The sequence below is a fragment of the Phalacrocorax aristotelis genome, chromosome 24, assembly GCF_949628215.1.
Source record: "Phalacrocorax aristotelis chromosome 24, bGulAri2.1, whole genome shotgun sequence".
Classification (NCBI taxonomy): Eukaryota; Metazoa; Chordata; class Aves; order Suliformes; family Phalacrocoracidae; genus Phalacrocorax; species Phalacrocorax aristotelis.
Genome location: NC_134299.1, coordinates 2,594,139 through 2,882,496, shown reverse-complemented (window position 1 = coordinate 2,882,496; position 288,358 = coordinate 2,594,139). Strand labels below are relative to the sequence as shown.

Sequence of the window (288,358 nt, the reverse complement as noted above, 5' to 3'; positions counted from 1 at the left end):
ATGTGCATGATTTACTGGGATATATGTAGCATTTATCACAGTAGCAACAGATATGAAATGTTTTAATAGCCTCATTGCACTCATTTGGGTTGAAATTTGTCTTCCTCGTCACGCAGTGGCATTCACTCCGTAAGCTGCTACCCCAATCTTGCGCTAGTTCTTTGTACCAAGCATTACCGTCAATTATTCCCTCTCTCTTTGCCCTGATTTTGCAAATTGCCAAACACCTTCAGCAATTTTTTGCAGCGTTGAGAGCTGAGCTCACAACCCCTTTCTAGAACAGGACTTAATATAAACCATATTCATCAATGTAAACAACTGCAACTCTAAACCAGGTAATTATGTCTTCTTGAAATAATGTCATCTGCATCTACATTTATAACTCTGTGAGTGTTCTTAGAAACTTTAATTAAAAATTAGGCTTTCATTTCCACGATTTTGTCTGTCTTTCTGCTGGTTTTGATTTTTATTTTAGGGCTTCTTTCTCCATAGAGGGTTTTTCTGATGACCCTTCAATGTCTTCTAAAGACGTTTATCCCACATGCATCGAATGTGATTTGATTTAGCCCTCCCCCCACCTCGGTTTTATAAATGTTTCTGAAACACACGGGTGTAACAGTAAGCTATGATTCAGCACATTTCCATCACATAAAAATCAAATTTCAGTGGCTCTGATTACTCCTTATTGTGCTGAGATCAATAGATGGGAGAACCCTTAACCTAGCAGTGTGCCAGAGTGACCGACATGTATTCATAAGAACAGTCTATAAATTCAATAGAAATACTGGGTTGAGGGGGCATTCATGCTTTGAATAGTAAGGCGGGTTTTTTTAAGCTTTTCTACCTTGCTTTACACAAATTGGTTTTCTAAAAAGGCTTTGAGTCCTTCAGAGTTTGTACTTTGTAACCGGGTAATAGAGAGATGTAGATAGTTATACAGTATCTACCAAAATAATGATTCCCTAGTGACTGAATTGCACTTCATTTATATTCCCCAATTATAACATTAATTCTCAATTTCACTTGTTACAACCTCTTTCCCATCCTGGCGTTCTGTATTGTACAACATGTGATGTTACAATGTATTGTATTTCATAGGAAATTAATTTCTAAATCAGACTGATGTGTACTCGAGTGAGAAGAGGCCATGCTCCCTTTTAAACTCAGTGATAGCAATCTGGAATATTCTTTTGAAAACCACAGGGACTAATGTAGGTTTTAGTAGTACAAGTAACAGGAAGACTTGATCCTCACCATGAAGATGGGCAGGAAAAATATTGTGTCGCTATTTGCAGTATTAGACACCGCTCTAATAAATAAACTATTGTGCCTTACATTAGCTTCATTTTTGTATGAAAGTTGTCAGTCAATAGCTGAAAGAAAGGATGCAATTTTGTAATGAAAGTGAAAGAATACATTATCTTCCAAGCTGGCGTTTCATTCAGGATAAATTATTGGCTTTGTATAGGAAGAATATGAGCCAAATCTTGGTGTAAGTGTAGCTTCTTTAAAATTTTTCCTTTCCATTTCATGCTAGGGTTATTTTTGCCCTTTAAGTGATGCTAATTAATATTTTTACAGAACCTTGAAACTGGTAATATTGGTGTTTTATGCACAAATATACATCCTATATCCTTGCTCTTGACAGCCTGCACTCCGATTGGATGAAATCTATCTTCATTAAAGAGAGTAAACACCATTTTTATGTACCATTTTATGGGTCATAGCTTTACTTCCTCTCTGCAACAAAAATGAATGTCATCTGTACTCCACCCTCTTTTTCAGAAGAAATCCAAGTCTGCAAGAATATAGGCAGCCTAAAAAAACATGTAAGATTTTCTTGCTGAAGCCCTTAGACCCTTCTGCTTCTGTGCCAAGAAAATTCAGATAAACCTATTTTTATTTATTCAAACACAGCCTCTTTAGAGCTGATGAAATTGTTTTATCAAGATGCATCCTTTGATGCATATGGGTGGAATTTGTGAGGAAGGAACTTTAATTTGACTCTTTCAAACACATGAAATCAAAAGCCTCCTGCCAAAGGCAACTTTGTATGGTAGTTGGTTTAATTTTTCTTAAAATTCTGACCATGGGCTCTTTTGAATAGTACATTGTTGCTGAGGCTGCAGAGCAACATGTTTGTTTCACGTGAACAGTGGCAAATTCCAAGGTTGACTTACACCCTTCTCTGACATTTTCTAGCGCTGGTCTCTGAGTTCTGAGAGCGCCAGGCGTAGTTACGTGCACATTGAGATGACATCTCTGACTCCAGCTGTTAAAGATTTATCTGGCTTGAGAACACGTTTTGGTTTTGTAGATGATTACAAATGGCAAGGAGGCCGACTCCTGGTACCGGCGATAGTTCAGCGTGATCCTGATGAGCTATCTGATAGACGTGACTGCACACAACCAACCTTGATTTCCACTTGCGTGCTATTGCAGGCCTTCTGAGCAACTTGCAACTGAAATAAGGCTGCATTTCACAGGTAATTCTTATCAGTTTGTTTATGGTAGCTTAAGGCTTGTGATGTTCTCACTTTATAACATGAAAATCAACAGGAAGCTTGTCTGATCACCTTAAAGTCATGTTATAAGCAGCACTTTTCCAAATTTAGCGCTTATCGTTACACATAATATATCTCTTTCAATGATGTTGCAAAATACTTCATGGGGAATATTTTAAACAGAACAGAATTCCTTTTTTTGCTTGCATATTGTCCAGAGAAGACATTAAATACCTGAAACTATTAAACATATTTCTGTTTACAAGAAAATGGCATTGTATATGAAATGCCAAAGAAAAGCAACTGATATATTATGAATTCTAATGCAAATTACTCTTTTTTTTGGACTACTCACATGCTGTACTTGAATGCTTTTTGTTAATGTGTGGTCTTTAAAAAAAAAAAATCAGAATTCGGAGTGGACCTTATTTTGAGAGTGCTTTGTCAAGTCTGGAGTTTTATCTGAAGCAGAATAACACAGAAGTTTAATAAGACTTCCACAAGGTCACAAGAGAAATTAGCTTTTCTGCATCAAGACTTATAGGCCTTACAGGACTATACTTCTTCCCTGAGGTAGTTTCTTGTCAAATGGAAGAACCTGAGGAACATTTTTAGGTACCCACCTTTAAATTAGACGAGTTGTTGAATACAGAAGAAACAAGGGATATTAAGAAAACACAGTTGGTTTCATCTACTATAAATGTGCCTATGGGTTGGTATAGCCACCGATGTGCTTTTTTTATTGATATTATTCTTTCGTGTTTGCCTGCTTTCCGTTTCTCCATTGCTACAGCCTGTCTTCATTGGCGAAATCAATCTTTCCTGTCCTTCTGTTTTTTATTAAAACCATTGTTGCCTTTTGTTGTATGTCCAGAATTGATCCCTTGTGATAAGGAAAGCTTGGGTGGAAGGAGGGCCATAAATAGAGTAAATCACAGCCAAAAGAGCGTGATATTTAACAGCTTGGGTTTGCAGCAGTAAAGGGCAAATTCGCAGGTGTCACATAGAGTGCTTTCATCGCCCAGAGGGGCAATTCCAACAAGGACTGCCTGCTGCAGAGTACAATGGTGTGAGGTGATTCGTGGGTCACCTGCACACAGTTCTCTTGATGGATTGCAGAAACTTTCTCTTGTACTGATCTTAGCTACATCCTTGCTGCCTGGGGTTTTCTGACAGGCCTTTTCTTCTGTCAGTAATGGACTCTGCCTCCTGTTCAGTATCTTTTTCAAGCTAGTTACAGAAAATCCCCTGCGATCTATCGCACAGAGCTGGTGATCCAAAGAATTGTGCCCATGGTGCATTACTTTATTCTTTGCTCTTTCCGAAGCAGTTGACCCCTTGGCAACACTGGCAGTTGGATTAATGTACACAATATGCGCTTTGCAGATGACGCTATTGACTGTATCTTCCCCTACTGAGGAAAAGGAATCCAGAAGGGTAAATGGGATTTCTGGTGACTGGGAGGAAGGTGATTAACTGCCTGATGTGATGCCCGCTAAAGTAAGGAGAATGGTTCCACCTAATTCCATTGGACATTAGGGCAAGCCTTTTTGGACCAGATCTCAAAATTTTAGTAACAGCAGAACTGAAGGGATGAAAGGGATTAACTTCACACACTGGTTATACCAGGGTAAAAAGCTGAATTACTATATGAGGTCTTTCCAGCAGCAGTCATTAATAGAGTTTGACCACTGAATCTGTACCAAGGCCTCGTAAACAACAGACAAAGAGTGGATGTAATATTGGAAAGCTGTTGCCCTTCTGTGACTGTATGCAAATATGTGCCCACACATGCACAATTTGGTAACTTTACAGCCAGAATGTTGGAACCGACACTTTTCCAAATTTAGATAATGTAAATCAGAATTTAACCCCTTGGCTTAAATGCATCGATAGGAAATGGCATTTGTTTTTGTCCCAGCAATTTCAAGGCATTCCACATCCACAGATCTGTGGCAGTAAGCACTGTTTTTATTCTGAAGTGAGAGAAATGATAGAGGCGTAAAGAGACACAGTTCAACTGCTCTTCAGATATTTCTTTTCTGCAAAACTGGTGCAGCTCAGAACTCCACACCAATTAAAAATAAGTGATTTACAAAGAAAAAACAGCTGTGAGAACATGGACTAATTGGACTGGAAGGGGAAAAATAATAAAGTGGATACATATTTTGAGAAGTGCTCCCAATAAATAAAAAGGAGACACACTTTGCAACCTCTCCATTTTTGCTTTATATAGAATGATGCTCAAGGCAGGGTGATTCATGTGATGAAATAGAGGATCTGAGCAGATAATAGTTTGCCAATTCCCTGAGCTGCTTGCAGGACACAGAAGGTTGTCCAATTAATCCCTCTTGTTTGGATTAATCATGCCAGTCTGTTCTATAGGAGAAGCAGCGACCAAGCAGGAACAGAAGAAATGCCTCTTAGGAGCGATTTCCACTCAGAAAAGAACTTTGGACTAAATCAGTATCTTTAATTCATGCAATAATATTCATGATTAAATAAAAATCCCTCTCCTATTCATGTTCACTATCATTCGTATATTGATTAAAGCAAATCATATACAATAATCTTCTAAACTCTGACGTAGCAGGTATCGTACTCTCAAATTATCACCTCTATTTTGGCAAGGCTTTGCACAGCACCCCTGCTTCCAGCTGGAGTCCTGCAGACCTTCCATGTTGACTACTTCCTTTGTACCTTTCCTGGAACTGTTTTTTCCAGCTTCTTCCTTGCTAGTCTCTTTTCCTAAGACATAAGAGAGAATGAAACAAAGAATGACCCTTCCATGAAACCAGGATAGATCCTAACAGCAGTGATACCTCATTTATTACTGCATCTTCTGAATACATGAAAAGGAGTCAGATACCACAACAAGAAGGACAGAAGACAACATAAGGTAGACTAGATGAGCTTTTATTTTTTTTTCCTGTGTTCTGGTCCTTGTATAAAAAGGTGTGATTACTGCCATTTGTGTCACTCTGTACACATCTGGGAGGAATTGACCGCTCTCCTTTGGTGTAAAGTTGCTCGTATGTTCTTGAAGAGGGTATCTGAAAGCATGGAGGTGCCACATGGAAATGACTGTGTTCTTTAAAGGTCGTCTCACGCCCAGTCTTGCTTTACTGGCATTAATCGCAAAACAGATGTAGGCTGCAGCAAACTGTGAGATTAAAAATGTCTGTGGAAATCTACAGCCTACATTACACTCTCCTCAAAAACATTTTGAAGTTTGGAAAGAAGTAGTTGCATGATTTGTTAAAAATATGCTTTTAGCTTTGTTCTTTTTCCACATCGTTCCTATTTGTGTACCTCTATGCACGCACACACACGCACAAACAGATGCACACTTAGATTAATATAACTACCTGAAGCAATACTGAGTTGCTGAATATTTTATGAGCCGTTGGAAGGTTAGTCATTATGCATGTTCCTCAGTGCATCTCATTCACAGCCATTTACAGCTAATTGCAGCAGGACCCTGGAAGGTCCACAGCCCTTAGCTGGAATAGTCAGAAAAAACTTCCCTTGTAAACAGGGAGGGGTGAGAGGGAGATTGCCTTGGGTGTTACACTATCACAGAAACCATAATTGCGTATCATAACAAAGGAGGGTAATTCCTAATTGCATCTAATTACAAAGGAGGGTAAATGGTCAGCAACTACTTTTATTAAAATAAAATAAAAAGAAATAAGAATGGAAGTTCAGTCCTCAGAGGTAAAGTTTTATATAGGGCCAAGGTCAATTATCCATAATTTTTTGTTTTTAAATGAAGACTTTGTATCTTTCAAAGAAAGTGTTTAGCTCATACTGCAGTTCTGAGCTAGAAACAAGAATTAATGGATGAAGCTTTTATGACCTTTGTTATTCCACACATCTGTCCAGATGATTATGCTGCTGCCTTTCAACTTTAGAGTTTAAGAGTCTGTGAATCTTAATGTCATGAAAGTGTATTTTCAGTGTAACAGGGAACTTTCATTCCCACTTGTTCAAAGGCTGAACAATTTCATAGTTTCATTTCCACTAAATATTGATCTAAATACTTAAAATTCTGGAAAAAAAAAAAAAAGAAAAATTTTCACAAAATGTTGCATGGTTAAAAAGCTGCCTTTCCATCAAAAATATCCCAATGAAATATGCTAAGCAGCTAAATGATTGCCTGCTGAAAAAAGTTTGTGTGTTTATGCTTTTGCAATGGAAATATTTGTGCAGAAGATCAGTTCTGAAACGTTTGTCTTGCTTTCCAGCTATTGACATACAAGTTGAAAGAGGCAGTTACTCCTTTTGAATTGCCTGGGTCACCTTATTTTTCACTTTAATATTAGCCAGAGCTTCAAAATACCCAGTACCCTTCAGCTCCCTTTGTTCTGGCTTTTCAGCACTCTCGCCCCTGTGTTTTTCCTGTCAGCGCTGAGCACAGGACATTCACACCACATGTCAGCGTACAGAAGCGTAAAGCTGGCACGGGGTCGGAATCGGGCACGTGGTTTATAAAGCAGCAGATAAGGTTACTGAGCCCTGTGTGAAAATGGAGGTGCTACAGAAACCTAAGCTCAAGGGCATTGCCTTGTGAAATGTGAAAGAAAAATTCTAGGGAAGTGCTGTAATTTATTTTAAGCGCCTTTGCCCACATCCTTATCCCTCATTTCCGTCCTTCCTTCCTAATGGATGCTCAGAGATTCGTATCACTTTATTTGTATCATTTTTGCTGCATTTGGTCTGGAGGCTTGGGGGGAGAGTCAAGAGAAGAATAAAGTCCTGGCCAAGCAGGGGCTGAATTTTCCCCTAGGAAGACTTGTCTTTCTATTGGCAGAGCTCATATTGATAAGAGAGGTGCGATTCTCACGTTTAATGAAACTCCTGTAACCTGAGGCATTCATTTAACATCTGCTATGCAATGAAGATGCATTGAAGGTTATTCTGCACGCTGTATTTGGTTAAGAGGACCCGTTAGCATCCTCCCCTGCGTAGCAGAAAATCAGAATCTGAAAATGGTCCCAGTGCCTGTTTAGAAAGCCAAACCAAGCTGCCTGGCTGCAACACTTCCTAGCACATGGAACGCCTGTCGTCCAACCTTGCAGGCGGTCCCACTTCCAGCTGTCAAGGGGCTGGTGTCCTATAGAAATAAATCAAGGCTGACAAACTGTAGTTTAGCAACAACAAGCACCCTGGGTTGGAACTGCACGATTGGCAACTATGATAAATTTCTGTAATTACTATTGACTCTGGGCAGACTGTAAATGCTTTAACGTATTGCTAGAGCAGTGAGGTTCTGATTGGTTTAAAAAGATGTTTTGCACATAACTTTATAATGCTGGTGGACTCTTTTGGTGCCTTAAGACTGGTAACACTATCCTGCTGAAGATAACAGTGACAGAGCTAGTAACTCCTGTTATCCTTTTGCCTGAAAAAACTCTCTATTGGTGACAGAAATGATTCCTCTTGCTGTGATCTTGCTAATCTGTCTGTAATTTTCCATTCACCACAATGACTCGTCTCTCTTTTTTCCCTGTACGTACACCGTTATTGCTATTTTTGTATGGTAGCAGATGAGAGAGTACTGTGGAGAGATGCCTAACTGGGTTTTGCTTCTGGCGAGTAAGGCTTTTGGTGGCACCGGGAGTTCAGTAAACACGTGCGCAGATATGCCCAGGTTAAGCTTGTGAAGGACCGATTTGGAATTTTGCTTATTGTAATTCTGTTTTCTACACTGTTCTCATTTTAAGTATTTGGTTTATTTTTCTATTTGTCTACACTGTTGTTCTGTGTTGTCTCTTTCTCTAACATGCCTATTCACATCTCTCTCGCTCTCTCCCCCCCACTTTTCCGTCACAAATGATCACAAAGAACATGGTCTTTCATATAACCTGTCCCTCATACTCTTCCCCAGTCTATCGAACTGAGCTTAAATCTGATAAAAGGTTTTCAGTCCGCCTGTGACAGACATATGTGACATGTTTTCAGCTGAGTATGCAAAGAAGCGTGTCACGTAACTTCACTAACTGCTGTGCTGTTAATGGAATTTGAGGTGTTTATTATGGTAAGTATAGTAACATACATCTTCACTGCAGAGTTATCTTTTAGGGTAAGCCTTACCTTTAGCTCACATTTTCCGTATATCCACCTTTCCCCTGCCCTTCGTCATCTTCCTTATTCTTCATCCATCATTCCACAGGTAACCTTCCATCAGTACAGCTAGACCTGTCATAGAGTTTCATCAAAACTGTCAGGAAAGGGATTGTAATGCTGCCATCCAAAAAAACAGTATTAGGAAGCAGCTGCCTGCTTGAAAACTGATAGAAATTCAAGTTTGTGAAATTTAATGCTGTGAACTATTAACATTCTACTCAACAGCTGTCTAGAGGATGTCAAGTGCTGCTTAGGTTTTGTACAGTTCTCAAGGATAAGGTTAGATTTCACAAAATGTCAATGCAAAAGAAAAGTGTTCTATGCCTATCGATGTAGAGAAAAAAAAACAAGCTTATGTAACCATAATATTTTCTGCAGGAACAAAATGAGAGGCAAAAAAGCAGTTACGTTAGAAGCCAAGTTAGATTTGGAAAAACGTTATTGAAACACAGATATTTCCAGCCACTGTTCTGGAATTTTACTGAGCCTTTAGAATAGTCTTAAGTTATACTCCTTTTACGTCCCAGTCACTACGCTGTGCAGCAGTAAATTGAGTCCTGTTTCTACAAGCTCTGATTGAAAGGGACATGCATTCTTTTAACTGCCCACCTCTGAGCACCCACAGCAGGAATAATATTAAATTAAACTTACAGTCTTGGCATAATTAAAGTATAGAACCTGCATAAATATTGCATTAGGCTTATTGATCTGGAAATTAGTATTTGACCACAGCTAAGCCTTTAGAGTATGTCTACAACCAGCTTTTTTGCTGTCAAAAGAGGAATATCTGAATTGTCATGTCACTGTTTTATCTAGTCTCCAAGAATGATTAAAACCAAGAAGTCTCTACTTTCTGTACCATAATTTTATTATTTGTATTCCTGTGAGCCTTACAGCTCTGCTCTTTTAATACATTCAAGTATATATTGAGGAAAAAGTTCTCATGCTGAAGAGTTTGCATGAGCAATGAATTCTCTAGTGGGAAGCTAGAGAAGGAATTAGAGGAAGAGGAGAGAAGAAAGAGTAGAAAGAAGAAACGTATTATAATTTCATTTTACAGAAGGGCATAACCGAGATGCAAAGATTTCACACCAGGAAGATGTGTTTACAGAATTGTTGTGCTCTTTCCTGAGTGCATGAATGCTTGCTTAATTTTGAACACATGCATAACTTCCACATAAAGCTATAGCCACAGAATCTATGCCCCCCACGTAGCTTGTGTACTGTTGTAACTGGGGGAGTAGTGAGGGAGAGATCCCCTTCCGACACCCACAGTTGGCCATTTGCTCGCAAAGCTTGAGGTCTGATTATGCCTGCTTGTAGTATTAATTTATCTTAGCAGCTATAAAAGCAATTAATGGTCATTACATTATGGAGTACACTAATTCTATCTATTTCTCCTCTTTCATATATATATACACACCTCTGTGTGTGTACAAGTGTAGGTATGCTTTTGAATAGTAGATGTGGTATAGTTATGTAATAAGCTAACTGTTGCTGTACAGTGACTGAATTATGTATCTCCAAACTCATTCTGTCAGTTTATTATGGAAGAAATGTATACTGTGTGTCCCTGTGGTGGTACGGCTGTAGATGTATATGAGATATTTTCTGAATTTCTGTTTTCACTACAGATGGTTTAAGCAACACTGGGACAGAGCCTTGGCTGGCAGCTGCCTTCATAAGAGATATAAATGATCATAGTACTGAGGATTTGTAGTTAACAATGTATCTAGAACATGCTTTCACTGCAAAAGAAATATATGTCCATTTTAGAATATAGCCATGAGAAAACGAAGGAGTCTCGATGTAAATAAGAATTTGTCGCTCTGCGGTATAGCACCAAATTACTTTTAAAAGCACCAACTTGAGTTAAATAAAATGCACGTCAGGTGGTGCTTTCCAAAAAAGTTTAGTCTTATTGATTGTGATCGCCTGTCTGTGCCCTGAGATTCCTGAAGGTGGCTGAAAACCGACTAAGGCTGCGTTATGCATATTCTCAAAGGCTAAAGAATTTGTGTTTTCTCAGTCTTGACAACAGTCCTTACCGGAACCAGCTAGACAGGCAGGCAGAGCTAATTGGCAAGAGAGCAAGTGAATGACATAATTGGCTGCAGCATATCATTATCTTGGTGTACCAGCTCTAATGAATGCCATTCACACAGGCCAGATGCAGCATCACAACAATATGCTGGGGCAGAAAGAGTGTTTTATCAGTGGTGCTCATTCCTGATGCTCGGTGGTGTCATCACGGCGAGAAATGAGCTCTGCCAAAATGCATTAAAGCCATAAAATGCACTTCCATGCAAAATGTAGCACAAGAAGGATTATAAAATTAAAGTGAGAACTTGGTGTAGCCTTGCTCAATAGGTCAAGCTTAGGAGGAGCGCTGTGCCTTGTTGGTGAAATTCCCATCCTGAGAGTCACAAGTTCTGTTTCTGCCCGTAAGTACTGTGCAGTCTCAGGTAATATCTCTGCGTCAGCTTGCTTTCCCCATAAATGGGAGTAATTACGGTGACCTTTCATTGTTCAGTAATCCAGAAGATATGGGTTACAGAAATGCTGCTGGTATTGAATCTTTCATAGCAGAGAGGGTGCAAGCTTATTTTGAGGTTGTTCTAGAATAGTTGTTTTCTGTGGTTTATTGTGAATCTAGGTTTGACAAGGTACCGTTTTCAAAATGCAGAGTTGTTTCAGATAGAATCCAACTACACTTTCATGTCTATGTGTCCATCCTAGATGAAACCTTCTCCTCTGAATCCAAAATAAATGTCCATTAAATTCAGGAGACGAGTATTTCACACACCTCCAATTATAATCAGCTTTGGAGAGAGACTTGTAGGTAACAAATTACCTGCACAATCCTTAACCCCAATTACAAACTACTTGTGCTCATCCATAATTGTCTTTCTTGAAAACACTTTCTTCCTGAGAAAGTAAATGATGAATTAAAGTTGTGGCTGTTTGTGGACGGTTCCAAATTGATGTATTGTTTGAAGGTTCCGGTTTCCCAAAATGCAGGTATTGGTAGTCAGTCCAGGCACCACATAATCCTTCCGAGCTCCTCCCCTCTCAGGAGTATACCCCGGGGAGAATGAAAAAACCCAACTGTGATATGGAACTTTCTAACGCAAATTCACCTTAAGCAACAGGGGAGAGGGAGTGATTGTTACAATTATCAGTTGTTTTGTATTAAATTGGCTGATCTACACTTAATTACATTTGAGTAGTAGTCCTAAATTTGAATTAATGAGGGCTGCAGTGTTAACCAGGCTCTGATATTTTGAAGTAATGGGTTATAAACTTTGTGTTTGTTTCACGTGCTAGATTCTTACTTGCTTTCTAGATTGTTTGTTTGTGCTCAGCCAGTGCTTTCAAATACTTCTGTGAAGTCATAAGAAATAGAAATAAGTTGCTCATTGAAGAAAACCTGGCATGCACATTCCTTTCGGGAGCTGAGGACTCCCAGTACCTCCACCAGCTACTGCCAGACACAGCCAGACAGCAGCAGTTGGTCGTGGATGGCTGCGTCTCAGGTTTAAACTGGGAAGGGGTAATGTGCTAATGTGTGCTGCACCGTTGGACCCCGTGATGTGAGAGCAAGCAGAGAGTGCCAGCTGGTGCTAGTGGGGGCAAAAAGGAGAGGGAGAAGTTTCAGCCTGGTGGGACTCCTTAGTTTTGTCCCGCCAGGTAAATCTGTGTGTGAGAGAACCATAGTAGACGTGCAGTCTAAGTAGAGATTTTATATATGTAATTTCATCTCATGAAATGATGATAACCGCACTAAAGACATCCAGATGATCTATGGAACTATGGCTTCAAATATAATAAAACAGAAAATAGAGTGGAAGTATATGGATTTTAGCACAGATACAAAAGCAAGTGTTCTCGTGATTGATAGCTCTCTTGCAGGCATTGAACTGAATTGCTAGTAGCTTGGCAATGAATGAGCTCAGCCTACTTAAGAGTTAGCATTTAATATTGCTAATTTTCCTCTTCTGATCTGTTTGCAGAAATCCTGCGGTGTGAAAAACAACTCATATCTGTTTTCTAATCTCTGAATTGATTGTATAAGGAGGGGATCAAAAAAGACTGTCCATTCTTTCAGGTATGTTTGATATTCTTCTTGTGTCCTGCTTTATGGGCAGGGCAGTGTGGCTGGCCATTTACAGGAGAGAGAATCTCTGTATCTCCACCACCTCCATAACTCTCCCCCACCTCCATAACTCTCCCCCTCTCTTCCTGGAAGCTGTTTTTCTTGTTGTTATAGCATTCTTTATGATCCGTTGAAAAGCCTCATGGTGCTAGGATTGGCAGTGCTGTTCTTCAGACCCATTGCTGCTGAATGTAGCATGTAAAGTAACTGTGGGAGGTGATGGGTGGGAAGGAGAGGAAAGGAGGGGCACTTCTTAACCCTGTATTAGACACTTTTATCTGTGCATTTGCATAAAAATTCAAACCGAGGAATGATCTAGCAGACGATGAATATTACTTATGCTGGTACATTGAGACTGGAATACTCGGAATGGCACGGGAACATGAAAACCACAGGATGATGGCTTAAGTGCAGGCAAGTAGGAGAAACAAAGCTTCTGGTTCATTTAATCCAAATGGCATTAGTCTGCTTTGGAGAGTAGTGAAATCAGCAAAAAACCTTCCTCACAACAATTTTCTGTTCAGCTACACAGTGGCTGAGAGCTTTTGTTTGAACTTTAGGAGAGAAAGATAACAAAACATTGTGCCAAATTCATTATGACTTAAATAAATGTCACAAATGATAATCAGGAGAAACTACACCATTAGCTGGGCAAATGCAAATATTGCTAGCTCAGTGCCTGTAAGAGATAGCCTCAGGTATTCTCCAAGAGTAAACAGATGTAATTGCATTGAGTTTAGCTGAGTTACGCTGACTTATATCAGCAGGAGTTCTGGTCCAAAACACATATCCAACTATCTCATGGAAAAATCTCAAAAAGTAATTAATCCTTAAATCTTTAATATCAAATTTTACAGTACACTGTACTGAACTCAGTGTTAGGACAGGGCATTAGACGTGTTTGGAGCAGGCTTTTTACACTAGGCCTTTCAGGGGATTTATGCATTTGAGGGCTTAGTGTAAGAATAAGAAATAATCCGAGATGTTACAGAAGTGCCAGCACGCTCAGTCCAGCCAAGCCGCTCTTTCCTTCTCTGGTGTAATCAGATCGGGCTTTTCCCTGGAAGAGGAAAAGAGCCACTTCATAAGAAACAGAACACGTCATGGTCGGGAACTGGCCTGAAATAAAGGAAACCTGCAGAAACTTTTTCACTCTTATAATTTCTTGGAATTAATTTGCTCATTTATGGCTGGAGGACCAAGAGGCGCCTGCGCTTGACAGATACAGCCTCTGCAGCTGTGCCTTCCAGTGCTGGTACTTCCCAAGAGCTTATTGAAGGTTTTGTAGCTTAGACTGGGGAGAAGAGATTGCTTAGATGGCTCATCTGTTTGGTTTTGACCTTGCAAAGAAGATTCTATTTCTTCAGTAGTGTTTGTCTTAAAGAATCAGGTGTAACTTTGAAAATGAAAATCCTTGTTTTTGAGTACCTGCAAGCATAAAAAGTGTAAAATAGAGGGATTTAGCCCAAAGAACTGCCATCTTATTCCCACTGCTTATTCTTTCTTTGTGACTCAAAACATACGTCTTTCAGCATACAGAATGTACTGGGTTTTTATAGAAGTAGAAGAATAATTTTGCATGTCAGTTGAATATTTTGCATGCTGTAAGAATATAAATATGTGATAGGCTGAGGGGTCCGGATTGCCAGTCCACTTGCCGGAAGAAAGGAACACTGGGTAACTTAAAGTTTGCAAAGGAGTTCAGGAAATCGCCTTAAAGCTCAAAGCACCTGTAGCAACGTTAGTGGTGTTTTATCCGTTAATATAAAAAGTGTTTGCAGCTCAGTGAAACCCAAACATCAAGTTTTTTGTACTTTTTATTGGCCTTTCCTGAGCTCTGAAACTTGAAATTCATCTGCCTCTAACCTTTCTCACCCGTCAGTTTCATACATAAGTAAAGAGCGAGCTGAAATTACAGGAAGCTTTTCAGGAATGAATTGACTTGCTTTCTTCTTTCAAAACCGATATTAAAATATACGAGGCACAATTGTCAAACTAAGAAATTGCAGCATGATTCATAGGGAACGAATGGCCAGCCTGCTAGTCTTTCTGCTCCGTACATTACTGATTTTTAATACTCTTTGAAAGGGAAGACATTTGCTTGCCATCTACAAGGAGGTAGAAATAAGGAGGGGGTGAAGGGAAGGCAGTGTCTCTGCCCAGCTGCTATGCACATATTGCAGATAATGCCAATCACCAGAGCATGCTGGAGATGTTAGATGTTTTAGTAAACAGCTTGTAAATGAAAACACAGAGGAATTGCCTCTCCCCCTTCCACCATATTTTATCTTCCCCCTTTTCTAAAAGATACTTGTCAGGCAACGCTGTGTTTGTCAGTGTCATAGCCCAGCATCCAGGAGCAAAATATAAACCAAAATTGATTTGTACATTCAAGGGTGAATTTTCGCTCCAGCTTGCTGAGCTACAGCAGTGAAGCATGTCTATTTAATTTGCAACATAAAAAAGGATAAGTGCCACGCCAGCTTTGTGAATGCTGTTGGTTCTACACGGGTAGTGAGGGCTAGAGGTATCATATAAACTGGGGCCTTGATCCTGGGATTCTGCACACATGAGTACACTGCTACCTTCTAATGCAATTGAGTGAAGATATTAACCGCAAGTTCAATAAGTTTAATGTTAAAAGCATCTTCCAAATTGCATTAAAATAAATTGAGGCCAGGGGATATGCAGGCTGGAAAACGGTTCAGCTGGTGTCAGTGGACTTCAGATAAGGGCACTTTCAGTCTCCAGATGGAATCAGCAATCCCAACCGTGCAGCCCCTTCACCTGCACGTGCAGACAGGATGAAAGGTAGGCAGAAACCAGCTGGTTTTCAAAACACGTGTCAGAAGAGAGAGTGTTCAGTGAAAGACTTCTCTGAACAATCTCTCATTCCATGATGATGTTCATTCCAAGGCTGAGGTGCTAGTTATGTTTTTGAGATTGTGTACGGATTTTTTAGACAAAGCGATAAAGATTTAATCAAACTACTCTTTCTCAAACTTTTTACTTACGATAAATGCCTTCTATTTATTACATAGCATTCATTTAACTTGTTTTTCAGAACCAGTTGCCTGCTCATATTTCTTTGGTTTCTAGCTTCTGCATAATCCAGTGCTAAGCTGCAAGCGGTGTATGAAGTGATACTATAGTCTGTAGATTTTTGACAGCTAAGTCTTGTAACGTCATTTACTTCTCATGCATTCTTGTCATCTTAAAACTACATAGAACTAAGCATGCCCATTTTTCCTTCTCCTTGTCTCCTAAAACTGTGCTTGAGTTGAAGTAAACTTGCTTTACTGGGATAGCCCTGCAACTCAGGTGTTCCCAGTGAGGTTTCTTTTTTCCTATTTCTTTGACATCAATGCTTATGCCAAGATCTGAATTTACTGAATTAAATATATATTCCATGCTGTAGTGGTGATTTCACTTTCCCACTCTTCTGTAGCCTTTTTCTGCTCTTGCACTTTGAAAACTTCCAAAATATCAAAGCCCTTTTGTTGCACTGTTTAGCATTTCGCAGTGGCTTCCTTTGCTGGAAGCTTTCTCACCTTTTAACCCTCTAATTATGTTTTCCATTTTTGTTTGTAACGCAAGATAGTGCAGTGCCTAACTAAAGGTGTTATTACACAGGCAACCGAGTGGAGTCTGTTTAACAAGTCTTAACGTTTTTTCTGCCCATTTATGTACTCTTTCTATTGAAGGTTTTCCTTGCTTATACTTGCCAGCACCTCTTGCTCATTTCAGCTTACCAGCTAAGGTGGCGTTGTGTTCAGAGTGTTCGTTCTTATCTCTTAGAGCACCTCTTCAGCTGCTTCTGATGAAGTATTGCCTCTTCCATTTTCTCATGCTACTTTCCCTGTTTTGAGGAGTTCCTTTTGACCTATTTTGTTTCTTTTGTATGATTCCACATATTCTCAGGTATCTTGAACTTTGATTTCCTTACCTCGTACACCTGTTATAGTGACATCTGTCATAGAGTCAGACATGAAAGACTGTGTCATCTTAATGTTGACTACTGTGCTGTAACTTGTAGTTGGGAGACTTAAGGTGCCTGATATCTGCCCTTCCAATTCAGTTTGAAATGGCGACTGTAGGTCTCTTGACACCACTTTTTGTAATGCTCTCAGCAGTTTTGTTTTCTGGAGTTTGACTCTTCGTGTCACCACATAGATGATTGCTTCCAGCAGAAGTTATTTTCTATGTTCTGACATTTGGAAGGTTGGTCTAAGTGTTGTTCTGAAATAAGGGTGCTCACTGGCTTCTGGCAACTCCATCTGGGGAATCCCAGATTCGTTATTGTGTGGCTTCTCCTGGAATCCTGTCCTGTCATTTGCAAGTAGTGATCCTAGAAGCAGTTCTGATATTAGTTTTCATCATCTGGATTTTGATCTGCATTCCTTTCTCCTCTGAGTGCTATAAGCACTAATATTGAAAACAGCAACCACCATTGTATAATATCCGGCATGTCTGAGCATGCTTTTATAGAACTGATCTGTGCTCTCATCAAGGTAGCTGTCTGCTGGTAAAAAGCACCATCATACCATGTTTAAAACCTTGCTTGGAGAAATTGACTGCGAATGGCCTTCTAGACTGATACTTTTTTCCTGTTTTGAACTCCATAATTAATACTCTTCCCTTCCAGTGGTAAGGACCTTGTGCCTCTGCAAATACTATTGCTCCCCTCCCGATACTGGTTCGTCCATTCCTGACTACCTACAAGTACACACTCAAAGTATTTCATGCGAATATGTACCCAGAACTTTTCATCATTTGCGTAGCTTGTGTAGTTGCAGCTGTTGCTCTGACAGTTCAACAGCAAACTTCATAATTTCTTCACCTTTAATTAGAAACTCCAGTCTCTGCTTTCTGATTGCTTTTTTCAAGATATGCCACACTTGTCTAGACAGATTCCTTTACTTTGGCACGATGTCAGTCAGAATGGCAGCACACCTCACTCTGTCCCTAAAATTTGAAGGACTCTTGAGGTAGATTGTTCCCCTGTCAGCCCCTAACCTGCAGAACTCCTGAACTGCTTTTCCCTTGGCTCCTATACTTCGTTTCACCTTGCTTGGGTTGTCCTGGCAAACGCCTGCCTGCAGGACTCGTGATCAGTGTAGTACCTTCCCACAGCAAGGGGAGTTGCTAGTAGAAAAAAAATCAGAAAAGCACAGTTACCCATGATTTGTCCCTCTTCTGACATCTACTGAAGTGCTCTAGTTAGGGTGTTTTAAACTGGAGTCAGGGGAGGGAATAACTCAAACCACTTAACACCAGAATCATCCTCTAGAAGTTCCTGTTTTACTCTGTTGGCTAAAAGCTGAGGACTGCTATCACTCTCGGTTGACTATGTAGATCATCCAGGGCATTGCGGTGTCAGCTTGGGCACTTTTGGGTGTCTAATACCAAGCAGAATGAATCAGGTACCTGTGACCAGAATTTCTTTTTGAAGGTGGGGAAAAAAAGACCTGCTGAAACAGAAGATCTGCTATCGCTGTCTGTCTAGTAGATCTTCTCTCAAACGAGGAGCAGGCAAGCAGAATTAAATCCGTCTTATGCAGATTAGTCAATCTCTTCTGTGTTGCTGTGACTGTAACCATCAGTGCAAACTAATCTCAACTCCCACTGCTCTTCTGCAGCTTAATTCTGTTTATTAAAACACTATATATTTCTTTGTGTGACTCCATTCCTGTTATAAGTATGTAGATCCTTTCCCAGCATTTTGCTTGCAGCATGCATCGTTGTAAAACCAGTTAGCGATGCTTCCTCGTGTTGTTGTCCTTTATTCTGTTGGGTTTTGACAAGATAACCAATTTATTTACCGCTTTTAAAAACAGAGGAGGTGGTGGTCAAATATACTTTAAAGTTGCTTGTCACCTGCTAATTTGGGTTTTAAGATGTTCTGTGATTGGACTTTGTAACCAAACCAAGGGAAAAAATTAAAATGTAACTCAGAATAACCTGAAGATGCTAAAAAAAAAAAAAGCTGCATAATGTGTTTTGTTACAAAATATTTAGCATAACTCATCTCTGCAATTGATACATTTAATTTTGGATTTCCCTACAAATCAAGTGGGGGAAGTAACTGCTTACGTTGAAACTTCTCAATTCCACAAGCAGTTTCTTGTAAAGTGGAAGTCTTGTAAAAGCGTTAAAAGCCTGGAAATTACATGAGGTTTTTCAAGGTGCTGAGAACTTCACTCAGTGCATCAAGTCATTTGATGATTAGGTAGGTATCTGTACAGTAGGTATCTGTGTTCCTATCAATGGGCAGCAGACAACTAGATGTTTTGAAAATGAATTTGAATAACTGTGGAGTGCTGTGCATTCCTCTCCAGAGCACCTCTTCCTAATGTGGGCACTCCCTATGAATGGTTACACTTTACACTTTTCATTGACAATTTTTCCATTGAAAAACCTTGATATCGTCACTTTGCAAACATTAAAAGCACACGTATCAGGGCAATATAATTGCTTTAGTTGTAATTTAATAATCTGCCCCAAAGCCTCTGTGACTAAAGGGTAGGTGTCAGGACGATGGGACTAGGCTCTTTCCAGTGGTGCCCAACGCCAGGCCAAGGGGCAACGGGCACAAGCTGGAACACGGGAAGTTCCACCTGAACATGAGGACAAACCCCTTCCCTGTGCGGGTGCCAGAGCAGGGGCACAGGCTGCCCAGAGAGGCTGTGGGGTCCCTTCCCTGGAGACATTCACCCCCTGCCTGGACACGGTCCTGTGCCCCCTGCTCTGGGTGTCCCTGATCAAGCAGGGGGTGGGACGGGGTGGTCTCCAGGGGTCCCTTTCAACCCCCACCAGTCTGGGATTCTGTGACTCCATTAGAAATAACCGTTTAGCTAGAAACACCGAGCGTTCGTGTTGAGGAACGCTTTCTTTTCCTGAAATACCGGGACAGCTCTGAAATACAGTACCATACTGTAACTCTCTTTGCTTCAGAAATTGTCTTCTAGAACTACAATAATTTTCAACAGAGTTTAGATACTACTTTTTAGATATTGCAATAATTTCCAAATACCCAATTTGGGGTATTTGTCAAATGGCAAAATGTCATTTTTTTGCTTATAAGCTCATAATGAAATTTCTTTGAAAGTTATTTTTTATTTTAAAAAGAAAACAAAATTGTCCTATGTGTTCTTAGAACCTCTTGCAGTACACAAGCTTCAACCATTGAAGTGAGGGTAGTTTAAAAAGCCTTGCTACTCTCCCACTTGTCCTCGACTGCGGAGGTACATTGTTAAAAAAGTTAGGTTTCCACTGTTGTGGGAGTCTTCAGGGTTTACTCTGGGCAGTTCTGATGCTGAATGTGAAGGGAATATTGCCAGGTGAACCCTGCATTAGGTTGACCACTTGCTGTAAGAGCTGCAAGACCCTCCTATGGAAACTAGTTCTCTGTTTAGACTGAACTTTCTACCCTGAGCACTGCCTGCAGCATCTTCTTTGTTCTGAGTTATTCTGACATTCAACCATACAAAGAAGCCCAAGCGTGGTTCTCACATTGACCACAGCCCTGCTTCACAGTAGTTGAAATCAGGAGGACTGGAACATTGAAAGCATGGATTTCAGCATGCAATTAAATTATTGCTCTTCACAAGCATCACTCACAGCTAAACTGTTTGCCTGGTGACAGAGAGGCTGATTGTCTGACTCTCTGAATTATATTCAAATAACATTGTCCCATTTCTCGAGGGACCCATTGGTGCACTTACAAGCTCTTTAGGGCTTTGCCTAGGCTTAATAAAAGACGATGGATTTGAACTGGCGTCTTATGCAGTGAGGCTGGTGGTGTAGATGCTAAATTAAAATGAAACCCTTCTCCTGTGCAAGAGTTGTATAAAACTTAACTGAGAACAAATATTCTATAAGGAAATAGGAAGGACTAGAGAGCTATTTATTAGGAATAAAATTTTCTACCTGCATTTATAATATGTTTTACAAGCCTCTTCAGAAAGATTAAGTCCACAGAAGTCCCAGGTTTCTTCAAGTGAAAATCTCCTTAGGAACTTCTATGAAAACCTGATTACGATAGGAGGTGAGGCAGGAGAAATGAGGGAAGAGAAGAACTGTAATGAATGGGAAAAGCATGAAAAGATGGCGGGAATACTATTGAATTTCCTCCTTTCTCTAAAGAAAATCAGTTTGTTCAGACCAAAAAAATATTGCTGAGTTCAGGCTGGGGAAGCTTGAAGGCTAAAAGCCTACAGAGAAATGGAAGAGTTGTTTTATAGAGAAATACTGCTTTCCTTATCATAATAGGGTTTCTTTAGCATTAGAAGAAAGCAGTCTTTTCTGTGACTAGCTTCCATTGTCACATGTCGGCTTCAATCCCACCGAATTATAGAGGACTTCCACCACGAGAGTTTTGTTTTGCTCATTTGCTCCTCTCTCTGCAAGTTACCGCAGCAACACAATCCTAAAAGTAAGAATCTGACTGTTCATAGCCTTGTATCTTCTGGTTTTATCTTCACCAGTGCAAAGTACACGTAAATATCCCTTGCTCCCAAATCATCCCCTGAAAAGCCTTAGCAAGTTAGAATGGCAAGATTTTATACCTCGTGTTCATCCTTTCTATCCAGATAGGTGGCAACTGGAGAGTGCAAGCTAAACGTCCAGCCTGACTTCCTAGGCCATTGTGACACTGGGCAAGTCAGCTAAATTCTCTAAGGATTTCTTCCTTATACGTATATGTACATATAAATCCTTTTCTCTCATCAGTTGTCTGTCACGTCTGCTTAGATTGCAAACTCTCTGAGGTCAGGTATTGTACTGTATTAGGTGTCCATACCACGTCTGGTAAGCGGCATCATGGGATTCAGTGCAATTTGGGGCTTCAAAATTAATTTCATTACATCCAAGTAAGGGATTTAGTTTTCTGAGTTGAGCGGACACGTTCCTTTCCAGAGCTACCTGGACTGGTCAAAGGTATTAAAGTGGCCAGCGGCTCATTGCTGGCTGTCAGCCGGGGGGTTCTGACCCCCTCCTATAGAACAGTATGCGCTAAACTGCTAGTGCACAAAATCATCCAGATGAGCTAAAACCGCTTTCATCAGCATTTAATGTTAATTTGTATGACCCTGAAGTGGGCGAAGAGGGTTTACACATTTTGTTCTGTCAGGTCAGGTATGAAGATAAGAACAAGCAGTGCCTTAAGCCATCCTAAGTGTTTGCAAAATAAACATCTCTGTGACCTGGGAAGCAGAAAAATGCCACAGAATTCTGAAGAGGTGCCAGACAGTAAAATCTGCTGGTCAGTTTGTAACCAAGGCTCAAACAGGAATGAGGCTGCCTTTCTTGCATTCAGAATATAGCCTTTCGTAGCTTACTTTCCTTGAAATAATATTCCAATTAGGGAAGTGTCTGTGCTGCAGGGAAATATTCCCATCATGGAGCACCCTACAGAGTGTCTCTCTGCCTGCTCAGAGTGATGAAGAAAACACAGGGAAAGGGCAATAGAAAATGTATAATTTCTAATAACTTTGTGAAGCTGCTGTTAAAGCTGGAATAGGGCAAGCTAGAGGGCAGTTGCTCAGTGAGTCAGTAAATAAGATTAATTAATAAAATATCTTATGGAAAATTCTGCGTTGCAATTGTGGATGCAAAGGCTCTTAAATGTCTGCACTCTGTTATTTAATGTTGGAGGAAAGAACTGGGGAATAGTTCTTATTTTGTCCTCTAGACTATCATTTTGTGTGAGTGCAGGTCAGATCCCACCGGATTCCTGAATAAATCTGGTCTCTTGACAAAATGGTACCAGAAGCCTTGCTGAATGCTTGGGTGCAGCAAAATTTATCTGCTGCAGCCTTAGGGTTCTAGAAGGATTACTCCACTTAATCATAACTATCTTCTGCAAGCATTTTAATCAGCTGCTAATCCTCATGTCTTCATTCATGTTAGATAATTAAATCAAAATTATTATTTTTAAGTGTTCCTTCAAAACTAGTGATCCTTATGAAAATGGGTAAGAAAGTCTGTGAAATGTCATTAGTGGGATCTTTTTCTTTTGGGAACTGTTCTGTGTCTTTTATTTAACATTACTACAAGAGGCTATTTATGAAATATCTTCTTTCTTCATGATGTGTAATGGGCCAGTTTTGAAACCACATTGCTAGGGAATCGCTTTTTGGATGAACTGTGGAACAGCGTGGGATGGTTGTGAACCTTTTACGGAGGAGATGGAGTGGGTGAAAAGGGGGAAATGGAAGCCATTTTCTAAAAGCATCAGGTCTGTGTGACAGGGTGTTACCAAGGCGAAACGGTGAATGGAAATACCCCAATTGTTTCATTAAGTATAGCACAATCAAAGGTCATCAAAAGCGAAGTAGATGTATTAGTCTTATCCTTCTGAAAGGGACTGCTGAAATATGGCAAAGCTCCAGGATGAAAATTGCTTATTAAAAAGATTAATAGTCTCTTGAAATTGTTCTGTCGATACTTTTCCAGGCAACTCGGAACAAGAGGATTGTTGCAGCCATCTAAAGGTCCAGAATATTTTGGCACCTTGATTAAATTTAGTTCTCATGAGCAAAAAATGGGTTGGATAGCTGGAACTGCTCTATGAAAGGAAAAAGCCAAAACCCCTTCATATCCATAGACTGCCAAAACCACGTGCAGGTTCTAATAGGGACAGCCTAGAAAAGCTGTAGGGGTGAGTTTGCTGAATGAAGGCATTCAGCAAAAAAAATAGGAAGACAGGAAGGATTGAGAGGAATATCAGAGTAGTCTGTGTAACAAACGCATGGAAATCTGCGTAAGAGACAGCAGCAGAGTAACACATCTGAGGCGACGAGTCATAGGTGTTGCAGAGGACTCTAAGATACGTTAGGGAAATGTGTGTTTCCAGTTTGTTTATATGGACGGGTCTGTGATGTCCTACAGGTCTTCACTGAAACGCATTGTTAGCTATTTTCTGAAGGAGTGGAAGATGCCAGGTTTCTGGTAGGCTGCTTTCATCTGTTATCGTTTTAGCGTTCTCTTCTTATTTTTATTCATAAAGACAGATAATAAATCTAATGGCTTTGGTAGTAGTAGATCACCCCCGACAGCTTTTAAGTAGATTCTTAATAAACAAAGATCCTTGTCAAAAATAGCAATAAACAAATTATGCAACCAGAATTAAATATTCATTGAATCTCCATAGACATATCTGAAAGACCTTGTTAGATATAATTGTGTTTATGTTCCACTTTTTCTTCCCTCAGGTTTTGTTACTGTAGATAATACCAACACAATCATCTTTGCTTGTGTGATTTATCTGCCTTATGGCTTCTGTAGTCACCAAAACCTGTTTGAGGTATTTGCCCTGATCACAGCTGAGGTATACTAGAAAACCCTGGACCTGTGGACATACAGGCACTGCACCATGCCGGTCAGCGCAAATTGTCTTTCCATTTTTGCACACCCTTAAACTCCAGGTGACGCCGGCATGTGATCCAACTTGTCTTTTGCTGTAACTTCGCAAGGTATTAAAGGCTACTGGACTCTGATACCTCATTCTGCATTTGGTGGGCTAAGCCAGTAAACAGCAAGAAAGCATAGTCCCTGAAACATCTGAGTCACCGTTAGCATCGGAATAAGGCTCTTACAGCATTTCGGTACTTCTAAATTTCTTCCCTTTTAACTGTGTGGTTTGTGCTGTTTACTCTGTAGCCACACCAAGACAGGAATCAAAGCCTGAATCCTTCACTGATTTATATACAAAACCATCCTACTATTTCTCAATTATTTGTCTACTGTTTCTTAAGAGAACTTTGTGATATCAGCAGGAGTTCAGCTTTAAATATGCTGATATTTCTGTACACTAAGACACTCTCCTGCTAGCATGAATGCCTGCTTACCAACTGCAGCAGTCACCAAGATCCCGGGTTTAAATCTGTGAATGAAACATTTCTGTACTACTAGAGAGTAGGAGGCGCGTAAGTAAAACAAAATAATGAATTAAGCAGTACAAAAAACAACAACTGTTTCCGGCATTAATGTGCAATGTAGCATACTCCCAGAGCATATCAAGTGAAGCTCATCAGGGAAATTCTAGCATGCCTCGACTCCTTGAATATCAGAGAGATTATTTTGTGTAAGCCATCTGAAAGGTATTGTAACATAATTAGTTGTAGGAACCTGCTTGCCAATTCTTCATGGATTTCATTTGTAATTTGCCTCAGGAGTGTGGAAGCTGCTTCAAAACCTGTTTAGAGAGAATTCTACAGAGGTAAGACTATAAATATCCATGTAAGGTTAAGCAGCATTAGCATGGTTGAGCTGTTTGGCTCTGCCGTTTGGCTAAAAAGCAAACAGAATGGAATTTGCTTCTATTGTGATCATTTGAAGACCACTAACTTTCTGTAGTCTGTGAGTATGGAACTATCGTGGTCTGAATGGACATTTACCTTGTCACTACTTCGTAGTTTAGCTATTAATAGGTTTATCCAGCTACATTCTTCATAAGGTGCGGTGAGAAAAGTTACTTATTAAAATTCTGTGGCCTTCCTTTTCAAATGCATGACTTATTAAAAGTGTAATCATTCAAGGGGAAATGAAGCATTGGGAATTATATTTACTTATCCAGAGAGAACTAAAGCCTTCTGAAGTCAGTGGAAATTTTTCTATTCATCTCAATGACTTTTGCGTCAGACCTGTAAGATACATAAGTAGAGGCAACTTCAAACCCTCTTAATTGTTTTCATGTACAAGACGACACTTACTTGCCTTCTTTTCTATTCAGCATGAAATATGCTACACAAGTGCTTTGGCAAAATAATATGAGACAAATCTGCGGTTATTAAAAAAAGGCTAGAGTCAGTATTTTTAAAGATGGAAAGAGAATTTTCGAATACAGATAATATTGTAAGTTAATGTATTTGCATTCATAACTCTTCCAGGTTTTAATATCTTTTGTTAAACACTGTCCCAAAGGGACACTGTGAAGTAGGCACGTTATTGGAGTTGGTTTTGATTTTGATACTGTTTCTGACTTAAATTCTAGTTTTGCAAAAGTTCTTATTTCCTGAGGAAGTTTAGATGATTGCCTGGTCCCCACATCCTCTGTTCATTTTCCTTCCACCACTGTTCTGCTTAGACAGTTTGTCGGGCAAAGAGACACTGTGTACGATGGAACTGTGTCATCATCTTAGCTGGTAATGACAACTAATTAACCTGCTTGCTTGGATGATAAACTGAGACGTTATTGCAGAGGTTTTTGATATGTGAAATCTTGGTTCTGCTGGAGACAGCTGGACCTCTGCCTCAGAAACACCCGAGTTTGTGAGGAAATAGTGAAAGCAGTGGGATTAGCTGCCTTCAGATTCCCATTTCTCTTTGGATACGACTAGATGCTCAGTCTCTCTTCTTCCTCTCACCCATGGACAGTTTTGAAAATCTTGGCCATTGTATTTATTTCTGAGGCATAAGATTTTATCCTGATTCTGTCATGCTTATACCTCACTATTTTTAATCTATTTTTCATATGGAGTGATATTTTAATTGACATGCTGAATTATGCAATAATATATGTAAAATCTCCTTGGTGATATTTTGCAAAGGGGAGAAAATAAAGCTGTCAGGGAAGCGATCTTCAGAAATACAAGCTTTATCCTGGCCAACTTACTTTACGCCATGTCCCGGTGCAAACCTTTTGTTACTTGAGAGTAAGAAGACTTATCTCTATTTCATTCACAAATTGAAAATGGAACCTGCTGTTTCCTCCTGTGATGTAGAGAAATACAAATATTACTATTAGTGGGGTTGCCTTGCATCAGCCAGAAGTACTGTCAGATCTGGTAATGTATAAGGATTTGTAGATAGGTTTTACCTCTGGGAAATCTCCAGGTTTTCATTAAATTTTTGGAATAATTGTCCTCCCCTTTTGCTCATTTCTAGAGGGAAAGATAACACCTCTCCTTCATTAATGAGCCTTCTTTTATCTAAATTATTTAAATACAAGGCAAGGTCCCTGCTCATTCTCCTGCAATATAGGCAGTCCTATACTGAGATACTAAGGACACTTCTAAATGAGATTTAATAATATAGTAGGACATTTAGCATATATTAATTCAATATCAGCAGATGGTAAGGAGAGCCCTCGCTGAGAGTGAATAAGTAGAGAGAAATATAACTGCCATGTAATTAAGCCAAACCTGGCGAAACAATGAAGGTGCAATTATTTTTTTATTAACACATTACACTTGCATGCAATGCTGAGGAATTTAATTACTACCTAATTTCAGTCGCGTTCAGCTCTGGAGATGGTTCAAGTAGCAAAGTTCTGAATCTGAAGATCTGCAAAGTGTAAAGGTGTTTGGATCCGTAGTTGCTTGCCATCTAATTTGGGTGAGTAGCTGTGCTCTTAACATAACAGTCCAATAGTGGCCACATAGAAAAGAGGATTTATAAAGCCCCACTTTCCTTTCTGCTAAACCATGCCTACTGATAACCTGCTCTGAACACCTCTTAGTCTGACTCTGTCTGGTCACAGTTGCATCTGAGTTTAGATGTGCTGTGCTACGCTGGGCGCTGGGGTTCCTGATTTCCTGTCTCTGTAGCCTGTAACTGGTGTTAAGTCTGGAAGGGGAGGTGATTTCTAATCTCCCTGCTGTTAGCAGGCTGTACAGGACTAGAGCTCTGGTGTGGATGTAGGCTGCAACATAGAATGTAAGTTTTGTGTAAGGCTCAGATGGTCTGAGGCAACTCTCGGGAGTCAGCCTGAACATTGATGTAAAATTTCTGAAATCTAAATCATTGAGATTCCATAGAAGGAATCTTAGGCTATCATGGTGACAACAACAGATTTAGTCATTTTGCTAGGCCAAATAAAGAGTGAGCGTTTTTCTATCTCCTCCAAGCAAAGGTGCCCTCAAGCTTCTGTCTCTTATGTGTCCTCAAATCCCTTGAGTGTTCCACACAATTAAAACATAAACAGATATGCATCCAGCACCTTATTAGGATTAAAATTCATTCTTACAAAGAATGCCATAAAATCCTTAGAGATCCTTAAGGACTTTGTCTTTTCATCCATTTTAAAGGCAGCGTTGCGTGAGTATATGCACGTATGCCTGGAGTGACTGCTACGGGTGACTGCTTGCCCACCAGAAAGTTAGTTGTCAAGCATATGCGGGTGCTGGAATAGGTGTTCATATGTCTGTTTCTCATTGAGTCGTTAGGTGGGAAAACCAACAATTACGCCAGCTAGCTGAGACGTGTCCCCTGAGACATGAGTGGTTATATAAAAATAAACTAAAACCTTAATCCTGAAGACTTTTCAGGAAAAAATGTCTGCATTTGCACATTATTCCAGGGAAACACAATATTTAGTTTCCAGAACCACCTCCATTAACTTAGGTTAGTAGACTCCCAGTTATATTCAACCTGACATTAAATGCCAAGAAACGGACAAGAATTACATTTAAATGCATGGAATTGACAGACCTACCTCTAGGTGTGGGCTTGTTGGATTTTTTTTTCCTAAATAATAATGTAAAGATACATTTGCCATCCAATTCTAGGCCCTTAAAGTACCTTGGCTGACATTTTACTGTGATGACTGAACCTTTAACAAGGTCATTAGCTTTGAAGGATTTTCTCCTGGGATTCTGGAAAGCAGTTTATTCTAAATAGCCAGGAAAAGAGAAGAAAATATAAATAAATAAAAATAACACTCTGATAACTGTGAAAGATTTTATTTGTAAAGAACAGAAAGTGAAAGTAAAAAAAAATGTAATCCAGGCCTTCAAGAATACAAGAGTCATTCAAATAAATAAATCTAGCCACACCAAAATAACTTTAAAAAGAAAAAAAAAAAACAGTAATGAAGCTCCTTCAGTTGTTTGTAATACAGGAGTTGCTGCATTCACAAAATCTGAAGTTCTAAACAGCCACTTTTGAACAGCTCCATGCTAGAACAACTGAAAACATTCACAAAAGAATTACCACTGAGCTTAAGATGTAGCAAGGGACTAAATTACAGGGTAGGCATCAGTAAGAATGTAAATAGTCAGATTTGTGCTTAAGAAGCGAATGTGCATGTGTATATGAAGACATAAAAGCTGGAAGCGACCCTGATACCAGGCCTTGCTAAAACATGGCCTGTGCACTATGGAGCTAAACAGTGCACAGGGCTCATGCAGGGTCTCTTGTGCAGGATAAGAACATGCCATTCTTTGCAGCTGGGTCTGAACATCCATGCAGTCCCAGCCCAGACGACTTTTTGATCTTCGGATTGGTTTGGGACAGCATTAATTTATTCTGTGAGCTCATCGTCCCTGCCACCGGTATTGGAGGCAAGTTGATGGCAAGAGTATTTCCCAGCACGTTAAGCCCTTTCACCGGTGTTGCCTGGGTGTTGTTCTGGGGTTTCTGGTTTTTCTTTTCTTATTTTTGTGAAGTGAAAAAAGGTTCAGGCCAGAGGCAGCATCTGCCTGTTCCCGTTTGCTAGATCAGCATTTACCAGAAAACTGATGGATGACGTGTCATTCACTGGCAGGGATTATCAGACTGTTAAAGGTCACAGTGGATATCTGCAGGAGGCTTAATGGAATAAGATAATATGGATAAAGCAGTTCCGTTTCACTAGAACTGGATGTTACACCTGCTGAAATCCCTGTATCTGGAAGCCAACAGGTTAATGAAAAAATCACCTCTAATATTTCTTTTTTCATAATTCCCTCCACTACTACTTACTTTTCTCTAATGAGTGTCATAATTACGTTTAGAGAAACGACCCTAAAGACTCCTCGTTCAGCTCCCAGTGCCAGGATGGACTGAGTATCAGATCACCCCCATTAGTCGCTTTGTACCTCGTTCAGATGCGCCCATGCTTGAAAATACATCTTTCCTTTCTGAACAAAAGCAGCAGTATGGAATGATGATAAAATCTTATGCACCTGCATATCACAAGGTACTGTTATTGTCGTGGCTAAACAGGACTAGAATTCAGAGATCTGGTATGATTTCCTCATACCAGATACGCTGTTTTCCTCAATAATTCCTTTAAATAATTTTTTCTGAGTTGTCCATATTAATAGAAGTTCAAAAATTCCAGCTATTGTAGATCTTGTTCTCCATCGTAACAGTGTGCTGGGGCTGTCTATTAAGTTCTTCAAGGCCTTGACAGACCAGTGGAGTTTAGTGTGGCCTCACTTGGTAAGGGCTTAAAACAATGACAGACAGTCCTGGAGCCCTGAGTACCTCCCTCGTGCATTACCCCTGCCGAGTGGTGTGTGGTGTGACTTTTGTGGGGTGGCTTCTCTGCTGGTGTTTGGGGGACTTGCTGGAAAATACACATTGAGCTTCGGTTTTCCATGCAAGGCAGACAACAGGCCAACGCACGTTTCTGTGTACATGGAGACTGAACTGGGTGTTAAGTGGTGTTTAAGTATTGTGCCAGTCCTCTGCACACAGCTAAATTTTATTCTTCTTTAAGAGGTCTTTTTCTAGCTTGTCTTCTCTAAGTATTCAGCGAAGGCTTTGTCCTACTTGCCTAAGATTCATTCAGCAGGTTTACAAACTCATCAACTGAAGTATTAATGTCATTGCAATTCCTTTGCTTTAGCTCTTCTGTCCTAAAAAGCCCTGATGGAAACAGTTAATCACATTTTCCAAAGGAAGATAGCAGTTTGGCTGTTGCTGCTCTTCTGTATTATGTATCACAAGTGTGAAATTGAATGCCCGTGAGTTCTGCTTCGTAAGGATCAAGGTCCTTTTATCCAGATGAGTGAACAAGGTTATGTGACAAACCTCGGAGCTGAGGACCAGCCAGGTTATAACTAGAGTGACAGGGACTGAAATGTCCCAGCTCCAGCCAACTATCTGAGAGTATTCAGAATAACTAGATAATGAAAAACTGCTGGTAGTCTTCATAATTATCACTGCGTTACCTGTTTCACCCAGGGAGATTGTTATATGACAGAGAACAATGCTCAACTCTTCTTGTTCTCAGAACACTAAATTCTGATAAGGTAAATCCTGGAAACAACCTTCTGCCCTACGAACTCAGTAGCTGGCTTTGGTCTCTCCCTAAATCAGTAATCAGAAGTACTCTTTATGGATTTTCATTCAGCATGTGTACGTTGCAGACTGTTAGTTGCAGTGCTCTAATCTTTTGCTCTCCTCAAGGTCACATAAACCTCTGACCACTACCGTGTGTGTGGATCCTTTCATCAGTGGTTTAAAACAAAATTGTCCACATAACATGAATTTGTACATCTTCCTGCCCTGGCTGTACCTCAGGAAGGCACCTACGCTCTCTTTCTGTCCATCCCCTTTGACAATTTCCTGACATACTTCATTGCTTTGAAGGCTCTCATTTCAGACTCAAATAGAAGAGCCAGACTATTACTGAGAAACCAAGTGCTATAAAGGGAAATAGAATGAAACAGAACAATGATTTGTGCGCCCCTGTGCCTGGTCTCTGACAGCACACAATGCTGGATGCTTCACAAAGAAGCTGTAATAATTTCCCCGTCCCCAGCCAATACAAAGCATGCAGGTAAGCCACTTGATGTCACATCATGCAGTTGACTTCTCTTCCTGACTGCTGATGACAGTGAAGAAAGAGGAGTATTCTAGTAGCATGTGGCAGTGACACAAAATGGTCTGTTAACTTTGTGCTTTCTAAACTTTATCCCTTTATGTCTGATGCAATTTTTCTTTTTTCTTTTTTTTTTAATCATAATTGTAATGTTCCACTGCAAGACATGAAATAAGAAGTAGAGCTGGGAACAGAACCCTGGAGCCCTGTTCTCAGTAGCCGAGTAAACACCTTGTTTACCTTGGTAAGGGAAAACAGGTTCTGTGCAAATCCTTTTGGCAAACAGCAACACCAAGTTCTTCAGCTGTACTCGACTACAAGTAATTGGTCCTTTTTTAAGCTAATTTGCAACAGGCTAGAAAAACTCGTACACAGATATACACTGGTATAAAAATAGATTTCAGACATGTGTAGTCCAGTAAATGGACAGCAGTGTGAATTCCGCTTTAAAACCGTGTGGATTCTGTGACTGCGACGCTATATAGTGGTTGTTAATGTAGGCAGGACTCAAACCTGACAGATACTGACAGCAAAGTATTACGGTGTAGAGATCAAGTAAATGCTCTAGAGATAGTGCTTGAGACATCTTTGTCAACTTATCACCAGCGCTGAGTGCAGACCAAAGCAAATGGCTGTTTCAGCCTAATTGGCTGGATATCACATTAATTGCACTATTTAGTAAGTTATTATCAATGAACACTGGGGGAAATTTTAATATATTTATTTGCTGCATATAGCACAGGAAACAAATCTTCTATTTAATACACAAATACGTTGCACCTTATCTCTTGTTTCACAGGGGATTTGTTTAACTAAGACCCTGGCTGATATGAGCAGTCTCTTAAATTGAAAACCCGCAATTCATTCCCCTACAACTTTGATACAAGTCTTATCAGCGTGAGGAAGTGACAAAAACATATCTCTTCTCCAAGACAGTGTAAGGATTAGCTGAACAGTGAAAGAGACTTCATTTTATATCTCAGAAATGAAAATAGTAGGTAAAAAGCTTTGTCCTTTGTTGAAAGTGTGGGTGTAGACACAGGGTTTGATGTCATACTCGGGTTTACCCCTATTTATCACCAAGGCCGCAGAACCTTTTCATTGCTCCTCTGACTTAGACTAGTGCCAAGTTCTCAAGGTGTGAGATGTCTGAAAGAAAAGGGATTGTGTAGAGGATAAGAGTATTCGTTTTGTCGAGCCACGACACTGTGTGTTGTTAGTAACGAATTACTTTAGCTCAGGTCCAGAGCCAGGATTTGTCGTCTTCAGATGTTCGTTAAATCTTGGCGGTGGTGTCATAATTTTTGATACTGCCTAAGAGCTTCTTTACTCAACACATTGACTGTAAACTCAGAATCAAAACGTGGTTTTAACCTCTAAAGAGCTTACAGTAAGTATAAGCCAGCTGACAACAGTTGGACACAGATGTGAGATAAGAGGAAAACTGGGTGATGCTCTAAAAATGCAACTGATTAACTGTTTTCAAGAGCCCTGGAGAAAAAGGATCCTTTTGAAATTATATAGGAAGCTCCTGAATGAGAAATGGAGACGAGGTGAAATGCCCAAGTTCACACCATGAATCTGTGACAGATTCTGGACGTGAATCCCAGTTCCATCAACAATAGAAGGTGATGCTTCTTCTGGGGAGTGCATCCACCTGGAAGGAGCCCCTTGCTGGTGATAACACACCGAGGAATTAGTAGTGTAATAGTCCTTGTTGAGATTACAGCCCTGTGGCTTTTCCTGTATTTTGCCTCCAGTTAAAGTAGTTATCTAAAGCTCAGGACTTTATGCTAAGCTGCCTGTGACTGTGTGCTTTCCTTATTTGCATGTATGTGCCTCACGCTGACGGCACCCGACCACTAACGTAAAGTGGATAGGAGTACCTCGAATGTGAAAGGGGTTGTATAAATCCAATTTATGTTCAACTTACATTCTCTCTAGCAGCAAACACTCTCAAATGGATGAGTAGTTTATAAATATATAAATGAAATATACTAAGTGTATCTAGGGATGAGAGACTACAGACACTAACCTTTAAGGGAGCTGGAGAACAATTAACTCTGTGAAATCTCTCTCCTTAATCATTTATTTCTAAGCTAGTCAACCAGCCAGAGGTTCACTTGTAAGCCTCCTGCATTTCTGAAAATATTTCTGTATTTCCTGTTAAGGAAAAGGAATAGGGCTGGAAAATATTAACTATATGGACCAGGACAAAATGTTTTCCACTCACAATTTGCTTTCTGAAGATGGCATGAGGCAGCTGATGAACGGGCAGGCTGTGGAGCTGGTGGTTTAAATCACACGATATGTGAGGCAGTGCAGTCCAGTGGCTGTAGACAGCACGTAAAGTCAAATAATCTGACTCTTTTGTCCAGCTTTATCGCCAATGTCAAGTGCTGGTGAACACACTGAGAACGCTTCAGCTTGACCTATTCCTCTCTCATTTCTCCTTTCCAGCCCTGCAAAGGCATTTGAACCTGGCACTTTGAAAGCAAGGTTTCAACCTCCTACAGTGCTGTAGCTCCCCTCTTTTATCTGAAAGAAAGCAATCTCTGGGTGAGGACTGTGAGTGATACTGGCACTTCTCTCTCTCAGTATGCAGAGATACATACATTAAAGACTCTAGGAATACAGATTACTATGGTAATGAGACCATGTAAATACCTTGAATAGAAAGCAATACAGTCTTAAAACAGGTCAACATCATTTACAGATTAAAAAGTGATAGAGTTAAGCATAGTTATTTCACTAAACACAAGTCAATCGTTTCTTCTGTCAGTCCCTTTGTACCCCATCTCTTTTACTGTCCTTTGAAATTTGAATTTGTTACTGCTCACCCACATGAGCGTCTTTAGGAACAACCCAGTTCTCTATAACAGGGTACAGGAGTCCTTTAAATAAATGTGAATTGGTACTTTAACCACTTACTCTAATAAGCCCTCTCACGCCCTAGGTTACCAGTAGTTTTTACAGAAGGGGAATTGTGAAGAGGGAAGCCCATAATGGTGTTTGCTCCTTGCTTGTGCGTTTTTATTGAACTACAGGCACAATCGCGCCTAATTAAGCCCCTTTGCTGTTTTTCATCGTTTTGCTCCAGGCCTGTAGGTACACATACTAGTGGTTTAATTATTAAAGGAGATCAATGGATGGGATTTATGATTTAGCTGGATGGAAACATTGTTGAATGATAATATGTCATACTGTTTAATGATCAATCAGTGATGGGAAACTGCTTGAAAGCGCGAGACTCTCCAGATCAGCTACAAACAGATGAATTTGCCAGCTTTCAAAATGTATGGTAGCCAATCTTCAAAAGAAGGGGCTCAGAATATGTGAGCCAACATCCAAGATCTGTCAGTCTGAAACATTTTTACATTACATTTAGATTTAAACTTAATTCCAGCTAAAACGTATAACACTGCCTTCTGTGTCTGTTAAAATAAAATAGTAAGGCCCATGTCTTAATTACCTAAGGTGGGCTCTGACTGTACTGAGGGAAATTTATGAGATCTCTATTTCCCACTTAAAATTCCACAACCACACTTACACTTGAGTGGAGTTATTCTCACAGAATGGAATTGCTTCAATTCATCCAAATCTGGATCACTTGTCCTTTCCTTTAAAGGAAGAGAAAAAATGACTCAATTAAAGTGGCATTGTATTAATGGTGGATTGTGTCAGCTAATAAATAATCGATGCTTTACATGCCACCTTTAGGTTTCTTCCTTCTATTTAAATAGCAGCACAATTTGACACTTCTGTGCATTAAATCTGCTCTAGTAGACATCGTGAGCAATGAATTAAGTGTGAAAATCAGAATAGTGTTTTGAAAAGAAAAGGAATGTGTCAAAATCCTTTCTGACAAGTGCCCGGATGAGGATCGTGGCAGTTTGCAGTTTGCATGCAGAAGTTGTGCTGGATGGCAAACTGCATGGGCCGTCAAATTCAAGGACCAAAACGGAAATGAACTTGTAATTTTTTGCAAAACACTTCCTTCCAGTACTATGAGTATTGTTTTTATCTTAATTGCTACCATCTTTGTTATTTAATAACCTCCGTGAAGAAGAACATTTCCTTTTAGCTCTATTGCTCTAAAAGCTATTTAGTGTTTCGTTCTACCATGCAAAATTCAGGCTTTACAACTATAAAATTCCAAAATGTTTTACAAGTGGCCCTGATCCAGCAAAGACCAACCCATCTGTTTACTTGAATAATAATAAGCATTTATATTCCAATAGTGCCCTTTAAGTCTCTTGGTCTTTACACAGAACCATCTGCTTCAAATTGACTGTCTGTCAGACCGGGCTCACCAAGAGCCCTGACCTTGTAATCCCATCTATGCCTTTGACCTTGCAGAGCTTCTCCGAGTGAAGGATTAGGGTCTGCCATATGCAAGGCAGCTTGTGGAAGCAGGGTTTAACATTGCACATTTGTAATTGGAGTCAATGAAGTTTTTCCTGAAGATGACTTGAATTTCTGATTTATTTTGCAGTAAGACAAGGCGAGAGGTGGAATGCAAGATCACATGCTCCATGTATCGTTTTGTCTGAAAGTCACTTCTTGGTCAACGAAAGCAGAAAGGTAAATCTCTGGCTGTTAGACTGGGCTGTTTATTCTACCTGCTGATTTTCATCTCTTTTCCAAAAGAGTACATGCATTATGCAAGGCTTAGCAAAGCAAGTAAAGGTATCGCTACACAAGGGAGTACTTCCAGCAAGCTGGATTCCAAGCAGCAAGAACATTGCCTACTGAGGCATGTGTTCGATGGTAAATGAATTGTAGTTGCGAATTGCCTCCTTTGTGCTGTAAGGCTTTCAGCAGAGATCTTTCTTGAGCTAAATGACATTATCACAATAAAGTTAAAAGGAACATGATTTCTTCAGCTGAAACTTAGTCATCAAGCACCCCAGTTGCTTTGAAGTGTTCCTGCAGCCCTGATTAATAGAAAATACTCTCGGACTTGCCAACATGTGGCCTTGCCTTCCATAGAAACACTTCTGATGAAGTGAGAAGCATGCAGAGAGCACATGTGGAATGGGGATGCATTAAGTCTGCTTGGTCTTTCCAATTTGAGACTGGCTCTTCTGTGTCTTGATGCCTCTCTGCTCTAGCAGCATGAAGAACCAGCTTACTTTGGAGGATTTGAAATTATTTCCTTCTCCCCTGTATCCCTGTCTTCCATTCCTTTTCTTAGTCCTACATTCCTGTCCATTTGCTGGAGAGAGAAATGGAGAATTTTTGCTGTTTCTTATACACAGTTCTCAGAAGAGCCATTCAAACTTTTTAACAACGAACTCTGATTTCTTCTTTGATGTTGGAAGCTACAAGAATAAGGGACATAAAATTCCTCCAAGCTATTTATCTTGAGGACAAACCATGCAATCGGCCTAACTTTCATATGATCGCCTTAGGACCATACGGCTCATGTTTTGGTCCTACTTTGAGCAGGAGATTTGAGAAGGTGAGCTCCAGACATCCATCCTAAAGCAAATTATTGGAAGAGTCTGTGATTCTGGTCTATCAGATGATACTTTTAACAACTCTAGCGGAGCCTTTGACTCTGCAGCTGTGAGATGCAGAAACTAGGGATGAATATTTAACTGCAGTCACTTGCATTGACCTGGCTGCAGTCATGCTTTAAATTAAAACCAGATTCTTTTAATTGTGCTTTTGGTATATTTTCTGTGATAAATTATTCTCATACTTCATAGCTCCTTCAAGTATTTTTTTTTTTAATCACTGTTTGCAAACCCATAGAATGTGATGCCTGAAAAAATAGACAATGGAAGAGATATTATAAACTGCAATTGCATGTAATTGCTGCTTTGTAAGTATTCATGGGGGAAACAAAAGGCTTCCTTATTCTTTCAGATTTGACGTTCAATGTGTAAACGTTTGTAAATCCATCTCTTTCTTTTCTGATTTTTTTTTTGTTTGTTTGCCCTAATCATGCACTGAGAATGTTTGCAGGCAGTTATGCATGTGATAACCAGGGTACACAACAGTCGGAAACTGCTCAGAATCACTCCCATGATAACGCTGTGTCGTTCTGACTTGTGGTGAAGCTTGGGGAAAACTGTCAGGCAGCTGATTGCTTTTGTGCCTTTTAAAACTCAGTCTTTGTTTTTGCAATTTTCTGTTCTTCAGAACTTGATAAACAGACGTTGCCTATGGCTCAATTCTGCCCTTAGAAACCCGGAGGAACACGACGTGGTTAGTTGTTCCTATCCAAAATTTGACAAGAGCTCTAAATGAAGAAGTCATAATTGCCTTCCTTTGATATGGGGGTTTTCAGGGTAGAAACAGTAATCAATCGGGTGCACGGTCCTTCCCCACAGGTAAAAGACAGAATGCCTGAAAGTGAATGGACTATATCTGAAGTGTTTTGCATTTCACGTTGTGACATCCTGTGCCATCCCTTACAACAACTAATGTGTTAAATGTTACCTCGTCAGGACAGTGACACAATTATTTTTCAGTGGTGCAGGAGCCATGAAGAATGGTAAATCTCTTCTAAATGTTTCAGGCTGCTCTTTGAAGTGGTCTGGTGTGGCAGAGGCCCGCGTAGCTATGATCAAAACAAATTACACAAGCAATAGGTGATATGGTTAAGGAAAGGCTAGCCGGCAGACTGTAGCAAATCACCTCCCTTTCTGGTAGTCTGAAGATGTTAGAAAGCTTTCTAATGCCTTTGCCCTCTGTGTGTTCCTAGCATGTTTCTCACACTTCCTCTGGAATGTATTCTGCTCCTCATAATTAGTGCCTGTCTTCTGGGAAAACAGAAAGCTAAGGAAGAAGGGGCAAGCCCTTGAGATGATGTCTAAGCAATAAGTTCCCAGCGTGTTATTGAGAATCCAGCATTTCTGTTAAGTAATTTCCCCAAGCAACTGGGATTTACTCAGCGTTCGTAGTTATAATTAAATGATAAATCTCGGCAGGGACGGCATCCAATATAGAGTAAGTCAGTTTTGCTGAAGTGGGGTAGGACCCAAGATACATTTGACTAGGAAAACAATCCAGCTTGAGAAGGCTGTGCTCTCCTGTCAGAGGCCAGACAAAAGGCAGACGTCGCTGCTTAGTAACCCAAGAGCTGTTTGGCAGGTAAAGATTATCAGCCATATTCTGCAATATGCAATTTTCTGTGAAACGGATTTGTAAAAGGTTTAATGTTTCATCATCAATGTGAATTGTTCTTACAGGAGTCTTTAGGTTTGTTGCTACTTGCAAGAAGAATCCATGCTGAAATGTGCGTTGATTAGTGAAGATATATTACGATGGAGTTATTTATTGCTTTGCACATTTCCCTAAACCATTAAAAAACCCACTTCATATATCAGTCAGTTGGCATTTATAAAATATTTATATTACAAAGTTTACAAGACTGGGCCGAAACCGGCGCTGCGGTTCAGGAGCAGGTGGTGTCTGCCTGTCTGTACATTGACGGGTTCAGCTGAAATCAAGGGGCTTGCCAGTGCTCGGTCTGGCTTAGCCTTTGGGTCTACGTTAGTCAAGACTAAAGCTGACCTCAGGAAGAACGATCTCTTACTGACTCTACAGTGGACTCCTGACTAGAATGTCCTTATTATGGCCAATGTCTCTTTAATCATTAGTGAAGGCACCCTAGTTCATTAAGCATTCAAAGCAATCAGGAGGTTAAATCATACAGAACAAACACCAGTAGCTAATGTATATGCAATATAATACAGCAGAGGAAGTATCTCTTGTGGGCAGAGAGTGGCAGGACTAGTAATTTTGTGAATTGTATCATTAATAAAATATGTTTTATTCTATTTGATGCCGACTTTGGAAGGTTCCTGTATGATTATTACATTTTTAAGCATCAGAATTTTTTTTTTCTAAAGGCTTTACTGGAGGCTAAATTGAGATCTAATACAAAATTCAAAGAGGTTCTGCTGGAATGCCATTAAAATTTTAATTTTATGTTCTTTCAGGGGTTTAAAAGTTACAGAGGCAAAGCTGTACAAGCCAAAAGGAATTTAACTATAAGATTCCTGTGTTCTGTAATAGTTAGAATGTCCAACCCGATGTAGATTCTTTGTTGAGTTATGTATTCTGAATATTTGGGGTTTTTTTCTCAGTAAATGGTGTGTTCACTAAGGGGTTTTCAGCACTTGATCTTTTCAAGTGTTTTTCACTATGAAATTCCAATCCTTTCTGTCCTGTTAAATTCAAATTAGACAGAGATTTCTAAATCAATGATGTGATGATATTGCTCTTCAGAGCTCACCTGTGCAGTTATAGCTGTGAGATGCTCCTGTCTGAAGGAAGCTGGGAAGGCGCTTAGCCTTGATCGCTTTTATCCAGAACCCACTGCTTCATTGTTCACTGTCAGCTTTCAGTAGCTGCTGTTGGTCTCTGACCATAGCCCGTGTACGGATTGCGTGAGGCGGGAGCGCTGCTCGGCGTGTTGGCCTGACTCCTGGCACCTGGACCTGTACCAGCCTGCCCCTGCGCCTTGTTTCATCGGGAAGGGATTCTTGGTGGTGGGACTGTGATGGAGCTGGAGCACCTGCTGGCCATGGCCGTCACAATGTCTGTTTGTCAGTAAATGATTCGTTTGACAGAGCTAATAGGTAACAAGTCGAAACATTCAGAACGTCCCAAGAAGATACAGTTTTCCTGCTTTCGGTGAAGAATTTACCTTTTGGTCAATGTAACTCTTCATGATACATGAGAAACAAGTCCTTGGCCCATCACTGACTCCATGTGATATACAAATGTCTTTACGTGTTTATTGCGCGTTAAATCATATGATGGTTTTAATTTTCAATCCAGAGTTATAAAATCCTAGGAAAAAATGTCTTTTGCAGGCTGTTAAGTGTCAGCATTCTCATATAATATTTTAATAGGCCACAGACACTCATGGCAATTAAAATGCCTGCTGATGTCAGAAGCATCTCCTGTGGCATTTTTGCTTTATACCATCCAGGGAAAAAATCCCAAGTTCTCATGCCTCTCTGAAATTATTCCACACTGTTTTTAATTTTGATGATAGCTACTGAAAAATTTATTAATAAGCTTGTCTGCTATCAAAAGCTGCCTCATGCAACTTTACTATATTGACACTCCATCATGATAGGGAAATGTGTATGATCTCATTTAGCTCTGGAGAATGCATCTGTAGGAAGTCAGTCATAGTTAATGACTCCAGATAGGCAGCTCAAAAAAGCATAGAATGTATTTCTCTCTGCTGTGGAATCAGAGCAGGTAGCAGCGCTACCAACTCCCGTCTCCCCGTCTTAACCCTGCCACCACATCTCAGGTTCGAGCAGGGGGGAATGTTACCAGAGTTGAGCACATGGTTGTTATTTAGATGAATGCAGAGTCATCGGGAGATCAGATCTTTCCAGCCACTGGCAAGGAGGCTATCCCTCCTGTGACGAGTATTATATTGCTCTCTGGCAGAGACTCTGGACATGGGACCCCCCCATAGTTCCTAAGTAAACGGTGCTCATAATGCCCAAGCTCTCTCGGAACAGCCCCCTGTGCTGCCCTGCGCCATCGCAGCGCCTCAGGTCAGGTGGGGGTGAATCTTTCTAGCATGAGCTTTCTAACATAGACACCTCAAATAGCAGCTGGCGACGGCCGTGTGTGACTGTGGTTCCAGAGCTTTGGTGTTCTTAGGATAACCGGGCGAAAGATTTGTTTTCACTGTATTATTTATAAATAGGAAGCAAGTGTCCCAAAATAAAAGGCGGTGGCAAGCAACATAGTACTTTGTAGTCAACTGATCCTGACAAACAAATTGACCAGCAGCACTTCACTAAGCAGATCACCTTGCGTAGGGCACACTGCTGGAAGAGCAGGTTTGGCCAGAAGTCAGTTGCAGTTTACTAATGAAAGATGTTTAGATACGTTGTGTGAAGCCTCTCTGGTTTTATTTTACTTTAAGTGGAAGATGTCAAACAAAAGCACTTTATAACTCCCTTGATCATGCTGTTTTGTTTTACAACACATTTGTTCATGCCTGAAAAAATCTATTTTTTCATTTATTTATTCATATATGGTGTTATTTATTCACGCCTGTTTATTGAATAGGGTGGGGCTCAGCACGAACAAGAAATCACAGGTGGAAAGCGCAGGCATTAGTTGAAGGGTCAGCAAGGCCCGATGTGGAGGACAGTGCTTGGACTTTATTTCTAGTTTTTTTATTTTGTCAGTGTATTTACATCCTTAGAGAGGTTTTTGGTCAGAGGAACGGACTAGGAAAGTGATTTGTTCCTTTGAGAACAGTAGTTATGTAAAACCCTTTCTCTCTTAATGTTCCTGGTTGATACTACCTTGAGCAATTGTCAGCGTGCTGGCTGGCTGATTCATTCCTGTGTAACCATGAAATTAGGGACCTAAGACTGGACTTGAAAAAATTATGTAGCTAAAATCCAAAGTGAAATTCTGGTTTCTTTTCCTTAACCATTGCCCAAGCCTAGAGGCAAATAAACCCTGAAGTACTCCATTTTGAGCCTTCCCAGCTATGAACCCTGGGCTCCCGTGTTGGGTTTATGATGCCATTTGTAAGCGTTTTCCCGTGTCCGCAGCGTCCTTCCTGCACTGGACCGATTCTGCCAGGGGACCTGGGCAATGCTTGAGGTTATTCTGAAGTAGCACTCTGGAAGGGTTAAAATACTGTGAACAGAGGAGCAGGCTGGATAAATCTCTGGTTGTGTCATATCTATGCTGCAAGAGTATGGGGCAGCAGGAATAGAGGCAAGGCAAGTAGGAGAGTCAAAAAACCTTCACATTCCTACTTTCCTCCCAAACCCAACCTTTCCAGCTTGCAGTTCCCTTTCACTATCTGTGCATTCAAGAGTAAATTTGGGCCCTGGCAGGATGCCGTAGTCTGATGCCGATGCCATATTACCTGAGTAATAGCACCAGATTATTAGCAGGAGTTTCTTGGTACCCAGCTTGGAGCTCATTTCCCTAGATCAGAGTGCCTTAGATCTGCACCTAAACACTTACAAATGCATATTGCTAAGCCAGACTGGCCCTTTGAAAAGGATTTTTAATCGGAGGCACAGAGCCTAACTTTTTAAAGCCTTGAAAAACTTGCTTACTCCTCATAAACACAGATTGAAGAGGTGGAAAGAGGCTGAAGGAAACAGATAAAGCAGCAAGTATTGTAAGAAGAGGAAGTTAAAAATGAAGATATAACTGGTGGGTGTATGATCCAGCTTCTAAGGACAGATGGGCTCGAGGAGTTTGGATGATGTAGTGTAAGGATATCTTTTGCTGCTGGCTTTCTGCAACAGCATTGCAGTAATTATGGTGAGAATTATGAGTTCAGTTCCTATGAGAGCACCCATACATATGTTCTCATGAATAGGAAACAAGTCAACATGCATGTTTATGTACATATATGCACATGAAAAATATTGCAAAATCCATTACTTCTTTCTGACTCTGTCCTATAACACAAACTGAGTTTTCTTATCTGATGGTTACTCTTTATCAACGTTGTCCTACTTGCTCACACAACTGTTTCTTAAAAATCTCCGCGCCTTTGTTTTGACAGGGTTCAACATTCCCCGAAGGGTTATATGCATTCATGTGTAAAAGGGAAAAAACAGTTCCTTGCTGTAGCAAGAATGTCCCAAAATGCACGTCTTCCCTCGAAAGCGCAGTTCTTGATCCTCTGAGTGGCTAACCGTGGCGACAAGCTTTATTATCAAAGTTTAGTTGAATTGTTTCTACAAGGTAATGTGCTAGTGCATAGGGTTATTTTTAATTATTTTGTTTTCATTTCGGTGGAATGGAACAGCTAGAAATCAAATCTTTTTGGGGAGAAAGGGAATGAAAGGGGAGGACATTAGGACACGTATAGAGCGAACCGGTCTTGCTGCTTTGGTTTTATGCCTCTCTTTCATTATCATTTCATGTAGCATCACATCTGCGTTCAATGGAAAATTAAAATCTTTCTTGCACAAAATGCTCTGGTGCAAAAGGCAGTATTAGATGAGCAAAGCACTGAGTGCTGATGCATCAACATTTAAGATTTTGCAATATATGTTACATTATACATTTAATATATATGCAGATACTAAAATCTGAAATTCCTGATAGCTGAATCTCTAGGCTAGTTATTTCCTGTCCCTGTCCTTAATGACATTCAACTGTTTCACTTTGTCTTATCTTTCAACTCAAGCTAAATGGATTCTTGAATTCTGAAGTTTTAGTTTATTACGGAATTGTGATTTTCAGACCTTGGCAATACTTGGTTTTTGGCAATTCGTCTCTTTCTCATACAACAAAATATGTGTTTTGATGGTAGGCGAAGAATTAGCATCCATTCTCACTCTCGTGATTCTAATCTGATGATTGTGCTCTATTAAAATGAGATGCTGAGCAACTAAAGGCAGCCTCTTCACTATGTTACTGAATTCTTAAAGGGAAATCTCAAGGTTGAGTTTGCATTTCTAGCGACTCACTGTTAGAAATGGCCACCTGCTACTTTTTTTCCTTTGAGAGTCAGTAGAAAAGTGTGGCTTAAGAGAATAGTAAAAAAATAATTCATGTGCCTTCCATGCACAATACTAGTAACAGATGAATTCTCGGGTGACTTGTGCTGCTTATGCTGGAATGATCACGGGGGTTTCGGTATTTGCATTTGTGCCTAAAAAGATAAACTGAGCTTGTTCTTACAGAAAATGCAGCAGTATTTATCCAGAAAAAATGTGAACTGTAATGAACTCAGGATGTGATCTGACTTCATCTCAAATTTTATACTGAGATAACTGAGATCCTCTTCACCCAACCCCCCGCGTCTATGACTGTCAGTTGGAAAGAAAATCGCTGCTAATTCTACCTGCAGTGCAAACCTTCGGAAAGTCGAATTGGTGAGTATCGCAGGATGTACTCCTGACTTGCGTTAACCTAACTTTGATGGCAGTTTTCTATTGTCTGAAATTGTTGGTATTTTTGTTTGTCAGTTTTACACTGAAATAAGAAATGAATGTTTCGTTCCCTAGAAGTCAGTGGAGCCTCCTCTGATTTATACTGACATCAGTACTGTGCTCACCACATGGCTGTGTTTAACCCTGCTTAGTATTTGTGCTCTCCTAACTTACCAGAATAACTACATTTAGTGAAGGGCTTACTGTTTCATTTAGGACTCCTAAATGAAACACATGGTGCTTGCTGGGAGTGTGAATGAGCAAGGCACACTGTGTCTCCTGAGTTGTGAGAGTGCCAGAACGCTAGGCTATTTTGGGATGAGGTAGCAGACAGCATTAATGTGGTCTCTGACAGAATTCAGTCCGAGGTTTTCATATTATTTATTCTATGGACGAGGATAAGGGTCTCTGTCTCATCTTTAAAACTGTCACACCCTTTTCAGCTATTCATATTAAGAGATGCCTTAGCAGTCGCAAGATGGATTTCATGCAAGTTGGATGTCATCTCCTTCACTAAGTAGCCAACTGGTGCAGAGAGCCCAAGCGAGTTGGAGAATTTCCCTCCAGAGAGGGTTTTGTTTAAATTAGTGGATAAAATTGATACTTTTTCAGAACATCTGTTCCTGCTTCTAGGCTCTTGATCATGGTGGTAATAATACCACGTGCAACTATCCAGTTTTTTCTCACCCGTGTTTTCTAAATCTTGGCTATTGATATTGTTTAGCATTGTTAATTGGTCTCTCTGCTTTTCTTCTCCCTTTGATGGGCTTGCCTTTTCAGACATAATTAGACTTTGTTTATGCAGATATTCTGTAAGCAGCTGTGTCAGTCATTTTGGTAAGTTCAAGACTTCGTGTTGTGGTGGGCCTCTAATGTTCATTAAAATCTTAAATCAGACAGGCCAAAGGGAAAAAGCATAAAAGGTAATTAAAAGCCATCCCACATCCGTGTCTAGGTAAACAAAAGGTATAAGAACCAGATTAGAAGCCTCCAATGGCTGATATGCAGCGTTTCTTCTGAGAAAGGTCATTTATAAATATATTAAAACAAAATGTGCACTTGATGGCATCTAACTTCCAATCTTTGGTCACGATGAAAATCGGTCTTTTATTTCCACTCCTTGTCTTCAGAACCATAGCCATCTTTTAATCATGACACTGCTCTGCCTCTCACACATTAAGTTCTTGGCTTCCTGAATAGCCTCCTCAGAGACAGTTTGGTGAATTTTATATTTAAAAGAATTCAAAATCTGCATTTAAAAGGTTATTTGTTGACACTAAATTGCATCTGAGCTTTATAAAAAATGGTGGGAGATTTTCCCTCTCATTCTGCAGTGTTTAAGCTGACACCTAATCATGTCTAGTGCTAGATAAGTAGAGGACGGGTAACACTGATGGATGGTGCTATCCGTCTTCTGCATCCCGTATCGGTGTCGGCTGAATTCACATGTGGGCGTTGGTTCTTCAGCCTGGCATCCTTCAGCATGGGGTCTGTAAAGACCACAAAAGGTGATAAAAAGATAAAAGTGGAAAAGAATTTTCTGAAGCAAACAGCTGGATGGCAACTAGGCATCAAGTGCCAAAACTGGTAAGAATTTGTTTTTCCCAGGGAGGGTGCACAGAGTTGTAATATCAATGACACTTTAAAAAAGAATTGGTTTAAACTTTTGTGAGTGTGCATGAACATGCAGAAATGAAAATATCATGTTATTACTGCAATCACATTTTATATTGAAAGAAAAAAAAAAAAAGATAATTTATTTTCCTTGTTTTTTTGATAGCTGGCTTTTCCGCCAGCCAAGACATGAAAATGTTCTAAAAACGCACTGCTGTCATATCCCCACATTCGGCAATGTCAGTGCTAACAACTCTGACAGCCCTGCTGAAGGCGGCCTCTAGCATTTCTAATAATGTTGATTCGGCTCTGAACAAACTGATGGAGATAGAGGCAGAGATAAAGGAGTCAGCAGGCTATCTGGATTAGGGTTTCCAGAGCTGGAGGAGCTGTGCTCTGAGTCTGTGTTTTCAGCAGAAAAATTAGAGTGCTTGTAAATCAGCCTGCTGTAGGATTCTTGTGCATAAACACAGTGGATACACGCTGCTGCCAGCGGGTGTGTTCAGTCCCTCGAACTCACAGGAGGTGGCTGGGGACCAGCAGCAAAGGGTATTCCTTAGTTTTTCCACATCAAGAAAATACTTGCTGCAATCTGGTAAATATAAACAGTCTTTGATGCAGTAACTGTGGCCACGTGTTCCCCTCAGGAAATGGTAGGGGGTTATTAATCAAACTTTTTGAAATGTTATGACTTGTAAATTTAGTTTTGGATTTTTTTTTGTTTCATTTTGGTTTTGGAATACATTCCTCCCCCTCGCTTATTTATTACTGTCTTCAAAAGGTGAAATCAAAAGGAAAGCAAGCCTTTTCTTTTAAAGACCGTTGTCTATTCCAGAGCCCTTGGTTTGTGGGATGTTTGTTATGCTTTCTCTTGGTGTAAGCAGTCTTTTTAAAAATCTGAAGAAAATGCTCAGTTCTTTGCTTTCTCATGACCTCTTTTCTTTCTTCAAACATTTTTATCAGAGGGATTTTTTCACAGGATGTACAATAAAATGATATTCATGGATATGCCTTTCTTATTAACTTTTTCTATATTCCAACTTTGCCAATAATCTTAGTTTTTCATCAGTTCTTTGTATTAAAATAATGCAAAAAAGCCTCAGTAGGGTCCCTCAGTGCCCTGCGTTACGTACACTTACAGTTAAATTGTTTACTGAGTAGTTAAAATAGATAAGACAAAGGATAATGGGTACAGTCTCATGATCCTTCGTTTTATAGGTAAAAGTGCAGGGACAAAGAGAGATCAAGGGCTCCCATGAATTCATGCCTCGAGTGCATGATAGAGACAGGACTAGAGGAACATCTTTTACCCTTTTCTAGTCCTCACTGTCAAAACTATTAACAAAAGCGATGATAATCAGAACACCCATCCGGAACTGCACTGCACAGACAGCAAAGACATTTGTACCTCCTTCAAAAAGCAGTTTGTCCTTCAGCTTGTCTCTCTACCGCTCTGCAGCCATTGAGATCCCTTTGGATGCTTGAAGAAAGCTGTGTCCTAAGAGGATCTCCACTCCTGGTGTAAGAAATTAAGAAATGAGGAATCAAAGTGACTTCTTAAGTTTAGACACACTCCTGTTTATAGTAAACACATTACCTCAGCCGAGGCTAGAATGAGGGTGGTTAATTGCTTTTCTTATCCTTAAGACAGATTCTTTATAGGTTCCTATTGTTACTTTGTGTACGCCTGAATGAACTGCTGATAGTTCTGAAATGTCTTCATGAGAAGAAGCAAATCTATCATTAAAATTGCATTCAGGTATGCTTTCCGTCAATAACCGGTCTCGCAGTGACATGTTAGATATGCCTATTAAAATTATCCTGATACGTAATATTAAAGGCAATATATTCAAACAAGAGCACTTACAGTCACATAAAACCTTGTTAAAAGGCCTATTGGCCTTCACATTTCTTGGCATAAACAGCTGTCAAGGCAATAGCAAGTTTTCCTCATTTTCTGCTTACTCCATAGCAGCTCCCCAGGACGCTGTAAAGCATCTGGTACGCGCCCTTCCCGGAGAAAGGAAATGGGATGAGTTGTGTCAGGAGCTCAGGCCAAAGCAGCGGTTCCTCCGTGCAAAAACGGCTTGACGTTAGGTGTTGCCAAAAAAGTTGCCAAGGCAGTCCTTCTGAATTTGAGGGCCGCTCACTGCAACGGGAAGAATTTATCGGCCGTTTAACAGCTGTGTGTAGTGCACTCAGAGGATGAATAAACAGTAATGAATTGGAGCAGCTTATGCTTTATTTATTTATTTTTGGTAGTGGAATTGGTAAGTAGTTTTGAATTATCTGGGCTGCTTCTGGCCCTTGCAGTGGGTAATTATCTCTAGGCTTGCTAGGGCTTGTACAGCACTCTGCCCATCTGCATTTCACCTGGGGAAATCCACACCCTGAGCTATGAACAGCTTTGCTAGCTTTGGAAGGGGGAAGGGATGAAGTCTTGATCTTTTTGGAGCAGAGCTGGCAGTAAAGCTGGCAGATTGTCGTTGTTGCTGAGCTCCTTGTTTTACTGCTGTCTTGTGCTGGTGACACAATGTTCCACCGTTAGGAAATGTCAGCTTCATGGATGAGCCATCCAATGAGAATATGGGTTCTGTCGACAGGATGAGATCCTGGCTGAAATGAGTAACTGCCTGCATGCAAATCCATCCTGGAGCCAGTTAGCTGAAGAGTTAGAGGGAGGAAATATCATCCTGCCTTTTTCTCTGGGTTAACTCTTTATTTCTGTCTTTTAAAATGCAATTCTCCATAGGTGTTGTTACTGATATACATGTAAGTCCTTATCTTACTTAGCTTTCTAGACCAGGTGCACACATGCCAACTGCAACAGCAAAAGCAGATGGTGTAAGTTGCTGAGGTCCCCCGGTACTTTTTGGGAGAGGAGATACTGCTCTGAATATCCTGTCTAATTATGTCCTGTACGCAATTGCATTTTATCTACCTGTGTTTTCCCTTTCTTTTGTTTGAGGAAACTGTGTATTTTTTAAAAACTTCTTCTGAATTAAAGGTGACTTGCTGTGTTTTTAGAGCCGAGCACAAGCAGAATTCTCACCTTTCCATAGCAGTACCAGTTTAATATGCAGAAATGCTGGATGCTTGGGTAGATATTAAGCTTTTGCTGAAGATTTTGACAATCAGTGTGTGTTTAAAGCTGGATGAAATGTAGAAGTGTTTCTCTATTGGAAATTCAGTTTCAATATTTGTATTAAATAAAATTAAACGTTATGTAGGGGCAGCCTCAGAGAAAATTAGAAAATATACTTTCTTTGGCTTGTTTGTTTTCTCTACCATACACATTTAGGAGTGAGGGCAAAAGAAGCAAAGTATTACTGTAAGAAATCACTGGAACCAAAAATTAACATGTAAAGTTGAAACGGGATCTGGAACATTCACACCTTTCTCTGATGCGGCTGATACTGCTGCAGTCAACCAGCAGCTACCAGAGAGATTCCTCTCCAGGCGCTTATTAAGCCTCGGCTGCCTGTGAACTCGGCTGCCCTGTCTTGCAAATTGTATTACACGTATTTTGAGATGATTTGGAAATGAAGAGTGTCTGCAAAATACAAGTGTTGCAAGTTAATCTTAAGACTTTTTTTTCATACCTTTCCTAACTGATCATTAAGAACAAAATGCGGATATACTAGTGACAGGAACTAGGATGCCAAAACGAATAAACTGGATTTGTGCATGTGGGACTTGAAGCCAAATATTGTAGGAAAAATACACATGAGGAAGGATAACGGTCATGACTGGAAGACAGATATTGGAAAGCATGTGCTGTTTAGATCACACAGAAGTAAAGGTTAAATTGGTGAAATAGCATCATATATCAGTGAATGGAAAGATACCAGAGCCAAGACTCTGTGAACGAAAAAAATCTATTTAGATCAAAATCAATTTTAGGAAGAATGGCAAACAACTTAACTAAAATAGAACTGCAAGGCTTCCACAGCCCCTCACAAGCTTGTTTTAGTAATGACCACAGCTCTGCAACCAGAATTGGGTCATTGTAATAGATCTTTGCTTCTCAGATATCGTGTAGAGAACAAATGCTACCAGCAACTACTGTGTACAAATATTCCTGGATTAAATTCAAAAGCAGCCTTTCCCAATTCATCATTGAACCACCAGGAGGCAAACTCTAATGTCTTTGCATCAGGCCCTCATGAAAACTTCTTTGGAATACTTCTCGCAGTCCAAGTTGTGTGGGTTCGGAAAGGACCTCTTGCTGCCTCGGCTGTAAGGATTGGCAAGGCCAGCTGCAAGACAGCAGCAATACTTTCCGGGTTTGTTAGTTTGAAGCTGTTTTCTATTTCCACAAACTTCAAAAAACATCAGGGTCTTGGCAGGAGCTAGGAGGTCCAGCACAGATCTGGAAGGCAAGGAAGCAAGGGTTCCCCTTTTTCACCCCTGCACGGGGATGGCAAAGCCAGGCTCTACTGCTACAGTACGACCTAGTTTAAACAAAACCCCGGGACCTCAATTCTGCGAGACACTCAAGATCTTGCTTTCGGGCGCAGGCACGCTCGGTCCTGCCGCTGAAGGCACGCTTTGTTCATCTCCCTCCTCTCCATCGATAGGTGGAGCTGCTACAACGCAGATCGATAGGAAGTTAATCATGGAGGGCCTCCGCTTAAGGCTTTTGCTATAATCGGAATGAAATATGAGAACACATCAAATAGAACGGGCACTCCTTTTCAATGGTATCTGTATTTGTTATCCTATCAACATACATATGGATGAGGAAGATAAAACTATTTTTAAGGACCAGTTCATTAAGTCCTGATGAATTTATGTAATATACCTGCCACTGTTCTTTAGTTTATTGCAACTATCCTTTTTATCAGCCGCCAACTCCCTTTAGGGACTTTTCTTTCATGAATTTTTTTGAGGTAAAACAATGCATTTTAGAGAAGCTGCTGATGCCTTGAATCTAACATTTGGCCAGGAAACTGCATTCTCTCTTACAACTTCAGTTTAAAACTTATTTGGGCATCTGAATTAATTCCTTTTGGTAGCCTTTTATTTCCACTTGAACTGCTATTACTAGTCCATATAGTTCCCATAAATTGAGGAGGACGGGCTGCATTCCCAGAAAAGGGGGGGTAGGGGGGTGGGTTGTTTCTTTATCTCAGAATACGCAGAGGTGGGATGGGCAGTAGCTCCACAAACATAGGGAACTGCTCTTCCCCAGCTGAGCTATGGTAAGGGTCTACAGGTGCTTTCCACCAGGCAACAGTTAAGCAGAGGCAGCTGTGTGCATGAAGCCACCTGATGGCGTTAAACTAAGGCATTCTCTTAGTGGGGGAGAGTGTGGGGGCGGGAGTTAATGCGGCTCAGCTGATGAATGGTAACTAATGAAGCCAGAGTGCTTCAGCTGCTTGTGATCATCTCTACAGACCAGAGATAACACCACTCCCAAAGTAGTTTAAGCTCTTTGTTCAGGTTCCCTAGCAGAGGAGGATAGTTAATTAGCTGAATAGTGTGGTAGGGCTGTTTTCGCTACTCATCTAGTAACAGACAGAGTAATTAAAAATCAGGAAGATACTTAGGCTGCACTTTGGGTTTTCTCTGATTCAGACCTTGTCTATTAGTAGCTGTGAAGTCAGCTACGTGTGGCTTTTTGGAATGGGCCGGGCGCACCAGCTTGCTCCGTTGCATTAGCTCTGTGCTTGAACAGGAATATGGCTTGTGCGTGCGTGGACCTAGTTATCTGAAAAATAAAAGGTTGGGTTTGGTGCCTATAACACCAAGAAACCTGAGAGAATCCGGGGCTGTGATATAGCTCTCTGCCTTGCTGGAATTGCAGGTGCTTGTTGTGGCTGCATAAAGACCCAGATCCACCTCGAGGGGGCTGACAGAGAAGTGAAAGAATGAAGTCAAGGTGAAGAAACCGCAGCGTGGCAATTCCCTCCCACTGCTTTTGTTTTGCAGGAGATAATTAAACCTTAAAGGTAAGAGAAATGTTGTAGCCCTTTCTTCCTTGTGTCCTAAAAAGTAATGGCTGCATTTAGAAAAGCAAATACAGTCACTCTGGGTTTTAATGAGACTTTTGAAAATGTACTTAAGAACCTATCATCTCCCAGGAGTTAATTGATAGTAAAGTTGGTATTTCTCTTACTAATAAATTGCAGGAAAGGAACAAAACTTTCCACCATAAAACAGGAGCCAGCAACGGCTCCTCTGTCTCTCTGCCCTAGCTCTCAGCACAGAGCAGGGACTGCATGCTGCAGGTGCGACCCCAGAGAGATAAGGGATTTCACTGGAACATGGTTTTCATTCTGTCCTCCCACAGTGATCTAACAGAGTTTGTTTAATAACATTCCTTTTGTTCTGGCAGATAATCATGGGCTGGCCCAGATAGCATCACAAATTTGCTCCTTTTTGATAATAGGATCTTATCAGGGCTTTAGCAGCATATAGCATTTTACAGGATATGGCTTTAATTAAAATGACAATATGGGACAGCTGAGGTTAGATCCCCTAGTCTGGCATCTCTGTAGCATTGGACTGGAAAGGGACAGTGTAATAAATGTCTTTCATCTGGTATGAGAGAGAAGGTAGAGAACTATTTTGCTGACATATTAATCATCTATTGGCTGGACTTACTGCTCTTGAAAGTTCTAAGTACAATGACTATGGACTCTGCTGGTGGATCCCCAAACGGGCTAAAACTGAAATGGCAGGGTTTACACCTTTCTTTTCAGCCGAGAGTGACGGGAACCTCAGGCCTTGTGATGTGGAATACAAGATTATTGGAGTTCCCTGCAAGTCTATGGCTGTTTCTTAGTAGGGGTGCGATATCTTCTGTGTTTGAGCTGTGCGATAGATGATTTGGTTTGAGCCTGTGTATGCTATCACAAAAGAAATAAGTATTGAAAACAGCAGTTGTAAGGCAGCGGGCTGGTTTGGAAAACACAAGCAGCATCCTCTACCCACAGTCCATCAACTTTGAAGTTCAGAAATTATGAAAGACTGAAGTTGCCTGGCTCTGAAAACAAAATAACTGGGGGGGGGATGTGGGGAGGGGAGACATATTCTGTGCACTACGCGGTGTATAGTGCGCAAGGAAACTTAGAATTGGAAGCTAGTCCTTCAGTACCTTACGTCAGATTTGTGCTGGTACTGAGCGCTTACGTAGTTGAGAAGGTTTTTTTTCAGCTCCCTGAATACACTCTTCTATGTCCCATGCAGAGTCAAAGCTCCAACTTTAAAATTCATGCATCAGAATGCACAAATCAGTAATAACCTCCAGCCAGGCAAAGGTTCCTTATCTTTGTGCTACTGAATGCTTCCTCCTAGAGAAATCGGGCAAGGGATCGTGAGTCCTGCCTTATCGTTAGCAAAAGGCTGGCTATCAAAAAATCTGCAGTACGCAGAGCCTCACCTCCTCTCCCCATCTGCCATCTCAAGAACTCTGCAGTCCTTGTTCCTACTCCTCAGTTCCGTTTCGTATTGACAACAGCCTGTTCCCCCGGCCTTTCCATCAAAGATCAATAGGAGACCGTGTTGTACTGGTGGTTACAGCACTTACTGAGGCAGTGATAATGTTGATCGCTGATGAAAGAGGAGGAAATTTTTCAGTAACGCTTCCCCTCTAGAGAAGGTTGGCTCGTTGTAACGCCAGCTTTCTAATGAGCAAGGGGCCCCAGAAGTTCCAGGCGACAGTGTTCTTAGGCAGGACTTGATATTAAACCTGATTTTCAAAGTTGCTAACTAGGTGCAGTCATCTCTCACTTCTGGAAGTTTTCAGTCTTTGAAGGTGCAACTGTGACACAGCAGCACATCAAAGCAGGCATCTACCTTTAAGCAAGTTGACAAGCTGAAGGTTTTCGAGTACTAAGCATCTTCTAAATTGGAATTTCATTTTCTTAACACCATAACACAATCAAGGCTAGTTATATGATGTCCTAAATAACAAGAGGTGACAATGGATGAAAAGGCACCAGAAATCAGCTGACTTAAGGGAAAATAATTACTTTCACTCAGCAAGGCTGGAGTTCATATTTTTTCAAAGAATTTTTCTTATTATTGTAGTGCTTTTTCTTGCTTTTTTATTCCTTTGTATGTATTTTGTAGCTTTCAAAAGCTAAATGAAAGTGCTTTATATCCTGTCATTATTGGCTTTGAAATCAGAGGTTAAAGAAAAATCACGCAATGTGGTTCTTTTCCTGAATTTATAGGGTTTATTCCCTTGCTGAATATCATGTTCTAAAGGCCTGATGTGATGTTCTGCTTTGGTGATATAATGTAATACACAGTAGTTTGATTGGTTTTAAAATTTGTTCCGATCAAGGTCACGTCACTTGCAGTGCAGATTTCACTTACACAACACTGGAAGAATTGGGTTTATGTCTTGCTCTGCAAAACTCATGGATTTATTAAAGAGAGTGTGTGTGCATTTAACTGCATGTGAAGTACAAACTTCCTATTCAAAAACATCTGTGTTCTGATCCAGAGAGCGCAGATAGTGCTATGAACTGAAGCGCTGTAGGCTTTCTGTTACTGCAAGAACTGTATTGTAAGTCACAGCTTTGCTTCTAACGGAAGCGCGGGCCCTGCTAATACTTGGCTGGAGCCACATTCCCAGATAAAAACGTAGTATCTGGCTTAGAAATATGACATGTCTTTTTATCATAGTTCATTACAACTACCCTTTAAATAATCAGTAATTACTACCCTTTAACCTTTAGTTCTAACTTGAGACAGCAGTTATTTAATATTATTTTATCTTAAGTGTTGAGGAAAGTAAAAATCTGTATTTCAAAGCAATTTACTTTTAAGTTTTTATCGTATGATATGTGCTTCTAATAACTTCATAATTATTACCTGGTCTGTCATCTTCTGCCTCCCTTCCTCACAAATCTTCTTTATAGCAAGATCAAGGAATTGTCTACTTCAGCTACTTGTGCGTGGAGGCATAAAGAAGACTCAAAGCATGAAGTACTCTGGCTGGAGGCCGAAGGAAAAGCTCCATGGTAAGCACTGTACTTCTCAAAATTATGTACTTCAGTATGTGCTCCGGGTTTTGTTGTGTTACATCTTTTGCAATGAGAAGTCATGTGAACTGATATGATCCAATTATCCCATCCTCTGGACTTATATCACAGTCACACTTAGATTCTCTAAGCAAAGGTTGGAGCCTTGCTTTGTGCGAATTCTGCAAAGTGTGAGATGATGCCTGAGCCAAGTGCCCTGTGCTTTAAATACGTAACAGCCGCAAAATGAGCGAGGAGGTGTAACCTGGAGGAGTAAATTGACCTGTCCTGAAGTCTTCATCCAGGTTAGTGGTTTCCTGCAGCCTGAACTAGTGTCCCAGTGTTTGTTCTTCCTTTAATTTATTTTAACGAGGAGTAAAAAAATATACCGGTGATGACCTTGGATAATTGATCTGTGAATTTTGAGGGAATGTTTGACCTTGAAGCATCCTTCAAGAAGTGGGGCAAGAGCAGGAGAGTTAAATTTTCTTTTGTCTAGGTTGAAATACAGCTCTTGGTGTCATCATTGTCTTTGTTACCTGTTTGGGAGTTGTAATCCACTTTTAAGAAACACTTTTGTAGGCTCTGTTGCCTGCTATAGAAGTGAGGGAAGAATTGTGTGTGATTAAATGCATTTGATTCTTCTAATTTTGTTGCAATGACAAATACCTGAACTGTGGGAGAAGAGAGTCCAAATCATACCAAAGGTGAGTTTTAAGCAATGCTCAGTTCCTGTGCAGGGTAAACTGCACCCAAATAAAACATGAAATGTGGATGCTTTTTAAACAAGTTGGAATATGTTTATTGCGGCTTTATAATTAATTATACATTTTGCTTACAATAGCATAATTAATATGGCTTCTGTAAGCGTGCTTACAAATATAGCGTAAGCAAAATATTTCTTCCATAGTCTAGTGCGGGCAGATAGACTATTTTCATTTGCTAAAGCAGATGTAACTGTCAATCCTTAAGATACCTTCAAGATTAGAGGAAATTTTTCTATTTTTACTAAGTTTTCCTGGTAAAACACCAATGCATGGAGTCAGGTCTTGATAAGCAAAGCAAAGAACCCCTGCGTTCCACTTTAACCTCTTTCTTTTCAGGGCTCAGTAAGTTTTCCCTGAAGCCAGAGAAAATTCTGCTTAGTCTTTCATAGAAGGCCACTTCCGCTAAGCTACTGACTTCATGGTCTCTTGTGTGATTACTTATGACAGAGTTCATTGTATTTTGTTTGAGAACATAATTAAGTCTTTACTGCATGACAGTTGAGTGGCTAGTCAATGTTACGGTGCTTGCTGCTTCCCTCTGCTGCGTAGAACCGGAATTGCTTGCTTCCATAGGCCTTGCCTTGCAGAGACCCTACCATTCAGTGGCAGGATTTGAGGGTGTGCCTCTCTAGCACAGTGATGTAGCTTAGTCCAAGCTGGGTGCCACACCACATTCGAAACTATCTTGGCTGTCTCGTACAGTGCTTTGTTACCCATTGACTCCACCGCAGCTGGAAACTTCCCAGGAAAGCTCCTGTTGATACAGGTTACCCAAGCCGAGGGCCTGACTTGGGCGATGCAGTGTTTTACATCATTTAGTGTTATTGTTGATGACGTTCTATGTGGCCTAGTCTCTGAACTGTGAACCATTAGGCCTGCATGCCGCGGAGGTGGATTCTGTTGGCCTTTACTATCTCTTGGGGGGGTTTCTATGTACAGTGTGTATAAAGACTGCTCTTATCACACCTGGGATCCCATTTGTGTTTGTCTGCTAGACGTCACTGTGATATTACTAACCTGAGGAGTCTTTTGGAGGTGGTAAAAAACCACCTAGAGCTTGGTATCACTTGCAGAAGGGCTTTACATTCTGTGCCAACTGCTTTTATCAGTTTTCACTGCAACACGTACGTCAAACCTTGGAGAAGCATTTATAGGGCCTGTTCTTGACAGGTGGGGTAGGTTAATTCGCCTGAAAAAGCAGCAATGTTTTTCTCAATGGTAAAGCAATTACTGAAGTGCTGAACACCGACCCTGCCTATAGGTTGGTTATTTGTTACTGCAAAACGTACGCTCAACATTGTGCTAGTTATTATCCAATTCAAGTACAGAGCAGCGGTTTCCACTTGTCCACACCTGCTGAAAACAACAGGAGGAGTTCATTCCAGTAAGCAGACTCCAAACACTGCAGGCTGATAGGGGGTATACAGTGGGATTCATCTTCACTTCAGCTAAATTGCACAAATCTAGTAAAGTGGACCCAAACCAAATTAGATGGCGGAGTCATGTGACAGGTTTGCTAGCTTTAGCGTCATTGCTGTTATTCTTAACAGTATTGATAGCGTTGCGTGCAGGAGGCAAGGAACATTGGGTTAAGTTGAAAATGTGAACACTATCACTACAGCCTATTAAACCAACTGAGGTCATTTTGGTTTTTCTGTATACACGCAGAATTTTTTTTGTAAACTGCTTGGGTACGTTAGCTTAATTTCTGAGAGATTTCCTGATTAAATGGTACGCTGAAGATGTTCCAGGGTGGGTAGAAAAAGATGCTTATGCCCAGCTTAAGAGGGTCTAGTGTCCAAAATTAGTTTCTTTTTTGAGGCTGAGGGGGGTCATCCCGTCACATGAACAATGTTAACCATGTATTTTTTTTTCACTTACTCTTTTTGGTTTTTTTTTCTTTTCTACCTTACAACAGTTCTGTCTCTGAGAAAGTAAACAGGGTGTGACTCTGGACAGACTCATTAGCCCAGAATTACAAAGCTCAGAAAAATGCTGCAGAATTCACTATGACTGGTACCAGTGCATGAATGTTAGGGCAGCGTACTCTTATTATTGGATTCTGGTTATAGGAATAAACCCCTGTAAAACTTAATAGGAGCAAAAACCAGTGGGGCTATCTGAATCTATCATTTTGGGAATTATGCCAGGAAACTTAGGTTTAACAAAATACAGCAAATCTTTGATGCTGGATATAAAACTCTCTACCCAGACATCAGAACGTTTGCGCTATCCATCAGTGAACTCTCATTTATATTCTATGGGAACTTATACAAAAAGGAAGCTGAACTACAGCTTTAAAATGAGAGCTTATGTCACAAAATCTGCTTTGTCGGGGGACTTTTCAGTGACACCTTCACGCGCTGTGCTTCACCTGATCCAGGAATATCTTGTAACTGCAGTGCTGAAGGACCACATTTGCCCCTTCCTGAACGTGCCAGGCAGTAACTCAGGCCCTTCCGAGTCTGTGGGCTGATTGGGGGGTGATGGTGGTGTTAAAAAAACCCATGAAGAATTAACTTATTGATGAGTTTAAACGTGCTATTTAGGGGTCCACAGCCTCAAGGAAATGTTTTTAGGGCTTTATATGCTGAAAAAGTTAGAAACCACAAGTGTATAAATTTTGCCTTTTAACTCCGTGTTCCCTTGTAGTCAATCAACTTATTGGCCGTTGCAAGGGATGGCATTAGTGCATTCTTCGTCTGCAAGGCACTGTAGCAAAGATTTGCACCCCCCCATCGCTTGTATGCTATGGGTGTGGACATAACACTTCCTCTGTGGAAGAGAGAGGAAGCTAGATCAGCCAGCAAGATGAGAGCGGTGACTTGTGTAGGTGGGTTTGAGGAGGACTCTGGGTGGCAGGCTTTGAGGCTGCAGTTATATTCAGAGGCAACATCATGAAGCAGAATTTGACGGCCTAGACCTGTCATTCCCACCCCCGTGCCACTCCTGGCACTGTGCATTTGTGTGATGTGCTGAACCACATCAAGAAACTAATCCAACCTGAAGAAAACACCTTCAAACTGAGATATTTCATCTAGATCTGTTTTTCCTTCTACTGCCTAACATGGCTTTTCTAGTTCTTGTGCTGTAGTGAGAGCAGGAATGAGGAGCTGAGGCAGAGGGGCCAAAAACTGCTTACATTCACAGCCAGCTGCTCGGTGTCAAAAGCCACCTGTAGTCTAAAGGATTGAGAGTAAATTTACTTTTATTAGATTTTCTTGTTCTGCTGTGCTCTTAAAAACTGGATTAAAAAATATGAATGTATGGGAATGCACCGATGGTGAAACATAGAAATAAGTGATTGACAAGTATGTGTCTATTATCAGAGGGTGTGCTTTCTTAGGAAATGGGAAAAGCTGACATCTGAACAGCTTTTCCAACAGGAATTCCCTCTTAATTGAGGATCTGGTTGCAATGGTTGTAAAGCTGCTGTCTCCCTCTGAGCAATTGCATCACTTGCTCAGCTGTAGTAAGTTCCTTCAAGTCTCTTGTCAGTGTTGCAATAGAACCTTGTCCCTACCACAGAATGCTTGTTCATCTCGTGGTGGAGCTGTACAGCTCCTTTGATGTGCTCTTTAAATTACAGTTGCCTGAGAGATACTGAGTTCTTTTTTAAATTTTTAAAGCCTTTGAGATTCTTGAATCTTTTTTCTTCAAAATCCTCAAGTGACCGTAGAAGTCAAGGGATGGCCAGTGGATCTGCCGCCCTTCTAGATGTGTGCTACGTTAGTCTTACAACTTGCTTCCCCGTCTGTGTGTGGAGCGTTGAGCTGGAAGAGGGACGAACCTTCCTGCAAGACCTAGGTATCATGGTGGGTTGCGCTTGGTTCCATGGCAGGACACGCTACAGGGTGATCGCGTCTCTGCTGTGGTGGCAGTGATTTAGCAGGCTCCGTACGTCGCGGCCACGGTCCCCAGAGCCGTGCGCAGCAGGCGCTCTGCCCTCCCGCAGCCTGGCAAACACAGCCTCAGGAGGGGCGCGTAGCAGCGGAAGCAAGCGCAGCCATCCACCGAGCGGTGTCCGGGGAGTGGCAAGAGGTTAGCGGGCGCACTTCGTGAGAGTGGTGGGAGCTGTCAATAATAGGGTTCTTTGCCTTCTAATCACATTAAATGGGGAGAAGAGCTTAGCCTAGCTGTTTGGTACTTGATTGATATGTGTTAACTGACACTTCTCGGAGAATGATACCACTTGCACTGAAGTGTGCTTCTATTGTTTCCCTGCCTTGTAGCTGAAATAATGTTTTAACAGTTAAGGAACTGCTCAGCTACTTGTTGTCTTTCACACCTGAGATCATCAAACAGTTGCATTTCATGATGTGTGACTAATTATGAATAATTCAGAACCGTAGTTACGAGGTGGATGCCCTCTGCTTTTACACTGGAGACTAAAATGAAAATAATAAAGCAAAGAGTTCACTTCCCCCTTTTCCTCTTGTTACTGAAAAGTCGTCATTATGTGGCCATTTCAGAGGCACAATTAGGTAACTTAATAATATGACACCTGTGTATTTCCAGGCCTGACAAAATTGTATTTAATTAGGGTAAAAATAATCTCCCATTTGTCGTGACTCACCATGAGGGTTCAGCGCGCTGGTTAGCAAAGAGGGGAGGCAGGAACTGGGTGCGATTAGTCCAATACATTCAGCAAATCAAAGCAGGGTGAAGTGTCCCTAATCAAGCCAAACATGTTTGCAATTTAAATGACTGCTGCCTGCTTCAGCATCTTTCCCCAAGCACCTCAGCCTTTGCAGGAAGCAACATCCAGGCTAAAACTCAGTCTCATTAACCCTAGTTTGGAGCATTAGCCTCTTATCTCGCAAGTTACCCGATGATCTTTCTTTGCTGCCTGCCATATAAGGATTTTCTGAGCTTTTTGGGTTGGGTTTGATATTTTTTTGTTCGTTTGCTTGTTTTTTTCCTTTTGGGAGGGGAGGAGAGTGTGTGTGGGGGGGGTTCGGCTCTCCAATTACAGAGTTCCTTTATGTGTTTCTGTTGTCTTATGACCTGTGATTCTGCCCATCTGCATTTCATGACTGGGCTGTAATCACGCCTAGTCACTGAGCATCTCTGAGCCTTTGCTGGGTGATTGCCAGAGGAAGGTCTCAGTGGATTCTGCTTTCCAGTGCTGTGTAAGTTCGGATGAAAGAAGGTGGCAATAACTTTCCACTTGATGAGAAGGTTCTGAACTTTTTCAGTAATAGCCTTTTGAGAACAACACTACCTCTGACTGAGACCGAAATAGCTAGACATGTCACTCGCTTTTTTCTGTGCTGGCAGAACAGAAACAGGCTCACCCAGTGTTTCTTGTCCCTTGCCCTCTAACTACGCTCCCAGACAGTAGCATCCCTGCCGGCTCTAAACTGTACGGCAATGTCTGCAATGTTTTGAAGAATCTCTCAGATAGTCTCTTACTGCTTGAATGCGTAAGCTTTTTTCTTTTTTTCTTAACCACAAATTACAAATAGCTAAGCGACTGAATCGCTTGTCTAATGACCCGCTGCTTTTGACTTTGTTTGCTCTCAAAGCACGCTTTCTCACCCATGCACATCTCTCCCTTGCATCATCTTGTCATGCCCCTCCCATTCCAAGTAAAAGTTCAGAGGGGAAGATCTGAGCCAGGATGCTAAATCTGCAACGGATACTTGGCGAGTGGCTATAAAGGATGGGGAGTGCCAGTGATGTGTGCTTTCTGTTTGCAGTCTGAGCTTTTTATGCAGAGGTTAGAGCTTATCGAACAGCTGCCCTTTGCCTGTAATCCAGCTGCAGCCACAACAAAAATGCTGCATGTGCGACAAGTGAATGTAGCTGGGATCAGAGTATTCATTTACGTGGGAAAATCTTAAAGGGCATCGAAATAAAATAATAATTATGGCTGAAGTAGGAATTCGTCTTCGCCCAACTGAAGGAAATGCTGCATGTAAAATTTCAAGTGCAGCTGATTTCTCCAAATTAAAAATCAAGGAGCGAATTAGGTATTAAGATTATGACATTTTCTAAATGCCTGGGTCTTATGATATTTAAGATCGATTAGTGAGGTTCAAATGTTCGTCACCCCCTTGGCATGTTAATCCACATTTTCCTATTCTGATGCGCAGCCAACCACTTCAGCATTTTACTTTTTATCAGATTAACTTTGCTCTGTGGTGTCTGTCGATTTTTTTTTTTTTTTGAATGAGTAAACACAGGAAAATGCAAATAGTTATATTGTATTTCATCTTAGATTAATCAATTTAAAAATAATATAGATTTTAACTCATCAGAAATGATGGCTTATGACAGCTTAAATGGTGACTTCACTTTAAAGCAAGTGGGATGGAATTGTTTAAATAAACATCATGGGCTTTTTGAAGGTGGGTTGGGTTTTTTTTTAATCACTGAGGAGCCTGAAGTTTATCCTTTAGCATGCAAGGGTTTATGTAATTTTTTAATTAATGTGGGAACACAAATAACACAAGACTTGAGAGCAACACTGTCTCATTTCAAGGTACTAAGATGCAGAATAAGGAAAAATCCTTCTAAACTAAAGCTGAGAAGAGTTTTGTACATTGCAAAGAGTAAGAGTACGTTATGGATCAGAGGTGCGCGTGCTGCTGCGATATCCTGATGAAAGATGAAGTAGAAACTGGCACATATACCTGTCCCTCTCGTGCTCACGCTTCAAAGTGCTCTGTCCAGCAATGAGCTGGGGTTATATGGCAGAAATCCTGATATACTCTCAGATAAGTCTTACTAAGCTTTAGAAAAGTAGTTATGAGCTTTCTGACAGGAAATCTAAATAATAAATTCAGAAAGGTGTGTATATATACAGTAAATTATTCAGCCACTAGATGTCCTAGTGCAGAGCCGCAAATCCAGCCTGAGCAACGGTGCACAAAAATCACAAAGCTGCGACTCAATACATGGACGGTCAGGTTTTAGCCTGGGTACTCTCAATTCCTAGAATACTGCTGAAGAGACTGTGAAACACAGCTGCAAATTCAGCTAGTCACGGAAGGCTGTGGCTGGCTGGTTAATTGCCGTCGCGCGTATACGTTGCGTTTTGATACTGGTGTAGCAGACGCTATGGCAGCCCTGTCTGTTAGGGATTGTTCCTGAGCACCACGTGGCTGGATCCAGCGCTGTATCTTGCTGCTAAGTATTTTTGTTGTACTTGGGGTAGTAGGTCTTAGGACTCTGGAAGATCTTACAAAATAATAGAAGATACAGACCCGATTGTAAAGAAAATGCAAACCTTGAAACCCTGATTTTGCGCAGCATCGACAGAATGAATTCATTGCTTGTACTCTGTGCCAGGTATGCAGTGGAGAGAAAACCACAATGTGTTCCTTTCTCCTGATGCATGTGCGTGCACCTGGGTCTTCAGGCCCAACGAATGCCGACCCAGTACATGGGAAGTGTTGAGAGCTACCAAAGGGGGAACTTAATCCGCTTCTACCTTTGCTACAAGGAGAGGACTTGTAATGAATCATATGAGCCTCCTCTTGCATTACAGCAGCAGGGGTGGTTTATTTAGTTTGGTGCCATAAAATGAAGTGCCCAATTCAATTAATCCACTTTGAGGGCAAAGGCTGGTCCCTACGTTATTTCTGTATGTAACCAGATGTGGGGATTGCCGAACCAAGCTGGGGAGTACCGCAGCTTTCTCACAATTACAAGTCTTCCAGGTGGGTTGGATCCATTTTCAGATCCCATTTTGTTTAGGGTACTCTTGAGAAAGAGAAAAGGGGAAGGATAAATGTTGGAAATATGCTAAAAGCAAGTAGGATTTTTTTAAAATTGTCTTCTGTGTCACTAGAACTGAACCCATCCAAAGTGCTTCACATAATCTCGTTACTTATTTCTTGTTACAGTTGGAGGTTCTTGCTTGCTCCTGAGTTATTTGCCTATTGTACAGATGTGAATTCTTGCATTAGAACCAACTGGTACATGTCTAATGTTCTCTGTGATAGACATCAATGGTTTAGATGTATTTATTCTCTTTTTGTCATAATACACGTTACATGTAGCAATGGTACATTCTGCCAGATTCCAGTGCCATCTCAGGTATGTGTTTATTTGCAAGAGCTGCAGAATGAAGCAGCTATCTCTTCACCGGCTCCTGAGAGCATGTCAGCAATGACCCTCCCCAGCCTCTTACCTGACGTACAGGTGATGCGAGTTCTGCTTTATTGCAAAGCACAGGTGGGTTCCTCCAAGGTCATACATCAAATAAGAACCAAAATGTAATCACCTGGCTGCAAATTTTCATGTAGCACTTCACGAGAGAGAGACTGAAAGCACCTTTGCAAACTCAGCTGGAACATTCTGCTGAGCTTCCAGGGTGCAGGAGGGGACTTATTTTTTATTTTTTTCCCTCCCTTCAGGCTGTAGATGTGTGAGTTATTGAGAATTATTAGGGTATTGACATATCTAGCTAGAAAAATTTACTTCATAGATGTAAAGTGCTGTGTGTTTAATAAGCTAATATGGTGGAAGGCTTCAGAAATCTCTTTAGCAACCAGCTCAATGGCACAGAATGAGGTGTGACCTAAGAGGTGGGAAAAAACGTGCTCCGAAGTGTCTGAGCGAGGCACGGCAGAGCTGAAGGTGAGGCAAGGCTTTTGGTTACGGATTCTGTCTGTCCCTCCTGTAGGCACTTTCCTGCTCTCTGGGTATGCGGCTGCTGCGATCAAGGTATTCAAGAAGGTTCCTTTGGTTTTGTTTTTCTCCTGGATTTCTGTTTAGTGTCTTTTTTTTCAGCAGTTGCATCAAACTTTAGACTTCTAGATTCTAGGAAAGCCAGAATCCCGGATATGGACTCTGTCGGGCAAGGAATATTGCGAATTGTAAAGTTTAACCCCTGAAGTGCCAGGGAAGAACAAATGTCTTCCTTGTGGCATTTTCAGCTTTCCCATTCATTTTCTTCCATTTTCCTTCACTTTCCGCCATTAATCCTCTTTGGCTGGATTTCTGTCTTCATTTCATTGTCGCTCACACCGTGATACCAAAGGTAGATATTTGCTTTCCCGGTGCCTTTCTTCTTGCTAAAATGCTGTGTAACTAGTCCTAATTCTTAGACATAGTGGCGTGCTGGCCTGCCGTAGCATACGTAGAGCTCTGTTTCTGTAAGGTGCTGTACGTTATCAGTGTGCGGCGGTGCTTAAAGGTTGTATAATTTCTTCTGTAGCTGCATTTCACCAGCTCAGAAAATGCTGCATGCTTCCCCCACCCCGAGACTGTATCTTTGTGGAATATTCTGCTTATTTCGATTTCCAAGTGCACTGATTAAAGTTACCAGCTGTTGCCCTTTCTTCTACTTTTGCTCTCTCCTTCCCCATCATAATTGCATTATAAACTGAGAACTTGATATTTTTATCTAAAGCACCCAACACTGACTCATTGGCACAGGCAAAAATAGATAATTACTTGGCCTTGAAGCAAAAGTGGCTGTATGGATGTCCTAGAGAATGGGGCTCTGTTGCTGACAGGCTGCGACTTTACAGGGAGGGTGCTAGATGCTCTGACATGTACAAACTTTCTGGTGTAGCTCCACAGTTCTGTTCCTTGGTGGTTTGGGGTTTTTTGGGGAGGTTTCATGGTTGTTTAGTATTTTTTTTTTCCTTGGAACCCATTGAATGTGGAGAATGACCCAAAAGGCTGTTGTTCATGTGTTTGCTCTCTGCCTTTGCAGCTCTGCTCTTCGCTGTGAGCTGAAGTCTGGCAAACCCGTGATGGAAAGGGAGTAAGAGATCTTCTGATGTGATCTTCTCAGATATTGATTTTTTTTTTTTCTGTCTTAAAATTCTGTTTACAAATTCCTTTTGCTTTAATTATTTGTTTTCTCCTGCAAACAGTACAAAGCTGGCCTGCAGGAGGGCCAATTGACAAGCCTTGTACTTAAGGAGATGTAACTACCCTTGCCGCATTTTTCCAGAATTTATTGGTCAGGGATTTAGAAACATTTTACTGGTAGTGACTGAGTCGCCTTAAACTTGAGACACGTGCATGCTTTGGATTTTGTGAAGCTGGGGTAGGGTGAACTGAGTGCTACTGCTCAAGTGTAAAGCATGGATGGGAATAAACCTGTATTCTGGCTGTTACGGTCCTGGCACCTGGGGAAAAGAGAGCGTATTTCCAAAAGCAAGGGGAAGGGAGAACAAATGCACTATTTGAGGGGCATTTTGCAGGCTGATACAGCACTAATATCTTGGCTAGGAATAACTATGTCCGACTTCCTCAAGGAAGTATTGTAGGAATCTCAGGGTGAGGGTCTTTGTTGGTATCAGACCCCGTTCTGTGCCCTTCTCTGCTCCCGTGGGTTTTGTACCCTCGAGAAGCACTGACCCACCACGTTTCGCTGCGGCTTTTCTCCCTCTCACCCCCTGTGCCCGCTGGTCCCTGTCGTAAGGAAAATGACCCTAATCCTGAAATCCTGTGTTGGCCGTACGCAGGGCTGGAGCCGGGGCACGAGCCGCTGCTTTTCAGGATAAAAAGTTACTCCTTGCAAATTTATCTTCTCTTCAAGCGGTGCCTTTGCTTTCCAATTTCTTATTGATTAAATCTCTTCGGGGTTAGCAGCAGTTTCGCTTGAGCGTACCGGTGATTTTTTTTGGCCTTATCGAGGTAATTTGCTTGTATATGTCATGGTGCCTTATCTAATCTATAATAAAAATATTTATATGCAATTAGAGGGTGGGGGGAGAATGAAACAGTGACACTTCTGGCAAGAAGAAGAATTTTTGATCAGGGAACTGTGCAATACCAATAAACATGGCCCAAACAGTGTTTGCTTTGGGCGTGGGGGGTGGCCCCGTTGTGTTTTACCCCAGGTCACAGTACTGCTTTGTTGTTTCGGGGTTTGTGCCCCCACGTGTGAACGTAACCGGGGCCGGACCCGCGGGGGGGAGCAGCGCTCTGCGCCCCAACCCCGGCCTCAGCCCCGGCCGCTGCCCGGGGTGCGGGGAGGGTGGCAGCCCCGCGGGGGCCTGCGGTCCTGCTTGGGGGGGGGGGGGGGGGGGGGGCGGAGTGTCACCGAGCCTCCCCCCTTCTCCCCCCCGCCCCCCCCGCGCCCCAGGCGGCAGAGCCCGCCCAGCGCGCGCCTAATTGGCTGCGGGGGAGGGGCGGCTCATTAGGGATGCGGGCGCGCGCCGCGGCTCGCTAGTCGGCGGCGGCCGGAGCTGAGCCGAGCCCAGCAGAGCTGAGCCTAGCAGAGCCCAGCCCAGCCCCCGGCCACCCTCCCCTCGCCTGGCCGGGCGTGGGGCGCCTCCCTGCATCTGGAGAGAGACAGAGAGAGAAAGGGGTGCGAGAGGGGAGGAAAGAAGGGGAAAAAATTGTTCAAACCCCACGGAAAAAGGCGAATTCTCCAGCGCGAGCTCGACTCCGGAGGGACCGAGAGGAGATTTGCACCCCCGCTCCTTGCACCGGCTGGAGGGGAGAGGCGCGGCAGTTGCGGGGCCAGCATGGGCGGAGGGGCTGCAAGGAGCAGCCGCCCCCTGCGCCTGGAGCGGCGGCTGCTGCTGCTGCTGGGGCTCTGCGGCTGGGCGGCCGCCCTGCGAGGTAAGCGGGCTCCCGCTCGCCTCCCCCGCAGCCCCCGGCCCCGACTTTGCGGCGGGAGCACCGCGCTCGGGGGGCGGAGGGGGGGCACCGGTTGCTCCGCGGGTCCAGGGAAGGGGTGGCGGCCAGCACCCACCCCCCGCATGCCCCCACCGCCCCCGCATGCCCCCACAGCGGGGAGGGGGCGGGAGCCGGGCTTTGCTGCGGGACGGCGTGTCCGGAGTCGGGAGGGAGCGCTGCGGGGAAACTGTGGCTGCTCCGGTAGTTCGGGTCCTCGAAGCGGGGACGAGGTACCGCAGGCTGCAGGTGTGGTGGGCAGGGAGAGCCCTGGGCTCTCAAGTGCAGAAGCATCCGTGGGAATCCAGCGCCTGCACGGATGCTTTGGCCAGCGCCTTTAGGAAATGGTGACGATAGTCCTGGCGACTAGTCGAGTTGCCCCCACAATGATGGGCTTTGGGATTCAGTGACCTCTTCTGGCAGTGAGAATCTAATCACCTGTCAAACAATGCGAGTGCCTGAGGCTGGATGTGCATCCACGCGAGCGTGCGCGTGTTCTTATGTACGTGTAAGGTGGGTATTTGAGATGCTCAGAGTACTTTTTTTTTAAAATTTAACTTCTTCCTGGTGAATTATCTGAGTAAAATAATCTCTTCAGGGTAAATAGCCAAAGGATGTCAACAACTCCCCATCGCCTGGCATCCCTGACACCCTGGCTGGTAGATCTGGACTTGTCAAAGTATCGAAGGTGCCTGGGAAGCAGGGGGCGGGGGCAGTCTGGTGCTACGGTGTCCTTTTTGGAGGCAGGTGCCTGCTGTTGGTAAAGCATAGTTTCTGTGTTTAGAGACTATAACGGTACCTTCGTTACAAACGGCTTATTTTTACAGCACGGAGTAATCTCTCAGCCAGACTTTGTAGATCCTGAAAGATTCCTCTCAGTGGCTGGACACTAGCCCCTCTGTGGGGGTCTCTCTCTGCGTGCCTGTTGTGCCTGAGCTTCCATTTCCTTTCGTATACGCTTCATTGGTGTTGGTCTCTGTATAGGAAGTTGTCGGCAGGTAGCTAGCGCGTACGATACCGTGCCACGCTTCCCAGGAAATCTGCTGGCCGCCTCATCTGCTGTGTTCTCTCGTTCAAGCCCAGCGACTGGTCCAGCAGAGGGGTGATCCGAGAGGCTGAGAACCACCCCTCGGTGGTTCTTTGGAAAGAAAAAAAACCCAAAACCAAACAAACCACAGAACAGTGAAATAAATGATGAGAATAAAGTCTAATATTTCTTAATTTTTATAATACTTTCATGAAGAAACATTTGTGACTGCAAACAAATGCATGTGTGTGTGAATGGGTGATGTGAGGTGCTTCTTGCCTGTTGTTTTACGTGTCTGGTAGAACTCCGTGGCTGTTCTGGCGCTGGGTGGAGCATGGTCAGGATCAGGCCCTGTAAGCATCTGAAATTTCACGCCGCAGGTCCTGTGGGGCAGGATGACTCTCCTGTTGCTGTTACAGAACAAGTTTCAACTATTTAATTAAAATTTGCCACTTTTCAAGTTCTAGACTGGAGCAGAACTGCTTAGGGATGTTATTCCAATGAAGACCAGTATCTTTTTTCACCGGTGTGGTGCCTGTGGTCTCCCAGGTGCGGTGTTGCGTGGCGTTTACTTGTAGCTTTGGCTTAAGGAGTTAGTGCCAGTTAACAAACTGTTAGGCTGTAGGATTTTAGTTTATGAAGTTGTCCAGAAGCTGCTTCTGAGACAAATTTTATGCCAGGATTCTGTTCTGAATAGGGTTTAAAGAAAAATGGAATGCTTGTAGATACCCTTCACGCAGCATTTAAAATGTATTGGAGTGAATATACATATATAGCTTTGGGCTTTTAATTTACAGGAAAAATTGCATCGACATTATGGTAATTTGAAAACGAGAAGAGTTGCTAACGTTCATTATCTCATTGATGCATTGAAACTAATTTGGGGTCGCATGTATCTGAATAAAGATGTCTATAAAACGCAAGTGTTAGCATTCTTCTGTGTCTTGATATTAAAGCCTAAAGCTATGTGTTCCGTGGTGTTTATAGATCTGAGTACGTTTTTGTTCTAAATAAGCATTGGTTAGGGATTTTCCTGTTCCGTTAGCATGCACTTCTGTACGCCTTGGTAGCCGCTGCATATGGCTACTGATTTTATTAGGATAACATGCTCCGTTAAGCCACCTAATGGAATACGGGTGGGTCTGTGGGCAGTAAGCTCTTGAAGCAAATATCTCCTTTTAGTCTGAACGTTTTGAGTTTTTCTTTTTAGTTGTTTTTTAACATAAGAAGCACAGATAACGTGCAGTCCAGAGAGCTGCATATTTAAAGTATTATTCTGCATCTAGGAACCAAGAAGGCAAACCAGCCTCTGGACAGCAGAGCTCTTGGAGAAATAGTGCTTGTTTTAGAAAGGTAAAAATAGCAAATTCTACTGATACTAAAATAAACCTGGTGGTGAAGACAGGACTGGTGTGCGAGTTATCTGTGTCCTGATTGTACCTTTCTCTTGCATTTAATAATGTCCTTGTGCAAATTAGATGAGCCCCTGTTTATTTCATTATAAAGGGGCTAGGATTTAATTCAAGTGGCTGAGAATTCTGCCCGTATCTGCGAAGTGCTTCATTGTCAGCAGCTTAGGGCTGATGCTTTATTTCAGGAATGTTGTTGATCTGCTGCAGCCAGCTCTGTTTCAGCATTTACGCTGCGTTAACAGAGTAGGGAGGTTTTCCAGGTGCTCTGATTTTACATCCAAATGGAAGTATATTATTTCTGTTGCTTTATTAGTCTGTCTCAAGTTCTCTTTCTCTGTTCCTGATACCCTGCTGAGAGTAAAGCTGTTTGATTATTTGTAAGTACATTCAACAGTTTACTGTTTGAAATATTTCTGACGTGCCAGCCCCAACTGTATACACACACCGTGTCAGCGTATTGATTTATTTGATCTTGAAGTGTGCGTGTAATTAATATCTCAGCTAGGTGGAGACTTGAAATATTCTTAACGAGTGATGCGGGAGTGAAGAAAAATTAAGGCAAGGCATGGGTGCTATAGGAATCTCTCGCATGACTGTTCAAATCACTCCACCCAGAGAACGCTGTAGGTTTGTTTTGTTAGGACACAGCATTCTTTAAAATAACAAGCCACGTGCTCTGCATTGGACCGTCCTTCCACCCAGCCCTAGCGTGTAGTGCCTAACGGGTTCCTCTGTTTATATTCTTCAGCTCTGCAACTGCTCAGAAAAGAAACTTCTTTTACTTGTGGGTTTGTTTGCTAAAGAGTTCATCCTCTTTCTCAGATCTTCGTGATGGTACAGGCTGAGTTTGCACGTGGTATAGCCTTGCTTTTCTACTCATAGGTGAGAACCGAAGGTGTTTGAGAGTAATTAATTTCTCTAAAACCGCAGGAAGTTCGGGAGCTCTGAAGAGCAGCGTTTCAAAACTGGCTGCACGATGCAGCAGTTGTCATGTTTGGGAACTTGTAGAGTATGAATGTGTGTATCTTTTTTTAAGTTGCTGTGTAGTTTTGTGAAGGCTTCTGTTTAGTCCTGATTTTCTTCTGCAGTTATTACTGTCTCTGTAAGTTATAACATCATTTGTGAGATAATTCAGAGAAAGAGTTGGAAAGTCTGAACGTTCCTATTGAGTATAAGGCTGGCTTTGGGCATGAATATGCTCTAATTTTGTCTGTTATGGAACAGTAATCCTTATGAGGATTGTTTTAATTTGCACACTGGTAGTACTTGGGTATATTACTGCTTTGCACAGGCTATGGCTTTCTGGAATGCTCAGATCAGGATGGCACCTTGTAGGGGTCAGATAAAACCTGAAGAGCTAGACGTATGATCCTGTCCTGGAAGTGAGCTGTGCCCAGCCTCTGTCATGTGCTTTCTTTCTAATGCATGCGTCTCTGAGAAAATATTTCATTTTTGGAACGACAGGATAATTCTGCCTGTTAAGGTAGTGTATTGCAGGTGGCTTTACTTGGCTTATCCTTTGTTCACATGTGCTTCTTCATAGAAGCGCTCAAGGGAGGTGTGATTTCTGTCTCTTCAGATGTAGAGGAGAAAGCTTGAGCTGTGCAGAGGTGAAATGAGCTTTCCATGCCACGAAGGAAAATTTCGATCTTCATACAGTAAGAGGACTTTGAATCAAGATGAATTTTCACCAGTGCAGAATAGAAGCTAATCTGATGGTATTTTCATGGCGAATTACAGAAGCAAACACAAACAGTACGTTATATGCTAAGATGGAAAATTAATTGTGGTGCAAAGGATTCCTCAGGGGCACTTGGTGTATCTTTTCTGTATTTTTAGTGCTGCTGTCTGGTAAAAGGTGGAGTCTGAGAAAAAGAGCAGAATTTTAACACCAGAGGCTGCTGTTTCAGTTGTTTTTGGATGCTGCTGCTGTTGCAGTGAAGCAGATGAACAGATTCATTTGTATAAAATAGAAAAATGTCTCATTTTCTATTAATACTTTTAAAGAACTTTAATAGTCATCTTGTATCATGTGGCCTTAGTTTAGAGCATGAGTATTTGAAGTATAAAAAAATGTCATACATACATTGTGTCTCGTTAGAGGTCAATAAACCCCATTTTGGAGCATCTTGCAAGTATGCATTAGAAGATGCTAACACGATGTACAAGGCTGGGTAATCTGAACCTTGTGATTTACCTGCATAATTGTGATCAATGTCATTTCCATCCATCTTCCCTCCCCACCTGCCCTTTTGTGGCCTTTTTTAACACCGTTCAAAAATGTTGTTAACAAAGAAACTGTTACTGCAGGCTCTTGGTCAGTGGGGCCCCGTTACTTGCCCGATACTCTTTAGTGCCAAATGCTTTACAGGAGCTTCCATGCAGGGGGTGTCGGAGGGCAATTACGCTTACACGTGGTGTTCCCTAATGAATATTCTGCCGACTACTGCTGTAGGTATTTTTGTCTGGTTTTTGCCTGTTTCTTTTTTTTGAATTTTAAAAAGTCATAGACCTCAGAGAAGCCCCGATGCACCGAGTACATTTAGTTCTATGTAGGTTAAAATTGCTTCCTTTAGGAAGCTTAGCGTGGTCTGAATTTATTCAGCAATTAGCTTGCTTTTGGATTATTGAGGAGGTTGAATAGGCGGTATCTAATTAATTTGCTTATACAAGGTATCCTTTGTGCAATGCTGTGTCTGTAGAACAATGACAAATTAACATGGTTTCTCAGACAAGGATATCTATGTGAGATTACATACATGCATCGTAAGCAGAATTTCAGCATACAGCTGTCCTAGTCTTTCTATATTCTGCTAAAAAACCCCTGAAATGTTACCATACATGTTTGAAATTCCTACTGTGAACATCTCATTGGAAACCTCTGCTTAATGTGTCATGGAAAGAAGAGAGCTACGAGCAGCCAATGACCTTAATTGCTAGACAACAGTGGTCTGAAGAGTTTTTAAAAACCACAAACCTATTGCAAGCAATTGAAAGGAGAAGCAGCCTGGGTCTGGATGGCTCCGATGGAAAAGCAGTGCAAAATGGGCAGTCCTCATGCTAATTACCCACTTTGCATCCAACTGTTGCTGGCTGCGGCTGGGTCGCCATCTGAGGGGAAGCTGGCCTGGGAGGTGGCTCAGTTTCGACGCCAAATATGCGCTTTGTGAGACTACTGTTTCACAGAAAAAAAAATCTGAGTAGACGCGCAGCCTTTAACAGGCATGCCAGGCAACTTTGCAAGGGGGAGGCGACGTGAAGCCGTAGCATCCAGTCTGTGAATGCAACAGACCAGTTTTCTATACTGTCCGGAGGGCATAATTCCAGTCATTCCCAGTTCTGTAACCATCATGACGAGGGAACGTGGCTATTGAAGGCTTGGTTGGGACTCGGATGTACCTGCAATTCAGTCCCAGCTCCAGGGTTGATCTGTAACGTTGCAGGAGGTGAATTCGTGGCTCCCTTGTTGGAGGTGGTAGCCCGCTTCTCTCGTCCTCTGTACAGAGCCCGCACAGTAAGGGTTTGGGTGTGATTGTAAATGGCTTCTACGCTTTGAAGGTCCAATGGGTGCTTCAACACTTGAAACGCTGTGATAAAAAAGCATAATTAATCTGTAGATAACGCTTGTTAAATGTGTCTAGACATGAAAAGTGATCAAAACGAATGGAAATAGTGTAGCTGAGCTCTTTTTTGTTTCAACAAAAAGAAAACTTTTAAAAAATTGCTTCTGACTCTTTCTAGGAGACTTGCTTTTTGCCTTTGTGCTGAATGGAGAATGAAAATAATATTTAACATGCTTTGATGTCTAACTTGTGTTGAATGTCAGAAAGCTTTTTGAAAAAAAATCTGCTCCTGGTTGATGAGAGTTTCATTTGTATAAGGGTAAAACCAAAATATTTGGGATTTTGTTCTGTGTGTGCTGTAGTGCACTTCGACTCACTGCGTAGAGCTGCTCATCTCTATGCAGGCTGCTCGTCTGTCAATGATTACAAGTGCTGTATAACTCATCTTCTGGTTGGATCTGCTTAATTTTTGTTCAGTAGAAAGTGCTTTTGTGGATTGAAAACTTTTCTTCCGTGAGTGTTTCTGCGTGTGAAATTGAATTGCTTGAACCCTGGCAGACAATGAACATAAAAAGAGCAAACACTGAGATTTCTTATAAATTGTGAAGAGTTATTCACAAAATCGCTTCTATACTTACACCATTCCTAATAATAAATGGCGTTACAGAAAAACAAATTTGCTGTATTAATTGAATTCAACCTTTCATATAAAACCGTGTCTGATTTGCAGTTCAACAAACGTGTCTGTGACTTTATGGTGACAGATGCTTCAGGTTAACTATTTTTAAGGGCAGATTTAAAACCGCTAAAGATCTGTGGTGCCATTACCCTGTGAAACATTAATTTCAACATTGAATTCAGGAGGTATTTGCTGCTGCTGATATATTGTAAGGTATTTACTGCTGCTGACATAGACGGTGCTAGTTTTTAGCTGGAACTTCTTGTTTTGTATCTTTTCATGCGGCCGTAAAGAACACGGACTCTTTGGAATAAAAAGGTAACGTTGGGCAGAAGTTAACAACACTTGGTCTGTCAAAGCCATGTATTGCAGATCAAAAAGGAATGTCGTGGGCGCGCTGGAAGACAGTGCATGTATTTGATGCGTGCCATTCCTCTTTAGCACTATGTCCTAACCAAAGGCTGCACGATCGAGTTCTGAATGTTGGTATTCACATCATGTAGTTCTCAGAGCTAAGTCATTTTGAAAAGGTATAGATTTGTTAAAATAGCTTTATAATCCTGGATTTATTTTGTTTTTCCTTTGGATAATTGTGCATTCTTAAGACTTTGAGCATCCTTACATGGTTCCATAGGCAAGCGATCAGTAACTTCCCCTTTACAAAGAGAGAGAAGGTAACTGAACAAGTATTCCAGGGATAAATAGGGCAGGGCAAAACCCTCCTATTTACCATTATAAACTATAGAATCCTGGTAGAATCAATGGGTCAGATCTGTAGATCCAAAATTGAGTAACTTCGTGTATCTTAAGCTGAGATGGGGCGCCGTGAGGCGGGGCGAGATTTGTCTTATTTTTCTGCATCCTGCGTCCATTCCAATTTTGTTTGGGGTTTTTGGGACCCATAATAAGCTAGAAGTGATGTATGATATTAGGCCTCATATATATTTGTTTCTGAGTGAATGCAAACATCTCAAAATTTATTCCAAAGGCCTACGCAGTAAATAATTTTGTATAATGAAAAGTTTCCAGGTCTCAACATTTGAGTTTGATCAGCAGAAGTATGAAGCTACCCTCTTGAAAGGTTTGGGTTGGTTTTTTTTTTTGTGACTAAAGGACCGGGAAAGTCCCTGTTGCTAGAGCAAGGAGTAATCTGGTAGCTAGGACTTCGAGGTAGGGCTCCCAGGATCTGTATGTCAGTTTGGCGAGTCTGTCTGGCGGTTGCATCTGGGGCTGAGAAACGTTGGTGTAAAGTGTTTTGCTGTTGCTGAAGCACGGTGGTTTCCCGAAGGAGAAAGGAGGAGGGATTGCTGGGAGCCTTCAGGCTGCTCCCTTGTTGGAGACGTGCCAGCCTGACACTGGGAGCAAAAGGGTGGCGGTACACCTAACCCTATATTATTGAACAATTTATTGTAGGGAAAACGTGTTTATTCATGCAGTCTTTTTTGTTATCTTGTCCAGCTTTTTAGGCTTTTCCCAAATAGAAAGCAAATTCAGTAATATTAATTTAGTTTCTGATAAATAGTGGTAGTGTGGTAACAGTGGAAACAAGTTAGTCCTTTCCAGTTGTCATTTGGTAACAGAGTTTATAGTTCTACTGGATACCCAGAGGCATTCCATTAATGCCGAATTTGCCACAGTAACAGCAAAACTCCTTCTACTCCCACTGTAATATTAAAAATGTAGGACTTATTTTGTGTCAAATGAGCTAACAAAATAAAAGATGAATTTAAAGTATTTAATCTGTCAGCATCAATGAATCTAAGAGGATTATCATTCCATTACGGCTAATAGATTTTTTCCAAAGATAACTTTGCTACTTGACTTGCCTATTTCTATGAAGATTGTTACAGATCTAATTTAGACTACAGTTTAAATATTCCTGCTCTATTTTGATTGTATCTGAGAGTTCGTAATGTGGTACCTGGCTTACGCTGAGCTTGATAACTTTGCTTCAATCACTTGAATACAAGCTCTTATTCTGGCATCTTTAATTCTTCATAAAGATTGCATAGTGTTTTCTGGTTTGAGTTGTACTAAGCAGGACTTAACAGTTCAAGCTGGAGAGCTGTAATTTAATAAACTACATGCCCACCTCCCCTTGCTTCCTTTCTGAGGAATTAGTGAGAGGTTGGAATGGCAAGAATAAAAATCAGGGTTACCCTTTCGATGGGTATCGTCCTGCTCCATAACATGGGTAGCAAAATTCCCACCGATGCACCCTGGTATAAGGAAGAGGCCCTGAAGGTGGGGATACTTACCTTCTGAGTTATCAGAACTTTGTCTTGATCTTGGAGTGGACGGTGATGTGTTACCTTTTTTTGAGATAAACAGGTATGACTTCATTTGATGCCTTAAGGAAACAGAACAGGAACACTTGTATCTTCCTTCCACCTCCCCAGACAAACTCTGATGAGGGAGGAGAGTACACAGTAGGTGGAGAAACCTCCTGATTTTGGGCAGAGCCTGGGCTGTGGCTTTTCACTTGAGTAACCGTAATAATGGCCTCACAAAGGTCTTGAGGCTTAACCATTAGAAGTTCTGCAGTAAAGGGAGAACGGATGGTGATAGATACTAGTCGCAGCAAATAAATTCCCAATCTCATGTTACACGCTGAATTTTTCACCAGAAGGTCATCACAAGATTTTGCAAAATATGTGATATTTTGCTAAGTTGTATGTGAAAATTAAACAGTTTATGGAGTTTGTGGTGAGGGTAACCACCAGTGAGTCGTTGTGAGGCATTGTTACTGTTCAATTAGTGAAATAATCGTAGCCACGTCTGGGTGGAGTGATGTTCCCATTGAATTTAGAATCTAGCAGATCCTTAGTCATTTCAAAAGGCAGACCAGAGATACACATGAATGAAGACTGCATCAACCTCCTTCAGCTGTAATCAGCTCCCAAATTAGCATTGCAGTGCTGTAGCTTATGATGTCAGACTGAATTACATGGCTATCGAAACACCACCGTGTACTTCAAGAACTGTTTGAATTCTGGCAATAATTTCATGACTTTGTTTCCAGCTTTATTTAGTGCTTTTCTCCAGTTTGCTGCTTCTAATCACCAGGGTTTTTCAGAGGAATACATTAAATGCAGAGAAGGTGGCAAACATAAGAGCAAGACGCCTCCACAAGTCCAGCAGTGATGGAATAGCTCTGTATGGAGGGGAGAGGACTAATAAAACATTGTAAACGGTGACCACAGTATTCTTTGCTCTCATCACCTATTGCTTTGATGTGAGGTTGTGTCTGTAACCAAGTGACATTTCTAGCTGGTTTTACCATTTCCAGCAGAACAGCTTCAGCAGTCATGAACTGATTTGTGCGTTTGTGTTTGAAATACAGCTGTGCTCTTCAGCACTTTTACCCTTGAAGACATAAAAGCACTCAAGAGATTTAATATTTTTTTCAAAGGGCAGGAGCAGTGTTAGTGAAAGGGGGGAGAGCTACAGAAAACTGACTGTTCTACCTCTATATTTTTTGAAAGTGCTGTTGCTGAAATACTCTCTAAATGTTCTCCAGCATCTTCTGGTTGAATGAAGGAGTAGTGGGGGTGAAAGGTGAAGGACCTGCTTTCTGCTGACCAAATGTTATTATTTGTCTGGAAATATATTGTGTAGGCTATTTGCTGTTTCTCTCAGGGATTTACCTCATGTAAAAGATAAAGTAAAAGGTAAAGTAAGACTAAATGTTTTGGAGCTAATTGAGTCCTGCTGCTGCCCGCTGTGGTGGTGGTGTTAGCCAACTGGCAGCCCCGTGGATGAAATTGTAGATGCTAAGAACCTGGCAGAGCTATTCTGGAGAGATTCCTTTGTGCTTTGGGAAAGTCAGTTGTAGTCTCCTCAGGCCTGTAGGGACAGAAGACACGCCTGTCAGGGTGGGAACAACCAAGAGCCCCCGCGTGGTCCCGTTGTACGCAGCTGTACTGCGCTGTCATGCCACCTGCAGCATTCCGTCATGCTGGCCTGGCGCACCCAGCCTTGGAGGCAGCTCTCCACGAGAAGGGAGAAAAAGTGCTACTGGGAAATAGGACTTTGTGTGGTTTTGGTTCATATTTTTTAACCCTTGCTTTCTTTGCAGGTGTGTGCAATAAAAAGCCACAAACTGCTAACAGCTCACACAGGTGTTTTGGCTGGGTTTTTTTAAACCCTTTGGAAGATCTATATTTAAAATGCTTTATCAAAAGTAGAAAACGTTTTACAGAGGGTCAAGCTATTTTTCATACTGGGTAGACAGGAAAGAACTTCATTAATCCAAGAGTCGTGGAGGCGGGGGAGTGATTGCTTCATTATTTCAGTGCACAATACATCTGGAGGCAAACAACTGCATGTTGCTGCTTGTTGTTTTTGTGGTTTTTTTTAAGCTTGCCTGTCACAGAACGACGTCGTGTGTCCGGCCAAAACACTGGCTTGTACACATAGGGCTGCAGTTTCCTGCCCTGTGGGTCTTTTTGCCGTGACATGCAGGGGAAAACAGGGAAGCAATGACTTTTGACTCAGCCCTAAGTGAGACACGTAGGGGCTAAGCTTTGAATAAAAAAAAAAAAGGGGCCCCTGTGCTCTAAGTTGGCTTCCGATGACTTTAGAGGGGGCTGATCTCTGCATAGGTACTTGTGTAAGAGGTGTTCCACCTGAAAAAGCGCCTGAAAATTTGGGAGAGCAAAACGCTCCACTGTCAGTAGAGGAACTCGGTGATGCTTGTTCTGATTTGGACTCCAGTGTCCTGTAAGCAAGCTGTATTTCTCTGTGCTGAAGGCTCGCTATTAAGACTTAGCTGATGATGATGCATGGTAATGGCTTGTAGAGCTTCTCAAGAGCTAGCCTGATCCAGCACGCTGCTTAAAATTCATGTATGGTATCAGCTGCGAAGCAATGTCTGAAACCCATAAAGAGGGCTGCAATATTCTAATTTATTGCCAGTACCTCTTTTATGCCCATTGAGCTATTCAGATCTTTCCACAGTTGATTATTCTTTTCTGCAGTTACGTTGGAGGGGAAAAAGGAGAGAAAAAAATCCCTTTGCCACACAAGCGTGTTGCTACACTAGCGTGTTGCTACTTGTAAGCAACCTCCTACCTCTGAAAATAGGTACCTCTAATAAGATGAGGCAGGCAAAAAGGATCACTTGATGAAGGGGAGTCAAGTGCGTGTGGAATAAATAACTTTATAACAAACTATTGTTTGTAATTTATAAATGAGATCTGCTACAGCTGAGGGCAGTTTGTTTCCATTTTTGTGTCATTATTTTAGCTCAGTAATGCTGAAGTACATTCTTGAGAAAACTTTAAATTGGGCTAGTGAGTGTGGTGGGGCTTTTTTGCTGTGAATGAATGGAAAGCGTTATGCTAGCTTTCAAAACACTTCAGCATACATTATCAAGATTTTTTTCTTATTTAACCAAGCTTTGTGAAATATTTTATTAACTATTGCAACCTGTGTTGTGTTCACGCACCATGCATACTTCGTGGAGTTTCTAGTAGCATCTGACTTTCAAATTTCCAATATTTTCAACAAAATGTAGTTGACATCTAAAAACCTCCAGGTGGAAACATTGTTTCATGATTTGTTAGCTGTGTTTTTGTTCGTCTTCTAGTGATTTTCTCTTGGTTTAGGCTGAAGATTTTCTTCTCCCTTGCCTCCGTGGGATTAAGTTGGATCTGAGGTTGAAAAGAGGTAGCAGTTGGATAGGGAATGAGGGTGAGGAAATAAAATCTATTTAAATAAATTCATGTCCCTTCCTAGGAACAAGCACAGAACTTGTTTTAAGCCCAGGCTACACTTATGGTTTTTTTTAAACCTCCTAGCATCGTGGTCAGCAGTAGGAGAAACCCTTTTCATGGCTATTTAAAATGACATCTCAGTGGTTTAATAAAAACAATTAAGGAAATTCTGTACAAGCATCCGATACCCCATGTATCATAGCAATAAAACACAGCTATTATTTTTACTCTTGATAGTGATATGTGCCTCAGAAGGGATGTTACAACGTACTGTCTGGTATGTTAGTTGAGAAGGTTCTATTGCAACTCCTTGTCCCTGTTCTGTCTCCTTTAATTCAGAAAAAAGTGAGTAATTTACATACAGTGTTTGAGCCATTCCCCAGCTGGCCTTGAAACACTGATACAGAATACTTGCAGCCTTACATGCATGTTGGTTTTGGGAGGGAAGAACAAGATGCTAGTGGACAAGCTGGATTTTGGTCAGGGCAGCTAAGTGTTCTGATGCTGCCATTCCTAATATATCTGTGATTTCTGGCTCAGTAGTAGCACAGTGACTTTGTTAAGCAGATTCCAGGCGCCTTTGCAACCCTTGTTGTGTAGATTCCTTTGCGATATTTAGTGCTGTGTAGCTGTCCGCAGAAAATGCATCTTGATAGTTCTTAATACATTTGAAAACAAGGGTATTTGTTTTGCTTTAGTGCATTGTCTGGAAGAACTTGCTCAAAAGGTAGAGGAAATAGGGTTGATCAAAGGATTATAGCCTTTTTTTTGGGGGGGTGGGGTGAAAGTATTATATTGGCCATTGAGTGGCTTTTCAGTCAAACAGACTGGTTGCTGGCAAGTGCTAATGAAGACTTAGACTGTTCCATGAATAGACTCCTATACAGAGTATTGAGATCATGTCCTGTATTTATGAAAACAGATTGTGACCTCTAGGTTGTCATTAAACTATTTCTGCTGGAGATCAGCAAATCTCTCATGGCTATTACTGTTGTAGTAACCTGTTCCACTGATTTGGCACTACAGATTTCTCAGTAACAACATCAAGTAAATTGCTTTAATAAAGAGAAGACTATGACAAGGTGACTATGAGAGTGTCTTTTGATCATGTTAAGAATCTTTAAGACTTTAATGCAGGAAGTTAGGTGCCCTGTTAGTGCTCCTGCAGACACGCATCCTCGTGCATTTGTGTGTGGCCTTTGTGGGGCTGATGAGCATGCTAGAGATCTACCAGATTTGCGGTTAAAAGATTATGCAGTTAGGTAGCTGTACGAGCTGCCTACGTGGTTCCTACCTTCAGCTTAGCAGTCAGAGGAGGATATGTGGATGTTTCAGGAATTCTTCATTTGCTGTATGTGGCTTCTAAGATGTATCCAGAAAGGTTTGGTTTTCATTAGTGACCATTGAGACGAGTGAGAATGAAAGTAAATTAATTTATGGTATGGTTACTTACAGTACAGTCTTACTTTTCCTGATCTTCATGTTTGTTTTCAAATGACAGACAAGCTTCTTGGTGGGTGGAAATTAAAACTTAATTACTTAAACATGGTCAATACCTCTCAGGTACATTCAGACTCTACCAATTATTCATTTCCTAATTGGGTGAACATAAGCAGGATATAGAAAGGACTGCCCTAGTTGTACAGTGGGTTAAAATTAAGAAAACCTCCAGTATTGTGTTCCAGCCACTGCAGTATGACACCTAACTGTATACCTAAGCAGAATTCAGCAAGGTAATACGTATATGTTTGAAAAGCTGGGGTGCAGTAGAGATCACCAACGTGCTGCTTTATTCCATTATTCCATGTAGTGTCTACAGAAATTGTCAAACTATGTTTTCAAATCGTCCTTGACACTCTTCCCTTTGTGTAAGATGAGTCAATAAATCCCTAAATTGTAATTGTCCTACTCGTAGTATTCTGTGTCATAGGCTGTTCATTGTGAGCGTGTAAGTCGAATTTAGCGTCTGCTACAGTAAGAAACTCTGGGTTTATAATCAATATTTGTTATCCCTAATTCTGTGTCTACTTTCTGTGCACGAAGTGATAACTGAGACGCTAATGTGAGAATACACAATCTGCTTCGTCGCCTAACAAAATCAGCGTTTGAATGGAAATCCCGTTTAGCTTGCTCTCGGCAGATCGCCCTCTTGTAACCTAAATCCCAGCACAACTAGATGTGGTCTGACACGGCTTTTCTGGTTGACAGGCTCAGCCAATGAGTAAGTCTTTAGGTTGCCTTCGGTGGCTTGTCAAGAGCTCTTGATCACCCTCTGTGGCTTGTCTTTCTCTGATAGGGATGGTCTAGACTGAAAGTGAAATGAATTATTTGTGCCTTGGCTCCTCCTTTGTTGTTCGCCCTTATTTATTAGTGTTGTAGGGATACAGAGAATGAACCTGATGCTGCAGTAGTTTGGGCAAGCCTTACGCTTGTTAGGTCACTCCTAAATTTTTGTAGGATGCTAAGCAGCAAATCCTTATGTTTATAAACAAATGCATCTTCTCCCACGCAGAATAAGCTGGGAAGCTACTGAATTAATGAAACACTGAGAGCGCATGTGCTGTAGCTGTGCTCTTACTTGGTTTCTCTCTTGCACCATTACTCCTGCAGTAGATGCCTGTAAACTACTGGATGTAGCTGGCATTTTGAGCACAGCAGACATGAAGGGGAGGTGGTATTTCAACAAGTATTCACTTGTGGTTTAGGGTTTTTTTTGTTTGCATTTGTTTTATGGAAGGAGACATTTGTGGCAATGTGTTCCACGTGGCATTCAGAGAGGGAGGCTCAGGAGTCAGTTCCCTGGGTTAGATGTTGATGGGAAAACGGAGAGCAAATGTCGAGTAAAAGCAGTAGTCACTTGTTTGTAGTGGAAGGAAACACTGCGCTGCTCATCTGTTCTAAAGGGGGAGACAAGAAGAAATGCCACTGTGTTCTTGTAGGCCTGTACTTGTAACACATGAGAATAAAAAAAAAGAATCCATTTCTTATAGCCTGTAGACTGCTCCTAGCCTGCGTCACACTTTGCCAAATACAGAGCAGTTGCCAGTATTGTTTTAGTTGTGTGTCACAGCAGTGACTAATGAGCAGAGGTGTGGATTGTGAATAGTACCACCTCCTTTCTCTCACCTTATGCTAGTTAATAACCTGGACTGTCTCATTGCTCATTGGACTCGCCTCCTCTTCCCCCTTCCATTTATTTGCATTTTTTAAAAATGACCTTGTTATACTTCCAAAAGACAAATTCTAGTGGAGGCAGGCTGCAGTAGCTGCTGGCTTCCCCATAGGCAGAGTTCTCTGGCTTCCAATTAGCTGCAGAAGAAATCCAGCTCACAAGGAAATAAAAGATGGCATTCGTATACTCAGCTGCATGTAGCCAAGCCATAAACCACCCTGTAACATGCACTGACAGGGCCTGCAACAATGGTTTTATGTGTTCTGTATTATATTCTGCAGGCGAAGGGTGCTATTTATGGTGTTACATGTGACCCGGATTATAATCTTGCCCGCTGTTGTAGTATACCCTCTCCGCCTGCTACTCCATGAAATCCCAGCATTGCCCTGGTTTATTAAAACCCTTCAGGAGAGTTTGGGTCATGCTCCCAGCTTCTCTCAGTGGGATTTCTCGAGTGCTGCAAAGCTTCTGTTGTACATGTTTCATGAACAGGTTTTCTGCTGATTATTACTCTGAGATTTCTTTGAGACATGATTATTTTGCAAATACCTCTTCTCTTACATAAAATTACATAATAACTGCGTGTCATTAATGGGTTTTGCTAAGTTTAATTTGTGGGGCGAAGTTGCCCTGTGAAATAGTATTTCAGTGGGTTTTATTTTCGTGACTAGGATAGCAAAAAAGGAAGGTTCCCTGCTGTTCAAATGTCGCAACATTTGTAAATTATGTTGGATAAGTTGCATTTCTTGTCTTTATTAATAGTAATTCAAACCTCAGTCTTTCACCTGTGCATCTAGACCTTGTCGTGTTACGACCTGCTTCTCTAGAAATGGTTCTGTCTCTTAACAAAAACAAACCAAACCACTTAAACCCCAGGATGCCTGGCTGCCTTAGTACTGGCCATTACCACAAAATGGCAGAGAGTTTCTTTACATTGGATTTTTGTCAAACATGTTTGTACGTATGCCGATATGCTTATCAACTGCTCTGCAATTACTACAAAACTATGTTAGTTGTTACTCAAGTACTTCATACTGCTCTAAGTTTGGAGCGGGAGAGGAAAGAGTCTGAATGTGATTTCTTTGTTTTACTGGGTTGTTATCTGAGATTTGCATCCTCTGTTTTCCATGATTAACTCAGAAGGCTGAAGCAGATGCAGTATTTTCTTTGACTTATTGGACCTAATTTTGCATTTTTGCATACATACTTTTAATTCTTTCATCTAGGTTTATAGCGTGAGTTTGGTTTTGTTGCACATACTAAATCTTCCTGCACTAATTCCAAAGCAAGTTCATTTGAGTCTGTCGTGGTTACCTTTAATTTGGTTTTTCATGTATTGTGTTTCTTCCAGAAACACTTTTCCTGGTTTTCACCTTTATAAGATAGCTTTGGAGAGAATAATTTCCATGGATACTGGAAGGAGGCCACAGGGCAATTTCTTCTTCCTCTAATGCAATATCAGTGTTTTGGTCAGACTTTGTTTTCTGCTGCAGCTCTGTGGATGAGTCTTCCTAAACAGTTTTGATAAAGCATTATGTATAGGTGTGTATGTTTATAAATCATATACAGAAAATATAAGTATCCTCATGTGTTTTGTGTTATGAATGTGTAGTTTGTTGGTTGGTACTGTGAATTCCCGGGTACTGTTCTAGATAGGATTCAGGCTGGTGCTGAGTAGGCAGGTGAGAATAACTTTTATTTTATGCTGTGTTCTGAAAGGAGTTCTCTATAAATATCTACAAAGTTACTACTTTATCTTCCTAAAAATAATTCCTTAGAACTGTCCTTTATCGAAAGGCTTACAAAAACTTAGTGATAGTTAAACTGACAGTGTGCTGGAACTACCAGCCATCGGGCCGCGCTCAGGAAGATACCTTCACCGTCTGTATCGCTGTGGCTGTTTTGAGAAGGCTGTAAACCTGCCCCGAGCTCTGTCCCTCCTGCCCCAGCGTGTCTTTTTTTCTGATGTCCTTTGTGATTCTGTCTAGAGCCGTACTTGCCTTCCGAGAGCATAGAGACACCTGGAGAATCCCCTGGGTCTGAAAGGTGTCCTTCAGCTGCAGAGCCACTTGAGCCACCCTTTCAGGGCCTTTGAGTGCGGAACTGTTGTCTCTGGTCTGGAGAGATGCCTTGCAGTCGCTAAGTGTCACAGTAAACATATCCAATATGGGTTTTGTCTTCTTTTGACTTGTCTTAGCCCCAGAGAGCCTAATACAAATAATATTGTACCAGAAATAATTCTGCACTTGAAGGGAAGCAGAACAGATGACCTAAATAGATGCCTTTCACCTATGAATATCCATATCAGACAGTTCTTTGTATCGGTCTGGCCGTGAGAGATAAAAAATACAGAACCGTGCTGGCTTTTACAAAGTCTGAGAAATTCCTAGTAACGCTGTGAACTAATAAATTATTGCTTATCAGAAATATGAATGTCATGTCTTAATGTCTGTGTTTTTAAAAGAAACTTCAAAAGAATATCTTTGTCTTATGCATTCCCTATTTTTTCATAAAAGGCTGAAAACCACTTTTTGGAACCTTAAACTGCTGTCTTCTTTCAAATCTGTCTTGACAACTGTTTAATGGTATTATCACAAATGGACTTGACCAATGTTGGAGACATCTGAGCAATTTTAAATGACGCTGCCTAGAAAGTGGCTAGATTAAAGGCTAAACTCCTCTCCTCTGCGCTTGAGCTGTGACATATCCAGTGCCGTAAATGGCAGCGTTATAGGCCAGAAGTGAAGAGAGTAAGATGGAAAGAAATGGTGCTAAAGACAAGCAAGTCACAGGTATGGATACTTTAAGGCATTAATGTACTATCTCAAAGCATGGCTTCATTTTCTGATCAGCATATTTCCTGTGACTGTAGAACGAGCCTCTGGTTTCCTCATTTCAAGCTCTTAACATAGTTTTTCAGTTTAAGCTTTTGGGGAGGGATTTCAGTGTTTGTGAGATGGGGAAAAAAAGAAAGCATATAACTCACTAAAATGGTGGTATCAAAATCATTCCATCTCTTGGAGAACAGCATTAGATCTGACTTGGAGTTGGTGGTGAATAAAACACAGGATGAGCAGTGGGCTGTCGCGTGGGCTTCAGGAGCATGGATGTGCTTAGAAGGTACTGGCAAGGGAGCAGGTGCCCACGTGCTCCCCAGTGCTGTGACGGGCATCGATTGATTTGTTCTGTGGGTTTTTCTCTGGGCTAATTTCATTTTCAGATGACTGCCTGTACAAGCTTTCGGCCTGACATGTTCCGGAAAGGAACCTGTAGAGTGTTACAATTTTCCTTAAACAGGTTACTTTCCAAACCAGCTCACTTGGGAAGCCTTTAGGCTGAACTATCCTGGCACTGCACGTGCTGTGGGCTTTCTCTCTGGAAGAGATCACTGTGATCCTCCAGCTGCCTCTAGACTCCGTCATTCCCAGGTGCCAAAACATTGTACAAACCCATCTGTTTAACTTTTGTTTTTTTCTGTTTAATGAATAGACGGGAGACTTTCTGTTGTTCTTGCAGGTCAGGTGTTACGGATCACCCTTTCAACGTCACTTCTGCCCTCTCGGTTCAGGAAGGCGGTGTGGAGTCTGCTAACGTTGTAGGGAAGGGAATTGCGTGAAGTCTTGTTCGTGACCCAAAGCACAAGACTCAGACAACAGATTGGGTTTTTTCTGTAAGGTGAAGGTAGCTTAGAGAATTCATTTGTTAAATGTTTCTAACTTTTGATATCAAGGATTGAGTACCAGTAACATGAAAGCGTGGAGTACTGACATTTTAATGGGAATTATATGCCTTTACAGAGTCCAAAGTCATGTCTTTTGCCTGTCTTGTTAGTTGCTGCAGTTGATAATGTTGTCTGAGAGGTAAAGCTGGGTGTTTCCGATCGCTGAAATGTAGAAGCAAGCCAAATGGCCAGCTCAGTGACTTTCCTTCTTTTTGTAATAAACAATACTCTTTCATACGTTGTTAATGGCATGTGATGTCCGTCCTTGTCATAGTTCTCTTTGTCTTTTTCACGGTAAAACCAAAGGATATTAGTTTGCCTTTCTCAAGGGAGGAGCACTGATCTACTCATGAGGAGGTCTGGCTTACAAAGCTTGTGAAATCCAGAGAAATCCCTTTGATTGGCAGCGAAAATTGCCACAGACTTGACTTTGCATGCTGTAGCCTCACCAGAGATTTGCTTTGATGCTGCCTTGTTTCTTGCTAATATAAAAACAAAAGTTGCTGCATTCCCAATTACTACTTTATCTGTTGTAAACATGGTCCCTTGGGAAGGTGCTTACTTGGAAATGATTTGCATGTTTGACAGCAGGTTCTTTTCCCTGTTAAAAATGTAGGGCAGTATCTGTCAGTAACAGAGACCCTCTCTGCATTTTTCCTTCTCCTCTGTGGGTGGATAATGATATTTGCAGGCCCAAAGAAAAAATCTGCTGTCACGCAGACAATTTTCATTAATTCTGTAATAACTTAATCTGTGTCAAGTAACGTAAAATGGATCAAAACCTAAATGAGAATGACTTTTTAAATAAAAAAATATTGGCACGCGGCTAAGCTTCAATGCATTATCATTCAGACTTGAGAAGCTGTTAAAGTTGGAATGTTGCAGTGCATCTCAAAGGAACCATTTTTAGTTGAATATGTTAAATTGCATTAAAATGAAAGTACAAAAATAGCCTCTCCTAAATTACATCTGCAGCATGTGACTTCTCAGGCATATTTACTTTTTTTTTTAAATCCTGCTAAAGTTATGACTGAGAATCTTATAAGCTTTTCTATTTTATATATAGCGAAGAGCAATTAGTCTTGCAGTGCTGGGCCTAGAAGCCTGCTGATGTAATGTACTCAGCCATGAACAAAAGAGACTTATTAGAATCATTTGCAGCAGTCTACTTTGGAAGCCGTCGAAGTATATTTAGTTCATTGAAGGCAGAGTTTTGAGAAGCTCCAGCGCGGTATTTCTTCCCCTCGCCGGTCTCCAGGAGCGCAGAGCTGCCCTCTGGGCCTGCTCCTGAGCCTGGGGAGCGGCGGAGCTGCAACGGGCTGGGTGAGGGGCTCCCCCCGAGCGCTGCTGGCAGAGGGACCCCGCCGAAACGTGGGGCAGCACCCGCGCGCGGTGCAAGCCTGAGCTCGCGTGGGGAGGCAGTAAGTGGTAGGAAGGGCTGAACGAAGGTTAGCAAGACACGTTCGTAGGTTACTGATTACCGTCTGAAGGTGGCGCAGAAAATGGTGACTCGAGTACAGGGTGAATATACTAAGAACAAAATCCCCGCCTGGCTGGGGGAGCGTCTACTCCGGGAAACAGCCACTTGCAACAACATTATCAGATGTTTTTCCCCGCTCATGATACCTTTTCCTCACTTGGATATTGCCTTTTTTTGTCTGGTTTTGGGGGGGGGTGTTTTTTGTTTGTTTTTGTAACGTGTAGCTCCCTGGGGAAAGGCATGGGCTTTGTGCAGTATCAGAGCAAAGACTCTGGCACCATTACTTTTTCATCTTAAAGTTCTGAAGCTGTGGAAGCAGCCCTTACCACCATCAACAGGACTTGAAGTAATGCCTATTTTTTTTTTTTTTTTAATTAAAAATGTACTACTCAAAATATGTACCTCAGTAGGCCACTTTCCTGTATTCCTTGTCTTACCTTTTTTGGTACATTGTAATTTGCATTGTTGCTGCAAACTAATGGAATAAATAATTCGTGGAAGATTTGGTTTTATTTTCTCTAATTGCTCAAGATAAAGATTTCTGGAGCTTAGTAAAGCTGTACTAGGAAGTATAAAAATACCATGTCCCCGTGAAAACTTGATAGGTGACTTTTGGTTAGAAATGCTGGAATTCAGCTGGTGAGCTGTGCCTTTCACAATAAATAGTAAATAGAAATAGGCCTTTGATTTGACAGGAATAGAGAATGGAGAGACAAATCTGAAGGGGGGCAAACACCTCACATAAGTGAAATAAATTGGAGAGCTGGAACCTCTGAGGAATTTAAACTCATACTGGCTGGCTTTTTAAGTCCTAACAAAATACTGTGGTTTTAGTGTCTCTGATCATCGTGCTTAGCAAAAGCAATAAGTACTTTAATGCTCATTGCTGTCACTAACGTCCTTGGCAACTGTATCGTTTTAGGATATCTTGTAAATAAAGTATTTGGCCAAACTCTCTTTTCTGTATGAGAACAGATGTTCTTAAAGCTGAGTGTGGATGTCGTGTTCCGGAACTGATGCATGAATAGTGCCATTCCTGTGTCTTGTTGGGTTTGTGTTTTGGTTTGGGCTTTTTTTGCTGCTGCTGTTGTTTTTTGTTTGGTTGGTTGGGTCTTTTTTTTAAAGACCGATTAGTGTTACTCTGTCTGTTAGCGTGCATTTTAATATTTTAGCAAAACATTATCTAAAACCAGATGCTTCAGGATTGGTGGACTAACACAACAAATAGTGCAGGAGACTCTTAACTTTATACTTGATTTGCAGACAGACTGTTGGAATTGCAGAGATTTGCATCTCTCGGTTTTGCTTTCTTCTATAGACTCTGGCATACGTGTGGCGCGGAGTACCACGGATCAGATGATCGAAATGTACTTGCAAGGAGGTTTTTAATAAAAGTTTGGTTAACCACAAGAGATTTGACAGATGGAAAGTAAAACTTTATTTACAAAATGCTGCAAAGACAGCGATCCTCTGTGGTTAATTATACTTTGTTTAGTTGACACAATATTACTACTTTACCTGCAGATGATTGATCTTGCCTGTTTTTTTATATACACCCAGAATAAAATCTATTCCATATTACTTCCATAAGTAGTTGTTTGCAAGATGGCTTTGGATTTCTGAGTTGTCTCAATGCTGACAATAACATACTGAAGGCTAGAACAGTGTGTAAAGGGTCCAAAAAAAGAGTCATCTTATGCTTAATTAGTTTCTCAAATCTAATTTCATGCTTTTTGTAAAAAACAGAATAGCTTTTGGGTAAACACTGCCCTTCATTTTCTACATAAACAAGTATATAAACATCTACATAAACATAAATGCTATGCTTCGAATTAACAGCCGGTATTGATTCACTGTCAAAGAGAAAAACATTGGTGACATGGGGGAAGAGCTCCAGGAATTTTTATTTCAAATGTTCCAAACCATCTTCCTGATTAATTTGTTCGTTCCCACAGTTCTTCTGAAATCCATAACATTAGAATTTTCTGTCTTGGCTGCAGGAGAAGACTCTATGTTTGCAGTATCCAACACATGCCTAAATGGGATTATAGAAGTTAAGGGAATTGGGTATCTCCTTTCGTTGCTAGGTCAGCTGAATAAGTGTAGTCTGGGTTTGTAGTCATCAGAAGTATTGCTCGTGGGAATTACCAGCTTTATCCAGCGCCTTGGGACCAGCTGACCTTGTTGGAAGCCATCATATGAGCTGTATTGATCTGGACCTTTGTCACTTTTAGCAAAATCATTTTAGAATGAGTCATTGGATATGTCTATACCATTCTGAGCAGAGTGTGCAGCCTACCGAGCAGCTGAATGTATAGTTTGCATTCTGTTCCTCTTCCATTTGTCAGACTGTCTCCTGGCAGCCTCTGCGAGCTTACTTAGTAGCAGTGCGAATGGACCACATGTACTCCAAGGGCTTCGTTCTCTCTGTGCCCAAGGCCGTGCTGGCAGAACTGCAGGATGGAAAATAGATGAGTTTTGTCCTGAGGGAACATCTGAGGCCATGTATGTACCCACTAAGATGTGCACTCCTGTCTTAATTCTGATAGCTGTTCAGATTTCAGGCAGTTTGGGAGAAGCATTCCTGGCTACAGCGCTGTTGGTGAAGGAAACTTTTGGGTGGAAGGACTCTGATCTGTGGCTTTGCCACTGGAGAACTCGGTTGTGCTTTTGTACTCATTCTGTGCTGCCTCAGGATGATACCTTGCTAGGTATTTCACGTAGTATCTGCCTGTGATTGGCAATGTATCTTCCAGTAGCTGTTGGAATGGGATAACGTGGCAGGGAAAAAAAACCAGAATCTTGAATTTGTTGGTGGCTCTGTTGCTCAGAATACAAAGAGACCGTGACCAGCACAGTGAAGACCTTTCACGTAGTTTTAATGAGGTCACTGAGAACATGAATGGTGCCCCTCTCTGCTTGAAATCGCTGTTGTGTCCAGCCAGGAGCAGCAGTGCGACAGCCGCCGCCTCACCGGCGAGTAGAAGGGTTCAGCAATGGAGCCCCAAGGTACAAAACCAAGGTTCTGCCACTGGAGAATGGTTACAGGTCATCTGTAGAACAGGAAGAGCGGGAAGATGGGAGCACTTGGCCTCTGCAGGGAATTACAGAAGCATTTGCTGAAAGAGCATTGTTCTGCTTTTTTCCATTTAAAGAATGATTTAATTGCATATGAATTAAGGTTGTTTTAGGTGGATTACTGCTGTCGATGAATTTGACAAACTATGACCTCTGCTCTGCAGCCTCCTCTTGAAGGCTTGCAAAAGTATCCAAGCTGCTTACCCATGATGACATAATTGTCAAATACGTAATTGTGCTTGACTGCCTCTAGCACTTGCTGTCACTTGAAAGTGTCAGAAGCTGCTACTATAGGCTGTGCAGTCATTTAAATATCTGTCCGTAGCACGTTCTTTGCTTCATGTAAAACATCAATGCCTTGTGTACTAGTGCATGCTTTCTGATGACTGGGGATCATTTCAGATTTCATAAAGCATCTACAAAACCTCTGAATAAGCTACAGAGCTCTGAATGATTGGATGGAATCAGATTTAGAATCCTTTAGAAAGAACTCGGAAGAGGACCGGTCATAATATGCAGCTAGAAATGAAAATCTGCCAAATGCTCTGAAGCTGGCAGTAGTTGACTGGTCTCTCAGTACACGTGTGAATCATGATGGCATGTTGACAACAGACGTCATGACAGTCCCGTACGGTTTGCTCCGTGGGTGCCCCTAACCTTATGTCATGAGCTGACACTGGAATTGCTCGTTTAAGTGTCCGTATCAATGAGAAGCAAATTGCTTGCCGGGGTCAAGCCAGTCATTGTTGTTAAAAAAGGACTGTCAAAGCCTTTTTCGGAAGCAGGTTTTACCATTACAGATAGCACACATGCATTGCTAGCACACGGTCATTTCTTACAGCCGGGTGGAAACCTTTTAGAATGTCCTAGGCCCATCCAGTTAATTATCAGCAATCCCAAACCTCCACAGTAACTGCTCTCTGCTTTGCGAGCTCCAGCCCAGAACATTCTGTGACAGGGTTACACGGCAGGAGAATGAGTGCTAGAGGTGATGTGCGCTTTGAATAGTCCGAAAGGTTAGCTTGTGTTCTTTAGAGCAGAGAAAACCTACCTGGAATATTATCTTCCCCCCTCCCCCCCCCCCCCCTTTTTTTTCCCCTTTTATTCTGTGAGCCCTTTGTCTATGTGAAGCTTGGTACTTTGCTACTTCTGGCTTGACAGCTTCGCTCCTGAGCGTCCATCTGCTTGAAGATTTCAGTGTTTCATGACAACTACAATATTTTGAATGTAGTAGTAGTAAATCCATGTAAGCTGATGGTGAGGAGACTTTCCAAAGGTTTGTATTTTGGCAAGTGGCCAGAGCTCAGGCTTGCTGGTACCTCTCTGCTGCCCTCTACCTACCCATGGACGTCACTCAGCCTTTCCTCCTTTTCCCTTGTCCTGGAGATTTTCCTTTCATCTTGGTTTTTTAAAGTGTTGTCTTTACTGTTCAACTTCAGTGAAAGTCTCCTTACAGCTCACACCCCTTTAGTGAAGCCTTGAAAAGTCTGTAGAAGTAAATGACACAACTCCTGTGCTATTTTCCCGTTCCTTTGGCTGGGTCTGTTGAAGTCTTGCTGTTTCATTCCCACAGCCAAGGCTGAGCCCTGAAGCGAACTATGGCAGGAGAGGGAAAACACTGAGTGTGAGAGGTTAGCATGCACTGCTGGAAGCAATAAATCCAGAAGGCAGCACCCTCCTTCAGCTCTGGCAGTCCTGTGCCGTCATTTTGCCTTTCAGGATTGGTCCTCCTAAGCCTACTGACATCCCCACATGCTAAAATATGTGGTGTAGCTCTGCCTGGGATGCTGCACGAACGTCTGGATGGCAGTTCCAAATCTGCAATAACATAACTGTTGGCAGCTGTGCCATTCAATGCTGTCTCTCAAAAATACATTTTCTCGGTATTACTCTCTTTGAAAGCAGGAATGCTGATGTGAGACAAGAAAGTTCTAAATGGCAGGTTAAGAAATACCTAAGTCCCTGTCTGGGCTTTGACAGTCGTCTTTCCCTAATCTAGTCAAGTGAAAAGGAGTAGCTAAACTTGGCAGCACAGGGCTTTTTCCTGCCTTTGTCTTTCTGTCTTCTTCTAAGAGTCAAGCTGAAGTGCTTGTTTTAGGTGATGTAGGAATTTTTCTCTTTCTGAAGAGATCCTTGTTGCTTTGGTATTTGTATCTAGATAAAACAGAGTGCCTTTCACCCTGGCTAGGGAAGAGGCGTTCCTGACTGCTGCCGTTCACATTGGTATGAAGTCTGAGTGGTTACAAGTGAACCAGCGCTACCCAGCTGGTGGGAATTGTGCCGCGGCTTCCAGGAGCTCCACACCTTTGCACCCATTGAGCGCGTGGACACCGATTCTTCGGAGAGAGGCTGAAAGCCAACCTAATGGAAGCAGAGTCAAGAGTGCTGTGGACCTTGAAGAGGAGGAGGGGTGTGGGATTGGTAGTTTGACTGAAGAAGGGGTTAGTGTTCATAGAACAGAAGTATTAGGTGGGACACATTGGCTTAAAATTAAGGGGCTTTTTTCCTGACAGTAAGTGACCTTACGTTGAGAGGAGGATGTTCAGAACTGCCAGCCAGCCTTGTCGAAGTGGTGATTCTCCACTGTTTAACTAGCTGTGTATACCTGGACCTACCACTGATACTGAATCACTGCTTCTTTAAAGTGCTCCCAGCCACAAAAGTGATAGCAGCCGTAGAAACGCTTCATTTTCCACTTTGCTCAAAAAGCTGGATTTTTTTTTTTGCCTCTTACAGCTTTTTTTTACTCCTCTTTTTAATGGCATGCAAGTGGCATTTTCAGATAATCCTTAAAAATAATCTTTGCAAAAAGGCTACTTTACAGTGTGGTTTTGGCTTACAGATGTAGAAGGAGCAATTGTCATTCAGTTAAAAGATTGGACTGAAACGCAGGAGGTTTGGATCTGCTTTTAGGGATTATAACAATGACCTTAGGCAAGAAGCTTTCCTGTTCTGTGACTTGATTAATCTAAAATAGGTAAATCTTCCTGGCATGTGCCATTACTCACCTCAGTGATAAATCTGGCTTTAAAAGCACTATTTCAGTGAGTTGGGTGTAAAGCTGCTTGTTGCCAAAGGTTTTGTTTAAATTAGTGTTCAGCTGAAATGTTTTATGGATGATGATGATGGCGGCATTTTTGCAAGCTCTCGTGAATGTGTGTGACATTGTTTTTTACTCTTTATTTAAGCTTATGCTCTTGAAAGCTGTCCCGAAGAATCCATACAGCAGCTTCTCAGGAGAGCTGTGGCAGCCAAACGTTCAGAAAGCTGGAAATCCAGCATTTTATGGCAATTGTCTTTTTATAGAATATTTGTCTGGTTTACATTGTGGTAGCTAAGGGTAGGCTGTGTATTTGAGAGTTAGGAGTCGAACCTTTGCTAGAACTATGATTTATGTACAAATGTGCCGTAAAATCTTCCATTACTGATGGCACGATGTGTGCATAAAACATCTGTAAATAGGGCTCTCCCTCTCCAATGATGATGTCCAGGTGACTGTTAGGATGGCAACTTAAACCTTCTGTGCTACCAATTGTTTATGGTCAGAGCAAATAAAATCTTTCCTTACCTAATCTATAGTGTTGTATTGGTTCTATTGAGAAAGGCATTTGAGTTCTGATTCTGGGCCACACAAATGGTTATCATGAATCCTGTTTCAAGAACTGCTGTGCTTTCCTGAGGAAGAACGTAAGAGCTCCAGAACTATGTTTAAGCCTAGATGCCATGAACGTTAGCTCAGGTGAAAACACCTCATACCAAAAGCTGGTCCTTTTTCAGAGTGAGAGGACACGTTACATTATCACCGATTTAGGAGTTATAAGGAGAAAAGAAATGCAGTTGCAACCCATGGTGGATGTACAGTAATTGAAACCATCTAAATGTAGCACAGAACTTTGAGAGCTCTACTTAAATTGTTCAGAAGAAGCCTTAAGGCCTTTAAAGCAGGCCATATGCAAATGACAGCCCAGTCATCTGCACAGCAGCTCCTGGGTGAAGAGATGCTCCCCAGGATTACTGCTTTTATTGCTTCAACAGTCACTAAAGCGGCATAATTCCGTTAAGATCTAATCTGAAATTGTTTTCAAGCTCTGCGCAAATAAATTATACGTCTAGATTTCTAACCTGTGTTTTGAAGATTTGAAATACGCGTGGAAGAGAGGATCGTATTAGCTTTTTGATTACCGTGTAGTGATAGTGCTGGGGGCGCTAATATAAAAGCCTATGAAATTGAACTTGATATGAACCATGACAGGCCTGTTTAATGTGCTGATGCTGGAGCTTTCTAGGTTTTTTCACTGTATTATACAAAACAGGGATGAAGTGATAAGTGTGTTTAAAAATTATTGGATAAGTGCAGCACACTGTTATACCCTGGGGGGAACAGAATGTGACTTGGTGTTTGTTGTTCCGTCTCTTGAAAGCGACTGTGTTCTACAGCTGCTGTTCCCTTGAAGTCTCGTCCTTGTTGTTGGTGTTTCTCCCTCTCTTAATCTTCCTATTCAAAACCAGGTTATATTATGAGCTGGGAAGAGGAGGATAAACACAACTCCGAATATAAAAATGATCATTGTTCTTAAAGAAGATTAAAAGAAGGGCTAAGTATTTAGAAATTGAGTGCTTGTACATGCCTTTCCTTTTATCTGTACTATGGAGCAATTACTCTATTCAAGGTGAAATGATGAAGTTGAATCTGGACAGTATCAGAACAGGGAAAGCCTGACCTGGTGACATCTGTTCTTGAAAACTTACCTCTGTATCTGTCTCTGTACCTTTTCTTTACTCTGAGAAGATATTTGGCATGTACAAATTAAAAATGATCGGAATCATAGAATCATTAAGGTTGGAAAGGACCTCTAGGATCATCAAGTCCAAAAATACTTGCCGATATCTTAAATTGTTATTTATTTATAACAATTTAAATTACTGTTAAAAGCTTGTAACTTAAATCTAAATAATGTTTGTAAGAATAAGTTGCATGAAACAGTGATTTCATCAATAGCATTTCAAAAGTCAATCAGTGTTAATCCAAGTTGAGATTTTAGAGCTCTATTAACTGATGGAGATGTTAATAAAAAAAAACCAAAAACCAAACAACCCTCTCGAAGCACCGAGATTTTGTTCTGGTACGAAACGCACTGTGATATTGCACTCCGGCAGTAAAGGTTTGTTAGAAGCCTAGAAACAAAGTCCTTGACGTAACATCTTTGAAGCACAAAGTATCTGTAATATTAAAGGATCAAATAGGAAAAAATTACAGAGTCTGTGTGAAAGAATTTGCTGATAAAAATGTATCTCATTGATGGTTTGCATTTCTAATCTAGTGTGGATTTAGATGAAGCATCCTCTTTGTATATTCTGCAGCCACAGTATGAGCTCGGATGATGCAGCATAGGTGGGATGAATAAATAGGGAATCACAGAAAACGTACTGGGATGATTCGAGTTTCTTGATAGAAATACTGTCTTTGCAATACGGTCTGTTGTAAAGAATAGAGTCACATGAAGGATACTTCTACAGTAATTTTAGGTAGTTTGTTATGCTCTGTTCTTTCAGTTGTGCTTTCCTAGTTTTTGCATATTTACTGTATGGTGAATGACAGCTCCCTGTTTGTCCGCTTATGGAAATGTGACCTTCAGGAAGGTGTGCAAGATCAAGTAATTTCTGAGCTGGATTCTCAGCGTGTGTACAGTCTCATTGGTTTAGTAAAAGTCACGAAATGACGTGGGCTGATACCACCAAAGGGTGTGGCCTACACTGGCTAATACACTGATGATGAAAAACTAGGTTTTAGGACATCAGGTCCTCCTCTGGCTTCTTCTGTGTAGTATTTTACTTACGTCTTCTGATACTTATTCAGAAGCTGGATTTTTTCCCCTATTCCACCTGGATTTTGAGAAGGGTGAAGGTGAGAAGTAACAGAATCAATGAATGCATTACTGTAAGTGGTTTTGAGTAAGATAAGTGCTATCAATCAGCTTTTTCCAAGACCTATTTAGCATCTAGCAGCTCCTGTTAAGAACAGATGAGGGTTTGTGAAAACACTTAGTCTGACCCATCTTATTTGAGATAGCTAATTGGAAGCCAGGATTTTCTTAGAATCACAGGATGTTGATTTGCAGGTCAACTGTGAAAATCTAATGCCTGTGTAATGTTGGTATTTGTTTTTAGGCTCCAGATCTTTCACAGAATAAATATCCAGGTTTGTCCAGCAATATACAGATGTTACTTTTCTTTTACTTTCTGGAGTGGGATATCAAATGCTGAATGGTTTTACCAGTGTAAAGAATGAGAGGACATGAGTCACTTGTACTCCTTAGCCCAGGGTAGGGGTAGTGGTGAGCACTGTGCTATTCCCTCTGCCCGCTGGTGTAGCGGAATTTACCAGAGAATAAGACTGAAGCTCTCTGTCTTCAGCCAGTTGGGTTTTTGTTTGTCTGTTTGGGTTTGGGGTTTTTTGTTGTTCGTTTGTTTTAAAATGTGTATGTATTTGGAACAGAGAAATAATATTCTTGGGTTGATACATAACTTCTTGCCACTGAAGGCAAATCGAATGAACTGTTGCACGTAGTCAGGGCTGGCCATATACATTATTCATTTATAGCTGTAAAGATATCCAAGTTCAGATTCTTAAAACAATGCTTTATTATAATTATAACAACTCTTCTGAGCCTTCTATGTTTTGCTTTACTTAATCAGCTTCTGTGTTAAAGAAGAAACTTCCCTGTTTCTCGCTTTGCTTATATAACTGGTGTGTTGCTAGCGTTGCTTTTCAGGAGAAATTGAGCAAACATAGGTTGGGTATAAGGTGGTCCTAAGGGGCCTGGGTAAAGTTTAGTATGCTTTTGGCTTTTGAAAGGTCAATGCCAATGCTGATTGCCTCCCCCTGCAATTCAGCCTCTATAAAGTAATGTAACGTTTTCAGAGTTTGATTAGAAGCTGTAGGTGTTGACCTTCTGAAGAACTCGCTTAAAGGACTCGATTTTCAGACAACGGTAAGGTCTCACCTGGGAAGCTGAGACGCCACAGCTGCTGCTCTTGGGTAAGGGCTCCACGGTGCAAGTCTTACACTGTAGTAACGCATTGCTTATGTTACGTGTTGGGTTTATGCAGCAGGTTTTTATCAGGAGAATTTGACCCCCTTTAGATTGGGGAACCTGAAGCACAGTGAAAGGGCTTCATTTGTTTACAAAATAAGCCAGTACCATTGTGGGAACGTAGTGGGTTCTCTGGAACTCGAGCCCTGTGCTTTCCATCTAGGAGAGTCGTAGAATGCCCTGAGTTGGAAGGGACCCATGAGGACCATCGAGCCCAACTCCTGTCCCTGTACAGGACAACCCCAAAACTCACACCACATGTCTGAGGGCGTTGTCCAAGTGCTTCTCGATAGTAGATCGTGTTATTGTTGTACTCAGAAACATTCAGAGTCTAGAAAGATGCGGTGTTCTGTGAATGCTTGTGAGTGAAATGCTGTGCTACTGTTGAGCAGAGATTAGGGTTTCTGTGCTGTTAATGGATAAATTTAATAATCTTAATTGATTTCATAAAGCTGCCATACTGTTTTTTCCTTTACAGCACGTGGTCCAAACCAAGCTATTCCGAAGCTGCTGTTATGTAGAGAGATAGGAGAAGAATTCCTGCACAAGCCCCGCGGGGCTGAATGTGGCAGGTGTGATAAGGTGGAAAAACAGGCTAAGCAGATGGGCAAGAACAGGAAGAATTGTGTGGAAGGCTCATCCCCTAAACTAAGCAGTGCACAGCAATTTGCATCAGTGCTTCAGTGCAACAAACCTCTATATTGTCACAATTTAATTGTAAATTGAAACTGCCTTGGGATGTCATAGCAATTGAGCTTCTCTGCACAATCATAGGACTCGAATTGCCCCAGCTCTGCCAAATGACAAAAGATGCACATCTGTGCAGAAAGATGGGTTTCTCCCCTCAAACATATAAAATAGCTGGATTTCTTTTGGATGTCTTCTTGCAAAGAAATAAAATGGGATAAATATCCTTGTTTTTCTGTAGCTACACAGCAGGTTGGTTTTGCTCCTGGCAAAATCAAGCCGAATACTAGCAAAGAAGTGGAAAGGAAGAAGGAGCTGGATGCTCATAGGGTTAGCCACGTGATTTTTTTCACCTCGGGAAGGAGGGTGTGGGGAAAGTATTCGTGAATGCTGGAAAACAAAGCAATATCTAGGCTTGTATCCTATCTTCTTTCACTTCCATCCACACACAGTACTTGGATATTTATGACATAGGTGTTGCTTTAGCTTTAGATGGCTTTGGTGCTCCGCAGTCTGCTCTTGTATGTCTCATTGAGGGAGCGAACTATTGATACAAGCATGTCTGGTGGTGTTTGAGTGCGTTTGCCCAGGGAGGCTGTACTGCTTTAGGTTGTTGTTTCGTAAAACATGAAAACCGTAAAATGCGCAGGTCAGCACTTAGAGGGAGACTTTGCCTTTTGAGGGTGATGAGAGGGAAGGACCCCGTATGAGGAAGATGGAGCAGTGCTGTTTCACTAAAGCAGAGGTGGGGAATTCCAGAATCATTTTCAGCGTGGGATTCTAATGCTCACCCCTCATCAGGCACGCATTGTTCCTTGTGTGGCACACTCGCCGAGGCTCCCTTCTCTCCTTAGACTTAGATGAAAAAACATGGGCATAAATTTTAGAGCAAAATAATTGAATTTATTCCCCAAAACAACATGGAGAAATTGACTTCTGTATCATGCTGTGATTTAATAACTATTTATGGGATGTTAGGAACCATTTGACTCCAAAGTTTTAATTTAAAATAAACAAATTTCACCTTATTTGGAAGATAATTGTTATCTGATATTTTAAACTATCTTTTGCTGGTATGATTAAACTTTTTTAAAAAGAAACAAAGGAGCTGAAAAGTTCCTTAAAGACTACAAACCTGTTGGGGTTTTTGTTTGGGTTTTGGGTGGGGAGTTGGGGTTTGGGGTTTTTTTTCATAATTTTGCAGAAATTTTAAGTAATATCTGAAACAGTAAACAATTGGGCTTCTTTTCTGTATTCTTTTAGTGATAAAACAGGGAAGGAAAAGCCAAAAATGGGGCTAGTAGAAAGATGATAAATTGTTTCCAAAGCAATTATGCCTTTTAAAATTCAAATCCTGAATGAACTACAGCTTACTTTTACCCTGTTAAACTGTCCTGTGAGTTTTGTAGGTTTGCTCATCATTCTTTGCAAACATCACTTTAATTCCTTGGTTTTCTTCCTTTGATCCGTGTTGCTTTTCCATTGTTAAAGCAGAACGTAGTCTTCTATTCCCCTTAGCCAAGTTTATAAACAGGTGTGCTAGAAATAAATGGAGTTTATATATAAAAAAGACACAAAAATATTTCCAGGTATATGTACTTTAAAAGTTCTTGTAAGAGAAACAAGTTAGTCTTTGTTAATCCCATAGTTAGGCCCATAGCTAAAGAACGCGTTGCAGACTGGTCTGTGGTTGGCACCTGAATCTGTGTTGGGTTGATTTTGCCATACAGACGAACCTGTTCAGGATAGACGAGACCCAGCAAGGTCTGCAGGTAAGACTGTAGGAACAGCTGCGTGTGGAGTAGTCTTCCAGAATGAAATCAGACAAGAGAATGACAGAAAACCTTTGCTGCACAGTGGATCAACAAATAAGTTTTATTTATATCCTCAAGTACTCAGTGCTGCCCTTGCTCGGAAGGCATCTCTTAGGCCATAGCTGGCGCTAAAATACTTACCTGGGGAGGTGGTAGGTTCACGTGATGTTTCCCAAATCTCATCAGGACCAGGAGACCCCTAACAGCACAGCGTTTCCACAAAGCTTTGTCCGTGTCAGCCCGCATCTGACTGAGGCTTGTCAGTCGTGTTGAAGAAAGCTCAGTGGAACAGATTTAATAAGCAATGCAAGATTTTCTTTCTGAGCAAGACAAGCCTTGTTTGTCTCACCTTGTGATACAAACGCTATGCTGTTACTTCGTCTTAGGGGGCCACCAGAGCGCAGCATCTTGAGCTGTGAATTTTGCACATTTCACATCATCAGGTTCTTTACCGTGTTGGTGGGTAAAGAAGCGCCTGGTTTTGTGCTTTCGCAGTGAAGCAATCTCCCCTGTTTCTTTTTTTTCTGGAAAATATCTTGAACATTTGTATTTATATCATTATACCTCTCTGCAGTCCCTCATCTTACCTGTTCTATGCTGTCTGCAAGGGTGCTTCTCCTTTTCCTTTCCCTTTGTTGCCGTTTGAAAGTGAATTATCAGGTCAGCAATGTAGCTCATGAGAAATGGCCTGTAAAACAACTTAGATAGCAGATCATCTATCTTTATTTGATGCATTTAGATTCCTTAATACATTCTGGAGGAATTTGTCTTACCTGTGTCAAGATTTTCTCAGCAAGCAGCCATTTCCTTAGCAATAACAGTTTACTTAAACCATCTGGTTTGCTTCTTGTATTCATTTGCTTATATTGAGAAGCTGAGTGTCTCCTTGAAGGTGCCTCTCGATTTATGGCTAACAGACAGAGAGAAAAGGACTATGGCTGCTTCTATGCCAGTGTCCAGTCTAGAGGCAGGGAACAAATGGAAATGAGTAGTTTCATGCAACAGGGATTTGTGAAGTCCGGCTCGTTGACTTAACCTGCAGTAACCTGCGTGCTCCAAATAAAGCTGCTCTTTCTGTAACTGGAATATAACTGAAGTCTCTCTCCTGGATCATCAGGGCACTGGTGTAAAGGGCACTGGTGTAAAGTGCCCTGATACAGACAGACACTGATGTTTTGGAACAGGGATTTCAGCTTCCTCCTAGTCGGTGGGCTAACGTGTGACGATGCAGCTGTCGCTGCCTGGTGTTGACGTGATACTCTCGCCCCTCTCTCCTATCCCTACTCTCAAGAGTTTACCCTTGTATTCAGTGTCTGTCCTTTGCTGCAGCCTGCGCTTTGATGATCCATCTGTATGTCTGTTGATTACCCAACACTGTCATCTGAATATCAGCTGCCCAAAGAATGAAATATAAAATTGGAAATGGGCGATGGGAAAGTTGAAGGATAAACGCAGATAAATCCAAACGTGCCACTCCAAGGTGTGTGTGCCTGTCCAGGGGAACGATGTTGCAGTAGTTTGATGCGCAGAAACCAAAAGCATCCTCTGGTAGTGGGTTGGGTAGCAGACAGCGCTCAGCTGGAAGCGTCAGTGTAGTTCTTATGCAGCAAATCTTAGCTGAAATTCTGGAAGGTAGAAACCACACAACACGTGGTAGTGCCCATCCCTGGAGGCGCGTGTAATGCTCCTACGTACGCGACTAGGAGTTAGTTGTAAACACAGTGACCAAAGGACTTGATGAATTTTCTCAGTTCATGAACGCTGAGATATTTTTCTGTGCTTAGGAAACATAAACTGCAGTACAACACTCAATACTGTCTTAGTTATTAAACCTTTTACACAGCCGTGGCCTTCTGTTTTCTCATTATTTATGTCAGGTAAGGGTCTATCTGTTCAGGTAATCATGCTGTGTAACTACAGAGGAATGTAAATGATATTTCCTGATACACTGAATAGCAGCATCAGAATATAAATGATATTTATGAGGAAGTTGGGAGTGCTTTAAATATTGTGAAACCGCTTACTTTGACACATTGGGGATAATGATGCTGAAACACTAGGCTCTTTTAAACTGTTTAATGGCAACAATTTTCTAAATCAAAGCAATCTGCACTTCCCCATTTACAATTTCATTTCTAAGTACTAAAGTCTCATAAAGGGGTTTACAGCATCGAATCTTTAGCTTCTGTGAATAGTTATCTAGCACTGATGCAATAGCATTATCTTCAATTGACTATTTTATCTTTAAAATTATAAGCATTTTTTTCTGCTATCTTTTCTGCACAAATAGAATGCTAACAGATGCAAAAATTATTTTTAAACTGTGGTGGGGCTGAAAAAGCACATTTTGTGGAGGTGTCGTTTGATGCATTGAATATATTTTAGACTTCGGTAGTAAAATGTTTTAAAAAAATTACAGTGCTGATGTTTTTTGTACTAGGAAACCATACAGAAGTGAGCAGACCCAGAACTTTTTCTATTGTATCTCTGCTCTTGAAGTAGTGACGATGCCACAGTCCTGCCTGTGTAGTCACTTCCCTTGCTGACCTTCCCGAACGGGATGGTTTTTGAGAAGCAGCTTTGGTGTTATCCATTATTATTATTATTGTATGAAAGAATGAATGATGTGAATTTCGTAAAGCTTGGGTCACTTCCTGTCTGCCTTAGATGATCCTTCCTCAAGACATGGAACTCTGTGTGTGCGTCCACAGAATTTTTAGCAGGAAAGCAGTAGTTTTAGGCCCCGTGTGTAATTCCCCTAATTCGTGCTGTCTCTCAGCGCAGCGTTGTTCCCTACAGAACACTTTCCAATGTATCTAGACTAGTTATGTCTCGGCAGATGTTCCCGCTGCTTTTCCCTGGAGAAACTTCCACATTCTCAGATCTCCCTGTCAAGAAAGTTTTTTCTCATACTCAACTGAAATCTTCCTTTTCAAGAAAACTTGCGTCTTTCCATGGGAAAGAGACTAGATTATTTGCTTGTGTCTTCAGTTGTCTGCTCTGTTGGCAGAAGTGCGGTAAATCTGTTTAAACCTTGCTTGGACGTCTCGCAGAAGAGTGAGAGGTTGGGATTTTTGTTTGGGGTTTTTTGCATTGTCGGCTCTGCCCTGTGAAGTCTCATTTCAATGTTCTCATGAGCAGAAACACAAAAACTTGGGTAATATAAAATATGCATCACATTTATCTAAGAGAAACTGAATGTAAGTGTCTAAAACATGTGTTGCAGCTTAGAAGTGAAGATTTGTGTCTTCAACTCATCGTTACCCCGTCTGCTTTCTTCCTTCCCATAGCTGGCAGGTTGTTTTTAAATTGTGTTTTTAGTGTTTGTGAAGACTTCCGATGAGCATAAACAGAACCTGACTGAAACCTCTGTGTTTAATATCAACCTTAACATGGATTAGTATATGGACACGTAAACGTATTCCTCCAAATAATCCTCCTCCTTTTCTCTAAGTCGAGGACTTGCTGTAAAAGTTACTTCCCTGAAAGGGGAGTGTTTCCGTATGACCTGACCTTGCAGAGGAGGCAGGGCTGTGTCTATCTTCTCTTTAGTCCCGTATATGCATCTTCACTGGCAAGAAGTATTAAATCTTAATTTAATATTTTAAGTAAGAAGTCATGAGTATGCAGGTGTGGAATTGCTGTTGTTTAAGCTAACCAGAATGGATGGGGACCTTTGTGAAGATGACCTTGTGTTGGTTTTCATTCATACTTGTAAGTAAAATATAGGGAGTTCAGCTTTATCAGTTGCATATAAACTTAAAAAGGTTTCCAGGTATCGCCAAGCTGAGTGATAAGGGAGGAGGTTTTCCGAGGGCTTTCTCTGGGTTGTGGTTTCTTGTAGGGTTCTTGGGGGGGGGGGGGGAGGGGTGGAAGAGGGGCTGGTTGGGGGTTCTGGGGGCAGGCACAGGTTAAGGTGTTTCATTGCTGTGATACTTTTGGTGTTATTACAGCTGGATAGGTAATATTTTTGGGTAAATAATGACTTAAAATAGGACAACGGTGATAACTGGCCCATGGTGGTTCTGGGCGTAGTAAATGAGTCGCTCACAGACCACCCAAATGAAAGTGGTGTTTCCCAGTTGGTGGTTCTCAGGGCACGTAACGTGGTCGGTGGTTATCCTGGCTAAGCTGGTGAGTGGTGACTCGACGGTTTGAGATCACCCAGCCTTGCTCTGATGTGACAGGGTAAATCTTGACAGAGCGATTAAGGAGGGAGGGAGATGCTTGTTTCTGGCCTATCAGTCCTTTATTGTCAGACTTTAACACTACTAGGATCCAGATGCATTCTTAAGGAGAAAAATGGTGGATCAGTTTGTACTTAGCTCATCAAGCTTACCTTTTTCTCGTGTAAGAGCTTTTGTGGGGGGTTTTAATTAGCAAATCAGCAAAACAGGAAGTTTGTCAAACCCCTGGTTTTGTTTTTCTTTTTTTCTTTGATTTTTTTTTTTAATATTACTTTTTAAATCTATGCAGAGACAGGGTATGTGGTTTTGTACTTGGGTAGAATCACTGCCTAGGTGGATGTGTCACTGCTCACATTCTTCTGGAACGCTGACTGTGCCCATATTCTACAATTTGTCCTGCTTAGTACGATGTCGGTTCGTTTCTAGTCACTTCTAGGCAGGGAGCTTCTCCTGTCTGTGTATCCGCATTTCTAACAGCGGCAGCCTGTGAAGTCAAGTATGTGCTATTCCACAGTCATCCAAAGGGATTTTTTTATCTGTTAAATTTCGGTTACTTGGGAAAGCACTCTGTGGGTATACGTGAACTTTTACAGCACCGTCAAAACAAAGTGAACTGAGCGCAGGTTTGTTAAAGGATGTTATAGAAACTTCAGGCACGTTATACGTTCTTCTGTGGCATGTGGCAGGCAGATGCAAAACAAACTTTAATCACTTCAGATTAATGGAAATTATTTTCTCAACTCCTGTCATAGCAGTGAACATCAGCAGCCGTGCATTCATTCTTTATCACGTACCAAGGAGGATAACTGTTTGAAACTAATGTAAGGCATTGATTGCTGTGGTGGCAGTGCCTTTGCTGATATTGAAATGAGAGAGTAAAAGAATCTGAGTTCTTATGAAAGAAAATAATATTTTTTTTTTCTGTTGACATGTCTGAAACAGTGGTAATAGTCATGTGGTAGCAGAATGGACTTTATCTCATCTAAAATCGAGTCAGAAACCTAAAACGTGATGCTTATAAAAGAGTGTACCCAGGTGGTCTTCCTTCACGTGTGGTTTGGTTTTTTTTGTGTGGTATCTCTAACTTTCCTTACCTCTTGAAAGCTAACAGGTAGTGCCTGTTCCGTCCTTTGAAGATATAAAAATCGAAGCCTACATAATAAAATGGAGACGTAACTGTAGCGCAAGATAGTGCAGTTACATTCATTGGAAGTGGTTAGAAAAAGTGACAGTGAAGAAGCAGTGATGTAGACATCAACAAACACTAATACGTGGCGGAAGGGTGCTATTTTGAAAAGCTTGGGGTCCTGTCTGATGGCTCAAGGTAGGCATAGTTTGCCTTTTCTTTTTCTCTGATGTAATCTAATGCAAGCTTTGGCAATAGTTCTTCTTTACTTCATGAAACACTGAGCACCCTCAGAAAATCTTGACTCGACTGGAGAGGCGCCTTTGTGAGAACAGGTAGTGCGTGAGCTCTTTCCATTTCTGTTTCAACTCCGATTCCCGTTGCCCTGAGAATCCCTTCTTAATCTTCGCAGACTTTGCATAATCCTAATATGCGGATCTGATGAAGTAGTTTCAGGTGTGCCTCTAAAGGGTTTAAGCTTTAGAGCTGTGGAAGGCAGGAAGAGTCTTGCCAGTGCCTAGTGTTCCTTCCCCCCAGTACCTAACTCCAAGCTTCTGGGGGACTGAAGGTTGGATTTCTCTCTCCATGTGCCCTCTCTACAGTAATCAGGAAGTCCTTCTGAGTTATATCCTTGCCATGAAATCATCCTGAGGCTTCTGTCATAGACCTTTTAACAAAGTGTGAACTAAATGTTCAATGTTAACTAAGGGTGCTCTAATCCTAAACAGAGATTTGAAGAGAATGCTTAAATGTCGGTTACTACCCCATGGCGTATGGCTACATTAAGATAAAGAAAAAGAAAAGGTAATTTATAGTAACAGATGGGTTTGAACTCTTTTTGGAGCTGTTTGAATACTTTTTAATTTTTAATTTACAATGAATCTATCATACAACATTTAACTAACTCTTCTGTTATGTTCTTTTAAAATATATGATGCCTTTTCAGTACAGTTGTCTAGAAATGGCATATGAATGCTGAATGGTTAAAATTAGACAGTCATTAGAATGTGAAGAAAAGTAATTTCACTGAAATTTTGATGCATATTTGTTGCTGTTCAGTGTTGCGTATAAGGGAAAATCCAAAATATTTCTATAATCTTTTGTTTGGCTGCCAGTAAGTAACAGGCAAATGGGTATAGCCCAGGTGGGAGAAAAACCCACAAAGCAAAACAACAACAAACCCCAAACCACCAGAGCGCATGAAGTAGCTTGAGATACTTTTGTTTCTTGGCTATGAATTAAGTTTGATATTCCGTTGGTTGTTTTGTTGAAACTATGCTCCTCCCAGTCTGGGAAATGTAATAAGGCTCTTGAAAATGTCCAATGTTGAGAATCAGAAATAATTTCAAACAGAGTTCATTAGAGTTAGAAAATTTCCCTTGCAAGTAAATTGTCCTGCCAACATTTCCTTCTGAATTAATTTTAACTTGGATGTTAAAGAATTTAGAAAACTTCTCAAATATTAAATCTTTCCTATGCTGGAAAAAAGCTCAAATATTACCCAATTTCTTGCAACAATAATAATATTGAAATAAAACCTAATACGTTTTTGTAAAAGATGCAATTAAATCTCTACTCTGGATGCATTAAAATAACCAGGTGGCTCTGGGTGAAACAGGCCCGCTATAACTTGCATTCTCTACTATTGACTTTCCAAGGAATGCTAAATATATTAGTGCCGGGAACTAAGGTTTAACTCTCTAATTAGCAAAACTTCTCCTAAGCCTTTTCTGGGCAGTTTGTTTACAAAAAGGGAAAACAGGTGTTTCACTTGTTTTCCAATTTAAGCATAAAAAGTTTCAAGATTTCTCTGAACATTTTCTCTGAAACCTGAAACGGCGTTTCATCCTTTGCAAGCTTCCCGACAGGCTTCGTCGTCAGCTTGCCCGAGCGCGGAAGAGGGAGGCGGCCTAGTCAGGGAAGTATTTGCCTATGACAGTAAAGAAGTTAGAAATAGAACTAAAATTAAAAGGAAACATTTTAGTCTCAGCCCTAGGCCAGCAGTCTCAACCAGCCGTTGTAACCGAGCTGCATTCGGGACAGTTGCCAATATTCCCCCTCTCACTGGGCTCCGTGTGTCTGCGTTGGCTTTAGCAGCGCTGCCTCTGGTGGGTTGTGCATCTGACCTAGCCTGTAACGTCCGTCTTGTGAGTTCTCTGGGACCAGAGACCGGTGAAAGATCTGTGTGTATGAGGAACTTAAAGCGGCGGGACCTTCACGTATAAACCTCGTCTGCGGCAGTTGAATGAAATGGGAAGCGCCTGGGTTGAGCATTCCTAGAGCTGTAAACGAACAGGGATAAGAGCGAAGTGCATATTTTATTCCAAAACACTCGAACAAAATGGTGCTCTCACAGTTCTGGTGCTGGAGAGGTTAGTTCAGATCTGTCTATAATTTTCATTTACAGAATAATAGAGCTGTTGCTTTTTCTTTTGCTATTTGACGTGCAGATTTCATCATGGTGAAATCCCAAGATCTTAAGCAGCTGATACTGTGTCCAAAAGCCAGACACACAAACCTGGATTTGAGCAATTCCTTTAATCTCCCATCTGGTGGCTGGACTTGTTGCGAGCTCTGAAGGGCGGCCCAGCTGAGGCTGTCTGCAGTCCCTGTGTGTGGACAGTGGCAGTTCCCAGTAAAATGAAATCTAAGAAGTTTCATCTAATTCTCTCACACGTGGCAGGCATGCTAACCTTAAGAGCACTGCAAGGAGGCACAGATTTCTTTAAGGAGCTCTGTGATAGTCGATGTAGCACTTCTTTTTTTTCTTTTTTAATTTTATTTTTTAATACAAAAGACTGGAAGGGGATGGAAAAAGCGCTGTGTAGATCTGGGCTTGGAAAAGGGCAGGAGAGGAATGACAGAGAAGCGCTGTAGATGTAAGACATCTGAAAACAACTTCTGTTCGGTCTGCGAGTGATTCCAGCCACAGGCCGTAGTTCTGGGAAGGACACACGGGTGGGTGCTGCAGACAGCTTGTGCCTGGGGGATTTTTGTTTGCTTCTTTTTTTTCTCTTTGAAGGGAGTGCCATTCATTCAGGAGTTTTTTTTTTCAAGTAGTCTCTCAGTGTGGCGGTGATTGTTCATCTCGGTGCATTGCCTCCCATGCTACAGCCAATGCTTGGGAGATGTTGAGACATTAAACTTGCAGTGGTAATGTGTTGTGTGTGTGCGATTAGCGCTCTGCTGCTGGTGTGCTATTATTTAGCATAGGTGTTCACTGTAATTGTGATATATTAGGGAAAATATACAGTGTTCCATGACTCTCCCGTGTTCTTTTCCCACCTATGTATAGTGACAATATGGGAAAACTTAGCAAACAGGTCTTAAAACCAGGAGCTAAAAGCAGGTTCTGCACACAGTCCCTCAAATTCACTGCGTTTCTTTGCAGCGCTGCAAATGAGTTTATATGAAAACTCATAGAAGGTCAATTAAATTTGAGCTGAGGTAAACTTGATTTAAAGAAGTTTTGTGATGTCTCACAGAGTAATGCCATGGTTATTCATAGGCAAAGTTCTGCTTTACACGTGGTTTTATGTGTTGGGGGGGTGTTTCTATATTTCATTGACTAATTTCAGCGACTGGCTTGGAGCAAGCACTTCTTGTTTACTCTTTTCTACTTATCTAACACTTATGTTAACAGGCATATCATTCTCTGTATAAGGCAAAAGCAAAGGGTTAATTCTGAGTGAAACCCAGCCGCTCTGTCCTTGCGTTCGTTCTGCTTGCTGGAAGGCAGTATTTAACGTGGTTCACGGACATAAACAGGAAGAAGCACGTTTCACCCTCAAAACAGTGAAACTCCAAAAAGCTCAAAGTAATAATTCTTCAGTCGCATGTTATGTCTTGGTACACATGCTTTTGAAAAGATTATGGTATGTACTTACAGATAAATAATCTTGATTAGATGTTATATTAAAACAATTTCATGAAGGCGTAAGCTGAAACATAAGCAGCGTTATGGAAGCACCTAATTACCAATTAGCCTGCTAAAACTATATCCCTGTGCGCTGTCGTTGTGGAGCAGCAGGCTTGCAGGTCGTGAACGTTTTCCTGTAGCTCTTAGTTATGCTGTGAGTGAGCTTCGCTTCAGAAGTGGGATACCCTGGATGTCCACTCCCGTTAGTCCTGAATACTCCCGTTAGTCCTGAATACTCCCGTTAGTCCTGAATACTCCCGTTAGTCCTGAATACTCCCGTTAGTCCTGAATACTCCCGTTAGTCCTGAATACTTCCCTGTCTGTGCATAAGTAAATACAGATAAATTGTCATTCCAGCTGGATTGTTCATTCTTAAAATAAGTTCAATTAATGCTGGCAAAAGAACATCTGTCGCTAATCTTAATTCTTATAAATTACACAGGACTTTATGAAGGCCTGCCGCCCTCAAATTTTGGAATGAATATGTGCAAAATCATAAATTAGTCTTTAAAAATAAAAAAAACATATATTCTTTAAAAGTAACCAGATTTTATAACATATTAAAATGCTGTACAAAAGATATCTCGATTTATTCCAGACAGCATTGGAAAAAGTACTGGAGAATGCATTACTGCAAACTGCCTGCGACAGCCCTGTCTTGTCCTGCATAGCTTTGCATATTGAAAATCTCCTGCAGATTAATAAGGTTGCATACCAAGTCTTCCTGAGATGAGAAGCTATGCAGCAGTATTGTCACATCTATTCCTGTGCTCTATGCCCGACCAATAAATATAGAAGAATTTCTGTTCCAGAGTTTTTCATAGACAGAAAAACCCAATGGAATCGGTGAAAATATAAATGAAATTCAGGTTGTGTCAATTTTGGCTCACAAATATCTGAATTTGCACTGTTCACCAGACGCCATCTGCGCTTCCTCGGTATGCCCAACCACCTACCTGAGACACGTCTGTTAGGCTGCTTGTCTGTAGCCTCTTTAGATGCTGAACTTTGTAGCTTTTCACCCTCTGCAACCTCCTTGTTTTAAAAAGTGAAAGGGTGATTCAGGGCAGCTCAGCAGGCTGAGGTCTGATCCGAGGTTGTCTATGAAGTAGAGTGAAATGTGACCTAGCTATGAAAAATGCCCACTTGTCAGTTCGCCATCCTCCAGACACGTGGGTTTTAAATATAATAATAAAGCCAGTATTGCAAATGCCGTTTACTCCCGTGGATAATGTTTCATGTTTAAACATATGCATGCTAGCAAGAAACTGCAAGTGTAGCTACAGCACTTTGGATGGGACAGAGAGCGGCAGGGCGGCTCCGGAGTCTTCAGAGAGGTTTGTCTCGGGGAGAGCTTAGAGCCCTGTATTCTACAGAAAAAAAACCCTATTTATATGCAAATGTTGTCATAAGGCTTCAAACGTGTAAATCTGGTGACTTCTTATATTAGCGTGTGTGTCACAAGTGGAGGGAGATCCCTTCAGCAAGGCCTGTTGTGACAGGAGCAGGGGTAAGTTTTAAACTAAAGGCGGGTAGATTTACACTGGATATAAGGAAATAATGTCTTACTATGAGTGTGGTGAAACACTGGAATGGGTTGCCCAGAGAGGCGGTTGATGCCCTAGCCCTGGAAACACTCAAGGTCAGGCTGGATGGGGCTCTGAGCGACCTGCTGTGGTTGGGGATGTCCCTGCTCGCGGCAGGGGGCTGGACTGGGTGGCCTCTAAAGGTCCCTTCCGACCCAAACCGTTCTGAGTCTGTGATTCTACGAAGTGCTGAAACACAGATGTTGGTCAGGTTGTATGTGCGGTGTGCAGCTTCTTAAGAATAGGAGAGTTGCACACCGTACCAACACGCTGCAAATACACACATATACACACACTTTGCCAACGTTCTAGATTTGATGCTTTAAAGCATATTTAGCTTTACTGTATTTTGTTTAAATTACAAATAAAAATATTGGGAGGCGTTACATTAAAGAAGGTTCAGGTTCAAATTGCATAGGAGAATCATTCAGTTGCCTCATTAATTTCTTAGCAACAACTGGACCAAAAAGGTTGATTATATATTAGAAACGATATTGAAAGGAATTCAATCACTCAACCGAGTGAAAAGTTAAGGAAAAGTTGCCCCTAAACTTCCTCTTGAGGTGTTACGTGTAACCCAACAGGTTTGGAAAAGAAGCGTGTGATTGTTGGTGCTTCCCTGAAACATTTCAGTAGCAGATAGGGTTTGGGGTCATTGCCCAACAAAATCCTGTTTCTTTGGGAAATCAATGACGTTCTTGCCTTAGTATTTCATGTTGGATTAGTAGTTTACACATCATGAACAGAATGCTTGTTTCCTTTAAAGTGGATTTAAAGTGGACTTAGAATCCCGTATTTAAATAGCCATGGGAGGATAATACAGCCGTATCTTTCACCCTTAGGTGGTTGTTTCTTTCTCTGCAGTTGCAGTCTGGCCATTAGATCCGTAGGATGAACCGCATGGTTCTTTATGAATTCTGCAGTTGGCATTACGATGACAAAGTTCAGTGTATTACTAGAAGATTGATTTGCCCAGGGGGAAGCATGTTAGTGGAACGAGGATCCCTTTGTGCCAGATAGATGCGCTGTCCTAGCAAACATTAAGAAATACATATCTGAGAACACACATATGTGGCGAAGCGTGATTACAGTTGCACTGAGGATTTAATTCTCCCTTCTAAATCTTTCTTAATGCATTGCAGAGGGATCCTGCTGTCACAAAAACAGAGGGATGTGCCTGATGCCCTTAGACCCCTCCCTACACCAATTACATATTGACCAATGTAGTCCTAAATTTAGGGAGAAAAATGGAGATGCAGGGAACGGTAACGTGCCGCAGTAAGAGCATTGCAACTTCAACTCACCTTGCTTATTAGAGCACAGGAAGTCCTGAGCTGCTTATCGGTCTGAGATAGTGTTAGTGCGTATCTGGGATAATCGGAAACAGAAGGAAGCAAGGAAGATAAAACGCCGTCAGCTCTGCCAGCCCTCTTTTTCTAGAAGACATTTGAAAAAGAGTTGTATAAACAGTGTGCTGCAACAGAGGGCACAACAGGAGATAGAATCATTAAAACAAAAGAGTTCTGAGTACACAAACTCCATGGGAAGATAAAACCTTCAGGCTGTGAAAGCTGAAATAAGCATAAGGAGAATCAGGAAAGAGTGGAGGGACAGGGAGCCACGTAGCTCTCTTTGGCTGGTAAACAGAACGGGAGAGAATCGCTTTCTGTGTGTTCATGAAGTTCTGACAGGTCATTAATTCTGGAGAAATTGCTGCGAAGCTGCTGCTGTGTGGATGCCATTTCCAGATACCTCATTAACTGCTGTCTAGGTTAAGTGTTGATGTTCACTAGTGTAAATCCAGCCATGCAGCTGGTGAATATAATTGTTTGTAATGTGTTTTAGCTGGTATGTTAGTCTGGGAAAAAAAAAAGAAAAAAGGAATACTTTTCAGTGGCACAATTGTAGTTTTGAGTATCACATTCTGAAGTATAAAATAGCTCCTTCTTGATGAGGAGGATGATGAAGTAGAGATATGCTCGCTAACCACTTCAGCCAAAGTCCCTGGGTTGCGTGTCGCGGCACAGAAGCAGCCATGAATTTCACGGATAGCCACGTATAAAAAAAATTGTTTAGTTTTATTGTCTTGCTACCCTTTTTTCCAATGCTTGACAGGAGGGGCATGTGGGCCACCCTTTCCCCATGACAGAGAATAAGAGGTAAATCCTGTGATTCCAGAAGTGAGGCAAGAAAGAAAGAAAGACACTGTTTAATCATGCTGGCTACCGAAATGACCTCGCCCTACTTACATCTCCGTAGCCACTAGCTAGCTTGTACTGTGTCTTCCGTGCTTGCAAGCAACAACAGCATCTAGGAGAGCACTTATTTCTGGGATAAGAGGTACATCTCACTTTGCAAGACCAAAAAAAAAAAGGCATTGTGTTGATAGTGTGAAAAATAATAGAAAGTTTCCAAACTGTTGTTCAGCTCGTTGTGTGCTAGTTGGGCCCAAGAGGACATCCACTATCTCCTTCAGTTGATTATGCAAATATGAATAAATACGTGAATACCTATTCCTACTTTTTATCCTCTGTAATCTAATGTCTCCCCTGACACAATACTCTCAAATTATCTTCAGTGAGTAATGACTTGCATTTAGCATTTTATACCAAACTGTCATATAGATCATTTTCTGTAATACTTTACGTAAATTAGGAATCCTCCCCCATGGAATGCGTATGGCTGCCAGAGAGTTTTTACAAGATTAAAAGTGCAAACACCACAATTCTGGCATAATTTGGAAACGCGCACGGAATAAAATGCTAAACTTGGAGGTTACAGTAAATTACAGTGTCATTAGTCAAAACCATTCAGGGAGTCGTTCGGCTTTCCCAAAATCTGATTATTTTCTTTGGTGGTTTAAACTGGTAACTCATAGTCATTATCCTGTTAATTGTTGTTCAGTAGCCTTTATAGGTCTGTCTGGAACCGAATAGTCAGATGACCTCGTTACAGAAACCAGGGACGTGAGCGCTGCTTTGTCTGGAGGCAGACCCAGTAGTTAAATGGGAAGGAAAGGCCGCAGGCACAGCGTGCTGCGGCAGAAGGGCTCCACGGCTCCGCTGGAGCAACTGCCCTGACCGAACAGCGCTGCCGGCCCTCAGGGAGCAGTACCTGCCAGCGCGAGTGCTCTCTGGAAGTAGAACGCCACTGTTCAGTATTTTGCCCAATACAGATAAATGTGGCTGAATCATCTGTTCCTTTGAGAGTAAGTGGGATTTTTGTTTCACGTAATTACTGTTTTAGCAACTTTCAGCGCTAGGCTAAGCTTTATTGCTCGTTTTCTCCATTGGAAGTTGTGTAGACTAAATGGGACACAGACACAGTATTTTCCAAACCTTCAAATATGTGAAGTATTACGAGCTAATTTTCAGTTGTTCTGTACTCTTTGCAATTCATAGGACCTGCTTTCACAGCACAAATACAAGCCGGGGGTGGGGCTGTACTTAATTGTGGAATAAATTATCTAATTGATTGCCATGTCCTGGATTAGGAGAAGTAAATGAAATCTTGAAGTGTCCAGAGTATGTTTTGTTGAAACGCGAAGCGTGAGATATCGGAGAATTTGCTGTCTGCGGATACTTTATTCCCATGAATACCAGGCTGATGATAAGTGCTGGGAACCGAGTAAAGTTTTTGTCTGAATAAACTTTTAAGAGTAGATCAATGCTTTCCGTTTCTAAGGAACTGCCAAGGCTTTGGTGATTTTTGAGGCTGGATAAAATGCTGAGTGATAAGAGAGACTTCAAGGTGCAAAATACAGGGTTCTTTTTAAACACATAGGAAGATGCTAATTTTTCTTCAACGGTAAATAAAGTGTGATTTAAATAAGTTCACAGTAACTGTAATACATCTGGGAGTGTTCTTGGTAATACAGGGACTTGGTTTGTAGCGTTTCCGTGCTTTTCAGATGTGAGGTCAACATAGAGCTGGTACTGAGCAGGAGGTGAGCTGTGCGTGCAGCTGCCTGAGAGAATGCAATCTGGCCTTCTGACTCTTGAGCTTAGCTGGTGGCCTTGGTTCTTCTCCAGTTAGTGGCACCATGTCTTCAAAAAAAAAAGACATGGACACTTTTACCCAGTCATAAATAATAGGGCAACATAAAATAAGGAAAAGCATGCTGAGATAAAAATAAATCTGTAATGTGCCTAAGCTAAATAGAATAGAATTTCCAGACGGGTCATATTTTGCATTTGCCGGCAGAGCACTGAAGGCGTTGATAGGTGAACTCTGCATCCTGCTAGGAGACTTGAACTGTCACTTCTGTGCTTCTGCTGAACATTGCCATCCACAGTGGAGTCGGCAGGCACGAAAGTGTGCCGGCTCTGAAAAAGGTACTTCCTCACTCAGTGTCTGCAGTTGGGGCGTGAGCAGGTCCGTGGTGAGAGGTTACAGCGGAAGGGTCCGGTCCCATTCCTCCTGTGCAGTCTGTCCTTCTGACAGCTGTTGCCATTCCATGGGGGGGAAAACCTGGTTCCTTTATGAGTAAGTCCTTTGGCATCCATGGGAGGACATTGCTTCTAAACCGGGTGACAAGGACATGAAATGGCCCACGAAATCAAAGAAGTGTTAGTAAGAGGTGTAAAAATTTTTTACAACATTGATATTTAGAAAAGGGAAAAAGATGGCAAAACCAATTAGAGCAAATTTTTGTGTGCTGCAAGCAGAGTAACTGTGCTTGTCTTGGAGAGGAAACCAGCATAAAGTGGTGAGAAATTGTCTGGATACATAAGCAGCAGCCATCAGAAGCCACCTGAAAACCTGTAACAGGTTTATGTGCAAGAAAATAAAATATAATTTAGAATTAGTTGTTTCCTGTTGAGAAATCCCTTTATTCAGGGGAGAGAATTCAGTTTTTCATCTAGCATTTATGTCAGATTTCAAAATTTTAACCAAGCATGTGGACTCTAGGAAAAATACTACTCTAGGGGATAGATTCAGATGTAGATACTGAAGCCGAGCATTGAGTCGGCCTTTTCTCCTAATCCTGGTATAATAAAGTTCTGACTTGTTGCACTTGGGGGCTCTTGATACTGGGAAAAGTAAGGCCAGGGGGTTTCCGATAGCTGTTTCAATGCATCCTCAAAACAGCAGCTTTGAACGGGGACTCGGGGGGTTTTGTGGCCCTGGCACTCCGAAGAGGAGCGTGTGAGAGGGAGGCTCTAGCAAACTGTCCTGCTGTCAGCGCCTCCCCTGTATTAGGTTTCAGTGGATTTTCCCTTCCCCTGTTCCCGTGCTGTTGCTCACGCCCAGCAGCTGTAACGGTCCGTGCAGAAGCGATCTCAGGGTTTTGGTGTGGCTCTCCCCGTACGCGCAGTTTCCCTACAGACGTCGCTGCCCCGAGGGGCAGATCCAGCCGCGGGCTGTACCTGTTACCGGCAGCAGTTCCACAGAACTGTGCGTTACTTCATTCCAGGTGCAGCACAGGTGGTCAGAAGTACTTATGAAGGTTGAAAAACGCCTTTGTGTGCCTCGATTTTGTACTAATGAGTATTAAAAGGCAGCAATTCTTGTGTGCTTTCTCTCTCGTGCGCTCCCATCCTTTCTATGTCCCCTGCTCCTTAATAGCTCCCAACTGTTATCCTGGCAACAGGAGGGCGTTTATCACCTGCTGTGTCATCACCAGGAGGTGATATTTCTCAGTGATAATATAGTTCCCATAAAATGTGACTTTTAGGAAACAAACTGGGCCAGACCATCTGAATTCTCCTAAGAGCATCCCTGTTTAGCTTTTCTTGTTTATGTCGCTACGGAGGAGGAGATAAAAAATTATATTGCTTTTAAAAAGGGATAAAAAGTCCTGTGAGTGTGACTGCTTTCCAGGGGACAAGGAAGATGGGGAGTAACAAGAATTTTAGGTGATGGAAGAACAAACAAAAGGCAAAGAGGAAGGTTCTGTGAAACAGCAGGAGGGGAGGGATGGTTCAAGGGAGCATCAGGAGAGGAGGTGTTGAGGGGAGGGAAAGACCTTCTAGTGTGTATGGGGAGAAAAATCTGTCATCCAAGTGCGTGTGCAGACGCTGAGCCGGTACTGCTGAATCAAGTCAATGTGTTGTGAGGGGTGTTTGTCTTGTTGTAGAATAGGAAGCCAGGAATCCCGGTTTAGGTGCAAGAACTACTTGGTAACTGTATCTACTCTGTTTTGCTTGGCCTGAACTGCCAGTGTTTGACAGGATCACAGCAGTGTCTAGAGGGCTCTGTGTGAGGTCAGGGTTTGGGATACTGCCTTGCGGCGCGGAGAGGTTGAATTTATCTCCTACTTGCCTCACCTGGCACGGCCTCCTCTTTCTCTTGTTCAGTTCATACTTTATTAACCATATAATATGGAACAGGTTCAAGTGGAACAGGTCCAACAGGCAAAGGGGAGAGATGAGCATATTCCTGGCCCAACAGTTGCAGCTTCAACAAATTAGCATTTCCAGGCAGAAATTCCCCAGCAAACTACCGTGCACTTCACAGTCACTGGCACCCAGTGACTCCAGAGGCAAGGGTGCATCTTATTTTTTTTGACCTGGCCTTCTACATCAGGTTTATAGCCTCAGTCATTGTCTTGTCTCATCCTTTGAAAAACAGAGTAAGTGCCTGCTCAGTAGTTTTGTGGGCAAGGTTGTCGAAGCTTACCTAGCCGGGAGTCTGGGGTGATGGTCCTCTTTGTATTCTTTTTGTCTTCAAAGCACATGACCCACTCCGTGGAAGATGCCATTAAAAAGTTGTTATACTCAGGTGAAAAATTCTGTTCTTAAACCAGAAAGAAAGAGCAAAGAAGAGTATGACTGTCTCTCTTCCAAACATACGGCTAATTTAAAATTCAGAACGTCAAAATTGAAACACAATAAAAATCAGAAAGACGGGATTTGTTATTTAGATTACTCTTTGCCATCAAAATTGCTTGCAAAAGAAATTACTTTAAAAATTGAGGCTTGATCAAGTTTATATTTGAGGATTGATTTTTTTTTTTTAATTAAATGGAATTTCCGTGCCTTGCTTGTAGAAGCTTCGGCTGGAGACCAGAAGGACCTCGTTAAAGATTGCCGAACATTTTTTTTCTTATTTTGCTAGTTCCCTACTGATACTTTTATTACTTTTGCGTATGGTGCTTGACAATGCATGTGTTTTGTGTACTGCATTACTAAGCATAATAGGAGAGCATGTGGGGAATAAAGAGAAGTTATTCTTAAAGCATCCATAGCATCAGCTAATTTATGTATGAAATCTGCCAGCAATATAAAGACACGAAGCAGTTGTGTGTTTTCAAAGGCACTTCTGCATTTTGGTTATGCAATTCCAGACAGAAACCTTTCATCTCATTGTTTGGCAGGGCCAGAAGCAGCTGCAGTGTGATAGGAAGGAGGATGGCAAGAGCTGTGGTGGGTGATGCTAATCAGCTGCAGAAATCCCTTAGATAAATCCCTGTCTCTCAAGTGTTGCGGTTTCCTCCTTCGGCCTATTTCTGTGGCGTTCTGTCTTGTGCTGATCTAAATGCCCTGTGCTGATGTATAAGTGCTTATATGCTCTCCTCAGGCATATAGTCCCGCTGGCCAACGCTAAACCCCACAAGGGGTTACCACCTCCACCCTGTGACAATTAGTTTTACTTGCAAAATTACGTTCTGTTTCTACCCTAGGAACAGGTTGTAGTTATGCTGTTCAATACCAGGTGAAAATAGGGGCTTAATCTACTCTTATGCCATCTTTGCAACCGAATCCAAAAGGTTATTCCTCATCTCTAAAATTCTTAATTGAAGGAGTGCCACAGATAATGGACTTCCTTCATGTCCAGAGTCAAAGTAACGCAGTGTGTTCTGTCCTCCTCGATACAAATTGTTTGATGGCTCTTGCAATAGTATCAGCCCTGTACCTGTGGCCTTCAAGGGACCTAACCTCCTCCTCACCTCCCTTCTCGAGCAGGCGTTGTGGTGCTTTCTGGCATTCAAACAGCCTTTGCACAGACTTCAGGCATTGTGATTAATAATTCAGTATTATGCCAGACAAGGATTAGAAGTAAACATTAGTGAAAAATAGTAAAGGTCATTTGAACAGCAGGAAACAAGATTCTACAAATAGCATATGTCTGGCAGCTTTGCTAAGCCCCATCTCAGAATAAATTGGTGTTAAAAGCCTACTGGATGTCCATCAAAATCTGTGAATTCACTGTGGACATCCCTCATTGGCTATGTATGTATTGTCACCATATGTTGCCTTCTTTACGTGATGGCCTGTATTTCTTGTGAAGTGCAACGTTACATTAGAAACAACCACATGCATCTATTAAGAGATGCTTTCACTTGTCAGCATCTCCCCTTAGTGATTTTGAGTTTAAATAGAAATAAATTCTTCCTCCTTTACCGTCCTTTCTGTATTCAAATAAATACTTTTGCTTGAGAGAATGCAGTGCTGTTTTGTTTTGGTAGATAGATGTTAAAATGAGTTTTTGCTTTACCATTTTCCATTTCAATTTCCGGGCTTCTCTGCTTCTTCCTACTCTAACGTCACTGATGGCTTCTGGTGTGATCTGAAGGGAGCTCAGCACTACCGGTTATTGCCCTGGAAATGGAGGGAGTGCAGCATTGTTCTGGTCACCAGGCCCTCAGGGAGGGCTAATAGCAGCAGTTCTTTATCTTGTAAAAATCCTGCATTTGCCTGACTGGAAAGTACAATCTGAAAAAACTCTGAACAGCAACGCAGGCAAACTTTTTTACAATTCAGTCAGCCAAAGTCTGAATAGGTTTCATGATCACAGCAACTAAGGTTTCGTTTACTGGCCTAAATACTTGGAATTCTGGTTGTTCATGACTAGGCTCTTGGCTGGTTTGTTCCAAATATTGCATGTACCCAACACGGTGTAGTTGGTTTTTTTCAAGGTTGGCACTGAGTTCTTCTGAAATTATGCTATGACCGTTGATGCTGAGCACTTCTGAAGATCAGGTCTTTATGCATCCTTTTTCCTCTTTTTACTTCTCTTTATGGACAGAGTACTAGATTTTAGATCAACTTAATAAAAACTTATTAAATATATACCATCTAGTATGCATTACTTTAAAAACAGATCAATAAAAAGATGACCAGAATGAAAAATCCTCACAGTCATGTAAGAACTCCTGGAACAGAAAGCCCCTTTTCTTGCCCATACTGCTTAATTCGTACATGGCGATTTCATGGTGATTTTTTTCCCCTCGATATTATTCTTAATTAAGCCTCAAAAAAGAGACAGAATGTGCCTTTTGGGGCTAAACTCAATTTAATTAACAATATATTCTACCAGATTTCTTGGATATTATTACACTTTTGCTTCTTGCCTGTAAGACACACATTTCTTATTTGTGTAGTTAACAGATTAAATAAAACCGTAAAAAGGGTTGTATTTTTAACTCCAGAGTTTTCTTACCCCCACATGCACCTTTTAATGTTTAAAATGAAGCAGCAGGGAGATTTAGGCTGAATGTTTCGAGGCCATTACAGTTAGCTATACCTCCGAGATCTATTCGGCAATGCAATGCCAACAGAGCACTTAATCTGCGTCACGGTGAAGACTCTAGGGTACGTGCCCAACGGAAGGCATTTATTTACCAAATTAAAAGCACAGCAAGGAAAGGCCTGGGTGATATTTAAGCATATTTTATCGACTCCTATTCTGCTTCTATTTACTGAAGTTCTCACTGATGGAAGATGATGGATGAGCTGATTGCTTGGCTTTTGAAAAGGTGAAATACATCTTCTCTGATTTATTCTTCTTGTGTTGACAAAACAGCTTTTGGTGTAATTGGAGAGTATCCAAGCCCAGCTAGCTGTGCGGAGTCCTGGCACCTTCTCACTGCTGTATTACGCTCGAGCTTGTGTGTGTCTCAGAATGGAGATTCTGACAGATTTCAGATTTAATGTCAAGTCCAGTGTTAAAGCCAATTATAGACATATATAAATCTATAAGCCTGTCTGTGGATAATAAAAAGATTTGTGTATTCGGTTCTTGACTTAAATGAAGCTGTGCAGCTTCACACCAGGGAGGGAGCTGGCCCATCATTTCGCTGCTTCTGTGGTGTATGGTTGTTAAACAAACACGTTGCCAGATCTTACTTAAGTATTATTTGTTAAGAGTACCCGGTTTGTAACGCTCCTTTGGATACGCGCGTTGGCTTTTGTGTGTTGTGAATCTTCTGAAGTTGTTTGTTTTGCTTTTGCTTAGACCCTGATCTGGTTGAATGGTTGTGGGCTCAGCTGTGCCCGTAGGTTAGGCTTCTCACAACATCCTGTGGAGTTCTCTGAGTAAGAAAACTACTTGAAACATGTCATAATACAGCACTCTGAAAATGTGATAAGGTTAATCATATCAAGGGCTTATTTTCCAAACTGATGTATTTAAATTCTGCCTAAGGTAACGCCACTAATTTTACTACACGAGCAAGAGCAAAGACCGTCTCTTATCCTTTACGCTAAACGTCTGTGCCTCATTTGTAACTGTTGAATTTTCAAGGCCTAGAATGAAAGATGTCTAGACAGAAATTAGATATGTGTATCTTCCATAAAATCTATAAAATATATGTTAAACACATGTGAGATCTACCACTTCAGTGTTCCATAATGCTTTCATATCTCTTTAGTGAGTCTCTTTTAATGGAAATGTAGATTTTTGTCTAGCTACCTAGTTTGTCTCCTTCTCGCTTCAAATATCACAGTTTGCCATGATTCTGGCGATTTCCTACAGCTCATGATTTTGTAAATTCCTTTTCAGACACTGATGTTCACTGTGAGGCTACATCAGAGCTGTCAGACTTGACAAATAAATCTTCAAGTCTTGGAACAAAAGGGCTTTCAATCACAGAGCTGGTGATAAACATACTAGGTTAACAATACTGCTTTTCTTAGGGAGAAGATGACTCAAAGAGCCATGAAGTAACAAGTGATTTTTATCATCTTGCAGATACGAAAAGGATATTGTTCAGAGAGCATTTGAACATAGTTCTTGAATAATTCCACATTCTTCTCGGTGCTTTTTGTAAAAGACGAGGCAAGACATTCTGAACATGGCTGATAGGGCTTGGGCAGCCCGAAGGCAGCCCGTGACCCTTTGCTGGACACGAGGTGAGAGGTTCAATGTGTGCCTGCGCACGTACGTGCGCCCTTCGACACCTGAAGCAACCGTAGGCCGTCAGATTCTGAGAGATGCTGTTTCTTTCCTCCTAAGGGTGAAATTGGCTCAAAGTAATGGCTTAGTTTGGAGCGGTTCATGTTTTCATCAGTTGGTCAAACATGTACAAAGCGACATTTTTTTTTTTCCTTTTCTGCAGAAAATCCTTAATTTTGTGACTTTCCCAATAAGGCTGTAATGTTGTGCTGCGGTTTGTGTGAAATTCATTTCAATTCGCCTCGCTTCAATTTCTCTTCTGGTTCATGATTTACAGCGTGCGCAGAGTGAAGTGCAGCTCCTGGGCTGACCGTGCGCCTGCCCTACCTTGCTGGTGGGGCCGTGAACTCCCAGTCGAAAACACGGCTCATGCTCTGCCGTCGTACTGTGTGCCTGGGTGTTGCTTTTACAGAAGTTCTCAAGTCTCATTAAAATGCAAGTCCTTTCTGTTACTTAACTTACTGGTTTGGTGAGGAGGCCAAAAATACTCCTAAGACTGAATTCTCATTATTTGTGTCTGAGGATATTAGATACTTGCAGAAACTGTTGGAGGAAGTAATAGGAGAATGTTGGCAGCTACGCGATCCAAGCATTATATCTGTGTTCATAGCGCACAAGCAGCACCAACGGAAGTGTTAATTAGGAAGCTGGCTGCAGATTCCCCACTTCAAAGAACAAAAAAACCAAACCCACAATAAAAATCCCCACTCAAATCCTTATTTTTCAAAATATGTGCTTTTTTCACTTCTACCAATTATTTGTTCTGTTCTCTATGGTGCTCATTTCCTTTCTTACTGCTCTAATGGCTTGCTTACTTGGTATGCTGTAGTTTCCAAACATAATTAAATTACAGTATGCTGTGTTAAGCAATACAAGTCATTGTACTGACAAGAGAGCTTTACTGTGAAGAGACTGCAACATAAAAAGCAGAGAGAATGAAGGAAAAGTGCCATTTTACAGATCAGAAACTGACACTCAGAAACAAGGTACTTGCTCAAACCCACATTCACTTTCTCTTTGGCAAGAGCCAGAAGCTGAAACCTAATGCCTTTGCCTCATACGTGGGGCCACTGTTGGGTGAAATTTTTCCTTTTTCTGAAATGATAAATATATATGTATAAATAAATATTCTTTAATGGAGGTTTTCAACATTGGGAAAATACAGAAAGAAGCAAATGTTACTGAAGCTTTAAAGGAAAACCAAATTAAGTAGAAAACAAGCGCGCAGGCTTCAAGAAGTTGAACACCTTGTTTTCATCACCGTCTTGGAAAACTTTCTGCGATGTTAAGGACAAAAGAAATCTGATCAGAATCTCAGTGGGATTATTAGCTTTTTTTTTTACATAGCATTCAGTTAATTTTTTTTCCCTGTAGTCACATGACAGTTTTTTTAAGAACTTGCCACCATCGGAATAGAGGGCTTTTTTGGTATTGTACTTCGTTTTTGTTTTATCCCGTCTTAAAAGCCACAGCCAAACCCCAAGCTTGCCTCCTGCTGACAAAGTGTAAGAGGGAAATTTCACTGCAGTCGTTCTTCTGGAAGGTAGGCAGGTACCACGTTACGGGGGAGACTGCAGAAACGAACGGGGATGTAAACAGTATCTTGGGGATTAGCTGTCAGTGTCATCTCTTATGACTTAATTCAGTGAGTCATGGAGCTGGGGCAATATATTTTTGTTCAACAGCATTTACTTCTGAAAGGTAAGGCAACAGTAGCATTTGCAAGACTTTTTTAGGATCAGTTGGCATTTAGAAGGGAAGATAAAAACATCTACGCTTTCTTCTGCTTTAAAACAAAAAAGACTGCAAGTGCCTTTGTCTCTGACAGGCTATCTGAGATTTTGAGGATAGGCTTTGTGCATTGTTAATAAGAAGATTATCGGTGTAATTTTCTTCTTTCTCTGTCCCTGATGTGGAATATGAGTACTTGTTGATTTAGCAAAGCCACTTGCATGTGCATGACAAACTTGCTGAGGTTTTTAGGAATCGGAATAGATTTGCCGTGCTTCTGTAATCGGTACTTGTCTTTCGGAATATACTGTGTGTATTTGTGTATATTTTGCGTTGTGTTTCACTTTGTTTCCTGCGACGTAGATCAATGGGGTCATGCTGGGAAGCAATAAGAACTCTGGGTGTTGCAGCACAGCTGCAGGGAGTCTGTTTCATCCGTGCAATTTTCCATGTTGCTGATCCTAAATGTTTGAAGGCGGAGGTATACAGAGGGATGATATTGACTTGAACACTCATTCGTGTATCTAAATAAAATCCTATTTAAGAGTTAAAAATTTTGTCATAAGTTGATACCAGCTTTAGGGAGGTCAGGTGCATCAATCACTGGTACAATGCAATTCTTCAGATTAACTAGACTTGGCAAATGAGTTAAGCAGAAGTTGTAAGTCAAGCATGTGCTTAAATCTCATTGACTTTTTAAAAGCAATATGAGTGCTGTTCTGTGCTAAATTGGAAACTTAATGCGGTTTCACTGTCATCAGTTTGAATTTATTTTTAGCTGTTCACACAGTATCAGGAAAAGAAGGTTCTGGATGCTGAGTGTCTTCATCATGATGAAGAAACTAACCCAGCCTGACTCCAAGATTGCTGTGCTGATATTTCTCAGCGTAGCAGCTTTTCTCCTTTTGCAAACCGATGCTTAGAGGTCATCAGATAAATAGTACCTGAATAGAAATACAAACAGCGTTTGCAGGGTATAAATATGTGCTGCTGCTTCAAATGGTAAATGAATTAGGGGAATATTGTTGGATCAGCTTCCTGGTTTTCATTGTGTCCCTCACCAGGACGTCGCTTTACCGGCCAGCGCAAGGCTTGCCAGGTGAGGCATGACAAAACCCCGACCGCACTGGACTTCAGCGGGAACGGCTGTCAGCAGAACTGGTATCCTAGCCATCCGGTTGCTGACTGAACGTTGCCATTTATGATAGCTAATAAACCACCATGTTTCTTAACACTGAGAAACTGAATGTAAATATCATGTCTGTGGAGTTCGAAGGAGATGGATTTTAATGTCATACTCCATTAGTTCGATATGCTGGGGAAAAAGGAGGTGTTCTGGGATGTTAGTGCTGTTTTTGTTTTGAGAGTGGCTCTTGAGTTGTTGAGTTGAGATGGCACAAAGGTGGCCATCCACCCCTCTTCCGCTCCCCTTTTAGGGGCTGAAAAATAGTTTGTTATCAGGTATGGTTTCTAGCTACAGGTTATACATGCCTATCGTGGGCATTTGAAAAATACGCAGCATTCGCAGTACCAGAGTCTGACCTATTCTTGCTTTAGGCTAGTACCTCACTTTGCAGGTTGGATTACATCTAAGGATGCTGCCCCTCAAGCCATAAAGCAGCCCCCACTTCAAAATGGACATCGTTCAGCTCATAATGGCATGAAACCCCTGTGCAATAGGTGCTTTGTTGATTTACTCATTTGGCTTGTTCAACATAAAAATTACCAGCAATTTTAGGAAAAGTGATGAAGAAGAACGTAATGTCTTGTATTGTTGGACAAGAAGCATAGTTTGGAAAAATTGAACTGTGAATTGGAATCTGAAGGAACTGCATTGTCCTCAAGAAATACAGTCCTGACCGAGACATAAGGAAAATCACCGCTCTGTGGCTTCTTTCCCTAGAGGCTTTTATCTGTCAGAAAACCCATTTGGGTCATAGTGTTTCTTTTCCTGTGCAGAAAAGGGAAAAATGTTGTTAATTGAGCAATAGCAGACAAAGTCCTAATTTCATGGAATCCAAAAAAAAAAAAAGAAAAAGCAAAAATATTCCTTTAACAATCAAAACTCCTACCCAAAGTTCCTTCCACTGTTAGAGAATAAATGAGGAATGCTCTGAGGGTGCTGGGCTGGCACTTTCTGAAATGCTGATACCAAGGGGGCTCGTGCTTCGTTACCTGAAGTGCAGGAATGGTTGACATCAGTGATGGTCTAGAGCCCAGGGCTCGCAGGAAGGGGCGGTCAGCTGCAGGCTGCTTTGCAAAGCGTTCTGCCCTGTAAAAGACCAGAAAGTGCAGCACTGAGTAGCATTGCTTGTAACCACACGGGTGGGCAACGTTGAAAACAATGACATTCATGCAAGGATGAGCTGTCGCGCGGGTGAATAACCGATGTGAGGGGAGGAAGGGGTCAAGGGTGGGTGAGTTTTAGTACTTCAAGGTGTGTGTGTGTGTATGCCCGCATAAAGATTTCAGTACAAGAGATTGTAGTTAATGCACAGAAACGGATCATCTATTTGAATACAGCCTGCCAGTCCCACCCCGAAGTGCACGTTTGCAGCACGAGCAACTTGCTGCGGAGCCAACAGCTGTAAGTCTTTTTAGGTCTTTAACATGACAAAAGCAGCCAAAGCCTAAAATGCCCTTCTCCTTGAAAAGCAGCATGGAGCAGGGTATAGAAAAGATTTTTCACAAAGTAGCATGCGATTCAGATGGAAAATGTCAGGTTTTGAAAATTATTAATCTTTGTGCTGCACAAAACTGTCAGCTGTAGGGGCGTTCAGTGTAGGAGGTTCTTGAGAGCGTGTTTTCAAATGGATTTTTTTTGTGTTGTTTTTCTCTTTCGCTTTGTTTTGTGGTTCTTTTGTTTCTTCCCCCTCCGCCAGCTGAATAAACAAGCAGTTTAAGTTCACGATTAGGACAGTAGCTGCCAGGTAGGAAAGTTACAGAAAACTAGGGTGAATTAGTTACAGCTCAGTCAGAATCACGCTCGAATGTTGCCACCCCGGGAATCCGATGCGCTGTAGAGGGAAATATAAGGGGGGCGGGGGGGTTGTTTCAGAAATTGGTAAGCAGCTGAATGAGAAATTATTCTGTGCCAAGTTATTACAGAAATTTGGTTTTGGTAGGAGATGCTAAACTCGCTATCTGCCAACGTTGTGATCTGGGATGTCTTAGATTGTTCTTTTCTGCCGATGGTGGATAGTTTCTGGAAAAGCTTGGGCTATTTTGGTTGTGCTTTAGCCAGTCAGAAAGGTAAGAGGGTTCCGGTCCCCGTTATGGCCCAGGGGAGGAAGCGTTCATCGTAAGCGTGTCCCACTGAGGAGCAGGAACCGCGCTTTGCAGGGGAACTTGCGCTCTGTCCCAAACCAGGCCCGTTGCTCAGGGAGAGCTGCTTTCGTCCAGCCGCACGGCCCGTGGTGAGGTTTGCGAGCGTTGAGGGGAGGTGTTGGCACTGGAGCTGCGTCACCGCTCCCTCCAGAACTCGACCTGCTTGGGCTGGGGGTCCCTCAGGTATTTCTGGCCTGGGTTGCACGATCATGATGGCTGTCGAGGAGCGCCTTTTTAGGTTTCCTGTTCAAAAGGTCTTTAAGATTGACACAGTCAAGAAAGCTGAAAAGATTTTAATCTCTCATTTCAGGTAGGATGTATTTGCTTAAATTCGTCTGGGGTTTAGGAGAAGCTCTCTGATTGTAAGAAGAAGAATGAAAGAATTGCAAACTATTTGTTTGTTCAAACAATTAACTGGAGGGCACTACAGGAATCTTATCATGTTCGAGGGCAGGAAACAGCTTATGAGAACTATAGTAACATAAAGAAATTGAAATGCCTCACAGGTCTATGTATATAATATTACAGGGTGCTGGAATATTGTACTATTTCAATTTTAGTTGCACGGAGGTTGGGATAGCAATTAGTTCTGAAAGGGAGGTCAGTGCCAACACGTATTCTCACAAATACGTCTTTTCATCTTTTCTGTCTGTAATGTCTTTTCTGTGTGGCTGGTGGGGCTTTTCGTTTGGTTGGTTTTTTCTTTTTAATCTCCACTGTTGTTATATGTGAGGCTTAAAATTCTGGAATCCTGTATGAAAGTGATGCTTCATAAGCTTTTACTTATGTAATTCTATATGTGTATATAATATGCGTTCTATGGAGGTTAGATCTTTTACTAGCATCTGTTGCAGATTTTAAGCTGTGTTGTGTAGGAAAACAGCCCCAGCCGTACCTTGAAATTCACTAAGATACTGAAGTCGAAAGTATTCTTTGCAGTAAACCATGAAGCTGCAGAGCATATCTGCCTACTGTAGGCTGGGACGTTGCAGATGTATTGGCTTAATCAAACTGGCCAATAAAGCTACAGGATATTTTCAGCAGAATAATAGTAAAACCCAGATTGATTTTAGATTATCCTTTTAAAATAGTGATATTAAGGTGAGTAAACACAGCTATTCTCCTGGCATTTAATGCCTCCAGTTTTCAACCTATTAACTGGTTACCCCTCATTAGGAAGCACATGAGTTTAAAGGCTCTCTTTCTTGAGAGAAGAGGTTCCGTGATACTTAGGAGCCAGAGGAAGGTATGTGATGGATCCAAGCTCCCAACTCCAGATTGAGTTGGCATAGTCAATAGGAAATAATGAACGTGAAGACCACAGGTTAGTGGGGTTCTGTTTGCTTTGGGGCTTGAGAAGAACCTGCCAGATGTTGCTGAAAATGTATCATTTCAGCAGATGCGGATACGGCAAGCCAATCTGGTTTTGAGAATATATTGTATATTTTTCACTTGCAGCATGTGTCATGCGTACAACTGGATGGAGATAACTTGTGCTAATTCAAAATGTTAATGCTGTGTCCAGTGTTCCTTCTAGAGCAGTTTTCCTGTTTCTTTTCGTTGCGTTGCCTGATCTTTTCTCCCCTGTTATGTCTGACCTGGTGAATTAATTTCCTTAGTAGGAGAGGGAGCGCCGGAATATGCCAGCGTGTTTTTGTCCTTTGGGGTTTTCATCTCCACGGCTGTTTCAGAATTTGGGTTATAGTACTTACGCAGGTGGGGCAGGTAGCATGCGTGGCAGCCAAGGGCAACAGTGCTGCGGACAAAGAACGACCAGTACGCGGCAGGTGGGTTACTGGAGAACTGACCAGTCCGCAGTGCCCTTACACCAGTAACCTGTGAAAGATGTGTGTTCTGCTCCGTCCTTGCCCCACTTCTCTCTTTGTGCCTGTCTCATTTAGCTGGTGCAGCTGGTCATGTGCCTGTTTCGGGAAATCCTTGAAGCAGGGGGGTACCTTGAAAAAGCTCTAGGATATAGCTATACATTTCATATCCAGTACAGACTTACCCTTTCACCTTTGTGGAAGCACAAAGATCGCTATAGTGCCCATTGCACTGGCTGTTTTTTTTTATCTTTCTTGTATCAGGTTCAGTTGCTGCGAACACACGTTAAAATATTTGAAAATGTAAATGTCACTTGTTGCTTTGATTGGTATTTACAGAAAGGTCTTAAAAACCTCTGTGACTCAAGCCTCTCTACATATGTAGAAAATATCTACTAATTGGATCTTTCCCATTATGAGGGATACTGGATACTTCAGGAGCGGGACAGTGTTTGAAATACCTATCTCTAAATTTTTTTTTTTTTTTAAGGAAAAGCATTACAAGCGTTTGCTTCCAAAACTGTATTATTTAGCTGCAGAGACAGTTTTTTTCCCCCAATCACAATAAAATAAAATTACAGAATATGAAGATCCATCATTAATCTGTTTGTGTAAAGTGCAACAAGGAATGGAAATGCTTGTAAATACAGCTAATACTGATTTGCTATTCTGTGTTTTATAGGAATTTGGAAATCTATTATTATTCTCATCTAAACTCTTATCTAAGTTGTATATTGTATATTATGGTTGGAATGATGTACATTAATACCCAATGTTACCTATTTTCTTATAGAATTTGAGTTACCTGAACAAGCAAAGATAACTACAGCATTCTTTAGTCCCGTTTTAATTAGATCGTTAGGGATTTAAGACTCAGTTGATGAGAAATACACTGTGATGCCTTACCCTTGGCTGTGAGGGTACCTGCTTTCGATAGGTGCATTACTGCAGTGGTCTCAAAAGCTATCAGCATTAAAATAAAGGATGTATCTTTTAAGAGCTTGCTTTCTCAACTTGGGCTAGAAGAAGCAAAACTGTGTTTCTTTCTCTCTTAGCTTGTGTTTTTTTTTTCAAATGAGCATTTCCCTATCATTGTCTCGGTAATTAAGATTAACTGAACCCAGATCTCATCACAGGAATAATATTGTCTTCTGCGAGCATGGCAGGAAGGAGCATTACTTTATTAGGTGAAACACAAAATTTTTAGTAGCAGATGAGTTAATTTAGGGAGTCCTTTTGAATCCATTTCTTCTGGAAGTTGTATTTGTCAGTACTAGGAACATATTTGTTATTTAATGGCAATATGACTAGAAAAATAAAGGGTGAATGTTTGCTAGTGAGCACTTTGTGCACTAAAGACCCTCTGCTTACGAATATGCTTTAGGGAATTTTGTACGGCTTCTGAAGAGAAATGCGCTTTTACTTTCTTGGGGTGAATTATTAGGGGTAACGGATTGGCTCATTTAGTGAGTACCACAGGAATTTTAACAAAAGATGGAATAACTGCATGTAAATGTAATTATTAGTACTGCTTTGGGCACAGTGGACTAGAAGAGGCTGTGTTAGCTAAGGAGGAGCTGGAGAGAGTTGTTTGCACATGCTAGGAAAGAAATATGGCCTCTTCTGTTCCTTGTTACATATTTTATTTGGCAGAAAAATCGTTGTATCTGTTTTGTCTCGGGTCGGGGCCTGGTTTTAATTTACTTTAGACCTTTATAAGACAATACTTTTAATAAGCCCAAAGAAGCCCTGTGATTCATGTTTTGTTCCGCATTACTCGTGTATTTGGTAACTGGCTGTGGCTAAAAAAGGGAATGTGTGGGAGGGGAAGTTCCTTTTATATTTGGAATTGTGCTATTGTATATTCAGATACTAACGATTTAAACACTGTAGTCACTTTTTTCCATGCTGTAATTTCCTTATGACAGTGACTGATATTTGAGTTTGATTCACAGCAAGGTTACTGTGCAAGGCAAAAGAAGAAAATAAATTAAAAATGCCAACTTTTCAAATGGGAACGATATTTTAGCTGATATTAAAGTAGTGCATGTAGGCAAAAGAGCTGTTTCTGAACGGAAGAGGGTCGAATTACTTGCATCACTCTGCATACCACTCGGGATCTTCCTTGTCTTATCCCTAGTTATCACAACTCCTATAAAAATCAAAATCCGTGTGGGGTTTGGATGGCTGCCTTGTGTTACTCTGGATCAAACCAAGATCTTGCAAGGTTTTAATACTAAAGCAGGTATTGCCTCCACTGCGGTGCAGCTTAACTGATCTTAAGGCAAACAAGTTCCAGCATGAGCCTTTCGACTAAGTAGGTTTGAGCTGGCTTCATGGCAACTCACATTGAACCAGTTCACCTTTTTTTCAAGGCTGTTCTCATTGTATCAATATAGGTTTTATCTAAATATTAAGAATAAGGGAAGGAATTGTCTTTTTAGCTTTGGTTCAGCACAAACCCTGAGGTTTCTATGCTCTTTTCTCAAAGGAACAGGAGATAAACAATAGTATTTATTAATATGAAACTTCTAATATGGAAACATCCATTTCTAGAGTACTTTGGAAATCTCAAGTAGGATCTCCATGCGTTTTTGTAGAAGTACGTTATTTTTATCTGAATTTAGAAATAATAAGACTTGCTTTTAATGTTTACATATTTAGAAACTCTGTCTTGAGGTGTCTTGTAGCTGAAGACAAATCCCACTTTATTCATGCAAAGATCAGTCTTTGGAAAAACAAGGATTTCCTGATCTTTCTGGTTTTCCATTTCAAAGGCGTTGAACGCTACTCTCTGTTCTGGCTCCGATGCAGTCATGTGCCCTCAGTATTTGAGCATATCAGTTCATTGATACCTTTCTTACTGGGATGCAGGGATTTGAGGAGTTTAAATGGATGGGCTGGCAAGAATTTCTGCTGAGACTATAACCGAAGCGCTAAACAAGTAGTGCCTATCCTTCCTGTGCTGGCTGCCAAGAAAAACCGTGACGTGCTTAGTTATGCAACATCTGTTGTCAAGAATTGTATGCGTTACCATTCGGTGGTGGAGGAAGAAAGGTGGGGGTTTTTCCCCCTCCAACATTTACAAAAGAAATTAAACTGACATTTATCTGCAGAACAGCTTTGATGCTGCAGTGGTTTTAAGAGAAGAGCAGTTTGGCATATGTGTGGGTTATTTTTGCTCCCTCTTTTTTAATACATTATCAGCAGTTGTACAGCAGCTTTATTACTTGCTTGCAAACAAAAAAAACCCGTGTCTGTAGTCCGGTTTGAAGCAGAATGTGAATAGCTCTGCAGTAAGCATCTCCTCCATCATGCCTTTAGCCTTAATAATGACAATTGATTTGTGAATTAAGTTGGAGGAAAGGGCTCGGTGGCTCACTCAGTAAATGAAATGCTGCTGTAGCTAAGAATAAACATTGTAGCACAGGTGCAACTATGAACAGGGTATGAACTCATTATATTTATTATTGCTTTGTTGCTGAGCTGGAAGTACTCGCATCAGCAGGTACTGTGCTTTGGCCCAGGGTTTGATAAGCAGATACGTTAACTCGGTAATTGTACTTGGGAGAAATCCTAGTTTACACCCATGATTTACAGACAAATCGGAGTTCTTAGTTTGCTTCAGGTTAGTTTTTCCCCTGGAAGTTCCTCTCTTTGGTATAGCACAGTGCAGCTCATCCACAGGGTAATTACAGTCTTGCCAATCAAGGGAGAGCAATCGAGGTGGAGCATCTTCCGAGCAGTACTAGCGGCCAAAGAATCCCATCCTCATTTCAAAGCTGATTTCAGTTTTTGGAAGGAGGGCAGCACATTAAAGCTGTTAGTGTGTATCTGGTTAGATTTGGGCTCAAATATATTCTGCAAATTGCTGGGTCCTCATAAAAACGAGTCGGTGATATTTAAAAACAAGTTAGTTACATTATGATAATTTCCCCTTGACTTTTACGTTAATAGGCACATTAACTTTATCCTAACATAAATCACTTTCTGTTGGTGAATTATTTGTTATCCTTGAAAGGAAGCCAAGCAGTTATGTATTTTATTTGCTGCACTCTTAGTATCATTAGTAAAATAATAGTTGGGTTTTTTGCTAATATTCTCACAGATGGAAAAAATCCACCTTTTTTCCTTCATTGTTGAGGATCAAAATGAGCATTTTAGCCTTGTCCTTGTTTGGTTTCAATTAATTCCCTTTCTGGGTCATAGGCACTTGATGTTCAAAGCTACCTTTTTTGTATGTAAAGTGAAAATTTAATTTAAAAGTTCTAAAAATGTCCTTTGGTTAAAGAACCCATTAAACTTAGACTTTAGCAAGCCATTTTATTTGCCTTTGTGTGCCGAAGACCGGTCTAAAGAAATACATGTATAGCTTTTAATGTAAATGTGAGATATCATGTAAATATACAGAAAATCCAAGCAGGGCACTCCGGAGAAGCCTCCCCTCACTTTTATATCTCCTGCTTTATCTTGTGCTTCTGTGCTAAATTGTCGTAGTGGCTTTCTCCAGCTGCCTGCAAGACCTGTTCCGTAGTGTGGAAACTATAAGCAAATATTTGACTTTTTAATGGCAACCATTATAGCTGGCAGCCCTTCGAGGCACATGGAACATCAGCTAGCGAAATGATACTGGTTAATTTATTCAGAGTTCCTTTCTTGTCACCTTAAACAGGCCAGGTATCCTAGGCAACAACAAAGCCTTGAATCTTCAAGGCAATTTGTTGATCCCGGAGGTGATCAACCCCAAAGGTGACACAGCTGGTGGTCTTATTACACCATCTGGAAATACGTGCCTGCATGGTGAGATGGTAGAGCTTCCCCCCACCCCCACAACCACCTGACAAATATGACATATTTCCAGGAAACCCTTGTTAAAATTTGGATAACTAATGCTGTTGCCATTTAGACCAACCCTGTGTAGGTGGCATGTGATAGCAGGTATCTGATACATAATGAGAATTTTAGGGTTGTTTTGAGGTCGTTCAATAATCTGTTGAGGCCTTGGTCCTTTTAGTCCCGTTTGTGAGCTAAATATACAATGGTTGTCCGCATGCGTTTCATTCTCTTTACATGTACCAGTCTGGTATTACCCCATATTTTCTCACAGCCTTTTTAAAGTAATTTTTTTCTTCTAGTTTGATACTCTCTGCACATTGCATGCTTTAAGACTTTGTGTTACAGACTCATCTATTTAGAATGCTGGAGAATCTTTTTGCCTTGAAAGATTTATATTCCTTTCATACTGCTTAAAGAAAAAAACTAGATGTTAAATAAATGTATGAGCGTATGAAAGATTCTTCAAGTTTGTAATCCACTTAATATTTAATAAATGCAATATATCATTTTTATAAATATGTATAACTTAGATATAGATAGATTTAGAATACGTAAGGGATTACAATAGGGTAACGCATTCATCTCTGTTGGCATAGAAAAGACCACTAATGCTTTATGAACGTATTAATCCTCATTGGTGAAAATAAATGTCCTGACCTCCTGCAACCCACTAACAATTTGGTTTATGGAAAGTTACTTTTATGAGTTTCATTGAACTGTAAGTTTCTCGTGAAATGGCTGACGAGGGGGCACAACGATGTCAGCCCAATAATTAAATTCTAGGGCTTTTTTTCTTTTCCATTTTTTGCTTTTTGTAAAAAGAACCCTCTCAAACTCTGTGAACGGGAGCTGGTCTCCACGTACCACTCTTCCCTTGGTTGCTCTGCTGACGCTGCTCACTAATCCCAGTGGGACCTGGCAGGATGAAGTGAGCTTGTGGCGTCCGGTCGGGGTTAAGAACGGGTGGAGATGGTGATGGCTGGCTGCTTTCATTCTTGATCTGTGTAGGTGACATGATCAGCTGTAGAACTGGTATCAGTTTTGTCTTAGTCGCTCAAACGTCTGAAGGTGTAGCACTGTGAAGAGCTGCAGAAGTACTTTTTACTTGGGTTGCTTGATAGAGAGTCAGAGAAGAATTAAGGCCAGAACTTGTGGATAAAGGTGCGATGCTTTTAAACTTTATTCCATTTTATATAAATAAATATAACTAAATTGTGCTTTCTGCCGTGTGCGCAGAGATGAAACGATGAGTTTCAAGGAAATATGCCGGCCCTAGTTAAAGCTCATAAGATATTAAAAGGGAAGATGGAATAAATGAGGATTGAGAAAATGGCCTTACTCATATTAGTGTAAAGCTCCTTTCCATGGAAAAAATAGTACTTTATATTCTTAAAGAATTTTGTTGACATCACAGGGTCTTTCTCAGATGGATTCTGACATCTGATATCATTCGGATGATAATGTTGTAGCTGCTGTTTGGTGAAAAGTGGGGGGAAAAAAGGGTTTGTTCAGAGAAATACAAGAAATCAGAATGTTTTAGGGACGTAGAGCTTTTCTGCTCAGTTACAGTTAAGGGACCCCATGTGTTCTCCTTGTCAGCGAGAATAGGTGGTTCAGACCAACGGGCTGACTTGCCGTTTAACGGACAAGTAGTGCGCACATGGCTAGCTGTCGTGGGGTTTTGGCCAAGGAGCAGTGAATTATTAAAGTAGGCTCAGTCAGTTGCTTACAACTGTGGCAGGTCATTCTGTCATTCTCCAGAGAGTTCCACTCACCACTTGTGAATCTGTGGGTAGCCTGTGCACTGGGCCTTTCTCCTACATGTCTGTTTAGCACTGTTGAAAAAGCCTTTAACCTTTTACGGCTTCGTAGCCATAAAGTTATGCAGGAAAGGACTGTTAAAGTGAATAGACGAAGAGGGGTTTAAATGTATATTATACTTCACAGTTGTCTTGATTTTGAATCCTGTTAAGACAACTTATTTCCATGACTATATATTGACTTTCACTCTCCTTTCCTGCTAATAAGCTGGAGACAATGTCATCCAAAGCCTCCTAAGTAACGGAGGACTAGTGTATGCAGTTAAGCGTGGTTTTACTAAGTACTGGAACTCAGCCTTCGTGGCATTTGGTTCCTAGTTTCGTGCCTCGCTCTTATTCACATAGTCCATTTTCAGACTGACGGCCTACCCTTCCGTAAAATGAAATTGATAATATGAGCTTCCCAGATTTGTTGTCAGACTTCCTTGATGCGTGCAAAAAAAAGTAATGATCAAAGAAGCCACAGTGCATTGCAAAGCAAAGCAAAGTGGAAAAAATCAGGTGTATAACTAATAGTTTCAAGTAGAACCATCCAGCTTAATATCTAGTCCTATGCACACAGAAGAAGAAATGAGATTCTTTAAAATTCAGATAAGCAGGGTTAGTTTGCAGCTAAAGATTCTGAGCGCACTGCTTTTGTGTGATAATATTTTAGATTTATTTCCACAACTTATTGCACATTCATTTTTTGGAGTTTTCATTGCAGAAAATTGCCAGGAGGAATGGATTTTGTCTTCCTCAGCTGGCAGAACAATTTTCCACCTGTCGCCCAAATATTTGATGAGAAGGATTATGGTACAGCTGCTGGAAGTTTATACTTTATATCCATAGGAAGCAAGAGGGTCTGGTGAAACTCATATACTGATATCAAAAGTTGGCTTCCTGAGATGTTTATACAGCACTTGTGACTTTCAACATGTGCTGAAAATTTAGGAGACCTTGTCTGCTAAGATGTGAAATACAGGAATGATCATAGTTGTATTGTGTGTTTTTAAGCAATCCTTGATTTCCCACCAGTGCTCCCTTTTGTTCAGAGGACCACCTTTTAAGTGCCTGACCTAGCTACACGTGGGTTGTTGCTTTCACAGGCAAGCTTTTCAAGGATGATAGGTCTTAGACCCTATAAGCGTAGCAGATGTCATCAGCACAGCAAGAGGGGTTAGAAGGAGTTGGATGAGCAAAGAGCTTCTAGAGAAACTCAAATAGAAGAGGAAGGTATGTGGAAAAAGGGACTGGCCACATGGGAGGAATATAGGAACGTTGTCAGGGTATGCAGAGAAGGCCCACTTGGAATTAAATCTGGCAACGCATGTCAAAGATAATAAGAAGGGCTTCTTCAAATACATCAGCAGTAAAAGAAAGACTGGGGATACAGTGGGCTGACTGCTGAACGAGGAAGGTGCCCTGGTGACGGTGCAGAGAAGGCGGAGTTACTGAACGCCTTCTTAGCCTCGATCTTTACTGCTGAGGCCGCCCTCGGGCATCCCAGCCCCCAGAGGAGTGACACACAATCAGGAGAAAGGAAGACTTACCGTCGGTTGAGAAGAGTTGGGTCAGAGATCACCTATGCACACTGGATCCTCACAAATCCATGGGCCCCAGTGGGATGCACCCACAAGTGCTGGGGGAAGCTGGTGGATGTTCTTGCTGAGCTGCTCTCCATCATCTTTGAAAGGTTGTGGAGGATAGGAGAGGTGCCCGAGGACTGGAGGACAACAAATGTCACTCCAATCTTCAACAAGGGCAAGGAGGAGGACCTGGGGAACTACATGTCAGTCAGCCTCACCTGACAAGGTTATCAGAAACAGGCAACGTGGATTCACCAAGGGACAATCATGCTTGACCAACCTGACAGCCTTCTGTGATGGTGTGACTGGCTGGGTGGACGACGGGAGAGCAGTGGGTGTTGTCTGTCTTGACTTCAGTGAGGCATTGGACACTGTCTCCCAGAGCATCCTCACAGGCAGGCTAAGGAAGTGGGGTTGGAGGAGGGGACAGTGAGGGGGACAGACAACTGGCTCAACAGCAGAACTCAGAGGGTCGTGATCAATGGAGCAGAGTCTGGATGGAGCCTGTCACTAGTGGTGTTCCCCAGGGGTCTGGGCTGGTTCCAGTCCTGTTCAACATATTCACCAGCGACCTGGATGATGGGATAGAGTGTGTAACCTCAGCAAATCTGCTGATGACACCAAGCTGGGAGGAGCGGCTGATGCACCAGAAGGCTGTGCTGCCATCCAGCGTGACCTGGACAGGCTGGAGAGCTGGGCTCAGGGGAACCTCAGGGAACTCAACAAGAGCAAGTGCAAGGTCCTGCCCCTGGGGAGGGACAACCCCCCGCACCAACACAGGCTGGGGGTGACCTGCTGGAGAGCAGCTCTGCTGGGAAGGCCCTGGGGGTGCTGGGGGGCAGCGAGGTGACCCTGAGCCAGCACCGGGCCCTTGGGGCCAAGGGGGCCAGCGGTGTTGTGGGCTGCATTCAAAGGAGTGTGGCCAGCAGGGTGAGGGAGGTTATCCTCCCCCTCTGCTCTGCCCCACTGAGGCCACATCTGGGGTGCTGCGTCCAGTTCTGGGCCCCCCAGTTCCAGAAGGACAGGGAACTGCTGGAGAGAGTCCAGCAGAGAGCTGCCAAGATGGTCAGGGACTGGAGCATCTCTCTTACAAGGAAAGGCTGAGACACCTGGGTTTGTTCAGCCTGGAGAAGAGAAGACTGCGGGGGGTTTTCATAAATACCTATAAATATCTGAAGGGTGGGTGTCAGGAGGATGGGGCCGGGCTCTTTCCAGTGGTGCCCAACGCCAGGCCAAGGGGCCACGGGCACAAGCTGGAACATGGGAAGTTCCACCTGAACATGAGGACAAACCCCTTCCCTGTGCGGGTGCCAGAGCAGGGGCACAGGCTGCCCAGAGAGGCTGTGGGGTCCCTTCCCTGGAGACATTCACCCCCCGCCTGGACGCGGCCCTGTGCCCCTGCTCTGGGGGTGCCTGCTCCAGCTGGGGGTGGGACGGGGTGAGCTCAGAGGGCCCTTCCAACCCCCTCCAGTCTGGGATTCTGTGATTCATTGTAGCTTTTACTTCAACTTCTCCACAAGATGGCATCCTACGAGATGTCAGTTTTTAAAAAGAGTATCTTAAAAACGTAAGTGGCAACTACCTCAGATGTGTAACTTAAAAGCAGGAGAAATGCTCCGTCCTTGTAGGGTGGATGAATATCCAATTAAAAAAAAAAAAAAAAAAGCTGTATTATTGGGTTGCAAAAGCATTTAAAATTCTGTCTGCTTTGCAGAATGCTCTGAAACAGTAACTTTTGTGTTATTAGTTTTCCGTACTCCTGGGTATAAATACATAATCAAAAAGAGAGTTTTTTCCTCACAAGTCTTTTGGGTAGGTACTTAATGCTTAAGCCATGAGTTGTGTTATGAGGTTCAGTCCATTCTTGAAATTGAGTGGAAGCTATTTAACTGTAATATGATTTTACCAGCTTAGAATCTTCAGTGTCATATTAGCCATTATTTTTCAGTAAAGCAAAACTGTTCGTGGCAGATGATTCTGGGTTTGAATTTCTTTGATTTTTAGGTTATCTTATTTGTGTTTCACAACCCTGAAAACTACAGTTAGAATACACAAAACTAGAGAGAACTGTTATTTTGATGTCTGCTACCTTCAAAGGTATTTGTTATTCAAAAGCAAGTTCATCTGCTTGACAATTTTACAGTTGTCTCTGCTTTGGGGTCACAGCAAGCCCAGAATACTCTTAGTTAGTGTCTGTCTCAGGTATAGAATCACAGACTTCTTTGGGTCAGAAGGGAGCTCTAGAGGCCATGTAGGCCAACCCCCTGCCATGAGCAGGGACACCTTCAACTCGATCAGGTTGCTCAGAGCCCCATCCAGGCTTGAATGTTTCCAGGGATGGGGCATCGACAACCTCTCTGGCCAACCCATTCCAATGTTTCACCACACTCATAGTAAGAAATTGTTTCCTTCTATCCAGTCTAAATCTCCTCTCCTTTAGTTTAAAACCATCACCCCTTGTCCTGTCACGGCAGGCCTTGCTAAAGAGGTCGCCCCCGTCCTTCCCACAGCCCCCCTTTAAGCACTGGGAGGCCACAATAAGGTCTCCCCGCAGCTTCTCTCCCCCAGGCTGCACAACCCCAGCTCTCCCAGCCCGGCCTCGCAGCAGAGGGGCTCCAGCCCCCGGAGCATTTCTGTGCCCCCTCTGGCCCTGCTCCAACAGCCCCGTGTCTGTCCCGTGCTGAGGAGCCCCGAGCTGGAGGCGGCGCTGCAGGGGGGTCTCACAGAGCGGGGCAGAGGGGCAGGACCCCCTCCCTCGCCCGGCTGCCCGCGCTGCTGGGGATGCAGCCCCGGGCATGGCTGAGTCTCTGGGCTGCGAGCGCACATGGCTGGCTCGTGTCCAGCTTTTCACCCCCCAGCACCCCCAGGTCCTTCTCCGCAGGACTGTTCCCTGTCCCCCAGCCTGTGCTGATACCAGGGGTGGCCCCGACCCAGGGGCAGGACCTTGCACTTGGCCTTGTTGAACCTCATGAGGCTCTCCCAGGCCCAACTCTCCAGCGCGTCCAGGTCTCTCTGGATGGCAATCTCTCCTTCTGGTGCGTCATCTGCCCCGCTTGGCTTGGTGTCATCCGCAAATGTGCTGAGGGGGGACATGATCCCGCTATGTCATTGAAAATGCTAAACAGCACTGGTCACAGTACGGACCCCTGAGGGACACCACTTGGCTCAATGCCCAGATGGAGACCAGTGACATATAACATGGAGTATAACTGGTAATTATTTTTGTGTTGGATTCATTAAGCATCATTCTTTGACAGCTGCCCACCAGGGCTCACTACAGTGCAACGGGAAGTTGCCTTGAGAGCATTCCTTATACTGAAAAGTTAGGGTGAGAAATTTGTCTGACTTCTTAGGTAGTCCTCTGGAAGTTTTTGCTTTGCCTGCTCGGCCACAGCCTGTGCCTATGTGCAAATTAGAGAGGGATAGATAGGAGAAAGATGCTTTTACAGAAATCGCCTTGCTTTCCGCTGGCATTGTGCTGTTTCCTGTAGAGGAAATAGTAAGTATAGACTTGTATTGGCACTGACATTTTGCATTACTGTTGTATCATTGTCTCTACGGACTTGCACTGACATTGTTTTGTTTTGTTTTCGTATCAGAAAGTCATTTCAGTTCAAACATCAGTGACATCTTTATGGTTTTCTACTTTGATATTTTATTATTATCTTATACTCGTGGGATATTGTCTTGGCAATGTAATTATAATTTCAGGCCCTACTGAAATGAGAAGTGAACAAACATCTCAGGGGAGAAAGAAAAATGACCCTTAATATATATATGTATTTACGATATATGTACATGCTTCAGTAGCAATTACCTGTTCCTTATGCCTGAAGGTGTTTCAGCTATCTTATAACCTTTGGTTAGGCACAGAAGTCACATTAAGAAGGGTTCTTAATTCCACGCCTTTCACATGCAGTGATTTTTCCTTCTGATCTTGTCCAGTTTCCTACAACATAGTTCATTTACCAGAATAAAGTAGGCTTAATTCATCGTAACACAAATGCAAGCAAACACTGCTACGCTTAATCAGACCATACCAACTGTAAAATATAATGCCAGAGATTCCCCCAAATAAATTATTGATTAAATTAAATCCAGATTTTATTAATCCATTAAACCTTATGTAGAGATTTTACAGTCATTGTGGGAAAATTTGTAATGAGAAAAGGCTTGCCCACATTGTAGTCCTTACCTCTGAATGCTTCGTGTACTTACAGGTGTATAAGGATGTTTTCTGTCGGAAAACATTCCTCCCGGGCTGCTTTTAATATATGCATTTAGTGAACTAAATGTTCATTATTTAAGCAAATCATTGTCATGTGAAATCTGATGGTAGGTAACACTGCTCATCGCACGCCTCTGCACATAAGCAGTACCGCTTTCCCTGCTCTTTGCTTTGCTGTACCATGTTCATACCATATCTCGTCCTTCTTTTGTTTTGCTCGGAGGAAGCTGCTAACTGGTAACTGCCGCCAGTGTGGATTCTTCGTTCCCAGCCCCAGCTTCTCGCTCCCAACAGGGCTAGGAGCGAATGGGGGCTATTTTTGGCATCGATGTTGAGAGTCACCAGCGGCTGACATGTTGCTACAAATGTTTAAGGGCATCAAGGATGAAGTCTTTTGTGGTTTCTTCGGTAACAGAAATTACTTTGAAGTGGAAGTTTTGAAAACGTTACCATATAGCTCGTGGCCAAGGGCCTTGCCAGGACCTCGCCCTGCTGGTAACCAGGGATGACGCTTGAGTATACCACTGCCACGTTCGCTGTGAGCATCTTAAATATTGAGGAGCAGGAGGAAGAAAGCTTTCTAGTTTTTGTCGTACGTAGTTAACAGTCTTCAGGAATTTCCTCACTGCGTGTCATAGTTTTGCATCATTCACATGCACTCACAAACAGAAGAGGAGGACCAACAGCTTGCGTGGTGGTTTTCCATTTGTGTGCAATTATGTGTCGGGCTGCACAGACAAAATGGCTTGTACTGAAAGCAGCGTGTCATGTGTACAACAGGTGTAGTATTGGCACAGTAGTGGTCATAGCACATGGATAATATATACAGAAATCTGTGCGTTGCCACGGGTGCTGGAGGTGCATGCTGACACAGTCACGAATAAAACTAGATCTGGCATCGTGCTACACAGTGGCCAGAAGAAACCAGGAATTCAGTTAAAAACATTTAAAAAAAGGTAAAGCATTTCTCTAAGTTTACAGATTGTATCTGTAGGGAATATACTGAATTAGAAAAAAGCAGGAAACGCTGAGGAAACGCTGGCGCTGAGCTTGCCGGGTCTGGAACAGAACATCGGTTAGTGCCACTTCGCCCACAAATCTGTATCGTACATTGGTACGGATTCGGCAGGCAAATGACAATGGCTGTACAGTAGGTGCTCTGTGGCGGTCATGCCAATTAAGCAGTTCTGTATTATTTAGCAGGAGTGCTGAATAAGTAATAATTGGATTCCCGTTCAATATATAGATTTTAAAGAAAAAATACGCAGTGAAACTCATCAGCATGCATGTTTGATTACTGACCGTTCTCACTTCCTGTATTGTCAATCTTCGCTAAATACCATGTCCCTACAGGCTCAAGTAAATCCATGTAGTAGAGGAAATAACACAGGCATTAAAGGATTTCATGTGGGCAACAAAATCTCATATTTGCATCAATATCCGAGTGACTTCCAAAAATCCCCCGTTGTTGCATATGGGACAGCGTCATCGGATTAAAAGAACACGGGCGACTCAAAGTTGCGTTTCTGATGAATAATGACTCAAATTTCATTATGAAAAGGATTCCATGCATGAGGAGGTTATGTATCTGTAATATGAATTTTTTCATTATCTGACTTTCCTGTAAAAAGGAGCGTGCACGTGGAAGACAGTTGGCATTATTTAGTTTTGTGGAAAACAGTGACTGCAGGTGGTTCAAAGTTTAACAGGAATCAGCAGCACCAGGTACCTGGAAAGGGAAGAAAGTGTCTAGAGTTCTGGTCATCACCATCTGTCTTTCAACTCGTGAACAGGCCTGTCCAAAAAGAGTGGTTGGGATGTTTACTTCTGGGAAGAGGCTGCTTTTTTTTTCCTGAATTGCCTGCAAAGGAGCAAGGGGAGTGCAGAAAATATCCAAAAGCCTCATAAAGAAACTAAACGCTAATGCCAAGATTTATAAATACAGGGGACTTGGAAAAAGGAAGCAAAGGGGGAGGAACTTCTGAGCAAGACAAGGGAGTTGGAGGGAATGCTTTTGTGTCAGAAGGGCACTCGTCTCCCTGAGGCACAGCTAGTAAAGGAAGGAGATGGTCTTCAGGGCAGTTACATAAATCGAAAAAAAACTAAACCAAAAAACCAGAATCCCACAGGCGGAAAGGGAAAGCGGGGGTCCTTGGTCTCAGGCATGCTTCATTAGAGGGGGAGGAAACTCAGGCAGGAAAATCATCACGTTTGTTACTTTGTCTAGAGCTTTGTTTTTCTTGTACCACCAAACTTTGACAGGGCGTCTGTCCAGAAGCTCCTGAGACCCTTCGTGCCTCTGCTCCCAGCCATCAGGGAACTCTGCAGGGTGTGGAGGAGGAGATGGAGAGACAAAGGAATAGAAAGTACTTCCATTTATCCCGGGTTTTGCACTCTGAAGGTGGTGGTGACAACAGTGGAATCTTCCATGATGGGGGTAGCATTAGAGGATGCAGTTGTCTTATGAGGATGATTGTTACAAAAGGATTATTCGTGTTTATTCCTAGCAAGTTACTTGGCCTGTTTGGGACCTTTCTAACTTGGTTTGTGGTTTGGTTTTTTTTTAAAATATAGAAAGTAATGCCACTGACTTATTTGAAATAATTCTTAATTTGGGACCAAAAAAGTTTAGAACTCATAATTTTTCATTAAAATCTCGCTTTAACATCTAAATGATCTCCTAATCAGTTTTGAAATACTGAAGGATTCATGTCTGCTGCTATCAAGATTCTAATGTGACCTGAAGACTAACAGCAGTATATTTTTTTTGTAGAATTCAGTGTTCGTTCCTAACTTTCTTTTCTCCTTTATTTTTTGTTTCTATTATTGTCATAAAAAGATTTAAAGTCCCTGTTGGGCTGGTGTGCAGAACATAAAACACAAAGCACTTCCTGAAAGGTAATTTTCCAGGAATGAAAAACACAAGAATTGTGTTTGATAGTTTGGTCTTCTGTCATTCACTGTTGTGTTAAAACAGCCATTTTTCTATAACCATGAGTGGCCTGAATCTTGAAAACTGACAGTTATAAATGAAAAACCTTAATAATTTGAAATCAAAACCCTTACAGAGTTCCAGTAGGCTTTCAGATGAATCTGAATACAAGTTACAGTACAAAAAAGATGATGCGCAAAAGAAAGTTGAATTGAGTTAAAAAATCCAAGCGTTAAGTGCGTTCTAGGAGAGGCTTTGCTTTGGTCAGCAGCTGCTGTAGTTATCTCAGCTGAAGTATTCATTAACCTGAAATTCGTGTACATTTGTATAATATCAGGAACAGCCTCCTAAATAATAGGACTTGACCCTGGGATTTGTTCTACCTGATTACGGATGGGCAGCGACTGGTTTGGAGAATGTCAGAACATCAGCCTGGCCGTTACCTTCCTACAGTTTCTCTAATTAGCGCTGATGAGATTACGGTCTGTGAACAGCTCCTGTTGTTTACGTGTTTAATCGTGTGTGTGTATCCATATACTCATGGAGACTGTCTCCATTTTATATTCCGAAACGCGTTCCATAGCATACTTCCAAGACACACAGTTCCCAAAGAATGACTTGTGTTCAGTGCAGGTGATCGGCGAGGGAGGCGGGTTGTGTGGTACAGCCTTGGCTGGCTCAATACATCTTCCTGCTTCAGCTAAGTGCTTCTAGATTGTTTTTAGTGAGAGCTGAAATGCCTCATAATAATTCATCTAATCTTGCTTTGCTATTGATTGCGGTAGCCAAATTGCTTAGAACTTGAACACGAAGTAACGTTTTGGGCCAAATGCTTCTTTCTTTAGTCTCTTTGTTCACATAATTTTACCCTCCCCTGAAGCTTGTACAAGTCTGTTACATGACCTCTGATTCGTGGAGCAGCGAGCTAGACGATGCAATTTGAAATCAAGAGAGCGGTTGTTGCTGTGGTCTTGAGGAAATGGCCCATCAACTTGAAAAAGTGATAGTACAGAGCAATGCCAGCGTGTCAGAAGTTGCCCTCAAACAGTTGCAATAAACAGGGAGAAGGATGTAGCAAATTCTAGTTTTATTGATGCTGCAGTATGGTTGAATGGACTTCAGCGTGCTGGGAGGAGTTCCTTTGGGTTTAGTGCAGCATACCAACTAGCGGGATCAGAGTAGGACCTCCTAGAACAAGAAAAGTAAGTTTTTCAGCTCTGTCATGCCTGCATGCAGGCGTGGAGTCTGGTGATCTGTGGGTAATACCAGTGTTAGTTACTGCAGAAAACCGGAGGTGATCACCGAGCGCCACGGGTTCCGGTGGCTGTAATGAATGCGTGAGTACCTCATGGTGGGCAGCTTGTACAGCTGCTAAATTTTTTTTCTGCTAGCTGGTGTACCGTGGTCTTTAAATGTTTCAGAGATCAGACCTCATGTTGATTGTTCTTAAGTACGTTTATTTGCTCTGTAGATGTTTGGGAAGGCGGCATGTGAAACAGGATGTGTTTCTGCTAAAGCAAAGTCTTCTGGCTTATTCTGTGGTTTTAAGATCTGTAAAGCACTCTGAGAGCCCTCGCTGAGAGAGGTTCTGTACGAGCCTATCCTTTCTTTAGCATGACAAACTTTACTTATATGGATTGGTAAGAACATCCAGCTTTGAGGCAAAAGCTGGAAGGACTCCAAGGCTAGGAGGAGTCCTGGCTAGTGGAAGATGCAGGATGGATGGGAAAAAAAAAAAAAGTAGGAGTAAAGAAAATGGTGGCCTTTGAAAGTGAAGGAAGAAAATACCTCATTCGTTAATCCAGCTGCACTCTTGGCGTCAGCAGACATTCAACTGTTAAAAATGGACGTGAGCATGCCTTCTCAAGTCACTCATGGATTTCCTCTTGCTGCTGTGCTTAAGTGAACAGTAGCGCTTGCTCAGAGTGTGATGGTACCCGGCCCCGTCCCGTGGAGCTGCAGACACTGCAACTTGTCTAATCATCAAGCATTTTAGTGTGCATGGCAGGAAGCGCCATCTTCATTAGGGTTAGAGCGCGACACTGAAATGCAGAAGGATAATTATTTTCATAGAATCATAGAATCGTTAAGGTTGGAAAAGACCCTTTAGATCATTGAGTCCAACCACTAACCTGTCACTGCCAAGTCCACCACTAAACCGTATCCTCAAGTACCACATCTACCCTTCTTTTAAATACCTCCAGGGATGGAGACTCAACCCACCTCCCTGGGCAGCCTGTGCCAGTGCCTGACAACCTTTTCGGTGAAGAAGTTTTTCTTAATATCCAACCTAAACTTCCCCTGGCGCAGCTTGAGGCCATTTCCTCTCGTCCTGTCGCTTGTTACTAGGGAGAAGAGACCAACCTCCAGCTCACTACAGCCCCCTTTCAGGTAGCTGCAGAGAGCGAGAAGGGCTCCCCTCAGCCCCCTCTTCTCCAGGCTAAACCCCCCCAGCCCCCTCAGCCGCCCCCCAGCACACTTGTGCTCCAGACCCTGCCCCAGCCCCGCTGCCCTTCTCTGGACACGCTCCAGCACCTCGATGCCCTAAGTTTAACGTATCTGATGCCCATTTTAATGTATCTGAAATACTGCTTTGTGACTCTTCTGTTTAAGCTTGATAAAGGGACCAGTAAAGTAAGTCTCGTGTATCATAAATCACACTAAATATTTATGATGCAAAATTTCCAGATATTGCGCCACATTAAATGGGGGCATCGCAGTGCCTGTCTGATCAGGTAGCCGTATGGAGAAAAGTAACATCTCCATAACAAAAAGCAAGAAATGCAGACCTTTTGTGAATTTTCTTAGAGGCACAGTTGCCTTCCAGCCTAACCTCGCGCAGCATGGGGAGATGGGTTGCTTTGCTTACTGCTTGTACTCAGTGAAGTAAATTCTTGCCAGATGCTGATTTCATCTGGATTGTAAAACGCCGTACCTCCGTGAGTTCAAGCAGTTACATTTGTACAGCATGCAAAAATATAGCAATAACTGTCTGTGAGCCTGTTGGGGAAAGGAGATAGAAATTCCTTCCTCCTTTTGTGTACTCTGATCTTTGTTAGTTTGATTTTCAAGGGCACTTAAGGTAGTGCCAGTTACATTGAAGTGAAAAGATGCACCTTGCCTCACCTCTTTACATTAAATGCTTGCTTTAGGAGCGAGCCACTTCCACAGCCCAAAACTGCTCTGCTGGCAACAGCATGAAGTATTTTGTGCTTCATTCAGTTTATCTGTTGGTGATGGGAGCGGGACAAAAGCATGGCAGCCCCATAAGAGGTGTAGAATGTGTTGGGTTTGGGTGCTCATCAGTAACTCTTAACAAGAACGTCAAGCCATATCATTAAATCTAGATGCCGCTTGTGGGAATTGTGCCCTTAATTTCGGTGGGGCTGGGATTTCATCCTTTGTGTCTTGCCATAAATAGCAAATTTAGTGGAATAACAGTGGGTCATTCTAAGTTCTCTCGCAGAATGTTCCTTATAAAATTGTCTGTTCTTCCTCAACACGAGCGTGTTGCTGCCTCGTGAAGCACTCAAAGCATAGATGGGAGCATGGGATTTCTAAGCCTCTCCAAAATCTTACAATGACATTTTTGTTATTTCCTATAAAGCAGGGATTTAATAAAGCCTGTGGGGACGCAATATTACTGAAGATTGACGAGATGGAAATCGGTGTAAATGTTCAGTAGTAAAACGCTAAAAATTGTGATAATATTTTGTAAAGTACACTGTGAATGTCGTGTAAAACATTGAACTAATCTGAAAATCATAGTGATCCCACAGCACGTGCACGGTGTATGTGTCACGCACAGATATCCTGACCGCTGTGAGAGAGACCTGGCTTTAAGAGAAATAAAGGCAAAGTGTGTTCTCATTATTCTGTAATCTACTAGACCTTTCATCTGACTTAATTTCATTGTTTTTGGTTAAATCACATATATATTGCCCTCAGCTATTCCCCTCTCTCTGATACTGTGTTCCCTTCATCTGCAAACAGACTACGTCCTCCTCTGTTATCATCTGGCTGTGCTGTATGTATTCGGTACTTTCTAATCTTCCTTTGTAGACTGATCCCTTCTGACTTATTTTTGTTGCTGTTCTCTGAATTTTCTCACAAAACTGACAAACTACTGAAATAAATCCCAGCGTTGCTAAAAATCAATGGGAATTTCTTGGGTTTGACAGCCACAACTAGGATTTGACTCAATTAGAAGAGTTGTAGTAAAGGAAAAGCTTGTATTCCAGTGCTTCTGTGTTCATGTCTAGGCACAGGGATTCAGAAAATAAGACGCCTAGGCTTATACATTGCTGAGCAAATGTCCTTGGATCCTGGTGCCTGTGATAGAACCTGGGAAAGCTCACTATCCTGCAGCCTCTGGCCCTGCAGAAACCACTTTTCCACTTTTAAATCACCTTAAAGGTGCTGTAGTAAATAGGAACAGTGTAAAAGCATATTGAAAATTTCCTCTAAGTGGGTATGAAATCACAGTTTGCTTATTCCACTGTTGGAGTGCTACAATGATGCTGTTCATATCAATATATTTCTCTGTGCTTAACACTCTGATCCCTGTTAAATCTGCAGCAACTGTCTAAAGGAAATTAAATTCAGTGAAAGGAGGAAAGAAAGATTTGGTAGTTAAGGCATTGGACTGTCACTCAAGAGAATAAGGTTTAGTTTCTACTTCTTCTACGGACTTTCTGTATGACCTGACTTGTTTAATCTTCCTGTGCCTCAGTTCCCCATCTATAAAATTGGCAATAGCGACGATGCAGTTTTGTGAGGAGCCTGATGCTGCTTTTCTGTCAATTTTCTTGACAGTTCTTACACTTAAATTATTTGATATTTTTGTGTGTGTACGTGTGTGTACATGTGTGTCAAATTCCTTGCAAAGCACAATCTTGACAGCTATTGAGTCGTACGGGTGTTTCTCTAATAAAATTCGTTTTTAATAAAACCCAAAATGTATCATCCAATTTAATTGATCAAATACCAAAGGGTGCAACAACGTGAAAAATCTGTATTTTCCTTTCCTTCCCTTTCAGGAAATGATAACAGTGAAGCCCTTCCAGAGTCTATCCCATCTGCTCCTGGAACACTGCCTCATTTTATGGAGGAACCAGATGATGCCTACATTATAAAAAGCAACCCCATTGTCTTACGCTGTAAAGCTATGCCAGCTATGCAGATTTTCTTCAAGTGCAATGGTGAATGGGTCCATCAAAATGAGCACGTGTCTGAGGAAAGCATGGATGAGACCACAGGTAAGGGCTAACGTCTCCTTTGGGAGATACATCTTAATGCAGTCGCTGTCATGAAAAATAGAGCTGGGAACAGGAGATCCCGCTCAGAGATACACGAACATGAGAGTCGTGTGGCTTAGCAGACGGTCGCAGGCTTGCGCCGAGCCGAAGGAGCGGGAACGGGCTCTAAGTCGAACGTCAGGCGGCGCCGAGCGCAGCCGGGACGCCGCGGTAGGAGGGCACAGTGCCTCGGCCTCAGCTTATCGCTGGGCTGTGCCACAACGTGTTTTCCTTGGCGTGGCACGTCGGTAAGGCCGGCTCGTGTGCTGGTGGCGTACTGTGTAGGCAGCTTTGCAGGGGTGGGAGGAGCAAAAGGGAAAGGAGTGGATGGAAGAGGGGCAGAAAAGGACAGAGCTGAGAGGCAGAGAAGGGGAATGCAGATCCTGGCAGAAGAGGCAAAGGAGAGTGGGGAAAGCAAAGGGAATTAAAATGACTGCAGATGTAGGAGGCACTGCACAGAGACGGTAACAGTCTGGGTACGCACTTCCAGCTTCCCCAAGTGCAGACGTAGCGCCTGATCAAACGCTAACCGTAGAGGGTGAGCTTTCTGAAAGGAAAGGACAGTTTTGGAGGGAACAGTAGTCCTGTGTATTTCAAGGGCATAATTTGTAGTGGGAACTAGAAATGGAAATGTGTTTTTATGATCTTCCTGGCAGGATGAACCCTGAAAAACCCCCACTGTGCTGGTTGAAATGTGCCTTCACCCCCAAGCAGGGATAGGTATTTGGGAGGTAATAATGTTAAGTAGGAGAAATCCATTGTGTGGAAGTGTATATCTATGAGAAGAGAATGAGAAGGGAGAAAGTTGAAAATTATCAACAGATTTTATCACGCTCCCAGTGCACCCTAGATCTTTTCTCATTTAGAAGCATCTTGATAAGTATTGCAAACCAATTTAGTGCTGCATCGTCTTGTAATTTCACAATTCTGTTTTGTTATTGCTTTCCTCATCTTCTTAAATTCCAAGATTGCTAGGCAACTCTGTGCCTTGGACATAGCAGCGTATGCATAACATCCTCTCTATCAATACAAGAAATTCCTTCTTAGAGGAAAAAATGCCATTTGAGAAGTCGTCACATCTCCTGAAGTGGTGTTTGTCATTCTTTTGAAGTGACACATTCTGAAGGAATTTCATACTAAAGACTTTGTAAATGCTAATCTGGGTGAATTTTAATTTTTACAGTTACCTTTTCAAAAATAATTTAATAGGCATAACCTTTACTTCTGAAGGCATTGCTGAATCAACATAGAAGAAATGTCGTCCCTAAATGTTTTTCTTCCATATGGTTAATGAAAATCTGTCTTGTGAATACTGCAATTATGTTTTCTAAGCCTTGGATTAATAACAGAATAAAAAAAGATAAAGTAGCATTAGGTGGGTTTTTTTAAATAACACCAGTAACACTGAGGTTTGAGGCACGGAGGCACAGGCTTAGCAAATGGGACATGGAATATAAATGTTGCGGGTTTGAATGTAGCCCAGGGATGGAGCCAACTCTGAAAGTGTTGTTCTCTAAACATAAGCGTGGTCCAGTCAGTTCCGTGTGTCTGTATGTCCCAAAAACTACCACAATGGTCCTCTAGGACACAAAAATATAAGTAAAGGCTTATACAGTGTGATGGTGAAGGGCAGGTGTGGATATTCTCTCACTATGATGTATCCGTATCCATGAATTGTTTTGGAGCTCTTCCTTAGCCTTCAGTAAACAGGAGAGTATTGGGGTTTTTTTTAGAGTTAATGTGCCTACTGGCAGTGCCCTCATTTCTGGAGTCAAATCTGGGGCATAAACATGTCTGTTACCAAGCATGCAGTGTGTTCTGCGTACTGCGTGGGCTCCATCTGTGCAAAACTGCGCTAGAACTCGTGCCAAGAATGGTGCTTCTGGTTAAAGGCTGTGCTTCTGGTGTGCTCGCTGGAGGGAGGTTACACTGCCGTAAAACGGCTCTGGCCTTTCCATCCTTCCACTAGTCGTTAATTAATCAAAATCCTGAGAGGACGTATAGAAAAAGTGGTGAAAAATAGCAACAAGAAACCCAAACAAGGGGAAATGTAATGCTGAATACAAGAGATGTCTTAGCATCTCTATAAATTCCTGCCAGCAAGCTCTTAGCCAGGCATATGCAAGAAGTACTTGGCAATGGCAGTCGAAGGCTCACTGTCTGATGGATTTTACCTGCGGCACTGCATTGTGTACGTCTGAAAGGACAGGAAGGACAGCTGTTGGTAGGCAGTGGGCATGTTTTGTCATTGTCGTGAACAGGGAGTTCAATTTTGCATGATTTTGTTTTTGTAGGCCAGAAATAAAAACATCAGAGAAGCATAGGAGTCACTGTTAATTTGAAGAGGAGGAGCAGCAGGAGAGGAAGGATCTTAGTAGTCGCGGGCTGCGACATGTGCTGGCTGCCTGAGAACGAAAGGGGTCCTGGTGGGCTTTGAAGAGTTTGCACCGACGCCTCCGCTGGCGCGGCTTGGCTGCTGCCTGGGCAGAAAGGCAGGGTAGGCCAGCCAGCGTGTGCTGCAGCCGTGGCGGATGCGCGTCCCCAGCTTTGCGCTGCCACAGTCGATTGGTCGGTCAGGGACCAAGTTATTTAATCTTCTCCTGCCTTATTTCCTGAGTTGCAGAAAAGAGATAGCAAAGCGTAGCTGGCCTCTTCTGTTCAGTCCATGAATGTGGCAGAACAGGAACTCTCTGCCTCATAAAGTGAGAGCCTGAGCTAGTAGATGCTACTGTGATAAAAATGTAGTAATTACAGCTGGATTAATTTCCTTCGGCTTTATTTTTCTTGCCTGAATATTGCAGCATGCACCTCAGAACTAGTTCACAAGTATTTCAACTTTTGGTTTCACCAGAGGATCAGACCTGCTAAGAGTAACTAGAGTTTTCTTGTCAGATAAATAAAAGGATTACAGCAATAACTGCTGTCAGTGTTTTTCTCATTTAAACAAATAAAGCTGACAAATGCTGAAGTTCTGTGCAGCTCTGTTATGTTTAGTACATGGAGAGCAATTATTCATCTGCTGCCAGCATTAGTCTATCTGCAGCTAAACCATCCAACAGTGCAGAAAGCTTATTAGCATATCAGTACCATAGTCATAATTTTATATTCTGTAAGGCTGTATTGTATAACGAAAGATGATGGTTATAATTTGCACAATAATTTAAAGGGTTGGGCTTGGCAGGGCTTATTAGAATTATACAAGTCACAGGTAAAATGTTGCTCATGTTTATTATGTGCCTGTTTGTATTTGCATGGATTTTTCGTTCTGTGCCATTCCCTATGAACAATTTTTCTGGCATTTCTTGAGATGCAGGGGGAAGGTGGGTATATTTGTTGGTGAAACATAGTGATGATAAATGGAGAATATATGCCTCTGTTCCCAATAGGGTTGCTTTCTGTAGTTGTTTCTAAAACAAATGGAAATAGGTGTACTCTGTCCACAAACAAAACGTAACTTTCCCCAAAGACCAGATGTTCTCCAGAGGTCCCTTCCAGCCGCAACTATTCTGCGATTCTGCTATTTTGGATGCGTTTATTTTGTCTCTGACAAACGGGGAGACCTTTAGAAGGACCTGAATTCCTACCTGCCCCATTCTCAAAATGCCGAACCACCGGCTTCTCTAAATCACGTGCTCTTTGCCTGATTCAAACCAGAGTTGCTTCAGAAAATATAGGCTGATATGGGAAGAGCTGGGCTGGAGACTATTCGACCTTAAGAAATCAGAAGCTGTAAATAGCTGTGTGCGCTGATGACTGCTCGGAATTTTCCATGAGCCTAGAAATGGCTTCTGCTTCTCAAAAAAACTCACCACCATGTGATGATTTTTTTGTTTGTTTGGTGTCAGTAGAGGTTGTCTTGTTGTTGGCATGGATGCACCAGTAAATCGTATAGCATGCAGTTCTCATACCCTTGTTTCTATTTGCTGCTTCCAAAAATCCGTAGAGCAGCTCGGAAGAGAGTTAAGGCAGCGTCCCAGCACCAGGAGGGTGCATGGCAGCACTGCCAGCAAGGCTGTAGCCGACGGCTGGTGACAGGGAATGTTCTCCTCCCCGCAAGATGCTACTTAGAGGTCGTGGTGGGAATAAGCTGGTCGTGGGACGGGAGGATCCCGTCGTGGGACGGGAGGATCCCGTCCTGTCCCGTCCCGTCAGGGGCAGCAGGAGGCTGTATCTTCACAGCAGCACCCAGAGCCACGCTGTGTTCGCAGGCAGCTCCAGCGTCCGGGGCTGCACAGAAGTGCACGTCAGCTAATCGAACGCTGGGTGAGCGGCTCCTGCCTGGAGACAGGCCGTCTTGGAAAGCTCAATATTTGTCAAGGACTTACCCGGTTTACACCCTTGTCGAAAAAGTCTTTAAATAGATGGGTTGCAACCTGGCTGGACGTGGCTGCAAAGTAGGTTGGATTGGAGGCTCTGGAGCTTTGATGCTTTGTGGCTTTGACTGGGATCGTTCAGGGACTGCGTGCAGCTTGATTTGCCGGAGGTAAGTAACACGAAGGTGTCCGTCAGTGTCACATAGCGTGGTGGGGTGCCAAATCTGCACCCAGTTAAGACGTGCTGTGCCAGGTCACCAGGACTCAGGTGCTCTTTAACGGAACTTACTGTAGCTGCTCTTACCTTTAACCTATAAAGATCACTCTACAGAATGGTCGTGTGACTGAGAATCCAAGGATTTGGTGCTCTCAGAGCCGCTTGGATGTTTGAATTGAGACGGTGCGTTTTCATCCTGTGTTTTACATTCGCTGTGTCAGCAAGGAGAGGAGCTGCTGACAGAAACGCGGAGTTCCAGGTGCTGCGTTCTTCCTAATGGCTTGTTTTCGCCATGGCAGAAAATAAAGGGATGTTTTTTAAACAGTTTTGTTGAAAACTGCAGCCGCATATTTTAAAAAAACATGCAAATAAAAACAACCAGGAAACCTCTGTTTGTTTATTACAGAGCGAATAAATATTTGAGTGACTAAAATGATTATTGAGACAACTTGGGAAGCTATCGCAGGTTTGTCCATGGCTTTAGGTATCATGGTGAAATACGGCAAGCAAACAGGCTAACGGAAAAGGAGTAAAAAGCCCCTTTGCCTGTTGCTGGAAAAGTAGCAAAAAATTTGTATTGCTTTAAAGTATTTAAAGCTTGTCTGACCCTCCCCACCCCCGTTCACGGAGTGTCCCCGGTGGGCCTCATCTCTCCTGTTTACCAGGAACACGTTGACTTCCCAGTGCCTTTCAGAAGCGAAATACCCAGCTGTTAATGATGCCTGAGATTAAGTGGCAGCCAATTTTTATGGAGTTCGGGTTTAGAAATTTCTTGCTGCTTTATAAATTTCACAGGCATTAAATATTTTCAGATTGTGTTTTCATTCGTTTCCAGTCAAGGGGAAATAAGTATCTTGGGACTGCACAGGAGGAGAAAGAAGAGAGTAGTAGGCATGAATGTTTTCTATTTTCAGATTAATGTTTTTCTGACTTGCTCTTTCAAATGATTCCTAATGCCTTTTAACCCAGATTTGGATTACATTTCCCCTCCCCAGGGTTGTCACACACAGGTAGTTGCAGATAGGGCAAACATCCCAAGTGTACAAAATAAGGTGCCAGGTTTACAAGGCTTCTCAGTGACTTGTATTTACCTTCAAGTTTTGTCTGAAGCAAATGCTTCAAGTCTGAAGAGCAGCACTGCTAAATTTCACCTGTGCTGAGGAGGTTATGAAAACGGTAGCAGGCTAAGAAATAGCACGGGGCTTTTCTCCTCTTTCCTGCTGGCTAGGCTTGATTATCCCCTTAGACCCTTTTCTCGGCTCTTCAGGTGTAACTGATTCCTACCTCAGGAACGAGGTATGCGTGCAGTTCGATAACAGCAAGCAAATTTGCCCTAGACAGCAACAACATTGCACTGGAGATGAATTTAGCAAGGTTATACTTTGGGAAACTCTATAACATAAGCAAGGAATCTGTCTGATGTTATGAACACGTCTGTGTGTGAAAGTTGAGAAAGGCAAGGCTTCAGTTTTGCAGCCGGTTCAGTGCTTCCAGGAGCATAGGGTGGCGAAGAGGGCCATCTCCCGTTGTGAGCTGTGAAATTTATTCCCCTCTCTTTTTTCCCTTCTCCTTACAGTCTGTAATGGCTTCAGCTTGGCTTTCTCTATGCTCAGCACAAGACACAGCTTTTCGCTCCCGTATGAGGAAATGGCTGCAGGAAGGAGCTGCGGGAGTAGTGGCTGGAACAGGCTGGATTTCAGTGGGGATTTGATGAGTTCCTGCCATACATGCCCAGTTCTGGCTGTTTGGCTTGACTGGGGGCCTGCCGGGGTACTTCAGAAAGGTTTTTCAATGGCACCGAGGTGTTAGATGGGAGAAGAACTTTTTTCTATATTAGGTTACAAAAGTCCAGCTGAACGTTCTGGGTAAAAAAGGCACAAGAGACAAGATTTCTGAGGGAGGTGTTACATCCTTGCAAAGACCACAGTGGGTGGGTAGTTCTTGTAACTCAATGCATTATGATCTACTCAGCTTTTAGAATTTAATTAGTGGCAGTATATTATTGTCAAAGTAATTAAAGCTTTACCTTGATTAAAAATGGAATTGTTTAATTAAGAGAAAAGGTTTGGCTAACCTTAGCTTTGTGCCCGAGCGAGATAGCCTGTATCAGCTAATTTTCCATATCTTTCCCCTTCAGGATTGAAAGTTCGAGAGGTGTTCATCAATGTGACGAGGCAGCAGGTGGAAGATTTTCATGGTCCAGAAGATTACTGGTGCCAGTGTGTTGCTTGGAGCCATCTAGGGACCTCAAAGAGTAGGAAGGCATCTGTCCGCATAGCTTGTGAGTAATGTAAATGTTCTCTATCCGAGGTTTTGTAAGGTACGGAAACGTGCTGTACTTTTAGGGTTAAATATAAACGGATGCTGGTAAGGTACCGCTGTCTTTGCAAGCCCTCTCTATGAGATGCTGTCGGAGTATCACAGAGAGCGTGCTGTAGTTTTTTTCAGAGCACTTTTTTTATTTTAAAGTGGATTGATTGATTTGCATTTACACTCGGAAAGTCTGTTTCAGAGATTCTGGCTTGTATATGCAGTGTCTCAACAATGCAGTGTAATAAAAAAAGGTCAATGCAAATTGAAAAACCCCCTGGAAAGTGCCCTTTTGCTCCATGTTGATGACGGGTCTAAAAAATACGAAAAACCATTTAACAATATCTGGCTTCTACCCCTTTTATAAAAAAAAAAGTGAAAGCAAGGCTACATTAGAAGGTTTTGTTGCATAGCATTTTAAATCTGGTTTTCGATATTGAAGTATATCATTGGTTGTCAGGTATGATAAGCTGCGGGGAAAATGAGATAAAAGTAGGAAAAATGGAATAATTCCAATCAGTAGAGGAAAAAATATCTTCCCTTCTTTCTCTGAGGAAATGAGATACAAACATCCTAAACAGACCTAAGACACCTACAGAAACTCTGTCATTTCTGTGTGGGTCCAAGCGTACATTGTTTAGAAAAGAATAATTTTAAATGCTATTCATATAGACGTAAGAGCCACTACTGAAGATAATAAAGTAATTCATAAGCAAGGTAGGTGGTCTTCCACTTTTTTAACGACATAGTTGATGTGAAATCCAGATCGGATGGTTGAACCTGTCATTCGGACAAGTTAAAGTGGCTTAGGAAAAATGTCCTCCTTATAACAAGGTGAAAGCATCATTCTTGCCCTTCGTCCTTGGACTGGAAATTTGGGTGACAGCTGCTCAGAGTCAGCCCGTATATTGCATGGGTCGCAATGACGGAGTCAGAAGCTCAGCGTGGGCTTCCCGTGTTGGAGGACGTTACGCAGAGGATCAGCCCCTCGCGTGCGGGAGGCGGCTAATAGCAATCCCCTTCATCAGCCGCCGGCTGGTAGGGTCGTTCCAGCCGACTGCCGTCCCCGTTGCGACCGAAGGCTCTGGAGGGAGATGGGAACGGGTCTGAGGCTGGAGTCTGTTCCCAGGTGCTGGCATCTGCTTTTTTGTATGCCTTCTGCCAGGCCTTGCCTTTGGAGCCAGTTGCACGACCTATAGACCCACACGGTGTGACATCCAGTGTTAAGAAATTGGACCCTACGTAGTTAGACCGTGCTGTTAAGCTACCTGGAAATGACTCTGCAAGCCTGCTGCTTGCCATAATGGGGTTAGAAAGGAATTCCGCTGTGCAGAGGTGGGAATTACTCAGTTAACACATACCTCTTCCTCAGTCATACGGAACAGGGACAGAGTCACTCCCAGAGGTAATTTCGAAGAAGGCCATGCTGTTGCAGGGGTTGCTGTCGCTCTTTGCTTAGGGGGGGCATCGTTACTGCCTACTTTAAACAAAGGGAACAAGTAACTCTGGTCTCATAGGCTGACAAACGTTAGGTTTTAAATAACAACACTGTAATTTAATTAAGGGTTATGCGGGAAGGGAGGGGGCGTTATTTGGTTTAATCTCTTCTAGCACAGAAGACTCACTCCAGAATTTTTAATACAGTGAGAAGCAGAGGACAACCGTCGTCCCCAGAGAGGGAACGGTCAGTTTATCTCTGTTCTTCATATCTGCAATAGTGTGCTGTAGTGTTACATCTCACAATCGACAGATCATGATTTGAAAGGCACATAAAATGGAAAATGCAGTGCCGTCATAGCAAGAGGGACATAAAAAGACAGAACCCAAAAATAATTGTAACTATGAGACTGTGGAGATACTCAAAGCCTCATCCAGTTTTTGCCTTGCAGTTAGACCTGCTACATTGTTCTCACAGGACGAGAGCCTGAAGCCGTCCTTCTGCAGCGGTGCTGCTAGCAGAGAGTGCAGGAAATTACTTTCCCCCAAGCTCTTGTGAACCCTCTTCCTTTAAATTACCAGTTCAGGTCTTTAAAGACCTAGTCCCGGGAAATGATGGCAACGAGCTGCAAAGGGCTGGGAGAAATGAGCCTTGGAAGGAGTCGAGGGGCAGGAGGGATGGGTTGGGGAGGTTCAAGCAAGAAACTCAGAAAGGTAGCTTTATCAGGTAGCGTTCTAGCGGTTCTTGATAAATCTTTTAACAGGACAACTTGAAATAAACATTTGAGATAAGTGATAGGACAACATAACAACTCCTTGATTTTATAAATAACAGATTTTTTTTTTTTGTTGGCTGATTTAGTTTGAATGTGTAAATATGTGTAAATTCAATTTTTTTATTTTACTGCATTAACTGTCATAACATTGAATGAGCTAATAATTCCCCTGTATTGCGAAGCTGCAAAGGACTATTATTCTGAATTGAATTTTTATTGACTTTTCTCCGCGCTGTGATTTCCCAGCCCCATAATATGGCAATATGAGTAAAAACCAGAACGAGCAGAAGCAGGTGGAGCCGTGCACTGGGGCTTCTAAAGCCATCACTGTGGTACCAGTTCTTGTGCAAACCACATCCCCAGCTGCCCCCCGTAGCTGCAGGCGGCACATTAACCTGGCAGGCACGCCAGGCAGCGCTCTTCATTTCGGCCGCACGTAACGTGGCGACTGCGGCTGATTGTGTCGCCCGAGGACTGTGCTCCCGTGCTGGCCATTTGCTGTGCTGCTTTACTTGAAGCCGTGGTTTTTTATGAAAAGTGCAATCCTTGAGTGCAGAGGTGATGGGACGTGATAGTAGTCCGGGCAGAAGAGACGAAGAGCTGCCAACGGATGTCTCTAAACCGCCCCCGTGAGCTTCCAGGGCTCACCCTGTCATGGACCCCTGTCGTCCTGGTGGAGGTGAACAACCTACCTGCTCGATCTGGGGCGTGGATTTCCAACGTAGGGAATGCCCTGTAGAGGACTAGAGACGAGAATGTGTAGGTCCAATTTGCGATAGCGTGCGGAACCCATAACTTTTTCGCAGCACCTGACATTGTGATGTGTAGTGTGGTAGAGTCGACTTTTTTCCCCCGCTTTCCTTTTTTCTTTGTTTTGCACTTACTGTGAGTCAAATCCAAAGCATTACAGCACTTTATATTTCTCTGAAAAAGCAGGTAAGTATTTCTTCATGATAGGGTGGAATGCAGAGAAAATAAGAAGATGGATCTTACTCCATTTTTCATACTAATAAAGGCATTTGTAGGCACAACTGCAGCCCGACTGTTAATGAATGACTTTTTAAATAGGGTACTGGAAAAGGTATTGGTTATCTGCATGATAAAAAAAACAAACCACTAACAAAGATCCATAAAAAGGCGAATACGTGCACTGTGGGCATCTTTCTCTAGTGACCGGCTTGCTAAAATAAGTCTTGATATATTTTATAAAATATACTGAAGTGTAACTGATCCAGAGCCTCTGCTGTTTAAGGGCGTGTATTTCATGAAGCGTAAGCAATGGAGAAAATTAAATCAGTAAATCCACATTGTGGAATTTGAGACACTGTTTGAAGAAAATGAGTATGTCTAATGGAAACATCCTAACTCTCAAAGCACATGTAGTAAGTAACATTCCTTCTGTTCTGTTTTCCTTTCCCGGCAAGCAAAACTTTACATATTCCTGGGCATATCTGGGTTAGGCCAACGTCACTGGATACAGGTTTCCTTTGTGTCCCTTCTGGTTCGCTCAAGCACTGGTACACAGAAGTGCTGCAGCCCCATCAGCGTGACTCTGAGACACAATGCCCTGTCTCTTATCCTGAATTATTGGCTTGGCCGCGGTATCTGAAGTGAAGCAATCTTGCAGTCAGCCCGTTTGGAATGTGTGGAATTGCTCTCAGTCCTTTCCTTTCACTCCCTACAGCTTGTAGTATGTAGGCGATCTAAACAACACATCTGGCTTAGAACATTTTATGAAATACCCTGGCCCGCATCTGAAGTAGCCTGTGCTAGGAAAATTATTCACCTGGTCTTGATTCATTCAGCTGGTTCTAACAGCACCCTCACTACACCATGTCATTGCTGTCGCACGTAGTCCTCCCATTGCGGAAAGGCAATGGCTTGAGAGATCGAATGCACAGCTGGAACCACGGAGATTGTGGGTTCTAATATTGATTGTAGTCACACACCGATTGTTTCCTGTGGGTGGAGAAGCGGAAACACAGCTCAAGATGATAGGACGTCTCTGCCTCTCACCTGGGGAAGAACGTAGTGGCTCTCCGTTGTCCGTTGCATTGAGCACACCAGAGGATATGGCAGAGCGGTGTGGCTGCTCGCTCCTGCAGCCTGCGTGGGCCAGTCTGGGGAGGAGTGGCTTTTGGAGGTGTAATGACTTATTGCATTAAACTCTGCAGATTTACGGAAGAACTTTGAGCAAGACCCACAAGGGAAGGAGGTTCCTATCGAAGGGATGATCGTCCTCCACTGTCGGCCGCCTGAGGGAGTCCCTGCAGCTGAGGTGAGGCTTCGTGCGGGGTCACTGCTGGTGGCTGGGGAGGAAGGGGGAGAGGAGCAAAACGGTGTAGCTACCAGGGGGTTCTCAAGGCCCAGTGCCGGCTACAGCGTTTTCTTGCAGGCTTCTTTAAATATGTATTTTTAAAAATATATTAAGTTTTTTAAAAGTATGCCTTTTTATCAGAATTCAGGAATGTTTGCTGAAAAAAGTCCTAGTTTTGATACAATTTTCAAGTTTTATGCTTACAAACTGAAAGCAGATTGTTACTTAATTTCTCAAAAATTACTTTTCTCATGGAAAAATAAAAACACTAAAAATTATTCTCGTAAATTGTTGCTGGAGAGAGAAAATCTGCTGCAGATAATAATTTGGGAGTTGTTTTGCTTAGCTTTAACATGCTTTTTGTCAAGAGAGTTGAATCTTAACAGGAAACTAATGGGGGTGCCTTAAAATGATAATGGCCAGACCGTTCTTGGGGGAAGACTGTTCTAAGTGGGTTGTGTTTAAAAATCCGCTGGAGAGGCATTAAACAAAGAGAGAATGTGACGGTGGAAGCCAGCGTGGCCTCGCGCTGCTCTCCCCCGTCGCAGAGCAGACGGGTGGCGGTAGCCTTCAGCCAGCGCTGCCGTGGCAAGGCTGAGATCAGCAGTTTAACCCTTGTGCATGCGGGTGAGCCACGTCACCGCGCGCAGGCTGTAGTGCGGGCTCAGCCGTGGGGCGGGCGCTGCGGAGCAGCCCGGTAACACTGCGCCGTGTTTCCAGTTGCGCGCTCGCTTCAGCGTCTTTGGATAAGTAAGACAAATAGCATCCCTTGGAAGTTATTTTTGCCCCTTATCTCCACTATTGCTGTGGTATGTTCTAATTGAAGGAACAAAAGAAGCAAGGAAAAATAAACCCCAAAGAAACGTGCTTCCTTTTAGTTACGGAGAAGCATGTTGAGCAGATGCAGTTGAAAACAGGAGAAATGCAGCAAACTGGGCTGCAAAACACGCTGAAATTCAGGTAGAAGTGTTAAAGACCAAAAGGGAAATGTGTTAGAAGAATGGTGAGTAGATGAATTTCTATCTAGGCGTCTCCTGTGCATTACTCTGCCATTCAGATTTCTGCTACTGCATCCTCCTCAGCTGTGCATTATTTTTATTCACGTTTAATGTTACTAGAAAAATGAATACTGCATAATTATAAAACATACCTATTTTGTAGACAAAACAAACTTCAGAGGTGTAATTGCCTAAACACCCTTGGTCCGTGAGGGATTCATGGCCCATGCTCCCTGCAGCAGGGGTGGTAATTGCTGCCTGCAGAGATTCCCCAAAGCCACCAGTTGGCGACCTTGGTGACCTTTTTCTCTCGGACAACGTGCAGTGCTAAACTGGGCTTTCTGAATGCGTATCCTTCCAGGTTGCCAGTGTATCCTGTCTCAGATAGATTTGCTCTCTCTGTGGTAAAAATTTCTACTTTGCTTATTCCTTTCAACCTGGTTCCCCTCGTTCCACAAAACTAGACAGACTTTATAGTAAAACAAGTGAATGTTTTTAGTAATAAAATGCCCCAAATCAAGTGCAGTGATAGGAAAAAGGCTGGAAACAAGCAGTTACAAAGTGAAATGAAGAGTGGTGGGGCCACTACTTGGCTGCAAAATACCTTTCTTGGCTGCGGAAGTGTGTCTGACCTGCAGTCCTGGTGGCGTCTCAGCCTTGGGAGCCCAGTTTCCATGGAGGAACCCTGCCTTGTCCACTGCCTGCAAATTCTGGTCGTCCTCCTCTTCCTTCCCCATTCTCCCTTCCAGACGCGCTGCTCTAGGTCTCTTTCCATCGAACGTGTAAGCGCTGCCAAAGGCTTCCCAATACTAGTCAAAGCTGTTTCTTGGACTCAGCGCTCACTCACCCATCTCCCTTTTTTTACCTTAATTCAGTTGCCAAATATACACTCTCAAAACCTTGTAGCCTTCAGTACTCCTTGTGTCTTGCGTTACACTCTCTGTTCACTGAGGGAACGTTCTGTAACGTGGTAGGATCCTACTACCTGTTCTGTGGGAGATTATAGTACGGTTTTCCACACTGCCTGTTTTCATAGTCTGAAGAGCATGCTACCGTGTGCGTCGGTTTGGTGGTGTTACTAATTCTAAAAACAGAGCGTTTAAAGGTGAGCAAAAAGTTTTTGAGTGAAAAACTACATAAAATCTATGTGTTTTCTTTGAGACCAAAAGAAACAAATTATGACCGGTACGCGTCTACTCAACAAGTACGGTTTGCTGAACTGATTGCATACATTTGACTGTTTTCCAATTTCTGTACAGTTAAATAGCCAAAAAAAATCTATCTTTGTTGGAATTCAGTCATTTGGGAAGAAATGGTGATTCTCAGTCAACACTGAATTTTACTGAGAATTTTAGAATTATTTGAAATACACTGCTTTACACTCAACAATTAAAAAGGATATCTGTCATTATGAAAGTTAGGGATTATATCCAATGAAAAACTGACATTTTAATTGCTTTCTACAGATAGAAATTGTAGAGTTCTCAATAAACCCCGATTTACTGCTGTTGATTGTAAAATTGTTATTGCTGCTAATAAAGCCTGTAAATCTTAACAGGTCATATTTGCTTTGGACAATAAAATTTCACATAAAGGCTCAGAATGGAAGGCTAATTCTGTGCTCATCAAGGTAAACAGTCTACCAGAAATAATTCAGTGTGTTCAGAAACTGGGTGCCAGGTTCAAACAAGTAACGCCTTGGATTGTGGCAGTAAGATTGAGGTTATAAACTCTTGTGGTGTTTTCAAGTTAAAGGCAACCTGCCCTGTTAGACGCGTGGATGAGAAATAACTGCGATCACCAGTAAGTCTTGCTCAATAACTGTCATGTGGGTACTGAGAAGTGTAGAAGGTTTCAAATCCCAGTGCTGGCAGCAAATCTCTGGTTCTGATCCAAGAATTTATTTCATTAGAGTTTGGATGAAGCCCTAGAAGAAAACATAAGGCTTGAAATAACTACGGACAAAGAGGCTCATCTTCTGTTTCATTAGATGCAAAATAGATGCTAATGGTGGCATTGTTGGTTTTGTTTGTTTGTTTCATCCATACTGTGCACGGACCTGGAAATGCAAACTGAAAACAAAACGGGTAGGACACTCCAGCCCCGTGCACGTTACCATGCCAATATCTGCCTGAATCCCTCGGGAAGATTTTGATTATTCCATCAAGTGCAGAAGTTCAGGAACTCGATTTTCCCAAAGAGCAACCATTTCTGTGCTTGCCGTAGCCACGAGTTCATCTAGCGATTTATTTCTGACAACGGCTGTGAATGACTGACATAGTCAAACCGCTAATCACGCAGTGCGGCTCAGTCAGAGGCAGGCACTTTACAACTGGAATGAAATTTAAGTTCAGCTCCGTTATTTATGTGAGCTTGCCCCATTATCAAGAACATAAATCTTCATCTCTGGAATTGTTTTTCTGCAGCTTGGAGGTGCTGAAGATTTCTTAAATCTAAGGACAGAAGTATTAAAAGTAAATGTTCTTCATCTACACCGTAGCTTAGTCTGAAAACTCCTGTCATTAGTCCTACAAGAAGGGGAAAGCGGCGCTGTTTGTCAGTGGTGGCTGGCATCGCCAGTTCCTCAGAATCGCCTTTCTTGCCCACTGTTCCTTTCCACATTTCTAGTTACTCCTCACATATTTTCAGCTCAGTGGTTTTAGCCGCTGCTAATGTTTCCTTGTTTAAACCGAGTGAGTGGATCTCAGTAGTTCTTGGTAGGCAGAAGTACTTGTTACTAAATATATCAGCGTTTCCCGGGCATGTTTATGCCATTATGTGCCATCAGTGGCAACCCCTCGCTGTGCTTTTGTGCAGGAAAAAGTGTTTAACCGAGTAGCAGCGTTAGGGGTCCCCATCTGAGAATTCCTGAGCTGTCATCACAGTCAGCGTCTTTGCCAGTGGTGCCTCTCAGTATTCCTACTTTTTTTTAATTTTTTTAATTTACTTTTGGGGTGGGGCAGCAGGGGTGACACAGAGATCATACAGCGACCCGGACCAGATCTCGGAGAGGTTCCCTAGAGAGTATTCCTCTAGATCAGGTTTAGTTTTATTGGGAGAAATTTCTGCTTCTACCCCGTTCCAGAATGAGTAAGGCTTCCGTATCTCATCACCAGCAGCAGTGAAAATACCCAGATGAAGTTTGCTTATAGGCATTAATTTCTGCACACAATACATATGAGAGGAGTTAGGAGAATATGGATTAAAGGTTTGGATCTATAGCTTAAATGTATCTGAACTGTATATGGCTTAAAACTTGGCTTGTATAAATTAATTTACAAATAATGGAAGCTCCTGTGTCATTGTCTAATCTCTGCACGCTCGTACAGTTCAGTTTTAGTAAATGCACTTTAAGCTGAATAACAATTTGTGAAAGCAAACAATCAGGGAGGATTACAAATAAAGAATGGCAGTATTCTAATTCACCTTTAACGTTATACGGGCATGAATCAGGAGCACCAAATCCTGCTGAGGCAAGCACTGATTTTAATGCTGCTTTGAAACGCACTCTGCTGTCTTGACTCATTTAGCAGCAAATTTCAGTTGCTTGTGTCAGCTAGGTCTTAAGTAAGAGACACATAAAGGAGCATCTCTCTAAATCTGCGTTCTCTTTCCAAGAATTTGATTACAATTTGAAATACTATTGAATGTGCCTGATTTTACTAATACTAAAACCTCACGTGGCAACAGCAGTCAAGAAAACTGAGTAACTGAGGCATTACTTGCTGTTTTACACTTTCAAATGGTTTAAACAGTCTCAGCAAATTATGAAACTGGTTTGAATTCTGCACGGGCAGGATAGGCACCTACCTCTAAACGTGGTGATACCACACAGCACCTCGTGGCGCACCGTGCTCTGCTCCGAGACCGGGCTGCCTTTCAGCTGATATGCAGGTCCAGGTCGGTGTCTTCAGTCACCCCGTATTTCTGTCTGAGCAGCCTTTGTTAGCAGGTTTCCCATCTCCAGAGGTTGCCTCTGTGCGGAATGAAACATGGGAAGCTTCTGCGCAGCTCTGCTTTGGGAGGTCGCTGAGGGTTTGGGGCATTCTGGGTGCATTGCCACGGCAGCGAGAAGGTAAAAAACCAAACCCTGACACGAGGCAGACTCGAAAAAGATTTTAACTCCTCTTCTCATGCATTGACGTGGCAAGCGAGACAGAGCTGGTGAGCAGCTGTGCTCGCAGGCATCAGCACCCGACCCAAATAAATTCAGTTTTTTATGAGTTAAACAGCAAAATAAAAAGGAAAATCCAGCATTTAAGTAGAGCATCTGATAATCCCCTGCTGTGGCAAATGTTGATTTAAATATAACAGTCTCTGCTGGCACAGGCTTGATGGGATCAGAGCCATTTCTTTCACTATTGATGCAGAGTTGGACTAGGGAAGAGACATTTCTGGCTTTCAATCCCCACAACAGATTCTCCCCATAGATAGGGTTATTAATTGTGTGCAACAGAGGCCTCATTTAGCTTGGAGTGTGTGCAGCGAGGCAGCTGTCGCATAGCGTAGGAGTCGGCTAAACTCTGATGAGTCCTTGCCTGCTGGTCATTTTTGTCAGGCTGCCAGGTGGGTACCTTAGGCTCGGATCTCTGGACCCGAGTTTTGTGGTGCTGAGACTGTTTCACTCCACGGCTACCAGAGGAGGTGCCTCTGATTGTCACTGGCGGGATGAAAATGAGAAAAAACGGCAGGGCTGAGTTCTCCTCTCAGAAAATGGGGAGTTGAATATTGAGTTTGCCAGAGCAACGTCTTTAGCCTTGCTGCTGATGATGATCTGCATCTCTTCTCGAGACTAACCTTGTTCATTGTATCCGGCTGCTTGTTTTGGGTGCATTTTCAAGAAATTTGTGAAGGAAAGAAGGGCTTCACTCTATTACAAAGACATTATTTAAAGCAGTGTATTTGATGGTGACATAATACGTGATGCACTATCTGCTAGTCTGACTTACCAGAAGCCTCCCTTCATACACAAACTTCTGTTATTAGGAAGAAACCTTTACCGCAGCTCAAACAAGTACGGGTCTGGCGTGAGCAGCTTAGCCTAGCTGAGGTACTGGGTGCCTGCTCGGTCGTGGGGGCACCCTGGGCGGGCGCACGGCTACGTGCCAGGCTCTGTGAGCTCGGGTAGCCCATCAGTTCATCTCTCAGATATAGCCGCAGATTCTCGTCCTAGTGGGCAGCCAGCCCCCGCTATAGCTGCCGCTGCTGTTAGAAGTTCACCGTGTTATTGAGGTCAAGTGCTTCTCGTACTTGGGGTGTATGATGTTTTTCCAGTGCACAGTGCTATGTTTTCAGTAGATGTGTTTGTTCTTGTTTATTGTTGTTGTGTAAGTTTATTTTATTACTCTGCGTTATTCCTAGGAAGACACAGCAGTTATTCATCGTGTACTCCTTTGTTTCACGCTAAGAAAGTATCACATGGGTTTTAGATGACTCTTAGAGCGCATACTTAACCTTCAGCCTTGCATAAAATATACCCTGCGTTTAGCTCTAGCCAAGGCTCTTAAGTCCTGCATGTGGTTTATAAATGGATACAGTTCAGTCTTGAAAATGTGAAATGAAGACTGGCTGGAGCAAAAGAGGCATAGCTTAGCCCTTTTTAAAAAAGAGAGAAGGTGTCGCATACTGCCTAATGGCATTCCGGGGTGTCTCTGCTCCCCCACCCCTGCTTCTCAAGTTCTCAGGTACTTTCTTTTCATGCATCCCAATCCTGGGAGAAGGTTTATCAAGAGGCGATTGTGCTGTCCGTCTTGGAATCCCGCAAGTAGAAACGCGCTGAAGTTGGAGCTTCAGTCAACACGTGGTATAGATTGATTTTGCCTCTGTTTGTGTAATTCTGATTATTTTAAGCAGTGCTCCATTTTATAGAGTATAATATATAAAACTTTTTCTTTCTTCTCCTATACACCTTCTCAAGTGAATTTCCTGACATATTCTTTCCTTATCTTCTCAGCTGACCTTTAGTTTTATTCTTTCTTTAAATAGTTTTTCTCTAGTCTGTGTTCTCTTCAGTTTCTTGAAGCTTTTCTTTTTTGGGGGGGGCAAGACGTCAAAAACAGATCCTCCTTTTTACTGCGTTTGGCAAGCTGGCTGCTCTTCGTGTATACACCGAGTATTAGCATTTTCAGGCTCTCCTTCATTCTGTTCAATACTTTCTGCTCCTTCCTCCTCTGCCTTTAAATGATTTGTCTCTGAAGCGTATACTCTTTGGGGTCCTTTTTCTTTTGTTCACCTTCAGCATAAAGCTGACTTCCCTTGGGGCCCCTACGGCGCAAAAGAGCCTTTGCAGGGTTCAGGTTGGAGGGCTAGGAAACTGAAGTGCGATCCTGCCCTCGATGCCATGTACAGTCTGACGATAAGGGTTGTAGATGCTAACGCATTATCCAGGATTCTGTAACCCTTTGCACGTAGGCTCGCAAGGATGTTTGGAGGAGTTAGACACGCCTGCGCCCCTGAGCCAGCCAGCCAGGCTGGGTCCCCCAGCTGCTTTTTACAGATCTCACCCTTAAATCGATACACAAAGTGCAAAGCAATGGAGATGCAAGATGCGAGTTTCTAAATAGGTATTAAGCCCTCATTCTTGAGAAATACATGCTGTACCGCTATTTTCCATGTATTACGGTCCTGCCATTAACATGATGCAGTGCTGTTCATACCTATTACCTTGGCTATATAAAGTAACTCGGTAAGGTTTCATATCCATAACACTGGCAGGTTGGTAACCCTAATCATACCGTAGTGGTTTCCTGTACTCTTGCCAAAGGGTATTTTTCTTTCTATTAATTTTAAGAGCATACTGAGCACTGGAGCCGCTGCCTCTCAGTGACACAATCATTTACTTTCAAAGTGAAACAATGAAGAATTCGGACAACTTGACTCTGTCAGATAATGCAGCTCTGTACCAGCTTAGGTGTAGCATCTGGCATCAATATGACGAATAGATCCTGGTGGTTTGCGACAGAGTCAGCAAACAGAATAAATTATAACATCCTCTCTAGTTCACTGCTGGTAATTCCTTCTTACTGTCTGGTTCTTGATAGTGATGATGTTGCTACTGAATCTTCCACCAGTGACAAAAGGGCATTACATTTCTCAAGCTGTCATAGGTTGTTCCTGTTTAATTCAGAGGACTTGACAATCGGGCTTTTAAATGGTGCTTTGATTGGATAGGGAGCGTCCCTATTCCGTACTGGCATTAACCATGAGAAGGAGCTTCCATCACCTTCCCGACATCTGGGTTTGGTGTGAGCTTAGTATGCCTTACATTTGAAGAAGGGTGTGAAACTGATCGTCCTGTAGAAAGAAGCACCTTCTAAAGCTGCCATTGAAATGCACACAGTTGGCCTGTGGTGAATGGAATAAATTCTGTCCTTGGTGGTGGTTGCTGTGGATTTGTGCTGCTCCTGAGGAATGCTAGTCCCTTTGTCTTGAAGTGCCGTGTAACCCAGGAGATTAAAGCTCAGTGTTTATAAACCTCGGGCTTTCAAATAAGTAAAAACAAAACTTAAAAATGTTTAGTTTACTAGTCTCTGCTCATCTTCACTAGAGCAATGCTGCAGTTCGTACAGTGCTGAACGCGAGGCCTGCGGTTTTGTGTTGAATGCGGTATTAGGTCAGGGGAGCCACTTCCCAGCGAGAAACGCCTGATGGGTGGCAGCGTTGAAGTCCGTTGTGACGCACGAGGTGCAGAAGCTGACCTTAAAATTTATTCTAAATCCCATTTATTGTACATAAATACTCTGGGACTAAATCCCTGAATAGCTCATATTTGAGCATTAGTAGTGACTTGCAGCTCTTTCTACATCTTTCTACATCTACTGCCTGATTTTGGGGTGGTTTGGGTTTTTTTGTTTTTGTAATAAAAGGGCAGCTGTTGTGCTAAACGATTACTGATGAGTGTAAACTTGTGTTGAGTGCTCTGCAGAGGCTTGTGGAATACTCTGAAATATCTTTATCACTTAATATATGCATATATTTAAGTTTTAAATGTGCTGCAGCCAGTGCTACTTTTTCAAACGTTTAACACAGATTTTGACGTTTTAATGGACTGCTGTAGATGTTCCAGTGAATATCTGCGTGAGTTCTGATGGTTTATTTACTGCTATAGCTTTTAATGAAAATGTAAGATCATTTCTCTTCTGGGCAGTACGTATTCCATTGCAAACACATCAACAAAATGTGAAACCCGCATAAAATTCAAAAGCCGCAAGTATTCCAAAAGCAGCGAGCGTCATTGCTGCCTATTTTACGTAGGCTTGTGTATTTATGGGACTTTTACACATACAGTAAAATGTAATATGGCAGGATAATGGTATTGTAGTAAAACACTATGGCAAAAAAGGCTGGTGAATTATAGTCTTCAATGAATCTTGTTTCTAGTTATAGAAAACAGAGTATGATTACTAAATGCAAACAGTATGCGTTTTATACCGTTAGTTATAGATCTTGGGTCTTGTGTCTGGAATATCAATATTTGCTTTACTTCTAAGGTACTTTAGTTACAAATACAATAAATGCGTTTCATTTTTCACCGAAGACATTTCACTTTCAAGACTGAGCTCGGGTATGTGCAATATGTCTCAACGATTATTTATCTACATGTAAGCTCTTTCTAAAGACTGGGTTTACTTTTAAGCCACCACTGCAGCCAACATTCATGTTCTTAAAATCATGAAGTTATGGGAAGGTGTAAGCAATTTAATAGTTAACTTAGCTACGACAAAATTAGATGACATTGCATTTGGAACAGTGAAACAAATTCCTTTTGCTTCGTGAGGGAATTATGCAAATTCTTAATTCTTACTGTTAGTAACGAGAAGTCGGTTTCAACGCTGCAGAACCCCTGACCGCTCCTGTGCAGTCGGTTGGTAGCACACGTGCCATCAACACTCTGAGGTCTCTAAAGTGCCTCCCCTCCGCGGGAGGGAACGTTGTCTTACACCTCAGAGCTTCAGCCTACCGCTGCAGCACTACTCCAGACTGTTAACGAGGAGTATTGTTTCTGGAAGAGAAATCGGTCATATCACAGATCCAAGCTTAATGGTAATTGCTAATGTCTCTAAACAGATGCATCCACCTCGAAATAGTCCCTGCTATGTTACGATGGTTGGCAGGTTGGACTTGTAATATATAAAGGTATTAAAATGATAAATAAGTTCTTCCGAGGTGCTACACTTACACTAGGGCATGTGTAACCTTCATGTCATTTGGGTGACGGCCAGCTGACAAATGTAAGATCTTAAAATATTCTGCTTGAATTGGTAGGTATACTCCATGGTGTTGCTGTTTATGAGTTATTGATTTAAAATACCCACATTTCAGGGGGAAAAAATCCCCTATTCTAGAAGCAGCATTTTAATGACAGTTCACATATATCTCACAGCATCTTCTGGAGATGTCAAGAATTGCACAAATATCTAACTTAGGAGTGTTTTCCATGTAGAATTGTATATAAGATTAGTTTTGGCATAAAGTAGTAAGGAATTATGAAGTACAGGTACCACTTTAGAAGTAACTACGCATATATGAATGCCACATTGTGTGAATCCTTGAACAGATCATGATTTTTCATAGACTTAATTGCCTAAGTGAGTCTTTGGGGAGTGAAGGTTCTGTTAACTACAGCACTGCTTGCAGTCTGAGGACCGGTTATTCAGTTAGCTGGGGAAGATAGATATTTCTTCCAGGTATGTACATCATTACTGCTTTTTTTTTTTCCTGTTACTCCTCCGAGCATCCAAAGAAACTCAGATTTTTTTTTTTTTATTAGACACTCTCCAACACCGTACGTAAGGTGAAAAACACCGCAGATTAAAGCAGCAGTTCCTAGGCTAAGGAAACTGAATGGCTGCGTGTGTGGACAAGGCGGTTTTGAACCCAATTAGAACATAAAATTCTACTGAAGAGTCCATACAGACTTTAGAAGTATCAAATTACCTTCCCTTTAATATCCCTTTATTAGTTCTCATCATACCCTACCGGACGAAGCAGAGCAACCTCTAAATGTTCATTCTGCTCTACTGAAACCATGCGGTGGGTAACTCATCATTGCTCGATTAATTGTTCTAGTAATTTCTTCTCCAATTTTATTTGCTCTGCATTTTAAAATTCTGCCGTTTCTCTCCGTTGCACGCACACACAGAGGCACACCAGTGCGCCCTGTTCAGTTCAGATCCTTTCAAGAGCAACTTCATCATCTTCATTTTTCTTACGTTATGCTGTTATTACAGACAATACATGACACGCTGGTCAGGACTGATTGTGTTCAGAACATGACGATCTAACTATGTAGGGCCTCTTCATTCTGGAAAACATCTGCTCAGTTAAAGCCTTTTTGTTTAAGCCTGTGGCTGCTCCCTAGAAGCAGGGACAACACAAATACAGAATCAAGATTTAGTTTGTTTTCTGTGGTGGTTCCTCTTTGGTCACATCTCGTATTCGTTCCTTGCCCTTCATCACCTGTTGCCTGCGAGAAATGTCTGTTTCAGTGTTATCTTTGTCTTTTGTCCGACAGTACTTCATCTTCAATGCCCTGAACTGTTGTTCTTTTTTGTCTCAGCCAAGATCCTGCGTTAGGTAGTACAGCAGCAGCTGTAACACAGAGTGCGGAGCCTGGAGTAATGCTCTGTGGTGGCTCAGGCAAAGAGCAGGTTTCAAAGGCAAAGAAGGCTTGTGATTATCGGTGCTTGTAAAAACCACTTGAACGCTATTGCTCAATATGCTAAAATAAAAAGCCTTGGATTTCACAGTTATTCTGTGTAAGCGGGGAATAAGGAGGACGTGGTTTTGCATAGAACTGGTAGTCTTTTAAATATGTTAGATGTTTTAGCGGGTTTTGTTAGCTGTATGCATTTTGGCACAACACAACCAGTTACATAAACTGGGACGTCTGGTTGTGCAACTTCGGGTAAGGGGGAGCTTATTTGTTCCGATTTGCTTCATTGCTATCACGTTTTTTAAAAACTTTATTGTTAAGCTATTTAACATTGACCTGGATATATTTTGGATGCTCTTTTTTGGGCACTGGCAGCTCTGAAACATTATGGGGAGCCCGTGTTGTCTGTGTAATGCTTTTTTTTCCAATGGCCTGTTTTCACACCTGTGCCTAAGATGGTGCCTGTGTGACAGGAGCAGTCGTTCCTCACTGCTACGTCTGCTGGCCAGCGGAAGTACCCGATATGCCAACCCTGCTTCCGATACGTGTTCATCGTTTAGTGAAACAAGAATTAAGTTCCAGGTAAGCACATTCTGTGATTTACCTTGGAAGCGAAGAGGTATTTAGCGTGGTCTGAACTGCCATGCTTTACCACGAGTGCGCAGAGCTCCGCCGAGCTGCAGCGGGGAGCGACTCCGCTAGCCAGGAGCTGCTGCAGCTTTTTCATTCCCATTGAGGGCAGCCACCGGAGAGGGGGCGAACGCTTACGCTGTGTTTGTTGCCTTTGGCCATACTAATATGCAGTTTGAGATTATACTTCTCCCTCCATTCATCTGCCGCTGCGCTGTTTGAATGAGTTAAATCTGTCACTTCATTTTTCACCTCTACCAGTTATTGGAAACAATGGCATTTGTCAGCGCTCTCCTTGTCTCTTTAGCGGTATCTCCAGGTGCTGATTTTGTACATTTGCAGCTATTGGAAGCATCTTAGCTCCTGCACATGTACCCTTTATTTGAAAAAATCCTTGGATGTTCTCTCTAAAATGGATATCTGCTGTGGATTTCATGCAAGCAAGTGAACTGCGTACTGTGTTTTCCTTCTGGGATTTGACTTGTTCTAAGTAAATCAGTACGCCCTGGAGCTACTGAGGTCATGAAATAGAAATGCTGGAGCAAAACACTTCTGAATTAGACTGCTAAAATAAGGGGGGGGGGGAGGAGTGAAATAACTTTGTAGTTCCCCTGAATAGATAATTCCTTTTTATAAAGATACGTGCTTTGGGGCTTTTCTTTTTTTGATGTACTGTTTGCAGCGGCGTATATTTTTCTGGTACTATTTTCAGAAATGTTCTTAATTTTGAATGCTTGAACATGAAAGGATAAGTTATAAGACTTTATATTACGTTTATAATTATAAATAATAAAGGTAATTGTGCGAAGGGGTCCTACAAAGATTTGGAAACTGGACCGTGGTGTACGTTTTGACCAAACACGAGTCGGAGGCTTTATCAGTAGTGGCCTGCTGTTGTGGGCAGCAGGAGGAATGACGGCTGTGGTTATTTCCTAGTGCTGTGCTGGTGTCTTGGAGGTTGGTTGTTTTTTCCGTCCCTGATTCCTGGAGGCCAGACCTTCAGCATGTTTGGCAATCTCCTGGTGCTTATAACTTCATTACGCCGCGAACCCGCTGCGTTGCTGCGAAGAGCACGTAGCACTTCTGTACGGTACTTTCACGTTCCCTCTTCAGTGGGATTCCGACGACTGAGTCCGAGTGCTGGAAGCAGAGGTTTGTGAGCAGAAGGATGGACTCTCTGGCAGGAGGCTGTGTTACCCTCTGATTGTCGGCATTCTTACGTACGGTTACAAAGCCCTCATGACGTCGTGTGGGCAAGCAGAACTCAGAGACGTGGAGTCTTTTGCTCAGGGAGCGGGCTGTTGTGAAAGGAAAGGGCGCAAGGGTCGTGGGGAAAGAGGAGCCTGGCAGAGCATGTCTCAAACCTTCCCCGTTTTATGCATTCAGAACCAGGCAGGAAGGACACGTTAACGCCTTCAAAGCTACAGGGAAAGCTTCTCTTAGAACTGGTTTTGGTTTTTTTCGAGCCAAGGTCGTTGCAGATGTCAGGAATGTGTGGTACAGCTTGTGCTGGAGCGCGAGGAGGGTGCCTGAGGAACCGCGGGGAGGGCTGAGCGGGAGAGGGAGCGATCTGTTAGGAGGCAGTTCTAGACTGGGCGCGGGTTCTGGGGAGCGCTGCTGACAGCGGGACAGAACTGTCTCTTGGGCACAGCTTGCATGAAGGAAAACAGGCTGCGTTAGCGATTTGTGATCCTCTCACATTAGTGCCCGTTTTGCTAAATTGCTCTCTCGCAGTCGCCGCAAGAGCAGCTGGTTTACTGTCAGTTGTGGCCAGTGCTCTAACCGAGAGGGGAAAACGCAAGACGTCCTTGGAGTAAAGTGTTTCCGTATCTATACACTTCAGTGCAGATTCAAATGTCAGCTGCTGGAACGTGAGTATCTCGTGATGAACCCATGCGCTCATAGTATTATTTTCCCGTAGCCTTGTAGTCGCCCTTGAAGCTGTTCGCGCTTTTCCTTTTTATTCTCGTGGTTTCTGTGCAACTGAATTTCCATTTTATGTCTAAGGGAGCTCCTTGACCAACTGCCTCCCTCTCAAGCTGAGGAGCCCCCAGATATGTTGATCCTTCCTGATCACCCACTTGCCTTCTCCCACAAGCAAGGGAGATGCGTACGTGCCCTTATGTTCGGTTTTTGCCGAGATTCTTATGATTTCCCTGTTCCTATCCAAATCTTGGTCTAATTGTGTATTTCCAAACACGGCTGTTTCCTGAATCCCGTCACCAACAGACGCGCGTGCTGAATGGACTAACGCAAACGCATTTTTTCCTTTCTCTGTGTATGGAGAGGGGTGTGCGTGCGTATGTACGCAGTTACAATGCCGTTGCACTGGCCTTGATGGTTATCACTATGGGGCCAAAGGAAAGCAGCCCCATCTAATAATTATATGGTGTCTTGTCCTACTGTAGCTATTGGGAGCCCCACCTAGAGCTACAAACATAACCTTCTAAGAAGAAAATGTAACCTCTTATAGATAGATCCCGTAACTTCACAGGAAAGGGAAAACAAACATATCTTTAAAAAAAAAAAAAAAATAAAATTATGCTGTTTCTGTTGAAAAGATTGTTGATAGGTTGAAATATTCAACGTACCCAACTGACCTGGTATGGGAAACACCCACTGGTAGGTACCAGTTTCAAGATCTTTAATAACCTCAGATTAGCAGTCATATTTGTTACTGCACTTTCTAGTCGTGTTTCTTTTCACAAGACGCCTTTTATGTCCGGTGTAGTGAGGGTTCTCTCTATCCAGATTCTGCTGGTGCAAGATACTTGTGCTGGTCCTTTCAGACCCTGGAATACAGATCATCAGAGTACTGTGAAACTGAAATGCTGTAACATGAAAGGTTACCTCTGGACATGGAGCAATACCTTTTTTAATTGCAAACAGTGGTAGAAGAGAGAGCAGTAAGCTGTGAGTGTGGTGCTCAGGGTGCACCTGTGACACAGCGTAAATGTTACGTTTGTTAACTAACGAATGTATTTCTTTATAGAGTTTGAGTTTAAATACTTTTTCCAGTGTGTAGAAAAAGGTGATTCATTAATGGATCTAAAGGATGTTTTTGTTAGTAATATCTCACAGTTACATTCTTGAGATTATCGTAGCTGAACGCTGCTAACATAAAAGAGCAACGTTATGTATTAGTGACTCACCATAACTCTTGCCAACAGTAAAATTATAGCCTTGTTTGCTGTAACGTACAGAACAGGAGCGCAGAAGTTGCTGCGATAATCGAGATGAGGCGGCCATGCAGCAACCAAAGCAATGACAACTCTCTGACTAATCTCAGGCGTGATTACTGAAAGCAATTAATAGACCGTGCAGTTCGAGGCAGGATCGAGTTCACACGTACTAGTGTGCTGTCTGAGCAAAGGCTTGGGCCTTGCTTCTAAACTGGCTTGGGAGCAGTAGCCTGAAGCACGGGTCGGGATGCTCCGGGGCTTTTGTGACGCTGAGCAGTGACGTTCGATCAGAAGCAGCTGGGAGGGCGAGAGAAGAGAGCTCTCTGTTTGTACTCTTGTTTTCAATTACTGTGAGCTCTCTGCGATGGTTTTCTTATCTCTAAGAATGTGGTACAAATGCGCCACTGCCTATCAGGATGCGATGTAGCAAAACACTCTAAACATCATTGCCAATAATCTCATCCAAAAATGTGTTTTTCAGTGTCAACTGCACTTATAATTACTTTCCAAATGTCTGTGCATCGAAAAACAAATAAAACCTCACTGGTGTGGCACCGTGAGCGCCCTCCCTGGAGCCTTCAGCTGTTGGTTTCTTTCTAACCATCCTAATTCACCATACTGAGGAACCTAGAGCGTGCATCGCACCCTTTTGAAACAAGATCTGTGGATTGCTGGGTATCCTTAGATTCTGAGTTTCTAGAAAAAGAAAAGCTCTAGATGAGCCTCGTCGGCTCACCTGCATTGCCGAGCTTTATAGCCAGGGGACTAGGATTTGAGTTTCAATTAGTTCATTTATTTCTACTTACCGTAAAATAACTGAAGTCAAGTCATTTGTGTGCGCTGCCCCACTGGAAAAGTACCATATGAGCCCACATAATCATCTTTGGGTTTATTAATGCTGATTCATTAATAATTCTTGCATGGAGGTAAAAAACAATATTCCGATTAACGTTAGATACTTATTTCTCCAAAAATAGGAATAAAGATAAGCTTATTTGGGGATCTGATTATATCTGTATCAGACAATGTACCATTAGCAATGGCGTATTTAGCAATGTATCTTTATAGCGATGTTTTAAAATAGCATGTCTGAGTCAACTCCTTGCCTACCTTCAGCATTATAAGTTGAGGTACATGTACAGGCTGTCACTTTTCTCATTATACTTATTCCAAAGCGTATTTTAAGTTCGTTTTGACTCACCCCCTCCCATGTTGGCCTTTTTCCCCTTCTCTGGATTTTTCAGCAAGATGAATTTTTGATTGCGATTTTAAAGCGCACAAACAAAAACGCTCGTTGCAGACTGGGCACAGCTCAGAGCCTGAGCTGTGGTATCGAGAGTGCCACGAGTGGCTGTCGTCTCTCGGCTTCCCTTGCTGTTGGAGGTTTGTGTGGCAAATCCGCTAGCTGCGTGCCACGGAGAGCGAAACCATGAAGGACACGTGCCTTGGCAGCAGGCAGCGCTTGAGTTTTCAGGTGATTCCTCTTGCAACAGCTGAGCCTGTCTCTTCTAAGAGTGAAGTGAGCAACCTGGGCTAGCGGAGGGCGTCCCGGCCCGCGGCAGGGGGTTGGAACCCTTCTATGGCTCTATGAGAGAGAACATTCCTGCGCTGCTTTCCACAGTACAGCCAACGAAAGCCCAGGCTGATTTATGAGTTAGTCAGGGTGTCAGATTTATGTAATGAGATTATATATTCAATCTGATGAAGAAAAAATATGCTTACCAGAACGGTATGACGGCGCTGTGATTAAACGATTTGGTAACAGTATTCCCGCAGTGGATTAATTTAAAAAAATGCGGCAGGTACAGTTGACCTGCTTCTTGTGTGCTGCTAGCGATAGGCTCCTAGCAAGGAAGATTAATGTTTTTTGACGGTGTTGATAAAATAACTCTGTGATTGTAAAGGTAGATATGAATGGTTTGTATCCAGCAAACTGGCTTTTGTTTTTTATTAATCTCCCACAATGATTTATGCTGATGGAGGCTTCTCCTACTTCTTTGGTCGAGGCTTAGGGTAGAAAGCAAAATATAACTGTAACAAAGAGATGGTGCCATCTTAATGCATCACTGTAATTGGAGCACCTGCCCTGCCTGTGCTCGTCCCTTCCAGCCGTCAGGCGGGGAAGGTTTCTCCAGCTTAGGCACAGTCGAATTTTTAGAAACAGGAGTTTCATGCTAGATCTGAAAGGAATTGAAAGGCATGTACCTTGCTCTCTTCCATTATAGGTGACTGAAAAAGCCATTTTTAATAAGGCTTTTAAAGATCGGGGAATATGAGACCTCAATCAATGATGAGGTAGAAAGAACTCTTTCTAGCCAGAGGCCTGAGCTGGTTAGCGTGGGGGGAGTATTCACAGAAGCCACCGTTAGCCTCGCGGAACAGCCTCCCTGGGCTTGCGCTAGAGTCGGTGGAGGAAGCGTCAGAAGCCCAATGCACCTGCTGTTAATCATGTGGAGGAGAACCTACTGCAAACATTTTCTATTAAAAGAAACTTTTCTGTTGACAAGAAATCAGCTTCCAACGTGTTTTCTTCTCCAGTTTAAAAAAAAAAAAGCTTTCAGCTAGAAATTATATATTCTGAGTTTTAGAAGTTCTCAGCCTTTTCCTTTTTTAATGTGAAGTCAGATTCTAGAGGGGGAAGTATGGTATCTCCTAGTTCTTTTGTATAAATAACAGTGTTATTTTTGTTCTTAGGGAGCTAAAAGCTGAAGTAGAGGTGCCTTCTGTATTATTTATATTGAATTAAGTACCTTCACGGGCAACAGCAAAATGGTGTCGGTATCAGCTTCAAGATCTTGTTCTGCAGTCGTCATTACAGCAGCGTAAGAAGAATTAAGAGGTGTCTCTAACAGACCTATTTTAACGACTTTTTGTCAGTTTGGATAGTTTGGTTCTGTCAGGCCAAAATTTCACGTGCAAACTTTATTCCTCTATTGAAAGTTGCGGGGGTGGGGATTGTTTCATTGAAAAACAGATGATGGATGTGTCAAACAGGTATTCTGGGGAAAGGACACAGGCAAAAATGCACCTACATTCCAGATTATTTGTTATGTTTCTCTTTAAATGGTCTATGCGTCAAGACATCTGCCTCTTTTTTTCCCCTTCCGCCCTCCAACACGCTTTGTTTTCCCCTGTATCATAGGAATCTTCACATTTATCTTTATCCTATATAGGTACTTTAAACAGCTTCACACTAAACATGCTTTTTGGATAATATTTATTACCAGACATAGGGTTCTGACCCTTGCAAAGTTAGAGCTAACGTTAGTGGTGACAAGACCACGTGCACCTTCAGCTAGAGTAGGCAGATGTATGGAGGAGGAGGAGAAATCTGAGAATAAAGAAATCACAACAAATAATGCTTGAGAAATACATGAGCCACAGACAAAATGTGGCGTCACAAAGCACTTCATGTCAGGTCATTGGTTTTAAATTAATGTCTAGTCGGGTGTGGCCAGATACCTGAGAAATATTTGCCACCAGCGTCACTCGTAAACTCGCTGCGCGGTCGTACTCCTTGGCGCGCTGCCGTTGGTTCCGTCTGGTTCACGAGAAGGCGGTCCCTGCCTCGCCACAAGGGAGGCGCAAGATGCCAGAGGAGGGTTGTATTTAGCGTAGTTACCTGCAGTCTCCCGAGCAGCGATATACCTCTTTATTCACTGCATTCTATACCACGCTTTCTAAACACTAGTCTGTTGTACTTACATTGAAAATATTAAGTAAATCTGGGACGGACAAAACAGTTTTATCCAAAAGATAGAAATATTGGCTTGTTCTCCAAGATCATAATGAACAGTCGGATCGGTTTAAAGGCAGGTTAAGCACGTGTTTACTACTTTCTCTATCTGAGAGAAAGAATATTTATAGTCTGTAAATTGACTGTGCTATAAGAAACATTTGTGCTGCCCTAAGTCAGGTGTTGACCTTTCCCATCTTAAAATCATGAAGCGTTTATCTTGCCTTGAGAAAGCGATTGATTCTCTCTTCAAGGGAAGCTGACATTCTGACTAAATTATCTTTGATATATATGTAGTCTGGTTATTGACCAGAGAAAGTCAGGTGTTGTATTTAAAGGGCAGGATAGTATAATCTAAAAGCAGGGGCACCAAGGTCCTTTGTCTTCTGACCTACAAAATTATCACGTGTGCCCACAAGAACTCTGAGTTGTATTGTTCCTGTTGGGTATTAAATCTCTTTAGAGTCTCAAACAAGATATGCTAGAAAGAATAGACGATTCAGTCACGGGCAGCCAGCTCCCAGGGTGTTTAAATTAGATCGAGCAACGGATGAAGAACTCTTAGTGCATCAGATCATTTAAGACCTGTAACCGATATCTGACCTACTCTCATCTTCAAGGTTTAAATAAGAAGTTTTGTATTAAAACCAACCGAACAAAAACATAATTTCTGTTACTGGAAGTAAGAATATTCTTTAGTCTTACAGTTGTACGGCCTCCCTCTCAAATCTGCTAAAGGAGGAGCAACGCTTAGCCAGAAGAGTGTTATTTCCTCGTGTGGAGTTAGTCAGCTCTTCTCCTTGAATTACCCAGATGGTATCTGTGTAAAGGCCTAACGCGATGCCAGCCAAAGCGAACTAAAATGCTCCCGGTGATACTGCCATCAGGCTCAAAAGCAGCTGAGAGTCCGGGGCAGAGCATCCCATTCCCATAGAAGCCACAACTATAACCCAAACAACGGGCAGAGTTTTGAGGGAAGCGTAGCAGCCTTTGCCAGAGCTTTCCTACAGCCGCTAGCTCAGCCCCGTCCCTGCCGCCGTCAGTATTCTCACGGGTATTTGCGCCTCCCGGGAGCGTCTGAATTTGCTGTGTGGCAGCGGGAAGACGTATGTCCGTAGCGTCTGTATGGATACGTACCCGAATACGGCTGACGTGCGTGCATTATTTATTTTGCACACACTAAGCACAGTGAGACTCCATCACCTGCAGCGACTCAAACAGCAGTTGTGTTCCTGTGATGTGGGGCTGACGGGCTGTTGCAGTGTCCTGTCAGTAGGCAGAAATATGGATGAGTTGGGATAAGCTTTATTTTTAAAGAAAAAGAGTTTTCTAACTCCCTGCCTACCCAGGATATGGTGTATTTAACTGATTTTACTTTGATAATGCTCTAAGCTCATCTTTGATAATTGCTTTCTATAATTGGAACAAATTTACGATTATGCTAATTCATCTGCTGCCACCCAATATGTAGGAGCTGAGTTAATCCATATCTGCCCCTGTATTTCTTGTGTAGATCATTACGTGATTAGCCTCTGTTAGAAATTGACGGGGGTATTTTAATTCTGAGCAGATTTAATTTCAGGGGAAAAAACCAGATATCTTTAGATAAACTTTGGTCATATTATAGCAGTTTTTAAGTCTAGTGCAAGATTTAAGATCTTCAGACAGGCTAATTCTTAAAAGAAATATATTTCGTTGTGTTACCAGCAAATGTATGGCCTCCGCTGATGATAAAGCGAGGAAAGTTAAACGCTGATGAGTTCTGAGTCTACTCCTGAGGCCTGGCAGGTTGCAGTTCAGAACAGCACGCTGCAGTTCAGTACGGAGGCGTTGTAGGTTTCTTTGTCGCCTTTATTTTGCTTGGGGCTTTTTTTGTGTCTTTTTGTGTGTCTGCCGAATTTCTCCAAAGGTTGTATCGCTGCAAGTAACAACAACCTTTTATCATCGCGACTCCTCTAAATTTATCAGTTTATTCTATAGATTGATCCCTTAGTTCTTTGTCTTCGACATCATTCGTCTGCTGAGACAAAGGCAGCGAATGAGTTCGAATAAGTCTGGTTTTAATTCGAGGAAGGGGGAGGCTGGAATTCGAGATGAGTATTCGCGGTGTCATCAAGCCTCCAGATACGCAAAAGGCAACGCGTGCCCTTACAAATCATCTTTTGATCGCACGTCTCTCAACGCTTTCATGTTCATGTTCCATCTGTTTCACGTTCTCCCTTCACCGTCATTGTCATTCTTTCAAACGCTTTGCATGAATGTAAATGTTTTTCATTCACCAAGCCCTGCGGTCCTACACTCGGTAACAGTGGGTCGGGGAGTGCTCCCTCCCGGAGAAGTTGTCTACAGGAAAAATAGCCCAAAGTGCTGGTGTAACAGCAGTGAGGACCTTGAACCCTCCCGCGCCCCCCTCACCGCCCCGCAAAAGCCCCCGACCTGATGAGAGTCAAAACGCAAAATGTTTATATCTATTTATATATATTTTTTTATATATATATACATGCTCGTGAAATAATGAGCTCCAGTAACACTATTCGTGCTTGTAATTTCTTTGAGCGTTACTTGGTTTGTCATTACACTGCGCATAAAGTGAGTTTAATTCTGACTGCGACCATTGGATATCTGTCACTTGATTTATGCTAGTGCTGCTGTTCCATAATTTAAATTGCATTCCTAGTTTCTTTGCTGAAAGCCCTTCTGGTAATTAGTATTAAAGTTAACTGCAGAAGGGAAACTGAATAGTAAATGGATTACTTGATTGTTCCTCGTCTTACTCGGACCGAAGGGAAACGTAATGCATTCAGAGGGATGTTATTAAGGGAACAGTTCAGCATCACTGGATTTGGTGGGGCTGTTTGGCTACAGCTCCGGAGCGGCGCCTGGCCACCTGCAGCCCGTAGAGGTGGGAGCGTCAGCGTGTCGCTAGGCTTGGGGCGTGAAAGGCAATGACCGGCCACGCCATTTCCTGGGGTGCTTCTAGCAATGGAAATTAGGATGCCGAAGCTGCCGGGTGTGTTAAGTTCATGACAAAGCACGATTACATCTCCTCGCGGTGCTGAGGAAAGCAAATTCGGGGAGCAAGACTTTTGGTGAAAAGCCTCCTCTGGGTTTACTTGAAGAAGTGCCTGGGCCAGGCACTGCCTCCTTCGATGTCGCGGGTCTACCGTGGAAACTCGCCGGCTTGAGACCTCGCCCTAAATGTTTATTCTGAGGTGCAGCGTAGCGTGCAGCCGTGTGGTCCCAAAACTAAACTGCTGTGAAAGAGGTTGATTAAGAAATGGGAAAAAAAACCCCAAAGTTAAGATTTGAGATAGCACCGTTTTGGTTTGGTTTTCCTGACACAGCTTTGAGTGCAGAAAGAGGCAGATGTGTCTTGAACGCTTAATGTAAGCGTTGCTGGTGACATTCTGCCTCTCTTACCGGTTTTGGTTACTGCAGTTTGAGGAAAAGAGCACGTAGAGCTAAAATCTTTTAAATACTTTCGCTATAAAATGTACAACGTACTCCTACTCGGGTAATGCCTCTTTTGGGGGATGTGTAAAATAATCGCTTTATTTAATTCCGTAGTCACCGTGTAGGATAACAGTGCCGCAGACTCTTTGCAAGGTAAGTTCCAGCTGCCTCCGTGGTGCCGGGCGTGAGACGCTGCGGATGTGGCAGTCGCGCACCTTCTGTCCCCAGCTAAGCAAAATGACTGATGCTGCAGGAAGGGGAACCTGCTGCCTGCCATGAAATCTAATTGGCTTTGATGGTCAGCTTTTGCAGATTTGTTTATAAACTGGAAAATCTACAAATTGCAGACCATCTGCGCAGAGCAGCGTGCTAATGAATGCCTGTAGCTACCAAACCCACGAGCTCATTACCACAAAGTTCCCAGTCCTTCCACAAGTTCCTAAACGAGGTTATTCATCTGAACGGAGAGGAGAAGGGTATTTGACCTCGGGGTACACCCATACCTCCTTCAGGTCTAGAAAAGCGATTAAAATAACTCACATTTATTCAGTCTTTTAATAGAAACTGTTGATTCTGCTTCTCTCTTGAATTCTTCACTTCCGTAACAGCAGCTTACCATGCCTTAACTATTTTTTTAACGTTTCAAGTAAAGCAATGCCTTGCAGATAATTCCTGGGTATACTCCGAGATACGGTGGTTGGTGACCTAGAGAAGATGTATTGAAACATATTATACACGGCATTTCACGGTATTTGTGTACCTTGACAACAAATACTAATGGTCACTGATTTAAGAATATTTATGAAAATTGGGAATCTGTTACGATGACCGTGACGATGACCGTTACGATGACCGAGGTCTTCCACTGTGTATGATGTCAAGCGATTTTATCCTATTTTTCTCCAAAAAAGTGGAATTATTAATACTTATTACCTGTCATCCCAGTCTGTTACGAAGCTTAACTGATCATTGTCCAATTGTTTGAACATGTAAAGCACTGCATATCAAGAGTAGTATTTTTAGATATTTCTTATTCTCTCTCAGTTGAGATCTTCTTCCATTTCATTGGAATAAAAATCAGCCTTTCTAAGTTAGTAGCCCATACCGCCCTCCTCTAAGGTTTATGAAAAAAACCAGTGGCAATGATTAGAAAGCTGGCTTTCTCTTGGACTGCTAATCTTCGTTGGTCTTGTCTCGCTTTCTGCTCCTTGAGTCAGGAGGTAGTTCCCTATCAGATTAATGAGGTCCTTAGCCCAAGGCATCAAGTGCCTTCGTTTGGCTTCACAGATTCACAGACTTTCCCCATTTTTTTCATTCTCTTAGAGAAGCCAAAAGGGCTCTCCTAAATAGGACAATAATTGAATAAATGAATAGTTACAGTAAAAACAAAATACACAGTTATAGATTCAAGAACAAATATAGCGGAAATAACAAGATGTAGTTATTTAAGAAAATTATTTCAGGTTCAAGCTTTAATACTTATGGTGAAGAGAACCAGGAGGTAAATGACATATATTCATCTAGAATGATCCAGTATTTTTGTTTTCGCTTTGTGATTCCTTGGATTAAGTATTAAAGCCTCCTAACTACCTAATACCACAAGGAAAAGTGTGATTAATTGTTCTCCCTTTTTTCCCTATCCTCTTCTTCCTCATCTTTCCTTCCTTTTCTCCCAGTAGAACAAAAGTAGCGTTTCCCTTATAATCCAGCCCTTCGCAACGCTGAACGAGCTCTTTGCCATTTGCTTTTTGTTCTTTTATTATTTGTTATTTTATTATGTCCTAGCCTTTCACTTGGTGGGCCTTTGTTAATGAGCTCTAGGGTCTTCAGGATGGGAATTATTTCTTTTCTGAATCTGTAAATGTCAACCTTTTGGGGAATCCCAGCTTGCTTCAGCTTTATCTTGATGTTTATAATAAAGACCACAATGACATTTATTGCTGAAATCACTGAAATACAATTTTGCAGATTTCCTGCTTCCATCTGTTCTTTTCCTACTTCATGTTCTTCTCTGCTCCATCCCTCTCCAGGTGGAATGGCTGAAGAACGAGGAGCCCATCGATTCTAACCTGGATGAGAACATTGACACCAGAGCGGACCACAACCTCATCATTCGGCAGGCGCGTCTGTCTGACTCGGGGAACTACACCTGCATGGCCGCCAACATCGTTGCCAAGAGGAGGAGCATGTCTGCCACGGTTGTGGTGTATGGTCAGTGGAAACATAGCGATTACGGAAAAGCTTAGATGTATGTTAGACTCTCATTGCTGGAGTACTTTGTATTTTTAACATACAACTGGTTCTAAATCAAATGGCTAACCTCCTTCCTGTTCTGATGAATTCCAGTTCTGTTGCTCAAGGCTGGGATCAAGGCTGCTTTTAGTGGTTAGAATGATGAGGTTTGTGTTTGTGATGGATTCCCACTAGTTATGTCAATAAGAACAATCCTTGCTCCAGATATTAAGAAGATCCAATTATAAGGTAAACCACATAAATAAGCCTTGCCCAGTCAGGAAGCCCTGAAGCACACGCCGAGGGAGGCACATAAAGGGCTGCCTTAATTGGATCTGTGGTACTGCAGCGTCCAAGCGCTAACTAGTGAATCTGGATGTCACGCAGCGAAGGCCGAAAGAGCAGAACTTTGGCTTTACTGCCGTCCTCTATTGCTCTCTGTGTTTATTACTGCACGTGACGGTTTATCAGTGGAGGCAGAGCGTTCCTGAATCACCCTTTTTAAAACAGAGAAGTCTTGATGTGATTTAAGCAAAGCATATTTTATGAGAATTGAGGTGCCTGCTTTTGCCTCCCTCCCCGGCCCTATCAGTCATTGCAGTTCATAGCATGTTACCCTTCCAAGGCAAACATTTGTGTTCTCTGGCACCGTGGCCCTTATGTATGTGGGTACTGGCTGGTAGCAGTGCTCCTACTTCAGTTTGGAATTTACCTGCAGGATGTAAAACCAGAGTTCTGCCTCTGAATAAAATGATCTGATCAGATTTGATGCTTGACGTCTCTTAGCACACCTTCTGCAACCTCAAGCATGTTTGTGTTTTGCAGTTAACGGAGGCTGGTCGTCATGGACTGAGTGGTCAAACTGCAATGCCCGCTGCGGTCGGGGCTGGCAGAAGCGATCGCGGACCTGTACCAACCCGGCTCCGCTCAACGGAGGTGCATTTTGTGAAGGAATGTCCGTGCAGAAAATTACCTGCACTTCTCTTTGCCCTGGTGAGATATGCACAGTCTACTAAGGAGTAGCTTTGTATGTCACGTTGGCAGGACAGCTCTTCCGTCTGAACTGCCAGACAGACAGTTGTGCTTCGAAGAGTGTGCTGAGGTCAAAAAGGAAATTGGAAATACTCGCATCCTTGTTCGGACTACAGCTCAGAGCCTCGCGTAGGGTCTGAGCAATAGTCACACGCGCTTGTGGCCTTGATCTGCCGAGTTTGTCGGTGCTTTAACTTCCACTGAAGCTAGCTAAATAAGGTAGCTAAATACTCAATAGCAAAACAGCAACTGGTTCGATATGAAAAATCATGTAAGTGGGCAGAGGTGCAGGGAAAGGGGAGCTGATGTTAGTAACGCGAGAAGGAGAAACACAGAAATCAAAGCTGAGAACTTCACTTAAAAGTACTATTTAGCTGCAAAAGTTTACTTTCAAATATATTAACCTTGCGAAATTGAGCTTGTGGTATACTGGGAGCATGGTGTTACATCCCTGGACGCTGTACTCATTTTCCCATTTGTTTACCTGAAACCTCCCTTATCTGATTTCGGAGTTGGAGTCTCACACATACAGCCACAGAAAGTTAGTAGCATTGCGCGCAGGTGTGTTCTGAGGACTGTGGTTGCCTGTGGTCACAGTGTAACTTGTCTGGATTCTGGCGAACTTCTCTAGCTTGTATGAGTTTTTAGATAGAATGTGTCCTGAACTGGGATTTAAATAATTTAATATTATTTATATGTGTCTCTGTGTTCATCTGACTGTTCTTCAATCTGATTTGTGCATGAGAAAGGAAGGGAGCTGTGGAGTCCCTTCTCATTTGGAACAGGGTCAGAGACAGCTATAAAGCAGTCAGCAGAGCTGCACATTGATTCACTGCCTTGCTCAGGGCATTAGCCAGAAGTCTGCAAGGCCTGCTCTGCTCTTTTTGTAAATGTCAGCATCATTTCCCTGGTGGGAAAATGTGTGGCCTCACCACATCAGCCTCTTTTAAGGTAGAATTTGTATCGAAACATCAGAAGCGAATAGCTAGGTGGCAAAGTGTTTCCTCCTGCAGCTTTAATTTACTGTATTTGCAAAATGTTATATACTGGTGCTATTTTAAACCTTCCATATTGCATGCTTGGGGTGGTACGTTCTAATGCTGGATTTGAACTTCATATCTGATAAAACTATATTTATTTCTCCTGAGAATTATACTCTGATTTACTGGCTGTGACCTGAGGAGAGATACGAAGCAAATATTCTTGGTAGGACCTCTTCACTACACCAGACTGGTATGCAGTGACGATGCTTATTTTTCCCTTCTCGCCATTCAGTGGATGGAAGCTGGGAGGTGTGGAGCGAGTGGTCCGTGTGCAGCCCGGAATGCGAGCACCTGAGAGTTCGGGAATGTATCGCGCCACCTCCAAGAAACGGAGGGAAGTACTGCGAGGGCTTGAGCCAGGAGTCGGAGAATTGCACTGAAGGGCTTTGCATTCAAGGTGAGTAACGGGGCACTGGATTGGATTTAGGAGGTACGGCCTAAGCTGGAAAATGTAAGCCAGGCAGCGTAGTGTATCTGCCACACGCGTGTGTCGGTAGAACTCATCTGGCCGAAATACTGCTGTGAAAGAATAGGTTGTTTTCAGAGGGTTTATGTGACGTTTGAAACCCGTAGCGGTTTCTGAGTCATTGGATTTGTGTAGCACATGCTTCACCTATTAATTATCAGATGATTCTGAAAATCCAAGTAAAGTTTTTTTGCAATGTGCAGTTATGACCACCTGCTACAACATAGTCCACGGAGGTACTACTTAGCCTTCCACCTTTTCTTGCACGTAAATGGGCAAAGTACCACCATGAGCGCTGCTGGTGCAAGAGCTGGTTAAGGACCAAGTTTGCTCCATTTGTTGCCTTTAACATGGAAGTTAAATAAAGGCAAATCTACTCAATGGTGAGTTCCCTCTGAAAGGATTTGCCCTTCATAAATGTCTGGAAAGCATCTGGCACTTGGTAGTTGCTGCTATTGACGAACAACAAGGAGCCAAGAAAATCAGCCCTGTGGCTGTAGAGCTGCAGAACAGCGGGGCAGCTGCTGGGTCTCAAAACAAAGAAGAAATTCCCAATTTCTGAATGCTGCTCCCTGGCTGTGAAGTGAGAGTGTCGCCTCATAGCCTTCTAGTGGCAGCCGTGGGAGCCACCAGGAATGCCAGGGCTGAAAGGTGTGAGCGGAAATATGTCTATTTTTTCTTTAATTTTATATTTAAGTTGTCCTCTTTCTTTGTTTCTGTGGTACTGCGTTACCCTTCCTTCCGTATGTGTTCACGTTATGCCTAGCGTCATTTTCTTCTTCCAGTGTGATGCACTTGACAGAAGGAACACGCTGTAAATCCTAAGCCTCGTGCTCCTCCCCATCACGTACGTGCTTAGCACAGCGTAGGTGCCTGGGGCCTTCCCCCATGGGCAGCTTCCCAGTGCTGGCTGGCAGCTTTAGAGAGGAAGGCACAGTGCCCAGCCAGCTCTTCAGCGAGGTACGTACGGTGAGAAGAGGAGGAGAATTTTCTAAACAAAATGTCCTCCCTTTTTTGCCCCAAGATTTTAATAACTTCTTAATGGCAGAAGCAGCCTGCATATTTATTCGGGCTTCAGAGACAAGTATACCTCAGCGGATACTTCAGATAAGATGTTTGGCTTTGGAGGGAGGAAACACCCAGCAGTTTTGCTGTAGCTACTTGAAGTTTCCAAGGTTACGGAACCGCTCTCCAGCTCCGAGGTGTCAGGCAGACAAGCTTCGGTGTTTAAAAGGACATAAATGAAATTTGGACTGTTTTCCTTCCCTGTATTTTAAAAAGAGTAACTAGTGAGAATTTGTGAGCACTGCAATTCACTCAGCTTTTGAGGCCCGACATGGTGATCACATCATGTTTTCTGAGGCCTTTCTCCTTCCTATACACTAAATGAACGCCCTTCCCTGCAGAGGGCTTGATAAAGCCAGAATCCACCCGCGTGCAGATTAGCATATCCATTGGAAGACTGTCAGAAGAGCATCGAAAGGGGCATGAGACGATGCAGCGGAGGTCTGCGCACCTATCGTTGTCTGAGAGAGACATGAGCTGACTTAGCATCTCCTTGGCTCCCCCCGTGGTCCTCCCCACAGTTAGTTAGAGGTGGCCCTGCTCAGGTCACTGCTGCCAAGGAGAGCCTGAACACTGCAAGGTGGTAGAAGTCAATTCTACCCTGAGAACAGCCTCCTTTCGTTTTGTGGAGTTACCTGTCAGTCCTGTGTGTCACCTGCCGTGATGAAGACGAGGCTTATGGGGCAGGGGAACAGATCCGGTATTATGCTTATTCTGGTGGTCTGACGGGAGCACGTGGCCTGGGGAGGAGCTTTGGTTGTTGAGCACTGAGAGCCACGACACGCATTTACCTCGGTGGCGATGGCTTCGGTCCGTGGGGGAAATCACCGAAACTCCTGCAGCCCTTGAAGCTCAGTTGGTCTCGGGTGCAGGCTGGGCCCCTGAGCACTGCTGTGTCAGCAAGGCACGGTACCACATGGGCGTTCGTCGGTGGCTTCTCCAGCTGCTAACTCCCCCGTTCTTAGCCCCTCTCTGAGGAGCTCGTCCGGACGCTGTCTACAGGTAGGTTTTAGCATGTCCCTGTCACGCTCTGTTCAGTGGTGAAGGACCACTTTAATACCAGCGCGAGTCCTTCTCAGGTGCCACAGAGGTGCAAACGGCTGGTGCTGTGCTTGCCAGCTGTCCTTTGAGGACAACCTCTGATACTTACTGCGAATTCCAGGAGTGCATTTCCAAAAACTCTTCTAGGATAAAGCCTCTGGAGCTTTTTCTAGAAACAGAGATTCCACACGCTGGTCAAGTGAAATCTCTTTATCCATGTTCCTGCACATAGAGGAAAAGGGACTGGGTGTTTGGAGTTCTGTTCACAGACCCGTCACCTGTGCGACGTTGGGGTTTTTTTTCCGAAAATGTGTCCGTGATCCGTAGCACAAGACTGTTTATCAGAGTAAGAAATACACAAGCTGCCATATAAAATTCAGTCCACGTTGGTTCATTCATTCAACGTTCTGTGCCTTTTGCAAACATGCTTTGTAAGTGCTTTCTCTTAACGAGCCACCCTGAGCCCCAGTACAGGTTGTAGCGCTGGACTGAGGCACTGAGGATCGAAATCTGTACGCCCTGCAGCTTTAGCGGGCGAGCTCCTTCAGCGGAGGGAGAAAGGGGCCAGGCTGTCAGCCGGTCCAGGCAGGTCACTTAATCTCGGAGGGGGTACGAGACAGAGGAGGGCTTGGCTTTTTGCAGCAGATGGGAATGTAGTGGTTTGGGCTGCGGAAAACAAAGCAGATTGCCTTCTGAAAAGTCCTGCAAAGGATCATCACTTCAATGTCGACAGCAAAATAACTTCGGGCTGTAAGGAGCCAGTTGCCAACTCACCTTCCTTCTGAGAAGACAAATTAAAAAAGAAAGAGAAAACCCCAGACATCCCGTGACAGACACATCACTGATGAGAGACACACATGTAATGCAGCCGGAGTAGGGTTTTTTTCCTGTTATTAAATTTAATGTCTATAAAAGATGTCGTATTGACAGCCCTGGAGACACAGGTTCTCTCTTTATCCACAGAAAGGATGACAGTCACGTATAGCGCTCCCTCCTGTTGCTTTACTTAAGCTCCTCTGTTAATGTGCCCTCCAGTAGCAAGCGTTGAAAGCAAGCCCTTACGCCCAAATGGTTTGATAGATGGCTTCTGGAATAGTTACAACCTGGCAACTAACTTAGTTTTAATAATTATCTGATATTAGTATTATTAGTAGTAGCATTTTCTTGTCTGTCATGCTTTGTATAAACCAAGCTCTCTGGATCAGGTACTGTCCCTCTGCTTTGTGCTTGTGCAGCCGCTGGTGCAAAGAATGCTATTGCTATGAATGAACCAATAACTTACCTGACCAACGGCACTGCAGCAAGAAAGAGCAATGCCCCCAAAAGTTGAAATCAACCAGCGTAGGATTTCATCGTTGCCTTTTCCAAAGAATTTTTTTTTTTTTTTTTTTCCATGACATTTAGAATCAATTTATAGATTCAGTTTTAAGAAAAAGTAACTATTTTAAGAAAATGGAACTATTCTGGAGAGCCACGTGCAAACAGAAGTGAACCGTGCATGTCTGAAAACAAATGTCTGGAATAGCAATAGCTTCCTGAAATTTCAGATGCCAATACCTTTCCTACATGTGGGACTTAAAACACTTTAAACAGACTTTTAGTAGACTTAAAAGCTTTTAATAGACTTAAAGTGTTCTTAATGCACTATCTGCGAAGAACTTGCCTTCTATAAAATAAATAAATGGGTCATTCTGGGTAAAAAGATACAAGAAGCATTTTTAAAAATATGAGTAAATTTTGTACAGATTTCATCAACATAGTGTCAGCTGCGAAACACAAAGTCTGTAAAATATAAATTCAATGTTGAAAATGAGCTGTCAAAATCATTTTACAAAGGATAAGTGCCACAAGTAATAAACCCCAAACTTTATGATTGAAATGAAAAGCTGTTGAAAACCTAGGCCTACAAAGGGGGGGGGGGGGGGGGGGTGTTGACATCAAAGCAATGCTATTTAAAATTAACAAAACTAAATTCTCAGCTTATGCTGAATATCGGGGCGGGGGAATCTGCTGCTGCTGGATTTCCCATGCAGAAATCTCACTGGGTGAAGTATTTCTGTTCCCCTTACGAGGTGGGATGGGAGGTAGGGAAGCTGAAACGAGCAGCAGTGCTATAATTCAAAGACAAATATAACGGAATATTTCTCTCTGCTGCACACACCAGCAAATTTTCGCCTAATATTGGGATCAGAAACTGATCTCCAGGTGTCTTGGGGGGGCGGAATCTACTCCAGTGTAATTTGGAGTCGAGCACGTGCCAGTGTTACCCCTCATCTCTAGCAGAACCTCCCTGGGACGGAGTCAGGTGAGTAGGGAAAGAAAGCTGAAGCCTGGTGGCAGAGGCTGGTAGCGTTAGGTGGTGAGTGGAGCTGAGGTCGGCTCTGCCCTACGCATGCTCTGTGCTTTAAGCCAGCTCAGCTCCTGGCTTTGCTGCGAGGGGCAGTGCCAGGGAGCGCGCCGGTGCCGCAAGCGGCGCTTCCATCTGCATCCAGACAGACTGAGGTGCGGAGGCTTGTTTCTTTCATCTTGGAGTGCGATACCGTTACTCCTTTATGGGTCGTGCGGTACGTATATACTTGTGCCAGATTATTTTTAGGCCTGTAATTGCTTTCTCAGCTAATAGGAATTGATGCAATTACCCTATTTTTTAAAACCTTTTTCCCCTGTTCAGCTTCCAATATGTGCCTTTTCTGCTCTGCTTTTCATCCCGTGGGGAATTGTGGAGGAATTGCAGCACTGTGCTGCAGAAAACTAATCTCTTGGAGGTTACTTATCAGGCAGAATGTGTTAACTTTGTTCCTTTCGTGAGGCAAAAATAGAAACGAAACATTTCTTCGGTTAACAAATAAGAACTTAAATGAAAGTAAGGGTAGAAGGTAAGATGCCAGGAAAGCAGCGAATGCCTGATTCTGAACTGGCAGGAAAAATGCTAATCCTTAGCATGAGTTTGCAAATTTGGAGTCAGTAAATGAAATGGCGATAAACCAGGGTCTGCTCCCAGGGTCTTTGTTGGGTCCCTGACAGCAGGGGCTGGGCGTAACACATAGACGACACCCTCTCATTCACAGGAACAGCCTTTTTCTGGCTTTGGTTTTTGATTTTCTGGATGGATCCAGACAGTCGAGTCCTTAACTGGGGAGCAACTCAAAGTGCTTTTCCTCTGGGGAGTTTCTTCTAGGACTTGCAACAACTGAACAGATATAAACGTATATGCAGAAGAAAGGTGGAATTATTTTTGGTTTTGATACACATGAAAGATTGCCAAGATGGGTGAAAACAGCAATTGACTCCATCTGGATGCAAAGGGCGCTTTCACTCAGCATAATCCTAATAATTTACTAGTTTCTTGCATATTTGTTCTTTCTTTGTTTATTCCCTACCAATATTCTCAGTAGTCTACTTTCCCGTGATGGGTTTCTCTCTATCTCGCAGAGGTGAAAGCTTTTTCTATGCTTGATTTTAAGGTTTTGCAGAGTTTTTTTGTTTACTTTTATCTATTTGCTTTAAAGTTATTTTTTATAACTTCAAAAACTATTGATTTCTTTTCCCAGTGCCCAAAAAAGAAACAAGCAACTCGGCCATAAGCAGATGAACTACAAACATGTTTTTACTAATGCATCGTAAATCACAAATAATCCTGTTTTCCATTTTTCAACCTGCCGTGATACTGAATCTTGCCAGGAGGCGTCTGGATCTCGCGATCGCGCCCGTTTATATGGCCAACACGTTTCAGGTGTATTGGAGCGGTCTGTAACGGCAGCGGCGCGAAAATGTTTGTTTCCATTGCAAAGCTCAAGTCTGGCACTAGTCGTTTGGGGCTTACGTGCCTCATCTCCTAGCAGAAATAAAAGCAACCTCAAGAATTAAAAAACCCACAGCCGTCGCTTTTCAGCAAAGCCAAAATCTAAGAATCTGTTGGGTTAAGTGTTATGAAACTGATAATTTTCACAAATAGTAAAAATAATAGAAGGCGCCTCATAAGTCATTTCCTTACGTTATCACGAAGCAAAACGATAAGCTGAGCGTCTTGTACCTTGGCGGGGTGTCCGTTATGACCGCCATCTCCCAGTGCAGACCGCGGCACTGCAGTAACAGCGCTGTGCTGGTAACCGCCCTCTGGGGCGACCGGTACCGGGTCCCCCCTACAAAAAGCAATCCAAAGGCTAAATCGGGGAACGGCTCAAAGACAATTTCCGTACGACGCAAAGCACCTACATAATGGATATGGTCTTACCTGCCCCAGGATTTATGTCCCGCATTTTATCCTGTCAGATTCCATCAGATTAGTCTAATTCTGCTGAACTGCTAGCCTCGGCCGACTTCTTTAGAATTAAGGAAGTTGTACGTTGTGTGTTGTCGTTTCCTTCGGACACCCGTTCAGCCGAGGGTGTTGGGGCGGTTGAAGTGCGGCGAGCTGCCCGAGACGCGAAGGGGTGGCAGAGCTGCGCTTGAGCCCGTGTTCGCAGGGCGTGCAGAGGGCGGCCTCGGGGCGGTCCTGGCGGCCCCTCGCTGAATTCCTGAGCGGGGTCCTGGAAGTCCCGGACGGGTTCCGTGCGGTCGCGCTGGCACCGCGCGCACCGGGGAGCCTCGCTCGCGTGGTCCGGGTGCTGCGCGGGCCCGGCTCTCCTCTTTTCTCGCGCGCTGTGCCCGATGTTAGGTCCGCGGGGTAACCCGAGTGCTTACTACAAGGGAGGCAGAGAAGCCTCGTTTTTGAGAGGTGCACAGCTGTACAAAATCTATTTTATAATGTATTTGCGTACGTGTGGTAGTACATCGATTCTGTATGTTCGTTATTACACGTATAGATGTTATTCCTGGCCTATATTTAGATACATAAATGTGACTATATCATACGTTTTGATATTTTATAGATTACTGTTTACATGTCCATTATTAACCTTTCCGTATATCAAACATACAAAGAAATAATTAATTCTAAACTGACTTTCTTTGCCAAGTGATCTGCCTTAGTCTTGAACTTCCTTATTGCTGAGATGTGTAATAGTCTAAATAAAAGCATCCAATAAAGCTAGCAAATACTTGAATTAACCAAGTGAGAAATTACTGCAAAGAAGCATCCTGAAAGAGATTTAGGGGCGGGGGGGAAAGATGAAGGGAAAAATATGGACAACATAAAATATTCATATTGTCAGCAAACAAGGAGAAAATGTTTCATTTATAGAGCTAGACAGAAGCGATATAAGAAATAGATATGCTCCATGTAAATTTATTAAGTGCAACTTTCTCTCTCTCTTTCTCTCTCTCTCTCAGATAAAAAACCTCTTCATGAAATAAAATCCCAAAGTAAGTTATTTTTTTCTCTTGTAAATATGATTTTTCTCATCTTCTCTGCCATTCTGTTTGATTTGTTTAGGAGCTAAGTAAAACTGAAGGTCATATGAAAGGCTTTCACATCTGCTGAAAGCATCTTCTTAGCAACTTTGTGATCATAGGTTTCAGGCTAAAAATAGAAAAGTGACCGGTCTTTAGTAATTTGTGTCTCATTGGGAGCCCTTTCCACAGGAATGCTGGTCTTGAAATTGATCTCTTGAGGAGCTGTAATTAGGAAAAAAAAATTAATCCAGGAGTTTGGCTTTCTTGGTTCAGATCTGGGTCCGCTGCTGGCTCTGTCTGGTCTTGTTCAGCTCACGTCGGCCTGGGTTTATCAACTGGTGGAGGGCATTTGTTTGCTTTACCCTCTAAAGGATATATGGGTGTGATGTATATACTGCTCTGGGGGGCTTCTGTCCTGCACTCTTTGTTTCTTAGTCTTCCATTGATTTCAGTGGAATTTTAGTTTAGAGCAGCATGTTTGGAGTGAACTGATGAACTGAAGGCTTTCATTAAAAAAAAAAAAAAAAACCCAAAGAAAAGAAAAAGCCATCACTTCCTCCAAACCGCAACCTGCCTCTCTGTTTTAAATATTTTAAAGCGAAGACGTGGCCTTTTTCTTTCATAAACTGTACACAACGTTTTGAGGATGTTTGACTGCTTGATTTTTTTTTTTAAAAATTGTCTTTGAATTTTGACGAAAAGTTTCATAAACACATTTCTGGGTTAATTCCTTTGAAGGACTTTAAACAAGAATCCACGTGTACGGAGAAGTCGGGCATCCAATTGTTGATATCTTCTTTGAAGACAGATTCTTCCAGTATGTATTATAAAATATGTAGGTTTTAAGTCCGAGTATTCCTCTGGGATGCAGGGGCACAGAGTGATAAGTTTTTTTGAAATTTTATGGAACTTGGGCCCTGAATCATTAGGAACACATTTGGAAATCCTAACGTGGGCTGTATTTGCTTTGCGCGCGCCTGCTGTAGACCGCAACGTCAAAACATCCTGCAGCACAACTCCTGCTGGCTTGGCCGGAGCCTGTCTGGTTCCCAGGCCCCGGAGTGTTCCTCTGTCTGATAAAACATGAGCTTCAAAGGAACCGGTCAAGTTCAACCCCATGTTACCCACAGATAGCTTTGTAACGATTTACAAAGGAATGGGCCTACATTGCAGCTCGGTTGTTGTCCCAGATGGCCGCGGCTCTCGGCGAGCGCGCGGGGCTGCCTCCTCAAAAGCTCCCGGTTTTGTGCAGGGTGCACGATGGCCACCCAGCTTCACCCGCTGAACGGCGCTGAACGGCGCAGGAAGCCGGCGTGGTGATATTTCTCCTTTACACTTCCAGTTCTTAAGTATTTCTAGGAATACACAAATCAAATCTAGGCAGCTCAAACACGTGCTGTGCTTGCCGTGGCTGCTTAAGCCTTTTTAATGTTGTTCTGCCTTTCTCTCACTGGAATCACCGCCTAATTGGTCACGTACAAGTGGTCTGTGTCGTAACTTAGCTCAGGCAGTTGATAGGTTTTTGTTTGCTTATCTGCACAGTTCCCGTTTAATTAGAGAATCTTGAAAGAATGTTGGTCAAATCGCTTTATTTTCTGATTTATTAAAAAAGAAACCTTAATGGAATTGTGTTTAGCTTATAAGATACCTAGGAGAATTAAAGGGTTTCTTTACAGCTGTGGGGTTAGAAACACAAGTAATACAGCTTGTTGCTATTCACTGAAACAGGAGCTCAGCTTAAGACTGCATGAATCATCACTGATGCAAAATCAAAGTCAATTACGAAGATAATTGGGAAACAACCTGTTCTACTAAATAACCTCTTACACGATTCTCTGACTTTTGATCCTTGTGCTCGAAGGCTGGCCGCATGAAGGGATGTCGGGTTGCTCGGGGGTAGCAAAGCGAGAGCGGCGGAAAACAGGGGAGGATGGGAAGCTGGAAAATCTCCCAAATCTCCTGGCAAACTCTAATGGTGGATGGGGGGAAATGTATGCCCTGCATAGCTCCTGGAAAGTACTTATTGTAAATGAGATAATTTAATCAATTATGTTTCCTAATGTACTAAACCAAATGTTTCATTTTCTGCTCCTGCACATCTTAAATTATCTTCAGGTGCTTTATGAAACTTAATCATAGTTAATAGAAACTTCATTACCATCAAATGTGCTTTCAATAAATGTTGTGTAACAGTGTCAGGAGGTGGAGTGAAATATGGGCCGCGGTTACCCAAACGTGTATCCTGTAAGTGAAATGTATGAAAATCGTAGTGCTTCACCAGAGCCCCTTCTGCCTCTGGGCTGTGGGATGCAGGGCATTAAGGAGCGATTGGTCGACTATAAATGGTTTCTTTTTTAGTTTGTTTGTTTGTTCTCTTTGTTCCCTTCTGGGGAAAAATAAAAGCAGAACATCACCCCGTTCCCCAAACCTGCCACGCTTTGTCCTTTAATTTCTAGTCTCCAACGGAAAAGGAATTATCCGTAAGAAAAGACAGAAAGGGGAAAACACTAAAATTACTTTTAAAAAAAACCCCAGTATTTGTTTCTAAAGTAACATCCTAAACAAAAATGGAAGTCCCCTTTCTCAAACACATGTATTCCGTAGGAGCAATGCAAAGCAGTGCCATGCCACTCTTTTTACTCTTCTGAGATACAGCTATTTAGAAATCTGCTAAATTCTGAAAAGGTTGTCCTCTTCCTCCGAACTCCGTGTGTTAGTTACTTCGGGTTTGGGGGTGGCTTTTTCCCTTGCAGCGGAATAGTTGTGGGAACACGTGAATAACTCTTCTGTGAAACAGAACAATGACCATTTTATTAAAGACAAGGAAATTCAGAAAGAATAACTTGTAAGAGTTTTTAACCATATAATTTATAGTGAAGTGTCAAATTCAAGTTCTGGGGATGCTTAAAACTGAAAACAATTTTTCTCTCCAAAAAACTTTTGCTTGAATCAAACTGTTTTCATTTTTTTAACTTCTGTATCCTTGGTCTCATCTTTAACCCCTGTGTCCAACAGTCTTGCGCAGTTATAAAAGTATAAAATATAAAACTTAAATTATCTGGTGTCTGAATCGATTGAAAAGCAGCAGCTAAACTATGAAGTAGATTTAGAGTAATAAGTTGCAGTCGCTCACAGGTGGGAACTTGAGGTGTGCTTTATATTCTGGTTTTGGTGGTGAAACATCAACTCCTGTTTTTGCTACCCGTCACCCTTATGGTGGCAGTAATTTTTTATTGATAGGTTATTTCTGCGTGTTTCAGACTTTGTTTTTCATCCCAAGAAGGTAGATGAGGTAATTCAGATTTTCTGCACTTTTCTGTTTTAAAGTAACGATCAAAACGGAAGACTTAAAGATGCTTTATGGTGAAATACCTACCAGCTCACCACGGTTCTCTAGAAAGGGGAAGAACCCACTTGCAGTTAGGTTTCTTCTACCCCTGGAGAGATACAGCATCCCTTCTCCTGGCTGTTCGTTGTGCTAATTACCCACAAAAATTAAGTCAGCAACAGAGTTTTGTAATTAATTCCCTGTAACAACAAAATAGCTTGAGAACAGAAAACTGGAAGGAATAGCAATGTAACTTGTTTCTGTACTTTTCTTTCTGCACCTGATCCTAGAGGCTAAAATGGAGGTGAACCCGTGTGTGATTAAGGCACTGGGATGGGATTTGGGCAGTCTTGGTTTGATCTGAGGTATTCCCAGTCTTCCTTTGGGACCCTGCCTGTAACTGCTCCCATCCGGCGTAAGAGAACGTGGGCGTCTCCCCTTGTTAGTCAAACGCGTTTGCGTTGTCAGCTGCCAGCTTCCTTTCCAGAATTCCCAACTCTGAACCTGAAATGCTTAAAGGTCTCTTTACAACATTTTCCAAGGGGGCATTTCATGGAAAAAAAATGGGAAAAAAAGGCCTCGGAAAAAAATGTTTTTCTCTAGTAATTTCTTGAGCAGAACCGTGCGGCAACTGTAACGTTCTAAGGAGCCGGGTAAGAGCTGCTGACACGTTTATCTGGTTGTGATTACTTGTCATGGCATACCACAGAGGGTGGATTTCTTCTGAAAGCTGATATTTGCATGGAATCTGTGATTTCTCCCCCTCCCCCTTCACAGCACGCTCTAAACATGTTAAATATGGAAACCTTTTTCATATCAGGATATTTGAAAATTCAAGAGCTGCAGAAGTATTTTCTGGGCTAAATAGTGGTGCCAGGAAAAGTGATTGCAGACATTGATTTGGGGACAAATGGGATGTTGGAATATGCTGTATTTGGGGCCGACTGGGAGCAGCGTGAGAATGGGGATGGAAAGGGTGTTTTCTGTGAGGAAGTTTGAGCCAGACAGTTGGTTTTACTTCTGGTTCAACTGCCTGACTCAAAAATGGCCTTACAGCAGACCTCCCACGTGCTCCAGCCCACCTAACGCAGCGTTCACGTGCTCGGTTTCCTGCCTGCCACAATTCATATGGCGTTTTGCTCACGTTAGAGGCAGTCGGTGCTCAGCGGCGGCGTTCGCAGCTGCCGTGCCTCCCCAGGAAGTTCGGCTGCTCGAACTGTCGGTGGTCAGGCGCGGCGTTTACACAAGAAGCTGGTGAGCCAGGAAAACAAGCTTTTCTGATGCTGCCCAGAGGCGCTCATTTCTTCCGTCTCAGTGGTCTGAAGTCTCAGTTTGTTTTAAAAATTCAGCTACAATAAAGTCATCTGACTTCTGCAGAAAACCATATGCGCAACGGAAGCCTCCTCCCAAATACTAATTAAGTCATTTTGGTAATTGGCTATTTATTAAATGCTGAATTTAACTTCCTACCCTATTTCTGTATGTTGCAGTTTATTTACCGATATTGAGTAGTCTGGATTTCCGAGTTATTTGTTGTCACTGTCATTTGTTATAAATAAATGCACTTTCTGTACCAAGTGCTTCTTGCTTGACAGCAGAAGCAGCGCACAGTGGGATGACGGGTGATGTATAGGGTGCAGACATGATTATCTCTTCCTCCAAACTGGAGTTTGGCATTAAGGAGCTATCTAAGGGCCCACTAAGTGTACTTGCCAAGTAATGTAATTTCATGGTACGTGGTCCCAAATCCCAGAAGATCTAGAATAGCAGGACTGGATAATTCAATTACATAATATTGCAGGGTTTCATTTGGATTCATTCTTTCAAAGCAATGAATTCTCCTTCTCTGCTGTAAAAGTTCATAGTCTTAGAAAACTTGGTTGTAAGCTTAATGCGTGGCTGTGATCACGCGGAAGGCTTGGTTTCCGACTTGTTCTTAACGACTGAAGATGCTTAAAGGAATCTGAGAAGATACGGGGCATCTTCTCAGCCCCTCTCTGAGCTGTGAGGGGATGGACGGTTCCTTCTTACGCTAAAGCTCACACAGAAAATAGGGAGGGGGGAAGGGGAATCTTCACTAAGATTCTTCAGAGGATTCATGACCTCCTGGATTAGCTCCAGAATTCAGCCCTAAAGCTTCGATGTCCCTGGAAGCTAGCAATAGACGAGACTCATGCTGGTACCTCGAGCAGCCCTGCCTAGCTGCAGTTGTTCTGCGACCTCCCTTTAAAGGTTTTATTACCATTCCGTAATGATCTCTGCTGGGCTGGAATGGGAGACGATGGCACACCTCGGCAAGAGCCCCACGGGCGCCGTGTGCTGATGAGAGGGAAGGCTGTTTAGTGGTGGGCCTCCGCTTCTGACTGGTACGAGTCCAATTCTCCCATTTCAAAAAAAATCTGTAAAGACCGTGATGCAATCCCTAAAGCACCGTGAGCCCCCAGGTACGGAGCGATGCATCAGGAAGTTTGCTCAGGCTTTCAAATGCTTGCTTTCCAGTGTTCCTTTGTGCTCCACTACCCTGCTGTGACCCGCTCCACATTCACGTCTCAAGCTTTACCTCCCTGGCCGCGTGGCTCTGGCCGCCTGTAACCCCCTTTGCTCGCAGCCAGCCAGCACCAGCCGGAGCGTTCTCTGAGCGTTGCTGACGTGGTACCCACTTCTTCTCCTTTCAGATATTGAGACCGCCAGTGACATCGCCTTGTACTCCGGCCTGGGAGCAGCAGTCATTGCTGTAGCCGTGCTGGTGGTTGGCGTTACCCTTTACAGACGGAGTCAGAGTGAGTACGGCGTGGATGTGATTGATTCATCTGCACTGACAGGAGGCTTCCAGACATTTAATTTTAAAACAGTCAGACAAGGTTAGTGTTGTGATTTCATTGTCTTCTCTCCAGAGCTTCTACTACAAAGAGATACTAAGCTCATATTGGATGAGTGGCTGCGGGAGGGCGTCCAAGCTTACCGCTGAGAGGCTGTGTTGAAAGGCAGGGCAGGGCAGCTGCAGTGCAAGCACCGGGATCTGGGGGTGAGAACTGCCTCTGCCACTGAGCATAACCTTCCTTGCCCATGCTCTGCGTGCTTTAGAAGTACTGTCACTAGTCCCTACGCTGACGTTTGTGACTTACAGAAAGTCCGAACAACCCAAACCAAATTAACCAAAACAAACCCAGGAAGCCCGTCTGTAGTTCCTTCCTATTTAGTTACAGATCGTCTATTTTCTTTACTCCAATAAAAGTGATTAGGTTTTTTACCGTTAATTTGAGAAACCCAACTTTTAAGTATTTTTATAAGCTGCTGTAACCATGCAAACATCCCCGTCCTGAGGTCTGTGGGAAATAAATGTGTGTAAACATAATTTTTTAAAAACCAAACCCAAACCCAACCTTCAGAAAGCCACCAATACACTGAAAGATGGAAGAAATATTTACTGTTATTAAAGCAGCACTCAGGTGTTTTCTGGAATATTCTTTCCTTCGGACAGAAAGGTGGGGAGGAACAAATGGTGATTACTGGAAAATAGTGTGTTTCTTTAATTCTGTACTGACACTGGCAGAGAGACCTGCCTTATTGTGGGTGGGTGGGTGTGTTGGTGGGGTGTGACAGCATCCCCATGTCTCCTCTCTTCGGAGCAGTGAAATATGTTGCAGGGTTTTAGAGGGGGGAGGGGGTGTTGTGTTGTTGTTTTTATAGTTACTTTATTTTCTGGGAGACGTTCCTCACCAGGCGTAAACTGCACGGAATTGGAAAAGGGACTTGGTAGACAGGGATGTTTGGAGGCTGCTTACTCATTCATTTAAGAATCCAAGCCTCTAACTAGTGTCATGTAATTCTCAGTGACAGTCTCAGATAGTAACTTTTTCCTTTGCTGTTCAGTTTGCTGTGAAAGTCTTGGTCTGAGTCTGGGGAATTGTTTGTTTGACTTAATGTTTCGAAAACATTGCTTCTGGACACTCGGATATTTTCAGAGTGCCCCGATTTCTCTTACGCCAGGATGCTGCTACTTCAGTTCCGTTAACTTTGGGTTCTCTGTGGGTTTTTTAAAAAACAGCATTTGTAAACTAAGCCATTCAGCTGAATAAAAGGCCAGTTCTCTGGTCAGTTTGCTGAGGAAAGAGAACACAATGCTGACATACGGACAACGGATTAGAGGGATCTAAGTTTTATTCTTTGGAGAAATGTATTTCTAATGCTCGCTACCCAACCTGCGGTCCCTTCAAGTGACCAGATTTTCAAGGATGCAGTACAGATAACTTCTAGAAAATTAGTTACTTAGGAAAACTTCTATTTTCTAAAAACCAAACAACAACAACAACAAAAACACAAAAACAAACAAAAAGGATCAAACCAGCTAAAGGATTCAGGCCCTAAATCCTAAATTCCTTCTCTTCTTTTTTTTCCTGAGTGTTTTCTGAGCTACTAAACTGCTCCTAACTGAAAACTGTCGCATTTTCCCCTATATTTCTCTTGTCCCACTTTCTTTTCAGCCCAGTTTCCCTCGGGTATGAAGCTAGCGTTCCGTGTAAGCTCAGGGAAAAGGGCTGCAGGAAGATGTGTTTTCACCCAATGGGTTTTAATTAAAAAGAAGGGAAGAAAGAAGGCATACACACAAACCTGACCCCAAACCAAGAAGGAAATTCCTTCTTGCATTCGTGCACTCTGGAGTTGCCCGAAGCGCAGAAAACAGTCATCAAGCACCTGTTAGATCTCTTCCATTATTTCATCTGGTTTTTAACATTACCTTATGTGATTTTTGAGCTTAGGAAGGAAGAACAAGTCAAAAAGGAGATGGTGGAGAGGTCAGAATTTCAGATTGAACATCTTGATACAGTAACTAACTCCCTGCTCTGCTTCGCTCTGCCAGGGAACTCCCTGCTTTTGAACTCCTCCATGCAGCCCGACCTGACAGTGAGCAGAACGTACAGTGGTCCAATCTGCCTGCAGGATCCCATGGACAAGGAGCTCATGACAGAGTCTTCGCTGTTCAACCCGCTGTCAGACATCAAAGTCAAGGTTCAGAGTTCATTCATGGTGTCCCTAGGGGTGACAGAGAGGGCTGAATATCACGGAAAGGCACATTCTGGAACTTTTCCTCATGGGAATAATAGAGCTTTTGGTACAATACAGGCTAGAAATAAGGCTACGTACATTCAGAACCTGTCTTCTATTTCGACAAGAAGTGAGCTGAAGACAAGTGCCATTTTTGGACACCCGGGTGGCCGTTTAGTGGTTCCAAACACAGGTGAGTAGATCCTTTCTCATTAAAAGCATATCAAATAATTTTGGATTAAACTTATTATTCTGCCTGATCTAGTGTTTTATAACTAAATTTAAAAAAAAAAAAAAAAAGTGGAAAAAAAAAAAAAAAAAAAAAGGAAGGAAAAGCAGAGGCTCCCGTAGTGCAAATGTTGGGGAGTAGAGCATGTTGCCCACACAGGAGATGACTGATCAGAACAGAGCTTGGTAAAGAGGCATTATGCCTGTTTGAGCTGTTATAAACTACTGCTTCTCTTGATGTCTTCAACATGAAAGTCATTAGTCAAAGCTGTTGCCTACCTGGATCCTGATCCAAAAGAAAGACTCCCCAGGATGGAGGTCGATATTGGATCAGCGTCTTATATAATGGGGTCATATTTGAAGCAGAATCTACATGTATCAACATCTGACTGCGTTAACATCATCAGGCTTCGTTATGCTACTGAAGTCCGCAGCATATAACAAACAGACGTCTCTGGAGAACAGCGTCCGCTCTCAGCAAGAACTCTAGTGCAGCTTTCGCTAGCATTTACTCCTGGCTTTCTGGTTTGCTCTGTCTTTTAGCTTAATAGCTTGACAGGTTTCCATAGTGGGGCATTTCAAAGACAGCTGACATCTCAAGACTGGGGTCTGCACTGAAACAGCAGAGATGCTCAGTCTGCATTGTTTAAGAAGTAGATTTTGGTTTGTGACTTCAGCGGTTTGTGAGACGTATTTTTAGACTTAAGAAATTGTCTGTTAAATTAGCTGAAAACATATGGCACCAAATTAGATTCAAATAAAAGATGTTAAAATCATAGTCCTGCAGTATGTTGCACCACATCACTGTGTTTGTATCGTGCTGAATGAAGTTCCTTATGTTGCATACTTTCTTTTTCAAAATGGCAAATGTTGCAGAAATAGCCAGATACCACCACTGGTAGCCAAGAGGGTATTGGTGGGCCTTGTTCACTTTAAACTCAACTTCGATTTAATTTGACCACTGTGTCCAGGCTTATCTCTTAGTATCTAGCTGAACTGAATGCTTTCAAGCTTTTATCCTTCATGTTCCCTAAAATGGGTACTTCAAAGGTTACCATAAAAAATGGGGTCTGTATTTAGGGAAGATTGATAACAGTATATAATTCAATGGTACAATATTTCACGTGCAGTCATGCACAACACGTGGACCGTGTTCGTTTCTTCACAGATTGTTTTTATGTTCAGGAATGAACGTTACAAAGGCGGAGGTACTAAGGCAGTTAAGCTGTAAATTAAGAAGTTGCTCAGACTATATATTCAGCTGCTTTATATAATGATAGTCCCATCAATTAGATTATTTAAATACATATTTGGTCCGCTCGCAATTTATATACTTCCTTCTGCCTATTTATGTAAGATCAAGTTTGCTAGCCAATCGTAAATTATAGTGCAGTCATGTTCCTGCCTGGCCGAGGTTCTGCATTGTTGACATGCAAAGTAAAATCTTGTCTCCCTGTATTAAGCGTGCTATAAAACAGTTTAATTTCACTGGTACGCAGTGGAAAGCATCCTTGTTAACTTCTAATTTATACTCGCGAGGAAAAGGAAAATCATATCACTTGGATTCACTAGTTATTATGTATATGAACAAAAAAGGATGGTGATTTCCATACAAATCCAGCTTAATCTGGTTAGGCAGTCTCTCTGTTATGTGATCCTAGAACTATCAGACTTGATTTCAAAGTCAGAAAGGGGCAGAGAGTTTTCAAGAAAAGTTTGAACCACGGTCGTGTCTTGTAAAACACGGAGCTATGCAGATGACAAGACGGGTACCGCTACGAGGCATTTTAGCAAATAAGAGTGAAAGAGTCAATAAATGATTAGAATCGTTCATAACTGGCTTGCCCTAACTGCCTTTCAGAAACTGGCAAAGGCTAACCTAAAAGTCACCTAAGGCATGCGTGCTTTTGACTATATTTGTTATTAAAGGGAAAAAAAAAAAAGGAAAAGACCAATTACTTGGGGAACTCAAAAGAGACTGTTCTGTTGCTGCATCAAAGCCTGTCGGGGTAACACGGCCACCGAAATGGCTGGGTTTACGAACCGCTCTCGCTGGAAGCCTTAAGGAAACAGCTGATGGTACCTTTTGTTTCCATAAATTATTCCCTTTTGTGTAAGTGGTGAAGTAGATGAAGAGTCTGCCTGTACCCAGGGATGAAGAAGAGCCTTCAGTCACACTTAGACTATGAATCCAGTGTCAGCGAGTGACACGAAACAAAGGGAAGTCAACTACTTAGAGGCTCTGTTGGAGCAAGAAGTCTTTACGTACTTGAGTCTCTACAATTGCAGGCTCTAAGACAGTTCAATGTTAACTATGTGGATCACATTAATAATGTATTTTCCTTTCATCTGATGATAAAGTTGTAGCCAGAGCCACTTTTGAGAGGAGCATTCTTCTGCCCTGGTAGGTGGTCCTGCACGTCAGAGGCCAATTGTGCGTTGGTCTTTACATCCAGAGCCTTTCCTAAAGGTAAGTTCTGCCTTTGCTCTTTCGTAGGAGTCAGTTTGTTGATACCACATGGAGCCATTCCTGAAGAGAGCTCCTGGGAAGTCTATCTTGCCGTCACTCAAAAGGAGTCCAGGTAAGAAGTACCTAACACACACAACATCCAGAATCTGTGGAACTGTCTCATTTAATGCATTTCTTGTCAAGTCTGTCTAAAGGAACGGAATGTGCCGAGTCACTCCGTCTCCCTGGTGCTGGTGTGACCACGCTGGTGTGACAACCGCTGTATCTGGATAAATGACAGCAAAAGTGACCTTTGTGCGATGCTTCTGTGAAATCACATGGCATTACTGCAAACGCTGGTAAAGGATGGGATACCTCAAGGAGATTGATGTGTGATAAGTGCGGAATTCTGAGTCAATGACTTTATCATTTTTTGTTTACAGACTTGTGTCATACAAGTCTACTAACAGCACGGGTGCTTTCATTAATTACTTGTGACAGAACCTGTGGGTCCACAGACTCATGCAGACAACAGGTTAAATTCATCAGTTTGAACGACCCTATGGTATGTGGATGCTGAATGTTGTTGCTTCATGACAGGTGTTTGGTAGCCTAGGTGATGGGGATAAGTGGATGCTCAGGACCATTTCTTAAATTACTTTGTTTTATAAATCACCATTAAAATCTGTCCCCCGGCTGGATTTGCCAGCACCAGCTGACGAGCGGTAGAAATTGAACTGCACTGTGATCCTTAGTGGGGTTTTCAACATTGTGTCTGGTGGGACAGGAAGGTGGTGTTTGGAGTACCGGTGGTCTTTCATAAATAGACAACTTAGTCCTCTGAGATTCTCAAGGTTTCAGCTCATATTTAATTCAAAGAGAAGGAAAAAAAAGGAAAACGAACAGAAGAACACTGGTTTTGGCAAATGCGGGTCGTTGGGGTTTTTTATGTTGGTGCATTCATGTATGTTGCAAAGGTCTGTCATACAAAAGAGACTTATCTCGTTTCTAGGTGCTTTTAAAACTTCTAAACTGTTCTGTTAGACGCACGGCACTCAGTTCTGTCGCCAGCTGCACATGTGGGTGTTTCCATCGATTCCACTGTAATCACTGCGATTGCCTTCATATTCTGCGTTAGAAAGACAATGGAATTTGGCCCAGAGTCACTTGCGTTAGAATGGATCTTCCCCTTTATTTTTATGAATAAACATGGTCAGAGAAACAGGTGGTTTTAGCAGATTTTGATAGCGGTTCCCATAAAAAGACTTCCTAGCGGCTCTAATTTTCACACAGTATGGATTATAAAGAATCACAGTGCTCTGCGCTCTCTTTGAGCCCGCGAGACCACGCCGCAGCAGCGGAACCCCAGTTCAGTTGAGGTTGCTTGCTTGGCACGCTCGCTTTCAGCCAGGGACTGATCAAACCCTGCAGGAGGGTAGAATTACAGAAGCGGTATGTAACTGAGCGTAACGCAGCAAATGAAGAGAGCCCGTTGAGTCCGAGTGTAGCGTTCTCACTTGGCCAATATCTGGCCTCAGAGGAAGGGTAAAGCTTGTGAAATGCTAGCCATGGTGTTGAACTGTCAAGATCGGTAGAACATATTCCTCATTTTTAACATTTGAGTTCGAACAACACATGGGAATCTTAGAGGTCTTTTCCAACCTTACTGATTCTAAGACTATCAAGCCCAACCGTCACCCCAACACCAATTCCTCTTATTCCTCCTTCCAGTTAGAACCTCCTCTGTCAGTTTGTTTTGCCCTATTTCCTGCCTGCGTTTTCCAGGAATACGTGTTCTTTGCAGGCAAATACAGGTAAAGACTCCCTGTCACTTAGCTTCTCGGTGAGGTATTGCTCAGGAAAGCCTGCCTCTGTTGTTCTGGCTGATATACTTTGTTCAGGTATATTCCCCCGCCCCTGGTTTAAGGAACCATGACATTTCCCTTCAAAGATTAAGTGGCAGCAAACATGGAACATTCCCGAATCTCATGCTCAGCCTTTGACTTGGGCTACTCTGGTACGTATCATTTAAGGCTTTGTTTTCATTATCACCTTCTTCACGTATGGTTTACAATGGGTTTTCTTTATTTTGTGACTCCATCCCATCTAAGTAGAGTCGGCCTAGTGCCTGGATGAGGCCTCTCAGGACCATGCGCAGATTGCAGGCAGCACAAACGGCAACTTAGAGCGTTTTACGGCGCTGTTCACCTCGGCATCCCTCCCCTTTTCTCTGCTAGATGGAGCTCTGCTGCTGCAGGTGTACGACCAAACAAAACTTCTCACCTCCTGCTGTCACTAAAGGTCCGTAATTTTGGTTTTGAAGAAAAAAAAATCATGAAAGCCAGAGTCTTTCTCCTTTTAAACCTAGGGGGTATTCTGGTCCCTGAGGTCAGGTATTCCGTGCCCTTAAACAGCCCGCGCTACTCTTCTGCACAACCGCGTTTCAGCAGCGGACAAAGCAGTCTCTCCGCTGCCCTTCTCTGGAGGATGAAGGACTGCTGAGTCTTCTGAGATTGTCAGATGAAAAGCGACAGCGACGGTCACGTTTTATTTCGTTGAAATAAGTTACTGAAAAGCACTATGAGGTCCCCTTTTTGAGACGCTGCTGCGTCTTGCGTGCACCTCTGCAAGTACAAGGCCACGTCTTCATCCAGTGGAGAGCGTCAGTGATGCTTTAAACTCACGGAGGATCTGGTATGGGCGGATTCTGTAGGCGGGCTCCTTAATTCTGTAACGCGGCTTTGTTCCACTGGGGATTTTCAGTTACATTTTCTGACCTTTTTTTCCTTGCTGTAATCTAAATTTCTCTTTAATTCATTTCTTCTGTTTTTGACATTGATTCTTTCTGTTGCTCTTAATTCTGCATGAGGCTGGCAAATTGTAGTTCAGGAAGCGCACTGACAGAATTCATTGGTCCTGCCTTCACGTCCGGTCTTACAAGTTGCAGTGAGGCACTCCAAACAATATTTATTTTTATTATTTTTCTGGGTGGGGGTGGGGGGAGGTCTTAAGTAACTTGGCTTTCTCAAACTGCCCTTTCATAATTTACATTCTAGACACACTTAGGTGAATAATCTGTAGTGTATGCTTTAATTGACTACTTGAAGGCTAAATGTGGGAGGCGCTGGTCCCACGCGGCAAGCGGTTCACTGATTAAGCCTCGTTTGGAGTCCCTGAGTGCTTGTGAGAGGGACAGTTCTTAGAAGTAGTAATCAAGGGCAGGTTTGTACAGCAGGGAGGGGAGGGTTGGTTGTTGTGCTCTACAGCAGTTATTTCTGTTGTCTCCCTCACCCTAAATACACGTTGAGCTAAAAGCACTGAATAATTGGTGGGTATATCTGAGGAGACGTGGAAAGAAGAAAATAACTGCATATACAGTAAATATTTACTCACAAAAACTTTAGCCAAATGATGGCTGGAATTTTCCTTTAAGACCTGAAAGAGACAGAGCTGCCTATAAATTTTAAAGCATAGAAATATTTTTCAAAACTTAAATCTATTTTTATTTTCTTTTCTCCTCTGATATGTGAACTCCTTTGTGAAAACTTTCATATTTCATCCCCATCTGCTGCCATAGGTTTTTGATCACTTTGAATGAAAGATCAAGATATGTAAAAGGAAGGAAGAAAAAAAAAACCCAGCTGTTTTATCTGCAAGGGTTCTGCAGAAATGAATTAAAATAGGTTAATTAAAAACAAGCAGCAAATTTTGCCTACTGTTCTCCTTTTTTGTGGATGGAAGCAGAGGCAGCGAACCGAACCGAAGATTAGCGCAGAGAGATTTTTCCTTCCTTCTTCTTTAAAGTGAAATTCTGTAAAGTGAGACAAAAGCAAACATTCTGGTTTTTTTTCCCCCATCAAAATACTGTCTTTTCTCCACGTAGTTGAGGCAAGGTTGATGTGTCTTTCACCCGCCTGAACCGGGTGGAGTAAACCAGACTTCTCTAGCAGCTGCAGCCTGCCCTGACACGCAGGGAGCCTTCTCTTACTGCCCGTGGGCTTCCGTGTTCCCAGGGTGGGAGGAGATGCTCTGTCGTGCAGAGGTCCCTGAACTGTGGATGACTGTTCATCGGGAGAGGCGCCATGCGTGGACGTGGAGGAAGGGTAAAATAGCGGACTAGGAAGAGAGGGTAGATTTTCTTTACTTCACAAGCTGGAGATGTATCGCCGTTGAAACTGAAGTAGCTCAAGTTGTAATTTCTCAATGAAACCTTGCCCGTGTCATATGGTAATCAGTGGAATTTAATGTATTACAAAAGTTAACCAGATCAGTGGATGCACGTGAGAAGGAAGTCCTGGGCTGTTCTTGCAGAGGTTTGAGCTCGCCGTAATAGGCGCCTTATGCTTCTTAAATGCGTGCGAGGGAACGAGGACCATATTGTTCAGCTTTAGGTTGTTTGGGCCTAGTGGGTCAGCTGTCACTTCTGATCATTTAGCTGTTGAGGTAGGTTGGTGTGAGAAGACACAGAGGAGCAGGGATGATACGGGGTCGGATAGAGCTGTGCTGAGCTCACTGTCACTCTGTAGTGACGAAAAAACCAAACCCTCTCTGCGCACTACAGATGCTGCGATGAGATTATAGGCTGGTTTTGCTGTAAATTGATACAGTCCTCTGTGGAATGAAAAACTCGTTGTATCCTAAACAGAAATCAAATTCAGCTTTGAAAATTCTTTAGTGTCTCATGTAACCGAACAAACCAGTGATGGGACTGGAGGTCCCTCCAAAAACACGCCAAACCACAAAGTCCCAGGGACACGTATATGCGCTTCAGTGCAGAGATCCTCTAGGATGCTTCCTGCAGCTAGAATTTCCTAAAGAAGAGCTAAAGGACTACTTACAGAGGAAAACAGCTAAGCTCAACCTTCAAACGCCATAAGCACGCTTTGATGCTGGCAGAAAGTACAGGTTATTGATGTTTGTGAAAGAAACAACAAAGCTATTGATTCTGGCCCAAGCGAGAATTAGAGTGAAATGTCTCTTGCCTCCTTGCATAATTCTGACTTCGTAGTTAAGCCAGAAAGACTAAGCAGAGCTACGCTGGAACGGAGATCACCGGTTTGTTCCTTGAACCAGACCGCCTCAGGTGCGGCACTGAAGTTCGTTGCAGGCTGCAGGGAATTGCAGCTGGTGGGTGGTTCTCTGCAGCTAGAAATTGCCGCTTGGCTACGGGGACTGGGACGTGTAGATCTCAGCACGGTTGGCTGGGGGATCTTCTTGCTAGTTGTATCCAGCCAAGAATCAGCCAGAGCCCGTAGGTAACTGAGGTGGGCGGGCTCCTCGCCCCTAGGCCGTTGCTAACATCCCCCGTCCCGAATTCTCCCCACCAAGGAGGCAGCTCAAGTGTATCTCTTCAAAAAAGGCAGAACAGCATTTCCGTAGGTGCGGCAGCAGCTCTGTGCGGATCCCAGCACCGAAACGCTTCAGGGTTCTGCTGGAGATTGCCTGTCCGTTCAGAGCAGCCTGCTCTGAGCCCCACGTGCTCGTTACGGGGGAGCTGGCGCAAGGGTCAGCGTGTGGCTTTTGTCTTTGAAACGCTACTGCTCCACGGGCACCTGCTGCCAACGTGCATGCCTAAGGAGGTGTTAGAAGTGAAAAATAAATCTAAAAACACATGCTGCAATCCAGTTAGATGGTTATGAAGGAGAGAAATGATTGGCAGCTGCAGCAGAGTAGCTGGGCTTGCTGGGGTCTAGAAATGAGATGAGAACAGCTTGCACAAAATCACTGGAAGCACTGACCCCTCTGACACAGCGTGACCCCCCAGCTTTGAGCTTCCCTTTCCACAGGGGGAGCGTAACGCTCCCGTTTAAAAAAAACAATTGTAAGAAAAGGAGATGTTGGAGAGAAGCAGGCTGAAAAGCAGCAAATTGTGGTTATTATACGCTGAGCCCTATGAGGAGATCATTTCTGCTTAGTGAGCACACCAAGGACAGTATCTCACCCCCCCCCAGATTACCACGTACCTGATGCTTTTCAAGTAAAAGGGGGGAAACCTTGTCACGTACTTAAGGAGTTGGGTCTGCTTCTATGTGTGGCTTTTAAATGTTGTGGTCACATGCTTATGAAAAAGAAGATGCTCTTGAATGCAGTGGAAGGTTCGATATTCCAGGCAGAAAGGGCTGCTAACCCAGTCAGCTACTGACAGAGCCTACGGACCGGGTGGGGCGATACGAGGCGTGGGCAGGCGTTTGGGATCCTGGGCTCTGGTCCCAAGTATGTTACTCACGCACTCTGAAGCAGTAAGCAGATTTGTTGCGGTTCTCTTGCATGCCTTTAATGCATGTAAAGCTCTATAAAATATCCTGTGTGAAAACCGTGCCCAGGAGAAAAATGTCAGTCTGCAATTATTCGGATAATAGAGTGTCCTTGGTGAACGCGGTCGGTATTCCATACCCCAATAACAAGGTTAACAGAGCTGTAACTGAAGGCAGAATCTGCCCTGAAATATTTGTACTTCTCCTGATCGACATTTTTTTTCTATTTCTCCTTTCTCACGAACTTTTTCTCCTCCACTATGCTCTACACACTCTCATTTTAGTAGTAGTATGTTCCCAGTACCATACTGGTTGCCATGCGAGAGAAGGTGAGAATAGCCAAAGTGATTAAGGTGACCGTTTAGTCGCCTACAGTATCAACAATTTTTCTTCACATGTGCCAGTATAAACAGTAGAGGTTTGTGTCCCTGAATATACAGAAGGCCTCTCTGCGCTCTTCCGTCAAACATGAAGCTGGGCGTTGTACGGGTCTATCAGTGTGTTTGGTTGGTACCGTGCGAAACCAACTTCTGAGTGTAGATTGGCTAAACTTTGTAAATAGTGAACATGCCTCTAAATTCTAAATATTAGAAAAAAGTATAACTGAGATGCAATTACTATGCAAATACTGTAAAATAATGGTTTTCAGAGATTCCAACCATACAGTCAAAATAAAAGTGGGAGGATTAGAGTGGAAAAATAGAAGGAGAAAAGTGAGAGGACTGAGCCGGTCTCATGTTACTACTCCGCCCTGTTTTCTTTGTCTTTCTGTTGTGTAGGCCTTCGGCAGAAGTGTCGCGGTTCAGTGGTAACCGCACGCGTTTGGATGCACAATATGAAAAATGGACTGTTTCTGATGCGCACTGAGCCCCACACCTACACACAGTACTCGCACACCGGCGTTTGCTTACACAGAATGAAACCAGTCTCGCCTGGACTTAAACATATTTTGCAATTACATAATTTGAAAAAATCAGAGCTTCATAAATGTATGCATTTACACGCAATGCGGGAAATGCAACAAATAATGTACCTTTGTTTTCCAAAGGCAAGATTTTCTCATCTCACAAAAGCAACCCACAGCAATAGAATCCATTTCAGCTGTAACTGCAGGCTTGATGGGTATAGAGTTTAACTATCACGCTGTTCCTTTTTTAAATTGATTTTTTTAAAACCATGAATTTATTTTGCTGTTTTTCCATTGCGTTCATTTGTACGAGTGTCAGTGCAAAGGGAAGGGGAAAAACAGTATTTCAGTGTCTGCAGCAGTCTTGGAAGTATTTTTGCCATCCAAGGAGTGAACTGCCATGAGAACTCCAGACTCAAGGCACAGAGGTGTTCATTACCAGAGGGTCTTTGCTTCCCAGGTGTCGCGGTTCATTTAGGAGCCCGTTATGCCATCAGGTTCTCTGTTGCAGGTGCTTATGATAAGCCACTGGGAGGGTAAATAGTGAAAGGCAAATATTAAATTCTTCTCTGACATTCGTTTCGTCCAGCACAAAGTGGACACTCAGCATTGGTTCCTCGCCACTTCCTTGCTTCGCCCGTTAACCTTCCCACTGTTCCCCCGTGGCCTCTTGATGGAGCAGTGCCTGGGGTGGAGCGCAGGCTTGGTGCTGCCGCGGCTCGGGGCCGCTGCCCCCCGCGTGGCGCCGCCCGCCACGGTCCCAGCACCGCCTGCTTCCCCGGGCGGGGGCCGCGGGGGCCTGCTCCCCCTCGGGAGGCTGGCCTCGGGTACCAGTGTCCCTCCAGCAGCAATTGCTAAATGAAAATGAATCTCTACACACAGGAACCAGCTTTAGTAGTGCTTTGTAGAGGGCAGAATATTGTGGGGTGAAATTCCTAATGGGTCTTTCCAGTGTAGCACTTTCAGAAAAAAACATGTTATTTAATTTTTGCTCACCAAGAGTGACTCTCTTTCTTCTTTTACTAGAAACCTTACAGACCTTTGGTTTTGATGGATTTTGGATTTGAGGGGACAGCTCTGGTTACTGATTTGTTTTACCCTGTCACATTTGGTGACGTTTCCCTCTCCCGCCTTGCCCGATAACCGGCGGGGAACTGCAGGACAGGCTGAACACTGCATCAGTTATTACACAGAAGGACTCTTGCTACTGGCAACAAGTGTGAGAGTTCCTCTAATTAACTGATTTCAGTTCATTTGGCATTAAATAATTCCCATAACTCCCATATGTTTGTCCAATATGGTGTGCAAGGGGAATGAGTCTCTAACAGCAATTAAATAGCTCCTTTCCGACTAGCTCACCGTTGGTGGGTCACGTCGCGCCCGCCGCGGTGTACGGAGCCAGCAGTTATACGGCGTGACCCTGGAAGTCTGCCAGGGCTGTGGCCAGAGCCGACGCTATTTCAATGACTCTGGCTTTTTTCTTTTAATTTTTTAATTTTTTTTTTTAAATGAGGTGGGTGGGAGGGCACTTTGTAGACTACAGCCGTGGTCGCCCAGTCGTCTTTCACACCAACGTTGCTAGGTTGCTACCAGGACGTTCCTACTACTGTTATTTCTTTTTGTATCTTGTATATTGGTGGTTTGTTTCATTCTTGATGCTTGAAAAAGTTGTTGAGGTATTTCTGCTTGGAATTGCCACCAGTAGCATAACTCAAACGCTGGACTCCTGTCCCCTGAGGGTGTTGTGCTGAAAACAGAATAACCTGTATTTTTCTCCCATTACTGAAGAGGAATAGTCAGGTTTTGTGCCGGCGGTAGAAGTTCCCCCACCCTCCCCGTACTTTACGCGTTTGTCAGCAGCAGGCACTTGGCGAGAGCCGGGTTAGCAATGCCCCAGCCAAGTTCCACCGCGAGGGTTTGCTCTGCGCGCTGGAAACACGCTTTTGGTCCCCCCTTCCTGCAGCTGCAGCAACACAGAGGTGGGGAAGCAGCCGCCGCCGAGGAACAGCAGAGAGGCGGCAGATGAACTGAAAAACTTACGGACAAATAAATACGTGCCAAAGCAGGCTTGAGGGTTTCTAATAATTCTGAGATATTTTTGGTTGTATTTGTAACTAACTGCCTGATTTCTTTAACTGGGCAGAGAAGTGATGTGGGGTAACTGCTGGAAGGTTTTGTTTTTAAGGACATCAACCGGTAGTAAAGGATGGCAGTGCTTGGTGTTAAGTGGTGGGATTTTGCGCAAAAACAGTGTTTTCCTAGCAATGGGAGGAGTTGTGAAAAATTGTTATTCATAGGCATAAGCAGAAGCAAATAGTTCTTTGCCTGACCTGTCTGTTTAGCGTCATGCTGCCACCAGGTCACCACAGCGGCCGCGCGCGGCTCTGCCCGTGGCACCGCGTGGCTGCGCGCGGCCGCAAGCGCTGCCTGCGCCGGGCTCCTCCCGTCCCCTGCTCAGGGACCACGGCAGCGGCTTCCTGCTTTGATAGGGTGGGTTTTTTTTAGCCTAAGAATCCTACAACCACTTAGACGCACTGAGGCTTGGGGAGCATTTATTATGATGATACTTGAGAAAGAAAAAGCAGAATTGGCCTTTTTTGTTGGCATGGCGTGTCTTTTTTTTTCCAGTCTTCATCTCACAGACACTTGTGCGTGGAGTCTATAGCAAGGGGCATCACTGAAGTTGTTGAAACTTCCCAAGTCTTTAGCAAGAGTGGCATTTTTTAATGGCATTTTCAGCGCACCTACTGCTACAATTATGCTGCGAATGCTACCCCAGGTGGTGCTAGATGGCTGTGCAAAGTCAATTTGCAGGATTGGAATCTGATTGATTTACGCGCAGGGCTGCACGTAAGTGTGCCCAGGTGACAGCTACATTCACTTAAATGTGTTAGCCAAGTCGGCTTGGGTAACTTGGTGTTTACCAGCGGAGCCGTGACGCCTCGGGCTCAGCACAGGCACTACGGGGTGGTTTGGTTGCTGCCACGCCGCCGTCGCAAAGCTCGAAGGGCAACGTTGTTGTGGCTTCTGACATGGCAGTCCAAGTATAGCCTGACTTTTAAGCATGGATTTCCCCTTATGTATAGCCTTGCTTTATTATTATATAACCTTATTTATAGAATCATGGAATCGTTAATGTTGGAAAAGACCCTTAAGATCATCGAGTCCAACCGCTAACCTGTCGCTGCCAAATATCTCGGTTGAGGTTCTTCCCCTTATTTTTTTCTTGGAAACACCGTTTGCTTTAATTTGAAGTGTTAACTGCATGTCTAGTAATTGGAAAGCCAAAAATTGGGATCATACAACCCAGACGAAGGATTACAGTGTTAAAAAAAACCCCAACCCAAACCCCAGCGTAGGTGATTACGTTCGGATTAGCTGAATCCCTAGACTTCAGTTGTGCTGACGGGGGTCTCCGGTGACTGTAGCGGCGCCCACATGCCCATAGCAATGGTGCAGGGTTCTAAATTTAAGCCAAGAGGTTCTGTCCCTGATGTCTGCTATAAGTTACCGCTTGTTCATCCTGCAGAATATAAATGTGTTTTCAAACCAGGGAGATCACACTCAATCTGGAAAAATTTATGAGGCTGTGTTTTTAAACTATAATTTGTTTTATCTTCACTACTGTGAAAATATTGTTGATGACAGTCTTTGAAGGCAGAATTAGATGGTAATATTACCAGCTGGTGCATAAAGCAGGGCTTACTTGCATAGAGTAATTTCAGTGTTGTATTTGGTTTAAGCAAATTGAAATGTATTTTAAAGACCAGAACCCTACACTGACCAGCCAGCGGTGTGAGCAGATGTTGCCTGGGAGTTTTGTTGCATCACCAGCTACTGCTTCTATGTGAAAATTAGCACAGCGATTGGCTTGCTTATCCTTTTCTGTAACAGATGAGTGAGGGGCTTAGATTTTTAACTAAAATATTTTTAGATTTGCAGTTAAAGAAGATTTTCACTCCTTATTAAAGAGCCTGACAGACGTTATTGTCTCTTCCTCCCACACAAAGCCTACAGACGGAAGGCACAGCTGTTCTTCTAGGACCAGAAGTAACTTGTGGCCCCTCAGATCTGTCTGTCAGCACTCCGTTTGCCTTGACAATACCACACTGCGCAGAAGTAAATGCAGAGCACTGGAATATTCACTTGAAAAAAAGGACACAGCAAGGAAAATGGGAGGTAAGTGTAGCCTTCTGCTCCCACTTGAAGGGCCGTACTAACAAACAATGGAAACATGATTTCTCTTATTCGTGCAGGCACAGGTCAACGATTACGTAAGTGATAGAAACAGTCATCTTAAATAAAAAATTTTTTAAAATGTTTTGCATTACATTAGGAAGCAGCTGAACTATTTTCAACTGTTTTACCAAGATGTGCAGAAAAGGGTCACCTTTATGATCTAGCCCAGGTGACATGAGCAAGAATTCATTTTCTCAGATCACTTAATGATGGAGCCAGTACCCATTTATTTTTAAAAAACGTTGTTTTGGTAGATCATAGCTACCAAAGAGACTCATGTCAGAGCAGATCATCATATCCACACAAGAATTTATCATGCCATAAAGGAAGTTATGGCACTGGTTAAGAACATACACTTCAACTTTAAGTTGTTTTTAACCTAGAAGGGTCCTGCTGAGTTAAGAATCTCGTCTCTTCGTGTGTGTCATTTTAATGGACATTCAGTGGTCACCCTGGGCTCATAACCTCTGAAGCATTACTGTACATTAAAGGAAATATTTTGCTATTTTAGTTGAAAGCCTATTTTCTAATCCCAATTTACTGGGGAAATTAAGCTTTGTGCATTTGTGACATGGGCATTCTATCATTTGTGTCTGTCCACCTGCATTTTTTAAGCCCACTGGCCATCTTCATCTGAAACTGCTTGATAGGCAGCAGTCTCAAATGTATTAAACTTCCTGCATCATCTGGGGAGAGGCACTGATAATACTCCTGACGGGGTGGCTAAAGCACGAACCAAGCTGTTATTCAACCTTACAAAAAATCCACACAGGGTGGAAAGGTGCTGAGTTTCCCACCTATAAAGTGTTCACAGTACATGTTATTAGAACCGCAGACCCCGGTAGCTAGACAGAAATCCCTAGTCACGCAGATGTTATTGAACTGCTGCTGGACCTGTTTGCTTCATTGCATTGTGAGGGGGAAAAAGAGTAGTTAGAACCCACGTGGATACCATAACTCACGCTGCTTTTCCTCCCCGAAACCACTCTGTTGTGTGTTGCTCTCATTTAGACCGTTTCCAGCACAGCGTAGCCTTCCTACTTCAGATGCACTCAGCACTCAGTCAGCTCCATCGGTGTTGGTTACAAACACCCTGGAATTAATGAGGAGCGTAACGCCAGGCTGCAGCCTGCTCAGATACCTCATCTAATGATGCCGTAATGCAGAACCGAGCCTGAAGGGCGAAAGAGTGGGATAGGTAGTTTTTTGATGAAGGTAAACACAACCGTAATGGCTGTTCTGAAAGGAAGTCAAATACCAGCTATTGTTCAAGGTTTGCTTATTGACTTTAATCTTCAAGGTAATTTCTTAACTTGACATTGGGGAAAAAAATTAGCTAGAAAGTCAAGAGCACTTGGGAAAAAAGATGCTAAAATTGCTTACGCATCATCATTATTACTATAAGCTGTACATATTGAATTCTGCACAACATATTGCCATAAATCCTATTGCTGACTCAGGGCTAAATGGGAGTATTTACTCATACAGGTAGTCTACATCCTCCCCTTCCCTGAGGCCAACATGAGCAAAGAGTTTGCAGACTGGCTCTCAGAAATACTTTACGTTCCAGTTGAATAAAAAGGAACAAATAATGTCATGACTTCTATTGTCCTGACTTTCATTTTGCAGGAAGTGATGTCTGTGGAAGAGGAAACTACTTCTTGCTACTGCCTGTTGGATCCTTATGCCTGTCACATTCTCTTAAACAGCTTTGGAACTTATGCTCTTATTGGAGAACCGATCTCTGACTGTGCCGTTCGACAGCTGAAAGTCGCGGTTTTTGGCTGCCTGTCTTGCAATTCTCTGGATTACAATCTGAGAGTATATTGTATGGATAACACACCTTGTGCATTTCAGGTAAATGGTTTTGCTTCGTTAATTCGGTTTTAGTTCTTTTTCTGTAGAATACTAACAGTCCTTTATTCCTGGGGATAGTCCCTGGACAACAGCAATAGTCCAGAACTCAAACAGATGACAATACTCTTATTTTTTTATATGCCAGTGCTGCATGACTTACTTTTAGTCCCTTAATTTCTCTGCACTGCTGTTTCACCTGTGGATTTACACTGCTTTAGGACAGCCTAACTGTCTCTTCGGTTTTTGCCAAGCAGATGGAAACCCACCCTGCCCACGGTCTAGACTAACCAAAAACCACGTAGCCATGGTTCACGCAGCACAGAGCTGCAGCTGGTAAGCAGAGAGTGGTGTTAGGCTGGGCTCGGTGCCTTGGCTGCTGTGTGGGCAGAGCCAGAGCTTGCTTGTGTCTGGAGCTGGGTGCTGCTCCACCACAAGCAGAAAATGGAGGTCATTATCATTTGATGTATAGTATTTATCATGCTCGTTACCCTGACACTGTCATTAGTCAGTTCAGGATTTCCTCTCCTTCCTACAATTTGAGCAAGGAGGAGATTGCTGTACCGTCTCTCTAAACAAAAATTTAATTATAATTGTGCATTTTCCCTTTAAAAAAAAAAAAAAAAAACAAAAAACGAAACAATCCCCAAGTGGCAATTAAAATTGGAATACCAAGACAAAACAATGAAATTCACTGGCTTTTGCAGCCTTAGGAAACTCATAAGCTTTAACAAAATGGTTTTCTTTTGGGAACTGAAATACAGACAGTTGTGACAGATAAATTTTTGCTTCCCTTTCCTATCGTACAGAATAGAAACATGAATCTTAATGAAGCACACACTAATGTCTATCTGCTTCTAATAAAAGCAAAACCACGGAAAGGATTGTTAAAGATTTACAATAGCTTTGTAATTGTACCGCTTAGAGCACTTACACAGCTCGTGGGTTACCAGTATTTTCCTGGATGAGGCTGCCTGAAATTCCGAGGCCCAGGTTCCTCCTTAGGCGTTTGGGCACGCACACAAGTAGCCGTGAGGCGTGCACTCAGGTAATACAAACCCGCGTTGCCTGGCGCCGCCCCGCCTGTGTGCGGTCAGCCTTGTGCAGCAGGTTTCTAAAAACATGTCTAAAAACCTTTGGAACTTTCAAATATAGAGCAAAAAACTCCCACAAAACTCTGCAACGCAACTCTGAAAGAGGCCCGCAAGAGGGAAATGAGATTAATCCTGCTCAGAGCAACCATTTATTTATTTCACACTGGTGCATAGCATGGGGCAGTCTCTTTCAGCGACTCATTCATGCTGGATTTTACCTTCAGTATATTAAATTTAAAAACCCCACAAAAGCCCTCACCCATAGCAGCCTGGTTTGACTGTACCATGTTGTTTCTCAAATTATTGTGACATTCAGCAAAACAATGAAGGAGACTGGCTTATTTTTTTTCTTAATGCGCATTAAAATAAGTAAGATTTCCAAGTTACGTGTTGCTTTTCTGTAGAAAATCGTTATAAGAATAGTTACCAGTTTTCCACATTCACAGAAATTAAACAGTGCGTTTGTATGTAATGAGACAACTGTATATTTATGAAGCTCTACTTCCTCTAGAAGCATGCTGCATCAGCTTCGTGCTAGCGTAAATATTGGTCGATAATAATTGGGAAAAAAGCAGTGGTGAACATGGAAAATACAGATCGTTTTGTTGTGTTTTTTGGATCAAGGATCGGCGTTGGGCTGCCAAGGTTGGCCTGCCACTGTTAGTCCTTTCCAGTGCCGTCCTACGGGGGATGCAGAGTTCCTTGATTTTTATACTTTGTCCCTGTGTGAAAACCCACCTTAATTTTCTAACCGACGACTCTGCCCGTTGTGCAGTTCCTAGTGCCTTGGGAAGCTCTTGGCTCTCGAAAGATAAACAGGGTCCTTTGTATTTTGCCATAGTCCCGCTGACACTTGTGGAACTAAGGACCGTGTGCGTTATTAAGGGCAGAGCCGCATTTATCCAACTGCGGTACATTTTAAAAGAATTCCAACCCATTCAGGGAATTTTCAAAACAGTTATGAAATAAGCTACTCCCTTTGCAGTTGAAAATCAAAACCTAAAGTCTCCCTTCTTATTCCTTCTCTCGCACAAACCCAGCCGTCAGGAGTTAAAGCGAACTGAACGCCTGTAAATTGGTTCATACTAGAAATCCATTATGACAGTTTCAGAAAGCTCCAGCAGTCATTATATTTTCAGAAGGTCACATGATTCCAGTAGCTCTTCTACCAACAACTTTGCTATTGACAAGCACTAAACCTCTGCGATGTACACATATTTTATATAATTTATGTGGATAAAAAAAGGTAATTTTGAAAGACTGCTTGCTAGCTGATTTTTAAAGACTTCTGCAAGCTTTCCTTCCCCACTAGTGTTTTTGCTGTAACAGTACAGGAATAAACAATGCATAAGTAAGTACAGGCAGGGGTGATTTTTTTACTATTATGTTTTAAATTCACAGAATTATATAAAAATTTATGTTGGAAGAGACCTCTAGAGGGCTGTAGTGCCAATTCCTGCTCAAAGTCAGCCCTTCCAGGATTGCTCTGGGTCTTGCCCAGTAGTTCTGAAAACGTCCAAGAGAGGAGAACTGAAACTGGAGCGTTTTGTGTACGCTCGGTGCATTCATGTCAGCGCTCTCTACGGTCCCGAGAGGCCTTGTCACCAAACTGCTGTCGACTTAATCCGTAACTGAGTCACTGGTCACCAAGCACGCCTCGTGGCCTGGCTCTTTCAGTACCTCGCCGAGCTCCGTGCGTCAGGAGTCTCAGGGACACCAGGCACAACCTGTAGGAGTTCTGTATTCAAAAGCTTCATTAAAATACCCAGGATAGTTGTGTTATTCCAGAACAGAAGAGGGACTAAATTACAATGATGTCGCAGTTTGACCAGTTTCCCTTTTCCTCTCTGGAGGGAAATAGCTTTACCTGGACGTGGGCTGACCCGGCTGTGCTTCCCTCCTCCTGCTGGTGGGAGCGGGCGCTGGTACTGGACCGCCAGTGAACTTCTGCTTTGGAAAAGCGACCCTGTGGGGTGAAATAAAACAGTAACAATCAAACATGAGTAACTTTCGGTAAAAAAGAAAACTGGCTGGCTTTGGCTTGAAACCCCGAACCGTGAAGGGAGCCGCTGCTGTGTCGCTACACCCTTGAAGCGCCCCTCTCAGGCTCGGCGCCCCCGGTCTGCGGTTGCGTGGTGTTGCTGCGGAGGGGCCAGCGCCAGAGAGCAGTGTCACAGGTACCGTCGTTGGGCACTCGGGAGCGGAGCTGACAGTGCCCAGCCGCCCCTCCAGCTCCCATGGGGAAAGGGAAATGCTGGTGCCCATCGTCTGGCCCGTGAGAGAAATACTCCGCTGCTGTACCCTGATAACGCTGTGGGTGAACCAGGCACCTTTCAGAAGGATGAATTTTCGTACAATTTGGTTATTTATTCCTAACACCGAAAAAATTCTTTCCTCCTCTGTGTTGCAGGAAGTGGTTTCGGATGAAAGACTCCAAGGAGGACAGTTACTGGAGGAACCAAAACTCCTGCATTTCAGAGGGAATACCTTCAGTCTTCAGATATCTGTCCTTGACATCCCTCCTTTCCTTTGGAGAATTAAACCATTCACCGCATGTCAGGTACTTGTCAGTTCTACCCGTTTTCATCTGAATTCAGAGAAAGTCAGCATTTTCGTAGGCACAACCCAGATGAGACAATGGTCCCTTTTATTTTTGAAAGGTGTGGTTTTAATCTCTAGAGTATGGAAAAACAACGCACTGTCTTATGATTTTGACAAACACAGATCTGGTATATAACAGAATACTTTAAATTTTTCATTTTACAAAAGAGGCAGCTTGTACTTTGCTGCCTCCAACAGAAGGCCAATATTCTTGTTACAATTTATCACTCATGAAGATGTTTTTCATATCTTTGTCATTCCGATTTCAATATAACTATGAATAAATGGCTAAAAATGACATTTAAATGTAAGCATTTAAATGTCATGAGTTCAAATTGCAGCACGTATATAATAAGAATTAGAACTGAGAAAGAGCAAATTATTTTGTCTGTCCTACATTAATCGAAGAGGCTGTTAAAGACAGGAAAGTAAAAATGAAAACAAAAGAGGAATTCCTAAGCATATTGGTTACTGGAAATCATAAGCAATGTGCTGGCACATGGAGTGGGCTGGTCTTCTAAAATACAGAACTTACTTAATTAGACTGTATAGTCTCCCGTCTCCCAGAAGCATATAGAGAGACAGTTATCTCTCATTCCGTATTTTGGCAAAAAAAGTAGTTTTAAATGTATTGCCACGTTCTTCAAAACATGAGCGTAATGGGCTCGGAAATCCATAAACCCTGATCTACATCCAGATAAATTCTTGTATCGTGAAGACTATAAGGATAATTTATGCCACAGCTTAAACACTGAAAGAAACCACATAATTTTCAGCTTTATGTGAAGATGCTTGCTTTTAAAGGTTTTGTTTATTCTACTCAATTGCATTTTAAAAGACAAACTGATCAGTGCTAGGAAGCCCCACTACTTTATCAAATACCTATCAAAACTAGTACCTTCCTGAGCAGTAAAAAAAATCATGGGAGTTTGCTCTTAATACAACAAATTGAGTTTTGCCTTGCACCATATTACAAGCACAGCTCCATACTTTGATTAATTTATTGCCTCTTGAGCCCTTGTCCAATTCTGGAGAATAGATCTGCATGACGGACTAAAATTCAACCTCAAAGCACCATTTAGAAAGAGTGTGTTTTCTGAAAACTGCTCTCTAATAACTGTTCAATAGATTTGGACTACAAATACGTATCGTTACCCTACATCGACCTCCTCTGACTGCTTTAGGAGGCAGACAGGACACTGTCCACAGGCCCATCATGCAGAATGTGTTTTAGTTAAATGTCCAGCGCGCAAGAGAAAACAAATCAGGAAAGTTTAAAATGACCGTGTCTTGCCATGGCGACTGCTTCGAAAACACCACGTCACGTTGGTGACAAATTCCCATGGCTTTTCTTGCAGCAAAGCGACTTCTTTAAATAGCTCTAGTAATAGAATATAAAACTATTCAGAGACGAACGCTTGCACTCCCCTACATTAGACACAGCAGAAATTACTGTTCAAATCGTTTGCTAAGACCACTGCAGAACGGCACTGCGCTACGTGCGGAGGAGGCGGCCGTAAGCACCCACGTAGTCCTGTGGGATGGTAAATTAAAACTGGCCTGCAGAAAACCATGCTTCCTGTGCCGTCTGCAGAGCGCTTCGCCGGTCACCAAAGGTGTTGCTGCTCTAGCCTCCGTGTTTCTTCATAGTTACGCGTTCGGGAAGGATTATTCCTGCCTGATAATTTCTGGACTACTGTTATTCCTTTGGGGCGTTACCTCCTCTGCTGGCTGCGAGTCCCTGGTACGTGCCCAGTTCTGGGAGCGACTCGGAGGCCTCAGAACACCCTGTGTGCGGTTCAGCGCTTCCCTTAATGCTGCGCATGACTTCTATGAGTAAATATATTGCTTATGGCCTATCAAACTCCCGTATTTCTGTTCTCTGGTGGCAAACAATAGTCTAGAGTTTCCAGTCAAAGCTGAACCGCGGGGCGCTGTTCAGCAAGGCATGACAGCCAATGCAAATTTCTCCATATTAGTCTTCACGCGTCGCAAGGACCTCACTTTGCTGAACCTAATGCGAGTGGCTCAGTCCAAAGTAGTTATTAAATTTATTGCTGCAAGATAGACACAAAAAATAAAAAAGTGAGACGAGGGAGCTGTACCCTGCAGAAGACCGCGTAAGGGCCGAGCTTGCCGTAGGGCCGGCGCACGAGGGCAGACCCGCTGAAGCAGCCGCTCGGGGTTGGAAAGAAGCACGTGCAAAACCTCTGCTGACAGAATGGTCTGACACAGGGCTGGTACTGAAGCCAATTAAATATTTACATTTTATAATTGAGTATAGTTTGGCTGACTTGGACAGCTGAGAAGTAATTGTTTCTAAGAGGAACCGCAGAACAACTTAAGCTGGCTTTGTGTTTGCCTCCCGGTGAAGTGTTTTGTGAATCGTCCCAACTCTGTTGACAGCTCTGATTCGGTTCCAGCCTCCTTATTCATAAAAGAATCTGTGTCTTCGTGTGGAGTTTCTTCCAGTGTTTACTTGTTTTCTCTCCTACGTACCGCACTTTAAAAACAAGCTGGCTGTTCTGGTTGTCGGGAACAACTGAAAAGAGCCTTTTGGTGACCAAATGAAACCGTTATCAGATCGTACGGTCAGGGAAGATTCATGTTAGCGAATTCTCAGATGAGTAAAGATCCTGCTTCAAGGCTTGAACAGATGAATGAATCATCATGTAGAACTGTGGCATAAAGCAGTTAATGGCAGGTGGCAGTCAGGATTTCTCTCGCCTGGGCTAAGTGCATTTGTTTGTCCTGGCCATCCTGCAGGAGCAGATGCCGAGCGCTTGGCATCCTTCCCTCCGTGTTCACAAGTAACTAGGGGGAACCCTTAAAAACTGGTTGGGTGTTAGAGCAGGGAGAGGCTGTGACGCGCATGTTAAGAAGCCAGACAGGCACCTTTGGGGGTTAAGAGCAGCTGTCTTCCTAGCAGCTTGCGTCTCTTGGAGGATCCAGTGCCTGCCTGTAGCTATGAGATGATTTACATTCCCTCTGTACGCTAGGAACTTAATTATAAAGGGAGAATAAAACTGAAAGCATTTCTGGAATACTTAAACACTCATCGTTCCACCGTGCTTTGCCCCCCTTTATTATGTTTCATACAATTCTTTTCAGCTGAGTGAGCCTTTCACTCTGAATGAAAGCAGAGATGATTACGCTGGAAAAATCTAATTACATTTGCTCCACTTCTAATATTTTGCTAATGTTTTCTTTATCGCTGGTGGTGTCTTGCTACTGCCACCAACTCAGGATCTGAACGGAGAGCTTTCATTACCACTTAGTGCATCATTACAGGCAGCCCAAGACGCTCAGTAAGAAGCAGTAAACTGCGTATCAGCGACGAGAGCAATGATCTTCTCCTTAGTTTAGTCCTGACCGAACTTCAAAGTGTAGGGCGAGGCTGATCCTGGAAGCTGTACGGTCTCAGACCACCAGCACATAGCTAATCTCTTCAGGGATGTAGGAAAGATCACAACCAAAGTGCCATAAAAGTTGCTTACAGGAAGGCAAAAGAGAAGAAATGCATGTTTTCTGAGGTCTGAGCTCTTCGGTGAGCTGCTGTACATAAACCGATCTTGAGTTAAGTGCACGGTTTACTTGATTTAATCAGCTAACTATGACAAGTGACTAGTTGGTGGTCACTCGGTTATAACTGCCAGTATTAGGTGCTGAAGGAATTACAGCTGTCTCTAGGCAGCACATTGTAAGTCCTCGTCTGTGTCACTTATTAACCCTTTATACAGGGCCAAAAGCGCAAGCAGAACGCATGCCCAGATTAAAATGGCAAATAGTAATAATTGTATTTTCTTTGAAGGATCAGCTTCACATGCCACTCAAATCAATTCTAAAATCTAAAAGTAGTGCTTGAGAAAGGCACAATCTGAAAATTCATATTCCTCCTCTAGAAAAACTAATGTAAAAATCTTTAAACTAGTGTTCTTGTGTTAGAATAATTGCTCGTTGAAGCGGTTTAATGCTGCCCCATAATCATATGGATGAATGCTTAGATAAACTAGAACGAAATATTACTATCAGTCTTTTTTTCTCTCTTACATTATTCTCCAGGTTGCCAATTCTCCAGTACTTTCCAATATTTTTAAATGAACAGAGAACATGTTTGGTTTAATTGTTGTTACTGTTTACATGCCTTCACGGCTAGTGTTGAACGCCGTAGTGGGTTTATAGCTGATGTTAGTTTGGAAATAAATAAATGAATAAATAAGTGTTCTGGAAGTGTAAAGAGAGGAGACCAGTAACAGAACTTTGGTATTTCGAAAGCATTTATAAAGCAGAAGTTAGCTGCCCCCTATGTACTTCTGTCTATTTCTGTACGTTTTTAGGAACTCAAAGCAACCAGAGATGCCCGAAATCTCTGATGATTAATTGCTGCAGTTGTCTATGTAGCATTTGATGAGGGCATTCATCCCATCAGTTGTCCCTGGCTGAAGTAGAGGAGTCACTGAAATAGTCACAGAATATAACAGGGTGAATCTAAGAAGTAAAACTGAGGCCGACCAGTGATGTGCAGTGGGCTGCACGTGACTGCCCAGGCAGGTGGGCGCTTTTAAATCCGGACGGACCATAAATATAGAAAATACATTGTCATGCTCTGTGCTGCCCTTGCTCGCAGAGGAAGTCCGGTTCTCGATGGGAAGTGCCTTTTTGGATGCTGTAGTACAAGGTGATGGCGAGGAGGCGCAGATTAGAGTAAGAGTGCTGAGCCCTGCCCAGGAGGAGGAAGTGAAGTGCATCTTTCTTACGTTTCATTTCAGATGAGAGCCTCTCATCATTTGTGTCACGGAACATCTAAGCTTTCAGTAAATGCAACATCTTAGAATTTCTCAACTGAATTGTCATTTATTAGTTGTGTCCCACTTTGAGGCTGCAGGGATGGCAGTAAAAAAGCAGTTACAGGGGAAAATGATGGATTTTTTTTTTCCTATTTCGCGATCGTCACAACCCCTCTCTCTCTCTCTCTCGCGCCTGCTTCCCCGTTCACGTGGGACACGCTTCTCCGCAGGAGGTCCCGTTCTCCCGCGTGTGGTGCAGCAGCCAGAAGCCGCTGCACTGTGCCTTTTCACTGGAGCGCTACACTCCCGCCACGACGCAGCTGTCCTGCAAGATCTGCGTCCGGCAAGTCAAGGGTCACGAGCAAATCCTGCAGATCCAGACATCCATTCTGGAGGTAAAGCGGTCTCCCTCCTTTTTGTTTTGTTTAGCTGCTGTGTGGTGTGAGACATGATCCGTCCCCGTTTCTGCCCTTTCTCCGTGTAGTTTCTTATACCCTGTCCAAAACCGTAACAAGTACATAAAGCCTTACAAATCCCATTTCCAGCAGAAATCAGAGACTTTAGGACGCTAACATTCATTTATAGTTGCGTTGGTGGTAATAGTTTTCTGGCAGAAGTTTCTGAGTAGCTTGCGGAGCATGGCGAGCTGAGAGCAGAGGCATTGCTGCATGCTCTTGGGCCACTGATGAGTCACTTCCAGAGCGTTCTTGTACGCGCAGAACGGCTCGCAAGGGCTGTGGCCGCACTCACAGGTGAAAGAAAGCAAACGTAGTCAAGCAGGGTGGCGATGTGTCCCACAGCAACGAAAACTCCAGCTGCTTTTCCCCCCCCCCGCCCTGATTACTGAGCATCTTTGTTGATTGATCCAGATTAGTATTTCTGGATTAAAGATATATGCCTACTGCTAAACACACTATGCAGAGAATGAGGCAACTACATAAGACGACCACAGACATCATGCTGTATAAAAACACCCTCAGAATACGGCCAAGTGTTTTCCCAGTTCCTTATTGTTATTTCATAAAAAACTTCTGTCATTCTCTATATATCTCAATACAATGTTGCTGCTGCCTGTTTCTTCCTCCCTCTCTCTTTTTTTCCCCCGCGAAGGGACCTATCTGTCCACAAGTCCCCAGAGCATGTTGCAATTCTGTCTTCAAATAGGTTTGCTAGTATGGAAGGCTTTCTCATGCCTATCTCAAAAAGTGATTGAAAGGCGAGGATAATTTCGCTGTAAAATAAATATATAAATAACAACTGAATACTTGATTTGCTCGTTGCTTCACAATTCCCTGGACTAACCAGGTAGCGGCACCTTATCTCACATGTGCAGGGTATGGAAATCTACTGTTGTTCTGCATATTTAATATAAACCGTCAGACCATGCGATATATCTACAGCACCGCTATTGCTGCGCATGGATGACTTTTGGGATGTGTCATAAATGTTATATGAAGACACTATAGCATCGTTATTTAATATTTATGCTGCCTTGCACTGGAAGGAATAATGCATGGAAATGTGACTCTGTGACACACGGCTGGTGTAATTTCATAGGAGAATAATGGGCCGGATCTACAAAAGATCCTGGCTTCCAAAGAGATTTTTAGTGTGGAAGAACTGAAGTACTTACAGAATTTAGGTGTTTTTTTTTAAAAAAAATCACAAATGGGGGATTTATGTGTCCATGTTTTAGGCTTAAGTGATTAAAGATTTAGAAACCCATACGCTTTTGTGGCATTCCATCTACCAACCACTGCTCTATTGGACTTCATCTGCAGCACAGAAATAAACAAAAGAGGAAACTTGTAGAGGGAAAATGACACTCTCTTAAATGCTTTATACAGAGGTTCTTGCGATGTTTTAGAAGTTCAGGAAAATACCTCTTATCTATTTAATTTTCTGCTGTCAATTCTACAAACGATGGCTGGAATCTCAGGCTCAGGTTTGATTCCTTCTCCCTCCAAAAGCAGACTCGAAACACCCCTCGGTATACGGAGACGGGCTCGCTGCGGGTCCAGCCCGCCTGCACGCCCAGCTGCGCCACGCTGGGGAGGCTGTGCAGAACGCTCGCCTGGGCCCCCCGTTTCCGCACAGGAGCAGATAACGGGACTCGGTGTTACTCCGTTACCATGCCGGCGAGAGCCGCCTACGGAGCCCAGGCAGACGGAATGCCCTCACTGACTGCTTTCCTTTTATATTCTGTGTAGAATGAAAGAGAAACCATCGCCTTCTTTGCACATGATGACAGCAACTTCCCCGCACAGATGGGTCCAAAAGCGTTCAAAATCCCCTACTCGATTAGACAACGAATCTGTGCGACGTTTGACACACCCAACGCCAAAGGCAAAGACTGGCAGATGTTGGCACAAAAGAACAGCATTAACAGGTAATGGAAGGCAATTCTGAAAGGTGAACATTTACATATGCAATGGGAATAATTTGCTGCTGTTCTGGGGGATTTTTGTCTGTTTGTTTGCTGGTGCTACAGACGTGTGCATCGTAATTACCATCCCTACTCTCAAAGATACGCTGTAGTTCATACATTCTTTTATGTACAAGGAGCTGCTGCCAACAGGAACTGCCCGCTCTGAATAAACCGTGTGCCCTGTCCTACCCCGTGTTTGCTTCTTAGGTCAGCTGCTTTGCTCTGGGCCGGACCTTTTCTGTACCCCCACGAGAGTGGGGTCTTGGTGAAGTGGGACAAGAGGATTTTGGTGCTGTTGTGTACTATGAAAGCAGTGGTTTACAGGACTCAGGAGGCTGCAGGTCCTCTCAAAAAGAGCACATGGCCTGTTGCCTTGGCCTCTGCCTACGTATTTTGTATTCCAAAACGAATCATACATTTTGCAGATTTTTTTTTAAGGAAAAGATAAAGTCATGCGCTACTGTTAGGAGTAATAACATTAGGATTAATAAAACTGAAAGATGCTGTAAAAACTAATTTACAATTACTTTGCTTCTTCTGCTTGGCTAAGTTAAATTGGTGGAGGCAGTTCACTCACAGAAGTATTTTCTGATGGTCGCCAATGCCATAAATGTGTTCCCAAGAGGGTAGAGGAATACTTAAATCAAACAAAATGACTTTTCATTGACTTGTTGCTCTGCATGGGAATCTCAGTAAAGCACACCTGAACCAAAGTAATTTATAGTCTGGCAGGTGTGAGAGAGTCAGAAACTTCTGCTTTACTTATCAGCATTTACCACCTATTGTCAGGCACGTCCAACTCCCCCGTTTCTGTTCCTCATGCTGGAGGAGGTGTCGTCTTTCTCAGGGAGCTGCGAGACAGTGAACTGAGATTGTGCTGGCTTGTGTCAGGCCAAATTTGTGTTAGGCCTTCAACTTTTGCTGCTGTGTTGGAGACCCTGGTAGGCCGTTGCAATATCTGTTTTTATAAAATCAAATTCATAGATAGAAAAAGGAAGTTGTTGAGCAGTTTAAGCAACCCAAAATGTCATTATAAAAGCCGATGGTAGAGCATAAATACTTGACTTCATAGATTTCCATGTATCTGCTGTACAGCATGATCCATTAGGGTCAGCGCGGTATTGCCCACATCTATTTCAAAACGGGCGGCTGCCACGCTATAGCTCTGATGAAGTCAAGGCATTACTTCACAAGAGCAACAGCCTGGCTTCAGCTCCCCAGTTCGGGCAGGAATCTGTCCTTTCAGCGCACTGGAACTCTCCATGTCACTGCTCCAAGGAGCTCCTTCACAGCTGGACTGTGCTACACGTGCACAAGCTGTTCACTGTACGGGAACGTTTGATCACCAGTAGAGATGAATGTGCTGAGGGAAGGTAATTAGCAAAGCGGGAGACAAAAAGTGGTATCTGCCTGGTTTTTGCTGATGGGTAACAGGCCGAAAATGGTCAGCAGCAAATGTTTCATACCAAACAGCAGCAGTCGGGTCCAGATTTCCTCTTCTGTGCTACAGGTTTGTCTGTTTCTTCCTCTGTTTATAGATACGTATCTGTATGTAATGCAAATGCTATAAATATCATTTATGTTTGTGACTGTGAAGGTAAGGCATTTACTTGGAGGATTGTGTCCAAAGCCACTAAACAGGAGGAGATATAGGGTAATGCGTTCAAGATAAACACTTTGTTTTAGCAAAGTCTTTGCAACTATGACCCCTGCAAAGTCCTAAATCCTACATATTAACAAAACATAAAATTACAGATTAAAAGGTGTCGTATCTCCACACAGTCACAAGCATCAGTTAAAATTATGCAATTCCTCTCCCTGACAAATACTTGCCAAGTTTACTAATGATGCTTTCCAGAACCGACTTGTTTCCTGAATTACATAGGAAGGTAGTGCTGGCCAGCATTTCTGTACCGCGGAATATGCAAGTCCCGTGTTCATTCTGCCTCCGCTGAACGGAGCGAGTGTCAGCTGAGGAATAAATGCACCGGGGTGTGCGCGTGAGGGCTCACACCACTCATCTCCTCTGGGTCTTGCCGAGGGCTTTTTGGTTTTTAAACTCAGCTGTAGCGCTAGGCTCTCTTACCTTCATGGTAGCTAGAGGCTGTACTGTTCCTCATCCTTTTTGTTTCACCTTTTCTCCCCTCCCTGTAGGAACCTCGCCTATTTCGCTACACAAAGCAGTCCCTCGGCCGTCATTCTGGACCTCTGGGAAGCCCGGCATCAACATGACGGTGACCTTGACTCCCTAGCCTGTGCCCTGGAAGAAATAGGAAGGACACACTCCAAAATCTCAGACATGACAGAAACTGAGATTGAAGAGCCTGACTTCAACTACAGCAGACAAAGTGGACTTTAGTCACTCTTTTCCACCTGAGAACTGATGGCCAGCTTTGACTATTACACTAGAGAATCTCTTTGGCAGGGAGGAAATAAGGGTTTCTGCACACTGTGTGTATGGAAACAGCCACTCATTGCCACAACGCGGTTTTCAGTTGGAGGAGCAGAAGCAGCCCTTTTAAAAATCATCGCAGTAGTAAGGAAAACACAAGCTTCTCCCTGTCCTCTCCCACTTAAAATTCACGTTTTAATGTCAAAACCAAAACTGCACGTCTGTCATTCCTGGGGCAGGAAGGAGTGAGATACAGAGCCATAAAAGCCGTAAATATTATGACATAATGTATTTAGGAAACAGTGATGCTAACATACCGCCTAGTGAAAATTGGCAAATATGATGCTGAATATTTAGAGCTACTAGAGGTTAATCCTAGTGTAAAGGTCTGTCTTCTTGGGGCCGTGACTCCCCTTTGTCCTGCATCTCTACCTTTCCACGCTTAAAGAGCGGGTTTAAACGGTCCTTTGATAGCATCGCGTCGTCACTTCGTATCTGCTACAGAAAAACTGAAAATCTGGCCTTATCCTGTTCCGATGTTTGAGGAATTAGAAGAGCTCATAGGTATTTAAGTGATGATATCAAGCGTATTCCCAAAAATTTATTTTAAAAATTCAGTCACTTAATGAATGTAACATTTGCTGCAGAGGTTTCCTGCCTATTCTGTTAAGAAAAGAACAGAGTGAAACCCTTCGCAGTGAAATCAGAGTGTGTGTGAGCGCGTGAGAAATTTTCCCAAGGTCTCGGTCTGCAAACTTTCACTTAGTCAAAAAAAGTTTCGGGGGGGGGGGGGGGGGGGGGGGGGGGATTTTAAGTAACCAAATGAACCGCAGGAAATTGCCAGCCCTATTTTAGCAAGTTTACACATTTTTTTTTATTACTTCATGTTCAGGGGCTCTACTAAGAAGTAAAGGTGAAGTCAATCAATGCAGTTTAATTTTGGTTTAGTTTCAGATCGAACCAATAAAGTCCACACGGTGCTGCCAAAAATTGGCTTGATTTCATTGTACAATATAAAAATTTGGCCGGCTATAAAGCTGGCTGTGTTACGCTTGGTTTAGTTACAAACATACCGCATTTACCACCAAAACCAGAATCTAACTAGAGAATTCTCCCCATTTTTGTTTTATCCATTTCATACAAAAATAATTTATTACTTCAACTGAACCAAAAAGAGAGCTGTCACTGTGAGTGTCCTGGTGGAACTGGTACTGAGCCAAATGGAAGCATTATTTTTACTCATGTATTCCTTAAATGAGCCAGGGTGCCCGTGAGCCCCGGCCCTAGGCTGGCCGTTTGGCGATGGGAGCACAGTCAGTGTAACGCGGGAACACAAACAAGACTGTAGGAGCTTTATGCGAATTCAGGAAATTGAAAACAAGCATTCTGGGGTCGGTTGTTTCCATCTTAACCCCCCATATTTGGCTGAGAGCAGCACGATAGGCCGCAGGGTCGGTACTTAGTGTGCAAATCTATAATATTCTGAAACTCTGTCTTTACCCAGGAATCCAGTTCTGAAAAGACTGATGAACAACTCTTCATGTAAGACTTTGCTTGTTCTCGCTGATCTGAAAGTGCCAATTTCATTGCTTTCCCAGCTCAGCAGGCTGGAATCGTCTTAGACTTACTTATAAATACTTAGACTTCCCCAAACATTTTCTGCACTTCAGTATTTCATGCAGCCTGACGTGAGAGTTCCTGTTTGCAATGGGAAATCATAATGGCTGCAAGCATATTTAGGGCTAAGACAAAAATACCAGCTTATCTGGCAGCAAGCTGTCACGGTTTTCAGCAGCGCATGGTTCTAGCTGTGTTTGAATTATATTTCTAGTGACTTCCAGTCCTCCTCCTCAGAAACCTGTTCTTCATTGGACAAAATGTCATGAATTAAGAAAAAAAAAAATAGGGAATGGCATCCACGGCAAAGCGGTGGAGTTTTAGTGAGCTGTCGTTGTCTGGGAAACCAGCTACAGTCGCTCCCAGCACTTAATTTGTTCTCAGCATCTCCTCAGATGCAGTTTTAAGTTTCAAACTAGCTTAGGTTAGCTTCTGCAGCAAAGACCTAGGTACGACCCTGCAGGTGCTGTAACATAGTCCTGTCATCCCGAAGAGCTGTATGTATTTTCTCCTCCTGTTTTCCAAATACATGTGAGCTACAGGTAGCATACGGGGTCAAAAGGAGCTGCTGCGTCAAGCTCAGAGCTGAGAGCGGTTTCTCAGGAAATGCACGGTGTTTACGTTCCAGACTTGGGGAGCTTTGAAAACCCTCTATGTACAGCGACACCCAACTCTGCCTATGAGTGCTCGGGAAAGCCTAGAGAGCGCGAGAAACCAGAGGCTGGCAAGAGTGACTTGCTCCAAAGTATCTCTACAAGGGCCTTCAGGCTGAAGGGATCTGGGTTGGTCACCAAAACCCAAGTTAGATCCACAATCCAAGGAAGGCTAGTGTCTGACTTAACAAGCTGAAAAGGAATAAATGTCAGAGTTTCTTACAATGACAGAAAAGAAATCGCTTAGTCTCGGGCCTAAGGTAAGATTTTAATTTTACACTGCTCAATAGAGTATTGCTGGGTCTTTTTAGGTTTTGGTTCCCGGTTTTTCCCTTTGCTTTTGCTAAAGCAGCTTCTTGGTTACTGATCTTTTTTTGTGAATCTGAATTGAGATCTCTGACTTTTTCTAACCTGTTACAGTTTTGATGCTCTTGTATTGTTTAAGGACTAGAAATGCCACGACACTCCATGTGTACGTCTTTCCCATTGGACTGGGGGTTGAAACAGGAACCAAACCGCCAGCCTACATCTCTGGTGCGAGCTTATCTAGCTGTACACCTGAGTCTTGCAAGAACTGCCAGACTATGTCAGGTGAAAATCCATTTAGTCATGTATGGTATCTCCAATAGTGACCAGACTGAAAGTTTAGGGACACAGCGTAAGAAACATGCCCTGTACCGAAGGATTTCCTCAGCAGGGGGTTGCATCTGGACCACCGTGTCCAAGAACCGCTGATATCATCCTTCAACAACTGACAAATCCCCTTTGCACCCGCTGAGATACTCGGCCTTCATGAACAACATCCAGGAGAAACAAGTGCCACAATCACCTTTTGCATCTTTTTAAACAGCCCTTCCTTTCCAAGCCTTCCTTGTGTTCAACACGTGCTGCCTAACAGTTGCGCTGGGCTCCCCGAGCTCTGTGGCGGAAGGAATACTGAGGACAGTTACCAAATCACCCTGTCCATCTCGTGCGTTCTTCTACAGGCTCCTCTCCCATTTCATTTCTGCTCACTCTCTTGTCCAGGCTGAAACCCCTGGTTTCTTCTACTTCTTTGAACATCCTTGCCGGTATTCTCTGTATCATCTCTAGTTCTGTATCTTTTTGCAGACGGAGTGACCGATACCTGCTTTTCAACAGGAACGCAGGCTAAGTCCCACAGTTCCTCCATGTCCTTGATTTCTTGCTGTTCCCACTTTCAGTATCAATCACAGAGGATTAAGATCTTCCGATAGCATAAAGCCCCAGGAAACACCTGCGAGGGAGCACAGGGCGCCTGAGGATACCGTAACTGACTTCACTATCTAAATTACTCAAGCTAATACATGCCGCACAGCCAGGGAATAAACCTGCGAGGAAGAACCATGTAGCTGAAAAAAGACTGAGGTGACAGAGAGGGTGCCAAAATAATTAAAAAATCATAAAAAGGAAAATATTTGTTCTCCGTGATAATGGTGGGTATTGGTAGGCTGTAACTGGACAATAAGAACTTAAGTTGGACTTTAGAGTGGAAAAACCAGGCTACTGGGGTTTTTGCTATTCCCTGTCCCCCCAGTGCATCTGTCGTACACCTGGTCTGTCTGGTACAGACACGCCTGGTTTCAGATGCTCTCTTGCTGTTGTTTTGTGTCAGCATCGTGGCTGTATTGATAGGACTTTTTCTCAGAGAGGCTTATGGCAGTCCTCCTCCCTTTCTTACGCACAGTCCTGGTTTTAGAGATGGAGAAATTAAAATGGTTTTTGGGCAAATGCATCTGATACCAGATAAACGAGGCAGCAACACGGGTTTTGTTACCATTAACAACCAGCTAAACAGCACAAGTGAAGGATGTTGAGTGTTCCCTTCCTGTTTTCCACAGTAGAAAGCAGCTGACTTTTGCCAGCTCCCCCCGAGCCTGCTGGAAGCGCGCGTCGCCACGCAGCGGTCTCGCAAACGATAATTCAGAACGTGAATGCAAATGCTGTATAAATAGATAAGTCTAACATTATCAGCAAGCTTAAAACTCCAGAAGCGCATTTTCAACATCTATCTAGAAGAGATTTTTCTGGAACTCTGTGTACATATGTATACGATGTGATCCCAAGCACAGATGCAGTGAGCATCTGAAACAGGATGAGAGGCCAGAAATTAGACATCTATTCTTTTTCCTCTATTTTAAAGATTATGACTTCTGAAAAATAATTTTTAAAAATCTCCTCACAAACTAGAAAGTAAAAGCACGAGAACCGTCGTGTTACACACCTAAGATTCCATCCAGCTGCCCCAAGTCGGAGATGAGATGGTGAAGGAGCCGTTTTGATTTCACATCACCAAAGAATCTGCTCTAGTAGCTTTCCCACTTCTCCCAGATACTTCTGTGCTGCGAGTCATTTAAGACTAATAGCTGCATTTTAAAAAAGACTTACAGTTTTGTCACCAAAAGGGTGCACTCCGCAGCGCCGCCAGACTGCAGCACTGTAAAGCTAATTTACAGTTTTTACAATGCTGCTTTTGCAGTCTTAGTAGTTTACATTAAAAACCTTTAAGCCACAAGGAAAGGAACCCTGCTCGGGAGATTTAAATTCAAACTTCATTTAGCAGCGCAAGTCCCATAAAACCGCGATATACTCCCACAAAAAATTTTAGTGGGCTTTTTGTGATAGATGAAAAGATACCGACACACGTCTCTTAAAATACAGGGAACTATTTTTGTTATTATTTTTATCTCTGGCAACAGCTGGTCTCCTCTGCGGGCCTGCGCGCAGCTTCCTTCCAGCAGGTTGAGAGGGAAGATTGTTCAGCATAAATCACTAAAACGGGGAGCCTGTTCCAGGACTACATGGGATTAACATCATACTAAAGATCCGTTCTTTTTTTCACTTGAAATATAGTGCTATGTGGGAGTTCTAAAACATTCAGAAACTGATCCAGTCCAGATAATGTTTTCCACTACCAAAATTACAGCTTATGTGTACAGGGAAGCCAAAACAAGTGGAATTCTGTGCATTATTTGAATTTTTTTTTCAGTCTATTTCTGCCTATAAAACAGATTTAAGCAAAGGGCGGTGTTATTTCTTGGCTGGTAATTAACTGAGTGGGAAACAGGAAGGTACTGCTAAGGCCTTACCCACCGTGAATGATCTGAAGGTCTGTCTTTCTAGCCTTTCTTTCACCAACGCCCATTCTATCAGACGGTCTCCCTCTCTCTGCACAGCAGCAGAGGTGGTTACCGTTATCCACTGAGAACCTTTTTCATGCTAAACCTGCTGAAGAGTGTTTTCTCTGCGTTGTGTATTTGCGGCATGTGCTTTGGTGAAATTACTCCCTTGACGCTGTTCCTGCTTCAGAAGAGGCTGGCGGTTTTTCCGCAGCAGCGTGTAAAATCCTTTCTTGGATATATAACGATTGTCAGGTTAAAACAGTCTAGTTAAACTTACTTAAACCTTAAAGGATTCCTGAGCAAGTGCGGTAACTAAACGTCCTAGGTATGTAACACACGCTACCTGTAGCGACGAATAAAACTCAATATGCTGGCAAAAGATCACGAATCATTTTCTAGTAACGCACAGTCTAGCTCTTTTCGCTCGTTGCCAATACTAGCATAAACGGTAGCAAAAGTCTCCTTTCCAACATGGACAAAAATAAATAAATCACTCTAAGATTAAAGAATCACTTGGAGAATCATTTGATAGTAACAGCGTCCGCAATGCAGAAAACAGAACTGACGTTCTACTCATTGCCGCAAGTAAAAGCCCGTCGGTATCAGTGTTCACTGTTCTGTCCAAAAATAAATGTCTAGGAACTTGCCACTATATTTTTTGTATTAGAGGTGAATAGTACAGATTCTACTAGTGTTTCTTGTCTGGGGCTTGGGTGGGTAGGGGTGTATTGTAATTTTCAAGCTATTGCAAAAGCTGCTTTTAAATAAGCTGTTCAGTTGTATTGAATAACTGGTTTGTGCTTTACAAGGGAATCCAGGTGAGCCAGGATTCAGTGGGTAGCCTCCTTGCCTTGCTGTCACAGGGTAACTAGAGCTGAAGTCACTTGTGAAAATTTAGCTAAGGGATAGGGAGATTAGATGACCCATCCCTGATCTGTAATGTAGTGTACTGTAATCTAATGAGATTAGACACTCACCTCCTGTAGAACCGTGGTTTCGTCAGCAGCTGCTTAGTTTGTCTGCCCCTGGTGTGATAACCTTGGTTGAGAGTGTACTTCTGCAGATTTAAGAAGATGTCAAACCCCTGTGTTATCTGGTCTCTGTATATAAATCGTACTGTCTAATCCCAAAAGGAGATGTGTAGCACAAAATGAAGTTAAGGGTGTCCTGCACCAAGCCTGGGTAAAGTTTTTTCTGATACAGCAGGAGGGGGAAGACATGGATCTAACAGCTGGTGTATTTGCTACAGGGAACGAGAGTGTTTCCTTACAAATCCTTGCTTAGAGCTGACCGAAGCTTTGTTTTTGCAGTTTAAAATCTGTAAGACCTGGTATTTCCCATTCTGAACGGAACAGTAACTGTACGGTGATGGTATCTTTCCAAGCAATTCCTTCAGGTTTCCCTCCTTTGTGCACTGAAATTGGAGGGGGAGGGAGGAATATTTTTACATGAAGCTGTAGACTTTTCCATTCTTTCCACTTCCCATCTAAAGCCCAGATACCGTCCCCGCGACTGAACCTCACAACGGTCCCTGATGCATCAGTAAGCAGCGCACGCACGCGCCTCACTGGGACGTGCACGTATATGTCCTTCTGGTGGCTGTCTAGGAACAGCAAACTGACATGATGCAGTTTGTGACTTGGGAGATGTAGCTGCCTCCTCCCACCTCTTAATCAGATTCTTGCCCACTGTGACTCTGCTGATCTCAGTTTAGACACGGGTACAAAAACGTTGCCTGAACTCCTTCGGTTAATTTGGACGAGGTAGGATGTGATGCTGGTCAGCCTGGTGAGACTAAAACAGTGCTACACGCGACTAGAGCTCGCTGAAAAATTTCCATTGCATTTTCAACTTTCGCAACTTTTGACCAGCCTTTTGGTGAAAAGGGGAGGGGGAACGTCAACATAATCAAACACAAAATAAATAATATTTTCCTGAAAGGAGAAAATTACACAAGTATTCCTCTACAGAGACCTATTTTCTCTCTGCTCCTTTATTTTCACAACGAATAGGTTCTGAAAATGTTGGTTCTTGCTCATTTGACCGAGCATTCTTCCCTCCCCCCGCTTCTCCCCACGGTTTCAGTGTGCTTAGAACTGAAAAAAGAGCAGAGGTTTGAATGCTTTCTTTAGTATGAAGCTGAAGGAGTAGGGAAGAGAGACAGAAGAGCATTAAATAAAAAGCATGGCCTTGGCTTCATACCACACTTTCTGTGCCTTGTTCTATCAATGTAAATTCTGAATGTTGTACAGTAAAATACTTGGGAAAGACTCCTTGGAAAAGGCTGCACTGGCTTCTTTTTTCAGCACATGTACATATATAAATATATACATATATATATTTGGTAATGCCAAACAGCTGTGTTATATTGTACTGAAAAAGTAATAATGGACAGTTTGGATGTTTTATGTAGAGTTTGCAAAAATTGTATGGCTATAGCCTTTTGAAGATAAATGTACAGACGTAAATTCCTGCATATCAGTTATTTATGAATAAAGAGTCTTTTACTGACATCTTAGATTAGCGTATGAGTGGCACGTTAATTTCTGCGATAAAACAAGAGGCTCTGGTATGAGCGCTTTGGGATGCTTCACTGCTTTTATTGTGAGCCTTGTGGGGGTGTTTATGCTGGAAAACTGTGTACTGGACACCTTTTCCCAGAAAAACCTGCAAAATCTACAGGAATAGGACCAGAACTGAGGTTTACCCTTTACTGACAACATTGAAACAATTCAAGAATACCCTCCTGCTTTCATACCGCTCTGAACTGCAACCCAGAGAATGCCAATTACATTCCACCTAAAATGTGATTTAAGGTATTTCACTGAAACGCCTTACTTGTTTGTCTGAACACATGTACAAGCCCTGCGCCGGGGCAAGGACCTCTCTGTCCCTTGCGCTGCAAAACCAACATGTTTTATTCTTATTTTTGCAAGCTGGAGGATGCAAAACCTGTCTGCGTGTGTATATACGGGGCAGTTCTCTCTCAGCTCCACTGCTACGTTCACCAAGCCGTTGCACCTGGAATCCCGTGGCACTGGAAACCAAGCTATGAGTTCTGTTCCATTTACCATGTAAATGTAATCTTTTGATTTGTAATACCCTTTACTGAGACGCACCGGATAAGAACTCATTGTCTTGATTAATCCTCCCCATACAGATGAGCTCATAACCTTAGGTCCCACTTAAAAGACCAGAAATATCCTGTCAGGAACTAGAGCGCTTAGTCCCGCAATCAGCAAGCCTCTGATTACGAAGCAGCTACCACCAGTACACTGCAGCTTGCTGAGGAAGGCGGCAAGGGAATACAAGACTCACCTGCGCGCACCTTCCTCGTTCGCACAGAGGTCTGCCTGTCACCAGGGCGGGGAGAAGCCACCGGGAACCACGGGCCCCTCGGGTGAAGCCACTGCAGCACTGCGGGTTTTAGGTTTGGTTTTTAATAATTTAGCTAAGTTAGTTAACCTAAAGGTGAGACAAAACCTCCAGCTTTCTGCTAGACATAGTGTGTAGCCCTTTTTCTAGCTGGATTTGTCCTACGCTCCAGCCACCACCGCGTCACATTAACACAGGGAATTAAGCATTGACTCCAAATGTGTTAGCCTGACAAAATGAGACTCCAGATACTGCACTCGCCTTAAGTGGGACGTTATAAAAGGTATTGCCAATACATACACAGCAGGGGATGCTGGGACTGGCTGTTACGAATCAAGATATCCCTCAAACATTTTATTATATGCGTTTAAGTTGTTATCATCCAAGCCATGATACATCATATAATGTAATGGCCACCCTCTATAATAAACAGAACTATCGCATTAACTGCCTTTAGCACTCATTGTGAAATATTCATGATTAGTTATGTTTGCAGAGGAATAACGTATGTTATTGCAAGAAGCTCGTTGCGTTGCGACTTAACGAGCAGCCACTTCGAAGTTACGCTGCAAGTAGAGGCTGCCGTCAGGTTCTTTCGAAACAGACCGCCGGTCTCCAGCGAGCACCGAAGCAGGTTGGCGGCCTCGCCACACAGGCACCAGAATCCCACGTCCCCCACGCACGCGGAGCTCCCCGGTCCGCATCTGACGCCCTGCTACACTCGGGTGCCTCGGAAGTGGCAGCACTACCCAAAACACAGTGGCATTTTGCATTAGTAAAAGGGATTTGCTTTTTTACTGATTATAAAATTGCTGTAAGAAGCTACGGCTCCTTGGTTCTTGGTGGCCAGATTAAATTGCGCTCCTTCCTTTAAAAAGCTTGATTAGTTGAGAACCTGAGTATCGCTTTGTAAAAAGCCCCAGCTCCCCTCCGGTCATCCTCTTGTGGTGTTACACAGCCGTCTGACCATATATTAAAGGTCCACCTCTCTCTAGCCCCACCGGCATCAGTAGCACGCTGCAGTAAAACCTCCTCGCTGCGTGTCCTCTGACACACACAAATAGCAAAGCCTGAACAACTGGAATGCAGGTCTCAGCGTTTCTAACCCAGCCCTGTACTGTACCTTGGCAAAGCCGCCACGAAGCCCAGCCGCTGGAGAGCTCAGAAAAAGGTGTGCCCAAGGCTAAACAACTGGGCTCTTCCTTTGTCCTGGCAAACACACACACACCCCTATTTATTTTACCCTTTATTTCTAGCACTGCTAAGCATGCCTAAAACACAGCCGTAACTGAAGCAAGTTCCGCCACAGCTTCTGTTCCAACCCTGTGCTCGGCTGCACCGGGACCAGACACGCTTCCCTCTGCTCGCCTTCTCCTCCCCATTTTATCCCTCCTAGCTGTGTAGGGCTACCATACAAGGCACGAGGGAGCACTGAGCCTGGCAGAGCCCTTAATCTTTGAAAAAATACACTTTTGCATTAGCGCAAATGACTCCTCGGGACATTGGGCAACTGCAAGTATGCCCCTGCCCCCCCAGCCGCTTTCCTCCCCTGCCAGAGCTTCTCAATGAACGCTGAGATTAGCAAAGAACCTCGCTATTACTGTTACCATATTGAGCCCAAGTCATTTTATTTTAAACAGTCAGCTATCTAACCCACCGTTAGTATCAGTACCTTCCTCCTGCCAGAGTCAGGAGGTAATCTTTACTGATGCAATTAAAATTATAATTACTCTCATCCCCCTCGTCTTGTACATACTTAGGGATTTTTGAAGAATTAAGGCTTATTAAAACGTGTGCTGTTCGTAGATACCTGTTTTGAGCACAGGTAGAACGTAAGCTCACAAGCTCAAGTATGATAAAGCACTTTGAAGACAGTGAAAGCTGGGTGACGCTGCTGGACGACGACAGAACCTAAAAGCTGAAAGAAGGCGGAGACCTAAGCTGCAATGCAAACAACTAATACATGGTATTTAATACAGCGAGGGTCCCATCTATTCTGATTGGTAAAGTCATTTTGGTCTCCGAAATCAAGTAGTCTGTCTTAGAGTGAGTTTTATAATGCACTGCAGAGAGATGTGCTTTGAGGGCATTCGGTCAAATCCATCTAGGTCAAGTTCAAATGGGGAAGACCAAGAAGAAGAGAGGAATGCTGTACATACAAACCACTGTACATAGAAAAGTTTCCTTATTCTGAAACTTCTTAAGAGCTGAGCTTTAGACACCTAAATCCACCTAAAGGAGATCACAGGATCCAGCCCAAACTATCGCACTGGTCTAAAACCTGGTCTTGTAAGAACTGCTTCTGCCCAATGCCCACATTTCTGCTACTGGCGAAAGTGTGAAAGACGTTCCAGGAAGGGGAGCTGTTTCAAAAATGCAATAAAACCTAAGGTAATATTTTCACCACAAAGGAAGGACCAAAACTAACCTATTTTTAAGCATATCAGAAACAATTATGTAAAATGGATTCACTTTTCAAACAATTCCAAAAGAACAATTCTGTGATTCTGTGATTGCATTTAACAAAATATCACTTCAAAAGACTTTTCTTCTACTTCAAGCCTAAATACACCAGCAATAATTAACAACTGACACCAATTAAATGAGTTTGAAATTCAAAAAAGCAAGCAGTTCTCAGTCCCAAAAATTCACCTGCAACTGAGTTGTTATAGCATGATGAAGTTTAATGTAATTGCGAAATTACATCTTTTCCTGTAACTTTTAACATCCTCCTACACACTAGAGGTTTTTTGCAGGGCAAATACCTAGTACAATAAGAATATGGTCATTTTGTGCACGCTAGCTCAGCTACAGAGCGCTGACGTGCTTCAGCTCGGCATACAATGCGTACCACTGCCTCGTTTTCCGTCCTGTTCTATCTTCACAGAATTTAGAAGGAGTTATCACAGAATCTGGGAGCAATAGCGAAGCAACGAGCTGCCTTCACAGCTCAGTCACAGCTGGTCACCTGAGGAGGTCACAGAGCTGTTCGGTGACGCCGGATTTCCCCAGGGCCCTGCCGTACAGACCAGAAGATTTCGCTCCAGCATGTTCCCAGCAGCTGTTAATGGGGCTGGTACAGGATGCGTGGTGGGAGGGGTGGCTTTGGCTGGCAGATAGAGAAAAGGCAAGGAGAGAAACGGATTCTTTCCCTGCATGTGTGGGGTGTTTGTTTTTTTTTTGTTTTGGTTTGTTTTAAGGCCATTTGGTTGCTTACTCAAATCCTCAATCCCTTCTGTTGTGACAGGAGGCAACACTGGAGAGAACTACTCCTGGTTACAAACACCACACTCTAATTTAAACTAAACTGAATAAATCCCAATCTGTCCTCTGCTAAGAGTTCTGGGCTTTTTTGCATTTATTTTATTCTCTCTTCTACTTGCGAGATGTTGGTTTGATTTTAGGTTGTTAGTATTCTAATATCTACCACAGCTTCAAGGCTATTTTGCACTTATTTTGTTTTTGTTTGCTCTTCTTTTCCCTGTCAGCTTTATTTACTAAACAACAGCAGCCACTAGCAGATTCAAACCCCAAGTAGTGGTCAATGCCTAACGTCCTGCAGAAAGCTTTGTTAGTAAAAACCCCAACCCCAATCGCAACGCACCCGAAGGGAGCCCAGTCCCTGATGGGTTGGTACGTTTTGCAGAGATGACCAAGTTTGCAGTTACTGAGCTATTCGACATCCTTGCGCTTCGCATGGCTGAAGTCTCTGTAATGCTGTTTCCTCCCTCAAAAGGAAGGAAAGAAAATATTGCTGAAGACTTTTACCCATTTTAATTAAAACTTTCGTAATGCACTTGGAAGCACTGCCCTCCCCGAAACGCAGGAGAGCTGTCAGAGGGCTGTAAAGTCCTGTCACGGTGCCCCAGCTCCGAAGAAATGATCTGCTGATAGGAACTGTTGCAATCAACTTCACACTTAATGGGGCATCCTAACGATCCGCCTTGAAGTAACCTCGTCTTGTTTTTCCAGTGTGGGAGAACCTCTCACAAGCGTTAGAAAATCAGACAGGCTTTATAACGGATGCAGCCCCACCACTCCCACGGTGGCACGCCCTACTCCGGCACCAACTCCGCGCTGAAATATTGAGCCTATTGGTTAGCGTTTGTCAAGATACTCTGCCCTCTCAAAGGAAAAGGTACTACATGGTGAAGCATGAACTCTGCTACCATGAGCTGTTTGATTCCTGTCCTTGATTTCAAAATACGTGATTCATAAGATAAAGCAACCAGCACTCCTCCTCTACGGTCTCCCCACCCCGCTTCAAAGCGTGCCATGCACCACGAGGGCCCGTCAGTGGGCACACCTCGAGCGCTTTGAACTGCCGCCTCCTCTGCTGTTTTCTTCAGTAAGAATTGCTAAAAGGCGTCTCCGCTGAATGTAATACTTCACTGGTGGCTGCGAAGTGCCAAACGTTGCACGTTTAACTCCCCAGCGGAACAGCGTTACCCTGCTAGCCTAGAGAAGTAGAATGACCCTGCTTAAGGTAGTAAGAACTGCTGGAAAAGAGAGAACAAGAGAGCGACGCCACTAACACCCTCAGCCAGAACTCGGGACAGTTGGGTGTAATTCTGTGCTACGTTTTCTGTGTGACATCAATTATTTGATGGTGGGGTCCTCAAGATTTCTCTCTCTGAACTGACTACAGCATACTTCCAACTCCTCTACCTTCCAAAGGACAAAAAAAAAAATGCATTATCTCTTAGCATTTTACCTCTTCAGAGCACAGACAATCTTTCTTATACAGAGGCTCGTACCTCGGGGCTTGGAGCTGTAACCGCAGCGTAATTACTAAGTCATTATTTACCAACACCGCTGTGCCAGGCACACTGTACAACCACGCGCTACTTTTCTTAGAGGGCTACGGTGGCTGAAAAACCCCAGTATTCCTAAGACAGTGTTTTGTGATTGCATTTATAAGATAGGACATTATTAGCATGCCTATTTAACACATGCATAAATCACCATCTCTGCAAAAATGCCTTCTGATGAATCCAGAGTTCAAAATCAGCTTTAAAGCAGGCCCTTTTCCTTATATCAGAAATATTAAGTGTTTTGTTTTGAATCATCTAATAGTAACGCATACTGTGCTGTGAGTGAGAGCTCTTAGGTCTCAACCATGCCTGCTACAGGGATAATTTCTCTACAGAATTAATGAGAAGGGCAGCTGAAGAGTAACTATGGAAATCAGTGCAAGAGCTAAGAAATTCTCATGACAGAAAAAAGTAACACTGGCTTTCTGGGAGTCTATAAAAATAAAATATTGTCATTTACTGAAGCCTCTGTGTCTCACTGCACCACTGTAGAGAGAGCCCAAGTTTTGTTCTGCCCGCAGCCATGGGCACTTCTGTACCGGGTTGGCTTTAGAGGCAGAAGCATCACACTAATAAGGACAGAGACTACGCGGGTATATATGTGCACACACACCCGCCACCCCTCCCGTCTTGCCGTGGTAAGCAGATACGTCTTGTGCCAAAAATCCCTGGGATGTGCGGGATGACAGTATTTTCCTCCCTCTTTAGTGGGATAAGCAGCTCATTAAATCTTAACATGAAGGTTATTTTATTATGAAGTGACAGATCTAAAGATTTACCTCCCCATTCTTCACCTGCCTTCTCCCTTCTGCTTATTCCTTTGAATTTGTTAATGGCCTTTCTCTTGTTAGATAATCCTGTCAGGAGTGCAAAAATACCTCTCAGGACCGCTCATTTGGTCTAAATCATTCAGCCTGTACTGGCGACAGGAGAGAGTGTTCATGCCACGGCTGATGCAGAGGAGGAGTTCCGTCCTGTGCTCCAGTAATTGTCACCGCATGATAAGAAAGTGTAAGATTTAATAAGGTCATAAAATAGAATGGCATGAGCTGGTGCGACAGGTATTTTTTTCACTAACATTCAGAAAATCTGGATTCAGTGGGACAATAAATTACAGCAACTGAGCAGAAATGACCCATCTGATTATTCGTCTCTTTCCAGCAAACCAGTAGGGCTGGGAGCACCTCTACCATCACAACAGCAAGAGGAAGTACCTTCGGGAGCAGAAAAACCACTATTCCCTGTGCCACCGAGCTGCCTCTGGTGAGTTCAAGAACTAGAATCGTACTCTAAAGTAGTAAGAAAACTGAGTCTTTGCAACTAGTTTAGTCTTGAATGTAATGAATGTTGTGAAACCAAATATTTCTATAAAACACGATGTGCATCCGCTTTAAAGCGCAGAGTACTGGCCCTTGCTTGTCAGGTTATGGCAAGTTTCCGATGCAGATGCCTGAATCACCATTATAGTAAATTAAAAATAATAAAAAAGGAAAAATAAAGACACTGAAGTGGGTTTTTCCTTTCATCCATTTCCAACTCAATAATACAGACCCCTCGAAGACTTCCACGTACCAGTGCTGGAGGTTGCAAGATGGCATTAAAAATTCTTAGCCAGAGGGGAAAAGGAGCTGAAGGACTGAAGACGGACACACAGAAGTTCCTAAGCGGGGACACCTAAATCTATTCTTGTTCATTGCAACCTTTCCTGCCAGCTCGAGCTTTCTCTGCTGACCACGCTTGTCGTGTTAACCCAGAGTCCTCTGTGTGTTTGCTCAGTCCCCATCCCCGGTTCTGGTGCGTCGTAACGTCTATTTCACGTTGTACACAGACACGGCGCTTGCATCCACACTCAGACAAAAGGAAAAAAGCCACAGTCGCTTCTCTCAGGCTGAAAAGGAGGCAATCGACCACATTATTGGCAAAAGCAGTTCAAACTCCTCGATACCTTTGCTATAGATGGGTAGAAGATACCCCATGCTGCTCAACTCTGACAGTCTGTTGATGTTGAAGAACTAACCTTTAAACCCTTGACACCACTTCAGCGCCTCCGACGTTTGAATGAGTTGAAGAAAATATCTGAAAGTCTATTCTCAATATAAGACCATCTACGTAGACACATTTCTCCTTTGTGCATATTTCAGGGCTGTTGCTTCTTCTGCCTTCACTATTGTTTTTACTATTTCTGAGCAATATTTCCGTAAATTGGGGGCTGTTGCTAGAAGAGTGAGGACACCCATTATTGAGGGGAGAAATAAAAATGAAAATGTCATTTTATATCATGTTTCTTGTTATGAAGTAAAAATATAAAAAGAAAATTATCATTTAAATAAAAAATGAGTGGGAAAACCATGATTCTATATAACATCACATAAAGGTGGATACACATTACATAAACTATGTAACTCCCATAGAGGGAGGAGCAGGACGGGTTTATACTGAAGTCACAGGCCTGGGAATATGAAGATCAAATCGATTTTCATACGTAAGGCACTTGGAATAGTCTGGTTCCTTGCACTGCCCTTCCTTATCTTTTATACATCCGACTATAATGCTTCCCTAAAGAGATATCCTAGAAAGAGAAACCCACTACGAAGCATGGCATTTTAATTCTCACAATCATACTATTACTTCCCTCCCCCTGTTATCTCTATTTATCTCTATTTCCTTGGCCATCATCTTTCTTGACCAGCTCTGCTCTGCTTTTTCCTCTTCCCCCAGTGTAAATTTCTTTCAAGAACTGCAAATTCTCGGTGTCTTCTACGCACTGTGGATTCACCCAGAGTGGTCACACTGCCTTAAAACCAAGTAAACGCAAACAACGCTTTGCACTTTCCCCCAGCATTCCCTTCCCCACACAAATACTTTTCCCGTTAAAGCAGTCACAGCCTGTCTGCTGTGACTGCCTTTATTTATCCTATCGCATCGTGAAAGCTACGGGCAGCTCCTGAAGCAACTCACAACTAGAAAGATACAAACATACCTTAAAACCACACTGACTTCCCCCCCCCCCCGTACGACAATACAGCTTTCGCTGGCACCCCGTGAGGTCCGTGTTACATCCCTTCCAACGTAGGGCATCCACGTCTTGCTCCGTGAGACGCACAGAACTGAAACAGGCAGGAACAATTGTAACCGCTCTTGTGAGTAGGGGGAGCTGCGGGGACACACGCGCCTTTTGGAAAAATCTGACTTTTTAAAGGTGCTAATTAGAAGCTGAGGTCTTCTGCGAAATGTCATACGATCTGCGGGTGATGCACAGTTCGGAGAGAAGGACCCTCCATTTCTTTATCCCCCGATTCGTTCATGCACAGATATATTTTCCCTCTCGTTACCTGGAAACATTTGGTTTCATTTCTTAGAAGCTTGCCCGTGTCTAGCAATTATTTACTACTCATTATCACAATCTGCTTATCACAGCCGTCCACAAGCGTCAGATTCAGGGAACTGGGAGGGAGTAGGAAACAAACAACAGAGATCTGGTTTTTATGAAAGCACTAATAATATTAAAATTCAAGGAAAGAAAAAGTACATTAAGCTTAGGCTTGATTTACAAACCTTTCGAGGAAGCAACAGTTGTTCTTTAAAGATTGTGTTATGATCAAACTAATTTATGGGGCTATAATAGAGTGGTGAGACCTCTGTACTTAACATTCATGGGGAAAAAGAACAGTTTTGCTGCATACAAATTCAATTAAAATTTGACTTGTGATGTTTTTCCTTGCATTTTGTCCTTCATTAATTACTTTTCTTTTTAATGCTCTCTGCCATGTAATACACATGCAGGAAGATCTTTGCAAACAGCAGCATCATGAAAACCCTCTGGTACAGTTGTGCTGGCTTTGGCTGGGATAGAGTAGCTTCACAGTGGCTACTATGGGGCTGTGCTTTAGATTCCTGCTGGAAACAGCATTGATAACCCCGGGATGGTTTCGTTCCTGCTGAGCAGGGCTTGTACAGAGCCAAGGCCTTTTCTGCTCCTCGCCCCACCAGTGAGCGGGCTGGGGGGCACATGGCCAGGACAGTGACCCCAGCTGACCCCAGGGATGTCCCACACCACATGGCGTCATGCTCAGCTTATAGAGCTGGGGCAAGGAGGAGGAACAGGGGGGACGTTGGGAGCGATGGCATTTCTCTCCCCAGGTCACCGTTACACGTGATGGAGCCCCGCTGCCCTGGAGATGGCTGAGCACCTGCCTGCCCTTGGGAAGGGTGAAGGAATCCCTTGGTTTGCTTTGCTTGTGTGCGTGGCTTTTGCTTTACCTGTCTTTATCCCAGCCCATGAGTTTTCTCACTTTTACCCTTCTCTCCCCCATCCCATGGGGGGCAGTGAGCGAGCGGCTGCGTGGGGCTGCGCTGCCGGCTGGGGTTAAACCATGGCAACAATTTACAGAGATTACAGATGTGTACAAAGAAAAGGATGTTGGTCTTTACAAAGTGCCTTTCTCCCCCAATACTCCTTGAAGAGTAAGTTACATGCTGAACAGACTGTCATTTTTCTGAACAGGTGAAGAAACCATTATAAAATATCCTAGACAACCATGCACCATTTTTATCCATGCTTATTTTAATCCCACGGTACATAGTGCTATTACGCATGCAAAAAGGTAATGAGGCAGGCAAAGGTTATTACTAGGGACACTACTGGAATGATGAGGGGCTGCCAATGCAGAAGACTAACCTCAGGCTATCTGAAATTGAAATTTTTTGGTTAAATTAATAACTCAACATGAGACCAGACGGTAATGCTGTCTATCCCCTGCAGGGCTGAAAATGTCTTTTGACATTAATAAAAAAAAGGGGAGGGGGCTGTTACCTGTGAAGACACATAGAGAAGCAATCCCCTCAGCTGTGTTGATGCCAGAGAAATACGGGAGGTGGGACACAAACGGAATAAGACAGTGCTCTTCCTTGACTACTTGACAAGCCAAGTGAATGCTCCTGCTGACTGTGGATAGGTTGTGAGAGGAAGCTAATAAGTCCCTCCATCCTTCCCAATGCTTTCAGATATTTTTTTTTTGATCACTAACAAGGGAAACTGCCTCATTATCCTCATTATTATTCATAACAGCACCACAAATTTTCTGAGGTATTTTACAGAGCAGTTTTAAGGAAAAAAAAAAAAAAAGCCCTGCTCCCAGACCTGCAGAGTTTACAGTCTAATTTACACATGCAGCTCTAGGTCAGAGAGACAAAGAGCATCTACAAAGATGGGTGAGGGAAGACAAAGAGGAGAGTAATAACACCACACAGTTAATTTGCTCTTTCTATATTCAAAGCTAGGTGCATGTTTGGCTGAACCGGTGGTATCTAGAGACCCAAGACAGACCCCTCTTCTTTGGAAGAGATGAAAAAGGTAAGGGGAGAGGAGGAATATATTAATAACCAACATGGAGAAATTAAATAATACTGCTAATAATGTTAATAATTTAGCTGGAAGCAATTCTAAACTGGCCAACACTTGCAAAATCTGTAGGTTTACCTGAAGCCCTTTGTCCAGTGTGAGAGCTCGAATGAATCAGTGCACAGACATCAGCGAGGACAGACTTCTGGTAAATAAGGGCAAAACTGAAACAGGTTTTTTCTTTTTTAAGGGAAAGGGAGAAAGGGGCAAATGGGGAACAAAAAGACTAAAATAACTCATACTGAATGTCAGAAGACTGATAGAGCTAAAGATCCATCCACCGGAGCAAATGTAAGAAGTCAGGAGAAAACTAGATGAGAAAACTATTGCATGATTGGCAGGACTAGGGAGTCACTGGGAGAAGGTATACTGCAACCTATTAATTTTCTTTTGGAAGACATCTGTGGGTGTATTTACCTTGTCTCGCACTGGTCAGACTGGTCCCGAAGTTGTGCACGGCCACGCCTGCACTAACACACCCTATTTCTACAGCTGTCTGTTAGAATCACCTGCATTACACTGGCCAAAATCCGGGCTGTGGGTATTTGGAAGGAACTTATCGACTTGAGCCCGAGTCTTTATTGCGGCAGAAGTAGGGGACAGACTCTCCCATAGACAGCAAAGGGCCTGCTGCTTTACAGACCCTCCGCTGCTGTTGGTGTATTTCAGTATTACAGAGCAGCCCGTTGCCTTCTGCAGCGCCGTACGGGCACACGGCCTCTGAAGTCTCACTCATTATTCTATTAGACTTCAACGCTGTTCATAGGTTGTTTAGGATTAATGAGGCAAATGTCCTCAATCAAGAAGCAATTTAAGAGTACGTTGCTAATTTCATAGAGTTCTGTAAATGAACTAATTCAATACTGGTTGACCTTTTTATTTTGGGGGATGATTTGTGTCTCTATTTTCCCTGAGTGGTGCCCTTAGGCAGTGACAATTTGGAAGGGCATTTCTGGCCCAATGACTGAAATCAATCACGTTACAAGTAAGATGAACACACAAGTCAGGAGCAATACACTTTAAAAACGTACTGGCATGCAGCCCAGCGGCACGAGGATTACGGCAGTGTCTATGTGGGTAAGAAAGGAACACGGTTCCTTCAGAGGGGCAGAACGAAAGGCAGAACAACTCAGCTGAGTCACTTCAAGACATAAGATGGCGTGTCAGGAACGTTCTGCAACGGTTCTGTCTTGCTTAGCGTTGAGATACGCTGTCTTATTGTAGCAGTTGGCAGAAGCGGGCAGCACTCGGAGCCTGGCCCTTCTCATTACGCCTCGGGGCGCGGCAACGGCGAGCGCATTAGGCAGGCGCACCGGTCTGAAAACGGACAGAGAACTTACAGAAGCTTATTTCATCCTTGGTGCGACATTACCACGTGACACTGTCTGCAGCTGGCCAGACCAGGGACTGTCAGCCCTAAGTTACCCTAACTTACCGCTTTGCTGTCATCAAAAGACAAAGAAAATATCGTTATCGTTCTCACCAGAGTGGTAACGTTTGGTTGTTCTTCAGGTCATTACGTCCAATACTATGGTAGGGACAGAATACGAGACAGGCATTTGGAGACACACAGTGACCAGAACTTACCATAAAATTGAAACAATTGTCTTAAAAAAAAAATATATAAATACTTTATAGATAAACTCTGCACTACAGCTACATACTACCATGAAAAAAAAAAATGAAGCAAGTAATCATGTGAGTTATACTAAAATAATACTTAGGTTTGGAGAAACCTCCTTGCGACTTTATAACGCCGGGAAGCCAGGCCAGATGGAAGGCATTGCCGAGTACTGACGTCCCTCGCAGCGCGCTCACCCTCACGTGGAGGTGCGAAGGACAGAAAAGCACGAAGCCAGCCCCAGAAAGAACTGATGTTAAGAAGCTCAGAGAAGCAATAATTTTGTCTAATCTGAAATGGCTCTTTTATTCTCTGTGTTTATCATTGTAATTAAGATGGGATCTGCTGAAACGACAGCAACGATAACCAGCGTTTGTGTTGGCTTCCAAGAATACAAGGCACATTATTGCTTTGTTCACATTTAGTTTTTCTTACAATAGTGGTGAGATGGTGAATTAACAAACACGATTAGGGCTTCTCCTTTCTTTATTCTTTTTCTAATGTGATAAACATTTGCAGATATTCATTATTCTGTTAGCAGAAGGTTGCTAAATTTACTCTAAATTAATGTATTCCTGTTGTGATGTAGATTGTGTTTTGCAATGCAGTTTAGCTAGCTTTCTCCTTCCCTCCTGTACGCGGTGATTTCAACCGCCTTCGCGGATAATGTCCTTCAAGGAAGTAATAAACAGTAAGATCTTGCAACTGAAGATATGCGCTTCTCCCTGCTGACAAACATTTACTGTTACGTCTTCACCTCTCATTCAGCAACCAGAAAGCCAGAACTTAAATATGGGGTTCCACTCTCTAGACCTAACACCTCTTCAGGTTTTGCGCCAACGCAAAGCAGCTGCAAACCCTGGCTGGCTGGTGTTTGACACAGAAAAACCAGGAGAGGCCAGCTACTAGTGTGGATTTTAAAATCTGACCAACATGAACGGAAATTCGCATCAGCAGCAAGTGCAAAAGCAGTTTTTGTCTTCCAGCTCCAGAAAATCCACGTCATACCAACGAACCGGCTTCTCCACGGAAGCCTTACGGAGCGGTGACCCTCAAGGCACCACGTGAATCTGTTCAAAACGAACGGTTCCGTCCCGCCGTTGGGGTGCTCTACGCTAACGCCTTTTCACCTCGCATTTCTAATTCGTGGAGCACGTGCCTGTGCTTCGTTACTGCCAGCCAGCTTGCAAGTGGCAACTTGTGGTGCCATGGCAACTTCACGGCTTGCGACAGTCCTTCCTGAAGGCAAAATCAGGTGGTATCTTCTGGCCCCGAGGGCATATTAGTAAGAGGGAGTAAAGGCAGGAGAAAAGGGCAGGGGGGAACTCTTAGAAATTCAAAGTGTAATCACACATCACTGTTGTAATGTAAAAACTGCTCTGGAAATTCTAGTTTTATACAAACTCAAGGGTAAAATAAAAAAGTAAAAATACTGTGTATCTTTTTAACTCATGATGAACAGATGAACCTTGGAAACCCTGGAATAAAAGCTCTACACAATAAGCAAGCTTGAGTGAAGATTTTTAGTTGCCCAGACAATTGCTCTGATCAATAATACTACATTTACACTGGATCAAAGCCGTGCTCCCCACAATGCTGGGAAGAGAGGTGCAATCAATTTGGCTGGGCACGGTGCGGAATGGAAGAGAGCAGGGAGAGCAACGGAGCCGCAGGGGCTGCCTGAGCAGGTGGGGCTGTGTAAAGGGCAGGGGAAGGGAGCAGAGAAAGAGGAGGGGCTTCCTTATGGTTAAAGGACAGGGCTGAACTGGGAAAAGAGAAAGCAAAAAGCTCAAAGAAATTAAAAACTAAAGCAGTGCCCTGCCTTGTGGAAGTGAAGTGCACCTAAAGACAAAGCACGGTTGGGACTTGCCCTTATATCTTACCCAATCTGGGCAGTTCTCTCTGTCTTCCCTGAGAAAAATACCCTTAAATATATCACACACACTGTTGATGTTCTTCCTTATAACAAAAGTACTAATATCTAAACACTAAACAGTAAATCCATAGTACCCTTTCATGCGATTGCCTAATAAAGAGGAAAAAACAACCTCCTACTTCAAGACATACCATCTACCAGATGAGCCACGAAAGGCGTGAGATTGCATTTTTTTAAAATGACAAGCACTTTCCCAGGAATGTTACCCGTAAATTAAATGTTAAATCAGACGTAAAATCTCATCACAAATGAAAGTTAATGCACCGAAATAGTTGCAGTAGGCAATGCCGACACTCTGGGTGTCTATCTGCTGGTATCGACTCTTAAGATCGCAACTGAAGCAACTCCAGGTATATACAGTAGGTCTTTCTCAAACCTTCCTCTTTCCCTGACCTCCAAGAGGGGCACCCCACTAATTCCTGCTGCAGGTGCAGGCAGGGAAAATTCCAGAGCTGAGCCATGGCCACTCTGACAACGCGGATTAAACCGAACAGAATTTCTCAGGAAAGGGAAGAGAACCCTGTGCCAAATGTCAAACAAGAAAAGAGATTTTCGGAAGCTCAAAGCACAGTGATCGTTGTACAGAATCATATTGGTTTTCCCAGTAAGTGGTTAAGTGTAGTTGACTTTACAATTTACTTGCCTTACAAACATTTTCCAATGTTTAAGCTGAAAACCTTATACAGTTTGTATTTGGTCTGTGGAATTCAGTAGATGAAAAAACATTTTTAAACTGAGAGGAGATTTTAAAGCTATTAACCATATTTTTCTTTCTTTTTACAAGGCAAATACATTTAATGTCATGCTTAAGAGCCTCAGCGACTGTGGGCTGGAATGGGAAGAATTGTTGGCCTATCCCATTATGCACATTTACACAGCTGGACAAATCTGTAAGAGCCCCGTGAAGAACATTCACAGGAACTGGGACTCAAAATACGTTATTTCTAATCCCAGTTCGGCTACAGAACATGTGACTGACTTGAGCAACTTTTGTCTAACAGAGGGAACATTTCCCTACGTCGCAAAGCTTTAACAAGCCAAGACAGTTATTTTACCTTATGTCACATATGTATAAAAGAATAACTATACTTCCCTCCTTTAATGCAAAGCTTAAATTAGGTTAAATGCATTTATTACTTCAGAACTTGCTCATCCATCAAGGTAAGAAATACTCGAGTAAAGTTTAAACAAACAGTTTTTATTCCCTTATTCGTTCATATGCTCTCTGGGAAGCCTTTATTGGACTTAACTCCAGAACAGCCTCTTGCAATAAGCAGGCACATCAGATTACTGCTCCTTGAAGACTCAGGTAATGAAACGGACACATCTCCTTCTGCTTTCATTCTATGTTCTCGCTTTAATTATACACATTGTCTGTTATGAAACCTTGTCATGTTGTCACAAGTGGCCTCTGTGCTGAACTTTGCCTTGTCAAGATAGCTTTATCATTCATAAATATTTCAATGAGAACCAAAGACTACTTATAAAAGATTGATTTCTTACAGTTCACTGACCCTTCCTTCGAGGCCTTTTATTAAAATTAGAGTAAACCCATCCTGGAAATCTAAGAATTAATTGTTAATATTACAGGCTACTGAAACATAGAGTCCTCAAGGAAAAGAGATACGCTGCTGGCTTAAAGCGATACATCGCTGCAGAAATTAAAGGCAATCAACGGAGTTTAAATATGTTAATTTTCACATTCAGAACCAAACCGGGGTCTTTAACGGACTTTAAATTAAATCAGGCAGGTTGAGTGCTTTGGAGGCCTCTTGTCAAAATTTGGAAGCTTGAACAGCAACCAGTTAGGTGTTCGGGCACCCGGGAGACTCGGCTGAGTCATCAGCCGCTGCGTGGTCCAGACGCCTGGGTTCGCCGAACCACCAGGGAAACGCACCGCTGCCCTCCCATCAGCCGGAGGCACAAGATTGGAAACGGGATGCAGTGCAGGGACATTCTCTTTAAAACTGACTTAAGCAGCTGTTTCTGTTCTTACCTGGTGCCTCATCTATTTCAGCATTTTAAGTAGCTGAAATTTGACCAAGGGAGCGTGGGTGAAAATATTTCCAGAGGTAAATTTACTGCAGATGGAAAATATAAAAAGAAAGGAAAAGAAAGGAAGAAGAAAGGCCCAGAGGAGGCTCTCCAGCCTGTAAGCATCTGGGACCCAGCGTCCTGCCTTGCCAACTGCACTAGGAGTACAGTGATGCTACATAAATAACAAATCATTTAGCTGATCAAAAGCACGACGACAGCAAAGGTCTGCCTCTTTTCTTCACATTAATAACACTCTGATAACACCTTGGCTCTATTTCGCCAGGAATTTTTCCTTTTCCAATAAAACCTCTGCTTGCATCTTAATAATACACGTATACTTCAAGGAAAAGCGCCAGCAACATATGTACTTAAATGTCTTCTTTTGGGTGTATTTCTGATCTATTGGTACATATTTACTATCATCAGCTGATCCTTCTTTTTCTTTCATATCAGTAAACACAGCTAGGAGCGTCACTAAGGGCATTTAGTGTTTTATTTATAATTTGTGTGCCACATCCAAGGAGGATACATAAACTACAAATTAATCTGATATTACTCTGTTCCTAGTCATCATATTTCATCATTGTAGGGGCAATTGCTAATTTACATAAAAATGCTATCAAGACCCTAAATCCAAATGATCTATTACTTGTGATTCTTCGTTGTTAAGTGGGGTTTGAGAAAAACAGGGACGTCAGTACCAGCTTAAGTGTCTTTTGTTTACTTCAATTCATACTTTAATGCAACTCTGTCAAGAATACAGACCTATCCTTGTACTGAGTCTTATGTGCTATAGATATGCCAGATGGCTTGACAGCCATTTGGGAAGCCTTGCATGCCAGTGTGCTCACCTGCAGACAGCAGGGGGGAGACTTTTCTGCCCACTTTCACCTTTAAAAAGAGTTGAGTGTCAACCACCCACTTCAAGACAGGATGCTGAAGAACTAGGGGAAAGACCTTCCAGGTGCTTGGCACCCGGACCACAGATGCTTCCTTGTCAGCAAGCAGAAAAATTCATAAATCAAATGAGGAATGGTGGGCACGTAATGTTGTTTCTGCTCTAATTCCAACCTACCCTGTGGCAGAAAAATCAAAATCTCTCCACACTATATTTATAGTTGCCTGTTTTCATCTTATCTCTCCCTAGCCTGTCTTCCACTTTTTTCCTCCATTTTTTCCTCCTTTTTTTTTTCTTTTAAAGAGCATTTGTTTCTCATTTAAGATTGCATAACTTGTCCTTTCCAAGAATTATGTTTACATTACTCTAGGCCCCTAAAGGTCACAGAGAGATGGCTTCTGTATACAGTAACATACCATTCTTTTCCAGAGAGCTTGAAAGTGAAGGCCCAATTCCGCACCAAGCTCCGCACAAACAGCACCGCCTCCCCGTGCCGTGGGTGGGAAGGATGCTCACTCTCAACGCCAGTTGCCACCCCCGCATTTAATCTCGGGGTCCAAAACAACACTGAACCCAGGGAGGAGAGACAAGAAGCTTTCTTGTACTCATTTAAATAGAGGGAGACATGAATCAGAGATATGATGTGGACTTGCTAAGAGCACACTAAAAATTCATAACAGAGGACCACACTGATGGTCGTCTCAGTCCTTCTCTCGTTGTTCCCCTCCTCTTACCTACGTCTCTCTGAGGTATGGGACGCAGGGAGAGCAACATTCATCGGAAGAGCTTTCCACACTAAGGACATGCAAAACGTCACCTATGAGGCACAGGAAAAAGGGTCTATATTTCATTGGCCACTTTTAGCAACTCCTGAGCTCTCTGCAGTTCTTGGGAGCGCAGATGATCTTGACCTCACAACAATACTATCTTCTGCTCCTACTCACATTTACTCTGCAGACAAAACACTCACATTCAAAACCTAAAGCGTGCTGTATTCCTACGGTTATAATTCCAATGTTTCATTCAACATGGTTAAAAAGAAGAGAAAAAGAAAAACAAACACAGAAATCCCCACACCAAACACTCTCAGCAATTAACCAAGGATGTTGATGGAACATAGACCTTATAATACTCCAAATTTACTTGCAATACTCAGGTTTAACTTTGTGCAAGAAATAAACTATATTCAACATACTGATTAGTACGTACTAATTTCACCAGTAAAAACCTTCGCACTTGCGAGAGGGTTAAGCCCCGTATTCTGCTGAACCTGTCAGCTCTGACTGAAATCTAGGTGAAAGTAAACTGACTAAATTTTTTTCCTTTCTGTTTTAAATCATATGCTGTAACTTTTCAACCTGGACCAGAAGTTTCCTTTCAGGTGGATAAACAAACAGGGGCAGTTTCCACCTCCCAATTACTCATGCATAAAATTTCATTTCCAGAGGAACTGCGAAGCCCTGAGCTTTGATGATGAGAAGCAAATTGACACTTGAAAGTCCTGATTATGGAGAGGTTCCGATTTCACTAAGAGAACATAAATAAATCGCACAGCCCAGCATTAATTCGTATGTAGCTCATCTCAGGGGGAAATATTGCACTGTGAAGATAAATCTGAGTTGCCTCCAGAGGACCAGCTTCCTCTGCAGGAAGTCTGAAGACTTGACCACTGAACCCGAACACTGAGCACCACAGCAAGACATTTAGGACAAGTATTTAAAAAAAATAAGAAAGAGAGAGAGGCTTACAATATGTTAGCATTGTTAATTGCACCAGGGCTTTTTCTCCCCATTTTCTTCTTCGATTAAGACAGACGTGAAGTACCCTTTGCCTCTTTGGTGCACTCTCCACAGAACACGTTAATTAAATTACTATGGGGGCTTCTTGTGAATTCTGGGCACAGTCTGTTAGCACAGGGCTGCACATAGTTCACCGTCTGCTGGCATATTAAGTACACTTCCTACCTCTGCACTTCTATTACACCCTGTCATAAGCACATCACAAACAGTAGTTAATTGAACTTTGCTAACCTGGGAAGTAGGGCCACCAGATGAATGATCCAACAGTTAAAGTGCTAATTTGAGACCTGGATAATCCATTTTCATGTCCTTGCTCCCTCTTGTCTTATGGTTGTTTTATTAACTCCTAAGCAAGTTACATGGCCTTTCATTAGCTCTGCAAAATAGGAGCATCACAGGTGAGCTTCCAAGGTAAATACTTTAAATGATACAAGGCATTCGGAGTTGCTCAGAGTAGGTCATATCAAGGCCATTTAAATACCTTAGACAACTAGTAACTACACGTGTCTTTATAGACAGTGATCTCAAAAAGGAAGATGATAAAATGGTTTGCCAAAGGTGACACAGTAAGTACCTGTTATAACCGGCAACAGAACTCCCTTCTCCTGAGTCCCAGCCCTTTGCAAGAACAAATAAATCAGCACACAGTTCAGGGGGGAAGGATGTATGCTTCTCTAAACAAAAGAAAAAAAAAATCCACACACCAAAACCCCACTAAATTTATGGAGAAAAAAACCCCTCAGTATCTTACTTCTCACCATTTTTAGAAGTGTCTCTTAATTACATTCTGTAGTTGCAAACTGCAAAAGACACAGAACTAACAAAACCAGACAACCCCCTGGAAAATTGCAGGGTTCTCAGCAGGAGCTGTTTAATCAGCTCAGTCCGGCTAAAACTCTGCTCCAAGACCTCTGGAACCAATGCGCTCAGCATTTTCCAATATTGCAATTAATTCAACCGAGTGAACTTCAAAAGGTATGTTAAATGGTAATGACTTGGGTCATTAGCTTTAACAATGTCAGTGTGTTCGCACCATCATATTTACTATAATTAGTGTGCCTATTATTTAATAGTACGCTACACACAAAGAAAAGTCTTTCAATCGACAATCAATAGTACGATCCTGAAAAATATCAATGATTCAAAGTGCGATGCCTACCTGTATGCTGCCCCCCCAGACACATATAGAATAATTCTAAACTGCACAATAGTCTACCTCCTTTGTGGAAGTGAAAAAAGAAGCAGAGCTCTAGAAAACACGCTACTCAGGTTAAAGAGGGTATTTTTAACAGAAATGACAAAAACTGGAGAAGAATCATTTGAAGCCAACTTCTCCGTTGCAGGTGCAAACTATATTACCTGAAGGGCTGTGCACATTCACACCCTCTCCCTCACCCCTCTTTTAAGCAGAGGACTCAGCACTACGTACCTCCCCGCAGTAAGACTACAGGTAGCCAATCATCTCTATTGCTAAGAGCTTAACCTCTAAGGAACTACAGGATTTATAACTAGGAAAGCTAAGTTTAGCTGAGGAAATAACCCTCACAATGGTATCTAGATACAAGTACATCTTTTTTCTCTGACTTGGAGGAACTTAAAGAAGGAATATCAGACTCAGGCTGAGCTATTAGGACTAGCAACCGACGGATCACAGAGGGAAGAGGAAAAAAAGAGTACTAATATAAAGAACCCTGAAGTAGACAGCAGAGGTTACAGATTATTACCGTTCTCCTGGCTGGTTAATCTTGATATCTAGGTGAATACACTATTCACGTTACTCTGTGTGACTGATTCAGCACCTAGAACCTGAGACATTAAGCCCCGTCCCATCTTGTATAAACACCAACTATCCCATGAGCTAAAGAGGTTCTTTCAATCATAATTTGTCAGTGTTCTGTGTTCCAGCATCTCCCATTTGCCTGTTGGCATTCTCCAAATGCCACTGCTGCTCAGAGCTCTGCCATTGTCTTAGTGTCTGAACTGTATGGTGGCTGAACACATGGAAGAAACCCAGGGTACTGCTGTGGGGGAAGACTCAGAGTTATTTCCCTGCATAGGGAGGTGCTATGATGCTACAGAATGAGCACAGCACCAAAAGCATAACCCCCAACGTGGTCATTAAGTGCCTGGACCTGAGGAAAGAATCATCTATAGTGCAGAATGGCTCAAGCTGAGTCAACTCAGTGAATCAACACACTCCCTGAAGCCACACAACAGCTGGCAGAAGCGAGCTCACTGCTGACTTTGCCCACAGCATTTCATGGTTCTCTTGTCAGCAGTGCACAAGTAACAAATTGCACCTTCTTGCTTCTGCTGTTGTCTTCAAGGTGGCTGCAGATTATTGTTTAAACAGGAATTCTCGTCTCCCTGCCAGTACATTTGAGCACATCCACGCCCACTTTGGGCCTGTTTTTGCAAGGAGGTTTCGCACCACAGAGCATATTGTGGATGCCATGACAAGCCAAACAGGATTCCCTCAAGCTGCCTATGAAGACAACTAGCAACTGTTGAGGAGATGTCATAGTCTCAAAGTTTGCTGTATTTTTCTTTGTGACTTTAAATGTGTAAAGTTTAAAATGGGTAAAGTTTATTTAAATTTCCTATTTTAAGGAGTTCATCCAGTCGTTATTAAAATCATTGCCCATCCTACCAAACCGGAAAGTGGCTTTACTCAAGGACATGACTTTCAGCTCAAGTCCACAAATGGAAGAGAACAAGAACTATAACAGACTTTTAAGCCGTCATTGAGAAGGTTTCATGCTGAGAGTGCCCAGGAAGAACAGCCAAAGACTAGGAATGGCAGGGAAATTTGGAATAGCTTAGGCGGCTTGTGCTAAAGTCCTGATCCTGGGGGAGATGGACTCGGGTCAAGTTAAAGAAAAGGCAATAAACTCCTGACCGCACAAGAGCCTTGCTGCAGTGACTATCGATGAAATGGACAGAACTGTTCAGAGAAAAAAAATGCATCGAGACCCATTTCCTACAAATCAATTTACCACAAGCCACCAATCGCCTACGACAGGTTATACACATCAGCAACCAGGCAAAATTTTAGCTATTGACCAACAGACAAAATAATCCTACAAAGAGGCCCGGACCAAATCGCCGTTCTGCTCTGGGTTCCTGGACATTGCCCACTGTTCAGCTTGTTTCACCGTCATGAGGCAAAGCAACATAAAACACGTTGAGGGATTTTTTGTTCTTCCTTTTCCCAAAGTATCAAGTAGTTGACACCATTTAAATATTCAACAGTGCAAGTGTTCTGCCACTTAGTCTCATCACGTTGCTACACTGTGGAAACACTGGCTCGGTTCACCTCTTAGATTTCCCAGCAGAAATAACGCGAGTCTGGTGTGAACTGAACATTTGCGATACGCAAACTTCCTCCTGCTGTTCACAGACTGAAACCTGAGCACAGTCAGCCAGGCACAGCCTCCTCTTTTTCTCCAAATGGTTGTTGCTTCCATTTCTTTGCAGAGATCAAAAGCTTAATGCCCACACGCTTGCTCTCTCATCTCCTAATCTCTGCCCCTTACAGCTACTAAGAAATACCCTAAGAATGCCCGTTACACTAGACTTGCAACCAGAAGTTGGACTGAGGTGGGGGGCAGGAGAGCTGCTTCTAACTACTCCAAATGCCAAAGAACAAAGGAAATCTCTGGGATGTAGAACAAGACACAGTCCTGCTGCTTATACACAAGTACAGGAAAGCACCGTTTCTGCTCTTAGAAACATTTATCACATCAAGTCTCACCAGCAGGGATTGTTATTGCTGCATTAGGCTGACATCTGGCAGAGAGGTTGGGATAGAGGGGAAATGGAGAAGAGCCGAGCGAGAAGTTGCCAAGAAGATGTAATAAATTCATTTCTCTGACACAGAACCAAGCCTGTCATTAAATGTCAAGTGCTAGATTAACAGCTGCAGGGGACCAAATCTCTGTTTCAACCTCTAGGCTCTTAGCAATGTATGGTAAAAATCCTCCCCCAGAAACACTGCCTCTAAATGGCAAAGTATTTTTGCTCTGGTTTCAGGATGGAGTGGGACTGACAGCGCACTTGCAGATAATCATACATCGGTGTTACCCAAAGCAACTGCACAACAGAGTTGGAAATGTCAGTTTGCGCTTTGACAAGTCTGAGCCAAAATTGTGCAGTGTCACCAGCACCTAACATACGAAACTCAGTAAGACCCGGCTTTAGATGCCAAGTCAGGCAGTCCTGCTATGGATACAAAGTGCCCAAATCTAAAGCCTGTCCCCAGTCAGTCCTAGGTCAATCCTTTGGGCCTTAAATTGGGAAAAGAAAACCAGAAAAGCAAATTCACAGTTGACTGAGCTAACTAAAAGGCTGAAGGAGATAGCACCTGAAAGTGCTACTTTAGAGATCCTACTGCTCCCCCCCATCATTAAATTCAGGTAAAACTTTTGCCCATCGCCCTACAGAGAGTCAGACGGGTCCCTTCTATCTTTGTTCCTTCCCTGTCCTTGTATTTTCTCCTAGGTTAAATGAATAAACAATCTAGGAACATGTTCAGCTTTGCAGAGTCTATCTTCCTATTCATAGTCCAGACACTGAGGCCAGCCTGAGGCGATGCTCCTGAACATGCAGCAAATGCCAAGAAAATTAACATGAACTTTTTTTTTCTTTCTTTCTTAAATTTTTTTTCCAACAAGGTACCCCATTGAAATTCAACATACGTTTTAGTGAAGCACTCTGATGCTGGGTGACCTTTGTGTGACATTTTCTTTGCATATGTGCACCAGGAGAGACCAATCCTCCTTTTAACAACTCCATAATACAGCACCACGGCCATGGCAGGGAATGACAGAGGCTGCTGTGACGAGTGCTAATTCTTGTGATATTGGAAGGCTCCTTAAATCAAAGCACTGAAACTGAGACGCGAGGTGCAGAACTACCAGGTGTATTGATCATTCATTACTACATGGGCATAATTCTATCCTGAGAGGACTCCACAAAGTCCCTGTATTTATGGCATCAGGGCACCGAGAGGTTGTTACCAAATAAAGGTAATAACTGTTTAGACCAGTTGACAAGATAAAGGAAGAGTTAACCTTACAGGCTACTAGCTTGGTGTATCTAATACCCTTACCCTACACCTTGCTATTCGCTTCCAAACTAGTCTAATGCTAACAAGCAAGTGATTCCCCCTGCTTAAACCAGAAAGGAGGTAAAACACACAAGCAGAGAAGCCTGGTACAGCAAACCTCAGCACACCCATCTGTGCAACAGTGGAGGTAAGAATTCAAAAGAATCCAGTTGCCAAAACTGTTATAAATCATAAAATGAGTCTCTATTTGGATAAGTTCTGCAGGATTCTCAATTGAAAATAATAAAGATAAGTAGAAAAATAAACATTTCTAGCAAGCTCTTACAGTTTGTTTGGGTTTTTTTTAAATACTTTTGTAAGTCAGATTATCCCCTCCAGAGACATTAAATACACCAGCGGAGACTTTTGTACATTACCGCATTGTGAACATCTGACCTCCAACACTGGGAAATAATGAAAAATTAATGGATCCAGATGTGCTAACCCTGCCAATGGACAGATGTTCATTTTACACACCATTTAGAAATCCCCGGTGCATTTGACTACATAATGATAAAATTACTGAAATAATCTGAAGAAATGGAATGGTACTTAGACAGCGAAATCTGCACTTCACCAGTATATGAAAGTGCAGAGAGACGGGCACGGAAAAGACTGCATTAAGAACAGGTCACATATAAGGCAGCAGCTTTAATTCAGGAATTTCTAATGGGATACCTCGAAATTGCCAATATTAGGGACAGCCCTAACAACTTCATCCAAGTCATACCTAAATATTCCAGCCTAAAAGAAGTGACAAATAATTTGAAGAAACACAGAATGTGTTCAAAAATCGTCCCTCCATTAGATACTTGACCAGCCTGAACCTACTCCTCTGCCATTAACTAACATCTATCTTTTATTCTCCTCTTGCTTTTGGAGCTTTTCTGCCTTCTTGGAGATTATTTTTTCTTCTATTATGCTTGTCCAACGTGGCACTTACCCTTTAATGAGATACAGATAAAACTGTCCCTCGTCGGTCTGCCCTCGTCATGCCTAGAGAGGGTTTTACTACATCATAAAACCACAGAATGCCCCAGTATTTAAGAGAGATCTATCATTCCATCATTATGGCATCTAGGTTCTGCACACAGATCCCTGAGCAGAGAAGCAATGGAAATAGCTGCTGCATTGCACGTTCACGTGTGTTTCGACCTTTTACATGAAGTACTGAAAGCTGATAGCTTATTACTGGCTACAAGGGCAGACAGTGACTGTTTCCATTCAACGGCCGCTGCAGGGTTTGCTTTTGAGACTGCACACCCTGCACAATGTTTAAGTGCCAGCTGGGTGGGGCCAACCCGACCACCCAGCAATTGCGACTTCGCCTGGGATTCCCAACACTTCCATCTACATCTGCAGCCGCCACCACCTCTCATCCTGCTGGGGAAGCTTTCAGTCTGCAAATGAGCATCTGTTTATGTGATACTGAACAATTTGTTCCATTAGATTCTGAAAGCGTTTTACTAAGGAGCTTATTTATGCTCGATGCTTTGATAATGACTCTGATGAACAAAATTCCAGGAGCAGAGAGAGAAAATGGCAGTTGATGGTGTTTGAACACAATTTCAGTGCTCACTGCACAAAGCTCACCCCTTCAGTAGCAATTCCACCCTTGTTCCTTTGATTTTGCAAACAGGTGACAAAGGCAATTCTATTGACCAGGCAGATTTGATTAAAATCCTGTATTAAAATGTTCTGTGGGCCTCTTAGTTATACCATCCTTCACCTGTAGGGTTCCTCCACCTTGGTCAGATAGTACAGATTCATCTCAGTAACTGAAATACAGACCAGTTCCTTGATAGACCTTGTTAACTATCCATTTTGTCTCCCATGCTGACTGGTTCCAAGCACTTCAAAGAAAGAAGGTATAAGCAAGTTCTCAAAAAAAAAAATCTCTCTCAGCTGCTAGTGCAAAGGAATACACACATTAGTCCGCAAATAACACGCACAGGAAAGTCTCTCCTCAGTCGCACAGAGCCAATGACTGCCCTTCAGGGTAAAAAACAGGAGGAGCAGTGCAGTCATTGAAAGGGAAATAAAGGAAGCCTGATTTCAGTGGCCTGAGAGGGATACTACCAGGACTCACACGTTTCATTTTCAGCTCTAAGTGCAACTTACGGGGGAAATGCCTTGCCTTGCTGTATATAATTCTCCTCCTTTGTAAAATGGAGTACCTAATAAATATCTAAAAGCAGGGTATTTGCCCAGACAAGGTCATGTGCTTACGCTACTTCCATTAGTGGTGCTACTGCCTTCAGCTTTCAGATGCCCCTTTACATAAAAAACACAGCAGCAGAGAATTAATTCCCTGATGCCTGGTACCTTTTAAACTTTGACTGTAATGCAGCATGAAAATAAAAAAGACTTAAGCCCCTTATCATTAGGCAGTGACTTACGTCTAAAACTGTCCAGCTGTGTACAACAGCATAAGTTGCTGGGCAGTAAAGAATCTGATCCTGCATTAAATGGAAGCTGTGCTTCTGTACAAACAGTGCTGACATGCATATCGGGGGGGATTAATAGTTATTATCATCATCATCCTACGGAGCAAGCCGATCATCGGCTGTCTTGTTGACAGACCTGGGAGCAAGAAAATAGAAAAAACCTTGTAGAAGAAGCAGCAATTTAACAAGCTCCAGAAAAAAAGCAGCCTTTTATTTTCTGGTCTTTCCGTTTCCTTTCCTTATCACACCCAAAACCTGCAGCTCTCCACGTCTGACCAGTGATGCCCTGTGGAAGCACCACCTTCACCTTGTTCACACTTCTGCTGTACTCCCTTACCACACCGCGTACATATTGCACTAATGCTTATAGCCGACAAAAAGCAACCACTTCCAGTAGAAAAGTACAGAGGGGGAAAAGCATCCCTCCCTCCAAAACCGGAGGTCAGAAGAGATGACCCACTAGCGGCCTTGTTTATTAGAATGTCCCCCTCTTTTTCTTTTAAATCTTAGAGGATGAAACCTCCAGTTGTTGACAACAGCCCATTAAAGGTGCAGAACTTCTATGACACCAGCTTCTTGTCTTTAGAGGTGATCGTTCTGCTGGAGGTGGGCTCAGGGCTGTGGTCCCTCGTCCCCAGTGCCAGGAAGCACAGCTGGCCAGGGTCGCAGCGCGACTGCAATTGCATTCTGCGTGGCCACGCTTTCGCTGAGCAGGGAACAGCCTGACAAGAGGCTACCTGGTGGCTTATTTTTAGAGTGGAACTGCAGACCTGATAAGACAGAAGAACAAGCAATATGCCTGTGTTATGTTACCACAGGCTAAGAGGAGATACACAGGGACAGTGGCCTGGTTCGCTGTCTCACTGCCCTGAAAACGCTCGCCCCCCTGAAGAGTACAACACTTCTCACTTAGCATTCATTAGGTCCTCAGTGGTCATTAACTGCAAAGACGTAGATACACATTTTATGGGGAATAACACAATGATTTATCAATCCCCCAAAGAAATAAAAAACCCCAATTTCTCAGCTGTAAGAGACGAGGAGAAGGGAAAAAGACTGGTAAAGAAGGCGGAAGGGGCAAATCCTTCGAGCATAAACAGATTGTACTATTTATACATGAAAAATGTTTTCTGCATCTATAAACTTACCATGCCCAAGTACTTTAATTAATTGCAGTGGTTGCTATGGTAACCTTCCTAACTCAATTACAGATCTACAAAGAGGTGCAGTGTATTTATGACAGAGAAGCAGGTAACTCTTGCTGGAGCTGAAGTAGAGAGCAGATATCACAAAAATAAAACCATTGCGCAGTCACTGTCAGAAGGTACACGGTGGATGCGGTGGGCTTTTGCTTAATCACATCTGACCCCCAAGGTCCCTAGAGCTTAAGTTATCCTGTGATTCCACCCGCTCTGTAGCCTCTCGAGGGATGATATAACATGGGAGCATCATCAACAGATTTGTGCCGAACAAACTGACTAAACAAAGCTGGTTTCATTGGCTCCATCCCGAGCTGAGCAGAACGGCAACGTGACAGGTGGGGAGGAAAGAGATTCTGGAGACAGAACTGTAGCTTTTGTCAGGATGACTGAACACACAGGGCCTCCAGCTACGGGGGAGCAGAGCCTTCACAGGAGGCTGGACAGCGTGACCTTAACAGGGAGAGCTCAACCTCTTGACCCTAAAGATAGCATTCTGCTCTTCTACAGATTTTCCCTCTGACACTGCAAAAGTCACAGTCTTTGTTGTTTGTACGTTAGATCCCCATCTGTAAAATCAGGACTGTACTTCCTGATTTCTAAAGAACTTAAGGAGCCTAAAATTGTTATCAGCTGCTCCAACCCAGAATGGATAAGGTCTGGTTTAAGGTTACTATCAGATTAATGATGCTAAAGATTGATGATTTATGGCCAGTCCTCTCCCCCACCAAGTACTACAGGAGGCTGCAGAGCTGGGCACTAGAGAAGTCTCACAAAGACCTAATTACTCTCCTGCATTGGAGCAGACAAATGATCTGCACTGCAATCAGTATTCTGCCTCCAGTAGCGATGTAGGTGTTTCAAAAGCAGATGCAACGCTCCCTGTTTGTGCCACAGCACCGAGCGATCAACAGAAAAGGAAAGGCAGGAAAACAGAAGCGAGAAGAAAAACGGCATTTCCTCTTAGACTGATCACCTCAAATCTGAGGACTGGTAACCTTTACATCTACTATGAAAAATCATCTCGCCATGTGAACTGGGTTCTGTTCTCTTCCATACCTGTATTGCTCGTATCTTCATTTCTCTGGCGTCTTTTGCGGGAATGGACTCGCATGACAAAAGAGACCACTTTTCCCGCTCGTGTCTGTCATCCGTTCTCCTAGATGTGACTTTTAGTCACTGTGGCAAGATAGTTCTCTGCCCCTCTACAGATCCTGTCACTTACATTAAGTGTCCTTTTTCCCCCATTTTAGATTAAATGCCTTGTTAGATATTTCTAAATGTGTCTTTAGTGAGACACAGTGATATTTCCTACCCTCTCTGCCCCCATCCTTCAAGGTCACAGAGAGAGACTTCAGCTTGTTTCTTAAAGGTTAAATGCAAGTTCCAGAAGAGCAACTTGAACTTTGGAGAGCTAAAGCAGAAAAAAAGTCAAACCCTTCAGAGAATACAGTATCGTTATGTGAGAAGCAGTGAATATGAATGATAAACTAGCGGTTGGAGAAGCTGGACAGAAAATAGCAGCTCCCTTTCTGAACAACAACTTTATCTGTCTTTGCAAACCAACTGCTACTTTTTCATACTTTTTTTCAAGCCTGCCCTGCTCTGAAGAACACCGCAGCCTGCAGAGCGGGAAGTTGCCAGAGGCTTTTTATTTCAGCAAAGCCCCCACCAGCTGCGGCTGCGCTCCCTGAAGGACATACGATGTTAACTCTTCAGAGGTGGGTATTTTCCAGTCTGTCAGGCAAATAGATGCCTACTCAAAGTCAGAGGGTTCAGAGGTTGAACAAATTTTGCTCTCCTTTTCAACAGGCACTTTAAATCATTTATTCCTGCTCAGCTCTCTGCACCCATACTACTCTCTCAGGGCTCAAATTAGCCCAGTTCAAAGGATCTTATCCTTTAGGAAATATTTTTACTTTTGTTTCATTCTCTACTTTTTTCTTGTGCCCGTAACTTTTAGCATTGGCCCTTCCAATTTACCAGGCTTATGACAGATAACAGCATAAATATATATGGCTTGCCTACATCCTGGAATTCACACTAGGTGATATTGCAATCTCTGCTGGCCTTCTACTCATTCAACCCCACAACTGTTACAGCACGCACCTTAGCTGTGGACTGCCTATGCTTCAAAGCTTTGCCGGAAAATCTGAATCTGGATCCAGGCTCAGAAAAGCAGAATCTCAGTCCAATGCACCGATCCTGCGTACACCGTAATCACTGACGGCAATCTGTCCATTTTGCATCAACATCTCATCAGGATCTTGCAGTATTTCACAGCTGCAAAACACACAGAATATTAGAACCACCAGTGTATAAATGGGTGCCAGGCAGCCACTCGTCGTTCTACCATAGCTGACCTGCAAAACCGTCTGTTGTTCCAGTTAAGTCTGGACCGTTTGGACCCACATTCTCATGGCACAAAACCTTGAGAGCGGAAACTACTTGAAAAAACAACTTTCTTTTTGAGTCTTACAACTGAAACTTTGTTTTCGCCGAACACTGACTGCTAGTATTAGGTCACCCTATTTCATGTTCTTCCACTTTGAGGAAATCCCACCTGTAGTCCAATTTTATTATAGATGGATCTGCCACACTCATGCACCTGTCAAATGAGAGCCTGGAGCAACAAAACCCACTGGCTTATACTGTTAAGTCAACAAGAAAACAACAGGCTTTATAGCATGAAATTGGCCAGCCAGCTCTAGATAATGTGCTATCGTAAGTGGGCTACAGTAAATCTAGGCTGGGTTAAATACATCCAGAATTTTCTTCAGTCTATCAAGGTTCCATCTTTAAAAGTATTTTTTCACTCTTCAGCTTTTGTACTCATACAGTTCTGGTAATTGGACACGATTTTTACCTTGGCAGCACTTGTGGAAGCAGAGTCTGATAGGGAATTAATCCATGCCTCACTAGCATAGCAGCAGTCTCCAAGGGCCTGGATTATCAGGGTTAGTTTAGCAGCTAGTGCCGCTATAGCACATTATACATGACTGGACATCTCTAAGGGCCAGAAAGTGCTGCTGAGGAATTCCGAAAACATCTTACTGGAAAACGCAGCAAGAGAAAGGCATTCTGTTTTCTGCGTCCCGGTACGGTTTAAACAATTAAAGATACAGGTGCTGTAGGTGTCAATATGGTGTTCAGTTATTTTTGCAAGTTCAGGGATGACTACAGGTTTACAACATTTTTATTAAACTACATGAGATTTCTCCTTATCAGCAAACTGATGACTACATTAGGATCACCAATAAAAAGAGCTGTAGACACTGGGACCTTTCTATATCTTTAAAAAATATATTTATATGTGTAAATATCTGTATAAAAGAGGCATTGGGTTAAAATACACAAGGAAAAGGTAGATCAGACACTTCCATTTCCAGTTCTCATTATTCAAGAGCAAGGGAGATCAGTGGACCAGCAACAAAGAAAACTTACAAAACCTAGGAAACGTTCTGCCATGCCACGTGCTATTTGCTGAGAAGCACTAATCAGATATCAAAATTCTGAACAGGATAAAAAAGCAAAACCAGGCGACTTTACATACGCACAATGAGAAAATTCTACCTTTGCACAGATTTAAGAAAAGAAAAGAAAAATTGACCTTGCTTCAAGGCATAAATCGACCTCTAATGGATTAGGATTTTTCCTGCAAGCAGGTCTTAATTAAAAAGTGCACAAAATCACTTTGCAACATAATTGTTAGTGGTAGCCACTATAGGAGAGGTTATTAAATTAAAGTACTACCAGACTTGATAGCACCATATGGCCATTCCCACGCCACTAAAGAAATCACTTTTTACACACCCAGACCTAAGTCGATTACAGTAACTGGTTGCTATCCTGGCCAGAAAAAATGATCCAGACAAAACCCACCTCACGCCCTCTGCATATACTCCCCACGGAAACCGGCATTCTCGGAACTAGCTACAACTATGCAGTCCGTATAATTATACAAATAATAAGGAACGAAGGGATGTGGGACACTCATAATCGCAGTAGCTGTAAGGCTTGGTTTGGAACCCCATATCCCCGTGATTTAAGAGCGATCCTTGCCATTCAAGACTATGCCTACGGATTTCACAAGAGACACACGAGCAGTTCACTGAGAAGCCCAAATGCAATAATTTCTGCTCTTCACAGTTTATCTTTTCAGATTTTCTCTCTTCCTGTCCCTCTGCTTCTTCTCCCAAGGGATATTCGATGTCGAAAACAGCAGGCTGACCTTTAACACTGCTCTAACACTTCACCTTCTTGAACTCCTTTACAAAACAGCTAATTAAACCTATTGTTCCCCTGCAGTGCAATACAGAAAGCGCTATTCCTAGCACTGGACATCCAGTTCTTCACCTAATTGCATCCTGTACAGCACATTCTAACAGGTCAGACTACCTAAATCAGCACTGCCTCACTGAAGTGAAAGGAGCTTTTCCAATTTACACCAGTTGAGGTCGTGGCTCTATTGGGTCAAAGGTATTCCTTGGAAGTATGTACAAAATGATTAGGACCATTACTATATGAAGTTTGAACACCTTTCATATTTTACGAGGAAACTTGGAGAAGCAGGTATAGCGATAGTGAGAATTAGCTGAGAATCAGCTAATGCCACTAAAAAAGGGCCGTATAGGAAGCTGGAGATCAGGCCCGTGTTAGGATTTTCCCTCTTCCATCCCATTTCAGTTCTGTTTTTTAAAAAAAACAAAGGCTGTGGAAACTTGAAGCTTAACACTTGATGTAAAGGTAGAAGCTCATCTCCATCAACACCACTGCCTTTGTAGTATCAATCTTTGAATAAAAACCTCTGTGTGAACCTAACACTTGACACCACACTTTTATTTAGCAGAGGTTGATCTGCATCATCTGCAGATTTAAACAGGTTCCGTAAAGGGATTTTAAGCAAAGTCAATAAATAGCTCAGGTAAGACAAAAGCATGTGTTTGCTATGATCCTGTAACAAATGCTAATAACCGGGAAAGGTTTTGCCCTGTATGAATTGACCTTATTATGTACAAACAGTTCATCTATAATGCATTTAACTCAAGTTCTTCCTGTTCTAATGAATTAACTGCACTCTAGTGGACTGCCACTGAGAACTTGTTTGGGAAAATAGCTCCAATAAAATTCACATCAATAATAACACCTCCAAACCATTTAACAGTTGGGAGATGCTTAAACAATTATTTTCTTTCCCTTCTCTTATCAGAAAGTCATCAGAGGATATAAACATTCCATGATAATCTTCTGTAAATTGAGTGCAAGCAATGCTTTTTTTTTTTAATGAAAAATATCAATAAATAGATAAGAAAAAATAGGCCCACAATGGGATGCAATTTCTTCTTCAGGCTTAGAACATGATGTCCTTACAGCACTTAATTACTTCACCAGAGTAAATTCTCTCTTAATGGTTGCTGACACCAGGTGACATTTACATTGCAGTGTTTTTCAAAGCTTGTGAGAGGTACTCAGATTTCTTAAAGGTAACGCTAAGCTGGTATTTGGACGACACCATCTAAAACGATGGCACCGCCTGATTGTTTCCATGAGATCACCCAGTGAGATCCTAATGTATTATTTGTATTACTGGATGGGCAAACCATTCCGCTAAGTGCTATATGAATACAGAACGGTGACATTCCCTGTCCTAGGCAAACTGTAAAGACCTCAAGTGGAGGAAGCATTTAAAACATATGCTTAATGTTAAAAGCATATTTTGAAACTTGCTGAAGTCAGTCTTCCTTTTGTAAACCGTATTAAACATCCATCGTACCAGTTACACAGTAACCCAGAGAACTCCAAGCTCCTACGTATTTTGCTGGCTTCTAGCGCTGTAGCGTAACTACATGTTGCCCAGGATACAACAGCTGTTCTAGTGTATATATCTGCACCATAAAAGGGGGGGTGGGGGGGTCTTAGCCCACTAGATTAAGCATTGCTAAAGGAATTGCTATGATCAAACAACAGGCTAACATTCATACTCTTACAAAGAGACAACAATGGCCAGTTTGTTCCTCTGAGGTTGCCTCTTCTAAAAGAGATGGCCCCTCAGCTGAAAGGCTACCAAAAAACTAACCTGGGAAACATTTTAACACCTAATTTATCATTCGAAAGCTGTTATATTTCAGAAGGCGGATGTGGCTCCGATTCCCTTTAAAAGAGGAACTGTGCTCATATGAAAAGGAGAGAAGAATCTGACCAAAGAAGTTGAGAACATTCAACAAAGACTACCCAAATACAAAGTTAAAGGAAACAGTTTGATGATTATGCAACAAGTGTTGAAGGGACAACAATTCTCTTGGTTTCCTTGCGCCAGCTGAACACACTATTATTTTAAATATTACTTATTCTTCTACAAATGGTATTCCTCCCTCCTTCTGACTTGATTTTCACTGTGCAGCAGGAGATGTTAGAATGCCCCAGTTTCACCTTTCACAAGCAATCAGTTAGTGTGGATATTTTTTTCCACAAGAGCAATTTCTCATTTTTATAGGCAGCGTTTTCCTGTATCACCCACAACCACAAGCCATGACAGGCAAGAGTAAAACCTGAGGGGGGCGGGGCAAGGAACGGGCGATGGGGAATCGATCTGTGGTCAAGGCACAGCGACACGTAGTGATCAATGAATCAAAGGCATGGACAAGGCTTCACCTTGAGTCACTGAACACTTCAGAACGGTCTCTTGTGCTCACGTCTTTAATCACCTTTGAAGAAAGTTCATAATTTAGTCTAATTCTTTTACCGTTTTCATAAAGTTAATATTTTTTGTTGTTGTTTAAAAGTGAATTGCTGGAACACCACTGAAAAATGAAACCATTTTGCTCTTAGAAATGACCTGAATTCAGCCAAATTTTTATATTTGTTTTTAACAGTTGAGTTCACTGCTGCAAAGCAATATGTTTTAGTTGTAAGCCTCTTTCAGCCTGCCAACAAAGATTGCACCGGTAAGAAATCAGAAAACTCCATCTTACTCTTTGCTTTCAAAGCAAGGGTACTCTCAGGTGCTGTGCTGCAGCGAGGTACCCGCGGCGCCGCAAGCACGGCCCGACCAGCGCGACGCCCTTTGCTCACACGCTGTGTAGCTCACACACAGCCTCGTACGAGAGAAACCGGTTTCATGGAGCGAGTGAATGCAGAGCAATGATGAAGAGGGTCAGGGAACTTCCTCTACACACTTTGCATGAGCGAGGAAGCACGCAGGATCACCAGCTTTACCCAGGCTCCTAGCAGGATGCTGCGCCCATCTCGCCGCCCTGTTTATAGAAGGCGTCCCCGTTGCCCCACTCTGGGCGTTAGCTGTGGGCTGCTCGGCAGCGTTCGCTGGCTCTGGCTCCTTACAACATGGTGTCACGCTTAGGAGCATCGGTCTCTCTGTTTGGAATTTTAAGATAAACTTTCCCTTCTTGCCTCTGGCAACCTGTGGTCTAACCGGTTGTTATTCAAGGAAATAGCATTTCAGAGGTGCTATGAAATTCTAAAAAACAACGCAGGAACTGTGCATTTAGGTAGGCAGAGGCCCAAAAGCTTCACTGACTTGCATTTTGTACTCCGAGACGGATGAATTGCACAAGACTGTCAGTTCCTGAAGTGCTATGAAGCTTGCAGAATTGGGCTGAGACCTCCTCCCACTGCCCATCTGCTACTTCGTTTGCTTCCTGTGCAGCGCAGAAATCAGGAGGGGTTCTGCGTGGGCTCGCTGAGGAGTAGCTGTTTAAGGCATCAGACAACAAAACTACGTATTGGCAAGGCTCCTACCAGGCACAAGACTCACCCACCACCACAGGCTATACAGTAATCAAACTTACTGCCTGTATGGACGACGACATCGGTAGCCAGCTGTTCAGGATTTCTTGCCCAAATTTTGGGAACACGCAGCTTCTCGCCAGCACTCACATAACACGTGCACAAAGGACCGTTTCCCTCAAAGTGCTGGCGCAGGAGAAACAACGAACCTGATGATCACGGCTCCTTACCACAACTTACTGACTCCGGTTTGGTTTCATCCGATTGATGCAGTGAAAGAGCAAACAATCAAGCAAGGACAATCATTAGTTACTAAAAAGAACTAAATGCAATGCTTAAACCGGCAAGGATGGGGCGGAAGAGCAACGGGTGAATAAACCTGGCAAGAACAGACATGCATTTCGTAGTTACTCCTCACCTCTCTCACACACACCTGCCCCAAAGCTGGGTGATCAAAGAAACAGATGTAGAGTTCTAGAAAGCCGATGAATCAATACACAGTTAAATTACACAACCCATAAAAATCAATGGAACCACAAGATGTAACACTAGGATATAAAAATCCTGCAAACAATAAATAAAGCAAATCCATATTTAGGGACTGTCTTGCTGTCTCTGTCTAAAGTAGAGCTCAGGCACATTGTCAGCACCTTAGCAAATTACTACCAAAAAATAAAAGCCTACAAACAACGTAGCTGTCCAGACCTCACGTGTTCCCATTTTCCCCTTAAAGGCCAAATATCCCCAAATTTACAGCCATTTCCTTTCTATACCTTAGAGTTTCTGCATGTAGCGCACACACCTTATTCTTTTTCCGCAGAAAGGCCGCTGTAGCGTAACCACCGCTTCCCTTAGGATCAGTATTTGAGAGGACTGGGTATGCCTGGCAATCGAGTCAGACCGCACTCAGAAGATGCATGCTCTTTCAACTGTAACACTGCAAATATTTCAGAATTATTACTTTACGTTCTGCTTTTTCTTTGTTTCTGTTGTGGTTCAGCCCCAGTCAGGCTGTCCAAGCACCACGCAGTGGCTCGCTTTCCCTCCCCACCCACAGTGGGATGCGGGAGAGAAGCTGAAGAGCAGAAGTAAGAAAATTCATGGGTTGAGATAAGAACAGTTTAATGAATGGAATGATGATGATGAGGAGGAAAACAATGAGAGAAAGAAACAAAACCTAGGAAAAACAAGTGATGCAACCACTCTCCACCTGCTGACAAATGCCCAGCCGGTCCCCGAGCAGCGATGGCTGCCCCCCGGCCAACTCCCCCCCCAGCTTTATTTGCTGAGCATGGCGTCATACGGTCTGGGACATCCCTGGGGTCAGCTGGGGTCACTGTCCCGGCTGTGCCCGCTCAGGCTTGTTGTGCACCCAGCAGAGCACGGGGAGCTGAAAAGTCCTTGACTGGGGTAAGCACTACTTCACGACAACTAAAACATCAGTGTGCGATCAACGTTATTCTCATACTAAACCCAAAACACAGCACTGTACCAGCTACTGGGAAGAAAATTAACTCTTTCCCAGCTGAAACCAGGACAGTTCCCATTTCTTTTTCAAGACAAATGGAGAGAAAAGAGCACTGCAGTCAAATTACTGTATATTTATAGAATGCATTGATTACACTGCTCATACTGTTTCTGGAAGCCAAAACTGGACGCTATGTCCTTAAGAGGCTCCATTTCCCCTTCCCTGATTCATCTGTAACACTTTACTTAACCACGTCTCTAAGCACCTCTGTGGTCACACTGATTGCAGTGGGACAACTTATTTCCACGCACATTCATTCTTGTCTGCCTCTCAGTCCTACTGTAGAAACCATGAGTTTCCTACATGACATTTGAAAAGATTTTATGATACTCCTTCGAGTAGGAGTACAAATTCAATAAGGGCAACGAGGTGCACGTGCATGTCACGTCATCTGGATGAGGAGGTGCATTCCCCCTGTGGGAACAGTGAGCGCCGCAGTGCGCACAGAAACGGACTGGGACTCATATTAAAGGTTAGTGGGGTGTTTTTACTCTCTCTGCTCTCTCTTCTGTCAAAAACCAGCATAACTGACACCACTTCAGCCTATGCACTGAAGATGCTGTGTTGTCTCTTCTTCACGTGACACCTGGATATAAAGCGCCTGGCACTACGCATTCAGCCGCTTCTCCTCAGGCATTGCCATCAAGCAAAAATGAGGCCTGGAAAAACATATTAACAAAATTTTAGAGAAGAGAACAGTATTTTAATAAATGCCATCCAGAATTTGAATGCTGGTCAGCGATTCCAACCTGTTCTGTGCCTGCCACAGTAACGGCTGGCTCCTCAGCACAACTGCTTCAACAGCACTGCTGGTCCAGCTCACTGAACTCGCAATTAAACAACTAACGCCTTTCTTGTCACCAACATTCACAAGACATAACAGCAGACAAAAGAATAAAGCCCAGAACTACGATCTAGCCACCTTCCCGTTCTCGGGCTGACCACAGCTGTCCATTCCACAGAGCACGGGGAACTGGAGCGTCAGGTTTCCCAGACGCCTCTGCCCAGCTCAGCTGTAAGGGTTCAGATTAAAGCACTGTTGTATGTCTTTTCCCTATATCCATACAAAAGACACTAATCTTGCGACACGTTCAGAGACCTCTAGAATGCCAACTGCATGGCCAGAAGAAGAAAGGCACGGTAGTTTCGGACAATTCTTTTTCAGCCCCACAAGTGGTGCCGCACAGTGTAACAAACACTCTTCTAGCACGCGGCAGTGGCCGTGCAACCCCGTCCTGCAGCGACAAGGTAGCAGAGGAGGATCCCAATTTTCTTTGGCTCCTAAGACCTAGACCAGTAGACGTTTTGTACAATACAAAAGCGAAGAGCTAAAGATTAGCAGTACCGCATGGCCCCGACGCCTACACTCAGCTCCTGGCAATCCTACTCCTTCCGCAACGGCTCCGCGCGCAATCGTGAATGCACTCACACAGACGCCGATATTCGGACGTGTGCCCTCCATGAACGCAACAGAAATTCCGGATCCTGTTCTCATTATCATTTCATAAGTTGCAGGATTTAAGGCTTGTTTGTATTATAGCTGCTGATGTTAGAGTAACACTTACCCTCAAGCTTTCATAAATTTTTCAGAACCGCTATTATTTTTAACCTACTGCCAGAGGCAAATCTTCCAGCAGAACGCAGCTGTAAGAGGTCATCTATTTGCTCCTCGTAAGCAAACTCAATTTCCTTATCAGGGCAATCAACATTGCCACCAATACTGTACGTGCAAAGCAGTTCCCACTTCCACTGCCACCACGGTAGAACATTGTTTCAGTGATGATTTAGTCAAAACTGCATTTACCCCCACCGATCTCAATTTTTAAGGAAAAAGAAATTACAGTAAAATTAAACAGCTTCCCATTCAATAGTGGGGATTTTTTAACATACATTCGAGGTTAACACCTCCTGTTCTTGTTACGAGCTACACTCGAAACCTCAGAATTCGTCATTTAATTCAAATTGGTCTACAGAAATAGTAGGTTCTTTTGAAAGCTATAACATAAGATCATTAAAACATACAAAAGATTATCTGTTGGGGTAAAAAAAAAGTATGTATACAAAGGAAGGGGGGAGAGGAGATCTCAAACACAGGAAAATGACAGTATTTTCTGCCTTAACCTCTTCAGCTATAGTTGCTAAGTAACCGTGACACACCACTGTGTATTCTCTGCAGCGTCTGGTCTTCAGCCTGACAGTTTGATTAATTCTTCTGAGTACCAAACCTGCACGGTGAATATTTTAAATACTTAAGTTTTTACTGGGGGGGGGGGGACGGGGGACACAAACAAAAAAGATTATCTATGATTTATAAATTAAGTTTTATTACTAGGCTGCCATATTTACATGGGGAACTAAGATCCTCTTCCAACAGAGGAAGGTGATATATGTAGTGGTTTCTTCCTCTAACGTTTCTGCCTCACATACCAGTAAATATATTTCTCCATCCCCAAAAGCAGGCATGTTTAATTATGGATCCTGTGGATCAATGTTCATAAAGGAACAGTAAAATAAAAAACCCTATGTTGTCATTGCATTGTCCTCTAAGTGTCTGTACTTCTACAGGAGGAAGTTAAAAAAAAAAATTAATAAATATTACTGTGTCAGTGTACACATGAAGCAAAACTCTCAGGATCTTACCTGTTTATACCAATTCTAGCTTCAAGATTTCCACACTTCATATTACTGCTGAACACATGATTAATTAATACAGATTTTAAAGATCACTTTACCTCTAAAAGTTTCAAGCGTTTATGAAATTGTGCCTGCCTTCCCCACTCCCCTCCCTTTGTTCAGACTGTTTTGGGAAACACAGAGGGAGGGAAAGCGCAGTACTTGCTTAGAGAAGCTTTTTTAATTGCAAGCCGAATGCCGTGCGAGCCGTCGCTCCGGCAGCTGCCTGAAAGACAGCCAGCGCTGGGGTGAGGCACCTCAGAAAGGCACGGCCACACGCAGCGCGGCGTAGGAAGAAGAATCCTCTGCCCATCTGAAAACGCGGGGGGGGGGGGGGGGGATTCACAAAGCCAAAAACTAATTGTTTTCAAATTGGAGTTCAAGCAGGGCACCAGGACCGAAGCAGGTGTCTTTGATCTTCACAAAGGAGGCGCGCAGGCTGTACTCTTTGCACGACACAGGTCGTACAGTGTTTGCTCTTCTGCTTTGTTGCCAGCGCTTCTATCCAACTTCAGGTAGACAGAGCAGCAATAAAGCGTTCTCTTACGTGTTACTCCACTACGTAAAGAAATGATGAATGGAAAGGAAAGGCCTTCACAAAACAAACCCTTTGCTAACTAACGCACCCAGTACTAAAGAACTATTTGAGAACTCCCACCTCATATTTTCCAAAGAAACCAGAGTGTTTCTCTTGCGCCACTGACCTCCTGATGGCAACAGAAACTGAATTCCCTTCGTGTTTCCGTTGTAACACAATTGTGTCATGCTTGCTGAGTGCAGTTTTACTTGACTGACTAATTAGGCACTGCAGATTACCAGCCTTTGAGCAATCCGTCTGCCTGGTCACATAAAATATTTCCTCTTTTTAACTCTAAGGAACTTCACAGAGACTAGAGTGTATCCTCTCCCAGCAGGAAAAGCTTTCCTAATATAGGGCTTCAAATGTACCATGGGATTTGCTGCATACAGGCAGAGACTTTCATGTGTTCTTCCTAGGAATGTTCTCTGGTAGAAAAATAATTTTCCTGCTAGGATGCTTCCTGGAAATGCTTTGTCCTATCTTTTGCTCTAGCAATTATCCTACTCTGTTGCCTCAGATAGCTATAAATATTGACAAAATCAAAAACGATGGATTAAAATGTGATCAAAATTGTACTTTTGGACTATTCATGTTGTACTTTGTCTCTCTATCAGAACAACTTAATAATACCTGCTGAGAGGAGGAAAGCCTAATGTGTATGTAATTATAGCCAGAAATCTACCCTTTGATATTACAGACAGCCCAGGAGCAGAAACACTATCTCTATCAGAGACTGTTCATTAACAGAACCATATAAATAGAGCTAATGTTATGTGTCTTAGCTACAAGCTAATGCATCTGGTATCGAGTAGCATTTCCTGACTATGCCAGATCTCTGTACTGAAAGAACTCGCTACCAAATAAGCAGAGCCCTCCTGCAGCTAGGCTTTTACGGGGGCTGCAGATTTTCCCCTCCAGTGCCCGCCCATGGTTACAGGCTCCTCTCCAGGGCCACACGCTAACGGCTGCTGCTCAGAGCTGGCAGCTCTCATGTACGGTCATGCCTTCTCCTTCAGGGGCTTCCACAGGGAGGTAAATGAAAATGAATTTAAACCCGCAGGAAGACCTTGGAATTCCAATTTAAATACAATATTGTCTACTGCCTTACATCCATATATACTCCTTACGTGTACAAAAAATGAGGAGCTTCTATATATTCAATTATAAAAATTATAATGTATAGGAACGCTTGGAAGCAGGCAAAGTGGAGCGTAGCTAGGTTTATGACCTACTGACAAACTTCATTGTGCTAGAGGACAGGCTCCACTGCATCTCACCTCTGCAGTTCTGTGCTGAGGCTTGTAAGGGTTTCCACTCCCTACCACATAAATTTACAGAGAATTTTTGTTTTGCTGGGCAAGAACTGAGCTTTTAGTCAAATTACATTCATTGTCACAACGTAGGCGAGTCCTAGTGGCTTGAGTATTCCTTTTTATTGTTTGTGGTCATTATATCCTATTCTCAGAAAGATTCCTCTGATCCAGCAGCTAATCAATATAACAGAGACCATGCTTCCCACAACCATTCGAGCCATATTTGCTTAGCCCTTCATTTTTCCCTTGTGGCTGCTTAGTAGGAGGGGAAGGGGGGGTTTCCCTCTCTGTCTCCCTCTGCAGCTCTGGTTTTATTAGTTTATTGCAAAGGTGTATTCCTTTGGTTTAGATCATTGATTTTCTGAGCATAACTCAATCCTGCATCTCTGGGATGCTTACTACCTGTAAGAGCTACTTCTGCTCACTCTGATTGATTTCTCAGGTCAAAAAATACCAAGCAATGAAACTCTGCTGAGGGATGGCTGAGTTTTGCCACACAAAAGAACTTTACAAAGTAATTTAAGAGTATACACAGAGAGGAACAGCAGCTTATTGTTTTGTAGTAAGAGAAAGAAACTAAAGCTGAGAACCTTTTAGGGACATTTTAATTCAACGTATTCTCACCACAGTGTTGTTAAATCATATTTGCCCCAGAAAATGGAAGAATGATACCTACTTTGGTCAAGTTTATTTTCTCCCATCTGATCACTGGGGTGTAAGACTTACAACTACTACTATGAAAGTTGCTGCTTGGGTGTTATTGATATGATTTACTCCTGCTGGTCACAGTCTGCAAGACCTGCAGTAGAATCTCAAATGCATTATTTTGGATGTTCTCGAAATTAACCCAGGCTGCAGCGTGACTTCCTCCCACAGAACACAGCCCTCCATGGCAAGATTAGTCATTCTTTGGGGTTTTACCCTAGACAAAGATATCTAATTTGGTTTTTATACATCAAGATATAAACTTTAAGCTGAGTTTCAGAAGTAAAAGAAACTTTCATTTTAATCGATAAAAGCAAACTTACAGGAAGTTTATCAACTAAATATGTAATGCTTTTCTTACTTGTACATTAGTGGCATTCAGAATTTTCTCACCTATTTCTACATAAGAGCCTTTACTAAACTCCAATTTAGGAACCTTTTTATGCACTACGTTCTAAACTGAGTTCTAGCTGCACCGTAACTTTTTGCTCATTACCTGCTTGGCAAGCATCCTAGAATTACACTTGCGTTGCAGTTTTTACTCCTACTAGCTCTGCTCTGCATTTTGTAAACCCTCCTCCTGCGCTAGTTCATGCCTCAGCTTCAAATTCACCTCCAAAATGGAGCACTTCAAACTCAGCTCCTCGTTATCGAAAAGAATACTTTTCATTTATGTCACTTTTCAGCAGAACACCTCAAGCCACTTTGCAAACACGGAACTACGCAGCAGCTGTTTAAGATCATTGCCAATTTTCTGAAGACTAATAAACTAAGTATCAAGGGTTGGCGTGTCCTATGCAGCAAGGGTTAGAATGCAAATTCTCTTTACTGCGCTGTATTTGTACACGATCTTCAGTCACAGATCAAGATTCCATCGTGGCTGGTGGCACACAAACACAAGTTAAAACCAGACAATTACTGTTTTCCACTCCCCAGGTTGAATGTGTAAACCTTATTCAGGACACAACCGCAGGCAGGGATAGGAATGTGCGGGCACGCGCACCAAGTGTTTAATTCAAATTAAACGCTTTCAGGATTTTGTAATCCTTAACTTCAGCCTCTTGAGTTAAAGACGCTTTCCTTGATGAACGAGCATGCCAATCCCTGTAAAGGATTTAGTTCAATTTTGAAAATAACCTTCCAGCGTACTGCAAGTTCAGTCCTGTTACAGCGCCAAGTGTTTCACTTCTGCCTGTTTCACTTATTGAGCAGAACACTCCATGCTTCTGTGTTCTTACCTGCCTTTGATCAAAGCATGACTTTGTTTGCCTCTGTAACTGCATGCTAAATTATTAATAACTTACTGGCTTCTCTATGGCTTAACACGACAGAGCTGATGACATTTATGAGAAGTGACATGTTTAAATGCACGTAACTTTGAGTTCTTCTTTCGTCTTTAATAGGATCGTGATGAAGGCATCTGTTGCACTGGGCAAAGAATTACTTTAGCACGACATGATCAAAAGCTGTGGCAGAATACAAAGCCAGAGTCTAGAAGCCTCCAAGGAAGAATAAAATTAATAGCTTTGTAGGTAGATTGATCTCCCGATTATTGTTAGCAGCCTACTCCAACGAAAGGACGATGTTACAGATACCACATGATCTTTAGTTGTTCTTGTAAAGCATATGACAAGAGCAGCCGAGGTGATGTTATCCACCTTTCCTCACGCTTTTCTCTCTGGCACCCATGGACTGCTTGCTTAGTACTAGCGCTGCAGCTGAGCTAGAATGGGCAGTTCACTTCACTCCTCTAATCTCATTTCCCTGTCAACTTCAGACTGAATATACTTCACAGCCACCTAAAAAAAAATCATCTTTCTCGACTAAAAATTGACCTCTGGCCTGCTTTATTGTATAATTGTGATGAACAGATGAATACTTACCTTCTGTATATCTTGCATATAGCTTGCTCCCTCTCAACACATGCTTTGCAGCTCTTTTCATAATGCCAAGGTGCTCTGCAATTACGCTGGAAGTGAGCAGATCTGAATCATTACATTCCTTTTTTGCTGTCTTTTTGGCACAATAGCTTCCCTGTCCTCTCCAGTTGAGGCCTGATCTCCCTCCAGAGCTAGGAGGAGGTCATCTACCAGCACTCCAAAAGCTATTGCTTCTACTGCGAGCCATTCCAGGCTTTGTCTGAGAGACCGGAATGAATTAGGCATTGCTGCAGTACTTTGTCACCTCTCTTTCACTGGTTAACAACACTTTTACAAGCGGCATACTCTACATGCTTGGAACAATTGTGTTATGTTGTGTCTTTAGAGTGCTTTTTAGGTAAATGGTAGCTTACGCTAATTACAGGCTGGTTTCAATGAGGAGCGTGGTATATTCACGATGTGCTAACGGTGCTGCAAGAGCTTTCCGGCTCAGACAGAGGGAAGAGCAAGCACGAGTCACTCCATGAACTGCCGTGCAGACATATTCTGTGATTGCACATTGACTCCTTTTATTGTTATGGTTATTTATTTAGATCCTCTCCTTGGTCTACGGAGACCGTACAAACTTACAAGGAGGACTTACCCTTCCCTAATGCTAAAGGGAAATGAGATGCATCAGGCCCATGGTTTAGGCTAAGCCGTGAAGTTTGGAACCCTATTAATATTTATATTTGCGGGTATCTTGGGCATACCTCATCTTCAGATTAGTCCAGAACACTTGAACTGAATTTGGTTGAATATTACATTTTACTACCAGATATTCTCTTATTTACATTATTCATTAACCTTTATAAAATTGCTCCAGGCTCGGGCATGAGAAGCAAATTCAACCTAATACTTACATGATTTGTTTTATCCTGAGGGATGGACAAAGAATTTTGGGTTGAAAGACCAGAAACTAACGCAAAAGCAAGAAATTATATTAATACTACATTTTCGTTCTTTCCTCAGTTTTTTCTCTTAAGTCAAAGCCTGACATATAAAAAAAAGTTCTTTCAAATGCTCCTGACCACTATTTTTTCAACTAGACTGGCAATTGGTAAGCAAACCTTCTCTTTGGCTCCCGAGTTAATGAGTATGCATCTATCCACAGTGCCTGTTCTGCCCAGAATTACAATGAGAAAGGTTGAAAAAAGAGAAAAAGAAACCCAACCTTGTACTTCCACCTACAGGCTATGAATTATTTACAGATAATAGTAACATCATCGAAATAACTGTAGGAAACAGATACAGAAACAATAGAGATCCTTATTTGGGAAGTTCTGTCAGGGTTGTGTACTTAATGAAACCAAACCTCACCCCTTCGCTCTCCCATCACGGCTCCCAGATGTCCCAGTCATTCTTCCATGTGCTAAGGCACCGGTGCTTCGTAGCGCAGCCAAAACTCTGTTCTGCGTTTTAATTATGCTTTCTAAGATATGTATTGAAATCCTCACCAGTTTGATTATCAAGCACATCACCAGTAAACAAATTTCTCTGTAAATTTCAAACGCGTAAGGTAGGGATTATCAAATTGTAGTTTTATTCCAAGAAACGGGCAGGATCAGCAATGGATGCTATTCACGCTGGAGAATTGTGGTAACACCTCCTCTGATTAATGAGGTGACAGTTTTATGCTGTGAAATAGCAAAAGGACTTGACAAGACTCACAGTTTTGCTCATTGACTCTAACAGCTGGAATGATGTTTCTTAACATTCTCTCAAGGCTTGTCAGTAATATATTGTCCTTGTCACCATCTCCTCTGAAAGGATTCTCACGTTGGAGCAAGCAGCAGCAAGGCGAGCTCCAGCAGAGCAACAGAAAGCAGAACTGGAGATACGGTCAGCCAGAGCGCATCTTCTCACCAACCCATCAGTTGAG

At 42.7% G+C, this 288,358-nt stretch overlaps 1 protein-coding gene across 3 annotated transcripts; it reads left to right on the top strand.

Moving 5' to 3' along the window:
• Positions 1-54,882: 54,882 nt before the first annotated feature.
• UNC5D (unc-5 netrin receptor D) lies at positions 54,883-234,763 on the top strand. 3 transcript variants are annotated; one of them, XM_075074515.1, is made up of 16 exons: positions 54,883-55,132; positions 149,871-150,089; positions 156,796-156,939; positions 161,356-161,459; positions 186,182-186,362; positions 187,209-187,376; positions 188,691-188,855; positions 202,368-202,553; positions 204,554-204,931; positions 207,464-207,548; positions 218,587-218,755; positions 220,445-220,672; positions 224,174-224,323; positions 229,382-229,546; positions 231,362-231,540; positions 233,734-234,763. In XM_075074515.1, the coding sequence occupies exons 2-16, from the start codon at positions 149,936-149,938 to the stop codon at positions 233,936-233,938; spliced, it is 2,661 nt and encodes an 886-aa protein (XP_074930616.1). In that variant the 5' UTR covers positions 54,883-55,132; positions 149,871-149,935; the 3' UTR covers positions 233,939-234,763. The 3 variants fall into 3 exon arrangements, with proteins under 3 accessions (XP_074930616.1, XP_074930615.1, XP_074930614.1); XM_075074514.1 differs by lacking the exon at positions 54,883-55,132 and adding an exon at positions 66,753-67,132 and having other exon boundaries at positions 202,368-202,472; XM_075074513.1 differs by lacking the exon at positions 54,883-55,132 and adding an exon at positions 66,753-67,132.
• Positions 234,764-288,358: the final 53,595 nt, after the last annotated feature.

What these genes read in the sequence shown, in the direction of transcription:
- UNC5D (XM_075074513.1), top strand. Translation starts at nt 67,036, where the DNA reads ATGGGCGGAGGGGCTGCAAGGAGCAGCCGCCCCCTGCGCCTGGAGCGG. An exon ending in AGGGAGTCCCTGCAGCTGAG is followed by an intron (nt 161,460 to 186,181) that starts GTGAGGCTTCGT and finishes ATCCCTCTCCAG; the next exon opens with GTGGAATGGCTGAAGAACGA. An exon ending in CTGCACTTCTCTTTGCCCTG is followed by an intron (nt 187,377 to 188,690) that starts GTGAGATATGCA and finishes CTCGCCATTCAG; the next exon opens with TGGATGGAAGCTGGGAGGTG.